We start from the raw sequence: 256,844 nt of genomic DNA, 5'->3' as shown, positions 1-256,844 counted from the left end.
CCTCTAATCTATGAGATAATTTAATACGATGTTCACGTTCTTTCTCTCTTTCTTCTCGTAATTTCCTTTAAAACACAAATATTAACTCAAAATCAGATTAACTCATTGGGTCCGATAGCGCTTATTATATACTCTTCAAAAAAAAGTAGGGGATATTCAGAAACAATACAAAACTGAGGAAATGCATTGGGTCCGATAGCGCTTATTATATACTCTTCAAAAAAAGTAGGGGATATTCAGAAACAATACAAAACTGCGGAAATGCACTGCTGTTTTTATTAGCGGTAACCAGTGTATGTTATTAAATATTAACTAAAAATCAGTTTAAACAATTTGTTCCTGGATGAAGGAAACTTTACCTGTAACATTTACGCTTAACTGACAGGAAGTTACATATATTTGAATGAAATCTGGTAGATAAGTGGTTAACTTAAGACTTCAAATTTCCTTTGAATATGGGCCCAGATCTTAGCTAATGGTAGCCGGGAATTTATTTCGACAGTGGTGTTTCTTTGAATTCCAACATTCAAGGGTTCTTTTAAGTGCATGTCAATGTGTAAATGGTGTGATTTCAATTTTTATCCTTACAAAACGACTGCACACACTCTGCTTGCCAGCTTTACCAGCGCAACCCCAGACAAGTGAAGACCAAACTTCAAAATCTTTATAAACTCTTAAATAAATTATCTACAAAAATAATTATTGAATTACCTTACAACCTCCATCTGTCGCTCTTTCTCCCTCTGTGCCATTAATTCTTTCTGTCGAGATTTGTTATCGGCTACTGAGATCTGTGACTGGTCAAGTAAACTTGTATCAGATTGTGATTGGTCACGATTATCTGACGTTCTGTCTAACATGTTGATAACTCGATGTGGTTGTTTATAATTTGGTTTCCTGTCAAAGATAATACACAAATACCATCTATATAAATAAAATCAAAGATGTGGGTGTATGTTATTAGCCAATCGGCAATCACGAATCGTCGCTGCGATCCATCCCCACGTGTTGTATCATAAGGCCTGTACTTGATTCAACTGGCATGGTTGTACGTGACAAGGAGTAGGGTGGCCTGTCCAACCTCATGGGTTTTCTTCGGGTCCTCTGGTTTTTTCCTACTGCTAAAAAAACCTGTTAGACCGAAAATGACCTAGTTTGTGTCGAGTGGACGTTAAACTCTCTCTCTCTCTCTCTCTCTCTTTTGACATAGCATTTGTTATCCAGCTAATGATAAAGACTAAAGAAGCCTAGACGAAATGCTACTCAATAATAAACAGTTATTCAATTCTATAGACCTATGCCCTTGTGCCACATACTAAACAGTAATTGTATTCAATGGAACTATCCCCTGGTACCACTTGTATTATATAGAACTTGTACGACATAATAAACAGTACTACAGAACTGTGCCCTTATACCACATGATAAACAATAATTGAATTCTATTTGTAAGTGCAGGAGGACCACACTACATGCAAAGAAAATCGATGACAAATCTGCAGACTACACAAACATTGCAATGCTTAATAAACAACAAATATCAAATTAAGCGAATGGATCCGGGGGCTATAATAAACAGTTATTCAATTCAATAGAACTATGCCCCTGTGCCACATAATAAACATTAGTATTGTATTTACCCAGGTGGGGATTTGTGTTTATTTGGTAGAGCTTCAGTCGTGACACCTCTAGATACAAGTTTCTGTTTTATCTTTTTACGTTCTTTTATCCATCGCTCGGTCTCATCTTCAGATTCACTTGAATCTTCAGCACTTCTGATAAAAAATTTAAATACAGGATTATAATCCACTCGAAACCAAAATGTCAAATTCAGGTATCGTAGTTTTATGTCTGTACAGCAGGATGGAATGAATGCTATTTTCCGTACTCTCCATATGTGTAATCATGACCTTCATGCCATTAAATGCATACTGTAAACGAATTCGGGGCCCTTATTCACGAAAACTTAAACTAAGATACAATCGAAATTTTAAGAAATACTGCAATTCGATTGGCTGACCAGTAAAATCAATTTGCATATATCCAATGAAGTTGCAGTATTTCTTAAAATTTCGGTTGTAATTTAGTTTAAGTTTTCGTGAATAAGGGCCCAGGTTTTACGTCCTACTTTTCTGCACCCACCGGGTTAATGAAGACGGAAATGTGTCATACAGTGTGCTATGAGTGAAATTATGCCTGAACACAGTCTATCATAATCAACCTACTTTTTATTCTTCAAGCGTAAAATAGCCTGAACTCTTTCCATATTCTGTTTTTCTTCCTCTCTATGTTTCTCAAAACCTCTCAAATCAATAAACACGGTCTCTGATTTACTCACATTTATGTTAGAACCTGATAAAATAAAACAATGTATAAATAACAACCAGGTTTATATACAAACTTCTTATAAATTATAGATTTATATCAGGTGCAGTGGAGATAGAATAGAAGACTGGGAAGGGAAGACTGGGGGGGTATGTTTGATTGGATGGAAAACTGGGTGGATAAGTTTGAGGGGATGGAAAACAGGGTGGGTATGTTTGAGGAAGGGAAGACAGGGCGGGTATGTTTGATTGGATGGAAGACAGAGTGGGTATGTTTAAGGGAATGGAAGACTGGGTGACTATGTTTGAGGAGATGGAAGACAGGGTGGATATGTTTGCCCTGGAAGCAAGGATATGGTCTGCTTTTATTTTAATTTAGTATGCAATGGTATAAATTAAGACTCAGCTTTTCCTTGCCCAGTCCTCCATCCTAGACCTCTGATAAATGGAAAGCAGGATCAAGACTGGGACCACCTGTTTGTGAGCCAGCACCTTATGCACTGAGCCATCGTGACTTCCATTTCAAGATGTAAATTGGAGAAACATTATATTTATTTACCTAGTTGTAGTGGAGGTGGACGTTGTGGTAAATCACTAGTGTTTGTTCCCATACTACACGTTTTCTTACTGATTACTTCTTTCTCTGTCAGAAATAAAACAAAGTATAAATGACTACAGTCGTAATAATACCAATACAGGATTCATCATTCAAAAACATGATTTTTCGTACAATCTGGGGTCATAGTTTATGAAGTTACGATCCGATATGCATGATTATCGACAGGAATCAAAATCTTTGGGTTATAAACATGTATTTCAAGTTTGATCAAAATCAGATCATAATTATAGCCTCTAGCGGGTCCACAACCATGATATACCATATGTTTACACTAATTTGCGTACGAGGGGCGGCTATTGTGTTCGGTAGTTTTGTTCTGATTTTCATGAAATTCGAATTCAACCATCATTACAGTGTAATATATTCTCGAATGGGTTTTTAAATCAGATAATAATTGCAACCTCAGGGGCCATAATTCAGGAAGTTACGATCCAATATGCGTGAATATCGAAAGGAACCAAGATATTGAAAAATATAGAATGGAATGGGGTTTACTGTGTCGTCAACATGATACTTTGGTCATTATAAGACTAACATATTGTAGTGTTTATTTCTATGTTTAGGCTACATGTGCAATGAGAGGTAGGAAAATTTGCCCGGAGAAAGAGTAAACTAGGTCATTTCAGGATTACCGCACGGATAATGTGCTTGCACATAGGGATCTTTAGCAGTGGGAGGAAACAAGAAGTTTTAGAGAAAACCCATGAGGTTAGAAATTTTGTCAAGTCAGAGCTTTTCTTTAATTTCTAACTATCAAGTCATCTCACCCAAACAATGCAGAATACTTCAGGGCCACTCTGACCAGTGGGAGACCAAGCTTGAAAAATCCTAAAGCAGTTAGTGCTGTGAGTACTAGACTGCCATGGCCCCCCCATTCAAAACTAAATATTAGAATAAATATGATAGACATGTACAATACAGTACCTTTAATTTTGTTTTTTGAGTTGTTTTTGTTAGCATTAGTGGACAACCATTTATTATCAACATGGTAGATGTCAGGATGATATTCACTGGTGGCGCCCGTCTGTGGATTAATCTCGTTTAAACCAGAAGCACCTTGTTTTACTGATAGTGCCGCTAGTTTCTCTATCATCGTCATGCCCTCACCTGAAATATTTTTGTTATATATTACGATATTTTTATACAACCAGCGGTTGCCAGGCAAGATACCACAACATTTTGCAAGGGATGGATGTTTCGTACAATCAGGGGCCATAATCCAGGGAGTTATGTATGGTCAGAAATGCGCAAATATCGAAAGGGACTGAGATCTTTGGGATATAAAGATATATTTTTAAGTTTCATCAAAATCGGAATAAAATTGTAATTTCTAGAGGGTCCACAACCTTGATATACCATATTTTTACGCTAATTGAGAACGAGGGGCGACAATTTATGAGTTACATACATATCATTTTACTTACTTGAATTTGTATCTTTTTCAGAATCTCCTGCTTCTCTTCTGGCAGCAGCAACAGATGTGAGCTCACTCCACACAGCTCTCGATCTAGGTGGACCATACTGATTATCTTCATTCAATGTTTCTAAAACCAAATCTGTTATAAAAAGAAACAAAACAAATTATAACATAGACGTTGCCTCACTGTCAAAATAAATAATACCAATCTAAGGATAATCCAACAAAAACATGCGTAAATATAAAATTTGATGATCAGCCGACAACTGACAAATAAAATGGGCTAATGATGAAAGGCTGTGCCATGCAGTGTCCTAATCTTGTTTCAATTACCAAATATCAAGGACCAACAACTGATAATGAGCTAAATATTTTCATAATGTAGAGCATGGGTTCAATGTCCGCTGTATATGCCAGTCAAGACCGAAGGCTATGGAAAACGACCAAAACTTCAACTGACCCGACAGGTCATTTTGCACGCCGGAAATAGAGAAAATTTTATGCTGAATCATAAAAATCCTGGACACAACGTAACTCCATGTGTGTCGTTATGTAAACAGTCGAGTATAATAAAATTAGCAGTGCTCACGTATGGAAGCCACTGCAAATTAATTACTGATCACAATCAATAGAGGATCAATAAAAATACTGATTTACAGGGAATGCCTGGTATAAAAAAACTGAGTGGAAACATTAAAATAATTTGGCAAATGTTTCTATTGATCTACTAGTACTATATCAGCATTATTAGACCAATTTGGTTGTATTAACTTACCAAGATCGACATTTTCAAAGACATTAAGAGATAAAGTTGGTGTTTCTGGTTTTAAGAACTCAGAGAACCTTCCATTATCTTTCTTTTCTTTCTTTATATCTGTTGTTACGTCTTTTTTATCATCATCGTGTTCTGTTTGTTCAGCGTCATCATGTAGATCACATTGCAAAGATACTTCTTTTGTCCAAGCATCTTTCGTATTAGCCTTGTGCTGTAATTTTCTATTATTAAAACTTAAATCAACCGAAATGTCTTTCAGCTGGGAAGCTCCAGTACCACTCAACCCAAGGGCAGATAACTCATTGCTTTTAAAGGGAGGTGACTCTGTTCGTTTGTCCGCTAACATCTGTTCACTTTGACTGGTGTCAAGATCTTTGTCTTCGTCTAATAAATAGTCTGAGGATTTCAAGTTTCGATGAAATATGAGAGGCTCTTCAGATACTTCTGAGTCTGAACTCGTCTGAAAAAATAATATATCTAATTAATAAGCTACAGTCTTCATCTACATGTATAGTAATAACTAACAAAATGAAATGAAATGGGGTTTAACGTTCTACTGTTCTGCTCCAACTGGGCTAATGAAGACCAGTATAAGCCCTCCAGTGTACTATGAGGGAAATTTTGCCCAGGCAGCGACATTATGGCCTACTCTTATATCGAATTCCAACTGCCAAGGGATCTTTTAAGTGCATGCCAATGTATGCACAGGGCCTTGGTTTTTTGTCCCATAAGAAATGACTAGACAGCTGTCCATCCTGCACCACTTACAAGGGGAAACTACGCCAGAAAATCTTGATGAACTTTCTCGGCCAATGCAGGGATCAAATAATAACCAACAACTATATTCATCTATATATGGACGACATAGACTGGACAATTATCCAAGCCAGGAGATTACATGTATCTACCACTGATATTTTTTTCTTTTATCGGTTTTGCCTTGTCAGTGGTGCTGGACAGAGGGCCTAGCAAGAAACAGTGTCTGGTACACAGAGTCCTTGCTTGAATAATTTGGGGAAATGCTAATGATTTCTTGGGAAAATCGATGATACGTTAGTTTTTTCCTAGTGTGAAAGAGGTGGGGAAATGCTAGTGATTGCTTAGCTTTTTAATCCCCTATTTCACAGTGGGGTTTTTCACAACAGAGTAAAAATTAGGTTAAAACACAAGCTGTGCACTGTACTTACATCACCAAAATCAAAGTCCAAAGAAGGTAGATTTTGTTCTACTTCAGCAAATATGGATGCCATCTGTGGTTTTAGAGCTGATTTCTGGCCGTCTTGTTTCTCGATGGTTTCATCGTCACTATCATCACTAGAATCCATAGTGACTAATCGACCTGAAATAAATGAATAAAAATATCAGCCTGCCATGGACCCTCACATGGATTAATCCAGGGGTTAGGGGAGAAGAATGGAATGAGACCATTGGGGATACTGAGGATGGTATGATACCAGTAATAATATTTAAAAGACAAGCATATCAGACATGTACATGTATCCTCAGAAGTTATTGACGAGGAAATCTAGTACAGAAAATTGAACATACTTTCTAAAAGTCCTTTATCAAACAAAGTAATGTAATGACCTTTATATATGTGTGTAAAAAACATATCAAAGTTTAGTACTGGGGAGGTCTAAATAATCATCGTGGCAAACTGCCATCAACTAATGACAAAGCAAAATAGTGTACAGTGTTCTGGAAAAAAAAAAAAGGGGCCAACTAAACATTTTTTAATCTTGCAATATCATTCAAATAAAGTCACTGATCGCCATTTATATATTTCAGACAATATCTACATGTAATTCTTTGCCTGTCCAACCTCGTGGGTTTTCTCCAGGGCCTCCGTTTTCCTCCCACTGCTAAAGACTACTTCGAGTTGGGTTTCCCCTTGTCAGTGGAGCAAGACAGTGGCTATTGCAAGAAACAATGTCTAGTTGTTCGGATAGTACAATATACACGTATATGTTGCACGGCATACAAATAAAAGATCATTTTACACCACAGTTTGAATTCGATGAAGATTACATTAGCCCAATTGATGCTGAAAGTAGGATGTTAAACCCCATTTTATTTCATTTAAAAACCAGGCCAAAAGACAACTTAATAATAGACTGCGATTATCCTGGGAATTTGATTAGAAATAAGTTTAGATCAAGCAGGTTTTATCCAACTGACAATCAATCAATGATTAATTCATTTAACTGTTAAATTCATTTGCATCAGAATAATATAGTAGATTATTTCTCAGTCAACATTATAAACTTAGAAGTGTTTTGAATTGAATATAAGCTTATTGATCGGTTTTTTTTTTTGTGGGGGGGGGAATGGACAATCACCAAATTAATGGCAAATTTTCCACAGATACAGACCCACGATGCCACTTTCTGTATTTAAACTACTGTACTCTAAAATTGATTGATGGCTGTAGAAATCGGTTTTAAGTAACCAGAGGCAATGCTAAGATTATTAGTGGTATATACACATATTATATGGGTTTTTGTTAGATGGGGAGCTAGTTGCTGAGTAATACTAAAAATTGTTGAGTTAGGCTTAATAAAATCTCCAGTATGGAGTTATTTTGCTCAGTAAATACTAAAAATTGTTGAGTTAAACAAAATCTACAGTTAAAAAAAGTACAAACAAATCAAAATAACCATTCAACACTTCAATTTGACTAAATCGTGGTTTCTTAAATTTGAAACAAGTACCATCTTGCTTCCATAGCAATTATGACAACATCCGACTTCGGTTTGTTTACAAAATGAAAAGAACGCCGAACTTATTTTAGGGTCAAAAACAATCTGAAAAGTGATAACAAACCCTTAATTTTGGTCATGATATAGATCCAAATAGATATGTCCTTCTTCTCCTCGAGTTTTTCGTCTATGAGGCCAAAATGTTTGGCTTAATTCCAAGATAAAGTTCGGGAGAAAAAATGTCAAGTTCAACCTTCCGCCATGTTGGTCACCCGGATGTGACTATAAATTACGGATCGGGTAGAGATTAGGCGCTAGAAGCGAAACGAAAAATCAAGTTACAACGTACGCGAGGAAATATTTTTGACATCTCTCCCGTAATACCGATCATCCGTACAATCTGTCGACATCAAAAGACGATCTTACTATTTTCTCGTTAATTATTAAAAATCTACAGAATCTTAAAACTTTGATGAAAACCTTAGGCTATATCCTATGAGCTGACATAAGAGTGCGAAGATTCCTTGAATGTTGATGTGGAATGGGAAGGTGTTGAACACACTAGGCCTACTTCGGTTATTTTGAAGCTCATAATATTGGTATATTTCTTAAAGGTCGTGTGTGCAATTAGGGTGTGTGTGTGGTGGTGTGTGTGTGGGGCGGGGGGTGTATATGTGCTCATTAATGATCTTCGGATTTTCTTTCCATTCGAAGGACCAGTTACACTTTTCTTATCCACTCCGCCCCACGGATGCCACCTAACAAGTCGGATTTTTTGTTTTGAAAGTATTATAAGATATGACCTTTCAAAATTAATCACCAATCCCTGTCAAGGTTTTTCTTTTAATGTCATGGACTATCCAGTTATTCCATGTGATAATCATCTCCTTATATGTTGCTAGTATTCAGATGCTTACCATAGTAGCTGGCTACAATCGACACTTCTTCCGACACAGCAAAACATTAAAGTGCTACTGTATGGATCGGAAACGCTAACACATGAAGATGAAGAAAATGTGTCCGTATTTAACCATGTACATAATTTTATTAAAAAAACTCCCCCGAAAGATTTGAATTTTAAAAAATTAGGGGATTTTAATTATTTCAAATTTATGTTTACATGTATGTTTTATTATTAAGGGTTATGTGTAGATATATACATAATTTCCTTTTTATCTATTTTTTTTTTTCTTTTTTTGCAATCTAGGGTGTAATATTGTGTAATTTATTTGTAACCGGGCGAGGGCTTTATATAAGTTTTGCCTGTTCCCCAATCCTCTCAGTTTCCGAAACAACATCGATACTCTTCACATTTTGACCTTGGGATCGATTGTGGCTGTCTGATGAACGAAGTTTTTAATATTGCATTTTGTAGCCTACAACTTGATGTTGGAACCATATCTTATACTAGTATACACTTTCTTGCCATTTATAGTTTCCAGAAAAAATGATAAATAAAAAAAATCGAAGTGGCTGTTAAAGTGATATTCCAGAAACATTATGACAGTATTCACTTCCGTATCTTAAATAAAATAATACAAAGACAAAACTATGCTCGGCTGGTGTAAAATTGGGAGACGTTCCACCATTTCTATCTTTATTAATCTGAACATCCCTTACTTATTAAATAATGTATTCAAAAAGATATCTTAAAAAGATTTCGGTCATCAAAATAGTAGTGTATGGGATATGCTGTTTCAAATTCTTGTCGCGACGTCCACGTGAAACGTTTTGGAATATTCAAATTATCTCGCCGTTAACGTAGGCTGTACTGTCGATATATGGCGAGGAATGATCCTGCCAGGTCAAATTGTCCTCTCTACAGTGCTGGATTAACCACCGAGCAAAATAGGTGCTTAGGACCTCTGTGGGTCTCAATCCGGTCCTGCCTCTTTACAATATTTACACAGGGCATAATATGGATTTCAATTACTGTTAAGTACTTACCGACGTTTCGACTACATGCTTCTCCGGTCTTTATCATCGCATGGTAAAGACCAGAGAAGCTCAGGAATAAGTAGTAATTGTATTCCATGGAATTGCGACCCGTGTTTTTACCGTTAAATTACTGAATGCAATTGAAAATTGAAACAATTCACAACATTTTAAAGGCTCAATACCACTCTTGTTGTAACTGAATAATATGTCCCAATCTTTATTCTGGACAACAAATTGTACCATTTTACAATATTCCAATTAATTGATGATACAAACTTCATCTTAACACACCTAATTTACAAAATTGGAAAAAATCAACTAAATGATTTGAAAAGCCTAACGTAAACCTTTTCAAATGTGACCTGGATATAAAAATATTTTCGAACCCTCTGAACAAGTAAAATAGGATGTAATGGATAATTTACACAACAGGTAGGACATTTAAACATCTAGTACTTAGAATAAGGCTATTATTTATTTTCTGGAGCTGTCAAGCCAGCAAGAGTGTTATTGTCCCTTTAATAACCACGGCCATATAAGGCAGTGGGTAAAAATATTAAAATATTCACTGACTAGTGTAACCTCGCCTCTACGGTTGAAAAGTTTCTTAATTGTGTGTTTGGAATAATATATTTATTAAACGTCCAATTCTACGTTGAAGTGATGTCGCAGATTTGGTTATTGTCAGTACAGTGGCCATGATATACACGTACATGTATAGGGATACGTCACCCGTCCTTCCGACGTACATTTCTGTGCTATCACCAGGGGAAATAACTCTTCAATACTCCCGTCCATATTAAGTCGTTATAGTTTCATGATACAATAACACTTGTATGGGGAGTACATTTTCGTGAAATGCTTATAACATTATAAAACTGATTTTTTTTTTATCTTTATGATTGTTTGTATGACATACACCGGAACTCTGGTATGTAAAGAAATATAGTTCAATACGCCAGCACCACCCGGGCTATATTCCAATGGACATGATACTATTTACGAGACGTAAACTCGAATATAAAAAGGCTGTTTTGGAGAATAACATATAATTGAATTTGTTAAGTGCGATAACTTAAACATTATATCAGTTTTCTTGTGAAAATCCGATAAGAGTTGTTGTATTTCGTTGAAAGAAAACAAATAAAACAGTTACAATACATCATTTTTCTTTATTGCTATGCTCCTTATTTTACGAATTTGACTAGGCACCATGTAGGCCTACATCATTATTAAAGATTACGCAATCTTTGGGAGCCACGGTGGCTAACTTGGTAAGACGGTGGCTCGCTAGCCTGCTGGAGGTTGCGTGTTCGCTCCCTGCATTGGCCGAGAAAGTTCATCGGAATTTTGAATGAAGTCTGCATCATTACTGTCCGTGGACTGTGCTGGCCTGGGATCCATTCACATGATTTGATATACATTTTTGCTTCATTGCTTGCTGGAGCCACGGTGGCTAAGTGAGTAAGGCGCTGGCTCGCTAGCCTGGTGCTCGCAGGTTCGCTCCCGGCGGTGGCCCGGAAAGATCACCGTGATATTCCAGCATAGTTTCCGCATGTCAGTGGTGCAGGGCGGAGGGTCTGACAAGGACAGCTGTCTAGTCGTTCGGATGGGACGCAAAACCGAGGTCCCGTGTATACAATGGCGTGCACGTAAAAGATCCCTTGGCAGTTGGAATTCGATATAAGAGTAGGTCACAGTGCCACTGCCCGAGTAAACTTTCCCTCATAGCACACTATGGCGTAGCGCCCGTCTTCATTAGCCCAGTATAGGAGCAGAACAGTAGGACGTTAAACCCCATTTAATTTCATTTACGCCATCTTTGACAAGGGAATGTGAGAGTTAAACAATCTCACAGCCTCATTTCGGACGCCATCCCGCGTGATTCGAAGCCAGGGTAGGCCTATATTATAGTCAAGAATATAGTTCCCTTGACCGCTAGACTACCCCGACCCCCCTATAGCATTCACATGTGTGTGTTTCAACATGATGTCTAATTTATTTAGTCTGGTTCAACCACCAAATATGTAGCACAGCGCTGTTATAATTAACACCTTCCCTCTTCAAATATCCACTTAATAAATAAAAACAACCAACAGACTGTTTAAATATCGTTTTAAGTTTATCGACAATATATTTACCATGGTAACAGAGACAGAGAAAAGAGGCTGTTTTGGCGTATTGACCGTTTGGAAAGTAGCGCCACAGCGGCATCTCGAAACAATCAAAGCTAGAATGGCTCACTTCACAATGGATAACTGAATCTCCGCCTAACCAAATACATATACCGCAGGTGGAATGTTTTTCCGGAAGTAAAATAACTGAGATAATTTCTCACGAACAGCCGTCGAGTTGTTGTTGATAAACTTCCCGCGTCTGTTGCAGAATAACTTGCATGCGTGATTTTCATGCGGGAGTTTACGGCACTTTCCCCGACTGGCTACCCTTCTTTGTGGTCCCCTACTTTAATATCAGTTTCATATAATTATTGTAAATATTGAGGGAGAAATCGGATTTACCGCCACACGCCACATACTATGTCACATGAACATATCGTTCAATGTTATTTCAATGTGGGAGGAAATCGGAGAACCCGGAGAAAACCCACTGATCGATACTGATTGTAAATATATGGCATGTATTACACTGATTGTACATTTTGTAAATAACATATATTATACTTATTATACGTGTAATACATGTATATAACATGTGTTTTACTGATTGTACATTTTATATATAATATATATTATACTGATTGTACATGCTATATATAACACATTATTACACTGATTGTACATTTTACATGTAGCATATATTATACTGGCTGTACATGTTATATATAACATATAGTATACTGATTGCACATATTATATAAAATTATACTGTTATAAATAAACATGTGTTATACTGATTGTACATGTTATATAATATTATACTGATTGTACATGTTATATAAAACATATTATACGGACTGTACATATAACATATATTATACTGAGTATACATTTTATATATAACATATATTATACTGATTGTATATGATATATTGATAAGTGTAGCAGAACCACACTACACGCACACCAACCCGACAAGACAAACCCGTGGACATAAACTACACAGACATTACACGAAATGAAATTGCTCCGAACTTGGCTAATGAAGACGGGCATACGCCATCAGTGTGCTATGAGGGAAATTTTGCCCGGACAGCGGCACTACGGCCTACTCTTATATCGAATTCGAACTGTCAAGGGATCTTTAAGTGCACGCCAATGTGTACACGGGACCTCGGTTTTTCGTCTCATCAGAATGACTAGACAGCTGTCCTTGTCAGACCCTCCTTCCTGCATCACTGACAAGGGGGGGTGAACTTTCTTGGCCAATGCAGGGATCGAACACCCTACCTCCAGGCTAGCGAGCCAGCGTCTTACCCACTTAGCCACCGTGACCCCCACATTACACGAAATAATCGACAAATATCAGATGAAGTGAATGAATCGTGGATATATCATTATACTGATTGTACAGACTATGAGTATGACATATATTATTATATTTAATGGGTATAATTAACAGTGATGAGTAAATCCTATAGAGTTACACTGTATGTCTGTGGTCATGATTTATAGACAGTTTTAATGGCTTTTTGAGCTTCCATACAGATTATGATATGGCCCAGATTTTACACACATAGTTCACACAGGTTTAATAACATTTTATAAATAATATTAGGTGAAATTCTGGTAAATTGGTAGGGAATCTTGTGAAACTTTGTTTTAAAATTTTATATCAGTGGCCATTGTGTTCGGGAAAGAACAGGCATTTGGGTTCATATTCTCGTTCTCACGATATTTCGGTTATTTTGATACTGAAATATGCTAATCTGTATGGTTACTTATGCGAGAGATGGGAATTTTGCCCGGGTAGTGACTTTTCCGTCAACTCTCACGTGACAAAAGTATCTTTACTAATTTATTTGTAATTATAACTCAACAATCTGCAGACCTTGCGAAATGAAATTGGCCATTATAATGCCGTGAATCATTCGACAAAGATTCTAAAGGAAATAAGAAACGCCCCTTGTCTTTGATATTTGAACTTCAGGACGATAAGCAGTTAATTATACGTATATACCCTATGTAAGTACATATGTAATATATAAGTTAAATATATGTTGTTGTTCTTAGTGTTTAACGTCCGCTTCCCCCGAGGGTGATATCGTGGATGGCTGAATGGTTAGCACGTGTGCGCTGTATCATAAAGTCTGTCATTGATTCAACTGGCGTGGTTTCGATTGCCTGTCCAACCTCGTGGGTTTTATCCGGGTCCTTAGGTTTCCTCCCACTGCGAAAGTCCCCTACTCGCAAGCGAATTATGGAAATAAAATTGAACCATATGTTAGTACCGAAATGACCCACTTTGTGTCGAGTGGACGTTAAACCCCATTTCTCTCTCTCTCTCTGATATCGTAGACAAGCTGTCTTAATTCGTTTGTATTATCTTAGCGCACACGCTGGTGTCTTTCCTGTTGGAGGAAATCTAAGTACCCGGAATAAACCCGTCCGCTTCCACCGAGGGTTATGTCGCAGACAAGCGGCATTATTTTTATGTTTATTATCTTAGCGCACGCGCACGGGTCTTTCCTGTGGGAGGAAACCGAGGTACCCGGAGTAAACCCACGAGGTTGAGAAGGCGCCCCTATCTCCAGTTAAATATATTTGTGTACATCCATTTTGTACTTGAGTAACATGTGAAATTTCTACATGTGAAATGGTGTTGAGTATTGTAGAAAGGGTAATCACCTAGCTTGTTCTTTATTAGGTGTACTGAGTATCCGTTTGACCTATATAAAAACGTTTCCATGAGAGCAACAGGGGCGTGGTCTCTGATTGTCATATTAACCCAATAATAAAATAAACCAATTAACGTCACGGTAACGTCAAACTGGTAATATCAGGCTAAATACAATGAAGGATAAGGTTAAAGAGTAACAGTCCAATCGTGCATAATCAAACATGACCTTTGGAATTTGTAAAAGTAAACAGTAGCTGGAAATGAAATGAATTTGGGTTTAACTTCATACTTTTCTGCACCGACAAGTTGTAAATGAAATCATGGACCTTGTATTATAAGGTCCATGATGAAATAAAATGAAATGGGGTTTAACGTCCTACTGTTCTGCTCCGACTGAGCCAATGAAGACGGACATACGCCATACAGTGTGCTATGGGGGAAATTTGTCCCGGGCAGCGGCACTATGGCCTACTCTTATATTAAATTCCAACTGCCAAGGGGTCTTTTAAGTGCACGCCAATGTATACACGTGGCCTCGGTTTTTCGTCCCATCCGAACGGCTAGACAACTGTCCTTGTCAGGCCCTCCGTCCCCAACAAGTAGTATGTAGAGGTTTGGTGATAACCGGTGTCAACTCCATGATTGTCTGTCCCATAGACAGACCCAAGTATGGCTATAATTCCACATATTAAAAAATTGAGTGAGCCCCGGCCCACCCCACCTCCCGAATTGGAGGTCAGAGGTTCGATCCAGGTATTGGCAGCAAAAGGTCCTCGAGATTTCTTTCTTAGCGTAGATTCCTCTAGGCAATGGTGCAGGAACAACGTCTAGTCGTTTGCATGGGACGATTACCAAAGGCAATGGTGCAGGAATCGCGACCTGACAAAAGTGTCTAGTCCTTCGAATGGGACGATTACCCGAGGCAGTGGTGCAGGAATCGCGACCTGACAAGGAACAGTGTCTAGTCCTTCGAATGGGACGATTACCCGAGGCAGTGGTGCAGGATTGGCGACCTGACAAGGAACAGTGTCTAGTCCTTCGAATGGAACGATTACCCTAGGCAGTGGTGCAGGATTGGCGACCTGACAAGGAACAGTGTCTAGTCCTTCGAATGGGACGATTACCCTAGGCAGTGGTGCAGGATTGCCGACCTTACAGTGTCTAGTCCTTCGCATGGGACGATTACCCGAGGCCCCACGTACACGTTGCATTCATATCTTGCTATGCAGATATATCACAGGCCGCAGGGCGCCAACATAGATAGGATAGAAGCAACTTATTAAAAACATGCGATAACAAGGGGGCGCCAACATAGATAGGATAGAAGTGACTTATTAACAACGTGCGATAACAGTAAACAATTGATTTTATTAGACAGATATACACAAATCGATGGCCATTATACCATATAGATGTTATAAATATTTACGTCTTATGGTTTGGTGGCTTTAAAAAGATGATTTGAGAGAACACATCAATATCTTGACATCCGCGCAGTATCGACCTTCTTCAAGAAAAGCTTACAAAGCTAAATTCTTTAATATAGAAAATTACTTTAGAGTTTGAAGACCGGTTCTGGAGTTTTCTTTATTTTGTATACAATTACTGCGGGTTGTGTGAAGAGAAGTTCAAGAGTTTCATCAATGAATTTATTTCTTTTGTTCGCTCTTTTGTTGTCAGATAATCGGACTGAACCGTGACATTGGATGAAAAGAAGATTTCGGTGATCAGTCAGAATAAAAATAAAAATAAACGATTTCTAAAGAATATATTAAGAAATGAAATGAAATGGGGTTTAACGTCCCACTGTTCAACTCCGACTGGGCTAATGAAGTCGAGCATACGTCATACAGTGTGCTATGAGGGAAATTTTGTCCGAGCGACTATTATGTTATAGACTATAAATTATAGAGACCAAAATCTGTTGACAGTGCACGTAAAGATCTCCTGACAGTATAAATTCCAAAAGAGAGAGACGGAGAGGTGGGGTGGGGGCAACGTCCATGCCACACAAACTAGGTCATTTCGTAACTAATATATGGTTCAGTTTTATATCAAAAATTCCTTGTCACGTACAAACGGGGAATCTAAACCACGCCACTTGACTCAAAGACAGTGTATAATTGAGTAAGGGGCTGGCTCGCTAGCCTAGAGGTTGGGTGTTCGATTCCTGAATTGGCCGAGAAAGTTCATCTAAATTTTCCGGCGTGGTTCCCCCTTGTCAGTGGTGCAGGAAGGAGGGCCTGACACGGACAGCTGTCTAGTCGTTCGGATGAGACGAAAAACCGAGATACCGTGTACACATTGGCGTGCACGTAAAAGATCCACTGGCAGTTGGAATTCGACATAAGAGTAGGTCATAGTGCCGCTGCCCGGTCCATATTTCCCTCATAGCCCACTGTGAGGCGTATGTTCGTCTTCCTTATCCAAGTCGGAGCAGAACAGTAGGACGTTAAACCCACGTCGGAAAATCCCTATGAACTTTCTCGGCCAATGCAGAAATCGAAGGAAACTATAGAATATACGACTCGTGTACTGATTATAAAATGTTAATTGTGTATTTAATATTTTGGAAAATATTGAGGGGATGTGGGGAAAGGGCCTCTTTAAACCCAGCGATATCAAAATTCACGCACTTTGTCACTTTTAATAATCGATAGTCTGTTTGTATGTTAAAACTGGCTATCTGTATATGATTGTCTGTATGTTAAAATTGGGTATATGATTTTATATAAACTAGTGTAGGTAATATATATAAGGTATACCTTGTTAACCCCATAATCAGTAGATCTATTGAACCGCCATATTTAAATAACTATAATATTATATCCTTTATATACCGACCGTTTTAATATCAACTGATCCGCTCTTTAAATCCCGACCAGTTTCTTTAATAACAGACCAAGGCTTGTAATATTGCTCGGGATTATCCAGTCTGTTTCCCCGGTGCCAGTGCTGCTGGACAAAGAGATTGCCAAAAAAAGGCGTTTAGTCGTGCACGGGAGAGAGAGAGAGAGAGAGGGGGGGAGAGAGAGAGAGAGGATCGAGTGTGAAGATTCCTAGAATTTTGATGTGGAATGGGAAGGGGTTTAACAGACTACTTCGGTTATTTTGAAACTCATAATAGTGCAATTACGGAGAGAGAGAGAGAGATAGAGAGAGAGAGAGAGAGAGACGGGATTTAACGTCCACTCAACACAAACTAGGTCATTTCGGGGAAAGCAGAGGACCCGGAGAAAACCCACGAAGTTGGACAGGTGATCCGACTCCTTGTCACGTACAACCGGGGCATCGAAACCACGCCAGTTGACCCAATGACATACCTTATGATACAGCGCACACATGCTAACCATTCGGCCATCTAACCCCCAGGGCCCTTGAAGAGTAGGCAAAAACACTGCAGTGTGGACAAATTTACTTCATAGCGCACTGCCTTAATCCAGTTGGTTTCGAACCCCATTTCGGTTTATTTACATATCAGATATTGATATTCAAAGGTCATTTTGTCTAGGCAACAGTGCAATGGACAAACCTTTCAACCACATAAAGTAAAATTTATTTTTATTAATACATTTTGCCCGAGCACCCGTCCATTGCGGAGCTGTACCTATCGTCTAATCTAACCATCTCGAGCCGGTGTCGGGATTTGACTCGGTGCCAAGTTTGACTCGGTTCCGTGTTGCATTGGATTTAGCGAAAAGCCTATCTGTCACCGAACCATATATTCGCCTGTCTTCGGAACCTATGTTAAAACAATTGGTAACAGATCTAGCAACTCACTCTCTCTATCTCTCGTTCTCTCTCTCTCTATCTCCCCCTCTCTCTCTCTCTGTGGCCCAAAATGAATAAATTTGAAGCTTTTCTAGCAGTTCGGTTGGTAAGTAACCCTATATTCAGACACCTACTGTTGAAACTTACACCGTTCCCTGATCCATATCAAAGTTACATAATATAACTCTTGCGGGGTTTAATGTATTGAGTTTCAGTCCGCTACTTTTTAACTTTTCAACAATTTTAAAGATAAAAGACAAGATAAATCTCCGTATGGTTTTTAGAAGCAACGGATAACCATCTTCTTGATCTTAAAGTTAATGAGTTTATCTTCGGGACTTATTGGAGAGGTTTAATATTTCCTTGAATTGCGACTCGGGCTTTTACAATGCTTTCAGAAGAATTACTTGCAGCGTTATAATTTAACAAAATTAAACATCCTACGCTGTTATTATAAATACATTATATAAGGTTTAGATAAAAAGCTGATCTTCTTGATATAAGATTTCAGCCATCAGATGATCTAGAGAGTTGATTACAGGCATGTCATTTGAATAAATGTTTAAATAATGACTTATTTAACACTTGAAGCCAGAACAAAAAAAAAAGACCTGCAATAGACAGATTTAGTTCTTACGTAATTCATCTTTAACATGACACGAAACAATCAATGTTATACGTCTTAGTTTATTTTCTCAGCCAATCGGACTACAGAAGTCGGACATGCGCAATAAATGCAGTATGCTATGAGGGAAATTTTGCTCGGACATCGTTGCTATACGTCCTATCTGTATTTCCGGTGTGCATGGTTCGGTCTCCGTAATGGTATTCCCTTACACGTGCCGTACACGTTGACATGGGTGTAAACGAACCCTGGGTAGTTGGAATTCGTAGAAGACAAGACTAGGAGTAGGGTCGCCTGTCCAGCTTCGTGGGTTTTCTCCGGGTCCTCCGGTTTCCTCCCACTGCTAAAGACCCCTACAATTTAAGCGAATTATTGACATAAAATTAAAACAATACGTGAGTCCCGAAATGACCTAGTTTGTGTCGAGTGGACGTTAAACCCAATCTCTCTCTCTCTCTCTCTCTCTCTCTCTCTCTCCCCTTCATAGCACACTGCATGACATATGTCCGTCTTAACTATCCCGGCTAGTGCTGGCAAGTAGGACGTTAAACCCCATTTCATTTGAATTCTATAGTGTATAGTGAATATTGATCGCTGGTTCACGATGTTAATTGATAACAATAATAAAATATCTGTACAATTGTTTAAACCATATCTAAAGTCTAGTCTGTTTTTTTTTTGGTATACAAACACAACTTTTACCGATCTTAAACACCAACGTGAAGGTACCTAAAATATCTCTTCACATGAACAGTTGTTTTTTACAGCACGTACTCAACCCCCGCAAACACATCACTTGAACTCTACTATAAACACAACACTCAAAACCAAACATGTACAAAACTAGAATTCATTTTAAACAATATACGTATATAAATATTATAATCAAATAAAAATTAATAAAAAATAGAAATTCACTATAAAGATGCATTCCCATAATTTATTTTAAACAATATAGGTATTTAATCGAATAAAAAAAATTAACATTAAAATCCACTTTTAAGATGCATTCCCACGAAAGTAAAAATAGTTATTTTCCATAAAAGTATGGTATATTTGTATATGGAAAGTATTAATAGGGTAGTTATTTTCCATAAAAATATGGTATATTTGTATATGGAAAGTATTAATAGGGTAGTTATTTTCCATAAAAGTATGGTATATTTGGTATAGGGAAAGTATTATTAATAGGGTAGTTATTTTCCATAAAAGTATGGTATATTTGGTATAGGGAAAGTATTATTAATAGGGTAGTTATTTTCCATAAAAGTATGGTATATTTGGTATAGGGAAAGTATTATTAATAGGGTAGGGTAGGTAGTAGGATGGGCTTAAGAAATGGATCTAACCGGGTCCCGTGTACATGTTGGCGTGCACGTAAAAGAATTCCACGAGGAGTGGGATTAGAGGACTTGTCGTTGTCAGGGCAAACTTCCCCAGGTGTCCCGTATTCATTTGCCCGGTTGTTTTAGAAAAGTGGGACGCAAAACCCCGTTTCATTTCCAGTGTAGTGGAAACAGAATGGGTCTAGTTGTATTCAAATGTGTTTTTTATGGTCATTGACCGTTTTGTTCGTAAACCGGTTGAGGTGGAGGCCATCTCAACAGAACAATGTTTAGTGTAAATAAACTCCCGTGTGGTCAGGTATAACATTCCATCACATCAAGAACACCCACTTTGGGCCAGGTCGGTGCTCGTGTTAGAGTTTGTGTCGGTAAAAGAGTTCATCTGAGCCCCTTAATCTGATATCCGAGGATCTCGCGTCCTTCCCTTCTCTTCTCTTCTCCTCTATTCTCCTGTCAAAGAGTTCATATTAAAACTTTATTTCTCTGCCGTCTACGAACGGCACTGGGTGAAAATGGAATTTGACCCGTTTGAACATACCAAAAGCATTAACGGAGTGGAAATTAAAAGTTAGGACATTGTTCAAGAAAATGGCCCACTTGGGTCATTCAGTTGTCAAACGTCATTCTTTTAGTCATTCATGGTAGTTGGAATTCGATATAAGAGTGGGCCGTATCGCCGCTGCCCGGGCAAAATGTCCCTAATAGCACACTGTATGGCGTATGCCCGTATTCATTAGCCCAGTCGGAGCAGAACAGTAGGACGTTAAATCCTATTTCATTTCATGTTCTACCTAATGCTAGGTTCCCACTATGACGATTCGCGCTACGATTGAAATCGTGGTTTTAATCGTGTGGAGTAATCGTGGTGATCCTATCAGGTCATCATATATTGAGGTCCGTCGTAGCAATCGTGTTGATCGTATCGAAACGTATCCGAACGTATCTGCACGTTCCAGATCGCCGACTAAATAGGGACATTCCTATCGTAACGCATCGCACGACAGGGGGAGCCTCGCATTAGAAAACAAACCTAAAATAGCGATAATTAAACATATATATAATCTTATATTGTTTTCAAAACGACAACACTGAAGACGACAATTTTTCAACTATCGTTCCCGACTGCCATTCTATGGCGGATTATAGGCGGTTATAATTTATCTATTTATCTTCTTTTAACACAAACCGGTTCATTTTTAATCTTGTTCTTGGTGTTCTGCTTCTTAGGGCACCGCTCTGTACTTTTGGCATCGATTGACTAGCTTCGAGTTTTGATATGACGTCTTGATTCTCAGATGGCTGTGATGACGTCATAATCGGTTCCTGATCTATATAGTACGCTCGTCCTTATTCATCTTGTGATCTTGGTGATATTATGACGTATTTATAGAAGCAGATGTTGAGATGGACGATGTAAGTTTATTCTTTTGTGTCTTGGGTTTTTAATGACTTACACAATGGGGGGGGGGGGGGGGATTTAGATGTTTTGTTGTACATTTATTGAAACTTGTAACTCCAAAACATCAAAGAGTTTTAAAAATTCTTCAGGCCTGTGGCGGCCATTCCATAGAAACTTGACCTTTAGAGTTTATTTACAAATTGCGTGATGTGGGGACTTTAATAGGGGCCGATATCTTTTGATGGTACAAATAAAATGTATCAATGGTTACATGTTAAAGTCTTTGAGGGAGATTGAATCCCTTGCAAACTGCAATATAGTGTTTGGGTGGCGGCCGAATGGTTAACGCATACACGTTGCATTATAAGGTGTGCCACTGAGTCAACTGGCCTGGTTTCTATTCCACGCTTGTTTGTGAAAAGGAGTAGAATCACCTGTTTCTCCATGTCCTCCGGTTTCCTCCCATTTCTAAAGGCCCCGACGCGCAAGCGAATCGTTGAAATAAAATTGAACCATATGTTAGTCCCGAAATTACCTATTTTGTGTCGAGTGGACACTCAAATCCGCCCCCCCCCCTCTCTCTCTCTCTCTCAGTCCAATGATGTCCAAAGATATGATGATTTCTGGGATTGTGAATGTGGCATAAGTTGCAAACTACAATACTGTGAAAGTTGAATCTCTAATAGGAATATCAGTCCATCAAATTTATTTTCTGTGAATAACTGGTACGACAAAACTGTATGGGAGGTTCACTAATAATTAAAAGCAATATCAGACATTTAGCATTATAAGGCAATTTAACATTTTCAACCTCAAACAGAACCAGAATAGCGTTAGGTGCAAATGAAAATATGCATTAACAAAAGAGCTGCAGTCGGTTGTCGTTTATTTAAAATCATGAAAATACAATTACGCAGTACTTACAGATGGTGCCTGTCAAAGAATGATGAATGTTGTGCAATGTTAAATTCGTCATATCTTTATAAATACTTATCGGAGTTGAAATAATTTTGGACTGATTTATTCCTATTAGAGATTCAACTTTTACAATATAATAGTTCTCAAGGGATTAACAATTCCTCAAATCACGACCATCGGCTTTACGGTATACAGTATATGAATATCTACAGTGTCCTGCATTTTGGTTAGTGCTGAATGATAAGGCCAGCTAACGCTAATCCCAACCCTAACGCTAACCCTGGACCTAGCCCCAATGCTTACCCTAACCCTAACCTACAATCTCGCCAACAATCTCGCGCCCTAAACTTATTTACATCTCAGCGACCTTGAAAAAAAATTGAGCTGGCCTTAACAAATAGATTTAGTCGTGTTATCATTTCTACGAATAATTCATGTATGCCCGTAAACCTATAAGTTTTTCATACAATAAATCCCCGTCTTCTGATATGTATGTGTTTCATTGAATGGGGGGGGGGGAGGATACAAGTAATAGACGCCATTACATTTTTGTATCTTTGTTTTGTTAATTGACCAATTGATAATAAAACAACCATTCTAATGGCCACATTATGAAATAAAATGGAATTTAACGTCCTACTTGCCTTTTCTAGTCGGGCTAATGAAGACGGGCATATGTCAAACTGTGTGTTATGAAGGGCATTCATCGAATTCCAGCTATCAAGGGCCTTGTACACGCACGCACGTGACCTCGGTTTTTTACCCACCCAACCGACCAGACACCGTTCCTTGCAAGGCCCTGCGTCCTTCACCACTAACAAGGGTAAACCACGTTCAACAAATCCCGAGGAACCTTCCCGGCCACCACCGTGCCCCGATTAACTTTCCCGGCCAACGCCATGCCCCGAGGTATCTTCCCGGTCAACACCGTGTCCCAGGGAACCTTCTGGGCCACCACCGTGTCCCGAGGAACCTTCCAGGCCACCACCGTGTCCCAAAGAACCTTTACGACCACCACCGTGTCCCAAAGAACCTTCACGACCACCACCAGATTAGAACACGGGATCTCCTGGTTAACTATCTCACTGAATCACAAATCGTTCGTTCATTCGTCGAGCTTAACGGCCACTTCCACCTAGGGTGATATCCCAGACAACCATACAAGATCCACAAGTAGTTCCCTAATGACCACTAAACTGGGTCCCGTGAATCGTCTGTGATACACAAATTAATTAATTAATTTAATTAGTCTGATTTACGAGCTGATTGATTGGTATTAATTCGTTCCTAGTGCGTTAATTAAGAGATTGGTGTAATAAGTCGTATACAAGAGCATTACTTAACGATAATTAATGTGTAGGTCTAATTAGGGAACACGTCGAGCACATTCGTCAAGTTCAGAAGGAATACCATAAAAACAAATAAATATTTTGTGTATATTTTGTGTTTTTACCAAATTTAAGATGACTTTTGATATACACTGACGTTTTTATTTAGTGTTTTTACCAATTTTCAACCCATTAAGTGTAAATAACTTAATTAAATCAACCTGTCCATAATATCATATTAATGTATTGGACGTTAAATCTTTAATAAACAACAACATATATACAAAAACTATATCAAACACATATATATAACACATATTAAACTGAATTACATATTTAAATATAAGGTAAACATATAGGAGAACAAACGTTTTTCAATGTACGTTGCTTGTTTGCAAAATATAAAAATTTCTCTAGGTTAATTAATTCATTAATTTAATATTTCGTCACCCATCGCTCAACCTGTCTTACTGCGGAGAATAAACATAGATTAGAATCTCACTATATCACCGCTGTTGTTTCCCAAAATTCTTCCTTTGAAAAAGTGAATTCAACCAGGACACTGATTTTAGCGGTTCGGTGACTATCAACGTATACTTTAGACTGAATACATGGTAGTACCCCAACAATTCTAATGTCTCTGATATTCCTGTTAAATTACATGAGTACCCCCACCCGCCTTCTTCCTCTCGTTCCCCCGCCACCATTAGAAACTGGTCGGCAGGGCCCCTGACAGGATAAAAATGTGCCGGAGCTAGACCATTTTTGCGCCCCCCCCCAACACCCCCCCTCCTTTCCAACTCTAGTCATATCTAGATGATTCACTAGCAGATTGTGAAAAAGCGAAATCTTTTGTTTACATACTTATATAATCTTCAAAGGAACAATAAAAATTCATGTATAATTGACCATTTCAATTTTGAACTTTGATTTCATGGACCCCATACTCTTATTGGCCATGGGACGGCGCACCGGCTGCACCCCCTCTCATGGGTCCTGCTGGTTGTATCTTCTTAATATATCCACATTTTTACAGATCAAAGATTAAATACGTGAAAAAAGAAATGTTTTTAGCCTCGTACTTTTACAAAATCACGCCCACAGGAAGAGTATTGGTGGTATGATAAGTAATTCTATAAGTAAGAGATTATCTATAGTAGATATATATGTATATAACGGGCACCTGCTAGATGATATAGGTGTATTATCTATACCAATAGATATATCTAATCTACTACATGTATATCACATTACCTATCTTATACAACATTTACAAGATATATTCTACTCGTAAATATCCTGGTTAATAGTCAATAAGAGATGTGACTTTATACTGAGGGGGAACAAGTTCTAACCCATTGCGGTATCTTGTAGCGAAAAGAATAAAGTTAATGTCAAAATAAGTGAAATGCCGAGGAGACGTTAAAATCATTCAACCATTCTTAAATATAATTTGACCATTCTTAAAAATATTTCACTGTCTTACAGTATTTCTCAAAATTTAAAAAGAGCTTGGCGAATTTCCCAAATGACCAAATTTCTTTCCATCAACAAAAATTGAATGATGTAGATAAGCATTTCATATTAGTCAATCATGTGCTGATTAACGATGTGCTTGGTGAATCTCTCAAATGACAAATATGATTTTCATCAACAAAAAGTGGACGGTTAAGATACCCATTTTAAATTAGCCCGTCATTTGTAAATAGATAGAGAGAGAAATGGGGTTTAACGTCCACGCGACACAAACTAGGTCATTTCGGGACTAACATATGGTTTAATTGTTTTATTTCAATAATTCGCTTGTGTGTAGGGGTTTTTAGCAAAGGGAGGAAACCAGAGGACCCGGTGAGAACCCACGAGGTTGGACAGGCGACCCTACTCCTTGTCACGTACAACCGGGGACTCGAAACCACGCCAGTTGACTCAATGACAGGCCTTGTGATACAGTGCGTACGTGCTACTGCTAACCATTCGCCCCCCCCCCCTCCACACACACATGTGTAAATAACCGATTGTAGGGATATTCGTTTCCACCTTTCAGCTTATTGTGTATTATTACTTTATAGTGTATTTTTGATGTGGTGATATGAATATAGATTACATATATAATCTTATGTTATACAGTTAGCTAGGATTAGTAAGGATATGACTAATTCTTTATCAAAACTTGACCTAATAATCACACACCCACATTAAAGCGTTGTGTTTTTTTTTCTTCTGTTTATGTTCAATTTTTGCTGGCCACTTCAAGCAACCTCATATATACAATATCAAACATGATCTGTCCTGCTGCTTCCAAAATTGTAAGAGTTGTTCTATAAAAAATGAAATGGGACTTAACTCGTACTGTTCTGCTCTGACTAGAGGCCAATGCCAGGCGCGGATCCGGTGGGCACGCCCCCCCCCCCCCTAGTTTTTGCGATGGCGAACGATTTTTTGCCCCATATATTCTCGCGGGAAAGAAGAACAAAAATACTTAAAAATGGTAGTGATCCCCGTGTGTGGTGACTTGGTTGATTGCCCGTCAGTTCGCTCACCGAGGGATGGGTTACGCACTCCCAAGTGGGGGCACAACGCCCCCCCCTTTCTGAAAATCCTGGATCCGCCCCTGAATGCGTACAGGAGACCTCAGTTTTTCGTCCCATCCGAACGATTATACGTTGTCCCTTGACCCTTGCCAGTCACCCCGTCCTACACCACCGACAAAAGGGGGGGGGGACACGCCCGATAATTCCTTTGACCTTTCTCGACCAACGTAGGGATCGTACACGGACCACCAGGTTAGCAAGCCAACGTCTTACTCGCTGGGCCACAATGGCTTCCTGTTCTATAGAAGGGCAATATAGTCCAGTCGGTGCTGACGTACAATAAAACTCTATTTTGTTTCTTATTACTTTATTGATCTACTTATTAATGACCTTGCATCCATGATAACTCGACCTTCAAGCTTTTTTAAAACAACGATGATGTGCCTAGTGAACGAGACAAATAAAGCGTTTATAAAATGTAAGCTTACCTCAGGTCCTCCGGTTTCCTCCCTCTACCCACAAGCGAATTACTGAAGTACAATTGAACCGTATGTTAGTCCAGAAATGACCCCCTCCCCCCTCTCTCTCTCTGTGTTATTTTTGTTCGGTTTATTTGATAATTCTACAAACAAATAAAGAAATGTTGAAGAAGAGTGCGCACTGGACCCTCGAGCGACGACAAAATTAAATTATTTATCAATAAAATCTGTCCAGTTTTCCGTATCATCGATTTTAATTGAAAGATTGATTCAAAGTCGACCAATCACAAGCCGTGTCCTATACAGAAATGTACCAATAACAAAATAAAGCGGGGTAAACAACCGAAACATAAAACGGAGTTAGAATGGTCCGTGACGAAATATGACAAAGCTAAAACATCTGAGATTTTTTAAGTACCAGCTCCCTATATACTAGTTCTCTAAAGACCTGTGTCTGATCGAACGCCTGACAAGGACAGCTGTCTAGTCGTTCGGATGGGCAAAAAACCTAGGTCCCGTGTATACATTGGCATGCACGTAAAAGATACCTTGGCAGTTGGAATTCGACATAAGAATAGGCCATCTTTGCCCAGGCAAAATTTCTCTCATAGCACACTGTATGGCGTATGCCCGTCTTCATTAGCCCAGCCGGAGCAGAACAGTAGGACGTTAAGCGCCATTTCATTTCATTTCATTTACTTGTTGTTCTGTAGTATAAGCTACTATGTACATTCTTCAATGAATTTCAACACAATTACTGTTCCGGTTGTCAAACGAATATATTTTTTCCTCCCCGGAATAGCCAGAACGTGATGGATTTACGTATAAATGACGTATTTACAGGGGTGTAGTGTCTATATTATTTACATAAATGACGTAGTTCAACAATACAGTTTTAACTTCTATTTATAGTAAAAATACAAACACCAGTAAGTAATGTGAAACGTATACATTCACCTACAGAAAAGGCCTATTTATGGTCAAAATACAAACATTAGTGTAAGTATTGCCGCAGTGCTGTTTTCTGGGTGTTGTAGCTTATTCCAACACTAACGACGATGATAACTCAGAATAAATAGTTAAATTTCTACTTTTAATAACGAGTGTCCAAAAACTGGTCACAATAACGAGATATGTATCGCTAGAAGAAGATATGGACATAGCAAGAACGCGTGTTAAAGGACAATATTGGTGTCAGTCATTATTACATATGTGATAGAACTGGTTAAATACATTCCAAATATCATTTCAACACAGAGATCATTGCTATGGTAGATGTGTAACAAGCACGTGAAGAAACGGGAAGTGACGTCAAACATGATAAACACGAGTTATCCTTCTATATAACTGAATGAAGTAACGAGCGATAACAGACAAACGATCGAATTTCATTTCACTGATAATTTAATTCCGTTGAAGATGAAAAGTTATTATATATGGGACGGTGATAGGGTATCTCACAATTCAAAAATAGAATTGGCTATCACTAGATAAGGGGAAACGAGAAAAATAGAAAAATCCAGTGCATTCCCCCGTTTTTATTCTTTCTGTTCTTAATAAAAACATGGCAATGCACGGATTTTTTCTAATTTGTTCGTTATCTTTTATCTACTGACAACCAATTCTTTTTTTGAATTGTCAGATATCCTCTCACCATCTCATATAATAACTTTTCATCTTCAACTGAATTATCAGTCAACTGAAATTCGATCGCGTGTCTGTTATCGCTCGTTACTTCAATTAGATATATAGAAGGATAACTCGTGTTTGTCATGTTTGTCGTCACTTCCCGTTTCTTCACGTGCTTGTTACACATCTCCCGTAGCAATGATCTCTGTGTTAAAATTGTATTTGGGATGTATTTAACCAGTTCTATCACATATTTTATAATGACTGACACCAATATTGTCCTTTAACTATAATAACGTAATATTTATCGTTACATTAAGTTTAAACCCAAACAGTTTAAAGACTTAAAAGACTAGTTAGACATCAATTCGGACATTGGTTAATTACTATTTTAAATAGTAATAAAATATATACAAAGATACACTATAACAGTACTGTAAAACGTATACATTCACTGACAGAAAAAGACTATTTATTAATTACATATTACCGTCTCCGTTTTTTTTCTTCAAATGCTGTGAAATTAGGCGTAATTCTGTATATATACCCATGGAGTCACGGTGGCTCAGTGATTTAGGCATCACGTTGTGAGTAATACATGAACGACATTATATAGATCCGTTCTAACGACGAGATTCCGGTTTCGATACTCGTGTTGGTCGAGAAAGTTCCCCAGGATTTTGCGGAGTGGTTTCCCCTTGTTACTGGGGGCGGGTCTGACAAGGACAGTTGTCTAGTTGTTCGGATGGGACGAAAATCCGAGATCCCCGTGTACACGTTGGCGTGCACGTAAAAGGATAAAAGGACCTTTGACAATTGAAATTCAATCTAAGAGCAGAGCGCAGCATCGCTTTCCGAGCAAAGTCTCCCTAATTATCCAGACTGGCACAGAGAGAGAGAGAGAAGAAAGAGAGAGGTTTAACTCAGTTGACACAATTACAGACCTCCTGATACAACGCATCCGCGCTAACCATTCGGCCATCCCCCCTCCACCCCCACACCCACGGCACAGAAAGGTATGACGTTATTATTATGTTGTAATCAGACAAGACAACCATACATCTTAAACTTTATTGCCTCGTAATTCTACAAGGAATGTAAAAAATAAATTCCCTGAATGCCATAGTATTCAACTCCAGAAAAAAAGAGGAGTGGATGGGCTTTATTTTGTTGGTTTTATGAAAGAGCGGGTGGAGCGGGAGGGGGCTACTAAGTAAGAGGTTAGGGCAATATTATATCATTTAATTTTCGGACACAGTTGACATGGTTCATTGTCAGTTTGTAGAATTTTTTAAAAATTTGATCTCAGATTCCCTCCAGTTGGATGGAAAAACCATTGACAATTGAACTTCGAAATAAGAGTATAGGCCGATATACGGGAAATATTTACCATTAAGCACAATGACGTATATGCATATCTTTATTAGCCCGGTTGGTGGAGAAAGTTAGGACGTTAAACCCCATTCCATTTCATTGTCAATTTGTTGGATTTTTTTCAAAATGATCTGCGACATCCCGTTGGTTGGAAGCATACGATAAGACAATCAAAAATACAAGATAACCTGAACACCAAATCAGTGATTGTTTCACCCTTATCAAACACAAAACTATTTAGATAACATTTAAAATATCGTTTATCACCGTACATTTATAGATATACATTACAAGTGAATACTCGGGTCAAACCTTTATTTATACGACCTAAATATTTAAAAAAAATATGCAATTAAACCCTAACGGGGTTTATATATATCTCTTAATGGTATGTGAACTATTTACGCATCGCTGTATATCCATTCAAATTAAATTTTTATCAAGTGAAACATTTTCAAAGAAAGAATCTATATAATGTCGTCCATGTATTACTCACACAACAGAGTTTAAAAATAGTGTCAAAGTAAAATAAAAAAAAATAAATAAAATCTTGTTGTTATCGAATCAAATAGCTATTTATGCAATACGGTATTGAGGTAAGTCTCATTGTATAAAAAGGTTTATTGAACATGAGTAAACGCCCAAAAGTTGTTTTCAATACATTTTTGCGTACGATATCGTTTTGATAAATATAACCGCACCACCAGTCATTGATGAAACTGTATACATCTGAACTAGGCGTCGACCCAAGCACTGGCACGTGCCCATGCGGTGCGACTAAAAAAAACTAAACAAACCCACAAGTTGCGTGTCTATTCATAGGGCATCTGTTTATTTATTATAAATTTATCTTTGGATTTCTTTTTAACTTATTTCCCGCCCGGTTGGTGCAGAAAAGTAGGACGTTTAACCTCAGATCATTCATAAATATTACTTCCCTAGTTAAAATATTTCCCGTACAGAGTCAGCCCGCGTCACGGGTTAGATTCGAGCTATGCTTGTAGGTTTACCAAAAAACAAAAAGTTCTCTGGGAATTATTAAAGACAGAAACTAAGCATTCATATTTAGATAACTTTGCAAGTGACAGAACTGTTTAAAACTAAACGATGTCCAGGGTATTTATTCAACTTATAGAGAGATGGATACACAAAACACCTTTTTCGGGCAGCATCATTAAATACATTATGGCATTATATATATTACATTTGAAAAATACAAAGAAAGTATGCACAAAAAAAATAAACCAAAGTTATGAATACATAATAGTTTGCTTGAACTATGCACGAAAAAGGACATCTTTATCAAAATTGATTTTTGTTTGTTTTGGGTTTATGCAGAAGTTTATACGGTCTCGCGAAAATTTTCCCATACATCTATTATAAGGTTCATGGTTTTCCGGAGAAAATAAATCCACTGGGAGACTGTAATATGTCGTAATTGTTACAGGCTTAATAAAGTTGGGAATACGTCAGAACATCCATCGAGTATCTGTCACGGATTTTTGTCGGCTTGATGACTTTCTCAGCGGGATTTTACATCATTTGACGGACTTTACGTCAAATTGACGGATTAGTTTTTAAATGCTCTGTGGTTGAAACCCTCCGATCACAGGTTCGCCGGACAAAACACCAAATAAAGTACTTCGACTACACTAATCGTCAACAAAAACATTTAATCTTGGGCAATTTATAAACATCATTAGCGCCCGCATTAATCCGCTTAATGTATTTCTATGAATGAAACCCTGAGAAAATATTAGAGTACGTGAAAAAACATACACATTGTTTCGCTCACGTGCCGTTACGAATGAATGAAACTGGACACAGGTTATATCACTGACCAATCAAATTGTCGAGGGTGACGGAGAATGGTCACATGACCGTGTTATGACCCCCTTCAGGCATTGCAGCACAGAGAAGAGCGGGTTGTTTATAGTTTAGATAACGCGAAATATTTCGAGAAAACTTTTTGGACGGTGATTCTCCGCAATGGCTTTATTGAAGGATCATGGATTCGTTTTCTGATGTCGTAGTGTGTGTGGGATTCGTTTATTGGATTTATAAGTAGGCCTACCGATCCGATAGAAGTTTGCTCTGTAATCAGATGCAAAGAATAGTACTATACTTTACGCTATCTTCTATCAGTACACGGCCACTATACACAAAACATCGGCTGATTAGTATTCAACGGGTTGGTTATTCACAGTGCAGTGAAGGGCTTAGTCTTCACTGGGACGCTTCTTCGCGTTGTCCCGTGTCTGTGTGTGTATCGCCTGTGTAATAAAAACCAAGAGGATATTGTCAATAAAATATGGCACAGACCGAACTAGGAACGGAATCTGAAGATTGGGAAAATAAATATTTAGAAGATGAGGAGTTAGAATTTTTCACGGAGTTAGCGCTTCACGAGACAGAACGATGGATACAGGTAAGTCGTGTATATATATATATAGGTCTTTAAAAGTCATTGAAGCGGTTTTAAGTGGTCGCTTGTAGAGGCTCTATGACAACATTTGAATAGTTTCACCTGTCAAAATCCCGATGATTTCATACGTGTGACTTCATTTACGTTTTGTCAACACACGATTCACCGGCTTACTAACTCCAACACGTAGCTACAGTTTTGAAGATGTTCTTGAAGAACGTTAAAAAAAAAATAGTTGACATTTTTAAACGTTTCGACTAATTTAGACTGCGCCCTGTAGCTGTTCACTTCCAGTTTAGGTCCGTTTACTATTTCACTCGTATTTCATGAATGTTGTTTTTTTTTTTCGTTAGTGATTTAACGTCTGCTGGGTTTTTAGGTTTTTGATTTGGGTATTTATTGTAGTCCCACGTGAAGCATACAAGTAGGCCAAATATAAATTTGATATCCACGGTTTTATGACCGTTCTATAAAAGCGTCAGTCTGACATTGAGTGACCTACCACGTGTTATCTGGGAATGGCATTCTGTAGAAGAAGTTCCGCCCTTTTCCAGCGCGCGAAATGTGGTATATATTTCTAGATTACGTATTCCCTACATAATACTAATTGAAATAATTTGAGTGATGGCTGAAGTTGAGGTTTATTTTTATACTGACAATACTCGTGAAAACAGTCCATTTAAAAGACCGCGGGAATCATTCAGAATAACTTATACACAATGTACGTCTACGTGAAGTGTCGTTGACAGAATTCTCGAGCAGGGAGAAACGGTCAGCGGACACCTTCGGGGGAGAGACCGTTCCTATATGAAATAGGAATACACCAAGATTTGGCCTGCACACCTTTATTCAATATTTGTAAAATTTCCTCTAATTAAACATGCATTATGCAAAAGCTAAATCTGATTATTGCAAGTCTTAATTTAGGCTTCAGATGTTATAGAAATTATAAATTAGATCTTTATTTAAACAACAAGACCAAAATCAACTCTGTAGACCCACGGATGGCTCGGCTACAGCTCGGATTTAAATAGGATTTCACTAATTGATTAAATCAAATAAGGGGTAACCTGAGGAAAATACGTAAGTTAGATCGAGGCTAAATGATAGAGTATACTTAGCGAGGCCGCTGTAAAGCGTTTCCGTATGCCATTGAAAACTTTACTTGATAATCGAGACATGTAGGTGGAGTTAACGCCTGTCAATCAAACGATCGGCAAAGGTGAAGACACATTTCGCTACCATTTCTAGGCAAATATTACAACGATGATAACTATGTTCAGAATAAAGTAATTTGACTGAATTTTTCAATATATTCTTCTTTCATCATCTACTTTTGAACTGTTATAGCAAGAATGGCCAACTCTCTATAAAAATCTCCCATAATGTATCTTTAATTCATGAAATGGGGTTTAACGTCCGACTTTCCTGCACACAAGCGGGCATATTCTTTATCGAAATCCAACTGTTAAGGGTTCTTTTAATGCACATCAACGTGTGTACCAGGGACCTCAGTTTATCACCCCATCCCAATGACTAGACACTGTTCCTTCTTTTACCAACTGCCTGTCCTGCATACTGAAAAGAGGAAACCACGCTGAAAAAATTAAGAGGAACTTTCTTATCCAAAATCAGAATCAAACCAGTGACTTTCTGGTTAGTGATCCCCGAACCATTCTCACTGAGTCAGAGCCATACTCACTGAATCAGAGTCCTACTCACTGAATCAGAGCCATATTCACTGAATCAGAGTCATACTCACTGAGTCAGGGTCCTACTTACTGAGCCAGTCATACTCACTGAGCCAGAACCATACTCACTGAGCTAGAGTCATACTCACTGAGCTAGAGCCATACTCACTGAGCCAGAGTCATACTCACTGAGCCAGTCATGCCAGAGTCTGAACCATACTCAATGAGCCAGAGCCATACTCACTGAGGTAAACCATACTCACTCAGCCAGAGTCTGAACCATACTCAATGAGCCAGAACCATACTCACTGAGGTAAACCATACTCACTCAGCCAGAGTCTGAACCATACTCACTGAGCCAGAGTCTGAACCATACTCACTGAGCCAGAACCATACTCACTGAGCCAGAACCATACTCACTGAGCCAGAACCATACTCACTGAGCGCCACTGTGGCCTGAAGGTCTTGGTTTCGCTCCCAATGTTGACCAAGAAAGTTCCCCCTTGTCATTTGTGCAGGATGGGAGAGGCTGGCAAGGGATAACACATAGTTGTTCAGATGGGATAAACAACCAAAGACCCGATTACACATAGGCGTGCACGTAAAAGAACCCTTATCAGTTGGAATTCGATATAAGAGCAAAATTTCCTTCATACATGTAGGAAGCTGTAGGGTACATGCCTGTTCTCTTAGGCCAACTGGAGCAGAAGAGTAGGACATTAAACCCCATTTCGTTTCTCAACCTCGCCCATTCTAATTGTACCTAGTGGGGTTGGATGGCCAAATGGTTAGCACGTGTGCGCTGTATCATAAGGTCAGTCATTGAGTCAGCTGGCGTGGTTTTGATTACCCGGTTGTGCGTGACAACCTCATGGGTTTTCTCCGGGTCCTCCACTGCTAAAGACCCCTACGCGCAAGCGAATTATTGAAATAAAATTGAACCATGTGTTGGTCCCAAAGTGACCTAGTTCATGCTGAGTGAACTTTAAACCCTCCCCCCTCTATCTATCTCTCTCTCTCTCTCTCTCTCTCTCTGAAAACAATTTCATCTTTGGCATCTTGGTCATTTGCCTTGTGGTCAGCTGTGAGAAATGACCTAGTTTGTGTCTGGTGGACGTTAAACCCCTCTCTCTCTCACTCTAATTGTACCTGTAGGGTATATTAACAGATCACTACTGTTTATATATGTACATGTGTATATTAACTGATCCCTACTGTTGTATATGAAATCTACATGTAGTAGATATGGAATATGATATTAGTTTATCTGGTAGTGTACATACATTAATAACATCTTGTTTCTTATTTAGATACTGTATGGATGAACATGTTTTACTGTAAAAATATTATATTACATGTATGTTTGTTAACAAGTTGTAAGTGTAGGTTGAGAATTCTTTTAACCGTCATGTACAGTTTGAGAAGGGAATTCCCCATGACCAAGATTCTACATGTAATAACCATCATGTACAGCATGAGAAGGGAATTCCCCATGATCGAGATTCTACATGTAAAAAACCATCATGTACAGTTTGAGAAAGTAAATACCCATGACCAAGATTCTACATGTAATACCCTTCATGTACACGTACAGCATGAAAAGGGAATTCCCCATGACCAAGATGTAATACCCATCATGTACACCATGAGAAGGGCATTCCCCATGACCAAGATATAATACCCATCATGTACAGCATGAGAAGGGAATTCCCCATAACCAAGATTCTGGATTTGGAAACATGTACATGTAATAACCATCAAGTACAGCTCATGTATAGTATGTGAGGGATCCTAATAATGTTAACAAGTTTCATTTTAGAAAGTTGGTTGGCAAAGTAGAAGATGATCAAATAAAAGTTCTCTTGAATCAAGTCAAATATTTGGTTAAAATTAACAAATTAAATTGACTTAACGTTATTGACAGACTGTTTCGTTATATTGATACTTTATATAGTAGGGGGGTTGGATGGCTGAATGGTTAGCGTGCGCGCGCTGTATCATAAAGTCTGTCATTGAGTCGACTGGCGTGGTTTCGAATCCCCTGTTGTACGTGACAAGGAGTAGGGTCGCCTGTCCAACCTCGTGGGTTTTCTCCGGGTCCTCCGTTTTCCTCCCACTGCTAAAGACCCCTACGCGCAAGCGAATTATTGAAATAAAATTAAACCATATGTTAGTCCCGAAATGACCTAGTTTGTGTCGAGTGGACGTTAAACCCCATTTCTCTCTCTCTCTCTTTGATGTAGTGTCTTAATTATACAATAAAAAAACGGACCACAATATATTCCTAACCCTAACTCTTGTTTACTGTTGTGTAACAATTCTTAGACCGGGTTACCCACATATTCTGGTATTTCAATTTGTTTTCCACATGTTTTAATATTTACTGATCAAAGATAATGTACACATGTTTTATTTCAATTTGTTTGACCTGTATTTCAATTACTCGTTGATTATGTCATTTACAATGTAATAATATTTACTTGGTCAGAAGAACATGTGTTAATGAACAATATTGTTCCTAATTTAATATTTACCGATTAAAGATAATGTACACATTGTGTACATGTATATACTGTATGTATTCAGGAAAACTGGTAAACAAAACATAGACATAGAAAACAATATGTACAATTTAATATTTGCTGAAGATGATGAAGTACATGTACATGTATGATGATCATGTATACTTTATGTGTTAAGGAAAACTGGTAACCAAAAACATAGACACAGAAAACAATATGTACAATTTAATATTACCAATATTAGCTGAAGATGATATACATGTACAATGTACATGTACGATGATCATGTATTCTTTATGTGTTAAGGAAAACTGTTGACCTAAAACATAGACATGGAAAACAATATGTACAATTTAATATTTAAGAGAAAACCAATTGATATGCCAATTAAAGTTTGTTTTCAATATTCTATACAATTGACATTTAAAAGATTAATTAACTGTTTGCTACAACTTATTGATTTTTTACTTACATCTTAAAAAACTTGATTGACTTGTTTATATTTTTATTGATCAAACTATGGCCTATATAATCTTATTCTTACTAAGATGTACATGCAGTTGGTTAAAGGTACATTATGGGAGATTCGATAACGAGTTGCCAGTTCTCACTATAATAATTAAAAACTAGATAACGTAAAGGCAATTTGCTGAAAATTTCATTCAATTTGATCCACTATAAACCGAGAACTAAGCGAATGAAATTTCTGCTTAGCCTCGGTCATCATTACTAAAGTCAGTATGTTAAACAGCTTAGTCTCGATTATCCATTTAATCGTTTAATCGAGAAGGAAAGTTATGCAGTAAATCGGATCACAATCCACTTAAGATCGCATTCGCAGGCTAGCGATGCCATCTAGAGTTGATTATGGTCTGGATAATTTAGATAACATTTCAGGCCTAAAGAAAGACCTGCAATAAACAGATTTAGCTCTTGCATAATGTATGTCTAAAAATTCCAGCTGTATGCATACAATGGATAAAGGCAATAAATTTATCTCTATGTACATGTAATATCTGATTGTACCTGTACTGTAATATCTACATACATGTACTGTACCTACATTGTACCTTGATAACTACATGTAGCCTACAATAGGAGCCACGGTGGCTAATTGAGTAAGACGCTGGAGGTCACATGTCGATCCCTGCATTGGCCGAGAAAGTTCAGAGGTGCAGGACGGAAGGCCTGACAAAGACAGCTGTCTAGTGGTTCGGGTGGGACGAAGAATCACGGTCCCATGTACACATTGGCGTGCACGTAAAAGATCCCTTGGCAGTTGGAATTCGATATAAGAGTAGGCCAAAGGGCCGCTTTCCTTGCAAAATTTCCTTCATAGCACACTGGCATATGCCCATCTTCATTAGCTCAGTATAGGAGCAGAACAGTAGGACATTAAACCCCATTTCATTTCATTTGTATGCACGATAATGTACATGTACAGTATATATGCATGTATATAAATGTACCGTCCTATATCTACCTACTGTATACATGTACCTACATACCTGTAATATCTACCTGTATGCCTACCTATACACATGTAAGATTGATTTATCATTAATCAATGTCAATAAGGTGTCAACATTAATGACAAATTTTTCATTTTTATGTGTATTTTTTTCGTATTTTCACCTGATATATCTAAATTTGCTAATCTCCCAATCAACATGTGTAAGTTGGAGGAAATACGTTCAGTGACGTTAATATTTTGTACTTCGTCAATCACGTTCTGATTTTTCTGTTTTCATGCATTGTTTAACATTGCTAGGCACAGGTACACGAAGTTGTCAGATCGTTTTGACAGGAAGCACCTGGTCTAAATTCTAGTTGGGATGGTCTAGAGTGTCACGCTTTGACGTCTTAACTGGCCGGTCATCTTTGGCTTGTGGCCATGGTTTGCTCCAATGCGGGGTGGGGGTGGGGTGGGGTGGGTGGGAATCAGTCGATTGGTTGAATCAGGTCTGTCATTGAGCCCTGTGACATGGTTTCGATTCCCTGCTTGTACTAACAAGGAGTAGGATCATATGTCCAACATTGTGGGTTTTCTCTGGAGTCCTCCGGTTTCCTCCAACTGCTAAACCCCTACGTACAAGCGAATTATTAAAATAGAATTGGACCATATGTAAGTCCCAAAATGACCTAGACATTAAACCTCTCCCTCCCCCCCCCCCAAAAAAAGTTATGACAAATCCACTTCCTTGCATGGTTGTTAAGATAAGAAGAAATTTACAAGTGAAAAACAGAATGCAAAATTGACCTCACAGAGACCTACATTGGTATGTAGTTAAAAAAAAACAACCTTTACATGTTGACTTAACAAAAATATCTAGTAATTATCAATCATGCTGGGTTTTTTTCTCAGTAAGTCACAATAAAGTTATTTTCAGTGATTCATTCCCTCTCACGATAGTGTATTCAGCCTATACATTCATTAGATTTTTTATAAAAGGCTATCAAGTTAACAGACTGGCTGGTCTCGTTACAGATTTTAAACATCAAGGTATTTTTTAAATTGGACAAATTATTTCTGGTAGCATGAACGTTTTAATAGAAAGGGCATTTAACATAAAAATTAAACACATTTAGGTCATTACTAAAACGCCCCATCGGTTAACAAGTCATTACTAGACAAAATGGGAGTTCAATTGTCTATAAAAGGAATTATTAAGTCATTAGGTTGCGTAAGACTGTCAGTGTTTCTGCTATAAACACCAATATAAACAGACATAGGAAATAATAAACCCCAAGCTACCCTCATTACCAGAAGACTTTGTTTGAGGAGGAACATAACACGCCCACTTTAACGACCCCTTAATCAGCTAGGGGTCACTTCAAAAGCTTTAAGAGGTCAAGCGTAAAGGTCATTGGTTAATGGTTTTGGGTTGCAGGGATGTTTTTTTTGTTAAGATAGGAAGACGTTCTGTGAGCTATTGTCATTTGTTAAAAGTAAACAGAATCTGTTATCTTGTGTGTGGTGTTCTGTGAGATAGAAACCTTTAAGTTAAAGCTTGTTTCTAGATCAGCTTGTATATATATATTGGCTGCTGAACCACCATTAATTAACCCAATTGACTTCAGTGTTTATTCCAGTGATTCTCAACCTTTTTATGCCAACGGCACACCTTGAAACACATGAAAAAATAGAGGCACACCTGCCTAATATATATGAAAAATATTTGAATTTTGCAAAATAAAAACATGGCAATTCATAGACGGCATTAACCGTAGACACAGACTAGTCATAGACGCATAGAACGACTCAAACTAAATAAAGAATAACGCAGCTATGAAGTTACCAGTAGACACCAGTGTGAATACTCAATTAGGATCATGTTGGTTTTTTTGCATTTTCTTAGTGTGCCGTTCAAAATTTCGCGACACACTTAGGAGAATCACTGGTTTATTCTGATGGAACTTTTTACCAAAGTTTCATCAAATGTGTACCAAAACCTGAAAGAAAATATTAATTCAAACTTTGTTTTTTGATTGTAGATAAAAAAAAGCCTAAAAAATTTGCTCATGTATACACACTATAAATTGTACATTTAGATGCCTAGATTTGGAAAAATTAATGGTGGTCTGCCTCTGTAATAATGACCAGATATCGCCCTTCATCTTATATACATGTACATGTAATACAGGTTTATAGTCAACACAAATATTCTAAAGTTTTACATATTTTGATTTTGTTTGATTAATTGTTAGATAATTACCTGTAATTTGAATATAACTTAGAGGCATTTAGTAACTGGATAGAGCAATAAACTACAGGTACATAACACATACTAATTGAAGAACAATTACTGATTTATTTTGGTGACATATTATGGTTTAGCATCCAGGTTACAGTCTAGCTTGGATTAAGTCATGAAATGTTAGATATTGTTCAAATTCAGAAGTCATGTAATATTTCTACAAAGTTTAGTAATTAACCCTTTGGTACTTGAAACGCCTGAAACTACATACTGATGTCACTACATGTATAGCCTTTCAAACCTCACAAGTAGCAGTTTTTTATCCTATTAAAATAGTTTACCACTTAACACTCCATATAAAGGCTTAATCTATTTGTTAAAGTCAGCTTATTTTTTGTCAAGGTTGTTCAGATGTAAATAAGGTTAGGGCACATGATTGTTGGCGAGATTGTAGGTTAGGGTTTGGTAAGGATTGGGGCTAAGTCCAGGGTTAGGGTTAGGGTTGGGATTAGCACTAGCCCTGTTTACATCTTGTGACCTACATGTATGATGAAAAATTGAACTGGCCTTATCATTTAGCACTAATCCATTATTACCTGAAGTTTTGAATAGATTAACATTTGACCTTTCAGGAAAGCAGATTGACCTTTTAAAAAAAGGATAATGTGAAATATTTTGAATATTTTAAAAAGTAAATATTATCTATTTAAGACATGTATATCATGAACTTGTCACTAATTATTATAATGTAGAGGAAGACATGTTTGCCGGGAGTATAAACTCTATCTTTCCTCATTTCTTACTTCAACAAATATCTTGGTTTAAAAAATATGTGACATATCAACAAATATCTTGGTTTAAAAAATATGTGACATATTAAATATAGTAATTATTGTTAGGTGTTTAATGAAATGAAATGGGGTTTAATGTTCTACTTTTCTGTACAGAAGGGCTAATGAAGACCGACACACGCCATGCATTGTTCTTGCCCAACCTGTCAGAAATCCTGAGGAACTTTGGCAACTACATCAGGATCAAAAACCCAGAGTCTGACTCACCGAGCCACTATGGCTCCCTGCACTGACAGGAAGATTTCCTGAAATCGAGTGTAAGAAAGGGTCCCCCCCATACTCCTCGCAGTGTGGCTCCCCCAGGAGATTTTCTCCCTATATGTGTACATGTGTATGGAATAGACTATTCAACCCACCAATCACTGTGTCCAAGAGAGTACATGGTTGTCTTGGATATACTGTACATATATTGTTGAACAATTTGTCTGATTTGCTAATCTGCTGTTCTGAAACTGTGGGGGATATAATCGAGGCGTGTTGGCTGAGAGGGATTGTCCATTTTCTACAGGGTCATGGAACTAGCTAAATGAAAACATGAATAAGCTAACTGATTTTTGAAACTCTAAATAACAAAGGCAGGGTGCAGGATTTTGTCCTAGGGGAGAGAGAGTTAAGCAGGGGAAATTTTTTGTGGGAGTAGAGGATATTTCCATACACGAATTGTTCATAGAGGTGAGCCATGGTGGATAGGTGGTTAAGACGCTGGCTCGCTAGCCTGGAGGTCGGGTGTTCAATCCCTGCATTGGCTGAGAAAGTTTATCCTGATTTTCCGACGTGGTTTCCCCTTGTCAGTGGTGCAGAACGGAGGGCCTGACGAGGACAGCTGTCTAGTCCTTCGGATGAGACAAAAAATGGAGGTCCCGTGTATACATTAGAATGCATGTAAAAGATCCCTTGACAGTTGGAATTCGAGTAGGCGATAGTGCCGCTGCGTATGCCCGTCTTCATTAGCCTAGTTTAGGAGCAGAAGAGTAGTACGTTAAACCCCATTTCATAGATTTTGACCTAGGGGATGGAGTTGCATTTTATTGTGGGAGGAGAGGGACATTTTTGCATACCTACCCACCTTCCTCCAGTAAAAGCGTACAGGTCCATGTACAGTATTGTGGTTAAAGGGACCATCTTGATTTTAACAGAGTATCAGAAATAAAACTCTGTGTATGTATGAAATTTAAGAGCATTAATATAGAGGAATGGTGTATTTATCTGGTCTCAAGATTTCACCTCAAAATATTGAGTCACATGGACGTGGACGTCAAAACCGCTTATCCGGGCACGTAACCCTTTTAAGATTTTGGGTCAATTTTTTCGTTGGGTGCCCTGATAATCTATTGCCGTTCCTTTAGAGGTCTATACAATGTACATGTATGGTCCACGTGCTGTACTTGATAACGAAAGGTAAATTTCACCTACACGTTTTTATGAAATGAAAGTCAGGTTTTATCCAGACACCCTATAATACCGCTTGGGACATCCAGTCTCCATTTCCAGATGAAGACTGACGTGTTTAGGTTTGAAAACGTATCAAACAAATCGAGTTTGTTGCTCAGCACTAAGGTAGAGGATTTTAAGGACTTTTCATATAAAATTAAGCAGTTTTGCTCTCCAAATATAAGTTCTGGTTTAAATACATGTAAAAAGCTGAGTGTGTTAAACTTTTAAAATGGTTGTTATATGAAAGTTGATACATGTGTCTACTGTCTGTCTACATGTATCTATATATATATAATTGTTTAATATTACCATATGATGACATTTATAACACTTTGATTTCAGTTTAGTCTACTTACAAACTGTCAAATTACATGTATATACTCAGGGACAATTAAATTACAAGGTTGATGAACTCGTAAACCTGTCAACCACCTTTACTCACATTTATGATTTACTTACACCCAAAAAATGTAGTTGGCGGAAAGTTAGATGAAATATGGTTTAACGTCCTGTTTTTCTGCACTTGATGGGCTAACGAAGATAGGGTTACATGGGCTAACGAAGATAGGGTTACATGGGCTAACGAAGATAGGGTTACATGGGCTAACGAAGATAGGGTTACATGGGCTAACGAAGATAGGGTTACATGTACATGTACGTCATACAGTGGAGAGAATTTTTCTGCTCCGGATGGGCTAATAAAGACAGGGTTACATCTACTTCATACAGTAACGGGAATTTTGTCAGGAGAGTCATTTATGACCTACCCTTATTATGAATTTTAACTGTATGAGGACCTCAATTATCCGCACCATCTGAACGACAAGACAAGACAAGACACTGTCCTTACAAGGTCATCTGTACAACTGAAAAGGGGAAACAGCACCAAAAAGTCCCAAGGAACTATATATCTCAACACCCTAGAGCAAACCTGGTTAGCGAGCTAGCATCTTACTCCTTAGGACCCCCACACTGCTAGGATTAGATATTTCTTTTAGATGTTAATGAAGATGTTTTTTGTTGGTTGAAAATTTTCTCTGGGTAGTGACCTACATGTAGATGTACATGTACTTGCAGTCTACTCTGAATTTCTACTGTCATTGGTTTTTTTTTTCACCATTGTTTGTGAAAATCCCTTTTTGTCTGTCAGACATTTACCCAGATATTTTATTCCTCTATTTCCACCATTGATATGATATTGGCAGCCACAGTGGTTCAGTGAGTAAACCACTCGGCTCACTAATCTGCAGGCGTTGACCGAGAAAGTTCATCAGGATCTGTACAATAGAGTTTTTTTTTTGTCCTATCCAAATGACTAGACACTGTTCGTTATCAGTCCTCCTTCCTGCACCACTGACAAGGGGAAAACCACGCTGAAAAATCGTGGACTTTTGTTATGTAGAAGTTTATTGCGATATAATAAAGGGTCCTTTGAAGCTGGGTGTCCAGTCTTATGATAGCGTATAGATCTACATCTCCCCCCTCTCTCTCTCTCTTCCCCCTCTCTCTCCCCCTCTCTCTCTCTCTCTCTCCCTCTCTCTCTCCCCCCTCTCTCTCTCCCCTCTCTCTCTCCCCCCCTCTCTCTCTCTCCCCCCTCTCTCTCTCCCCCTCTCTCTCCCCCCTCTCTCTCTCTCCCCCCTCTCTCTCTCTCTCCCCCCTCTCTCTCTCCCCTCTCTCTCTCCCCCCTCTCTCTCTCTCCCCCCTCTCTCTCCCCCCCCTCTCTCTCTCCCCCCCCTCTCTCTCTCCCCCCTCTCCACCTTTAAATGTGGGGTAAAATCTTTTGATGGGCCGGTTTTGAAACTGGATCAAAGCTCAGATATTTTGGTTTCATTAATTAAATGTTAAACAATCCATAAGAGACAATAGGAGAGTATTTTAGCATGAATTGACCTGGGAAAATTTCAAAAAAAGTAGGATCAGAATTAGCGACTTTTAAAAATATGTCTTTAGTGATTGTACACTGGGTGCAGAAGACTTGTCACCTTAAAATAAGAATTTACACAATCAGATATTCAGAACTGGCGAATTTTAAAGGTAATGTTTTGGGGATTGTCCATTGGATGTGATTGACTTGTCAGCTTAACTATGGTGGTCACAGTTACATGTCGTATAAATAGTCTTATTATTTATAGAGTATTGTTTAAACATGACATAGTAATCTCGCTGTCAATAAACTGACGACATGTCGACAATTAAACATTGAATAACATGTACCAGTTAACACCATGGCCTGGCCTCCAATTATATTTCTAACTCGTTCTCATGTATTATAGTACAGGAGACTGGGAGGGAAATGAAATGGGGTTTAACGTCCTACTGTTCTGCTCCGAACTGGGCTAATGAAGACGGGCATATGCCATACAGTGTGATATGATGGAAATTTTGCCCGGACAGCGTCACTACGGCCTACTCTTATATTGAATTCCAACTGCCAAGGGATCTTTTACGTGAACGCCAATATATACACAGGACCTCGGTTTTTCGTCCCATCCGAACGACTAGACAGCTGTCCTTGTTTGTCACCCCTCTGTCCTGCATCACTGACAAGGGGAAACCACGCCGAAAAATCTGGATGAACTTTCTCGGTCAGTGCAGGGATCGAACACCCGACCTCCAGGCTAGCGAGCCAGTGTCTTACCCACTTAGCCACCGTGATCCCCAGACTGGGAGGGGGTGGGGGGTATAGAGTAATGGAGCTGGTACTTGGGAGGGAGGGGCATGCTCCCTAAGAAATTATACTTCTAACTCGTTCACATGGTATACATAGAACAGTACATAGGATTATAAAGTAATGGAGTTGGTACTGGGGATGACGGGGCATGCTCTGTGGGAAATTGTTTTTCTAACGGGTTCTCAATTCATGTACATATATTATGATGGAGTGGATTACAAAGTCAGGGAGTTGGTATTAGGGATAAAGGGGCATGTTCCTTAGGAAATTATTTTTTAGGAATCTGATTTGATCATTGTTTTACCTGAGAAAATTCATCAGGATTTTTTGGCTTTGTTCCCCTTGTTGACAAGGACAGTACCTAGCTATTTGGATGGGATTGAAAATCAAGCTGCCATGTACACTTTGACTTTGATAGAATTCAATTGCTGTCCAGATAAAATTTCACCCATACATGTATATGTAGCTGTAGCGTATCACTGTCTTCATTATCCTGGTATGTGCAAAATTCATATTTGAATTCATTTCATTCTTTCACTCACACATCTTCATGGTACCACCTCTAATACCAGTAGTGCTGGGCATTGTGACTGCAGTCATGATACAATACATATTGCGATTCAGGTACTACGACGCAATTCATATCACGATTCACAACCAGGTCAATATTTACCAAGAAAACAACAGGATAAACTGTTTTAGATCATGATATTGATGTCGATCAAAATAAGAAACAAAACAATTTAAGAGTGTTTGAGTATCTATGAATAATATGTGACATGGATAATTAAGAGTGACAGGTTAAGTACTGAAGGGACAAAAAGAACCTACAAAAAAGAATCGTGATTCAGCGCCTTGCGGTCATGAATCTGGAGAAGGTAAATCGTGATATATCGATTCAATGATATGGTGCCAGCACTAAATACCAGCAGGACAGTTATTGATATGTGTGTGCATTTCAACATGATATGGTACCTGTAACTCTAAGACAACACCATGTCTGTGAGTTGTAGACTACTGAGAATCCATGACCCGTCCAATAAAGGTTAACCATAATTGTCTTTTGAAAATACCCTGATTGTGGAGGAATCTGACAAAGTTAGTCCAGAAATACCATAGTTGTGTTGTGTGCATCTTAATCCCCATTCCCTGTCCACTAGCACTTTGTTTACAAATAACTGACATGCCTTCTCATGTCTTTGTTAGTTGTGATGACCGTTGATAGTAGCCGATTGACCAACTGTGTAAACAATAAACTTTTAACTTCCTGTGCAAATTTAAATATCTAGCAGGCCATTATACATTGTATATTAAGACTAGTTTAAAATCGACAGGGTTTTTATACATGTCAGATTGAACAGGAAATTAAGGCATTTTTTTTTAGTTAATTTAGTAAGAGTGGGTGTTACTATTTTGCATCTTATTAAAAAAAAAATACCCTATAAATCATTTCATTGGAATGTGTCTTTTTTAAAGATTTTAAACATGCATTATGTAAGATTAAGATAAAGAGGTGACCGTTCATGCCACATGTACATGTATAATAGTTCAAAAATAGATAAGGATAAAGAAATTAATATATTAAAAATTTCATTCGAATTACCAGTACTTTATTCTGGGCAAAGTTATAACTGACTGGTTATTATCGTAGCAATGGTACTTGACAATCAAGACTTACATATAAGTCTCAATTATCCATTTTATTGTTAAATTTTTAAATCTAGCATGTGTTCAAATCCATTCAATTGGTCCAGAAAGTTGAGTATACATGTACATGTAGTAAATAAATGTCCAATTAATAATCTATATGAGGCCAAAATAAAAACCTACAATAGACAATACAGATTTAGCTTTTACATGGTGGCTCGATAGCCGGGAGGTCGCGTGTTCGATCCCAGCATTGACCGAGAAAGTTCATCAATCAGGATTTTCCGACGTGGTTTCCCCTCATTAGTGGTGCAGGAAGGAGAGCCTGACAAGAACAACTGTCTGGTCGTTCAGATGGGACAAAAAACAAAGGTTCCATGTATACATTGGCGTGCACATAAAAGATCCCTTGGCAGTTCGAATTCGATATAAGAGTAGGCCATAGTGTCGCTGCCCGGGCAAAATTTCTCTCATAGCACACTGTATGGCATATGCCCGTCTTCATTAGCCCAGTCGGAGCAGAAAAGTAGGATGTTAAACCCCATTTCATTTCATTTCTATTGTCAACTACTGTAAGCTGAACTTTTAAAACTTGACATTCTGACGTTTATTATTGAAATATAATCCTACAAGGTGACAACCTGCGATTTTTTTTTTTCTTACAAACTTTAGGGGTCATTCGGTCAAATATTATCACACATGTAGTTTTTTTTCTAAACAAAATTTTATATATTTTATTAGCAATATTGGGGAACCATACCTTCTTGCCCTGAATATTACTGGTTCAACTGGTTGGGTGGTTTCCTAAAAAATAAGACAAAACCACAGACAAAACACACTATATAGAGAGACATTGCCAGTAATAAAAGACAACAAACATGTATATCAAATCAAGTGGATGGATCCGGGGGTGGGGGGGGGAACGGGGCAGTCGTAAGCATCCATAATGCTGTATGGTCACAGACAAGTACATGTATTAGAATGACCAAAATTTTGAAACGTAAATAACATTTAAAGTAGAAATGAAAAAAATAAATAATGTTGATGATGTTAAGCTAACTTGTTTGCCAGAATAATGTAATTGTACCACTTTTGCTTCCTCATGAAAATACCACATCCAATTTACTCAATTCAGATTTTGCTTTATGCAAATAAAAAAGGTCGTGTAATAAATTCTATTAATACATGTAGTCAAACAGACTGCCAGTAGTTTTCCCTATTTATTGTAAATAACTAACAGTATTCTACACGGAAATATGCCAAAAGGTAGGAATTAGTATTAAAGATACAATTTTTTTCAATAGCTTTATGATTTTTTTTTCCTGAATCAAGTAATATCTTTTAAAGGAATTGAAGTAGTTTATGATATTTATGACTAGTAGGTTGAATAGATTAATACTGTGTGTACAGGAAATAAACTAACTTTTAAACATGTCCTCATTACTATAAGACATAGTTAAAGGGCGTTGTTTATGATATCACTACGGTGGAAGTGGTGGATGTCCTCATTACTATAAAGGGCGTTGTTTACGATATCACTACGGTGGAAGTGGTGGTTAAATAAATGATTTCACACACACACACATACAGGTATATGGCTCTATTCTTTGGAACATTAAAATCGCACATGTTAATGTAATATCAATGTATCAAAGTGATTTACCGGGTACATTCAATTCTGACAACAGATTATTGTAATTTCTAATCAATTATGTTCAGTAAAATCCAAATTAAACGCCTGCTTAAAATGTAATTGGGAATACTGGATGTTATAACCGTAAAAAATAGGATTTAAAGCTTTGTCTCTTTAACAATTTTAATCCTAGATTACTTAACCATTGATTGTAGATTGTAAAATATATGTATTTATTATACATTGTAATTCTAGATTACTTCACTACCATTGATTGAAGTGGGATTGGATGGCCGAATGGTTAGCGTGTCATTGAGTCAACTGGCATGGTTTCGATTCCCCGGTTGTACATGTCATGGAGTAGGGTCGCCTGTCCAACCTCGTGGGTTTTTTCCGGGTCCTCCGGTTTCCTCCCACTGCTAAAGACTCCTACGCGCAAGCGAATTATTGAAATAAAATTGAACCATATGTTAGTCCATGAAATGACCTAGTTTGTGTGGAGTGGACGTTAATCCCATCTCTCTCTCTCTCTCTCTCTCTCTCTTCATTGATTGTAAGACTAGAATATATTCAAACAGTATGCACTTTAACCCAGATATCATTCAATCTTGTGTATTTAGCCGTAATTCCTTTCACATTCACATTCATTCTATACAAAAATCTTTGTTTGAATATTTGTAAAAATCGTTTAAAATCACACCAAATCATCTAATTTTGTGCTTGTGTCCGGTTTAAACATGACTGTTTAGTTTCAATAATGTGTGTCCTGTTTACATATTTAATTTCCTGACCAAAAATACGATATCTGGTTAGATATACTTCAACAGAATCCCTGTGAGCTCTGTCGTTGCCAGGTAATTTGTGGGTTATATGCTTGTTACCCCATGCCAAATGAAGTTATGGGGAAGGATGTTAAAATGAGCTCTGTCTGTCATTGATTCCAACAGACTCTAGTGGTTCCGATAGTACAAAACAATGAGATCACGTGTACATGTTGACATGCACGTAAAAGAACCCTCAACAGATGTAAGTTTAGGCTGTAGCAAAATTACGCCCATAGCACACTACAATGTCTGTCTTCATTGACCAATGTTGGTTAAAAAAAGTAGGACGTTAAACCTCATTTTATTTGTTTCCGGAGTATAGATATATCTCAGGAACCACTCCAGATATCTTTATGATACTTCATAGACACATCATGTATTATATTATAACACTGTAATCCGGGTATCGTTTAATTTTGTGTATCAAACACAAGTTGATGTGTCTTTTGCTAATTTGAAATTTCACAGTTAGAAAAATCATTGTTTGCACAGAAACAAATTTGACTGTCCATAAAGGTTCGGGATGTTGATAACTGGTCATCTTTTTAAATTTATTGCATTCTTATTATTCAATTTGAATCTATACATGTAGTATTATTGTTCCTGGTCATTACAAATATCATTGAAATAAAAATATTTTGACCAACTGTAATGTATTGATGAGGATTATATCCCATATCAAGTCAGTCTCAAGAGTGGCTAGAGGCTTTCGACTTTGATTTGAAGATAGTAACTGGCTACTACATTATGTTCCAGTCGTATTCTGTTCCATTTTATAATTGAAATAAAAAAATTTGTTTTCATGTCCATGGATGTTTGAGAGACATCCCATATCTATTCCCTCCCAAGAGATGCAGAAGTCTCTCGGCCTTGATTCAAAGAAATATAACTGTCTAGGTTACAATCGTAATTCTGTCCATTTGTATAATTGAAATATTATAAAAGTTTTTGTTTTCGTGTACATGGATGTTTTTATAATCTTTGAGAGGCATTTACATGTAGAGATTGAGGAACAGATTAAACAGAACAAAGCAGAACAATAAGTCTGATAACGATAAGAGAATACTTGTCGAACCATCGTGCTTTTAGAATAAAACCAGTGATTGATATCCCATAAAAATTATAGTCTGATTCATGGGTGTTTTATCGTGTATTTTATAGCCTGCGTTATACAATAAACAGAAGGATGTACATGTGTGTAGCTTAAGGCTTGACCGTCTGCATGGATGAACAGTAGTTATCAATAACCCCTATAGGGTATAATTAACCCCCAGTAAATACTATATTAATATACAATATACCTGTCAATAATAACGAACCATTATATACATGTACCTTGGGCTAGTTCACAGTTGTGGTTATCTCTCAGTTGATTTTATTTATCACAATAGATAGGTTTAGACAATTGCATATTATCTAATTTATAGTTCTTTTCAATTTAGGTAGCATGGTGTTGGGCGACTGACTGGTAAACATGTACATGTACATGTGCATGTAGGATCGTAAGGTCCGTCATTGAGTCAAGTGATGTGGTTTCGATTCCCCGCTTGTACATGACAAGGAGAAGGGTCGCCTGTCCAACCTCGTAGGTTTTCGCCGGGTCCTCCAGTTTCCTCCTGCTGAAAACCCCAATGCGCAAGCGAATTATTGAAATAAAATTGAACCATTTGTTAGTCCCAAAATGACATAGTTTTATGTTGAGTGGAGGTTAAACCCCATTTCTCTCTCTCTTTAAGTTTACGTAGCCATGGTTGTTTGTTGTGTAAGGCACTGCATAGCTCACTAACCATGAAAAGATCCCAAGTTCAATCCCTTTATTGCCTGAGTAATTTCCTTGGGGTTTTTCAGCAGGTTTCCCCTTGCAGGATGAAGGGCCAGTCAGTAATTAGGATACATGTAGGATCAAAACCCAAGGTCCCATCTAGGCAAAATGTACCCCATAGCACTTTGCAAATTGTATGCCTGTCTTCATTTCATATCCCCCCCAAGCCCCACCCTCCTCTTGAATACATGAACACCACTGAGTCCATTAAGGTATAGTTGTGCTATTTTTGAAAGGAGGTATTTAATTCTCCTCTTCAAAGTACAGGATTTTATAGTTTGGAGTATGTTTTGTATTAGCAACTATCAACTCTGAACTTCGACACAGGCGCTTAATTTTCTTATTGAATAAAAATATTTAAGAAATTCCTTTCATAATTCATATCAAAGTCATTTTCTTTTTAATAAATAAAGATCCGTAGTTTATATGCTCTGATTATGTTTGTGAATGAGTTGTTCATTCTAGCTTGACAGTTCATTTGACAGTGTTTTATCTAAAACTAATGTATTGGTACAGTTAGTTTACTCTCCTCGTGTTGTTCAAATTTCAAGGTTTTATGGGCTGTTGGGTGGCCGAATGGTTTAACATGTGTGTGTTAGATCATAAGGTCTGTCATCGAGTCATGTGGTGGGGTTTCCAATCCCTGCTTATACATGTACGTGATAAGGAGTAGGGTCACCTGTCCAACCTCATGGGAAGGGGGATTCTACCACAATTCTGTCCAAGTCTTATCCTCCTGTAATATTGTTCAAGTGGGATCCTATTGAAATGCTTTTCAAGTGGGATTCAACTGCCATACATTGGACTGTTCAAGTGGGATTCTACTGTAATGCTTTTCAAGTGGGATTCTACTACATGTACATTGTACAGTGGGATCCTAGTGCCATACTGTCCTAGTTGGATCCTACGTACTGTAATGCCGTTCAAGTGGGATCCTACTGCAGTGGTGTCCCAAGTGGTGTCCTATTGAATGCTGTGGCATGAGAGTAAGGACTGTTTAATAAAGTATACAGATTTTAGTAAGGTCTGAAATGAAATGAAATGGGGTTTTAACTACCCACTTTACTGGTCCATCTGGGCTGATGGGCATACACTATTAGTGTGTTATAAAGGTAGTTCTGCCTAGGTTCTTTTACATGCATGTATTTTTTTCCTACTATCCAAGCGAACAGATACTCTGCGTTGCAAGGCTCTCCATCCTACAACTCTGACAATGAGAAACCATGCTGGAAAAAACCATGGGATGGGGGTAAAGAGCCAGCGCCTTATTCAATGACCCACCCCAACTCCCATGCATGATATAGATATTGGGAGCCACAGTGCCTAAGTGAGTAAGATGCTTGCTGGCTACTCTGAAGGTTGCGGTTTCGCTCCCGGGGTTGGCTGAGGAAGTTCATCTGGATTTTCTGACGTGGTTTCCTCTTTTTTAAGTGATGCAGGATGCAGGGCCTGACAAGGACAGCTTTCTAGTTGTTTGGATGATACAAAAAACCGAGTTCCTGTGTACACATAGGCATGCACGTAAAAGATCCCTTGGCAGTTGGAATTCGATATACATGTAAGAGTAGGTCATAGTGCCGCTGTCCTGGCAAAATTTCCATCATAGCACACTGCACAACATATGCCCAGTATAGGAGCAGAACAGTAAGACATTAAACCCCATTTAATTTGATTTAATACAGATATCAGTTTGTAAAGTGATTTGACCTCTTTTCTGTTATCACCTTTAGGTGTAACATATTAATGTTACCTGTATATTATACCTGACAACATTATCTATATACAGGTACACACTACTCAACTTTTATTCTAGTAGATATACACACAGTTAATTATCAACCAGATGCGCCACTAAACTATTACTCTAGTCTAAGCACAGTTATAGGTTACAGTGTACCTATCAAATAAATTATATCAAAGAATCCGATAAAGGAACTTAGAAACATTTAACAATTATTTCTCAATTGGGAGGTTTGGATGGCCGAATGGTTAGCATGTGCGCGCTGTATCGTAAGGTCTGTCATTGAGTCAACTGGCGGGTTTTCCATTCCCTGGTTGTACGTGACAAGGTGTAGGGTAGTCTGTCCAACCTCGTGGGTTTTCTCCAGGTCCTCCAGTTTCCTCCCACTGTTAAAGACCCCTACGTGTAAGTTAATTATTGAAATAAAATTGAACCATATGATAGTCCTAAAATGACCTAGTTTGTGTCAAGTTGACGTTAAACCCCTCTCTCTCTCTCTTTCTTCAGAGGGGTTGGATGGCCTGTCATTAAGTCAAATGGCGTGGTTTCGAATCCCCGGTTGTACGTGACAAGGAGTAGGGTCGCCTGCCAACCTCGTGGGTTTTCTCCGGGTCTTCTGGTTTCCTCCCACTGCTAAAGACCCCTACGCGCAAGCGAATTATTGAAATAAAATTAAACCATATGTTAGTTCCGAAATGACCTAGTTTGTGTCGAGTGGACGTTAAATCCCATTTTTCCCTTTCTCTCTTATGAGATGGCTTGTAGCCATTGTTTATTATCCCGCGCCGAACGAAGTTAGGGAGGGATATTGAAATGGGGTTCGTCCATCCGTCCGTCCGATTTCGTTTCTGGAGCATATCTCATAAACCGTTCAAGATATCTTTCTGAAACATTGCACACATATCAACCTATTACAGTAGTTGTGCCTTTTACTATTTAGGAATTTCTGGGATTTATATTTTTTTGTGTTTCCATGGAAACAAAAATGACTTAGTTTTTGGTGTACAATTTTGTTTCCGAAGCATATGTCATAAACTATTCAAGATATCTTTCTGAAACTTTGCACACACATCAACCTATTACAGTAGTTGTGCCTTTTGCTATTTAGGAATTTCTGGGATTTATATTTTTTGTGTTTCCATGGAAACAAATTTGACTTAGTTTTTGGTGTACAATTTTCTTTCCGGAGCATATCTCATAAACCGTTCAAGATATCTTTCTGAAACTTTGCACACACATCAACCCATTACAGTAGTTGTGCCTTTTGCTGTTTAGGAATTTCTGGGATTGATATTTTGTGTGTTTCCATGGAAACAAATTTTACTTAGTTTTTGGTGTACAATTTTGTTTCTGGAGCATATCTCATAAATCGTTCAAGATATCTTCATGGCACTTATTTTGAATTTCTCAGATTTCATAATTTTATGTGTTTCCATGGAAACACATTTGACTGTTCAAGATACCTTTAAAATAATTTTACCCATTATTTTATTTTCTGAAATCCAGCCTTCCGTCCTGATTTTGTTTCTGGAGCATATTTTATTATCTGTTCAAGAAATCTTTTTGAAACTTTGTACAAATATTAACCTATTATAGTATTTTATTTTCTGATGTATAAGTTTATTGTTTAACATACAGCAGCTAATTGAGGTAGGCAAAGGTTGTTGTGCAAACCTTACAGGGAGTAGCGACCCTGCCTTGCTGAGCTACTGTGATCAGAGTATGAAATTCTGTGAATTGATATACCATGTGTCGGAATATGAGATTTGTCTAAAGCTCCAGTTCCCTCCACTTGCAAAATATCTCTATTTTCTATGTAGTCATGTCTAATTTTTAAAACCAGAGCTTAATGTCATAAATTATCTCAAATCTTCTAGTAAATAGCAATCAGTCATTTGTTTTCAGAAATAGAGAGCAATATCTACTAAACAGGGCCACAATATTAGGACCAGTGACACTGTTTGCGAAATCTGATACATTTTTATATTGATTACCAATAGCATAAACAAGTTATTTTTCCTTATTTCTTCCAAACAAGTGCAAGGGCGCAGGATGTTGATGACTAGTCATCTTGTTTGTAATTAATTCAACTAGCGATATTATATTTTAAAAAAAATAGTACTGATAAAAAAAATGGTGAACATGTATATTAAGTTTTATTTGATCGGCTGATGAGCTGAATAAAATACCTTAACACAACACAGTTCTATAGATAACAATCACTATATTATATACACACAACGTTTTGACAAGATTTCACCTGTCGTTATCAAGTATACAAATGAAAACGACCAGTAAAATCTTGTCGAAACATTGTGTGTATGTAATATACAGTTGTAGTCATTGCTATCTATACAACTATGTTGTGTTATATTATGTTCAATTGCTTAAGATCATCACAATTCCTTTTTTTTTGTTAAATAAGGAAAGTTCGAGGTTAAGAATAATCAAACTGCTACTTTGATATTGTATTGAAACTTTACTTGATAAAGACTAGAGAAATCTGGTCAAAATGCACTTAACAATAATTGTATTCCATAGAAATGTGTCCTTGTTTGTTGATAAATGTTCAGTGTCACGTAAGCCTTTGAGAAGTACAGGGCAGTCAGAATTAAAAAAACTACATTCAAACTCTTTCCTGACATACTTTTCCACTAAATTATGCTTCTGGATTATAACAATAGAAACTAAAGAAAAACTCTATTTAACTGTGTTTGTATCAACAATTTAAAAGTTTATCCCCCAACATGTTTGTATTCTGAAGACTAAAGGGAGATAATCAGGACTTTATTTCTCAAGATTGGTCAAATATGTCTCAGTTTAATAATAACATCATTCATTCTTTGTCTGTCTAAAGAGTATGATACTATAACAGAGATAGCCTAGTGGAAAACTATATGGGGGAGGAGGTGGGGGTCGGCGTTAATTACATGTAAATAAACAAAAAAAGTCATACCTGTACTTGTACATGTAGTTATGTAGTTTGATTTGGAGACTAAAGGGAAGTAATTCTGTAAAGAATCAGGGTTCAGACTATTAATTCTGTCCCTTTTGATTCTGTCCCTGTTGATGTTAAATCCATGACATTTCTTCTAACAAAGACCCCCAATATGTCCTACTTATCGGAATAAAAATATTAAAGGGGGGTTGACATAAAAATATTTTGATAGGGTTGGTCAAAGGAATCTTACCCCCGCCTCCCCCCTCCCCTCGCACCACCTTTGAATGCTCGGCCTAAAACACTTTCTTTTTTTTTTTACCAAATTTCATCAGTCTTATCACATTAGAATTCCAATTTGATACAGAATCCTGCAAATGGAAATGTGTGAATATGAATTAGACCAAGCTCTTAGGAAAAATAGAAATACCCATATACACATTCTATATAAATGTAGTGTTCCCTAAATACACATTTGTCAAGGGTACATGTAGCAGTTTGTGGTCCTAGCAAGTAAAGTGGTTGCCTAGTCAGTCGGATTGGACAACAAATAATTTCACCTGTGTACACATTAGTGTACATGTAAAAGAATTCTTGACATTTGGAAGAGAAGGCATAAATGCCACTGTCTGGGCCAAATTCACCTCTCTAGTGTTGCACACATGACAATAGGACAAAAGTAACCACATGTTAGTCTCAGAATGATCAAAGTATTGTGTTGATGAGATGTTCCGCCCATTGTATTATAAAAACAAGTATTAAGATTGTTAATGACAACATAGAATGTAGTTGTCTCCCTTGATTAGATCACACTACATGACATGAAATTGTTTGTCACAGTAGAAACACACAATAAATGATATATATATTTTACTTTTGTTTTCAGGCTGTTACAAGAAAGAAGTTTATCTTCCCAGATGATCCCAGAAAATCATTGGAAGATGGCATCCTGTTTTGCGAGTAAGTTTTCTCTCTTGTTTTGGAAATCCTAAGATTTGTTATATTGTAGAGGGGAGAGAAAGAGTGGAATGGAGTTTAACATCCACTCGATACAAACTAGATCATTTTGGGACTAACATATGGTTCAATTTTATTTCAAAATTTGCTTGCATGCATGGGTATTTAGCAGTGGGAGGAAACCCATGAGACTGTACAGGTGATCCTACATGTACTTCTTGTCACATTCAAGCAAGGAATCGAAACCACGCCACTTGACTCATTGACAGACCTTGTGATTTCACACCCATGCGTTAAACCACTAGACCACCCAACTCCCAAAACAAACTTTTTTATTTTACAACTAACATACATGTATGAAACAAATTATATTTCAATAATTCTCTTGGGCTGAAGAAGTAGTTGGCAGTGGGAGGACAGTGGAGAAAAACCTACAAGGTCGAGAAGGAAACCCCCTCCCCCTACTCCTTGTTGCATACAAGCATGGGATCACGCCACTTGATTCGGTGACAGACCTTATGATCTAAATAGCACACATTAGACTACTGATAAGCAAGTAAATTATTAAGATAGAATTAAACAACCTCTCCTCTCCCATCTCTCACTGTCTCTCTCTATTCAGTTATTGGATCTGTGACACCATGTTATTTTAACTAGATATTTACAGGCTTGTTCTTTAATAATACAACAAAATGTACCTAGTGAAGTTTAAAATTATTATCAACAGAAAAGTTACATGTATAACATCTTTAAATAAGTTAATACAATGATTTAGCCTCGGATATTTAAAGGTAGTGTAGTACACCTTTAAATAGTTAATATGGTGTTTTATAACCTCCATTATTTAATCTAAAAAAAGATTAATACAATATTTTATAACCTCCACTATTTAATCTTACAAAAGGCAGTACATTTTAAATAAGTTTAAACCATGTTTTAACCTCCGATATTTAATCTTAAAAAAAAGGTAGTTCACCTTTGAATATGTTAAAAAGGAGTTCCCCTTTAAATATGTTAATACAATCTTTTATAACCCCTAATAATAAATAAATAATAATAATGTGCATTTGTAGAGCACCAAATCCATCCAAAAGCATGCTCAATATTAAATCTATTTGACATTTGAAAGGTAGTGCCCCTTTATGTTAAAAAGGTAATGCATCTTTGGATAAGTTAATACATGTACAATGTTTTAACCTCTGCTACATGTATTTAAAGGAGCTAAATCCCTAATATTTGGGACCTAGAAATTGACACAAATGGGTCACAACATATATACATGTACATATGGATGTATAAACTGATTTACATTCAGTCGTTTCCATTTTTACTCTAATTTTTAATCAGTTACATGTATGTTTGGCGATATACGCCAGAAGTCTCAATCGAATTGCAATCTCTAGTGTCTTGTTATTCCAGTCTACACCGATAGTAAGATAATGGCGTCACCGTTTGACATGATTTGTGAAATATGTTTAACTGCGTTCTTCGAGTCCCTTGTTACAAATAGTGCTGAAATGCATTATGGTACTCGATTTTGTCTTGTCTTTTGTCTTAAATATTGGATATCAGAAGCCCATCTTTTTCCGGTAAAATCACAACATCAATGTTGATTTAAACTGACAAATAATTTGAGATTTCAATTTCTAAGACTTTGGATGATTTTGAGTTAGACACTTAGCTACTGTAAGTAATCTTTAATAAGGTAGTGCCTCTTTGAATAAGCTAATACAATGTTTTAACCTTAGAGCTAGTACACCTTTAAATATGTTACTTCGATGATTATAACCCTGGCTATTTAATCTTAAAAAAAGGTAATGCACCTTTAAATATGTTAAAATATAACCTCCACTATTTTTAAATCCGTCTGTCTGTCCGTCACACTTTTTGGGACACGATAACTCTCCTTCTTAATGCCTTGATGGAGTTCGAAGATGAGCATTTTCTGCTTAGGGTAAGCAGAGATAAGCAATTTGATTGGTTGATGCTTTGGGACACGATAACTTTAGTTCTAATTAAGTGAGAGTGATGAAACTTGGTGTATAGTTTCAATACATCAATACCTTGACTAAGTTCGATAATGAGCATTTTCTGCTCAGGGTAAGCAGAGCGATAAGCAATTTGATTGGCTGAGACTTTGGAACACAACAACTCTCCTTCTAATTGAGCTAGAATCTTCAAACTTGGTGTAAGTGTTTATTAGGTCAATGTCTTGATGGAGTGTGAAGATGAGCATTTTCTGCTTAGGGTAAGTAGAGATAAGCAATTTGATTGGTTGATGCTTTGGGACAAGATAACTTTAGTTCCAATTAACTGAGAGTGATAAAACTTGGTGTATAGTTTCATTACATCAATACCTTGACTAAGTTCGATGATGAGCAATTTCTGCTCCGTGTCAGCAGAGCGATAAGCAATTTGATTGGCCGAGACTTTGGCACACAATAACTCTACTTCTAATTGAGCTAGAATGTACAAACTTGGTGTAGGTGTTTATGAGGTCACTGCCTTGATGGATTACGAAGATGGGCATTTTCTGCTTAGGGTAAGCAGAGATAAGCAATTTGATTGGTTGATGCTTTGGGACACGATAACTTTAGTTCTAATTAAGTGAGAGTGATGAAACTTGGTGTATAGTTTCATTACATCAATACCATGACTAAGTTTGATGATGAAAATTTTCTGCTTAGGCTAAGGAGCAATAAGCATTTTGATTGGTCAAGACTTTGGTTAAACAACTCTGCTTCTAATTGAGTTAGTATGTTTAAACTTGATGTAGATGTTCGTCTTGATTGAGTTCAATGATTAACATATCGAGCTAAAGCTAAGCAGAGATGTGCAATTTCCTTAGTCGATGCTTTGGGACAAGATAACTTTGATTCTATCTGATAGAGAGTGATGAAACTTAGTGTATAGTTTGATTGCTTGATACATTTGAAAAAAGTAAATGTGCGATTAATTAATATGTGTCATCTATTTATTTGAGGATTTCGGCGGGGGACATCAGCCTCACTGTTGGCTTGTTAAATCTTTAAAAAGGTAGTCCCCTTTAAATATGTTAATTCGATGATTATAACCCTGGCTATTTAATGTTAAAAAAAAGGTAATGCACCTTTAAATATGTTAATATTATGTTTAAAACCTCCGCTATTTAATCTTGGTGAGAAATGGATCAGTTTATGATGTTTGTCAAATATTTAGAAGTGTTTTAATTCTTCTTTATAGATGTCATAATATATGAGAATAAACTAAGCCACCTGTGTAACACTATCACACAGATTCCCTCAATACAAATTTTACAGCCAACCTCTAATTATACATGCTTTTATGATTTTGCAAAATGCTTTGAATTTTAATTAAATTGCGTGACTGGTTTATTGGTTAAAGTGGCATTCTCACATTCTAGAAAATTTGATGTGAACAATTTTATATATCTGATTTTAGAAAATATTCTTGCAATTAGGTGAAGTGTGGAAAGATTAAACTGCCTCTATGTTCATCCTCATTATCCTGGATAGTTCCTTTCATTTCATTTCAAATCAAATAAGAAGACAATATTTTAAAACTTGGTGGATGGTCAGCAAGATGAAAAACTTACTCTTGTTGTGATTACCGTCTGCTTCCACCCATCAAGATGATAAACTGCCTCTTCTTGTTGGGTTTAATGCCTGCTTCCATCCAGGGTGAGAGACTGCCCCTCGTCGAACTTACTGTGAGACTGTCTCTTCTTGTTGGGTTTAACAGTCTGCTTCCACCGGGGGGTGATCTCACAGACTGCCTCTTGTTGGGTTGAACAGTCTGCTTCCATCCAGGGTGATATCACAGACTGCCTCTTGTTGGGTTGAACAGTCTGCTTCCACCCAGGGCGATATCACAGACTGCCTCTTTAAGTTATAATATGTACATGTATTTGTTGAATAGTTGAGTTATTGTTGGCCTGTGATAATATTTCGTCGTGGAATGTCCTTAAGTGGCTATTATTAACGTATTTATCAATTATCATCTCCTTCTGTTGATTCACATGACTTCATTCTTTTCAGATTATTGAATAGTATTAAGAATGGATCAGTTAAACGAATCAATCGACAAGCAGCCCAAATAGCAGGTTTGGTGAGTCATCTTCTCTTTAGTTATAGTTTGATGTTATGATTTTATTGTCCGCCCGGTCCGCCTGGTCAAACACATACATGTAAAAGTTTAAATAAATTAAATTGGAAATCCATATAGAAGTGGGTAGCTGTCCAAGATGCCATTCACAGATTAAGAACTTTTGCTCCGGATTAAATAATGATAAGATTTAGTCTTGGAAGGGTCCCCACCAACCCTTGTACATGTAGTATACAGTAAAACTCGCATAAGTCAGATTCGTATAAGTCAGAACTTTGCTCAACTCGGATAAAATCGTTTGGACCCTTTGATACGGCACGTTTTTATTATTAAATTTCGATGTGTAAGATTTCCTAAGTCGGATCTTTGCTTAACTCAAAATGTTCGATCCATTTGATCTAATTCTGTTTTTTTTCCTTCGCCTAAGTCAGATCGGCAGTATGTTCAGAATTTGACTGTTTCGTCCCGATGGTCTAAATCGCGGTTAGATACAGTATTCCACGCACAGAGTTCCAAAATACTTTCCTCTATCATTTTGTATAGAATATTTCTGGGAAAATTTAGGACATTTTTCAAAGATGGCGACAAACCGGAAGTTATCTACTCGCACATACGAATAGAAGCTTGAAATGTGACTTTGAATCAATTATTATCTGGCTCTTGCAGTTTAGTTCTAATCGAGCTAAGATGGAATTTCGGTCTTCGAATAACTCGGATCTTCACTTAACTCGGATAAAATTGGTCAGTCCATTTAGATCAGACTTATGTGAAGTTTACTGTACTTTTTAATAAATTAAACAAAATTTCAAGTGATGGTTAACCTTTGTTCAATTATTTCTTCTTTTTGTAAGACTAATACAGATTAAAAATATATTTTTGCTTTTTTAAATAATGTAGAACTGAAATTTGACGGACAATTACAGAAAAATTACATGAGGTTTAACAACCCATTTTTCTACACTGCAAATGCAATGCAGTGTGCGGAGAGAGAAAGTTTGCCCAAGTATTTCCTTGAACAAATTATTATAATTAAAATATACAAAATATCCCTCGTTTCAAAGTAAAGAGGGAAATTATTGTATTAATGTCACGAGTGTAAATCACTTGACATGTGATAAAGGCGGGAGTTAGAAAGTAATTCATTCTTCTAGCCCAACGATTGATCATATTTATTGTTTATATCAATTATGATTGTTAATGCTAGGTTTCCACTGTAGTGCGATGCGTTACGATTAGATAGTGCCTATTGAGTCTATGATCTGGTACGTGTGGATACATTCGGATAAGCTTCGATACGACCAACACGACTAACCTCAATATATGTTAAGACATGATAGGATCACTACCATTACCCTACCACGTTCAGTCGTATCACGAATCGTGATAGTGGGAACCGAGGATAAATCATTCCCAAAGATTCCCTATACCGTTTGAGTATATCTCCTGAGACGATTATTGCATTGGATTCGAAGCCAGGTTCCAGAACATTTTTGACCAAAGATTTTTTGTATCTCTTGTTTTCCCAGCTGGTGAGGTCATCGTTGATGGAGAAAAGTATAACATGTTTGTACGTGACAAGGAATAGGGTCGCCTGTCCAACCTCATGGGTTTTCTCTGGGTCCACCGGTTTCCTCCCACTGCTAAAGACCCCTATGTGCAAGCAAATTAATGAAATAAAATGAACCACATGTTAGTCCCGAAATGACCTAGTTGGTGTCAAGTTGACTGAAACCTCCCTCTCTCTCTCTCTCTCTCTCTCTCACTCTTGGTAAAATACCCTTGTATTTTATCGTATGGGCTATCAGCAAAATAGGATTGTATGTTTTATATTAGACTAAATTAGATAGTAAAGTGTATATTGATAAATAGTTACCTGCCTCTAGTGATAGGTATATATATTGATACAGTGTAATCAATATATACAGGTAACAATAAGGTGAGGTATGTGTGGAATGTCTTAATCTCATCTTCTTACTGTCGTGGACGTTATCTCTTGTCACTTGTATCTTTATGATAATCAATATTTACACCTGATAATAATGTCACTGTGTTTCATAAAACTCATGACGTAAATTAAAGAGAGAGAAAGAGAGAAATGAGGTTTAACGTCCACTCGACACAAACTAGGTTATTTTGGGACTAACATATGGTTTAATTTTATTTCAATAATTCGCTTGCATGTAGGCGTCTTCAGCAGTGTGAGGAAACCAAATGACCCGGAGAAAACCCACAAGGTTGGACAGGCAACCCTACTTCTTTCCACGTACAATTTGGGAATCGAAACCATGCCAGTTGACTCAATGACAGACCTTATGATACAGCGTGAACATGCTAACCATTCGGCCATCCAACCCCCCTAGGTAAATTAAAGGAAAGATGTTTATAGTAATAGAAATCTACTAGAGATATTGATATTAATGTGACTCTCTAACCTGGAGGCCCCATGTTCGATTCCGATGTTGGCATAGAAAGTTCATCATAAAGATATCCTGGAAAGGGACAACGTCTAGTCGTTTGGATGAGAGGAAACACTGAGGTCCCATGTACACATTGGCGTGCACGTTACAGAACCCTTGGCAGTTGGAATTCCATATAAGAGTAGTCCGTAAAAGAACCCTTGGCAGTTGGAATTTGATATAAGAGTATGCCGTAGCCCCACTGTCCAGGCAAAATTTCCCTCATTATCTCAGTCAGAACAGAATCCCATTGAATTTCCTTTCATTGATATTAATGGTTAGACTATATTTATTTCTTATATTGGTTTAATTAACCGGTCAATAATATTGATAAAGTTAACGTCCATGTTGGTCAGTGATAAATGGTTTGATAGACACCCTGCATGGCTACATGAATCTTGGTGTTAGTGCCAATCTACACTGATTGGACTAATGAAGACGGTTTATTGGTTTAATGAACTTGTTAATAATTGGCTACCTACATACTTTACAATACATCAATAACAATTACAACCAGTTAGTGATAAATAGTTTGAGAGACACCTGAAACTACCAGCTTTCCCATTTTCTTGTGAGATGGTCAATAGAAATGAGTCGGATATCCAATTTCCGATTTTCTTGTGAGATGCTGAATAGACATGTTCGTTAAGTCGGATATACAATGAAACAAAAAGAAACTTGGGTTTCTTTCAAGTATAAATTTATAGTTCCACTCCTTGGCCTCGATCGATGACCTAAGGTCATTAAATATTAACTTTTTGGTCTGATTATATAGTGGGCTAATGATTTACCGCAACAGTGCTCTCGTTGTCCAAAAGATGAAACAAACTTCTAATTGTGTAAAAATGTCTTTGACCTTCTTGGAATTGACAAATGATTTATCGCAACAATGGTTTCGTAGTCCAAACAAACAAATAAACTTGTAACTATATAAAATAATCTCTTTGACTTTCTTGGAATCAAGTCACCTCACCTCTTCTGTTACATTCTCATAGAAGTTAAAACCAAGACAATTAAAACAAAGTATCTATGGCTTCTTTCATTTATTATTTACCCATCTGTTGACGAATGATTTTTGGTCATGAAATATTCATATGATTAGTTCTGGCATTGGCTATATTTTATAAAAGCGTAGGTAGAATGATTCCTGGGAATGGTTGGATGTTTATTTTTTAAGGTAGATTGATTCCTGGGAATGATAGATAGATAGATATAAATGGGGTTTAATGTCCACTCGACACAAACTAGGTCATTTCGGGACTAACATATGGTTTTTAATTTTATTTCAATAATTCGCTTGCATGTAGGGGTCTTTAGCAGTGGGAGGAAACCGCAGGACCCAGAGAAAACCCACGAGGTTGGACAGGCGACCCTACTCCTTGTCACATACAACCAGGGATTCGAAACCACGCCAGTTGACTCAATGACAGGCCTTATGTTACAGCACGCACGTGCTAACCACTCAGCCATCCAACCCAGCTCCTGGGAATGGTTGGATGTTTTATTTTAAAACAAGAAATACAAAATTTGTTCCCCAATTCAAGATTTAGAAATTACAAAAACTTTTAGATATTACTTTATGATAGATTTTGAAAACACATGAGCAATTATGTCTTTACCTTGCCCAAAAAATCATATAGAAGTTAATGCATCCTTAATGGTGGCAAAAAAATGAAACCGTTACTTTACAGATTTAGCTTTGTGAAAAAACCCAACTAATTTAGAAACCAAAAGTTGACAAGCATCAAGGGGCTATTTACTTATAAAGACATTGCAGCACTATGAATTCAATTAACTTGGCCTGTGGAACAAATAAATCAACCTTCTGTTGTTTAAAAGTTGACCTGTGGACCCTAAGATCGTGAAATATTAATATTATTATAACTACTGTTATTGATTGTAAGGATCTGTCAGATATTGAAGTATTTGATGTGGTATTTGTCTAGGGTGTAAAACATGTCGTGGCCTCCTGGACAGCGGTTTAATGTGGTATAAATGTCAAACAATGACAATAATTGGTAGAAATTTGTTCTGTTAATAAACCCACATACACATCTCTCTTGTTTATTATTTTTATATATACCAACTATAACAAACTGACTGGGTGAGAGGGAGGGGAGAGAGAGATGAGAAGGAATAGAGAGGAGAAGAGAGAGAGGGGGAGAGAGAGAGAGAAAGTGCGAGAAGGGATAGAGAGGAGACAAGAGAGTGGGAGAAGGGATAGAGACAAAGGGGGAGAGAGGATGAGAAGGGATAGATAGGAAAAGAGAGAAAGGGGTAAAGGGGATAGAGAAGAGAGAGAGAGAAAGGGGGAGAGAGAATAGAAGAGAGGAGAGGAGAGAAAGGGGGAGAGAGGGGATGAGAAGTGATAGAGAGAAGAGAGGGAAAGGGGAAGAGAGGGGATAGAGAAGAGAGAGGGAGAGGGGGAGAAGTGATAGAGAGAAGAGAGGGAAAGGGGGAAAGAAGGGGATAGAAAGAGGGTGAGACCGGAAGAGAGAGAGAGAGAGAGAGAATAGAGAGAGGAAGAGATTGATATAGTTTAATTTTATTACAAGCTGGGAATGAAAACCACTTTACTTGACTAAATGACAAACCTTTTCATCTAAAGCATATGTATTAAACCACCTGGACACCCAACCCCCGTGAATAATAAACTATTATTATAATAGATATATACAATACAAATTATAATAATAGATATATATGTTGTGTAGATGTCTAAGGTATAAAAGTCAGGTTGATTTATGATAATATACTGGTATTTAATTCATTGTCCTGCCGACAAAACATTTACATATATTATTTGATATATGAAATGAAATGCGAGTTTACCATCCTCCTTTTCTGCAAAATCTTGTCTAATGAAGACGGGCATACACCTATTCGTGCAGGATGGATGGCCTGACAAGGACAGCTGTCTAGCCATTCAGATGGGACAAAAAAACAAGGTCTCGTCTACATGTATATATTGGTGTGCACGTAAAAGATCCCTTGGCAGTTGGAATTTGATATAAGAGTAGGCAAAATTTCCCTCATAGCACACTGTATGGCATATGCCCGTCTTTATTAACCCAGTTTAGGAGCAGAATGTGGATGATTTTACTTGCACACCAACAGCCCATCTTCTTCAGCCCTTACAGTATGTAGGAAACTAAGACTTTAAACCCCATTTCATTTCTCGAACAACCAATATTTTTTGATTAGATCACATTGAAAACTTGAGACAAACATGTGTTGTGGACTGATATGTCATGTCTGCACAATCAGATCCTCTTTATAAGGTACCCGACAAAGTGTCAGGCACCAAGGGCAGATCCAGAGACCTGGGATGGTATCATGCTTATTTGTGCAGCAGCCGGAACCCAGGTCCAGACACAGCAGGAACTACTGGTTTAAATCGAAACTGTCAAGTGTACATTACGATCTGTGACTCGTACATAATTAAGTCGGACCATGTGTGCGACAAGTGGCCCCCACTTGATCTGCCCTTGGGCGCTGTTAAACCTGGTACCTGACATTTTGAACTTGGTGCCGGACATGTATTATCAACATCATTAAAATTTGTGTCAAGGACACAATAACAGAGGGGGGTTGGGTGGCCAAATGGTTAACGTGTGCATGTTTGACCATAAGGTGTGTCATTGAATCAAGTGGTGTGGTTTCGATTCTCCACTTGTACGTGACAAGGAGTAGGATCGCCTGTCCAATCTCGTGGGTGTTCTCTGCTTTCCACTTACTGATAATGACCACTTAAAGCAAGTGAAATAATTCAGTAAAATTGAACCATATGTTAGTCCCAAAATGACCTAGTTTGTGTAGAGTTGATATTAATCCACTCTCTTTACCCCTCTCCTTCCTCTCTCTCTCTCTCTCTCTCTCACAATAACAGACCTGCAAAAGTGTCTTTATTTCCAGATTTTATGACATCGCAGTAAAAACTTGTTTGTACATGTAACACTAAACATTTTAATGAAAAAAAAAAAAAGAATAGCTATGAAATTTTTAAATCTCTGATAATTTTAATGGTGGTGCAAGTGTCACGCCAAACTGTCAAACTGTCGAATCATGTGACTTTAATACATTTTAATTATGACATGTTTTGTCAATAATAAATCTCAATATTCATCCCTTCCCATATGTCTGAATTCATGTCATGTCCAGCTGCGGGGGGAGAGACCCATTAGCAGAAACATGTCTGATGAATTCTTGTTGTGTCCAGCTGCATGGTAGAGACCCATTAGCAGAAACACAAATATGTCCACCAAATGTTTTCTGTCTTCTTTCAGTTCTGATAACTGATGTCTGGATCCAGGGCTTAACGTGTGGTCAAAAGGCAGCCATTTGTTAACTTTCACAAGTAGCTAAGCTTTTCTTTCATGCCTTTGTCCACTTGTGTGCTATTTGTCTTTGCTTGAGGTATTAATATGTTTAGATTGCTTTGAAGTATGTTAGTCGGTAATAGGCTAGCCTCCTTCACTCCCCTACACTTCTCTTCACTTCAAACAGATAATACCCAACGGTTTGATATCAGATATATCTAACACATTGTCTCTGGATTAACCTCTTCAGTTGGGATATTAACCCCTGAAGGTATTTCTGGATTGTTTGGACAGAGACAGACACAATTATTGTTTGTTTTATTTGGTCAAGTTTTAAAACAGAGCCTCACTACATGTACATCTCCATTGAGTGGTCAACAGTAGTCTACCTTCAATGTGTTGTGTCTGTCATAGTGAATTAGATCCCAGCGCTCTTGTTTGCAGCCGTATTTGCCAGTCGGACTAACGGCCAGTGAACTTCATCGACTGGAGAACTTACATGTCCATTTACATGTTATAATTGTTCAGAGTTTTAAAAAATTTAACCTTCAAACACAAAAATTATAGTTAAGTTTGGATGGTACAAAAAAAAACCTCAGAGGTTCCATTTATACCATTTGGAATTCAAGATTAGAGTAGGCCATAGCGTTGCTGCGTGGGTAAAATTCCCCTCAAAGCACACTTTTTGTCTGTCTTCATTGGCCCAGTTGATGCAGAAAAGTGAGATATTAAATATATTTTGTTTTATGAGAAAACTTCAATGTGATCACTTTGTTGATGGGGTTTAATGTGCACTCACTACCATTGAAGGTGATATCATAGACAAGATGTCTTGGGGTCTTTCCTGTGGGAGGAAACTGGAGTACCCGAAGTATCTCCAAGCCACATACGCTCACCCGAGGGATCAAAGCTACCAGCACAAGTCAGAACAAACCAACTAGCTAGAGCTTGAAGAGCGACACTTTAGACCACTAGTCCACCCGACGCCCCTCTGTTAACTGGTTAGGATAGACTGTCAACTGTCAACCTTGTGACCGGTTATCAGAAACTGACTACAGCATTCCTTGCACTCACGACTGGAGACTATTTGATCTGTGTTTGTCGGTACATGTTTTGTTTTAAGTAGGCATACACCATTTCTTTTACAGTCTCTAAAAAAAACCTTTTAGAAGCATTGTAAAATAATATTGTGGCGAAATCTTGGCTCTGATAAAACTGAATTTTAATTGAAACAAACCTATTTTACCCCATATTTTATTCCCTATTAAACTGGAAGATTTTTAGAGAAAACAAAAGTAGATAAAAACAAAATCTAGGCTATTTCGAAACGAAATGAAATAGGGGTTTATCAGCCTACTTTTCTGCACCATCTGGTCTTATGAAGATGGTCATGCGGTGTACTATGGCCTACTCTCATTTTAAACTGTTAGTGGTTCTTTTACATACACACCACCTTGATTTTTCATCTCAATTGAATGACTAGATACGGTCCTTGCTATATCCTCTGTCCTGCAATGTGTCTTTACCAACAGAGATACTTTTAAAATTTAGGTTACAGTTAAAATGAAATCATTCCTTGATTGCATACATGCATGTAATTAAAGATGCATGTTATTAAAGATGCATGTAATTAAGTATGCATGTAATAAAAGATGCATGCATTTGTTATTAAAGATGCATGCATTTGTTTTTAAAGATTCATGCATTTGTTATTAAAGATGCATGCATTTGTTATTAAAGATGCATGCATTTGTTATTAAAGATGCATGTTATTAAAGATGCATGTAACTAAAGATGCATGTCATATAATAATTTTTTTTTTTAAAATATCAAATTTGTTCATGTTTTAATCCATGTTAGTACATGTATGTACTCGAGATTGATTATTTAACATTTAATTAAGAAAAGAAAATGGAAATATCAAAGATAGATAATCTTATGATTCAATCTGATTGAGAGACAAATGGGGTTTAATGTCCACTTGACAAATACTAGGTCATTTCGGACTATTGCATGGTTCAATATTATTTCAATAATTCGCTTGCGTGTAGGTCTTTAGCAATGGGAGGAAACCAGAGGACCCAAATAAAACCCATGAGGTTGGACAGGCGACCCTACAGCTTGTCGCGTACAAGTGGTAAATCGAAACTACATTACTTGACTCAAGTGATACTTCTGATACAATGCCCACGCACTAACCATGTTAACAAATATTCAATTTCAATTCATCCGTCAAATCTTTGTAAATACTGAACAGAATTGAACCATTTTTGGACAATTATTTCTTTTAGAGATTAAAACTTTTATCAAATGGCCATAAGAGAATTAATCTAAAATCTACATTTCAAGCTTGTGTTTATTTTATGTGTCAGAAAAATATCTACATTATTTATATATACATGTACATGTCTAAAACATATTCAAGTTGTGTTTATCAATTATCAAATTATCGAAAAACAACAGAAATACTGAAACAGTGAACTGACAACAACAAGAGTATGAGATATATGAAACAGACTATAGGCTGTTTATTGTCAATACCGTGTTGTCACATTGCGTGTACAGGTAAACTGTGTGTTCACATTCCTGCTCGAACTCTTCTCTGACATACGACAGGCTAGTTTTAACCCTCGGACTGACCTGACTGAATATAACACTGATCATTCATTGTCGTGGTCAGCTGGCCCTGTTATAGCCTACCTAAGGAGTTTTTATTGTATTGTGTTACGAGTGGACGGACATAAGGTCCTTTATTTAATTTTACCTGATATTTTTTTACCTGAAGTTAACAAGGTAAGTCCTGCTTCATCTTTTTGACATGTTGGGTTTTTTTTATATCCTGTGCTAGCAAGCACCAGGTTTGGTTTTGTTTTTAAATCTGTGTCTTGTTTATTTTAACTCAGTCTAATATTGAGTCTGAATGTACTGGGTACATATTAGTTGAAAACAGAGTAGACCAAGGCCACTATTGACAGCTTGTGGACAAGAAACTGTAAATCAAAGATTTAAGTTAGGTTTTAGATATGAATAAACTCTATAAAGAGAAAACAAAAATTGAAAAACAAAAGTATTTAGATGCCAGTGTTATTTTAAAAAAAAATATCAGAATAGTTCGTTTCTGCTTTGAAAAGTGTTTATGTCTTTCTAGAAATGTATAAATTAGTTGAAGACATATCTAAAAAAAAAATGTTGACAATAAGTCTGTTTAGTTAACTCATTAACAATACTTGTTGGGGTTGTACATGAGGCATGCTATGCTTTCTCTGTCTGAAGCCTGGTGCTGCCGTGTTCGATGCTGTCAGGACACTGGATTTATGACTAGATTATCCAGTGTATGAATCCTGTTGTGTGTCTGAGAAACCCTTAAGGATTTCTGAATCCTGGTTTCCTTTTGTCAGGAGTAGCAAATGACTAGTTGTTCGTAAGGTATAAAAACCCTCAGGTCCACCCATATACACATATTAGTGTGTGAGTCAAAGAACCCTTGATGGTTGTAAATTAAAGATGTCTAAATGGAATCTGAGCTGTCGATGCAAAATTCCCATAACATTGCGTACATGTAACCATAGAAACAACAATTACCATATGTTAGTCTCAAAATGACAGAATTCCAAAAAACAAAATTAAAACAATTTTAAAGCGACAGACACACTAGGCGAATTTCTGGCAGAATCCATCTGCGCCGAATTGCATCCGAAAACCTGGATCCATCGCTGGGACACGTTTTTTTTCTTCTATTTTTTACAATCTCGTCCGAGAATTGGCCGAGGAAGACATTGGCGTTATGAAGCCATGATAGCCACCATTTTGTCTTCAAAAAAATCATGTGACTTTCTCGACATCAGTGATTGGCTAATGAATTTTACAATCAGGAGATGTCTTTGGCGAACCAAACACACTATATATTAAACATGGTTGATTGAAGTAAATGATTCGCGCGAATACAAATTTGGATTCAGACTCTGGACGCACTATGCGAATTTCAACTGCAATTGAAATCCAAAAATATTGAACAGAAACATTATAATATACATGATATATTGGTAATATGATACATGTATATTGTTTATTAGAATGGTATATATATTATTTTGTTACTATGGTATATTTGATAATGTGTGATATACGAGTGTGGTATATTGAACACAAGTGTGGTATATAAACCATGGTATATTGATATAGTATATACTGTATATTGACCAATTTGACTTGTTTCTGCAGGACTCTATTAAACTAATACATGTGTGTCAATCAATAATTAACAGTGACATAAACTGTTTTTTTACCTGCCTGCCAGGTAGAATAGAAAAATACCTTTATAAAGCAGTTGTATTCTTTATCACAGGTAAATTCTCTTGTAGTGTAGGATTTTTATGCATTTATCTGGACATTTTGGACAAACTTTTTTGTTACTTGCCTGCCAGGTAAAATATAAAAAGCAGTTGTATTCATTCTCCATCACAGGTAAATTGTCTTGTCACTATATTCGTCTACCTTTAATTCTGTGTTATGTTGAATCATATTGGATTAGATTCAGTAAAAAATATTTTGTGAAATAACTAGTAGTTTCTACCTGAAATACCTTAAAACAGGTTATAGACGAGATTAAATGCATAATTTCTGACTAGAATGACCTTATAAGGATACCTGTAATATACAGGCTATACAACACCTAGTAAGGTATAGGTATGTCATATTCTGTTTATAGATATATATAACTCTTGTCTTATATAATCATGTATATATGTATTGATTATTTAAACTCTCCTATATTATTCACTATTGACATGTGAGTCAGGCCTCAGAGTTTTTTAGTTTAGCAGTTATTTTAATCTGTGTTGAAACTCTTGAATATTATTCTCTTGGTCAGTATTTTTTGGTACGTAATTTTTATTATTGTGTATCTGTTGTCATCTTATTTGTTTTTAAATTTGATGCACTGATTATTTTGAACTTTAGAATACTATTCTGTAAGTCTGAAATGTGAGTCATTAAGGTTTTTTCACCATTTGATTTTAATGAATTTAGAATAACTTTCTAATAACTGATGTTTCGAATATTAGAATTTGTCGAACAATATTTAATTTTTTTACGTCTCATTCACCACATTATACATATACTCAAATGTTTTTGTGTGTAAATAATATTTCATTTCAAATGGATGAAAAAGGGTTAGGGCATAGGCATAGCCTATATCACCCCTCTTCTTGACCATTTAAATTGACGAAGAATACAAAATATCATGAATAGATAATTTCTCAAATCTCTAGGTTTGGGTTCAATCTGATTGAAAAGAGTCTTGTTTAGTTTATAGTATAACTTAATGATTTTATGTACCATATTAAGACAATGGAGAATTGGGAGTACGGGAGGGGTCTATTAATTAGTTCTAATTGATATCTTCCAAGTTGTATATAGATTCAAACTTATTAGACCCACTTTGTTAAACATTAAATATTATATGTTCTAGATTGGGGTCTAGTGGTAAAACGTGTGCACGTTTGATCAAAAAGCCTGTCATTGATTCCCCGCTAGTACAAGAAGTAGGGTTTTCCCGGATCCTCCAGTTTCCTCCCACTGCTAAAGACCCATAAGAGCAAGCGAATTATTGAAATAAAATTGAACCATATAATTATGTTAGTCCCAAAATGACCTAGTTTGTTTTGGATGGATGTTAAACCCATCTGTATATCTCTCTCTCTCTCTCTGCTCTCAAGTGTATGTTAATATATACATGTACTAGTATAACCGTAGTCCTGAAGGGCGTATTACATCAACAATTGTTTGTTTGTCAGAGACAATGATCAATTAGTATATAGAATTAACATACAACATTTCTTCATTATTTAATATCAAAGGAATAATATAATCAAAGAATAATTCTACTTGTCAAGCCTCAGTACTCCTTGTCATAAAGTTATTTATTGATAAATTTGAAAAAGATAAAAACAAGAATGGGCTTAACTTGAAACATTGTATAGCCTGTACCCTTTATTACACTGTGGCGTGGACGTAAAATATCCCTTGGCTGTTGGAATTCAGTATAAGAGTAGGTCAAAGCGCTGCTATCTGGACAAATTTTCTCACATACCACATTGTATGGTTTATGCCCGTGTCTAGTCGTTCGGATAATACAAAAAAACGAGGTCCCATGTACACATTGGTGTGCCCGAAAAAGATCCCTTGACAGTTGGAATTCGATATAAGAGTAGACTGTAGTGCCGCTGTCCGGGGAAAATTTCCCTCGTAGCACACTGTATGGCGTATGCCTGTCTTCATTAGCCCAGTTCGGAGCAGAACAGTAGGACGTTAAACACCATTTCATTTTATTTGTCTTCATTAGCCCTGTCAGAGCTGAACAGTAAGTTGTTAAACCCCATTTCAATTCATTTCTATACCTAATAGGCTTGATCACACTTGTTATGTTGAGATGAGGTAAAGGAATTTTTTTTTTTTCGGTAGGTAGGGGTCTGTATATATGAACCATAAGAGTCCTGTAAATTATGTCATAATAAACTTAACGAATTCTTGTTTATGTTATCTTGAATAGTTTGTGTAAATTTGCATTCATTTTGGCCTTGAATTAGATGGTTGAATGATTTATGAAGCTGTAGGGGGCTTGCTGTGACTCGAGTGGTGAGAATGTTTAATATTATGCATACAAAACTGGATGTTAATATTATGCATACAAAACTGGATGTAAATATTACGTATACATCTACAAAATTGGATGTACGCTTTATGTTCTTGGAAAATCAGTGACACAAGTTGAATGAATTTTAAACATACACAGAAAACATGTTGACATGTAATTTGTTTTTTTAGAGCTGAAATAAACTAAGTGAACTTGTATGAGTAAGGTACGTGTATGGTATCATATATAATATTATCACTATAGAGACAGAGATTGACTATAGAGACAGAGGGTGACTAAATCGCTTTAGATACAGAGTATACAGAGGGTGACTATATCACTATATAGAGACAGAGGGTGACTATATCACTATAGAGACAGAGATTGACAATATCACTATAGAGACTGAGGGTGACTATATCACTTTAGATACAGAGGGTGACTGTATCACTATATAGAGACAGAGGGTGACTATATCACTATAGAGACAGAGATTGACAATATCACTATAGAGACAGAGGGTGACTATATCACTATAGAGACAGAGATTGACAATATCACTATAGAGACAGAGGGTGACTAAATCACTTTAGATACAGAGGGTGACGTGACTATATCACTATAGAGACAGAGGGTGACTATATCACTATAGAGACAGAGATTGACAATATCACTATAGAGACAGGGTGACTATAAGACTATAGAGACAGAGATTGACAATATCACTATAGAGACAGGGTGACTATAAGACTATAGAGACAGAGATTGACAATATCACTATAGAGACAGGGTGACTATAAGACTATAGAGACATAGAGTGACTATATCACTATAGAGACAGAGGTTACCACACGTATATAACTATAGAAACTGATGTAGACTATATCTCGTCCTTGTTCAATATTGAATCATGATGTAATATCAATACCAAGCTTGAATAACTCTTTTCAAATTTCTTTTATATGAGTCATGAATTTGCAAACTTTGAGCCGATTGAGTAAACAAACATGTACTTGGCAACAGGTAGAAATGGGTTCACCTTAAAGAATGAAACGCATCTCTTTGAAAGAGAAATATTATTTGCTTTTTAATATGCAATACCATTTACTACATTAATTAGAGAACTTGACAATTAGTGTAATGTAAACCGTGGGATAGACTTTTCTGTTAAGATCACAGGCATGTTCGTATATCAAACCTATATTTCTTTCCTGTGTTTCTTTCATTCTTGCCCTGATGTGGTTGGGGTGTAGGGAGGTGGTTGCCAAGTGGTCAGGACATTTTCCGGGTTTAAATCCCGATGTGTGCTGAGAAGGCTGATAAACAGAGTGTGACTTTGTCCACCCGTGTACACGTCGGAGCAGAACAGTAGGACGTTACACCTTATTTCATTTAGGGGGATTGGATGGCCGAATGGTTAGCACGTGCGCGCTACGCTGTATCATACGGTCTGTCATTGAGTCAACTAGCGGGGTTTCGATTCCCCAGTTGTACGTGACAAGGAGTAGGGTAGCCTGTCCAACCTCGTTGGTTTTCTCCGGGTCCTCCGGTTTCCTCCCACTGCTAAAGACCCCTACGCGCAAGCGAATTATTGAAATAAAATTGAACCATGTGTTAGTCCCGAAATGACCTAGTTTGTGTAGAGTGGACGTTAAACCTCATTTCTCCCTCTCTCCCTCTCATTTCATTTAGTCTGAGCCGAAAATAAAAATAATATCAGTAAACAAAATGAAAATTTAATAGCATATATATGAATGATTTTAATGTTATTTCCTTTTATACCTGAATTCTCATTCTTCACAAATTATGAAATTGGATTGTGGAAATACTGACCTGTGGGGATTAAGGTGACAAGTATGATTAATCTATGTGGGGTTTATGAGATTAAAGCTTGAATGAACACGTTTGTAATATTAGGGAACCATAAATACTAGAGATATCCGAGTCTAATGAAGCAAGGGGCTGACCCCAAACAACCTTAAAAACATTCGGCTTTGGTATTCAGTGATCTGTCTCCAAGTGTATTATCATGAGTTAATCCTTTAATCCCTGACAAACACCTAACAATATATAAACATCTACTACCCATAGAGATCATGTGACCCATATAATCCACCCTTGTGTCATCAGCAGATCTGTCCAATCAGGCTTGTAATTTGAAGTGGTTTTTATTTCTGATCCTGTCATCCAGCCAGATGTGACCAATAGAATTATAAGCCATATGTGTTGATAAATATTTACTACAAGTAGCGATGTTTTATAATGAAATGTCCAACTGCACTAGACCAAGGTTAAAGTTGCCATCCAGACCGTCGTCATCATGCTGTATCATGAGGTCTGTCATTGAGTCAACTGGCGTGGTTTCGAATCCCCGGTTGTACGTGACAAGGAGTAGGGTCGGCTGTCCAACCTCAGGGGTTTTCTCCGGGTCCTCCGGTTTCCTTCCACTGCTAAAGACCCCTACGCGCAAGCGAATTATTGAAATAAAATTAATCCATATGTTGGTCCTGAAATGACCTAGTTTTTGTCGAGTGGACGTTAAACCCTCTCTCTCTCTCTCTCTCTCTCTCTCTATCTCTCTCTCTCTCTCTCTCTCTCTATTTAGTTCTTGTTATCCCCACGCCCAATGAAGACGAGGGAGTGATTGAAATGGGCTGTGTACCTCCATCCTTCGTCATGGTTTTGTTTCTGGAGGATATTTCATAAACTGTTCAATTGAAATAGGCTGTGTACCTCCATCCTTCGTCCTAGTTTTGTTTTCGGAGGATATTTCATAAACTGTTCAATTGACGGAGTTAGCTGTAAATCGCAACAATTCAGTACCTGTGCATTACAAAGACTTAGGTCGCACGTTTCATCTTCGAGTTTCCTCCAATCACTGAAAACCTTTAATGTTAGACCCAAAATGACCTAGTTTAGGTTGAATGGACCTTGAATTAAACCCCATCCTGTTGGTCTCTTTCTCTTGTTAAGGAAGAACAACAGGACCCAATGCTCAGATATTGGTAACAGAGCTGTGACTGCTGTTTTTGCCTTCCGTAAAGTTTATTTTGCAGCTCGTGGAAATGAGTGAGGTGGGACACAGGGGGTCAATATCAACTAACCAGGTCCTAAATGCCGACCTTCGACTTATCCCACAGCATTTGTGAGGTAACAGAGCCTGCCTCCCTTGAAGTTTATATTGAGTTAAAAAATCTCCTGCAGCGGTGCATTGGAGAGGGGGTCAATAGAACTGACCTTGTTTATCTACAGCCCCCTTCACATAATCCCTTAGCTTTTTGAGGTAGAGGGTACTTGACCTTAAGGTTGACCTGTTAATGAATATTTTGACAGGATAAATGTAAGATGATCTCAGGTGTAACAAGATGATCACCTGGACTCACCTGAAATTTGCTGACGGCTAAATACTTGAGTTACCTTATAACACGTTTGTTGATATCTTATAGGGTCTGATGAAACATATACAGGTAGAATGACTGGACATTGTCTATACTGAATACAGAGAGAGAGAGATGGAAGTTGAATGTCCACCCAACACAAACTTGGTCATTTTGGGACTAACATACATGTATATCAGGGTTTGTCGAAATGGTAGAATGACTAGACAATTTCTATACTCAAAACATAGAATAAACAATGTGAGTCTTTATGCTTACAGTTTACTGGGTGGGGATTTGGTGGAGGCATAGTCCCAAAAATACTTATTTTGTGTCGATTGTAAGGGTTGACTTAGATTCATTATATGTTTAAAGTCTAAAATATAAAATAATTTGATTGTTTGATACTTTATGGGGGGTTGGATGGCCGAATGGTCTGTCATTGAGTCAACTGGCATGGTATCGATTCCCCGCCTGTACATGACAGGGAGTAGTGTTGCCTGTCCAACCTCGTGGGTTTTCTCTGTGTTCTTTGGTTTCCTCCCACTGCTAAAGACCCCTGAAATGACCTAGTTTGTATGAGTGGACATTAAACTCTCTCTCTTTCTCTCTCTCTCTCTCTCTCTCTCTTTCTCTCTCTCTCTCTGCTTTATTTTGAGGATAAATGTACAAGTAATTAATGAGTGTTATCATATCTGGTTGTTACTGACACAAATTGCCAACGTGACCTGTTGTAAAACCTTTAATGTTGTACCGATTTTAACGAGATTTACCTTTTCAGTAAATAGGTAGGCCAGTGTATCAGTTGTACTTTATGTATGTAAATGTATATCGGTAGGTAATTGAAAATACCTACGTCCATGTTCAGGTGTGAAATATATTCACGATCAGGCTTGTCACCTTGTAATTTTATCAGGTATATAATTAAATCGTAAACATCGACAAGACGATTGACAGGTGACCAGAGATATTCTTTTATCATCTTGTCGTGGTTAAAGGTGTGATCAGACTTTATCGAGAACCATCATCCTATATCTTCTCTTACCTTTAAAGATAGGATCAGTCATTTGATTATTGATGGACAAAAAAAAAAGATTTTGAGAATTGACTGTGCTGATAACCCCTTCAGAGATGACATATACATAGTGGTAGTAATGGAACTTGTACAACATATACACCGTGATGGTAATGGAACTTGTATAAAATATACACCGTGATGGTAATGGAACTTGTATAAAATATACACCGTGATGGTAATGGTACTTGTACAGATAAAGGAGAGTTTGGCTTTGGTCCCAATGCAAGGCAAGAAAGTTCTTCTGGATTTTCCACTCTGATTTCGACTTGTCAAGGGGGGTTGGGTGGCTGAATGGTTAACATGTGCACGCTGTATCATAAAGTCTGTCATTGAGTCGACTGGCGTGGTTTCGAATCCCCGGTTGTACGTGACAAGGAGTAGGGTCGCCTGTCCAACCTCGTGGGTTTTCTCCGGGTCCTCCGGTTTCCTCCCACAGCTAAAGACCCCTACGTGCAAGCGAATTATTGAAATAAAATTAAAACCATATGTTAGTCCCGAAATGACCTAGTTTGTGTCGAGTGGACGTTAAACCCCATTTCTCTCTCTCTCTCTCGACTTGTCAATGGAAAGGAAAAGAATCTATTCATTTGTATGGGACAGAAAACAAAGGTCCGGCCATGTGTACACCAGTTGCAGAACATTTTACAGATTCCTTGATTTTTGAAGTGACCAGGAGTAGGGTTGTCTGCCCAGTCTTGTGGTTTTCTCTGGGTCCTCCAGTTTCCTCCCACTGCTAAAGGTCCCTGCGTGTAAGCAAATTATTGAAATAAAATTGATCAATATGTTAGTCCCTAAATGACCTAGGTTGTGTGGACATTAAACTCTCTCTCTCTCTCTCTCTCTCTCTCTCTCTCTCTCTACTGTTGCTGTCCAGAGGTAAAATTTCCCTCATAACACACATACTGCAAATACCTGACCTTATTTTCCTTGTTGATGCAGAAAAGTAGGACTTTAAACCCCACTTCATTTCATTTGAAAAGTGCTGTGTGTTTACCTATGTGTTTACAAAGTGGTATCAGATGTTACATAAAGAACCAGCCTACTCTGCCTTGTGTAATACACAAATACCTTAAGTATCTGATATCCTGTTTAACTTATACCCTCTTTAGCACCTTGTCATTGACAGAAGTGACAGCCCCCTATTCTTAACCTGTCAATCAGCGGTTGTTATACCGGGAAGATAAATAGGGTATTTAGTGACCATTGGAATGTTAAAACTGTTGAGTTGGTCAGATCGGAATGAAAAGAGGATCAAATGTTGTCAAGATTGCATTGAGTAGCTTATTGAATTATGGTGATTAATTCTGACTTTAAAATACATCATATGCTGTGTGCGTGTGAATCCAGGTTAGTTTTTTTTTCTATGAAATATGATTTATCACCTGTTTTCTCTTTCACTTTCCAGAAACTTGTGTAAGAGATATTTGTTACCATTCATTGTTTAAATTATGCCAATATTGCTCATATACTTTTTGGTGATATATTTTTTTCTAATGATAATAATAATAATAATAATAATATGCATATTTATATAGCGCTAGTACTCCATGCACAGAGGCATGCTCACAGCGCATACAATTGATTTAATTTGATTAATCCTGATATCATCATTCGTAATATATTTTACTCCAATGACGTTGGTGATATATCCGTGATATATTTTATTCCAATGTCATTGTTCTTCCATGAGGATTGAAAGTTGTCTCTTGCTTTCCTTTCCTTGAATATTTTGAGGTTTTTTTTGTTAGGGACAAAACTGTATCCACTCGTCAAGAGAATAAATAAATGAAGACTGTATTATTAATTTAGTGTTACCGAGTAATATATCGAATAATTCATGGTGATAAGTCAGATGAAGATAAAACCAAAACATCCTTGAAGGTTCCTAATGTGGTTTGTGTCTGGGTTTTGCTTCTAAAGATTATCTTAACTGTTAATTGATATCTTTATGAAACTTTGTACACACCTTAACCTTTTAGAGAGTTGTGCCTTTTGAAATGGGTTAATGAAGACGGGCATACACAATGCAGTGTGCTATGATGGAAATTTTGCACGGAGAGCGGTGCTATCGTCTACTCTTATGTCAAATTCCAACTGCCAAGGGATCTTTTAAATGCACGTTCCATCCGAACGACTAGGCAGCTGTCCTTGTCATTCCCTCCGTCCTGCACCACTAACAAGGGGAAACCATGCCAGAAAATCCCAATGAACTTTCTCGGCCAACACCGGGATTGAACCCATAACCTCCAGACTAGCGATCCAGCATCTTATTGTGAAGACCGAGTAGGCTGTAGTGCTGCTGTCTGGGCAAACTTTCCCTCATAGCACACTGTATGTCATATGCCCATCTTCATTTGCCCAGTCGGAGCAGGAACAGTAGGTTGTTAAACCCCATTTCATTTCACCTACTTTATAATCTGAACTATCATAATTCGGCTTATATGACCTACTGGATAATCTCAACTATTTTGTACCTACTGGATAATCAAAACTATCTGACCTACTGGATAATCGAAACGTATATACTGGCTAATCTAAGCTATCTGGCGAACTAGATTACATGAACTATCTGACCTACTGGATAATCTAAACCAATTACCCAGCATCTAATTATTACTATTGTAACTCCATACTGAGATAATTACAGCAATAATAGTCCTCTAACAAGGTGCTAAATACATATTACTCTAGACAGTATCTATCATCAATTCTATTGGTCTATTGTCATGTGATGGTATATACTGTCAACAGATCTGATTGGTCTATTGTTAAATGACAATATCTGTCAACTATTCTCATTGGCCTATGTAATTAGTAATTAAAGGAATACTAATGTGATTTCTGGGGGTTATCAAGTTTTCCTCAATGATGCTCCATTTTTTGGTTCGTTATTAAAGCCCCTAACTGCCCCTTAAACCTCTCACCCGCCATTAAAGGAATTTTGAATCCCATGCAAATTCCGATATTGTGAATGTTTAATTTTTAAGAAGATTATCAGTCCAAAAATGGTTCGAAACAATTAGTTTCAATGTGTCTGCCATACTTTTCTGTACCAGGGCTAATGAAAATGGGCCAATGAGAGAGAGAGAGAGTCATCAGGTTTCCTCCCACTGCTAAAGATCCCTATGCGCAAGCAAATTATTGAAATAGTCTTGTAATGACCTAGTTTGTGTTGAGTGGATGTTAAACCCCGTTTCTCTCCTCGATCTTGTTTCGTTTTGTTTTAAGTTTACACAAAACCGTATATACAACTGTAACATCTAATCAGCAATGGGTTTTTACCCCTCAAAATCTGTTTTTGAAAATCTCTCTCTCTCTCTCTCTCTGTAGAGTACATTCTAATACATGTTGTATTGTGTTGATAACCAAAATAGTACACCAACAACAGGTCAATATAACTCTGCAATTTCCGTATAAATACAAGTTCGTTAAAACTATATACACTATAGTACTGCAGTGAATCATTACCAACAGACCAATCAACTTTCAGTTTTAATGTCACCAAGGACAGTTGTTTTAAGGTCCGTACTTGGTCAATATTACATTGACTGAAATTAGTTGGAAGACATGATGTTTTATTGATCTGTGTGTAGAAGAAGCAACAATAGTTGTGTCTGTTTGTTTATTTTGACTTGTTCGTGTAAACCAAAATATTGTTATTTTTTTAAACAATGAAAACAAAGGGGGATAATTTTCTGTGTACCTTAGATATATGTAGTAGACATTTTGTAACACAAGGTCAAGACAATTTCCTGTCCCACCTCGTGAGTTTTCTCCGGGTCCTCCGGTTTCCTCCCACTGCTATAAAAGACCTCTACGTGCAAGCGAATTATTGAAATAAATTTGAACCATGTGTTAGTCCCGTAGTGACCTAGTTTGTGTTGAGTGGTTGAGTGGACGTTAAACCTCATCTCTCTCTCTCTCTCTCTCTCTCTCTCTTTCTCTCTCTCTCTCTCTCTCTCTCTCAAAACAATTTCATTTTTGATTCCTTGGGAATCTTTGGGATCTTGGTCTTTAACCTTGTGGTAGGCTGTGAGAAATGTTTTTTCAGGTTTTTGTTCTTAAAATTTCAAATTTTGAACCCAGGATTTAAGAATTTCGATTGTCTATTGTTGTATTTCTGTACCATTTTGACATATTATCTTCGATGGCAGTCTTGAAAACATAAAAATTTGAAGCCAAGATTTTTGAGAATTTTGATTGTCTATTTCCTTTTTTTTTTATTTCTGTACAGGTTTGACATATTTGCTTTGATTTCTTTCTTCTGTAGTTGATTGATCTCCGTTTGTTGATTTTCGGGGCTGAATTTTTGCAGGGACGGAGAATGAAATCCTGAGTAGACTGAAAGCCTTGATCTATGTGAAAGGGGGCAATGCTTCTCACCAGATATGGCTCACAGGACGTTGCTCTCGTGTGAGATCATGTGACATGTAGCAGCAAGCACCAGACGCAGACGTGCTGAATTTTTCGTCTGCTAACTTAAATTCTAAGTCTGTCAGCTTATTTGGAGAATTTTGTTTTTCAAGCTAAGAATTTATTGGAATTTTCAAACCTTTTTCGATTTGTCATTTTTTTCTTCTCAAATACATGTATAGGTATTTAGGTTATCCTGCGTAGAAGTACGTTGAAAGATGATTGTCGGTTGTCAAGGTCTTGGAAGAACATAGCTATTTTTAAAGTGGTGTTTAAAATTGCCTGAGTGCTTTTATTATTGGGGGGTTGGATGTCCGAATGGTTAGCACGTGCGTGCTGTATCATAAGGCCTGTCATTGAGTCAACTGGCGTGATTTCGAATCCCCAGTGACAAGGAGTAGGGTTGCCTGTCCAACCTCATGGGTTTTCTCCTGGACCTCCGGTTTCCTCCCACTGCTAAAGACCCCTACGCACAAGCGAATTCTTGAAATAAAATTAAACCATATGTTAGTCCCGAAATGACCTAGTTTGTGTCGAGTGGACTTAAACCCTCTCTATCTCTCTCTTTTTCTCTCTCTCTCTCTCTTTTTCTCTCTCTCGCTTTTATTATTAAAGATAAATCTGCCTCACGCAGGTCGTTTTTCTGGCTTCAAAATATTATATAAACTATTATTTAGACATTATTCACATGACAATAAAACCTATAATCAAAAACTTTAATAGTTTTCATATCTCGATTTCAAGTACATCCTGGATAAAATCTAAACCGAATAACCCTGGCTTACGAAGGAGCCGTCCCTTTAAATCATCAAATGCCACTGGAAGACAGAAGACAATAAGACGCTTCTATAATCTCTCTATTATCCAGTCTGTTAAATAACTATTGATAATTTGATTGAGAGAGTATTATAAGGAGGGTGGTACGGTGTTGTAATAGAATTAACGGATATCAAGCTGTTTATTTTACGGTTTATCTTGTAATCTCGTCTTTCAGAGGTACACTAAGGACAATGGGATAAAAAAAACCCACACAAACGATAACAGTCTTTATGTGAAAAAATAGCAGTTTTTATGTGAAAAAATAGCAGTTTTTATGTGAAGAAATAGCAGTTTTTATGTGAAGAAATAACAGTTATTATATGAATCCCCAAATATCAGTTTCAAACAATCTTAATATAAAGAATTTTCCCAATTTTTATGTAGGTTGATGCATTAAAAGATTTAAGAAATTAGGTTTGTTGGGATACATTAAATGAAGATTAGGTTACATCTTCACAATGGAACGTACTCAAGTGTATTCAACCTACATATATAAACTCATTGGAGTTGCCTTCCTAACCTCATGGCTTTTCTCTGGGTCTTCCAATCTCCCTACTACTGTTAAAGAGAGAGAGAGAGCGAAATGGGGTTTAACATCCACTCGTCACTAACGAGGTCATTTTGGGACTAACATATGATACAATTTTATATCAATAGTTTGCTTGAGCAGTGGAAGGAAACTGGAGGACCCGGAGAAAACCCCCAAGATTGGACAGGCGATTCTACGACAGACCTTATGATACAGCGTAGGCGCAATAACCATTCGGCCATCCACCCCCACCCCCCTACTGTTAAAAACCCATATGTGCAATTGAATTGAAATTGACAGATATACTAATTAAGTATAATAAAGTCCAGAATGATGTGTGTCCGAGCTGTGTACACATGCACTTTAAATAATAAGGTCTGTCATAGAGTCAAATGTTGTGACAAGGAGTAGGATTAGTTGCCTAACCTTGTGGAATTTCTCCTGGTTCTTCAGTTTCCTCCCTGTCTCTTCTGTTTAGTTTTCATTCTCAATGTTTGTACGTCTGTTTTAATGAGACGAATCCAGTCGTTGTATCAAGAAAACATGTTTATTTCATTCAATAATAATAATAATACATTATATATAATGCGCTCAATAATCCATCCATTTAAACATGGTCAAAGCACTACATTAAGGGAGACTATCTGTTTCTAATCTGGATAGTCAACTGGCGGGGTTTCGATTGCCCGGTTGTACGTGACAAGGAGTACGGTCACCCGTTCAACCTCTTGGGTTTTCTCCGGGTCCTCCGGTTTCCCCCCACCGCTAAAGACCCCTACATGTACGCGCAAGCGAATTATAGAAATAAAATTAAACCATATGTTAGTTCCGAAATGACCTAGTTTGTGTCGAGTGGACGTTAAACCCCATTTCTCTTTCTCTCTTTAATCTGGATAAGAGAGTTTAAACAAATGAATTTTTAGCCATGACTTTTTGTGAAAGTTTGAGATTCTCTAATGGTTATAAAACTGGCAACTGATTCCAAAGGTGCGGTACAGCAACACTGAAACCTTTAGTATCAAATTAAAGCAGACCTGCCCTTTCAATAAGGTGTTCCTGAATCCTATAAGACGTCCCTAAAAACAGTTATAATTTTTAAAATGATGCCCTGAATGAAATAACTATTTTATGAAATAACAAGTCAATCTGATTAAAACACAGATCCTATTTCGTTTCGTTTTTTTTGTTGTCATTACTTGTCTTTACTACACTAGGATCTGGAAGAGTTGTTATATTATCGGCGTTTTGGTTGAAGTGAGGGATAAGCCAATGAAACAGTCCATTACAGCGACTTCTTGGCATGCCATGCACGGAACTGTTGGTAAACCACTAGAAACGCTAACGCTGATTGATTAATCATTGTCTGACATCATAGGGTCAAAAACCGCTCTAATGACCCCTGACACAACCTTCCAGTACAACTTGTCAGATCTATATGTAGTGTAGGCCATCGAAAGTATAAAAAAACAAAATACTACCGTAAATATATCTTACAATACATTTGTTATATAAACCACAACCAAGAATTAAAATGAATAAATCAGATACTTTTCCCATTTCATCTAAAATAAAAAGTAAAGTCTAGACAAATTTTCCCTTTGATATTAAACTTTAACCTTAGTGGAAACTGTTTATTAAGCACAATGACAATTTGTTCCCATTTTTTGTGTTAAAAACTTGGTTGATTTCCTCAGTAAGTACTTAAGGTGTCGATTATATTTTTTACATGAACATGTGGTATGAATACAGAGAGAACATTACAGATTTACTTATATATAAACTGAAGATTTTGTAGACAAAACTCACCGCAGTCCTGTGAAGGCTGTAATAGATGTCAATTTAAATACATGTATCCTCAATTTTTTGTAGGAGTATAAATTATTACCATCCCTATTTGTCAATCTGTTAAACTCCTTATTTGGGATTAAATTTTCAAATTTTCTTGGATTCTTGGGCTAGTTCTTGGCAAGAACCCTATTGAAATTCAGAGATGCACGCGGATTTTTACAGTGTTACTATCCCTTTGTCCGAAACCTCAATGATGAAGAATTTTAGAGATTTGGTTTTATTACCAATTCTGGTTTTTATTACATCATACATGTAAGTGGAATTCTGAAAGCTAGGAATCAAGTTTGTGTATTGAACCATTAAACCCTTATTCATAATATATATAAAAATAGTATCAATTTATTCTTCCCCGTATTTATAATTCATAAAAAAAAAATAGTTTCAATATTTTCTTCCCCTTATTTATAATTCATAAAAAAAAGTATAATTCGTAAAAAAAAAATTATAAGTCGTAAAAAAAATTAGTATCAATTTCTGCTTCCATCAGTCAAACCAAGTTTATTCAGGTTCTACAACTTTATATTTCCTCGTTAAAATTGGCGACAAATTTATCTTAATAATCCAGGTAAAGAAATACCTGGTGGTTTATATTAGATAACCCAGCAGACAGACGCCACATGTCATTCGAGATAAAATCATTTGAAATAAGAGACAGTGATAGTAATTAGCCCCTTATATCACATGTGTATTGGGACTGTGGTTTTATATAGTCACATTTATTATGTACCGTATGTATCAGATGGTAAATGTATTCAGATTTTATCTCAGAACTCTTCAGCTCCATTATTTCATCTCAAGGTCTTTCAGTTATTGTTACTTTATATTCAGGTTAATTGGAGACCCGACCCCCCCCCCCCAAAGACTTTGATCAAAATCTTCTATTTGGTGTTTCCTGATATGCTCACATTTAATTTTAGACAGAAGGAGAGGACAGGAGGATAGTTAGCCAACTTCCCCAACACAGCAACACAATGGTATCAACCAACACAGCAACACAATATTATCAACCAACAACACGATAATATCAACCAACCATACAACATTATCAATCTACAACACGATAATATCCACCAACAATACAATGTCATCAACCTACGACACCATAATATCAACCAACAATACAATATTATCAACATTGCATACATCACAATAATATCAACCAACAACACAACAATATCAACCTACATCATGATAATATCAACCATCAAAATAACAATATCAACCTACAACACGCTAATATCGACCAACAACACAATGTCATCAACCAACAACACAATGTCATCAACCAACAACACAATGTCATTAACCAACAACTCAATAGCATCGACCCACAACACAATAGTATCACTCTGCAACCCGATAACATCATCCAACAATACAATAGCATCAACCCACAATACAATAGCATCAACCTACACAACATGATGGCATCAACCTTCAACACAATAACCTAGCATGGTTGTACATTGTTACCAATCCAATTGCGATATCCTGAATTAAATACTATAGTTATAAAACTAAAACTTTAATAATAAAGAAGCTATAACACATAATTTGTCAATCCATCATAATTAATTGCCATGACAGTGCAAAGAGCTTGATCGTTATTATATTTCCTTTCATGAAAATAAGGAATAACTTGGGTTTCTCATTACGTTTAAACTAAATTACCTATTGAGTCCGAACCTTAAATTTATTTGATATTGTTGTACCAGGATCAGATGTCTCCTAATAACACCTTTCTCAGACAGAAATGTCTGAATAAAAGACGACTTGATCCATATTTCTATAGCTTGGATTATCTAGTGAACTGAAAGTTAATCTTGTGTTTATAATCCAGTAGAATGTATTTGCTATGAGTTTTAACCATCATGTGTTGTTGAGAAACAGGAACTTTAGTAATTTTCTGTACATATGTATAAATACATCACATATGAATGATCCCTTGACAGTTGCAATTTGTGGAAGAGAAGGTAAAATCTTTGATGAAAGGCATCTACATACAGATACACTGCATAACTGGTTATCAAGCGATATTATTGTTGAAACCTGTTAATATTTTTAGAGAGAGATATGGGGTTTAATGTCCACTTGACACAAAACTATGTCATTTTGAGATTTACATATGGTTCAATTTTATTTCAATATTTTGCTTGCCATAGTGGTGTTTAGCAGTGGGAGGAAACTGGAGTACCCGGAGAAAAACCCACGAGGTTGGACAGGCGACCCTACTCCTTGTCACGTACAAGTGGAGAATTGAAACCAATGACAGATCTTCTGATACAATGCGCACAAGTTTATATTTTAAAGGAAATTGAAGCTTATTGACACTATTTAGTTGATACTAACCTCTAGTATACCAATTCTAACCAATTCATTTCAAAACGGGTCAAGAATTCTCCTCCCTCTTCATGACAGAATAAATGGGTTTAACCGTAAAAACCAGGTGTCTCTGAAAAAATCAAATAACTTCAATAAAGCTGATTCTAGAATAGTCATGCAATAACAAAAAATAATTTATTTCTGTCGACATGTTGAGTTTGATTAAATATTTATATCTTGGCGGTTGTTTGCTTAGGTTATAAATATTTACCCTGGGAAAGTTCTTACATATTTTATGATGACATATTTTATGTAAACATATCCTGATACCCATCTATGGATATAATCTTACTTTTAGTGCACAAGATCACCCAAATATACTGTAGGTAAAGCTAGACTAAATACAGTCCTTAGATGTAGTTAAAGCTAGATTAAATACAGTCCTTAGATCAGTTAAAGCTAGATTGTATATATATACAGTCCTTGGATCTAGTTAAAGCTAGATTGTATATATATACAGTCCTTGGATCTAGTTAAAGCTAGATTGTATATATATACAGTCCGTGGATCTAGTTAAAGCTAGATTGTATATATATATATACAGTCCTTGGGTCTAGTTAAAGCTAGATTGCATATAAACAGTCCTTGGATATGAAAGTAGTACTTGGTTTTATTCTGGGGCGAGGTGGGCAAATGGTCTAACACATGCACTATAGAACATAAGGTCTGTCATTGAGGCAAGTTGTGTGGTCTTGATTCCCAGCTTGTGAGCAACAAGTCTGTCCAGCCTCATGAGTTTTCTCTGGGTCCTCTGCTTTCCTCCCACTGCTAATATGTTAGTACTGAAATGACCCAGTTCATGTTGAGTGGACTTGTTTCGTTTCGTTTTAAGTTTACACAAAACTGTATACCACTCTAAGGACTGTAACATCTGATCTGCAATGAATTTTTACCGTCAAAATCTGCTTTCAAAACCATTCTCTCTCTCCTGCCCCTCTCCGAGTTGAAGCCTGAATTTGTATTGCTTGTGGTCTCAGATCAGATTTTCTGGTGAAAATAAAATGAATGCCAGAATTCCACTTCAAATCATTTGGCTTTAACTCTGTATTTCATGTTTTATGACAGAAGGGGGAGGAGCCAATCACTTTCAGAAGGGGGTGGAGCCAATCACTTTCCTGGCATCCTCCCACCGTTAATATAGTGGACAATGACCATTTATAATATTAAAGTCAGTGCTTATTGAGTTGTTTCTCTTTAATTTCAGGATAATTTGAATGTGTTTTTAAAGGCGTGTAAAAGCGAGTTTGGTTTATCGGAAACTCAGTTATTTGATCCAGCAGATTTAGAAGATTTAACACAACGTGCTATAGCCGAGTAAGTACTATTATAATAATATTAGTAAGTGTAGTAGCACCACACCCCCGAGAAATTTCATTGGGATTTTCCAATGTGGTTTCCCCTTGTCAAAGGTGTAGGACGGGGGGCCTGACAAGGACACTTGTCTAGTCTTTTGGATAGGAAAAAAAAACGAGACCCTGTGTACAGATGGATGTGCATGTAAAAGATCCCTTGCTACCTGGGCAAAATTTCCCTCACTGCACACTGTATGGTGTATGCCTGTCTTCATTAGCCCAGTCAGAGCAAAACAGTAAGATGTTAAACCCCCATTTCATTTCATTTTTCATTTTTAGGCCCCCCCCCCCCAAAAAAAAAACAAAACAACAAAACAAACAAAAACAAAACAATTACACAAGACAAACCTAAGGACAGGAAACTAAATATACACAAACACTGCAATCAACAAATGTATATATCAGATCAAGGTGAAGGTCTGGAAGATCATGACTAATACTTGATAGTCAAGTCTTATCAATATACATGTAGGTACATGATCAACACAGATATTCTATTTTAGGGTAATTTGTGGGGATATTGAGGAACTTTGAAGTTTTATCTGTACAATGATCATGTTTACAATACGATTAACGGCTGAATTGATTCATGTGAAGAATTTCCAAACAATGTCTGAACATTCTCCTCTCTCTTAGAGACGGTGATATATTTAATTAAATGATATGATTGACTTTGGAAATGCGATAAAAACAAGTATGAAAGTATTACATGGACCAGATAACGAGCGTACCTGTTCCTGGTCTAAATGGTTAGTGTGCGCGCGTTGTATCATAAGGTCTGTCATTGAGTCAACTGGCATGGTTTTGATTCCCTGGTTTTCTCCGGGTCCTCCGGTTTCCTACCACTGCTAAAGACCCTTATGCACAAGCGAATTATTGAAATAAAATTGAACCATATGTTAGTCCCGAAAAACTTAGTTTGTGTCAAGTGGACAAACTCTCTCTCTCTCTCTCTCTCTCTCTCTCTCTCTCTCTCTCATTAGTTGGTTGGTGCAGGAAAGTAGGGAATTGAAATCCCATTACATTTCATTTTCAAAGCTTATGTATTTTTGTAAATGTATAGTTGGGAGGCTTGAACATGTACATTATGTATTGTTTAATGGTCGAGTGCGAGACATTATGTAATATACTGATATTGTACAACTGCAATATCTGTATATTACGCAATATCTTGCACAAGACCATTAATTAAACAACTTAAATTACAGACAATATCCAGCACGTGCATTTAAATTAAATACGTCACATGCGTCCAATATTGCAACTAGTATAAATAATGTACGCTTGGCACATTGCTCCTACCAATATTTGAAATAATGATACACCAACATCAAAGGATGACATCACATCTGTATTTTAAATTCTTTGAAGAGATGTCATTGAAGTAACTGAATTATTTTGATAATACCATGAACCTGGAGAACGTCAAAGAAATATATTTAGTTTAAATCTAGTCAAGTGTTATATGAGAAGGGTGGGACACGTACATAGACTCATTCTCTTCTTTACTTAAAATTAAATGTTTTTTTTTATAAAATGTCAAATCATGTAATGGGCAAGTACATTAAACAAATACTAGATGTTGTTTTCACTTGTCAAGGGGGCCACCTGTCAGGTTGACAAACATACGCCTATATAGTTGTTTGGAACTTAAAAAAAAACAGAAGTTTTATCAGATGTTATTTTCACTTGTCAAGAGGTAGCGCCAATGAGGTTGACAAGTCACATCTGCTTAGTTGTTGGGTTTGTAAGAAAAACCCTGGAGGTTTCTCAGGTGTTGTTTTCACTTGTGTACACCAGAAGGTTCATTAGATGTTGTTTTCACTTGTAGAACTGGAGGTTTCGTTAGATGTTGTTTTCACTTGTACACCCGAAGGTTCATTAGATGTTGTTTTCACTTGTATATCCGAAGGTTCATTAGATGTTGTTTTCACTAGTGAAAGGTGGCACCTGTGTGGCTGACAAGTTATATGTGTCGAGGTGTTACCCTGGAGGTTCCTCAGCTGTTGTTTTCATTTATCGGAGGTGGCATCTGACTTGTAAAATGTGCCTAGTTGTTTGGAACGCACAAAAAAACTCGTTAGAAATCGGTGCAGAGTATGTAAGCATACATGCCACTGCCTGGCCAAAATTTTCCTTCCTTGTAATCATAGAAACACAAATTACCATATACACCCCATTCCAATTCTTTTGATGTTGAAGATGTTTATAGTTTTATAGTCTCTAAGAAACCTTTTTTGGGGGGTAAGGTCACTCTAACCAGGAAATGCGTGGTTTGATCCTGGTGTTGGGACAGGTCGAAATATTAAGGCCACTTGCAGATTTCGTCAAGGTGACTAGATGTAAAAGGGTTAGGGCATGTGATTGTTGCTGAAGATTGTGGGTTAGTGTTAGCACTATAACCCTGTTTACATCTCGTGAGTTTGACGTCATCTGCAGATGGCCGTAATATTTAGACCTAACCCTGGTTTTGAAAGAGAAAGTACCTTGGGATTTGTCAGGGAGGTTTCTCAATGAAAACGAAGGTCACATGTACAAAATTGTTTAATTTCTAGAATATCAGTAACAATATATCATTTAAATGTCAAGAAGGCATATTCCCTTTAAAAACATATTTTAAATATATTTTCTATAGAAGTAAAACTTTGTTGTTTTCAAGTAGGGAGAATAGAATTGAATATCTTGGTGGTAGGTCTGGTTGTAAGAATCGTGCACACTGGAAAATAATACAAAACACTTATTGTTAACAGTAGATTTAAACAGACCCAGGTGGTCCACGACCAGATTATCAAGGTCAAAGGTTATCAGGATTGGATTTGCTTCAATCATAATTCTTATTGGCATTCAGATCGTAAAAACATTCACAGATTTCAATGATTGTTTGAAGTTTTTAATGCATGCATTAAGAGAGATTTAAAGTACAAGTATGTTAATGCACTCTTATTAATCTAGAAGCATGAAATTACTCTGAGTAATTTTTTGTGGGGTGTTATCATTGATTTAAAGTTGAAAGGCCTGGTTCTGTTACCTCTGTGAAGGTCATCGTGCGATATGAAAATGGAATGAAATAGGGTTTAAAGTCCTACTGTTTTGCTCTGACTTGGCTTATAAAGATGGAACGTGGGATATCAAAATAGGGTATATTATCTGCGTCGCAGCTGTCCAAAGACATAATATTTTAAAACATAGGGCAATGTTCCTTTTGGAATTACAACTGATTAGTTTCTGTAATCCTCTCAGAGAATATTTATGTAGGTGATTATAAGACATGCTTTTGTTCCTTTTCTGGGGCGGGGTGGGGGTGGATGGCCGAATGGTTAGCATGTGCACGCTGCATCATAAAGTCTGCCATTGAGTCAACTGGCATGGTTTTGAATCCTTGGTTGTACGTTACAAGGAGTAGGGTCCCATGACCAACCTCGTGGGTCTTCTCCACGTCCTCCGTGTTCCTCCCACTGCTAAAGACCCCTACACGCAAACGAATTATTGAAATAAAATTGAACCATATGTTAGTCCCAAAATGACCTACTCTCTCTCTCTCTATTGACTTGTCCTTGTCCAGACAGAATCAGGTCATAATTATACTCTGTGACCTTCTGTGGTACTCCCTGATAACATCCATCACAAACCTACCAATTAAATTATTCATATTTAACAAGATGGTGAGATCATTGTCAACACAGCCCACCTGATATAAAAGGAGAACATCATGTTGTATGTAAATTGTGGATTAGAACAAACAAGAAGTCATCTGTGTATTATTTTAAGATGTAATTATAAGAATAAGATGATGTCATACAGGTTGTTGACCAATGGGGTGCAGGGGTGTTGACCAAAATTTGTTACAAAGCATCAATCTGTTTCACAGAGTATTACGAAAGTCTTCTAATATCTCTGTAAAAGATGATTGCCTACAACACATGACATCATATCACGCGGCGTCAATCATTGGCTCAATGGCGCATGCATTGTTTTTATAAGACGTTACTGATTCGAGCAGAATGGTGCCTTTTACTCATTTTAATACCCATTTACACCAAAATAGGAAATAATTGTTACCAACAAATACTTCAAACATCTTTATTTTTCTAATACATAAAAAAAATGTTTTAGAATTTAATTTGTCGGAGGAAAAAAGTTAATATTTGTGGCTCATTAAGTCACATCGATGTCCACCTTATCAGTGATTGTCACGGCCTAGCGACTATTCACTGCAGATCAGTGTGACTAAGCATGTCTTCTTCTGTTCAACTGTTTTGCTTCGCCTTTACCTTTCATAAAGGGGGGTTGGATGGCTGAATGGTTAGCGTGCACGCGCTGTATCATAAAGTCTGTCATTGAGTCGACTGGCGTGGTTTTGAATCCCTGGTTGTACGTGACAAGGAGTAGGGTCGTCTGTCCAACCTCGTGGGTTTTCTCCGGGTCCTCCGGTTTCCTCCCATTGCTAAAGACCCCTACGCGCAAGCGAATTATGTAAATAAAATCAAACTATATGTTAGTCCCGAAATGACCTAGTTTGTGTCAAGTGGATGTTAAACCCCATTTCTCTCTCTCTCTCTCACCTGTCATAAACATCTTGAATTAAAAATATTATCTAGAAATAATTAAGATAAATTTTGATAATTAAATATTTTGAACAGCAGATAATTAACATAATTTTTCATTCTTATGGTACATGTAATTTGATTGGCTTATTACAAGTTGACAGTAATCACTAGGTGTTGACGTTTTCCCATTAAACCCGGTTTTTATTGAGATACAAATTTATAGACCGACACATAATAAACTACATGTTTAGTTGTGCAACGAAAGAATGTCATCGCATTCCAATCTTATGATTCATTTACTTGTGTGTATTGAAGGCGCTGTGTCAATCTCATATTACATACATGTAAACAAGGTAAATGCACCACCTTTTAAATTCTTGACAGTTTTCTTTCGTAATTTAATTACAAATAAAAAAGAATAAATTCATGTAGGATGTCGCCTTTTTATTTTGGTGGGTAAAAATAAACATACATGTAATATTCACTTTAGTTAATTGAATTCTCATCCATCAAATGCACTCATCGTAAGTTTACACAACACCATATGTTTCTCTCTGTAGGTAAGTTTTAAAGATTTTAAAGTAGCTAAGTCCGTAACTCAATATCATCCAAAATCTTTGACATAGAAAACACAAATTTTTTTGCAATTAAAATCAGCATTGGTGTTGTGATCTTACCTGGAAAAGATGGGCTTCTGATATCCAATATTTAAGACAAAATAAACATTTTACCATCGTGTACCATAATGTGTTTCAGCGCTATTTGTAACAAGGTGCTCAAAGAATGAGGCTAGACATATTCCACAAGTCATGTCAAACGGTTATATCATGTTCTTATTTGGAGAGTATGCGCAATAAATAATATCGGTGTTGACTGGAATAACCAGACGCTAGAAACTGACTTGCAGTTGAGACTTCTGGCGTATTTCGCCGAACATAACTGATGACAATTCACAGTAAATCGGACACGATTGAATGTAAAACAGTTTATATAAAATCATATTACATTATTACGTGTTGCGACCCATTTTCGCCAATTTTTAGGTCCAAAATATTAGCGATTTAGCTCCTTTAAATTAAATTTGATTTTGACTGAACTCTTTTTGTACAGGTTAGGAGAATTTGGCCAAGGCATATAACTCTCATATACATGTAGATCCATCAGATAACAAATAAATTTATAATTGTCCCCCGCCTTTCGAAGAAAGCAGGGGACTATTAAAATGGGTTCGTCCGTCTGTCTGTCCGTCTGTCTGTCCGTCTGTCCGTCCGTCTGTCTGTCCGTCACACTTTTTGGGACACAATAACTCTCTTCCTAATTGAGCTAGAATGTTCAAACTTGGTGTATGTGTTTATTAGGTCAATGCCTTGATGGAGTTCGAAGATGAGCATTTTCCGCTTAGGGTAAGCAGAGATAAGCAATTTGATTGGTCGATGCTTTGGGACACGATAACTCTCTTCCTAATTGGGCTAGAATGTTCAAACTTGGTGTATGTGTTGATTAGGTCAATGCCTTGATGGAGTTCGAAGATGAGCATTTTCCGCTTAGGGTAAGCAGAGATAAGCAATTTGATTGGTTGATGCTTTGGGACACGATAACTTTTAATTGAGCTAGAATGTTCAAACTTGGTGTATGTGTTTATTAGGTCAATGCCTTGATGGAGTTCGAAGATGAGCATTTTCCGCTTAGGGTAAGCAGAGATAAGCAATTTGATTGGTTGATACTTTGGGGCACGATAACTCTCTTCCTAATTGAGCTAGAATGTTCAAACTTGGTGTATGTGTTGATTAGGTCAATGCCTTGATGGAGTTCGAAGATGAGCATTTTCCGCTTAGGGTAAGCAGAGATAAGCAATTTGATTGGTTGATGCTTTGGGACACGATAACTTTAGTTCTAATTAAGTGAGATTGATGAAACTTGGTGTATAGTTTCATTACAGTAATACCTTGACTAAGTTTGATAATGAGCATTTTCTGCTCAGGGTAAGCAGCAATTTGATTGGTTGATACTTTGGGGCACGATAACTCTCTTCCTAATTGAGCTAGAATGTTCAAACTTGGTGTATGTGTTGATTAGGTCAATGCCTTGATGGAGTTCGAAGATGAGCATTTTCCGCTTAGGGTAAACAGAGATAAGCAATTTGATTGGTTGATGCTTTGGGACACGATAACTTTAGTTCTAATTAAGTGAGATTGATGAAACTTGGTGTATAGTTTCATTACAGTAATACCTTGACTAAGTTTGATAATGAGCATTTTCTGCTCAGGGTAAGCAGAGCGATACGCAATTTGATTGGTCGAGACTTTGGAAAACAATAACTCTCCTACTTTGATTGTTAGACTATAAGTAAAGATATACTGTTTGATTGTTCAATCCTTTGTAAAAGATAATTTGTGATAAATTTATATGTGTCCTCTAATTATTTTCCTATTTCGGCGGGGGACATCAGCCTCACTGTTGGCTTATTCTTTGTAGAGTTACACTTAAGTCTGCTACATTAATTCTATTGAAAATTTTATTAGCATCATGTAGAATTTATAATAATATTTGGCTTCCAATATTTGATAATTGCAAGGGATTCCTATTTCGCTCAAATCACGCACGCTCAGGGACTTTATATTAAAATACAATATTGATGATATGCTTATTTAAAGTTTCGGTTCTTGTTTAAATTCTTCTGTATTATTTCTCAATTCTATTTGAAATAGAATTTTGTTTGGAATATGTGACTATAAATTGAAAGTAGTTATTCAAAGTTTCCAATTTTGTGTAAATTCTTCTGTAATATCTCCGAATTCTATTTTAAAATAGAATTTTGTTTGGAATGTGAGTAACTTGATATTAGTTTTTCAAAATTTCGTTTTTTGTGTAAATTTTTCTGTAGTATTTCTCAATTCTATAATTTTTAAAAGAATTTTATTGGAATGTGACTATAAATTGAAAGTAGTTTACAAGTGTAATAGAATTCTATGTAAAGATGTCTTCAAGTGACGTCAGTTTTCAACACAATGCTGTTTCATGGCTGGTTTTAAGATTTTTCGTGTTGACTCAAACCCACTTTAAGGGGGCGCAAACTCTGTTTATAACCTGACAATGTTTACGATTGGCTACTCTTTACCACCCAATGACAACATTTCTTACAACTATAACAAGGACCATGAATTATTCAATGTAAGAAATTTTTAGTATTTCGTAGAAATGATGATGACATTGTTGGTCTCGGTATTATAATCATATGCAGTGCAACTTCCCACACAACCCTTTACTTCCTTTGGGTCATCCATTTGCTAACTTAAGTAGCATTAATGGGCAGTTCAGAATCATTTGACCCCACCCCAAACAAACCATTAGATTCCTGATAATAGACCCTTTAACATTGTTATTCAATTTACCGATTTAAAGGCATGGCTATTTTAAGATATTATTTTGTAAAGAGGGATCTCTTTGAGAGAGAGAGAGGGAGAGAAATGGGGTTTAAAGTCCACTTGACACAAACTAGGTCATTTCGGGACTAACATATGGTTTAACTTTATTTCAATAATTGGCTTGCGCGTAGGGGTCTTTAGCAGTGGGAGGAAACCGGAGGACCCGGAGAAAACCCATGAGGTTGGACAGGCGACCCTACTCCTTGCCACGTACAACCGGGGATTCGAAACCACGCCAGTTGACTCAGTGACAGACTTTATGGTACAGCGCGCACGTGCTAACCATTCAGCCATCCAACCCCCCTGGATCTCTTTGAAATCTTAATGACAACATTCATCCAAATACTAACTTGGGGATTGTATGGCGTTTTCTGGGTGCCTCATTTGTTTGAACTGTATTTTAATCTAGAAATGACCTGGTTTTGTCAAGTGGAAGTTAAACCCCATTAGGATGATTATACTGATAAATTGTGTTGAATAAGAGAAATATCTCCTAACAATATTGATATTGATATAAAGCCATCATTTGGCAAGATGTGTCGAGTCTGGTATTAAATACCCTCTTGTATTGTAATAGATACTCAACGATATTTACACGGTCACAAGTCAATCATGAAGGGTTTTACGAATGATACCATAATCCTCCAACATAATATGGTGGAATTGTGATCTTGTTGAATTGTCCATACGAATGTACAACAAATATATGTATACTCTGTGGTTTGTTTAATGGGAAGTGGTATCGGGTGTTCTATGCACGGGTGTCGCAGTGGCTCTGTATCGAGTCTGCTGTGTTGTAGTTCTTCATAATTTATTATGGTGGCAATGCATCAATACAACCAGAATAATTTGTAGTTATTAATCAGTTTTAATCATACAGAATGTTAAATATTTATATCAATTTAAAGCATGGGCGGGTGGCCGAATGGTTAGCGCATGTGCATTGCATCATAAAGTCTGTCGTTGAGTCAAGTGACATAGTTTCAGTTCAGTGACAAGGAGTAGGGTCGCCTGTCCAGCCTCTGGGGATTTCTCCGGGCTGCACGGGCTGTGCCCATTACTCCGGAAGTGGTAAGCCATTGTCACCAGGCCTACATGTAAGTTACTCCACAGTCTAAGCTACCCCTATACACCAAATAACAGCCCTAGTATAGCCACCAACCCTCAACAGACAGACAGACAGACAGATAAACAAACGACAGTCACAAATATTAGTAGAGATAATAATACTTTAAACAATTGTTACATTGTTTATGATTGGATAACGATCTGAAGCTTTCTCTCACAACCTCCGAGTATTGTTTAGTAACGTACGAAACCCAAGCAGAAAACCGTTACTAGTGGCCCTGTTCAGGTAGATTTTCATTTCATGATCATATTTCAGTTTTGCACATACTATTATTATTCTATCTCGGTGACCTAAATATCAAACAATACAAATGTTTGCTTTCTGCAGATTTTGACAGTAAGAAGTAAGTTTATGAATATAAATTAGAAAGTAAGAAGATATGAGATATATTATGTTTTTGTTACATTGGTAGGTGTGTATAGATAGTAGGTCATGTCACACAAACCTTCAAATTTCAATATATGTAAAGTAACAATACATGATTTGCATTTATCAGAAAATGGGGGGTATCGATTCCCCGGTTGTACATGACAAGGAGTAGGGTCACCTGTTCTACCTGGTAGGTTAATCCCCATTTCTCTCTCTCTTTCTTATCAGAAAATATAAAATTTATCATGGCTTAAACATACATGTACATTATGCAAGAGCTGAATCTGCCTATTGCAGGTCTTTCTTTAGGCCTTAAATGTTATAAAAACTATTAGAAATTTATTAACATGACAAGACCATGATCATCTCTCGATGTCATAGATAGCCTGTGGTATATTTAGTGGATTTGAAAACGTTTTGTGATAGATAATGTAATGTAGAAATGGATAACTGAGGCTTTGTTTATTATTGTACCAAATAATTGTCTAAAATTGAATTGCTAATATCTTGGTTGAGAGTGAGCAATTTGACTATTTCAGAATATTCCCTTTTCATTATCTATTTGTTAACTATCAGCTCTTTATCAAATCTTACTGCCTCTTTAATCAAAGCTAATATATACTTGTTACAAGTGTAGGACAGAGGACCTGGCAACAAGCTGTGTCTAGTCATACATATTGCCGTGCACATAAAAGAACCCTTGATGGAATTCGAAATAATATATGTGTAGTGGTTTTGTCTAGGCAAAATTTCCCTCTCAGCGCACTGTAAAGCCTATTCCCACTGTACAGCGTATTCCCACCTCCATTAGCCCAGTTGGTGCAGAACAACGGCTCTTTTATGTGCACGCCAATATGTACGCAGGACCTCAGTTTTTCGTTCCATCCGAACGACTATATGTTGTCCCTTTCTCTGCACAAATGCCAAGGGGTACCCTGCCTAAAAATCAGAGAGAGAGAGATATGGGGTTTAACCTCCGCTCGACACAAAGCAGGTCATTTCGGGACTAATCCAGAAAATCCTGATTCACTTTCTCGGCTAATACCAGCATCAGGATAGAACATGTGACCTACAGGTTAGCAAGCCAGTGTTTTACTCACTTAGCCACCGTGGCTCCTCTGCCGTAACAGGCTTTAGTGTGCTGTGAGGTAATTTTTGCCTGTGGACAGTGATGTCACCCCTCCCCTCCCCCTTCATCAAATTCTATGGATCCTCCAGGTTCGTGAGCCGATGTCTTACTTATTCTCAGCCACCTCGGCTCCTAAATTTAATGTAAGGCCATGCAGTGTTTAGGTTGATGATCAGGTGTGGTAATATTGACATCAAAAGGTGTACTACAGTATACAATCTCAGGTGTGACTTGTCTATTGTATTACAAATATAAAAAACGGCATTTGATTAAAGATTTCGTGAAGGTGTTGACAAGATATTCTCAGGTGTTCACTGTAATTTAATCAACATCTAATAAAAAAAAAAACGTTTTGAATATTTAACAGGCTGATCATATTAAATCATTGACAGGTTTGTCCTGAAAAGGAATTTGCTTATATAGGTAAAACAAAATGCATTTTCTTTTTGTGAAGTATAGGTGGGTTGTCAATTTTTTCAATGTCATCAAGATTTGAAATTTATGAATTTAATTATCTTTGATTTTTTTTAAAGATTAAGATAAGATATTTCTAGTTTGTTTGTTGGTGGTGCCTAATGACTGCTTCCGATGAGGGTGGTATTTCTTTCATTAGAGTTATTAAAAAAGCCATCAATAATAAAGAATCATTGACCTTATTCACGTAAACTTGCACAAAAATATTTGTAGAATGCAGTCTTTTGATTGACTAAGTGCTAAATTTTTTTACAAAGACTTTGACTTCAGTCAGTAAGATTATAAATCGTCAAAATCTTTTAGTTTATCTTTTCATGAATTAGACCGCTGAGTTTTGAATTGAGTTTTAGAAGTCGACTGGGGATTAGAAAATGGGCTGAATTTGATTGAAAGACTACTGTCTAATTCTACACTTGGTGATCTCTTTCTGATTTTTCAGATCAGCTACTTTTAAATTCATTTTATCATCTTTAAAATTAATCTTATCAACTTTCAATTCATTTTATCAACTTTAAAATTAATTTTATCAATTTTAATATTCATTTTATCAACTTTAATATTCATTTTATCAACTTCATCAACTTTAAAATTCATTTAATCATTGCTGGATATAGATTAGAGAAGTCGTTTAGTGGAAATGTCCCGTGATAATTTTATGTTCCATAGAATTGTATCCTGTGTACAGAGAGAACTGGGCCCTTATTCACGAAAACTTAAACTAAGTTATAACCGAAATTTTAAGAAATACTGCAACTTCATTGGATATATGCAAATTGATTTTGACTTGTCAGCCAATCGAATTGCAGTATTTCTTAAAATTTCGATTGTATCTTAGTTTAAGTTTTCGTGAATAAAGGCCCTGGATGATAATGCATGTGTCAAACAATAAAATTAAAAGAATCTACTCGAACTACATGTAGGTGTTAAAATGGTCGTATTGTACCAATTAATCAGAGTTTTTATAAAGGTGTTAAAAATAACATTGATTAAAACATTACTCAATATTTCTTCTATTGGTTTACATGTCCATATGAATTGATTTCAATTAGCAATTTGTTATAATGTTTATTTACCTGAGAGATTTAGATAATGTAATTAGTATTTTGTTATCATGACTATTTACCTGAGAGATTTAGATAATGCAATGTTGTATTCAGATGCTACACCTTAAATCACAACCAGAGATATACAGTAGGTCCTAGAGTGGACATGTGTTTGATTTATTCAGAAAATGTATCATTTTACCTTGTAAATAATTCCTATGTAATTGCTGCTACACTTTGAGAGATATAGGTCTAGAGAGGACGTGTGTTTGATTTATTCAGAAACCTTGTAAAACTATAGGTAAATAAGATCATTCAGTCACACCTTTAAAGGTAAAGTTTTTGTTTTGATTTATTCAATGGGATTGTTAAAATCTTAAAGCATTTGATGGATTTTGAATCCCTACGTACTGGGTGACACAAAAAAAGCGTTCATCACCTAAACTTGGTCGACGAAGAGGGGTCGTCAGGGACCTCCAGTGGTTCCAGCAGGATTGTGCCACCCCCCACACCTCAAACGAATCATTGGCATGGCTACAGCAGCGTTTCCCTGACCGACTGATCAGCTGCAGGTGTGACCCGGTGTGGTCGCCGCATTCACCGGACTTGAACGCCCCAGATTTTTACCTGTGGGGATACCTTAAGGACAGGGTGTATGGCAACAACCCCCAGACTATCCCTGATCTGAAGGCAGCAATCACAGCAGCAATAAAAGTGATCCCAAGGGAAGAATGTGGGAAGGTCATCGAGAACTTTGCCCGCCAGATCCAAATGTGCTTGCAGCACCGGGGAGCTCATTTAGAGCACATTTTTTGAGCGCCAGTTAAACAAAGAGTTTTTGTGGTACAGACTGGAAACTTTGGAGATGTCTGTGACATAGACTTAACCTAATGTAGCTGAATTTTTGTGTTAATCTAAATATCATTTTGGAAGTTATTCGATTTTTATTGATGAACGTTTTTTTTGTGTCACCCTGTACATTAATGTGAAGTAGGATTTTTAAAGGAATATCAGTTAAAAAATGATTTTGTTCTATTCAGTATTTACGAAGGTAAGATGAATTGAAAATTTGTCTACATGTACATTCAGTGTATAACCTGGAAATGATATACATATATGACATAGAGGGGGTTGGATGGCCGAATGGTTAGCATGTGTGCTCTGTATCATAAGGTCTGTCATTGAGTCAACTGGCATGGTTTCGACTCCCCAGTTGTACGTGACAAGGAGTAGGGTCGTCTGTCAAACCTCATGGGTTTTCTCCCGGCGTCCTCCAGTTTCCTCCCACTGCTAAAGACCCCTATGTGCAAGCAAATTATTGAAACATAATTGAACCATATGTTAGTCTCGAAATGACCTAGGTTGTGTCAAGTGGATGTTAAAACCCCATTTCTCTCTCTGTCTCTCTCATATATGATATAGTCAAGCAAGCACCCACCTGTAAGTTTGGGTTAAAATCTTTTCATTAGTCTTTTTATAATCTGATAAAATCCATCTTGGGATATTACCTAGGGTTGATTTTAAGAGAATGAAATCTGTCAATGTGCAATATTGTAATCTCAGCCATTCCATCAAGCTAGGATTGTTTCATCTGACATTACATCTGACATTTAATTAATTATTTACTTATAACAAAGATAGTTTTCCCATACCTTCTTTGATTAAAAACTTTTATAGTCTGTTTCCGTAAAAGCCAGTTATTATTTATTTGTTTAGTTCTGCCAAATGAATTTCCTACATATTAAATCATGTAAACTGATGCTGCCACGCCACATTTCTGTTTTAATTTTTCATGGCTGAACTCAAATTCATTATTTAACATCTGATTAAAGCTCCATTAGGTAAGATTAGATAAAGAGCTGACAGTTCTCACTATCATAGTTAAAAAAAAAATAGATAATGAAAAGAGAATATGCTGAAAATTTCCGTCAAATTATTTCGCTCTGCAAGATATTAGCGATTCAATTATAGGGTAGCGTCGATTATCATTAAACTACCATTATTATGATAATAAACAAAGTCTTGATTATCCATTTTTACGGTTATTTCATCCACCACACAACGTATTCGCAATCAAGAGTTGATTATGGTCTTAGCAAGTTAATTAATGTCTAATTTAGATAATATTTCCGGCCTAAATAAAGACCAGTAATAGACAGATTTAGCTCCTGCATAATGTAGGTTTAATAAAACAAAACAAAATATGGATGCTAGAGAATCTCTTGGCTTGGATTCAATTGGATTACAAAAAAGACCCAGCGATGTATCAACGCTTTATTTCTCTGAAATTTCTCTAAGATTTGAATAGACCCTTCTCCTTTAAGTATTTGACATTTTGTAAGTTGAATTGTTTGAAAAAAAAGGTAGATTCTCTAAACATCATTAATTAATGAAATTCTTTAGTGACATTGACACACTGATTGCATGAACCAAGTGGAATGTTAATAATAATAAAAAAAAAACTTTTGTAAGGGAACATTTTTCATTGCAGTATTAAATGTAATTAGAGGGTAATTAAAATTTATTCTCCGAGGCCTGTCTAAAAATGTGTAGTTAATTATCAAATTAACAGTTTAAAAAAATTGATATAAATGATTCAGAATTAAATTATGTTTTGATTGCGTTCTTGGTGATGAGTTGGAACAAGAAAGGTTTTCTTCGAACTCGTGAGTATATTGGTGTTATTTAAAAACAGGGGATTGGCATGGTTTGATTCCCCGGTTGTGCGTGACAAGCAGTAGGGTTGCCTATCCAACTTTGTGGGTTTCTCCGGGTCCTCCGGTTTCCTCTCACTGCTAAAGGACCCTTATGTGCAAGCAAATTATTGAAATAAAATTGAACCATATGTCACTCCCGAAATGGCCTAGTTTGTGTCGAGTGGACATTAAACCACCTCTCCTCTCCTGTCTCTGGCTCTCTAAAAACGGTGTGTACAAGTATCAAATATTTGATGTTACTATTTTATGTTACTTTCATCAAAGAATTTTGTATGTAGGTGGGTGACCGAAGAATTTTCCATGTAAAAGTGGGTGATGATGTCCTAACCCCAGCAACAAACCTGGCCACAAAATATTTTCTGAAATGAAATGAAATGGGGTTTAACGTCCTACTGTTCTGCTCCTATACTGGGCTAATGAAGACGGGCGAGGAGTAAAATTTTGCCCATTCCAATGTTTACACGGGACCTAGACAGCTGTCCTTGTCAGGCCCTCCGTTCTGCACCAGTGACAAGGGGAAACCATGTCGGAAAATCGGGATGATCTTTCTCGGCCACCTGACATCCAGGCTAGCGAGCTAGCGTCTTAACCACCTAGCCACTGTGGCTCCCCAAAATATTTACTGTGATATTTGTTTTTATTTACATGTATAAAGACATTTCTGTGATATTGTTTTAATTTGTCTCGATAGATTCACCATATGTTTGGAGCAATATAGCCCGGTTGGAGCTAACGTGCCATAAATCTATTTCATTCATTAATTTCTGGACATAAGGCACATTTCACAGACTTTGTCAATTACAAATTATAACACACTGAAGCCCAGAGTTAAGGCACCTGTCACTTTGTTTAAATTATTAAACAACCTATGTGATAATTTGTACCTGACAATGTCTCTGACAGGTGCCTTATGTCTAGTCTTGTCCTGCTATAAAGTTTGTATCAGGTTGTTGCAACTGACATTAATTGCATGTGATGACATTTTCTTCTGGAAAACAAATTTACGTCTTTTAAAAATATACATGCGCAATATGGGAGTATGTAACTCTCGTTGAAAGTTACAATAGACATTAATCGCATATGATGACATCTGCCTCTGTAAAAAATATGAATATGGAAATAATATGACTCTCGATGAAATAACAATTGACATTAATGACATGTAATTAAATTTCTTTCCGTTAGAATTTTACAGTGATGGATTTCAATTTCCGAATGTAATAATTAATGATTCTATTTATTGTTTGAGTCATCATTTCTTACGTTACTCTTCAAAGAAACATGTTTTATATATATAAAAATATGTTAATTATCTAAATAAGCTATTGTTGTTTATTTCTCCAGGCGGTAGAATTATTCTCTTTATATCACGATTGCGTAAGTTTTATAATTAGAAGAGAATGTGGTTTTGTCAAGTTTTAATGGTCAGGAATTTTTACCTTACCGCCCATCGCTGTATAAGTACCTGAAATAAATGTCTTTACAGAATAAAACTATCAGAATGTATTTATATATATTGTGGCATGTTTTAATGATCAGGAATTTTTAACTTACCGCCCATAGCTTTATAGTACCTGAAATGTCTTTACAGAATAAAACTATATCAGAATGTATTTATATATTGTGACAAGTTTTAATGATAAAGAATTTTTAACTTACCTGCCCAAAGCTTTATCAAAGTACCTGAAATGTCTATACATAATGTATTTATATTGTGACATTGCTTGATTACTTCAGAAAAATCTATTTTTAAAGTAGCTAAGTCTCTTACTCAATATCACCCAAAATCTTCGACATTGAAAACACGATTTATTTGTCGGTTTAAATCAACATTAATGTTGTGATCTTAACGGGAAAAGATGGCCTTCTGATATCCAATATTTAAGACAAAATAAACATTTTACGATTGGTACACGAATCGTGTACCATAATGTGTTTCAGCGCTATTTGTAATAAGGGACTCAAAAAAGGAGGCTAGGCATATTCCACAAGTCATGTCAAACGGTGACGCTATATTCTTATCTGGAGAGCATGCCCTATAAATACTATCGGCGTAGACTGGAATAACCAGAAGCTAGAGATTGAAATTCGATTGAGAATACTGGGGTATTTCGCCGAACCTAACTGATTAAAAATTACAGTAAAAACGGAAATGATTGAATGTAAATCAATTTATATACATTCATATTACATTATTGTATGCGTTGCGACCCATTTGTGTCAATTTCTAGGTCCCAAATATTAGCGACTTAGCTCCTTTAAGTTCTTCAGGTTCTGGGTGGCTTGGGTGGCAGTATGGTTAGCGCAAGTGCATTGGTTCATAAGGTATACCATTGAGCCAAGTAACATGTTTTCGATTCCGTTTGTATGTGACATGAAGCAGGGTTGCCTGTCCAATCTGGTGCATTTTCTCCAGGTCCTCCGATTTCCTCCCACTGCTAAAGACCCCTACACACAAGTGAATTATTGAACCATATGTTAGTCCCGAAATGACCTAGTTTGTGTTGGGTTATACACACAGTATATATAGATAATAGCTCATATTTCTGTATCTCGGAATGTTTATGTCAACTCGTAAATAAAGATCTAGTTTAGGATGTTATAAATAATGAGAATATGAATATTAAATGGGGTATGTTAAAAAGTCTTGAAGCAAATTGACAGGATTATATCTGTCATCAAATTGCCATTATCTACATGGTTTATGTTATACTTATAAACACCAACTACTTTATTTATGGCGGAAAACGTGATAACAACAAAACAATTTATATCACAGAGTTATTTTTATTGCCGTTAATTTATCGGGCATCATTACTTCATTTGATGAGAATTGTGGGTATTGAACTCGAAAGTTGAAAATGATATATGAAACGGTAAAATACTGTACGTGGTTGTGATAATGGTTTGAGACAGAATTTTTCGTGTGAGTGAAATGTTTTCATCATTTTAAGACTAACAGATTGTATTTTTTAATCTATAATTTTAGAGAGAGAGAGAGAAATAGGGTTTAACGTAAACTTGACACATGATTCAGTTTTATTTCAATAATTCGCTTGCGTGTTGGGGTCTTTAACAGTGTAAGGAAACCAGAGAACCCTTCTTGTCACTTACATGTACACCTGGGGAATCAAAACCATGCCAGTTGATTCGATGATGGACCTTATGGTACAACGCACATGCGTTAACCGTTCAGCCATCCAACCCCTATAATGTTAGATTTTCATAATGATAAATAATGAAAATGATATTCAATCTATTAGGGAATACTCTAGGCGCTAGAAAAAGTTCTTACTTTTGATTGTTAATGATAGTGACTGAATAGCCAAGTTTTATTCACATGCAAAAGAGGAAAAATTTACTCTGGCAGCATTATTTCTGACTAGTGAAGTGTGTACACCAATGGACTTCAAATTTTTGTCCCATCAGATAAACTAGGCAAAGCTTTTTTTTCAGTCCCAACATTCTAGTCAGAGTCAAAATCTGCAATGGACCCTTTAATTTGGATCTACAGGAATTGACATAAATGTGATTAAGGATTGTAGATCATCGATTATGGAATCCTTAACTCTGTCCATATTTATCGTACTTTATGAAATATGTTCAACAGGATATTTTTGAATTGTATATTTTACCAGAAATAAAATCATTAGGCAAATCCAGTTTCATGATCTTGGAGGTTAGTTTGAGCAAGGAAACTTGCTGCTGCCTTGTCAAGATTCTTTGTTTTAATTGAAATATTAAGTTAAGTTGGGCTTTCTTCAGTTCACTGTTCTTTGTGTTCATTTTAACATCAAAGTTTTTACGAGAGGAAATATGTCGACCCCAGTAAGTCATCATAGATAGTGTGAGCAAGGGAACTTGCTGCTGCTGCTGCTTTGTCAAGATTCTCCATTTCAATTAATATTTGAAATTAAGCCTTCTGCAGTTCACTTTATGTGCATTTTAATGTCAAAGTTTTTACAAGAGGAAATACCTGAACCCTAATAAATCATCACATATCGACTGTCTGACTATATATTGCCATTAAATTACGTAAAACTATGTACAAACAATGTCTTATCAAATTGCATAAAAAATACTCTCTATGGAAAATATGTCATCTTATGTTTATTGAAAGTAATTTGTCACTTGCTTGGCTTTGGGTCCTAGTTGCCTAAATACCTTGAGCGACTATATATATATCTCTGTTTAGCTGTGTTTATTGAAAGTAATTTGTCACTTGCCCAGGGTTCCGTCGGGTCCTAGTTGTCTATATCTACCTTGAGTGACTCTATATACACCTCTCTGTATAGGTACGCTAAGGAGTTTTATTCAATAGACAACCTTAATAACTTTATAATGTTTAAAATAAGGTCATAGATACACTATTAGGTGAGGCCTGTTACGGATTAAGACACATACTGTGTGCTGACTCGAACACTTTAGTTATTGAGTTTAGACGAAGCAAGATGTTTATTTGAGTTTGTTTTGGCCGAGATCTGGGGACTTATTTTTAATTCTCTGTGTTTTTACTGGAGTTTGTACAATTATAGTAGTGAGTTTTTTTTCACGTTGAAAAGGTAACATATATATTTATTTATTGTTTGTTTGGATAAAAATATTAAAAGTTATTTTTTGTGTTCATTGAAAAATTGATTTTTTTTACCTGAAGCTAAAAGTGTATTATATCTGTATCTATACCAAATACATAAATCTCATGATTTAGGTTGAAATATGTTCTAATTTAAAATTAAATGAACAGTTATCATTTCTATGAAAGATATATTTTATTTTTTTTATTAATTTTCTTTTCTTAGAGTTGTAAAGAGTAGCCGGGGGGTTGGATCGCCGAATGCTTAGTGCGTTCGCACTATATCCTAAGGTCTGTCATTGAGGAAACCGGAGGACCCGAAGACAACCCACAAGGTTGAACAGGCGACCCTACTCCTTGTCATGTACAACCGGGGAATCTAAACCTCGTCAGTTGACTCAATGACAGACCTTATGATACAACGTGCACACGCTAACCATTCAGCCATCTAGCCCCCTCTGAATGCATTCAAGCAAGTCACCCAAAAAATTTAATAATTGTTCTTCCTTAAAAATTCATAGTTTTACTCTTTAAGGAGACATAACTTTTTTATTTTTCCTGGTAATCAAACAATAACGTTTAGACTTGTAACTTGTGTAAAAAGATATCTTAGTCGTCTGGTTAAAAATCATGTAGAGGTGCAACCAAACAAGCAAAACAACTGTTTAATGTTTATGTAGATTTTTTTTTGTTTGTAAACATCTTTTACCTTATTTAGAAGTAATCATTGACAATAACTTGTTATACCCCATCCCATCCCACATGTTAAAGTGGATTTAAATGAGAGGGAGAGATAAATGGGGTTTAATGTCCACTTGACACATACCAGGTCATTTTGGGACTAACATACGGTTCAATTTTATCTCAATAATTTGCTTGCGTGTAGGGGTTTTTAGCAGTGGGAGGAAACAGGAGGACCCGGAGAAAACCCATGAGAATGGACAAGCAACCCTACTCCTTGTCACGTACAACCGAGGAATCGAGAAAGTGAATTTAAAGAATATGCCTTAGTTCACACAAAATAAAAATTGTAAACAAATATTATAAAGGAGTGGAGTTTGACATTCTGTCAACACATTTATTGTTTATTCTGAGACTAACATATGGTTATTGTTTTGCTATACTCATGTATGCAGTGATAGGGAATAGAATTTTGCCCGGACTGTGGCGTTTCTGCCTATTCTTCATCAAATTCTAACTTCTGAGGGTTCTTTGACATGCACACCAATATGTACACAGGTGAACCTTGATTTTTTTTGGGGGGGGGGGGATGGCTGAATGGTTAGCATGTGCGCGCTGTATCATAAAGTCTGTCATTGAGTCAGCTGGCATGGTTTCGATTCCCCGATTGTACGTGACAAGGAGTAGGGTCGCCTGTCCATCCCTGTGGGTTTTCTCCTGGTCCTCCGGATTCCTCCCACTACTTAAGACCCATACGTGCAAGCGAATTATTGCGATAAAAGTAAACCGTATGTTTGTCCCAAAATGACCTGGTTTGTGTTGAGTGGACGTTAAACCCCATTTCTCTCTCTCTTGATTTTTTGTCCCATCCTAACCACTATGCTACACGTTTGAAACTAAAATGGCACACTATATGGCTTATGCTAATTGTCATCTACATGGAGAAAATCTGTTATAAATGTTTATTGATTGGTTTGTTTTATTTTTCAGGTCTGAACATTTGAAACACGAAAGTGACAGACGATTAAGAAATGTAAGTACCTTTAAACTAATGTTGTTTATGAAATATTTACCGATTTGACAAAATGGTGTGTGATTTTATGTGAATGGTCAGTAGAGTTAGAGGATGGCTACATGATCTCTAGGGATAAAATAGCTATGAAGCATCTGTCATATTTTGATTACAATAGGGAGTCAAGGTGACTCAGTGTGGTTCAATCCAGGTCTTGACTGTGACAGTTCCTCTGGTTTATCCAGAGTGGTTTGCCCTTGTCAGTGGTGCAGGTCTTATGTATTTGTACACATTGGCACCAATGCAAAAGAACCCTTGGCTGTAGGAATTTAATAAAAAATAGATGGAAATGCTGGAAACTACAAGGTTGTTCTAGGCAAAAGTTGATGATCAGAGTGTGATGATCAGACTGTATTTTATATTCTGGTTATATAGCAAGAAAAATGAAATGAAATGGGATTTAATGTCCTACTGTTCTGCTCTGACTGGGCTAATGAAGACAAGCATGCACCATACAGTTGTGCCTCTCCCTGTGCCTCTCACTAATATAAAGTTGATATTCTATGATATAAAGTAGATATTTTATGATATAAAGTAGATATTTTATGATATAAAGTTGATATTCTATGATAAGTTGGTATTCTATGATATAAAGTTGATATTTTGAAGCATGTGATGATTCAACAGGATGATGTGTAGTCTAGCATATCACCGCATTTATTGTACTCCTAATAATCCTATACAATAGACAGGGAAAAAACATCATTCAGGTTTATTTTTTACCTTTAAATTATAATAGTTTATAGTATGATAAGAATAAAGAACGTTTATGAAAATGTCTCATTTTCTGATTAGTTATAAAAAAAATCAACTTTGAATTTTTTTGTATCTTTCTGAATGAAGTTGCAATGTGACATTCTGCTTTCATAATGGTATGGGGGGTTGGATGGCTGAATGGATAGCACATGCGCACTGTATCATAAGGTCTGTCATTGAGTTAACTGGCGTGTTTTCGATTCCCTGGTTGCATGTGACAAGGAGTAGGGTCGTCTATCAAATCTCATGTGTTTTCTCTGGGTCCTCCAGTTTCCCTCAACTGCTAAAGACCCCTACGGGCAAGCGAATTATTGAAATAAAATTGAACCATATCTTAGTCCCGAAATGACATAATTTGTGTCAAATGGATGTATTTCTGATACATGTTATAATTACTGAATGGATTTCTACATTTAATCAGTTTTTAGTATCTTGTGAAAGCTGCAAAAGAAAATGTAGTATGACAATCTTTGTGGAATGCTCAGACGTCTTTTGTGTGTTTTTATCTATCTTTGGTAATGACATGTTAGAATGGAAATTATTTGACATGCGAATTCATTGAACAGACCAATTTATATGTACTAAAGCACACAATAAACTGTATATAAAATAAGCTTGTATTCTTTGTACATGTATAGCTAACAAGAAATTAATGCACACATTATATTGCTCTAACAAAAGGTGCAAGGGAAAATTGGTGCTGAATTTGAATAACATTATATTTTATTTTTATCAATGACTCACGCGTACCTTTACAATGTATACAAGCGCGTTGACATTTTGATTATATAGTCTTCTTTTATATTCAATTTTGATTAGGCATGTCTCCGCAGAATTTGACTGGGTATGTGTCTGAAATTTGACAAGGCAAGTCGAAGGAATTTAACTAGTCTAAGGAATTTGACTCCTGTTAGGTATTAGGCAAGTCTACAGAATTTAACTAGGCAAGTCTGAGGAATTTGACTTGTCAAGTGTAAGGAATTTGACTACCAGTAGGCATGCCTACAGAATTTTACCAGGGATGTCTACAAAATTTGGTTTTTGGAACTGTATCGACATCTGAATAAGATATGCAGATTAACTGCAGGTGGCAGAGATAATCTACTGATGACATTTTGATTCCTTAATTTAATTTTAAATAATAATCAAGCCTGGAAATAACGGTTTTAGATGTACCTGATAAAATGTCAGGCATTAATGAAATAGTACCTGACATTTTCAACTTAGTGCTGGACATGTATTAATAATATCAATAAAAAAACACAAAAATCAGTGCCAGACAAAATGACAGGCACCAGAGGTCTTGTGTCATGACAATGCCTGCATCTGTGCCTGATAATAATTTGAGTACATTTTAGCATGGATTAAGCCATGAAATATAAATTATTGTCTCCAAATTGCATGGTAGAGATCAGTGACTTTAATAGAGCTACTCGTCGTTTGGTATGTGAGGCGTTAAGATTAGAGGTGTGTAGTTAAAGAAGATGATTCACTATCAACGACAACCAGTGTACTTACTTTATGTAAACAAAACACATGGTTGGTAGCGCTTCAACAATTTCACTTTCTATCCGGGGTTGAAAAAGGTGTGTAGAAGACATGTCGAACTGATAACAGTATATAGTAGCGACATGCTGCTTCAACAATTTCAGTTTCTAACTGTGGTTAAAAAATGTTTGTAGGAGACACACTGATAACTGTATAGTAGCGACATGTTGCTTTAACAATTTCAGTTTCTATCTGTGGTTAAAAATCTTACCGATAACAGTCTATTTATGTAGCTACCTGTTGCTTTAGTAGTTTGAAAGTTGGGGACGAATGAGATACTTATTGTAGTCATGTTGTGACTAGCTAGGCATGGCTCTATCAGTCATTAACGGTTTTAGACACCAGGGCCCTGTTTCTCGAAATCTTATCTAAAGATAAAATCCAAATTTTAATAGATACTTCAATTTTGATTGACTAAGCATTAAGATCAATCTAATATTATTCAATCAAATTACTAAAATTTGGATTTTATCTTTGTAAAATTTCGTGAAACAGGCCCCAGGTTGTATAGATGGTCTATATATGTAGCTATACATATGTTGCTTTTAGTAGTTTCAGAGTTGGGGACTGATGGGAGACTTGTTGTGACTATCTAGGCATGGGTCTATCAGACCTTAGCGGTTTTAGACATCAGGTTGTATAGACTAGTCGTGTGATGGCCTCCAGGCAATCTGTATACAGTTTAGTTGAACCCAATACTGAATAAATTAAAAGTTATAAAGAAGCAATTGGTTTATTCAGATCTGGATAAATTATTATTCGAATATGCATAGTCAATAAAATTAGAAATTCTAAGAGGGAGAGTTTAACGTCCACTCGACACAAGCTAGGTCATTTTGGGACTAACATATGGTTCAATTTTATTTCATTGATTCGCTTGCGTGTAGAGGTCTTTAGCAGTGGGAGGGAATCAGAGAGCCTGGAGAAAACCCATGAGGTTGGACAGATGACCCTACTAAGATTTCTAAGCAAACAAACCATATAATTGGTTGCCAACTGATTTAAGAATTAGAGTTTTCAAACATTGTATTTGAGAAATTTTTGAGGGTTGTAAGATTCACTAAGTTTGTAAATGATCTGCAGAATAAATTATCTTTTATTTCATGCAAAGACTGTTTTTGTTATATACATGTACATGTATAATAAAGATTGTTTAATATTGATACTTTAACATTCTTCAATATATATATATATATACGCCCTTATTAAAAAATTATTGAAGGGTGTAACATTTGGAGATCGTGATTTATATTTATAAATATAAAAGACATTTTAAGACATAAGTCATCCCTTTTATTCAATATATTGTCATCCATGTTCACTTAGAGTAAATATTGAAAACATTAAGTGATTAAACATATATTATGTAAGAGCTAAATCTGCAGGTCTTTCTTTAGGTTTAACATCCACTCAACACAAACTAGGTCATTTCGGGATTAAGATATGGTTTATTTTTTTTATTTCAATAATTTGCTGGCACAGGAGTCTTTGACAGTGGGAGGAAACCGGAGGACCTGGAGAAAACCCACGAGGTTGGACAGGCGACCCTACTCCTTGTGTGCAAGCGAATTATTGAAATAAAAATTAAACCATATGTTAGTCCCGAAATGACCTAGTTTGTGTCGAGTGGACGTTTAACCCCCCTCTCTCTCTCTCTGTCTCTGTCTCTCTCTCTCTCTCTCTCTCTCCACACAACACTACTGTTATCTATCTTTAAAATTTATTCTTGAAAGTCAACACAGTATATGTACAGGTTATAATGTAATAGAGGAATTTACTTTCCGTTGAGTTGAAGGATTTAAGTCAATATTTGATCTGGTTACATCAATATTTTACCTCATTCTTTATCAGGGCTTTTGATCAAATGAATTATAATAAACTAGGTTATATTTGAACTGACAAGTTGATTCATGGAAAAGTTTGTTTTGATAAGTTCGTGAAACTTGCTTTATAATATATTTTATTTTTTATTATTAAAATGTTGAATATTTTATCTGGGATTTTTAATGCAAACTGAGTTGAAAAGAATTTTAAGGTCTTTTGTTTAACACTTTATAAATTAGATTCACGTAATGAAAGAACCGTTCAATCCAATCTGATTAAAATACAGATCTATATTTCGTTACGTTTTTTTTATTTTATATACTTTCGTTGGCCTACACATCATGAAGATCTGATCAGTTGTACAGGGAGCTTGCATCAGGGATCATACGAGCGGCTTTTGAACCTATGACGTCACACGCCAACAATTAATCAATTAATCAATCAGCGTTGACATTTCTAAGGGTTACCCACAGTTCTTCACCGTAACAGACTGTTTCATTGGGTAATTCCTCACATCAACTAGAACGCCTGTTATATAACAACTCTTCCAGATCCTAGTGTTGTGAAAACAAGTAAAACGAAATTTTGAACTATAAAAAACGAAATGGAATAGGATCTTTGTTTTAATCAGATTGTTTCATGAATAGCATTTTCTCGTTAAGGATGAAGGTGCGATTAGAATTCTTTTGTAAAGGCAATTTTACGGCCACAACATAAGTGCCGTGGAAGAGTTTGATAATGATACTGATATGGTTTTAATATTCCCAGAACACAAATAAAGCTGTGAATATAACCAAGCGATTCAACCATAAACAGATTGTTGTAACCAGATAGCGTTCAATATTTTTTTTAGTATCTATTGACATAGGTCATATGTCTATTTTCTTTAGATCAGTACATTATTGTGTCGTTGAGACGTTAATCTCCGTTCCTTTCCTTTGGTGTACTCGGATGCGGGTGCTATGTTTGTCAATTCAGATTTGGTTCCCAATGCACCATAAATACTAGGCAGGTTGGATGACCGAATGGTTAGCGCATGTACGCTGTATCATAAGGTTTGTCATTGAGTCAACTGGCATGGTTTTGATTCCTTGGTTGTTCATGACAAGGAGTAGGTTCGCCTGTTCAACCTCATGGGTTTTCTCTTTGTCCTCCGGTTTCCTCCCACGGCTAAAGACTGATCTAGTTTGTGTCGAGTGGATGTTATGTTAAACCCCATCTCTCTCTCTCTCTCTCTCTCTCTCTATCTCTCCATAAATACTACATCTGTGAGACAGGAACGAATAAAATTATCTTAATACAGAAGGTGAGACAAGGAGTGCTAGTCTGCCAGAACTGTTTTCTTTTATTATTCATTGTTTTGAATAAAATGTACTATGATGGCATCCCGGGGTGCTCGGAGTTCGAATGCGAGAAATTATTTGGTGAAATAATGTAGAATAAACAAAGTGTGTGATTGTACAGCATGTCGTACATGTGACTAACATCATCGTGTAATCATAACAATATGTTTGACATCAAAACAACTAAGCTGCCACAGTACGGAAATTGTCCAAATTTTCTTCTGGAACACCGCGCCTAGCACAGAGTTCACAAATGTAGAAATATTTCTGATCTCTGTCATGTGTTTATAAGTTGCATTGTTTTTTTCGTCCAATTTTTTGTAATATAAATAAGGAATCGGAAACGTAATAAGATTTCCTGTCATTGTAAAAAATTTCAAGATTTGATCATCAAGGCAGTTTTGTAGGTCAGAATTGAGGGAAATTGTGAGTTGAGTCAAAAATATTTTAAATATTGAGTCACCAGTGAGTGATTGTAATGGTTAGTTTTACAGAGAGAAATAAAATGAAATAAAATGAAATAGAGTTTTAACATCCTTCTGTTCTGCTCTGACTGGGCTAATAAAAACAGGCATACGCCATACAGTGTGCTATGAGGGAAATTGTGCCCAAACAGCGGCGCTATGGCCTACTCTTATATCGAATTCCAACTGCCAAGGGATCTTTTACATGCCTGCCAATGTGTACACTGGAACATCGGTTTTTTATCCCATCCAAATGACTAGACAGCTGTCCTTGTCAGGCCCGCCGTCCTGCACCACTGACAAGGGGAACCATGCCGGAAAATCTTGATGAACTTTCTCGGCCAATGCAAGGATCGAACATGCGACCTCCAGACTAGCTGGCCAGCGTCTTACCCACCGTGGCTCTCGGCAGAAAAAGAAGCTGGTGGAGGATAATCATCTATTGAATAATATTAATTTACAAGTTTTAACGATCTAAGTCTTAGTACTGGCAATATTCTTACTGTTCTTCATTAATTATTTTAATTATGCCATCACCGCAGTCTTATAATCCTAGGACTCTGAATTTAAATCTTTGTAATATTTTGAATATTTTTTCAGTACCTCTCTCATATATATGTGCAAAAAGAAATCTTGTTGATCAAACAGGGTTGAGTAAATTTAAATAAATTTATTTAATAAATCTGTTTATCTTTCAATAAACATTATAGACAAAGATAAGGGTGGGGCCATAAATAGCATTAAGACATGTATATAACATTAGATTGGTTTTACCATTAGACATGGACAAGGCTTGGGCTATTATCATCAATAATATTAGAGTGGTTTTATCATTAGACATGGACAAGGCTTGGACCATTATCATAAATAACATTAGAGTGGTTTTATCATTGAACATGGACAAGGCTTGGACCATTATCATAAAAACATTAGGACATCTATACAATATTAGAGGGGTTATACCATGGTAATCAGCCATCTTGAAATTATACCATATGTAAAGTTCGTTCGTTCGTTTGTTCCTGGAGTTTTACGTCCACTTCCCCCAAGGATGATTGATATCGTAGACAAGTGTAAAGTGAATACATTAAGACTATACATACAAAAATTGAAATGGGGTTTAATGTCCTACTGTTTTGCTCCGAACTGGGCTAATAAAGACAGGCTATACATATATGGGAGGACTGGGTAGTTCTGGACCCTCAAACCAACTGGTTTCCGATTTCCCAACCCCACTCTCGGATCATTCTTCTCCTTGGATTTGGTCCATTATATTTTTCAGTGGCTGGAGATGAATTATATCGATTTTGACAAAAATATGTCAATTTATTTTTTTCCAGTCCCTGAGTTGATGGGGCCTTGACTAGATTCATATTCAATTCAAGTCAAAAAGAAATGAAATGAAATGGGGCTTTAACGTCCAGTGACTGTGCTAATGAAGAAGGGCATATGCCATACAGTGTGCTATGAGGGCTTACTCTCATAATGAATTCCAACTGCCAGGGGGTCTTTTATGTGCACGCCAATGTGTACACAAGACCTCTGAACGACTAAATAGCTGTCCTTGTGAGACCCTCAGTTCTGCACATCTGACAAGGAGAAACCACGCCCAAAGTTAAACTAGTTAACCGTGTCTCTTTAAGTAGGTCCTATACATCATAACATTAACAAGTCTCCAACATAGCAATTAGGTAAAAAATCCCATGTATTTAACCTCGTGTGACACCAATTGACATACAACATACCTATATATCTATATATAGTGACATGCTTTTTAAGTTAGTATAACTCTCAGGTGTCATAACCAACATAATAACTGGTCAACTTGTATGAGAGAGAGGGGGAGAGGAGGAGGACAACACTAGGTCATTTCGGGACGAACATGGTTTAATTTTATTTCATTAATCCGTTTGCTCGTAGGGGTCTTTAGCAGTTGGAGGAAACCGGAGGACATGGAGAAAACCTACGAAGTTGGACAGACGACCCTACTACTTGTCACGTACAAGCGGGGAATCGAAACCAAACCAGAGAGAGAGAGTCCACTCGACATACAAACTAGGTCATTTCGGGACTAACACATGGTTCAATTTTATTTCAATAATTTGCTTGCGCGTAGGGGTCTTTAGCAGTAAGAGTAGTCTGAAGCACTGCCATTGAGGCAAAATTACCTTCATAGCACATTGCAAGGCATCTGAGCAAGGAAGACATTAAACCAGGGTTCTTAATCCATTTTGAAACCAATCAGCCAGAATTGGGTCAAATGAGGTTCCAATAGGAACTGTGTTTCAAAATTTTAAGCTTCCATTCCCTTTATTATAACCAGACTTGGTAATTTGTTATGAGAAATATTGTATTCTACTACATGTAATTACCACAACAAAATAACGACAAACAGGTACACACTATAAGAAGTTTGCTCTCACAACTGCTAGCCATTAGATTAACACATACAAAGTGCTCCTTACATCACCTGAGCAGACAGGCTGTAAGTTAGTGACACATTCACATTATTGTCCTGTTGTGGGCTCAATGGGTGCTTTTCGGGGACGCCAGAATTTTCTAGTAAGATTGAGTGTCCCTGTTATACATGTACCACATTTGCTATAATTTTATGGGAAATAGCTTATACACGATAAATACGTCAATGGGAATGCATCTTTAATTAGATGGAAATTATATTATAAATAAAACACCAGAAGCAGCTTAGTGCTTAAATCGGTTTCCACTTTATATTGGATTTTTAAAATACATTAAAAATACTCATGCAAAATAAAATAAAACACATTTGAAAATGTGTCAGAGTTGTGAGCCTGAGGGTTAGGTTTGTACAGCTGATGTAATCTTAGTTGAAGACAAGATCAAGACATGATCTTATACACATATTGGGGCAATAAGTTTAGAATTACAATTTAATAGGTATTTCTTGTACATGTGGTGACAATGTACTATTTGTTAAATCTGTCTACGTGCTAAATACAGCCCAATACCACACTTCATGATATTTGAGACCAACTCATTTCTGTCATGTCTTTCGGTGTGTTGAATTTGTAATGGATGCTTTGAGCTATAAAACCGTAATGCACCGCCATTAAAAAAGAATTTTCTTTGAAGCGATAAAATCTTAAAGTTACGTCTTTTGTCTGTGTCCACAGATCAGTATCTTTGATATTTGTATTAGGGATTAAAACTTAGAATTTGATATTCAAATTAGAAAAAGATACTGTTTGATTTCAAAAGTATCAGTACGTGTAAGTTTGTACTACTGTGTACTGCTGATAGATATTGGTACACAGATTTCTGGAGAATGGATGATAGGCTGCTGGCCTGGAGGTCGTGGGTTCGATTCCAGTGTTGGCCGAGAAAGTTCATCAAGATTTTCCAGCGTGGTTTCCCCGTGTCAGTAGTGCACATTGGTGTGCACGTAAAAGATCCCTTGGCAGTAGGCCGAAACGCTGCTGTCCAGGAAAAATTTCCCTCATAGCACACTGTATGGTGTAAGCCCATCTTCATTAGCTCAGTCAGAGCAAGAACAGTAGGACGTTAAACCCATTTCATTTCATTTCTGTTTAGTGCAGAAAAGTAGGCGTTTCAACTCCATTACATTTGATTGTAAACTCTAAAAATTGCTTGTCAACATTTTCAACAATAATTTGTTTATTTTCAAGAACCTCATCTTACGACATTTTTAATAACTGTTTACGTCTTTATGTTGAAAATATTTTACGAGTGGGCGAACATCTCGACAATACAAATTATAGAGTCATATTTGCCTTGTGACCAAGCCTGGGTGATAAATATGTACGAGAGATTGAAATAAAAACGGTGATAAATTATGGTGTAACAAATAAGCCTGTCTGATTTTCCGTGTATAAAAACCTATATAACGTGATAAGCTTCAATAGTTAGGTTTCTATATTTACATAACAATGCATGTTTACTACTGCGATTACTGGTGTATGAACACGGGGGCTAGTTCTACAGTCAGTCGTCACTTACGTTGATAGTTGACTACCTATGGACTAATATTACACAGGTCTGTGACACACAGGAAATAAACTGACATTGTTTTGTTGGACTCAGAAAAATTGTTTTGAGGGAGACAGGAGTAAAAACTTGACTTTGTTTGTGGAAGTAAAAATTGTTTTGTGAGATATAGGGAGTAAAAACAGAGATTGGTCTGGGACATACATGTAAAGGGAGTAAAAATTGATATTGTTTTGTAAGACTCATGAGTAAAACTGACGTTGTTTTGAGAGATACAGGTGTAAAAACTGACGTTGTTTTGTGTATTTGAATATTGATATATTGATGATATAGTCCTATATAAAGGTGAGTACTGTATGATATAATGGATGTATATATTACGGTCTCTGATTGTCATTAGTGGGATTGTCATTCTCTATAAACAAATTACAATATTGTTAAAGTTGAGTGATATAGGGGAGCTAATGGTGACTCAGTGAGCATTAAAACTGTTGGCTGGTTTATAACCTAGAGATCTGATGTTCGTTTCCTGTGTTTACCGATTTTGCGGCATGTTTCGCCCATCTAGTGGTGCAGAACGTATTTGTGAAAGTTGAATGTTGACAAATGTTCAATTCCTCATATTTTTGTAAACATTATAAATAATAATAATAATAAATTATGAATTAGTAGAGCGCAATTCTTTAAAGTAAACTGCTCATGAGCGTTAGTCATATATTTGCTTTAACTGTGACTTAAAAGTGTTCAATGTTTCGGATCTTTTGATGTCTATGGGAAGCACGATCTCCATGGTTCTTGATTTGGATATCACTGCCAACTGTAGTTGATCGACTGATCATAAAGTACAAAATGGTTGGTAAAGCGAGAAAAACATCTTGAAGGTAAACTGGGCCGAGGTTGTGGATTGCTTTGAAAGTAAAAGTTAATAATTTGAAATTGATTCGAGCATGGAATTCAACTGATATTCACAATATTATAGTTTTGTAAGGGATATTAAATCCAACAAATGATGATCGACGGCTTTAAATAAACAGACAAGTCAAATTATCTCAGGTGTGTAAAATCTTTTGATATGGCTGACAATAGGTATACTCTTTCTGTTACGATAAATCTACTTTATAAAGTGTTGCTTGCTTCATATATAATACACAGTAGCTAAATATTACACATGGATGGTCAAACCATATTCACATCTAAATCTAATATATATTGTTATGATAAACAGTGCTAGATTTAGATGGACAGGGGTCCCAGGTTATTCCATTTATGTGGTCCCTCTCAGTCCCCGAGGAGGGTTGGATGGCCGAATGGTTAGTGATGCGTGTTGTATCATTAACTCTGTCATTGAGTCATCTGGCATGGTTTCGATTCCCACGGTTGTACGTGACAAGGAGTAGGGTCACCTGTCCAACCTCATGGGTTTTGTCTGGGATCTCCGGTTTCCTCCCACTGCTAAAGAACCCTACATGCTGTTAAATTATTGAAATAAAATTGAATGATGTGTTAGTCTAGAAATGACCTGGCTTGTGTCGAGTGCTTGGCTTGTGTCGAGTGGACGTTAAACCCCATTTCTCTCTCCCCAGACACCCCACCCTTCCGACTAGTGAATGATAAAATTGTGTTTTAACACAACTGACGAAACCGAGGATGATATAGGACGGATGTTTAAGAAATGAAATGGGGTTTAACGTCCTACTGTTCTGCTCCTATACTGGGCTAATGAAGACGGGCATACGTCATACAGTGTGCTATGAGGGAAATTTTGCCCGGGCAGCGGCACTATTGCCTACTCTTATATCGAATTCCAACTGCCAAGGGATCTTTTACGTGCATTCCAATGTATACACGGGACCTCGGTTTTCCGTCTCATCCGAAGGACTAGACAGCTGTCCTTGTCAGGCCCTATGTTCTGCACCACTGACAAGGGGAAACCACGTCGGAAAATCCAGATGAACTTTCTCGGCCAATGCAGGGATCCAACACCCGACCTCCAGGCTAGCGAGCCAGCACCTTACCCACTTAGCCACCGTGGCTCGCGGATGTTTAAGACTACTGCATGTAAGAATTATTATACACCTTTGCCTTGGGGCCTCCTAGATATTATAGCCCTAGGCTGTAGCCTGCCAAACCTATAGGTGAATCGGGTACTGATGGTAAATATTGTATGAATTAGTTGACATTTCTTCCATGAACATAATATTATTTTAAGAGTAACTATTTCTTATTCAGATTCTTTGAAATGGTTTTCTTCCCCCAATTGAAGGTTCTAATGATAATATTATTGTAATTCACTGAATTGAATTTAAAGTTGTTAGTCGTCATTTACTAATGTTTCTTGGCTTATATTAATCCACCCTAGAATAAACTCAAATCCACTTTCAATTATAACATTTGATTAAAAATACAAACTAAAATATTAATGGTTGAAAATCTCCCAGCTCGGATTCAGTCAGATTGAAAAGAGGCTCATCAAAAGATTTTAGGGAAGATTATAGGTGGCACTGGCTTGGCTTTTATAATATCCCGGCATCGATGAATGATATATAGGTGACACTGGCTTGTTTTGACTCAATTCTGTTTATATCGGGAGGGTGGGGGGGCAGAATGGTTAGCACGTGCGCGCTGTGCTGTATCATACGGCCTGTCACTGAGTCAAGTGACGTTGTTTTGATTCCCCGTTTGTACATGACAAGGAGTATGGTCACCTGTCCAACCTCGTGGGTTTTTCCGGGTCCTCCGATTTCCTCCCACTGCTAAAGACCCCTAGACGCAAGCGAATTAATAAAATAAAATTGAACCATATGTTAGTCCCGATTTACCTAGTTTGTGTTGAGTGGACTTTAGACCCCATATCTATCTCTTCAAATATTAACAGGTTTCAACAATAATATCGCTTGATAACCTGTCCAGCTCCAGCTTCATCGGTTTTTCCGTGTGCTCTGATTTCTTCCACCTGCTAAAGCGAATTATTGAAATAAAATTGAACCATATGTTAGTCTCAAAATAACATAGTTTGTGTTGTGGCTTTTAAACCCCATTTCTCTATCCCTCCTAGGGGTTCAAAATCTCTCAGATACCTAACGACTAGAGACTTTAAAGATAATTGTGAGAAATGAGATGAATTATATGATCGGTTGAGTTATTAATCTGCCCAGTTGGATGTTAAATTGACCGTCTGATATTGAATAGAGATGGAATGTGGTATAAAAACAGACGTGTTATCACCTGTAGACGTTTATTACCCCTGTATTATTGGTAAATAAAGAAAATATCTGTTTATATGATATTCATGTTTATACCTGACATTCTCGAATCAAAACAAACTCAATATTATCCACAGTCTTCAACATTGTATCACTGTAACCCAGGTATCATTTAATCTTGTGTATCTAGCACTAATTTCTTTCACCTTGATCGAGAAATTAAATGCTTGTAAATTGGATACTCGTTATCAAAATTGAATGGTCAGCTTTAAACTGTATGATTTTTGGTGATTTTAAACAATTTTTAAACAAAGATTTGATATTAAATGAATGTAAAAGAAATTAGTGCTAGATACACAAGATTAATGATACCCGGGTTACAGTGTATATTATTATTAATCTGATTAAAATAGAGATCTATATTACGTTTCGTTTTTTTATACTTTTGATGGCCTACACTACATGAAGATCTGACCGGTTGTTGCGATAGACCCTATGACGTCAGACATTTGATTAACCAATCAGCATTGATGTTACTAGAGGATTACCCCCAGTTCCGTGCAAAACACGCCTAAAGCTCGCCATAACAGACCGTTTCATTGGCTAATACATGTACCTCACACTATTCAGAACACGTCAATGATAACAACTCTTCCAGATTCTAGTGTAGTAAAGACAAGTAAAATGAAATTTTGAACTATAAAAACGAAACGAAATAGGATCTGTGATTTAATCAGATTGTATTATTGATGAATAAAGAAAATATCTGTTTTATGATATTCATACCTGTTTATAATACCTGACGTTCACTGGATCAAAACATAACAAAATAAAACAGGAATATGGTTGATTGTAGTGCATTAAAGTCATGATTTGTTTAAAAGTTTTTTTATTGGTTTAACTCATCAGATCTGAGTCACCTGAATTCAAATGAAACCTTAAAGTCAACACTGTATTATAGTGCTATGGGTTGATCTGATATAGTGTGTGATTAATACATTAAAATTATATGTAGAGAAAGATGGTTTGTCAAATGTGTTGCGTTTTGGACCCCAGGTTTGTATGACTAGCCTTGTGGGTTTTCTCTGGGTTTTTTGCTTTCCTTCCATTGCTAAAGACCCCCAAAACTCCAACAAATTGTTGAAATAATGATGTACCGTATGACTTAATTGCCCCCGCCCCCCTCTATCTCTGTCTCTCTGTAAGAAAGATGGGTTGACTAAGATAAACTATTTGGGTTAGGGTGGCCTGCCTAATCGCATGGATTCTTTCTGGGTTTTTTGGTTACTTTTCTACTGGTAAACAAACCCCAAAGTGTGTATGCCTCTTTCTGCCCCTCTTCGGTTGAGTAGATTCTGCTATTCATAATAAGAAGTGTGTAAAATATAACTAATGAACAAAATATTTCTAAAACTTAAAGTTCTATTTTATGTTTCTTCTCCCTCTCCACCATCATTCCACCCCACTCACCCTTCCTGTCTCTCTTAAACTCAATAAAACAGAAAGTCTTTGATGATAATTCTTATTCCTGTAATATGTACAGATTAATAGGTGATCAGGTGATGTATATTTACACAGAGGTAAAAATACAGGTAACACATACATTATATATACACTACTAACTGACGTCAGATAACATAGTTGTTATAACGTAAACTATTCTGTCATCAACAAAAGGCGACATTCTTTGGCACCGTATAAAGTAAATTCCAGAGGCGTACACATTCATTAATGTCATTCATTTACATAACCTAAAGCACAGGCAGACAACAACATCAACATTCCATTACGAGTTGGTGACTCAACTTTATCGTACAATAGTTAAACAGAATTTTTGTTATTGTTATTTTCAGTTATAGAATTGAATCAATTGATCGAGATGCATTGGTAAATTGTCGTCAATGAACATATTGAATAGTGTTCGATTCACGAATAGGTTTGAATACAAATGAGAAAGGTTTAATGGAAAGTATTTTGATGTCAAGCCTGTCATCATGTTTATTGTAAAGTAGTAACGATATGTCAAGCCAGTCTTCAGTATAAACTATTTGTAATGTATTTATTCATATTTTATTAACACGTGTGGTAAAATTTTTGAAACTGTGTTGTGACCGTATCTGTGTACTTTAGAAAGTGACCTTAAATTATTTTTCCTGAGGGGTTTTGTCTATATTTTTAAAACTAGGTTCTGATTCCGTGCACTTTAGGGGTTGGGTGGCCGAATGGTGTAATGCGTGTGTATTAGATCATAAGGTCTGTCATTGAGTCAAGTGGCGTGGTTTCGATTCCCTGCTTGAACTTGACAGTAGGGTCGCCTGTCCAACCCTGTAGGTTTTCTCTATATAAAGACCCCTATGGGCAAGCGAATTATTGAAATAAAATTGAACCATATGTTAATCCTATAATGACCTAGTTTGTGTCGAGTGGACGTTAAACCCCATTTCTCTCTTTCTTTCTGCTTGGGGGCGACGTCTTTAAAAAATCCAAAGGCTCCACCATTTCAAGTACGATCAACATGCTTGTTATTTTGAAAACAGTATATATAATTTGAATATGTAATTGCCATGGTTGCTATGATGTCATGATCGGTTCTTGATTTATATAGTACTGTGATCGTCATTTCTATTTTTCAAACAATATATAATAAGACGTTAAAGTATATAATTTGAGTATGTTGTCATGGTTACGATGACGCCATGTCTATTCCTGGTTTATATTGTATTGTCATAGTGAACACACTGATCGTCATTTCAATTTTTCAGACAATACCTTAATCAGACGTTCGTTAAAGTCTATTTCTTTACATTATGAATTATGTGGCGCTTTCGTATGATACTACATTTCCTTGGCTAAGTTAGAATTATCCAGAAAATTTGTAATGGTACAGATACGGGTTATCAAGCCTGGAAATTAAGGCCCCTGTCACAGACTTTCTCAGATACAAATTATTACACACATTGTTAAATAACTTTCCACTCTTGTATATGTGTTGTGTCTATCAAAGTCTGTGATAGGAACCTTATGCCCACCCTTATATATACATGTATACTCATTGTGTAACAATATGTGACTATCAAAGTCTGTGACAGGAGCCTTATTTTTTATGTCCACCCTTTATATACATTCTGTAATAATATGTGTCTCTCAAAGTCTATATACATGTATGACAGGAGCCTTATATGTTCACCCTTGTATATACTCATTGTGTAATAATGTGTCTATCAAAGTCCATGACAGGAGCCTTATGCCCACCCTTGTATATATACTGTACATGTATATTGTATAATGATTTGTGTCTGTCAAAGTCTGTGACAGCAGCCTTATGTCCAGGCTTTTGTATATACATTGTATATGTTAAGTGTGATACTGAAAAAGTCTGTGACAGTTGCCTTATGTCCAATGTCCAGACTTGCTGGTAATTCAAGTTATTGACAATAACCTTTTTAAAAGGTGAAGTATTTGCCACCATGACTATAAAATTCTACAGTTTAGTAAATTGGTTTGTATAAGTGATAATTATATGGAAAGGATGAATAAAAGAACTGAGTCTATTGGTTGATCGGTCGGTCGTGACAGTTACTGGGTGTTGTATGTTCTTATTAGAATACACAAACTATTCTAACATCCTGGTTAAATTATCAACGAAAACCCACATGTTACAAAAACTTCAAAAGAAAAAGATTCCTTCGTTTTGTAAGTGGCAACATTCCTGGTGATTTCTGGTCAAACAGTTCGTTCAAATCATCTCTCATTCATTTGACTTATTATATTACCTTGTTAGGTCGGACATTTCAAAAGAATTTTTCCCACTCAGTTAGATTATTAAATACAAGTTGAAAGGGGAATTAAAGAGTGAGACAAAATGATGAAAATAAAAGACCAGGTGTTCAAGAAACCTGGTTGAAAGGGAATTAATGAGTGCGACAAAATGATATAAATGAAAGACCTGCCGGTGTTCATAGGAGAGAGAGAGAGAAATGGGGTTTAACGTCCACTCGACACAAACCGGGTCATTTCGGGACTAACATATGGTTTAATTTTATTTACATAATTCGCTTGCACGTAGGGGTCTTTAGCAGTGAGAGGAAACCGGAGGACCCGGAGAAAACCCATGAGGTTGGACAGGTGACCCTACTTCTTGCCACGTACAACCGGGGATTCGAAACCACACCAGTCGACTCAATGACAGACTTTATGATACAGCGCGCGCACGCTAACCATTCAGCCATGCAACCCCCCCTGTTCATAGGAACCCTGGTTATTATATATATGTTACATTATCAACTTTTATTATCTATGAATTCTATTTCAATTAATTCAGGTTCAATACACGGCCCATTAATATAAGCGAATTTTAAATATATTGAATTTGTGAAATAAATTGATTTGGTGTATATATGCATAGAAAAATGCATTAGTATAGAATGTACTGTAACCCAACCATATGTACTTTACTAAATGGAGGTGTTTACCAAGTTATAACTTTGTTCGTTAGTCGGGATTGATGCCTCTTCAAGCGTTTCCTAGGAAACATACAACAAGAGCCAGTGGTAAGTGGGAGATTCATCCGATGTAGATTGGAGATAGAGCTTTGATTTAAGGAATTTTAACGCCTTAATTTCTTTAATTAAAGGTGCAAACGTACCTTTTGAGTTAGTGTCCAGTGGTATGTGGAGGACCATTCATAGTTTCCAACCAAAGGCGTTGCACCTGGAAACAAGTACTATAGGGTATCGCCTGATCTGGACCGCGGAGGAGATGGCATTCGGGTGCATTCTTGTCCTCGTAGCAAGGTTTTGGCCGGTGGGCAATAGGTCCTGAGGTGACCAACCAGCTAGAGCTCAAAATGAGAGACTAGACCACTAGACCATCCCATCTCCCCCATTTAACTGTAATTACCAGCTGCCTGACGAGCTCCCCAGATGAACGAAAGAGTACTTTAAAATGTTATTAAACCAATAAGCATAATAATAATATGTCCATTTATATAGCGCCAAATCCACAAATCGTGCTCATACCTTTTATCTTTTTATTATTAACCGTGAAATAAAGTAGTGCAGGTTTACGGATGTACTAATATTGTCAAATATATATACACAGACCTACAATGTAAGCTAATTCAAGCCTACTGTACCAAATGAGTACCGTACCAAGTACTTAATAACTGTATACAACGGCTATATATACACATAGACCTAATTCACTCTAATAAATTGAATTTTCTGCATGGATGAATAATTAGTTTTAAATATATTTAAATTGATTTTTCTGGTTGATTGATAATTTTAAAGGTGGGGGGACCTTTTATAAATAATTCCCCAAATTTTTATCGATGGGCTTAAGAGTATAATAAGTTAATGGATATTATTCAAAAGATTTTTAATTTGGATAAATTTGTTAAATGCATCGCATGGGTGAATTGGAATAGAATAATGATTATATAGAGAAGCATATAGTAAATTTACAATATTGATGTTCGAATGGATGTTACACGCTTGTCAATATGGACTTTTGCATTGAATAGAATAAAATGAAAATTGAAATTCAATGAAATATTTAGTTTGTGGGTCTTGGAAGGTAAGTAACTGATCCTTAGAAATCCAATGAAATATTCAGCACCATGAACTGTGTGTGAAATAGTTTGATTTAACGTCCGCTTCCACCGAGGTGATATCACAGACAAACCCAGCACCAACTGCTATTCAATCTACTATGAGGGGAGTTTTGACAGGACAGCGTCGCTTCCGTCTAATCGGCATTGATTCTCCGTGACAAGGAGTAGTGTCGCCTGTCCAACCTTGTGGGTTTACTCCGGGTCCTCCGGTTTCCTCCCACTGCTAACGACCCCTACGCGCCAGCGAATTATTGAAATAAAATTGAACTATGTGTTAGTCCTGAAATGACCTAGTTTGTGTCGAGTGGAGGTTAAACCCCATCTCTCTCTCTCTCTCTCTCTTTCAACCCCATCTCTCTCTCTCTCTTTCAACCCCATCTCTCTTCTCTCTCTCTCTCTCTCTCTCTCTCTTTCAACCCCATCTCTCTCTCTCTCTCTCCCTCTCTCTCTCTTTCAACCCCATCTCTCTCTCTCTCTCTCTCTCTCTCTCTCTTTCAACCCCATCTCTCTCTCTCTCTCCCTCTCTCTCTCTTTCAACCCCATCTCTCTCTCTATCTCTCTCTCTTTCAACCCCATCTCTCTCTCTCTCTCTCTCTCTCTCTCTCTCTCTCTCTCTCTCTCTCTCTTTCAACCCCATCTCTCTCTCTCTCTCTCTCTCTCTCTCTCTCTCTCTAATCAGCATTATATTCAAACTGACAACGGATCTTGATCTTTTAGTGCACGTTAATGTGTACACAGGATGTCAGGGTTTTTTTTGTCCTCTGACTAAGAGAAACCATGCTGGAAAATCCTAAGGAACTTTCTCTCTGCCAACAGCTGGATCAACCAGGATCTCCTGGCTGGTGAACCTAGCGCCTTATTCACTGAGCCACAGTTACTCCCACTGATTCTTGGAATCTCCTGGCTGGTGAACCTAGCGCCTTATTCACTGAGCCACTGTTACTCCCACTGATTCTTGGAATCTCCTGACTGGTGAACCTAGCGCCTTATTCACTGAGCCACTGTTACTCCCACTGATTCTTGGAATCTCCTGGTTGGTGAACCTAGCGCCTTAGTCACTGAGCCACTGTTACTCCCACTGATTCTTGGAATCTCCTGGTTGGTGAACCCGAATGCTTTATTCACTGAGCCACTGTTACTCCCACTGATTCTTGGAATCTCCTGGTTGGTGAACCTAGCGCTTTATTCACTGAGCCACTGTTACTCCCACTGATTCTTGGAATCTCCTGGCTGGTGAACCTAGCGCCTTAGTCACTGAGCCACTGTTACTCCCACTGATTCTTGGAATCTCAAGTGTAAATATATGACTGTAGAGGATTTGGACTTACTACAGAAAGATAAACTTGTTGTTTATTTTGGACCTGGGAGTCTGATCTCAATTAACCTTTGATTCGTAATTGTTGTCATAGTTACTCACCAGGACAAGAAGATCAAAGGCATGTATCAAATGTTACAAAAGAATTGATTGGTTAACAGGCGTTAGATAATCTCAACTTAAGATGACATATCATTGGTTGACTAAATCAGCCTTATAGGTTGATGTTGATGTAGTTAAGAATGACTGTTTTGAGTAATACACACTAATGGTAATAATCCTGCACATCAAAGGAAAATAAGGGGCTAATTGAAGGGATTTAATAGGTAAATAAACAGGTGATAAAGGACTCACCTCTATAGGGTTAAAATGACGATGAGGTGTTAATGGGTTATTTAAGATTTTATTTGATAAGCAGGTAGACACCTGTTTAAATAATTCATGTACATGTATTTAGTCTATATATAACCTATAAAACTAATTAACGATTTAATTACCTGAACATCTGTTGTACAGGTAAGATATGGCCGAGCCTCGGATATATCAACCAATGGGAAAGTTTAATCACTCTCCACCCCATCTCTCAGTCAACCAATAAGAATTGAAATGAAATGGGGTTTAACATCCTACTTTCCTGCATCAAAGGGTAAATGAAGATGGGAATACACCATACGGTGTGCTATGAGGGACATTTTGCCTAGGCAGCATTGCTACACCCTACTCGTATTCATAATTTCAATTGTCGGCCAATAAGACACAGTGATTTTGCAGCTAGGACTCTTAAAACTGTCTGCGTGGTTTTCTTAGACATATGTTGCAGTATTAATTGGTATGTTGCATTATGTTGCAGTTGTTGTATTAATTGGTACCCTAGCCTGCTTCTGAAATCCAAGTTATAGTTATCTTCCTAAATGACTAGTGATATGTGTTGTATATAAGGCAGGGTAGTTGTCTTTCTAGAGCACCTGATATCACTTCTCTGATGTATTTTTATATAGAGATAGGTTGAAGTCGCCAATCTCAATCCACGATAAAAAATGTACCCATATAGGTTATTTAACTTTTGATTAATAAATGAAATGAGATGAGATGAGATGAGATGAGATGGGGTTTAATGTCCTACTGTTCTGCTATGACTGGGATAATGAAGACAAGCTAAATCAAAATGTTATCTAAATTATTAATTAGACATTAATTAATCTATCCAGACCATAATCAACTCTCTAAGGCATCGCTAGCCTGTGATCTTTAGTGGATTATGAGCCGATTTACTGCATAACTTTCCTTCACGATTTAACGATTAAATGGATAATCGAGACTATGCTGTTTATATCGTACTGACTTTAGTAATGATGATCAAGGCTAGCCGGAAATTTCAATCACTTAGTTCTCGGTTCATAGTGAATCAATTTGAATGAAATTTTCAGCAAATTGCCTTTACATTATGTAGTTCTTAACTATTATAGTGAGAACTGCCAGCTCTTTATCTAATCTCCCATAATGTATCTTTAAGAAATCAGTTGGCTACAATAATTCTCATTATGTGATAGAACTACAATTTTTCTATTGAAAGTATTGAAATAGTGAAACAGAGATTTATTCTATATTTAGTAATTGTACACACCTAGAAGACGTACAGAATGCATTGTTGTAATGTTGGCTGAAGGATTATTGTAAGAACTTGTGTCGTCATTCTGACGTCTTTCTGTTGATGAATAGACTCAAAATAATTTCCATGAGTAATTTCCTCTCTTTGCCAAAAGAGATTTTGGATGAGAACTTCTGTTTTATTCTGTCCATGAACAGGGGCTTGATTACATGTGGTTTGGTCATACACAGGGACTTGATGTTATATGGTTATACACAGGGGCTTCATACAGGTGATAAGAGTAGGAAGTTACTGACATTAGGAATACTGTTACTGACATTTTGTATACATACACTGTAAATTCTGTCCATTCTGAAGTTTTCGAAAAGGAGACCTGACAAAGCATAAAATTATGTATGTGTTAGTTCATGAATAAGAAGATTGTGTATGTGTTTTCAGAAATTTAATTTAATATTTTTATTTATTTTGTATCGTTTCTACAGTAATAAGATTTAACATATATTCAGTAGAGTGGCTACTGTTAATTCGGCTGATGTTGTCTGTGTTAAGCACAAGACTTTATAAATAGATCAGAGAACCAATTGTTGGCGTGGATAGTGGACGCTTCTGGCTAGTCCCCGATATCCAATCACTATTTGACATGTCTGTGTATACTGTGTATCTTGTCCATGGGTTTGTCCTGCACTTACTATTAGTACATTTCACAATGATACGAGTCCATTACAATTATTGAAATTATAAAACATTTAAAAAATGGGATTTTAGTTTACTATTTCTTTCCAGATTCAAAGGATTATGGTGGGGGGAGGGATGGCTGAATGGTTAGCAGGTGCACGCTGTATCATAGGGTCTGTCATCTGGCGTGGTTTTGATTCCCCTGTTGTACGTGACAAGGAGTACGGTCACCTGTCCAACCTCATGGGTTTTCTCTGGGTCCTCCGGTTTCCTCCCACTGCTAAAGACCCTTACGAGCAAGCGAATTATTGAAATGAAATTGAACCATATGTTAGTCCCGAAATGACCTAGTTTGTGTCGAGTGGACGTTTAAACTCTCTCTCTCTCTCAATGATTTAATTGTATCTTTTTTTGGTGTTTTTCAGGTTGCTATAACAATTTATTGGTTAGGACGAGCTGTTTGTCATACGTACCCAGTGCCTAATCTAGATTTCAGTGCCTTCACCCCATTAATCAACCACCATAACAAGGATATAATATCTAACGAACATATTTACAGACTTGATTCATCGTGTTCTTGGGACTCCTACGATCATTCGAGTGCTTACGGGTCAAACGGGGGAGTATCGGGAAATAGTATAAAAGATTCCATAAATCATCGTCACGTACGAGATAGTTCTTATGAATCATATGCTTCGTATGGTAAAGCATCAGAGGACAGTCTTGATGAACAAATATTCGATAACATGCCTGTAGGAGGAAGATTATCCAGTGCTTCTAGCAGGCAAGATAGTAGTCCCCGTTATTCAGCCACTAATGAGAGTTTGTATCGTGAAGGCAAGCGTAATGGAATGTATCGTAGTAGTCCGGATCTGGCCGTGCCGTCATTTAATCACAGAAGATCATCGTCGACGGACAGTTTAGATGGATCGTATCGCAGTCACTCACGACAGTCGTCGGACAGTTGTGATGGTTACCCAACGAGAAATATGCCTGGACGACGAATCAGTCAATCTACTGCGGATCCACTACAGTTTATAAAATCACGAGGAGCAGAAGATCTTGCGAAACAGGCAGAAGAGCAAATAAAGCAGGTGGAAGAAGTAAAAAAGACAAAAGTTGTGGCAACAGAAATCGCCAAAGATGAAGATGATTGGCAATCGGTAAGTTAGCCTTTAGTAATTGAACTGGAATATACAGGTCACAATTCTATCATCCAGGGTTTATGGACCTGCTTATAGTCTAACCTTCGATGATGGGTTGTATGTTCAATCTAGTTGGGGGTGTAAGATTGAACATACAATAATTCAACAACTCACTTCGTCTTGGTATAATCTTATATTCTGTAACAATACATAAGTATTGTTTAATGATCGAGAGCCAGACACTAAGTAATGTATTGTAAAAACAAGAGGGCCGTAAACGACTTAAAATACAGACACTCCGCGCATGCTTTTACAGTGAGTTCAATAATTCACTAGTATAAATAATGTATGATTGGCAAGTTGGTACGCAAACATCAAAAGGTGACGTCACATCTGTATTTTAAACAATAATAACACATATACAATAATGACCCACAGACTAGGTAACTTAATGAGGGACAGTGTCTAAGAAATAACGTATCAGTGACTAAGTTTACCCTTTAATATTGGATAAATGGCTGTATTAAAGCTCCGTTCTCAGAAAAGTATTTGTCGGGTGGTTATTTAAAATAAAAGTATGGCAATTTTGGTATATATGGAAAGTAGAAATATCCAATCTTACTAGAAAAATACTGGATTCCCCGAAAAACACTCATGGAGCGCATACAGGACAAAAATGTAAGGGTTTCCCTAATCGACAGCCCGGCGATTAGGAATGTCGAAGGTTGCACGCGGAGATTGAGCGCTTGATGAACAGTTTGATAAATTTTATGAAGAATTAGAAGTACAACACTTTCCGAGATAAAAATCATGGAAAAAGACGTGGGCAGTGGATAATCCGAAAATTTAATTAGGCTTCGATATTTGTAATAAATATGTCTTGGTGTGTATGCAATGAATTCTCCTCCGACTTCGCTTGTGTTGCTATGTACTGAGAGAGGTAAGTCACGTGACACAAACATGACCTCTTTTGATCGATTTTTTATAGCTAGGGTATTCCCTGACAATTGCAATGTTTTGAGAAGGATTTGAAGCAAAATTATGATAAATTAATTAGTTTGAATATGTTTTTAGTCCAGTTTGTACCCGGGAATGTATCTTTAAATACCTGGTCATAATTCTATAGAATACTGCTTATCATTACTTGATAAAAACTAGAGAACCCTAGTAGGAACATTACTCATTAAAACAAAGATCTAGGATCTGGACGAGTTGTTATCTTCAAAATTTTGTATTCTTATGAATTTTTGACATATTTGATTTCCTGTGGATTAGTAAGAATATGACAAATTCCTTCTTTGTGCGGTGTTTGACGTACGTAATAAACACAAAAACATAATATGGAGTACAATTACTATTTCAATTAAAGCGACATTTCATTCTGGATAATCAAATCATTTGCTTGATAGCATTGAGAGAAGTCTCAATGAAACGCTTCTTTAATTAAAAATTAGTTTTTGTGTTCCATATTAAAGCAACTTAAAATACAGACACTGCATTTCAATGAAATGAAATGAAATGGGGTTTAACCGTTAAACTCTAACGGCCTACTGATCTGCTCCGAACTGGGCTAATGAAGACGGCATACATCTTACAGTGTGCTATGAGGGAAATTTAGCCTGAACAGCAGCACTACGGCCTACTCTTATATCGAATTCCAACTGTCAAGGGATCCTTTACGTGCATGCCAATGTGTACACGGGACCTCGGTTTTTCGTACCATCTGAACGACTAGACAGCTGTACTTGTCAACCCACTGTCCTGCATCACTGACAAGGGGGAACCACGCCAGAAAATCTGAATGAACTTTCTCAGCCAATGCAGGGATCGAACACCTGACCTCCAGACTAGCGAGCCAGCATCTTACACATGCATTTCAATGAAATCGTCATGTGAGTCAAATATTTCATCTAGTATAAATATTGCACACTTGGCACATGTTGCCTGTACATTACCGGTATTTGAAACTATGGTACAACAACAACATCAATGCTTGACATCACATGTGTATTATTTATCATTATTGTAGACACTGGGTAATTGTATATTATTTATCGTTATTGTAGACACTGGGTAATTGGAAATCAAGAAGAAAAAGTAAATCGGAAGCGTTTGTCATTAAAGAAGAACAAGAAGAAATGGCCAAGAAAAAGGAAGAAGACGAACGACAAAATAAAACCAATTCCATAAAATCTTTTAAACAAATTCAGGAAGAAAGGTGGGTTTGACTTCCATACTTTTAGACAGGATTTTTTTTTTATATGCCAACTTTTTATATGCAATTGTTTTCAAATGCCAGATCAAAACAACAAAAATGCTTTATATCAGACTTAGTTGTAGTCAAAATGAATGAAATGGGGTTTAATGTCCTATTTTTCTGCTCCAACCAATTGAAGATGGTGTGAGTGTATGTGATTAAACTTAAGGTTGACATTGATAGTTACAATCGACAAGCTTATTCTTTGTGGTACATACGCCAGTTTCCTACATGTATACTCGGTTGTTTTCTCTGGTTTCGCTACACTGTTAAAGACCTCTATGTACAAGCGAATTTTTGAAATAATAATGTACCATATGTTATTCCTGAAATGAACTAGTTTGTGGTGAGTGGACATTTAAATCACTAACTTATGAAAGACTCTGATGTTTGATTTGACGTCACAATTCCGAGATGGCTGCTATGACATTATACTCATTTCCTAGTCCATGGCATGTTAGTACCGTAGAATCTGTACGAGCAGCCACACCTTTTAAGCGGCACCTCTTTGTTAGTGGTCACAATAAATTCTCCCATGTAGAAATTCTTTAGTTTCATCTCTTGTTTATTTAAATATTTGAATATTTCAGAGAACGAAGAAAGAGTGGAGGAGGTTTCAGAGGTTATCCTATTGATGATGAAGAAGAAGATGATGATCTGTTCATTAGTCCAATCAAATCATCCGTTACACAGAGTACAAGTTCAAGTTTTACAGCTGAACATACAACAGTAACGTCTACACCAAGTAGTAAATCAGTAAGTAGACTTTAACCCTTTGGTACATGTACATGTAAATATCAACTACCCCAGTTCCTTTAACCCTTTGGCACATGTAAATATCATCTACCCCAGTTCCTTTAACTCTTTGGTACATGTAAATATCAACTCCCCCAGTTCTTTGATATACATATTAGTTAAAGATGCATTAAGTAAGATTAGATAAAGAGATAATGAAAAGTGAATATGTTAAAAATTTCAGTCAAATTACTTCGATCTGAGCGATGTTGAGGCGTTTTGGAGAAAAGTGGAGTCTCGATTGTCATTGCCACCGTTATTACGATAGTAAACAAAGTCTTGATTATCCATTTTTTTAATTAAATCATTAACTGCCAATCGTGTTTAAATCTGTTGAAGTGAATTATTGAAATAAAATTGAACTGACCCAATTTGTGTGAATTGGAGGTTAAACTCTCTCTCTCTCTCTCTCACTCTCACACTCTCACTCACTCACTTCCATTGTTTAATTTTTTTAAATTTTTTTCAGAAAAAGAGCGGCAATGTAGCACCATGGGCACAAGATTCTGGTAGTGAAGCAGAAGGAGATCAATCTAGCCATTCAGAAACAGAGGATAAAAATAACAACCAGCCATTGGATAATAAAACCAAAGACTATAGTGATATAAACCAATCAGATTATTCCGAGCATAACCATTCGCATAATAAAAATAATATCAGTGAACGTTCAGGTGTTGGTCGAAGCAGCAAACTGTCGGATATTACGAGTAAGTTTGAAGCAGACGGCGGTGATTCTAAAGGATTAGCAGATAGTGTGTCGCGTCAGAATAGGAGGAATAATGGTGTGGCGTCGCCAGCAAATAAAATCAATAATATCCGAAGCAGATTCGAAAGTCCAGAGGATAAACCTGTGACGAGGACGGCCGTGTTCGATGCTAAAGTGGATTTAAATGCACGTAAAAAGTCTTTCGAGAATTTTGATCATTCAAATAGTTTTGATGCTGGGAAGCCACCTAAACCCTACCCACGAGACCGGACAAGTAATAATATGTCTACAACGACGACATCATCGTCAGCGACAACTTCCTCCTCTGTATATAGCAGTAATAAAATCACGGGCAAGGTAAGATCAATGATTTCTCCCAAATATCATATTCCTTATTGTATTCAGTTTGAAATAATTACTCCCTGCAGAGTAAGAGCAATTAGCTCCTTTTTGACTGAAGTGAGAGTTGGGGGTTTGGGATGGCCAAGGGACCTTATTCAAGAAAACTTAAACTAAAACATTTGAAGAATGTTGGCTTTTCATTGGCTAAAATTTCTACCAGGATTTTAATCCCCAACCAATCAAAAGGTAGGATCCATAATATATTTTTGTTTAAGTTTTCGTGAATTAGACCCCAGGCCTGGAAATAAAAGTTTTAAGCTGTACCTAACATTTTAACTTTATGCTGGACAATAATAATATCAATAAAAATGACAAATGACAAATCAGTGCTGGACAAAATCACAGAGAAAGGTTCATGTTTTTCCAAAGAGATCAAAATTTTAAAGTTGTTTGGCCTTTGAGATGAGTATTCACTCTATTCGTCACAGAAACAGACCAGCATTAATTAAAGGTTAACTGAACAGTAATTCAATTTGTACTTGAAATAATTTCAAGGTCTCTTGGTGAACAGTTCTGAAATAATTTCAAGGTCTCTTGGTGAACAGTTCTTCACATACACATTAATTTAACATAAATAACTGAATAGTAATTAAATTTTTACCACAACTCAAAAGATGAATGAATTGAAAGTCAGTCTGTGAGCAGTTGTTCAAGTAAATACTAACAGACAAGATAAATGAATTAAAAGTCAATCTGTGAGCAGGTTGTTCACTAATAGACATGAGTAAATCTGAAGAGTGTTGAATTTGAAAAACTTGTCAAGATAAGAATGAAATAATTTCATGAATTTCAAACAATGAATTGCCAATCGATTACATGTGCAGGTTATGGAGAATTTAATGAACAGTAATTCCCACAATGATATCACCACCATGTTGAGTCAATGAATTACATGTATAATGAATTTAATGAACAATACTAGTAGTTCACACAATACTGTCACCATGGTGAGTTCAAATCTACAACAGTTGGATGTTTAGATGTACATGTATTTATAAGAATAAATAAATTCTGATTTTGAAAAAAACAATGGGACTGTTTCAATATCATGCACGTCAAACAGCACAGACAGAACATCTGGTAGAAATTGGAATTAAAAAGGTTGGACATTATACTCTAAACTTAGTGGAGGCAATGGTATTCATACATTTACATGTACATGTATATGTCTGTCATGTATGCCACTAAAGTTGATTCTATGACAATAGGAAATGAAATAGAGTTTAACATCTTACTGTTCAGCTTCTACTGTGCTAATGAAGACGGGCATATGCCATACACTGTGCTATGAGGGGAATTTTGCCCGGGCAGTGGCACTACGGCCTAATCTTATTTCAAATTCTAACTGTCAAGGATTCTTTTATGTGCACGCCAATGTGTACATTGAACCTCAGTATTTTGTACCATCCAAAAGACTATACATTGTCCCTTGCCAGGCTATTTGTTCCACACTACAGACAAGGGGCAACAGCGTAGGTAAATCCTGATGAACTTTCTCGGCCATCGCAGGGATCGAACACCCGCCCTCCAGGTTAGCATCAAATGAAATGAGCCTGGGTTGAACGTCCTACTGTTCTGCACCAATCAGCAAGCTAATGAAGACAGCTAGGCATGTGCAACATTTCTTCTAAGATTTATTTTACATTCACCCACAGAAACAGAACATTGTTCTTTCATCCCATCCGAATGACTGGACGCTGTTTGTTGCTATGCACTCTGTCCTGTACAGCTGAGGATGTAGATACATGTAAATATGTTTCTAACATTTTGGTCACAGATTTTCATCAGGGAAATGATGATCACAATGTTTACCATCTTAGCTATGTTAATAAAGTTATGACATAAATATTACAACATAAATATATATTTCTTTTTCTTCAATATCATTAGATAGTCTAAACCTATTTCATGTAAGTCCTAACCTAGTAAAGAAAATAGATGATGTTGCAGTAAACTATATTATCCTGGACATCTTCAGTGATTTGCCAAATATTAGGCCTCATCACATGAGTATTATGTGGTCATGAATCTTAATTGGAAATCATCCCTTCTGCTTTCTGGTTTCATCTGTCTGTCCACCTGATGTCCTTGAATAAATATCAACATACCAGAATAATTTATCTAGGAATGCCCTTTATTTTATAACAAGTACATCTAATTCTGGGAGACTAAAGGGAGGCAACTCTTGAATTATCATCAGGGCTCAGACTAACAATTATTTGCCCATTGACTTCAATGTTAAATGGCTGTAACATCACAGGCTGTAGCTTTTTGCTCAACATTCCGTTGGTTCCAATCTTCATAGGCACAATGGTGACTACATTTGGCAATCTCCTCATCATAATTTTGTAGGGGGTTGACTGTTCAGATTTTTTGCTACGGGAATTTGATGTTGACTGGGGTGAAAATCTCACTTCCGACACAATGATTGCTCTGCAGAAAGACACTTTACACCCCCTATCCCTCTGCTGTAATATCATCAGTATTACCCAAAAACTGGTATGAAATTGCAAATTTGATCCCTTTTCTCCAATTCTAGACCAAAAAGTCAACCCAAAAATGCAGGAAGAGGGGAGAAAAAAATTAAGGGAAAAATTGTTTATTTATAACTCGCACAGCATTTGTCCATCATGAAATAAGGGGAAATAATTACTAGTCTGAGTCCAGACTTACTACAGTCCTACTAATAATAAGCTGGAAATGTTACATGTACTTGATTTGGGATTTTAGAACTATCTCTTTTGCTGTCCTCATTATCAGACTACTATATGCACACCCTTGCTACATGTACTATAACTACGCACACCCTTGCTACTATAACACAAGGTCATAATATACACCATTCTCAAAATCAGACTTTCTTTGATAAGGTCACAAAGTTGATATTCTTGTAACAAAAGTGGGGAAATGATATCAAATATCTTAGGACTTGCTCCATTTATATTCAGGAATGTCACAGATGGGCAGAAATGCAATCTAGTGGGTGTAATTTAGTCCTGTCATATTTCTGTCAGTCCCAACAACAGAGGTGGTGTGAGTAGAATTGTGAATATGTTTCAACTCATATGGTTGGTCAAGATATACGTGTATTCTTACACAGTTGGGTGGCCGAATGGTTAACGTGTGTGCCTTTAATCATAAGGTCTGTCATAGAGTCAAGTTTCGATTCCACGATTGTATGTGACAAGGAATAGGGTCGTGGGTTTTCTTGACTTTACACATGTATCTACATGTGTCTTGAATTATGTGTAGGACTGAAATTGGCTATTGTCGGCCATATTACATGTTACTTTTGTCGCAGTGGACGTTAAATAAAGCTAGCCTATGATGTTTCATACATATGTAGCTACAATGCTAACAGTGTTATTTCAAATAGATTATATAATTAATATGATTTGTTGTGTTTCAGGATTGTGTGGAGAAAAATATCAAAATAACAAGTAAACGTGGGTTTGGTTTTACAATATGTGGTGGAGCAGATGAAAAACAACAGGTGTTGGTGGAAAAAGTTAGTTTAGGTAAGTTGAGAACATCTGATGCCACCTCTTATATATGTTTATATTTATGTAAAGTTCAAGATTAGGTGCTGGGGTTGAATGGCTGGATGGTTAGTGTGTGCGCGCTGCATCATGAAGTCTGTCATTGAGTCAACTGGCGTGGTTTCGATTCCCTGGTTGTACGTGACAAGGAGTAGGGTCGCCGGTCCGGCTTCGTGGGTTTTCTCTAGGTCCTCCGGTTTACACCCACTGCTAAAGACTCCTACACGCAAGCGAATTATTGAAATATAATTGAACCATATGTTAGTCCTGAAATGACTTACATGTAGTTTGTGTCAAGTGGACTTTAAACCCCATTTCTCTCTCTCTGTCTTTGACAGAATCAGGAGTTGTACATAGTAAATTGATTACTTCTAAAGCACACCCTAAACTTAGATTTACTTTCCCCAGAAACATTTAATTATATAAATTTATTTCTCCATACTGGATGGAAGTCAACAATACACCCATCTCTTGAATGAGTGACTTGACAATACATGTACATGTTACCTGGGGCATGCTCTGTTTCGAAACTGCCGATTGAGAATCACATTGGCTGAGATGCCACATTGCTATCGTAACCCTCATCCTTCATTAGCCCAGTAGGTGCAGAATAGTCGTGTAATAAACACTGTTTCAAGATCATATCAAGTTGAACAGGTTTTACAAAGTATTTGATGTTATGTAAATATATACTTTAGGTGACAATGCTGATATGATTTGTGAAGATGAGAGTAAGTCGTATAGAAAAATCAAAAAAAAAAAAAAGATCATTTTTTATCTCATTATTTCATGAATAGACGTAATACATCACATTTATTTCTTAAATAACTACATCTTTTAAAATTTAAAAGCAGTATTTTGTGTAGACTTTATATTTAAAAGTACATTGTAGGATCAACGAGGATATAGCACAAGGGAGATAACTCCAATATTTATCATTAAACTGAAATTTTTGTGATCCATAACACTAATACATATATTAGATTATCTCTGTAGGTTTTGATTTTAGAAATTCAACCAAGCCTGGTCATAAGGTATCTGTCACAGACTTATTTCCAGGCGTAAATTCAACTTTTACATAATTAAAAAGTATTTCTGTTGACTTTAAATCGAAAAAAAATAAGGTCTGTATTTACGATATACATCAAGGGAGATAACTCCAATTAGGGTGAAATTTTTCTCATCTGTATTTAATACTAATTCTCTGTAGGTTTTGATTTTAGAAATTCAAATTTTACTTACTTAAAGTATACTTTTTCTTTATCAGTTCTGTCTTCTCATCCAGGTTTTGTTTCTGGAGCACATCCATCATAAAACGTTCAAGATATCTTTGTACGCACATCAACCTTTTAAAGTTACAATTTCATATTTTCTAAGAAAATCAAAACATAATTATTTCTATGTCTTTTGCTCAATAGGTTGTCAACTTACTATTATACGATCATAGGTTATCTTTCTCACACTTACAAATCTTCACACCGGAAATAAATAACACAATTACCTCCCAATTATCTCCCTTGTTTTCCTATTCCCCACCATGGAATAGCTATCTTTAAACGTTTTAATTTGAAGTTGAAAATGATATTTTTGCCAATTTCTCAACTGGCAACAGTGAATTATAGGATTAATAGGATTGTTTTTTAACAAGGTAGGACTGTTTATAGATACCATCTATTTTAGGGCTTTATTTTAATACATTTTAAAAATATATCTTAAAAATATGAAATTGTAACTTTAAAGTAGTTTTGCCTTTTGTGAACTAGAAATTGGTCCATAGAAACAAATTTAACCTAGTTTTTAGCTATACAGGGGGTATTCACAGATAGAACCATCACTATCCTTAAGTATTGTACAAATAATTATGCATGATCTCCAAGAATAAGTCCAAATATGCCAGAATTTATCTAGGAAAGCCTTTTCTTCCCCCCAAAAAAGTAATTTTGTGAGATTAGAGGGAGACAACTCATGAATTAATTATTCTAGTTTGTAGTAATCAAATAATGTAACTGTAACATAATTTTATATTTAAATTGATACAAATTGGTGGAAAACTAAAAGTACACAATAGAGAAGTTCTCTTCTTAATATTTATACAAGTATAGGATTTACCTTTGACCAACGCTTGAAGACTAAGGGGAGACAATTCAATATGCTAAAAATAAAGACCGGTTGATTGGTTGCTTAGTTTCATTGACATGCTAAAATGTCTCTTAAAAATGATTATTAGCAAAAATCAATAAATACTCAAGCCTTTCCCCACATTGTTTATTGCATTAAAACATGAGTCATATAATTTTTCAGGTAGTGCCGCTGATGTTTGTGAACTGAAATCTAAAGATGAGGTGCTGTCAATCAATAAAATTGATGTCTCAAAACTGACCAATCAGGAAGCTAATAATTTAATCCAGGAATCGGCAAGACAGGGATCTGTAGAGATACGTGTCAAGAGATTTTTAGATAGTAATTGTGAGTCAGTTTTGTCTGTTCATAAATATTATATAGGCTTAAAATTATTTAAAATTTAAATCTTCTGTTTTAAACGGCATTTAGAAACTGAACACATTCAAATGAAAAAAAACCTGTTTTATGGAAAGACCAGGTCATTTTGCTATTAACACATATTGTCAAACTAAAGCAAAAATTGTCAGTTAAAGAACCGATTATCCATTTCATGATTAAATCATGAATGAAAGTTGAGCAGCAAATCGAATCCTAATCCAGTAAATATCGCAGGCTGATGACATCGAGAGTTGATTATGGTCTGGATAGGTTAATTAATGTCTAATTAATAATTTAGATAACATTTCAGGCCAAAATAAAGACCTGCAATAGGCAGATTTAGCTCTTACATAATGTATGTTTAAGTTATTTTTGAAAATACATACTGTAGACATAATTAAACGTCCTCAAAGTTTTCAATTAGGCATTTAGAATTCAGTAGACATTTTTAACAGTCCAAATTGCTTTTTTTTATTAAGCCTTAGTTACTACCTCATGAAAAATATTACCAGAGGACATCTCATAATTATTTCAGTTGATCAAAAAATGACGCTTAAAAAAAGTCTGTTTACATTGTCAAATATGTTAAAAAGGACTCGGGCCAAATCTGCTTTAGCTACATGTAAACAAGGTGATCCTTGATATATGCACACAATACAATTAGTACAAGAGGAAGGGAGGGCAGATATAAGCTCATCTTTTCGGCCTCAACTAGTACAACCTGCATGTAGTTATGGAAATCCAAGTATGAATAATATCAACTTGAATAATATGAATAATTGCAACTTGTTATCGTATGAGAGCATCTTTTGGCCCCCAACTAGTTATGAATACAACACAACTTGTTATTGTATATTTGTAGTAGATGACAGCGATGAGTTTATTTCAAGTGATGAAGAAGATGATGTGAAGAAAACAGAACAATCAAGGGAGACAACACATTCATTTGATTCTAGTTATTCTCAGGTAGACTAAAATAATATATTGTCATGGATGAGTAGGATGTTATAAAACGTCCTGTTGTTAAATAGGAAAAGATTCACATCTTCTTTTTTCTATTATTGCTTTTCTTCTTTAACCTGGTTGGTGTGGCTCGGGAGCTCCAGATTTAGAATCGTACGATCCCTAGATAGTTCCCCAGGATGGGAAACAGAGATTTCATGTACCTGGCCCCTTGTTCACAAAGCAATCTCAGACTTAGTATTGAATTTGCTCAATTTTTCAATCACTGTTTATGAGAAATATCTTGTCAGTGTTGTAGAATGGAGGGACTGGCAAGGGACATTGTATAGTGGTACGGATGAGATGAATAACCATGGTCCTGTGTACACATTTGCATGCACGTAAAAACACCCTTGATAGTTGGAATTCGATATAAGAGTAGGCCATAGCACTGCTGTCTGGGCAAGTTTTCCCTCATAGCACACTGCATGGCATATGCTCGTTGTTATTAGACCAATAGGAGCAGAACAGTAGGACGTTAAATTTCATTTCACATATTTTTGTGCACGTAAAAGAACCCTTGACAGTTTGAATTCTATGAATAGTAAGACAGAAACTCCACTGTTAGTGCAGAATAATAATATGTTACCGTTTCTTTTCATTTCTTAAAATAATCTTAAACTTTATTTCATTTTATTTCTGAAAAAATCATCTAGATATTATAAATAACTGTAACTGTTGTATATATTTTTTACAGGATAAAGATGAAGATGTACAAGCCAACTATAATACCCAGACATCGTATAATTACTCAGAACAACCGTTAATACAACAACTCAAAAATGATACCAGTCTTCAAATGGTACGTTGTATACAGCTACACCACAGGGACTTGTATTTATAATCTTGGTTGTTAAGCTAACCATAACACAGGGCCTTGTATTTATAATGTTGATTGTTCAAACTCTATAACATAGTATTTTTTAATTTCATGTATGTATAGAGTCAAGTGGCAAGGTTTCGATTCCCCGCTTGTACGGGACAAGGACTAGGGTCGCCTGTCCAACCTCGTGGGTTTCCTCTCACTGCTAAAGAGCCCTACGTGCGAGCGAATTAATGAATTAAAATCGAACCATATGTTAGTCCTGAAATGACCTAGTTTGTGTCGAGTGGACCTTAAACCCCATTTCTCTTTCACTCTATTATTATTAATCAACATTTTTCATAGTAATTTGACTAAAATTTTCAGCATATTCCCTTTCAATTTTCTATTTTTTAATTATTATAGCGAGAACTGTCAGCTCTTTATCTAATCTTCCATGATGCCACTTTAATATAAGCGTCTTTTTCTTCTTTCAGCAATTCGATCCTAACAACGACAGTTCTTATCAATCGGCAGAAACTGTCAATCAAAGTTACTCCAGTTACACGTCATCAAGAAACACTAGCTCTGTTGATGACTATATTAATAGCAGTTCGACTAACGAGTTCGTTAACACAAGTCAACCAAACTATGTCAACACTAGCCAACCGAATTATGTCAACACCAGTGAACCAGATTACATTAATCAGAGGGATGCCAGTAAATTTGTTAATTCTGGATATAGTGACACAAGTGAACCTGGATATAACACGAACGATACACACGGATATAACACAAGTGACACTGGATACAATAACACAAGTGACTCGAATTATGTGCAGAGGAGTCGTCCTAATCACCATGACTATGTGAATACTGACAGCCTGGGTTCGTGGGGATATCATGGTAGTCCACCAGAAACACAAAAGGAAGATGAAGTTGTCTTGAGAAGAAAGAAACCAGCAGAAGAGGTTAATTCCTCGAGTAAGTATATTATTATTTTCGTACCACCCCCTGTCATGACATATGTCATGATACCAACATGACACCAGTCATGACACAGCTTATTGCACTTGGAGGGGGGTTGGATGGCCGAATGGTTAGCGTGTGCTTTCTATCACAAGGTCTGTCTTTGAGTCAACTGGCGTGGTTTCAATTCCCCGGTCGCCTGTTTCCTCCTACTGCTAAAGACCCCTATGCGCAAACGAATTAATTATTGAAATAAAATTGAACCATATGTTAGTCCCGAAATGACCTAGTTTGTGTCAAGTGGATGTTAAATTCTATTCTCTCTCTTTATTGCACTGGATCATAATACCAAACTGACACAATGCCATGTCATGACAGCCATTGTGGCACTTAACGTGACATGCATTATAATATCCATCATGACACCAATTGACCCTCCCAGCTTATGGCATTTGGATTTTAAATGCCATGATCACTGACAGCCATGATGATACAATGGATGTCATGACGATCATAATGGCAGCCATTGTGACACTTAACATGATAGCTGTCCCGACAGCCATGGATTTTGGATGACATGGTTACTGATGGATTTCATCCGGGATACTCAATGTTGATGATCCTGATTCTCCAGTCAACACAAAGTGCTCTAGACACTGGTTCTTCACACATCAATGGCGGTATATCACATGTTAGTCTCGAAATGAACTAACTTTAAGAGTAGGCCATAGCGTCACTGTGCAGGCACAATTTCCCTTATAGCACACTGTATGGCATATGCCCATCTGCATTAGCCCTGTCGGAGCAGAACAGTAGGATATTAAACCCCATTTCATTTAATTTTCAGTTCATTAGAAATGAAACTTTTATTCTTATATTTTTCTTTTTCTTAATTTCAGGTTCGTTTGATGAATCTGATAGAGTTAAGTCCCCTGCAAATGTAGATAGCGGGGATTCTGATGGTCCACCTGCTATACTTCGAAAATGGCAGAGACAAAGACCTAAATCAGAATACAAGTATCAGGACGAAAAAACCATTATTAACCAGAAGCGTCTGAGCGCTACGTTACCATGGCAACCAGAGCATAGTGGAATCGAAGACAGACCAGAGGAGCCTGTTTTGGATAGAAGCGCAAGTGATTATGTGAACAGTCAGCCTCCATCATCTTCTCGGGGCAGTAACTTTAACAAGCGCAGGGATCGTAAACGTATTGAAGAATGGAATAATCAACAAGAAGAGAGACGTCAGGTAGGAATGACGGTTATATATCGTTCAAATGCTAAAGAAATATCTGTTTTTCATTTGATAAATCAAAACCAATTTTCCTATGATTGTGGGAGAAGTCGTAGTAAGAGGTTGTATTATTGCTCAGAGACCCGTGTGCCATTTGACGTGCAACTTGTAACCATAGAAATAAAAATGGTTTATGTTTCACAATATGACTGATGTATTGTGTTGACAAGACATTAACGGAGAGAAATGGGTTTTAATTAACGTCCTCTTAACACAAACTTGGCGTCTTTAGCAATGGGAGGAAACCAGGGGTACCTGGAGAAAACCCATGAGGTTGGACAGGCGACCCTAATCCTTGTCATGTACAAGCGGGAAATCGAGACATTAACCCTATTCCACTCCTTTCCAAATATACTAAAGATCCCTCACTGTAATTATAAATTAAAGTTTCTGTCCGTCATTTGAATTTTGCTTAATCCATGCTAAAATCTATTCATATTGATTATCAACGGTAGAAAATCTCTTGGCTTAAATTTAATCAGATTAAAAAGAAGCCCATTAAAGTATTTAAGTACTAATTTTTGGCGCTGGTTTTTGTTTTATATGGCCCGTCTATATATCATCTAATCAACACGAAACCATAATATGGAACACAATTACTATTTTAATTAAAGCGACGTTTCGTTGAGGGTTCTCTCAACGCTTTCAAGCAAACGAAATGTCGCTTTAATTAAAATAATAAATGTGTTCCATATTATGGTATTGTGTTTATTACCTGTAGCAATTGCTAAATGCCGGGCAAAGAAGATATATATCACCTGCAGAGTGACAAATTTAACAATTCATCCTATCTTTTGAACCGTATTCCGCAATCCCTTAAATGACGATTAGAGCCTTTAAGTTAACCTTGTAAAAGTTTAATATCACTGTGTCTTGTTTGTGTTATTGCACTTTCCTTAACTCTGCATGATATTCTCCTGTTGTTTTTGTCGTGGAGATATTTAGTATTTCTGCATGAAGTTTATCAAAATGAAAAGATGATCTAACAAATGAATGTTTATTGAATGGGAATGTTACATTGTAGTTATTTATAGTTGATGCAGAATTTTACACCTCAAAATCATTAGGCAGGTTACTTTAGGATCAAATGAGAAAATCTAGGAATATGACAGTATCTTTCAAGATGTGAAACTGTTTTCAGATCATTATCAGTAAAAGTTAATTCATATTGGCACAAATAGTATTACAATCTATATGTATCACTCATAACAAGTGTTATGGCCATCTGAAGTTTGCATACTTTCTATTGATTTCATGCTGCAATCTTTAATTTCTTGTAACTGTCTGTCAACATCTAAATGATAACTCATTTTCTTCAATATCGAAGGTCGAGGACATGATGCATATTTTGTTTTAACCGTCTAAATTATTATCCAAAGATTATCCAAAGACATTTTCTGGTCAATATGATCGAGTTTAGAGTCCCGGAACTCTGATATTATCAGGAATTATATTTTCGCGTTAAATTCTGCATCACTAGAATAAGGTATTAGATAATAGAAGTAGATAAACTAACCAACTATTTGTGATGTTTTATTATTTTAACAGCCTGCTGATGCCAATGAAAATGGTGTAGATATAAACTTCACTTATAATCAGGTAAAAATTATAAAATTCTGCGTCCGTGTTATAACGGACTCATTCCCTTGTTTTATGGTGAACGCATGGGTTTGTTAAAATAGGTGTGTCAGTAAACATTATAAGATTCTGTGTCCGTGTACCGACTCATTCCCTTGTTTTATGGAGAAAACATTGGTTTGATAAAATAGGTTCGTCAGTAAACATCATAAGATTCTTTGTCTAAGTTTTAACCAACTCATTCCCTTATTTTACCAAGAAAGCACAGGAGTATTTAAATGAGTCCATTGGTCCATGACACACCTTTTAATCGGAGGTACATGTAGAATGCTGGTGTACAAGTCTAGGCTGAGTTTGATTTTGATGATGATTCTTCTCTGCTTAGCCTATTTGTCATATTCTGTGCCCAGTGTTTTAACCGACTCATTCCCTTGTTTTACCGAGAAACCATGGGAGCATTAAAATGGTTCCATTAGTCCATGACACACCTTTGAATCTCTGAGGTAGAAGGCTGGTGTAGATGTTCATTAGAAACATGCCTTGGCTGGGTTTGGTGATGATCCTTTCTCCTTCCGCTATTTGTTGATAACATTGATTATGATTGTGAGTGTATAGTTTCATTACGTCAATACTTTGACTAAATTCGATAATGAGCACTTTCTGCTGAGGTTAAGCAGAGTGATAAATAATTTGACTGCTCCATGTTTTATAAAAAAGGATTATTGTCCTCATCTGATATTAATGTATTTTGATATTGAGTTGGACAATATCAGCCCCACTGTTTTTTCTTTATATAAGTGTTGTAGATAACACTGACAACATTTTGAATAAAATTTCAAACATCTTCGACAAGTCCTCGTCATTGTAATGAAAATTGTTATGTATTTCAGATACAAACACATTTTCGTTCATAGAATAATCAACTAAGAATTTTCAATGGTTCGTTGAACAAAAAAATTTAAGTTCATGATTAAATTTGGGTAAAATGGAAGATTGATCGAAATAGAAAATATTTGACCCTTAGTAACGAATGTAAAAAATAAACGACTTAACGGGAAATGTTTCTAAAAAATTTGAATTATTGCCTGAACTGGCGCTATAATTGAATGATTGAATCAGTTACAAAACTCAGTTACAAAACAAAACTCAGATTGACAGGAATGTTTGATTGACAAGATGTTGATTTCATGCTTATATTTTTTGATACAGGCGGAATTTGAGAATAGACAGGAACAGATACAGAGACAATACGAAGAAGAACAGAAACGTGCGGCTGAGATTCAACTACAACAACAACAACAGGTAGCTATAGCAGCGCCCCTAGTTACTACTTAGTTACTATCAGCTGCAGTTATAGCAGTGTGGTATTGGCGGAAATAGTCGTCATTTTACGATCATGCACGCGTGTCTGGGCTAAAAATGTTTATTCTAGGAAGGAAATGGAGATGAAAAACTAATAAGGTCCTGTGCAAACAGTGTCTGTGTATTATACCCATGATATTTGGTTCAATGAATTCCAAACATGTATGTCACTAGGCTGACCTCATGGATTTTAAACATTATTGAAATGAGTTAGTGTCTTGGGGTGTTTTTTTTTTGTTTCAACTTAACGGTAAACCACAATTTCAATTTTTTTAGGAGAAAGAACTTTTGGAGCCTGAAATGGAAAGAATGAGACTACTTGAAGAACGCAAGCGGGAAAGGCGAAAGCGTCTTGAACAACTACATCAAGAGGATACCGGACCAATGAATGCTCCTGTCCCTTCATCTCAACCAATCGAAACAGTTGAGACAAGAAGTACATTAGCATACAGAGCACCTAGGGATAATTCTTATCAAAATGCCTACGAACCTGTACATCAAGAGGATACCGGACCAATCACAGCTGCTGTTTCTGCTTCTCAACCAATGGAAATAGTTGAAACAAGAAGCACATTAGCATACCGACCACCTAAATATAATAATATTAATGTCTATGAACCGGACTACGTCAATCAGCCAGCAGAAAATCGTTCCACTATGAATATTCAAGTAGCTGGTGGTCGTCCGCAAGCCCCTGTGCATCAAACAGAAGAACCCCAGAGATCTGCCATGTCTTTCAAACTGCCAGCCAGCCAATCAGGTGGTCTGGTCATAGATCCTCGAAATCAATTGGATGAAAGGTATTACAAATCAAATTTTCTGATACAAAATCTTTGATAATGTTTCTGTGTTCTCGAAGAATCACAGTTCTATGAAAAACAATTACTTTCAATTAGAGTGAAATTGCAACAATGATTTGTCATTTAAGATACATTATGTAAAATTTAGATAAAGAGTTGGCCATTCTCACTATAATGCTCAAAAATAAATAATGTAAAATGAAAATATTAAAAATTTCATTCAAACTTCTTCATTTTGAGTCAAGTTATCACTAACTGTGTGCATTGTGGTAACCAGGGCACTGGTATATTCGAGACTTGGCCTCGCTTTCCCATTTTTAAATGGCAAACCATTCTAAACTAGTTAAAATTTTGAGTATCTGATGCCATCAGGCGTTGATTATGATCTTGTTTTGTTAATAAATGTCTAATTAATAGTTTATATAACGTTTTAGGCCTAAAGAAGACCTTAATAGGCAGATTTAACTCTTGAATTATGTATGTTTAGGTTTAAAAACGACAAAAGAATCATTGTAGATATGTAGCTCTGATTAGATACAGTAAATGATTTCCATAGAACTATTGTGATTACTTTAATCAACAGGTGATTCATGTCAATTCTGGACATAAGGCACCTGTCAGACATTATCAGACAAATATTATTACACTTTTTATATGTTATATACGTTGTGGAATAATCTGAACTTGTCAAAATCTGTGACAGGTGCCTTATCTCCATGAGGCTTGTATATATACGTTGTGTGGTATTTTGTTTCTGACAAAATCTGTGACTAATACCGTATGAAAAAGTCTGTGACTGATACCTTATGACAAGGCTTGTTAATATGTTAAAATAGATGCTGTTGCCAGCAGAATAAATCTAAATTTTAATATAAAGAACAAAGTTAATATTAGATAGGCAATAATGATATTTATATCAAGTTTGAACAATTCATATTATTGTTATAACCAGTTAAGGACTATTGTTGGAAATACATTTATAAATAATTTCTTTAATCTCCAGTGAACCAGTACCTCAATACAGCATTCAACTTAGTCTTGATCAACCAGACACATCACGTGGCATGATTATCCAGCCAGAACAAAGAACCATTCCAGGTATATTTTTTATCAAAATGTCAGTTCCCATGAAACGTATAGATGATGTTGACGATATTAAAATTGTTTTATTTGAGCATAAAATAGAAGATATTAATTGGAACAATTATATCCTATTTTAACATTTAAAAAATTGAAATGAACTGTATTTAATGTTGCAAGCCATGGTGGCTCAGTGAGTAAGACATTGGCTCGCTAAACCGAAGGTCCCATCGTCGATGCCAGTGTTGGCCGAGCAAGTTCATCAGGATTATCTGGCGTGGTTCCCCTCTTGTCAGTGGTGCAGGACAAACGATCTGGCAACGGATAACATATAGTTGTTTAGATGCATCTTTACTTTATTTTATCCTAAATTAACTATAGCCAACACTTGTTCAGCCTGGTAAATTAACTATAGCCAACACTTGTTCAGCCTGGTAAATTAACTATAGCCAACACTTGTTCATCATGGTAAATTAAATATAGCCAACACTTGTTCATCATGGTAAATTAAATATAGCCCCAAAACATTAAATATATTCATCATGGTAAATTAACTTTTTTCTTTAGTTGTTGATATTTAAGTTTATGTGTGTGTAGTTATTTCATAGTTTTAGTAATTGTAGTATTGATAGTTATTATACATATTAGATAGAATATTTGATAATGTTACATGTGATAACCACCGATCTATAACCAATAACGGCCCACAAGTACTTTTTTTCAGAGAATAGAAAACACTCCATCACTCTCATAATAATGTAAACATTTTCTTTCAAGCCTGGTCTATTTTAATGAATAATTATTAAATATGGGGGAGGGGGGAGCATGCTGTAGGACATTATTTGCTAGACAAGATGGAATTTTTCAAGTCTGGTTCTCAGTTGTCAGGACTAGCATCTAAGACACTGATAAAAAAAGGTTTGTCCGTTCATTTGGATGGATTGAAAGACTAAGGCATGCACATAAAAGAACCCTTAATGACTGGAATTCAAGAACAGTAGGTCCAAAACACCACTGTCCGGGCAAAATTCCACCATTGCTTTGCACAAGTATCCATTGAAATGAAAATGAGTGCATGTTAGTCTTAAAATGTTAAATGTAGTTTTTATTTTATTATTAATTTTAGTTATTGTAGAGGTCACACATTATTTAATTTTTGTTGTTCGTGAAAATCTATCTTGATTCCTATTTCTTGTGGGAACAAATTTAATTTAAAAACAAAAAGAATTTAGTTCTAGGTTTAGTTTATGAAGTTTAGTTATGAAATTTTAAAGAAAACAATGTACACAAATAATTAAATATGTTTGGCCTTAGCCTAGAATATTAAAGGTAGTTGGGTGTTGGACTAACAATTTGTTGTTTTCGGTGATTTTTTTTAAACAGTCCATGATGCCAATTTTATAGAACAAGAGAAACAAAAGATTCGTCAGGAATATGAGAAATTTGAGAAATCAATGCGACAACAGCAAGAAGAAGAGGAGCGAAAATTCCGAGAACGGGAAGAAAAGTTACGTCAACAAGAGGTAATTATTTGATTGGTTCGTTGGAATTTTGTGGTGGTATGTTTTTTCGTTTTTTTTAGATTTCAGGTGTTTTTTATTTGTTTTTGGTGGAGATTATTTTTATGTTTTGGTTTATGGATTAAAACTTTAAATCTGGTCGTTTCGATTTAGTTAACATCATGAAAGATCATAAGATTTTATTTATTTGTGCATTTTGGGTTGGAATAGTGTGGTGGCATTTGGTGGAATTTTTATTTATTTTAGTCTGTTGTTATTGCAGGCCCATCGAAACTCCCCATCCCTTCCAATAATTTGCAAATATGTGTTCCTGACATAGTTTTAAAATTTTCCTGGATAACTACACTTACCCTCCCCCCCCCCCTCCCCCCAATTGAATTCCAGTCCGAAGGATCTGTATTGTTTTTGATTTTTGTTATGATTAGTTAATTTGGGGATTTTTTTTTGTAATCATTTCTTATAATTAATAATAATTTGGGCTTGGTTACAAACAAAAAAACTGCATGGCTTTATTTTATGGAGATAAATTTTTCAGGTATGTAATATAAAAAAAAAATTTTTTTCTTTTTTTATGATGATTTCCTTCATTGAACTATTTTTCCTTTCATGTTTCATCGAGATTAACTAGGTCATATAGTGCAACCCTCAGATTTTGTTTAAACGGTATTTGTTTCGAAAATATTGTACAATTTAAAAGCATAAAGAGTAGTATACAAGAATATACCAAGTAGACTTATATTAACTTGATTTCTTTGCTCCCACTGCTAAATACCCATACACGCAAACGAATTAATGAAATAAAATTGAATCATATGTTAGTCCCAAACTGACCTAGTTTGTGTCGAGTGGACGTTTAAGCCCATTTCCCTCTCTCTCTATATATATATATATCTGTCAAAAATAATCGAATGGCATGCCTAACTTCGTGGGTTTCAGTTATGAAGCTCAGTTTCTTGCCACTTAGGCACAAATGAATGAATGAAATAAATATATACAATATGTTAGTCACAACCTACATATTGTTAAGTGGATGTTAAACCTAATAAATTTTCTCTCTGTAAAATAATCTGTTAAAGATACTATGAAACGTACATTTCTACTTTCAACATGAAAATATTCAAAAGTAGCATAAAAATCTATGTACAGATCTGATTAAAATACAGGAGCCTGTTTCACAAAATTTTAACTAAAGATCAAATCAAATTTTAGTAGATACTTCAATTTTGATTGGCTAAGCACTAAAATCAATCTAATATTATCCAATCAAATTAACTAAAATCTAGATTTTATCTTATTTAAAATTTCGTGAAACAGGCCCCAGATCTATATTTCGTTTTGTTTTGATGGCCTACACTACATGAAGATCTGACTGGTTGTACTGGAAGGTCGCATCAGAGTTCATACAAGCGGCTCTTGACCTTTTGATGTCAGACTTTGATTAATCAATCAGTGTTGACGTTTCAAGTGATTTACCCACAGTTCCATGCATTGCACGCCAAGAACTCCCCGTAACAGACTGTTTCATTGGCTAATTCCTCGCTTCAACCAGAATGCCTGTAATATAACAACTCTTCTAGATCCTAGTGTAGTAAAGACAAGTAAACCGAAACGAAATAGGATCTGTGTTTTAATCCGATTGCAATCTGCGAAGTCATCAACATCACTATTTGAGCAGTGGATTGACTGGATATGTCTCAAATTTATCATAGTCTAATTTGAACACCCCAACCCACATCCCATAGTGTAACTGCATGTCTCTTTATATATTTGATTTTTGGTCTATTTCAGGAACGTCTGAGGAGAGACGAAGAAAGAATTCGCCAAGAAGAGGAAAAATTAGAAAGAGAGCGTCAGAATCTTTTGAATAGTTCCGCGGAATTTATGAAGCATAATGAGCCAAAACCTTATCAGCCATCTCCGACACGAGTCCGGGGTCAAGGTTCATTGTATACATCAACAGTAACACCTGCAAACAGACACGAGCCAATCAGACCCTCTACTTTCTCTACTTCAATGGTTGTTGACAACACAAGGGGAAGTAAGCACCATGTACAAAAAGTGGAACCAACATGGCCACCTAGCAACAAGCCTAAGCAACCGGGAAATATCAGTGTCATGCGAACCCACGGAACAGAAAGTAATGCATTTAGAGACAGTCATAATAAACCTAATACTAGTGCTAACAGGCAGAGTCAAGATTATTCTCCTAGGGAACAAACAGGCGTTCAATCAATGAAAATGAGATTTTCCGAACCAAATCAGAGAAATAGTTTGTCTCGAGAAGATATGCTGGCCATGAACCGAACCGCTAAACCTTTACAAAAGAAACCTGAAGGATCCGACAGTGCTACCAGTCCTACCACAACGGGACCAATAAAACGAGAGACCCCAACTCGACAAGAAATCCATTCCCTCAATGCTGTTCCTAAACCAAAACTCCGCCAGTCTGTTGATTGGATAGGAAGAAACGATTCGTCCAATGAAAGAAGAGCTGCACCTAGACGCTCAGAAATCATGAAGAATCAGTATTCTGATTCGCTTCAAGGTCATTGGGTGATTGAAGAAGCTGAACGACGCCGAATGAACAGTGACTTAAATGTGAAATCGTCCACGCTACCCATTCAACCAGGTCCTTACACTGGTCCGGTGAAACCTCCGCGGGATCACGGAAATATATGGAGTGATAATAGTGCTAATCATCCCAGACAATCTCAATATTCCAGTTTACCACCACGAACCGATCCCAACATGCCCTTACAAATACGCCAGACATTGTTACAAAAAACGGCCAGTGCTCGGGGATCGAATGGGAGCAGCTATTCCCAGGAACTGAACATAAATGTGCCTCAAATGTCCAGAAATTCCCCTAATCTTTCACAGACAATGCCTGCATCTTATGGTTATGATTCTCCAAGATCAGATTATGGTGCTCCGCGTTTATCGTCTCAAGCCCCACCAGCACCTGATGGTTCTAATGATCAGGTGCCTGTTAGTGGTAAACAGTTGTGTTCATCTTGTAATCAAGAATTAGGTGGGTATTGATATCAAGATGATGTTACCAAGGTATTGTTGCCAAGGGGATGTTACTATGGCAACATTTCTCTCAATGTTTTTTTTGTCATTATTTCCAATCTGCAACAGAAATTTGTAAATGCAACACCTTCTAAAGCATTTCTTTTACTATTTCCTTAAAGCGAAGGTATTGTCAACAAGGTGATGTTACCATAGTAACATTTCTTTCAATGGTTTTTTTTTTGTATTAATTCAAATTTGCAACAGGAATTCGAAGACAAGAAACCCTCTTGAGCTTTTTTTTTTATTATTTCCTTAAAGCTGGTGATCAACATGTAAGGGATTCTGAGTCCCTTGTAAACTATAGTATTCTTAACAATCCATCAATTGACATAATAGTAAGTGCAGGAGGACTGCATGACTATACGCAAAACAAAACTTTCAAGAGGAACCTGTGCACAAGACGGAATACATAGACATTACAAGAAATAAACAACAATATCAGAGTTTGATAGGAAAAGAATAAAGTACAATCGCATTAGATTTTTTTTTACTCACTTTATACGAATGTCACTAAATGAAACCTGTTTAGGAAAAGGGAGCCACGGTGGCTTAATGAGTAAAATGTTGGCTCGCTAGTCTAGAGGTTCGGTGTTTGATCCCTGTGTTGGCTGAGAAAGTTCAGTATTTTCAGTGGTGCAGGACAAGGGATGATATATAGTCGTTTGGATGGGATGAAAAACCAAGGTCCTGTGTACACAAGAAGAGTTCTTGGCAGTTGGAATTTGATATAAGTGGGGCTGTAGTGCCACTACCTGACCTAATTTCCGTCATAGCACACTGTATGGCACATCTTTCAATGTTGGCTTGTTTATTTATTTTCTAGCTTTATTTTTCCTATGTTTATTTCTTTTGTTTGTTCATTTGTAGGTTTTGGTGCTGCTATGATAATAGAGAAGTTAGGTTTATATTATCATATGCCCTGCTTTAAGTGCTGTGTTTGCCGAACCCCTTTGGGCAACGGCTCCGAAGGTGCTGATGTGAGAATCCGAGTCAATAAATTACACTGTCCCAACTGCTACAGCAACGATGAAGGTATCTCTACAATTGGGTGAATTAATTGTTGTCAGGAGTGACACAACGTCGTGACACAACGGCACAGGTGAAGACATGTCCGTCATTCTATACTGGATGGCAGTAGTTCCAGGGTTGGATTGTTGCTCTGCACTAATCTTCATTAATTCAGTTTCTACATTTTTTTTAATTTGCTAACCTTTTGAAATAATTTTGTAGATTTTTTCTTAACATTTTGTTAAACTTATGCTTTTAGCAAATCTTTAGTTTTATTTTAATTCTACAGTAAGTTTAGATCATTTTCATAATTTTTAAAAAAAAATATCAATTTGCACGGAGTTTGTTTTGATGTTTAATTTCTTGAAACACTAAAACCATTAATTCACATTCAAGTATTAATTTACTATTTTTGAATATTTTAGATGCTTAAAACATAAGAACAAATGGTATTATGAATTCTTTTCAGATAGGAAATCAAAGCAATTTTCAGGGAGAATTAGCAATTAATTTTTAATTAGCTATCTTTGGTGAATAAAATGGAGATTAATTTCTATCATCCATCATAGTTTTAATTTGTCATATTTTCATCATTCATTGCTTGAAATTTATTAACAATGTTTTAGGTCGATATTAACTTTTGAAATGGATTCATACAAAATATCTAGGGAGTCTGGGTTACGTAGATCTAAATTACGTATCACTGTAGTGGCTCCAGTAAGTAAGATTTTGGATTGCTAACCTGGAGATCCAGTGTTTGATCTTGGTGTTAGCCGAGAAAGTTTGACAAGATTCTCCGGAGTGCTTCCCCCTTGTCAGTGGTGTAGGGCAGAGGACCTGGTAAGCCCATTGTCAGTGGTGTAGGGCAGAGGGCCTGGTAAGCCTATTGTCAATGGTGTAGGGCAGAGGGCCTAGCAAGGGACAACATATAGTTGTTGAAATTCAAAATAAGAATCTCCCCCCCCCCCCATAGCATGGCGTATGCCCATCTTCATTAGCCCAGTTGGTGCAGAAAAGTAGGGGGAGGAGAGAATGGCCGAATGGATAATGCACGATGAAGCAGAAGTCTGTCATTGAGTCAAGTGGCGTAGTTTTGATTCCCCGCTTGTACGTGACAAGGAGTAGGGGGGCCGGTCCAATCTTGTGGGTTTTCTCTTGGTCTTCCGGTTTCCTCCCTCTGCTAAAAGACCCCTACGCGCAAGCAAATTATTGAAATAAAATTAAATCATATGTTTTGATTCCCTGTTGTACGTGACAAGGAGTAGGGTCGCCTGCCCAACCTCGGGGTTTTCTCTGGGTCCTCCAGTTTCCTCCCATTGCTAAAAGACCCCTACGCACAAGCAAATTATTGAAATAAAATGGAATCATATGTTTTGATTCCCGGTTGTACGTGACAAGGAGTAGGGTCGCCTGCCCAACCTCGGGGTTTTCTCCGGTTCCTCCAGGTTCCTCCCACTGCTAAAAGACCCCTACGCGTAAGCAAATGATTGAAATAAAATTGAACCATGTGTTAGTCCCGAAATGACCTAGTTTGTGTCGAGTGGACGTTAAACCCCATTTCTCTCTCTCCCTCTATATGTTTAGTAGGATATCATATAAGCATGGATGATGAAACTATGATGATTTATAATTAGACAAGGGTAGATAACTGGCAGTCTCTTCTCTGAATCCAACCCTGACATAGACATGTGTGCTGGACTCATTATTTCATTTCTCTCTTTAATTCTCTTATCTTTTCATCCCCTCTTTTCATCCCAGCTTCAGGCTTCACAATATTTCTAGTGATTTTAATGTGTATATATTGTGATGTTAATAATTATTTATGTTATCTTGAGATCAAAGCTTATTCCTGTTCGTGTAAATGTAATAATCTTGAAATTAGCATTCCATGATAATAAGTAAACTGGAAATTAGCATTCCGTGATGATGTGGAAATTGAAATTAGCATTCCATGGTAGTAAGAACATTTGAAATTTGCATTTCATAGAAATAGAAAAACTTGTAATTTGCATTCCATGGAAATAGTTAAACTTGATATTAGCATTCCATGATAATATGAAAACTCAAAATTAGAATTCCATGTAATTTGGAAATTTGAAATTAGCATTTCATGGTGAAATGATAACATGGAATTAGAATTCCATGGTAAAATAAAAACTTGAAATTAGCATACCATGGAAATATGAAACTTGAAATTAGCATTCCATGGAAATAGGAAAACTTGAAATTTGCATTCAATGGAAATAGGAAAACTTGAAATTTGCATTCCATGGTAATGGTAAAACTTTAAATTAGCATTCCGTGGTAAAATGATAACATGAAATTAGTATTCCATGATAATTGGTACTCTGGAAATTTGCATTCCATGGAAATGGTAAAACTTGAAATTACTTGTAGCATTCCATGGAAATAGGAAAACTTGAAATTAGCATTCTATGGTCGTAAGAAAACTTGGAATTGGCAATCCATTGACATAGGAAATCTTGAACATGCATAATCATTTTCAAAATGCATTCTTTTATTTGTATTTATGCACTTGACATAATGCATTTGTAGTAATATTATAGTATCTTATATATGTTATACACACGATATATTTATATTAAACACATTTTAATTTGTTTGATTTAATCCACTTTTAAATATATATTTCTAAATTAATAAATAATAAAAATTCTGAAAAATTACATGTTATGGTAATATATTGATATAAATAAATTTTGGGGCCTTATTTATGAAGAAAAATTCAACTAAGATCTTTTAAGGATGCAGTGTTTCCATTAGTCAAAGGTTAAAATTCTGGTACCAATTTTTGCATTTAGCTAATGTAAAGGCTGCATTCTTTAAATATTTAGTTTTCATGAATGAATGAAGCCCTGAAAATAATATTATTGACTACTTTCATTTTGAAATTTTAGCATATGTCTTACTTTTTTGATCTTTGTATTTTTCAGCTGGTTTAAAGTTCAGTAAGGTTTAACAGATCTACAGATTTATATAATATTATATATTATAACCAATAAATATAGCGCAATATTTAATACTACACATAAAAACATGGACATACGTTTACATATGCCTACCAGAACAGATAACTCCAGATCTTCATCTCACAGTTCAATATAATGTATATTTCAAGAATAAACCATAACACATATTATGAAAAAAAAGTAACGGTACTTATTTTGGGACTAATCAAAGAGTATTCTTTCAGTGTTAAGCTAATACGCTGCCCAAATATATTAGTAGCCGTTTCCCATAAGTATATGTTATGAAAAACAGCAACGATACTAATTTATTTTGGGACTAATCAAAGAGTATTATTTAAATGTTAAACAATGCACTGCCCAAATATATTAGTAGCTGTTTCCATAAGTATGTGTTATGAAAAACAGCAACAGTTCTAATTTATTTTGGGACTAATCAAAGAGTATTCTTTAAATGTTAAACTAATACGCTGTCCAAATATATTAGTAGCTGTTTTCCATAAGTATACTTTATAATAGTGTATAAACGATTAGTATGTTTTTGTTATTTAAAGCAAACAGAATTTAACGTGCAGCATTTACCCAACAAGTTATAAATTTGAATGTCTGATGTGATTGTTACTAAATTTTTTCCGGAATAATTTTGTTAATGATTACAATATTGTATATCTAAAATCAGGCCCGCTCCATCTACAATGCAAAACTTATAAAAAGATCTGCAATAGACACATTTATCTCTTACATGATGCATCTTCGATACATTATACACAATTGTGCGCTTTTATAACTTGGGTTTGGGATGATGAATAGCTTGCATTTTAAACCAGTCAAACCAGAAAACATTTCATAAATACAAGACAAAAATGCAAAACAATTTTAATATAGTTTTTATTGCAATTAAATTAAATTAACCATAAACACTTCACACATCATTATATATATATAAATATGCTTTATTCATTAATATTTGCAATATCCATTATTCTCATGTAGTTGTACATACCATTACACTAAGTAAAGCATAAATTTACCCCACAGAGCATTAGGTTAAAGTATTCAGATATGTAAATATGCTACATTGATTAACATTCTATTAAGAAATGATTTGTTCAATTCTGTCTTTTTATTAGTTCACCAAGTGGGTCTAAGTCTAATGTTGTCACAAAACCATTGCTGTACCGTTCTCCTGTTTAAGCATATATTAAATTTAGATGATTTTTAAAACTAAAGTCCCAGGACTATGCCAGTACTGTAAATGCATTATTACAGTTATTATCAATAGACATTGCTTGGTAAAATTAAGTAATTATTTATTCAATAATTTAAAGTCTATTTCAAGGTAAAATAATGTTTGTTAGTGCTAGAAACCTTGTTATGTTTTTTATGTAGATATGTTGGTAGTCAACACTTCTAAACAGTTCATGAAATTTCCAAAAGATATACTATGTTTAGCAAACTGAATGGATTTATTTTTCGATTATGTGAAATGAAATATTTGAATTGTATATTGGACACTGTTGTGTCATTGTCTTTATGGATGTTTATTGTTAGTGCCCGCCCGTTGATGTTCTTTTGGGGTTGTAGGGAATACCCCTTTCTTTTCAATTTTATTTTGGATTCAGATTTTTGAAATTAAAATTAAAGTCAACAAGACTGTTTTTGGAAGAGTTGTTGACATAATTCCGTCTAATTAAAATTCGATTACAATTTCGTTTAGTTTCATCGAAATAAAACGAAACGAAATTGACATTTGATTTTAAGTGAATGTTCCGACTTCTTTTTTCTTTTTATTTTGTTCATTTTCATCTACAGAGATGTAGAATTTAATGAAATAAGTTACATATTGAATGTTACAAAAGTAATTGTGGATATAATGTTGTTTGATTTCTATGTGCTTACTTTAATTTGTGATTGTTATATATTGTTACTGTGTTTTTTTAAATGTTTAAATTAAATAATGTTTGTTTAGTTAAAGTTCGGTTATTGTATAGTTTTATATCTGTCTGATTTACTCATTGGCTTCTTGCCTATATTATTGTTACACATCACTTAGTGGGTTCACTTCTGATTGGCAGACGGTGTCATAACCAATCGGAGGGGCGAATGGTTAACGCGTGCGCATTGCATCATTAGTTCTGTCATTAAGTCAGTTGGTGTGGTTTCGATTTGCCGCTTGTACATGACAAGGAGTAGGGTCCCCTGTCCAACCTCGTGGGTTTTCACCGGTTCCTCCGGTTTCCTTTCACTGCTAAAGACCCCCAGGCGGAAGTGAATTATTGAAATAAAGTTGAACAATATATTAGTACCAAAATGACCTAGTTTGTATCGAGTGAACGTTAAACCCCATTTTTCTCTGTCCTAACCAATCGTTTCCACTCTTAGAAACAGTTTGTCTGTGTCGTAAGATGATTTACCACAAAAAATGGCATAAGCTGTGGGGCCATATTATCCTCACCAATGTCACTCTCTTGAAAGTATCGCCAACGGTCGGAATATAGAGGAAACAAATTAAACGTAGGCAAATTTGTAGGATATCTATTGTCCGGATAGCGGCGCCACAACTTGCTTTCCCTCGAATTACATCTACCGAGTTGTACAAGTCACCTCGGGTTTTCGTCCCACCCGAATTACTGGACCGAGTCCCACGCAACACTAACAAGACGAACTTGCTCGACCAACATCAGGAACACTAGCTAGTTAGTTATCCAATGACATACTGGGCATTACCTACTCGAGGCATCGTGACTCCATAGTGATCAATCAAGAGGGTCTCAATGATAATTAATGGCGGCCAGAAACCTTTGAGTTAATCAGTATAAATTTATATTAAAACAACGTTAGAATATAGATCTGATTATTATTATTATAGATATATTTGTATATAATTGTATATTAGATGAAATATTCATTAATTGTATAAATAGATAGAATTATATATTTCTATAGAAAATCATTATTTTCATTGATTGGTGATCATCCTATTTGTCCACAAAAGATTACAATATTTAATGCATCAGTGGGCGTGCTCCTACGCCAGGAAAATAGTACTGACATACTCTGCAAAACAAGCTGTTTAAAACTATTATCGATCCTCGAAGCACATTTGACATTTCCTCGACCACCTAACTTTCTGTAACTGTCGGAGATAGAGGGGCGAATAATATGCCGAAGACCTGTTCCCACGAGGGTCTCTCATTCAAAATTTAAACTTACCTTTATCTGTAAAATAAATTAATGGACCGAAAATGTTTCTTTATCGGATATTACATATGATCCAAATGATCTATTGATTGTTGAGTGGGCGTTAAACCCATTTTATCTCACCTATGTGCTCGTGGCCCTCTTAAATAGGGGGGTTTGGGTAGCCGAATGGTTAACGTGTGGTCTCAGGTCTGTCATTGAGTTAAGTAACATGGTTTCGATTCCCCGCTGTTACGTAATATTGAGTAGAGTCACCTGTCAAACTTCGTGGGTTTTCTCCGGGACCTTCGGTTTCCTCCCACTGCTAAATACCCCTGCGCGCAAGCGAATTATTGAAATAAAATTGAACCATATATTAGTCCCGGAATGACCAAGTTTGTGTCTAGTGGATTACTTTAATCCCCATTTTTCTCTCTCCTCTTAAATAATTGTTGGCGTATTCATCAGTGCTATATGATATATTGCTTTCACATAAACTAGCAATAGTGTGTTCATCCATTTTGTTTTGTATTGTTTTATAGCCATATACATAAATTACATGTACATTCATAAAATATATCCAATAAGGTGATGCTATTTACAAATTAATGCTAATAATTACAAAAAGTGAGAATAATAAACATTTCTATATATAAATAATGTAATCACCAGTTGCCTGAATAAATGCTGAATACTGTTTTATAATACACAATTCCAAAGGAAATTAAAATATTATTACATAAGTTATCTTTCTATTTTGTTGATTTATAACTTTTCATAATAGACGTTTCATTGGGGTCAGCTATAACCAGGCAGTTATAGCCGAATAGCTACAATATTGTCGCGGTAATTCTATGCTTACCGTTACAATTGATACAGTCTAAGAGGCTTTGAGCAAGGAAAAATAGGTTCAAACACTCAATTCGCAACACATATTAAAGTTTGTATTGAAATAAGTAATTCTGTCACAAATAGTAAAGACTGGACCACTAAAATAGTTACCGAACAGTTTTTCTTTGTGGCATTTTCGAAGCGATATTTCTTATGGTGTATAAGGAAGTATTACTACGCTAGACTACTACAAGAGAAAATCGGAAATTACTGAGATGTCTATAACAGAAATTACGTGTCCTTGGTCTTTGAAATCGAAACTAAAATTAGACATTGTCTAAAATGTACGAATGCTGCAACTGTGGCAAATCATTCACAAGTAACAAGCAAGGTACTAAAAGGTCATATGGACATGAAATCCATACATGAAAAGTGACGTATGATCACGAGAGACGGGGTGCATATGCCATTTCTGGCTGGGCGGACATTTTACGTTGGATAGGAAAGAAATTATGCGTAGCAGTTGGGTTTGACCCAATCATATAAATTAGCGGTAGGGCTTCGCCTTTATTTCAATGGAAATTGGTTTACTATTATGTTAAGCTTTGCGCAGTACAGTTTGGGGACAGGAACTCGTTAGAACGATCCACTACTGTGGCTGGAGTAAGACGTAAGACTTCAGTAGTGGGACCATTTCTATAACCAAATGGCTGGTGAAGTGATTTCCCACCTCATAGACGGCGGGGGGGGGGGGGGAGAACCTTTGGAATTAAGTTGTAATGGGGGGTTTTAGCGTCAAACATTGTTCCACCAACCGGGCCGGTGAAGACGGACATACGCCAAGCAGTGTGTTTTCAGTGGAATTTTACCAGGCATCCACTTTTCGTTTTAAAATGTCTTCCTTTCGCACGTTTCCCAGTGCTAGATCCTATACTTGAGTCTTGGATGCGTTGGTCCCGAGTATCATTAACGGTCTGTAAGCCACGGAATAAAAGAGACTAGTAAAACTCGAATCATTGTATTGAACCAATTATGACGTTTAAGAATAGGGCTCATTTCCCAGTTTATTCGACCATCTATAAACCCACCCCATTCCAGTCCATTTTAACGGTTAAACTCACCGTTCTCAGTGACGAAGAGGTTCCGGGTTCGATTCCTTGGTTGGCCGAGAAAGTTCCGGGCGGCTTTTCCCTCTTGGTTGTTGTCAGTGCAGCAAGACGTAAAAATCATCTTCATCGACTGTGTTGGCCCTGGAAAAGGACGTTAAACCCCAATTCATTTTCCGTGTTACAGGTAATCCTAGCAGGGCCATGTTTCACAAAAACGTAACCTAAAATCACTAAAATAGATTTTAAATAAAATCAAACTGAAATTTTAAATTTTATGCGTTTCACGAAGTTCGGTTGTAACTTAAAATGCAATTTTAATAGATTTTAGTTAAAATTGCTTGCACTCGCGCAGTGCCCAATTCCGGCAAGGCACTTAGGGTGTATAAGCATACACGCTTCGGAACTGAAAACTGTTGCCAGGTTAAACTAACCGTTACAATACCAATGAGGGGGTTTCATACGTTGTAACAATGCCTGCACATGGTCAGACAGTCGTAGAAGGATAAAATAAATAAGTTTATTGCGTGTTATTTGTTTTGAAATGTATCAGTTGGTTGGCCTTGAACATGCATGTATCTTTCGTGACCTTGGCATTGGATTTATTTGCAATCTTCAATGGAAATAATGCGTATCGATAAACGAAATGGCTTGAATTTCGTAGTTTTGTGTTAGTTTGGATAACAGAAACTATTGAGAAATTGTCACAAACATGTGATAGTTCTGACTCAAACGATTAATCTAGACTAAAGTATTGTCGAATTTTAAAAGTATTTAATAACTTTTAAACTAATACACGAAATAACCAATGTTCCGATGCCTAGATTTGAAATGTCAGTCCTATGGACCCTTTCAATAATAATTTGAAAATGCCAAAGTGCCACACTCCTTATTGGATAATGCCTATTTCTCTTATTAAATCAAAATGATTTTTTCACAATATAAAATAGCATTGGCTCCTATATAAATCATCATAACCCCAAAACCATAATTAATACTTTGCATATGGCGTATCTAGTATTATAGGACTGACGGGGTTTCGATTCCCCGGTTGTACGTGACAGGGAGTAGGGTCGCCCATCCAACCAACCTTGTGGGTTTTCTCCGGTTCCTCCGGTTTCCTCCCACTACTAAAGACCCCTAGGCGCAAGCGAATTATTCAAATAAAATTGAACCATGTGTAGGCCTACAAATTTTTTTTTCTGGACATTAGATATGAAGTGGGTTTAGATTTTTTTTTTTAGGTTTTTTTGGGGGTCTATTAATTATTTGACAATAGTATAATTTATACTTGAATCTACGGTGGCCCATATACGACTTTTAAATATTTTGTAGTTTTGGATTTTGTTTTTTTAGTTATAGGTTTGTTTTTTTAGTTCTCACCTAGGTGAAAACGTTTCCACCTAGGTGAAAAGGTTATATAACCCGGGCCATTGGCAATATTATCATTATTCCAAATATATCTATATGTCGCAATAGATCTCACAACGTAGCTCTAATTAATGCTCGTTAATGTCGTAATTTTTTAGTTAGGAGAGTGTGACGGCTGTCCTAAGTTACAATAGATTTTAGTTAAAATTGTCCCTAAAATAGTTTTGTGAAACGCCACTATTGTAAGTTAAGATACAATTTTAACTTTCAATATTATTTTAGTGGATTTTACCTACTATGCTTAAAATCGTTTTGTCGAAACGCATCTATCTTAAGTTAGGATGGAATTTTAGTTTAAGACGATTTTAAGGAGATTTAAAGTAGCTAAGTCTCTAACTCAATATCACCCAAAGTCTTACACGTTGAAAATGCGAATTATTTGTCAATTCAAATCAACATTGATGTTGTGATCTTACCAGGAAAAGACAGGCTTTTGATATCCAATATTTAAGACAACATAAATATTTTACCATTGGTACACGAATCGTTTATCATAGTGCGTTTTAGCGTCATTTGCAACAAGTGACCAGAAAGAACGAGGCTAGACATATTCAACTGGAGAGCCTGCTGAATAGACTGGAATAACCAGACGCTAGAAATTGCTATATGGTTGAGACAAATGCCTTATTTCGCTGGACATAACTGATTTGAAATTAGAGTCAAAACGGAAACAATTGAATGTAAATCAGTTTATATACAATCAGATTACATTAGTATATGTGTTGCGACCCATTTGGGTCAATTTCTAGTTCCCAAGTATTAGCGATTTAGCTCCTTTAAGTTTTTGTGAAACAGGGAACAGAACATTAATATTCCCGCTGCCTGGGCTAAATACAGCCTTTCACACTGTTGTGTGGAGGGGGGGGGGGGTGATGTCCGAATGGTTAGCACGTGCGCGCTGTATCATAAGGCCTGTCATTGAGTCAACTGGCGTGGTTTCGAATCACCTGTCTGTCCAACCTCGTGGGTTTTCTCCCGGTCCTCCGGTTTCCTCCCACTGCTAAAGACATCTACGCGCAAGCGAATTATTAAAATGACCTAGTCTGTGTCAAGTGGACGTTACCCCCCCCCCCTCTCTCTCTCTCAAGCTGTTGAGAGGGTAAACAACCTTATATCTTTAATACAGTATGAATTATCTGTAATACAAAGAATACCACATCGCTTCCGTTTGTTATCTTTCAATCCTTCTCTGTACAACAGGAAACAACGCATTTATTACCCATTAATCAAGTACCAGTCGATTTATTGTCTAAGGGCTATCAATAACGTGTCAAATTTAATCCTGGAATTCTTCAAGACGTCGCCCTATTGCACCCCAAAATTAATCATGTAATTGTCCAACCTGTCATATATCATGGAATTCTGATCAAATTATCCAACCTTTTTATATAAAGTGGATTCTGTAATGCCAACATTTTGATCAAACACTCTTCAAAGGGTTTTATGGTTACAAGTTTCAATATGTAACGCATCCTCATTAAATACATCTATGGCGTTATATACACATACATGACGTTACATACACCAATAAAACTTGATACCAATATGGCGTTAAATACATCAATAAAACGTTACATACACAAATAAGACGTTATATACACCAACATGACGTTACATACACCCATAAAACGTTAAATAAACCAATATGACGTTATATACACCAATATGACGTTATATACACGATTAAAACTTAAATACACGAATAAAACGATAAATATACCAGCACGACCTTAAATATATCAGTACGGCCTTAACTACACCAGTATGGCCTTAAATACACCAATAAAACGTTAAATACATTAGTACGGCCTTAACCACGCCAATAAAACGATAAATACATCAGTACGGCCTTAAATATACCAATAAAACGTTAAATACACCAATAAAACGTTAAATCGTTAAATACACCAATAAAACGTCAAATACACCAGTACGGCCTTTTATACATCAATAAAACTTTTAATACAACAATAAAACGTTAAATACACCAGTACGGCCTTAAATCCAATAAAACGTTAAATACACCAATAACACGTTAAATATTTTAATACACCAATAAAACATTAAATACACCAGTAAGGCCTTAAATACACCAATAAAACGTTAAATACACCAATGAAACGTTAAATACACCGGTATGACGTCAAGCACGAAAAAAGAAGATCAAAAAAGGGGAAACGGATGCCTTACGGTAAGGATGTTTTGCTTTATAAAGTTAAATGACCATAGATAATTGATCTTTCAGCCAAACAACTATAACCGCAAATCACTCAACATAATAACTGGTAAAAAAAATGGGTTCTTAAGAGCTTCTTTTATTAATGGATTTTTATCTTCGTTTCGCTTGATTTATTGAACTTTTATACACTGATTCATCAACAATGGCCTTTAGTCAGATCAAATTTCCTGCTTTCGTTAAAAGTGATAGAAGTCGTTGAACCATATAGAGTTACTTATTTATTGTTGACATTTGATCAATAATGTATGACGTCGTCCACCAATAAATATCGCTTTATTAAATTTCTATTAAAAAACGGACGCTATCGTTTGGCAGTCTCTAACGTTATTTATACAAGTATATTGAATACCTATAGCACTAAAATAAGCACTGGTGATATCACAGAGAGATATTGTTCGTCTTGCTGGGCGTTACGTAGTTTATATTAAAGAAGTATTATAAGATTTAGATATTAAGACCTGTGTGTGTGTGTGTGTGTGGGGGGCGAATGGTTAGCGCGTTCGCAATGTATCATACGGTCTGTCATTGAGTCAACTGACGTGGTTTTGATTCCACGATTGTACGTGACAAGGAGTAGGGTCGCCTGCCCAACCTCGTGGATTTTCTCCGGGTCCCCCGGTTTCCTCCCACTGCTAAAGATCCCTACGAGAAAGTGAATTATTGAAAAAAAATTGAACCATATGTTAGTCCCGAAATGACCTAGTTTGTGTCGAGTGGATGTTAAACCCCATTTCTAAAGTTACAGACCTGGTCGTTCTTGCTATATAATAGTTTCATAAATAGATAATGCAAAATGAATATATGGAAAATGTCATTCAAATTACTTAATTCTGGGCGTAGTTATTACTGTTGGAAGTGGAAGCGTAGATCGAGATTGTTTATTGTCTCAGCAACGGTACTTGACAACCAGGACTGAATTTCGATTATCCATTTTATCATTAAATCTTTAAATCTCCCGCGTGTTTAAATCCATTATGAAATGAAATGGGGTTTAACGTCCTTCTGTTCTGCTCCGAACTGGTCTAATGAAGACGGGAATACGACATACAGTGTGCTATGAGGGAAATCTTGCCCGGACAGTGGCACTACAACCTACTCTTATATCGAATTCCAACTGTCAAGGGATCTGAACGACTAAACAGCTGTACTTGTCAGGAACTCCGTCCGGCATCCTGCATCACGGACAAGGGAGAACCACGCCGGAAAATCTGGATGAACTTTCTCGGCCAATGCAGGGATCGAACACGCAACCTCCATGCTAGCGGGCCAGCGTCTTACCCACTTAGCCACCGTGATCCCCCTCACATCAAGTAATCAATTATATGCCACCCGATAGTGTAGAGTGTTGATTATAGGCTAGACATGTAAATAGATGTCTAAATAATAATTTATTTAAGATATGAACCCGGCAAGAAGACTTAGCTCTTACAAAATGTATATTTAATATATCATTCCCTTGACTGGAAATGCAGGCTGGGCTAAGTTGTCGTTGCATCTGAGTAGAGTTTGGATGTTCGTATCCCAACACAAAATTGATTATAATAAAACTTTATATAAATCGCAAGAGGTAATCACAGACAAAAAGTTAATCTAAAGAAAACTTTACTACCTAACTGATAACACCAGTCCGTATTTTCGCTGTAAAAAACGTGTTGTTGTGTGATTATCCCAAAATTGTATATTTTCATGTGCAGGCATTACAAGGAAATTTGACCTATAGTCCAAAGGCGGGTAATCCCCGAAATTGACAACTCAGCAATATTCATACTACCCCAGGGGTTTTGCGAACATTTTGACACCTACGTACATCATGGACCTTATAAAACATTTCATCAGGTCCATGGTTGCATGTACTTGACCTTGTGCATGACACGTGCAACGTGGCAGAACCAACCCATGGTAACCAGCTTGGAACGCTGTTGGTCTCTAAAACTGAGAATTCATGGTACCCTTTGACCTCCCCAGAAGTGGGTAATCCCTGAAATGGTCTACTCGGGAGCATTTATATTTACCTTATAGGGGGTCGCAACGAGCATTTAAGATGTCTACTCAGACCTTTATTGTCATTTGGGATCCTAATAAACATTTGTACCGGACTTCGTGGATGTACTCGAACTCTATTACAAAACCAATGTTGGCGGTAACAATCCCGATGGTGTCCCCATAAATATTACTTAAGAGTTGCGTTTTTGGGGGTCCCAATCATATATCTACTAATTCCACGTCTCACGCCTTTTGTATTAGAGATGTTAATTGAATCTTTGCTATATTTAAAATCGCCTTCAATTGTCCGGGAAGTGGGACACTTTTCCGGTGTTGCTGTACCAAGTCGCAAAAACGATCCCTCAGCTGGAAATGTAAATAGGAGAATGGAGTCACTCAATTAATAGAACTCATATATAAATATTGACATTGCAATTATGTCTGAAGGATTTCCATATGTTTACGTTTCCGTAATAAATTGAGCATATCTGAAACGTTAATGAAGTGAAACAGGATAGTTTAGTACAGGAAGGGTATGGTAACATCGATGAAACAATGTACACGGTTTAAATCTATTGACAATGAGATTAAAAATCTATAATTGAATCTTTATCAACCGTTACTCAAAATTGATAAACTACGCGTACTAATTTGTAAACTTGTTTAAAACATGGTTCAACAGAGATGGTCCATATTCAGTGGGACAAAGCTGGGGCAAAGTCCAAGGTTAAGAGGGCAAAGGCGCGAGTGTCAACTAGGGGTATTGTGGGCTTGCCCCAGAAATTTTTGAAAAAACAGACTGCCGGAAATGCAGTGTGGCAGTATTTCAGGCACTTACCGACGAGATAAAGAGAGCTTACCAGATACCGCCTATCGCCAAATCACTAGTTTATCTGACCAGAGGGAAAGTGTCAAATTAAGGGGTGAGTGAATTAAAGTGAATGAATATTTTCTTGGGCGTAGAATCAAACAGAGGGCAGACCAGATTTATGCCGTCCCCCCCATCTCTTGGCACCGCCACTGCCCAAACATGTTAATGTGTTGTTATTATGTAACGAAACAGAATTTGGATGACGAATGTGTTTGTTGTATGGAAAATATATCCATTAATACTAAATTTATGGTAGTCGCGTTAAGAATGGTCGGCTTTAAACAATTGGACAAATCGCCATAGAGGTTGTAGTCCAGTCTTGTCAAGTAAAACTGCCCTGGTGCGTAAGTACATTTCTAATTAATGAAAGCAGAACAAAGTAGTTATCTCAGGCCATTTTAAATATCTTCATATCAGGTGATGGATGTGAACTAGCCAACAATGTTCACGTTTATTTTAAAAAAATATAATTTTAATACGCTGTGATATAAATGTTTTAATTGCACTAATGTTTCACAGAGTAAACAAGAAGAGGTATTGATGTTGAAATCTGCACGCTTGATTTAAAGGGCAGAAAGCTCTACCTAAATATTATTCGGAATCCTCGACATTACAAACAATAATTATTGGTCCATTTCAATCAATAGTCAATCCGATTAAAACACAGATCCAATTTCGTTTCGTTTTTATAGTTCAAAATTTCGATTTTACTTGTCTTTACTACACTTGGATCTGGAAATGAAATGAAATGAAATGGGGTTTAACGTCCTACTGTTCTGCGCCTATACTGGGCTAATGAAGACGGGCATACGCCATACAGTGGGCTATGAGGGAAATTTTGCCCGGGCAGCGGCACTATCGCCTACTCTTATATCGAATTCCAACTGCCAGGGGATCTTTTACGTGCATTCCAATATATATACACGTGACCTCGGTTTTTCGTCCCATCCGAACGACTAGACAGCTGTCCTTGTCAGGCCCTCCGTCCTGCTTGGATCTGGAAGCGTGTTCTGCTTGAAATGAGGGGTCAGCCAATCAAATGGTATGTCGAATCGAGCGTTTGACCTTTTTTGCGTGGAACTGTGGGTAGACATTAGCGGCAATAGAAATCAAAACAAAGGAAAAGTAGATAAAAAATACATGGCGGTCGCTAATTGGTTAATCGAATGACCTACGTAATCCGGTCAAATGTCGCTTGCTTGGTACCTGACGTCATAGAACGTGAACTCCCACTATAACTTGTTAGATCTACATGTAGTGTTACAGTGTAGGTCATCGAAAGTATAAAAAACGAAACGAAATATAGATCTATATTTTAATCAGATTGATCAATAGTGGTGTTGTTATCCTACCGTGAAATATGGGCTCCTGATATAAAATATGTCAGACACAGTTAACAATTAAAACCAGCGTACTCTATACATGATTGAGAGCCTGACAAGGACAGCTATCTAGTCGTTCGGGTGGGACGAAAAACCGAGGTGCCGTGTACACACTGGTGTGCACATGTAAAAGATCCCTTGACAGTTGGAATTCGAGCGCTATTGTAATGAGGCACCTTGATGAAGATTTGTCTCGGTCAACATTTGGCCAAATTTACTGGATAATCAACTACATAAATAACCGAATTCCCGGTTGTGCATGGGCAACGGAACTTTTTAGCTAAAGTCAAGAACGAGTTGCGCTTCTTCCCGAAATAAATTCCATAATTCATGCATTATTATAAACAAACATGAATTGTGAATCGTGACGACAAATTAGAATTCATAAAAAATCATAGATAATGTCCTTGAAGAGAGAGAAATTTTACAATTAAAATAAATCAGGAGAGATTACAGTTAAATTTGTTTGATTAGTGTTGATATTGAACAGGCCGTGGTTCTTGGAGAGAGAAATTTTACAATTGGATATTGAACAGGCAGTGCAAATAGTTCTTTCTGAAATAGCAATTGGCGTCGACATCTTGTTTTAGAATTAGTTACCCCGCTTAGATTTTGTACACGATGATGTAAACTACCGGATAATCTAGCTAATAAGCTAGTTATTCTCAATGATGACAACTTAAAAGTTTTAACAAGTGAATGTAAATCAGTTATATACACCCATATTACATTTATATATGCTCTTTAAGCCGTTTCTTCCATTTTCCGTTCCAATGACTAGAGCAGTGATTCTCAACAGGTGTGTCGCGAGATCTTCCTGAGTGTGCCGCGAAATTTTGAACGACACACTAAGATTATGCGCAAAACCAAGTGATCTGCTGATAAGTTCATAGCTGTGTTTTCTTGACTTAGTTTGAGTCATTCTATGTGTCTATGACTAGTCTCTATCTACGGTTGTATTCCGTCTGACTTACCATGTTTTTATTTTGCAAAATTCAATTATTTTTCATATATATTTAACCAGGTGTGCCGCTATTTTTTCCTGTGTTCCAAAGTGTGCCGTTAGCCAAAAAGGTTGACAACCACTGGATTAGAGATTTAGCTTCTTTAAGTATAAAATTGAATTGGCGTTTATTTACGCTTTTTTTTTCGACATTTACCCTTTTGTGTTCCATTCAGCACTTGACGAAACTGACAATACTCACACCTAGGTATTTGTCTTCATCGAGTAGGAACAAAAATCGAGAGTTTAAAGTTTGCTAGTCCATGAAGTACGAGCGCTATTATAAACAGAACGCTTAAAAAAAATAGATCAAATACTTGATTACAGCAATAAAACACAAGGAGGACGTGACAATAAAATAAACAGTTTTCACTCTTATTGAAAATCTATCACTTGAAGATATGATTTTATTGATCGTCGTTGTAAACTGAATTAATTTGATCTCATAGTTACAAGTGGAAGGCACGGGAAAGGCTAAGCTTACCCCTTTTATCTAATTGTGGAGAGAGAGAGAGAGAGAGAGAGAGAGTTAAACGTCCAATCGACACAAACTAGGCCATTTTGGGACTAACATATGGTTCAACTTTATTTCAATAATTTGCTTGCGCGTAGTGGTCTTTAGCAGTCGGAGGAAACCGGAGGCCTGAGAAAACTCACGAGGTTGGACAGGCCACCCTTCTTATTGTCCTCTCATAGATACAAAAAAAAATGTGAACAGAGCAGACCGTGTTTACCCTTTTCTTTTTTTTTTTAGTCTCGTAGTTACAGTTCGAATATCGTGCGCGAGACAGACCACGTTTACCCCATTCTCCTTATAAACCGTCTTCTTTTAGTCTCATAGTTACAAGTCGGGTGTCGTGCGCTAGGCAAATCACGTTTACCCCCTCTCTCCTGTTGATCTCATAGATACAATTAGAATGTGATGGGTGATGCCTCATGTCTTTCCGTCCTATGTGTTGTTCTATAGGTTCCGTTATTACTATTCGTATCAGCTATATTAATATTCATATCAGTTCTATTACTATTCTAGTTATGTGTAGTTCTGTAGGTTTAGTTTTATTACCTTTCTAGCTATGTGTAGTTCTGTAGGTTTAGTTGTATTACCTTTCTAGCTATGTGTAGTTCTATAGGTTCAGTTTTATTACCTTTCTAGCTATGTGTAGTTCTGTAGGTTTAGTTTTATTACCTTTCTAGCTATGTGTAGTTCTGTAGGTTTAGTTTTATTACCTTTCTAGTTATGTGTAGTTCTGTAGGTTTAGTTTTATTACCTTTCTAGCTATGTGTAGTTCTATAGGTTTAGTTTTATTACCTTTCTAGCTATGTGTAGTTCTGTAGATTTAGTTCTAAATATTACTATTCTAGCTATGTGTAGTTCTATAGGTTCCGTTCTATTACTATTCTAGCTATGTGTAGTTATGTGGGTTTAGTTCTAACTATTACTATTCTACTTATGTGTAGTTCCGTGGGTTTAGTTCTAAATATTACTATTCTAGCTATGTGTAGTTCTATAGGTTCCGTTCTATTACTATTCTAGCTATGTGTAGTTATGTGGGTTTAGTTCTAACTATTACTATTCTACTTATGTGTATTTCCGTGGGTTTAGTTCTAAATATTACTATTCTAGCTATGTGTAGTTCTATAGGTTCCGTTCTATTACTATTCTAGCTATGTGTAGTTATGTGGGTTTAGTTCTAACTATTACTATTCTACTTATGTGTAGTTCCGTGGGTTTAGTTCTAAATATTACTATTCTAGCTATGTGTAGTTCTGAGGGTTTAGTTCTATTACTATTCTAGCTATGTGTAGTTCTGTAGGTTTAGTTTTATTACCTTTCTAGCTATGTGTAGTTCTGTAGGTTTAGTTCTAAATATTACTATTCTAGCTATGTGTAGTTCTATAGGTTCCGTTCTATTACTATTCTAGCTATGTGTAGTTATGTGGGTTTAGTTCTAACTATTACTATTCTAGCTATGTGTAGTTCCGTGGGTTTAGTTCTAAATATTACTATTCTAGCTATGTGTAGTTCTGAGGGTTTAGTTCTATTACTATTCTAGCTATGTGTAGTTCTGAGGGTTTAGTTCTATTACTATTCTAGCTATGTGTAGTTCTGAGGGTTTAGTTCTATTACTATTCTAGCTATGTGTAGTTCTGTAGGTTCCGTTCTATTACTATCCTATAGGTTTAGATCTATTACTATTCTAGCTATGAATAGTTCTATAGGTTCAGTTCTATTATAGCTACATGTATGTGTATTTCGTTCAACACTTCACCTATATTACTATTATAACTATGCCTATTTCGTTCTATACTTCACTTATATTACTATTCTAGCTATGTGTAGTTCTGTAGGCTCCGTTCTATTACTATTCTAGTTATGTGTAGATTTATAGTTTCAATTATATTACTATTCTAGCTATACGTTATTCTATAGGTTCAGTTCTATTACTATTGTAGCTATGTACCTATAATACTATTCTAGCCATGTGACTAAAGCCGCGTTACAATCCCTATATCATATTATACACCAGCATGCGTATATCGGAAGGTATTAACCAACATTCCACACAATTTCTACCGCCTTTTAATACAACGACTAATGCATTTCTCATGCTCAAAGACTATCCTTAATAGCCAACCCTCGATTGATAGTCTTTAATATTACCAAATGATATGCGGGGTCTTTTCCTTATCCCATAAAAAATACATTACTTATCCCCCTGTTGTCATAGTTAAATGGCCCCCACCTGAGTTTGTTCTGTGTTTACCTGTATGGATAGGTATTGATTAGTCATTAGCTTCAAACATTATTAAACTTGCATGTGCAATAAATTTCCAATCAAACCCAATGCAAAGATTTTAAGTTGAAATATCCAGAATTTATTCTGATCGTTTGTACTGCATAAGTGGGGTTGGATGGCCGAATGGTTAGCGTGTGCGCGCTGCATCATAAGGTCTGTCATTGAGTCAGCTGGCATGGTTTCGATTCCAAAGTTGTACGTGACAAATAAAATTAAAACCATATGTTGGTCCCGAAATGACCTAGTTTGTGTTGAGCGGATGTTAAACCCCATTTCTCCACCCCACCCCCTCTCTCTCTCTGTGTACTGTATAATGGGTTTTATTGGGGGAAAAACCTGTCCAAAAGTACAACATTATATAAGTGGTATCGAGTACTTCGATGGAGTAAAGACGATCATACCTAGTGTACGGCTATCAATATCAACCGGCATTTTTCGACAAATTCCGGTTATTTCCGACGGATAGGTTGATCCAGAAAATATGATGGGTGATTTCCTATTAAGATTTAGTACCGAATAATCATTGCCCAAGGCAGCCCAGCTATTGGAAAATCACCAAACATTCCACGAGGGTGCCAATATCAACAGCAAATGGTCAAAACAAGCCCGTGTCACCTATAATCTTTGCTAAAATATTTTAATGGACTTGTTTTAATCCAACTGAATCTGAATCCCCGGCGAGAGTACCGTTGATATTTTGACATAAAGTTAAATTAAGATATTGTCAGAAATGTGTCCTTTTTCATAGAACAAACATCAAAACTACGGCAGAACTGATGTTCACCCTGACTGGCATCTCAGACGTTTCACTATACATGTAGATGTGATCTGTCACGCCAGTCAAAAACAACAACTATTCTCCAGAGCAACGGATTGCATGGGCAACGGTGGCTCGTATTCTGTCAACGGAATAATATCGACTAGTGGCGTTTTTGCGAGTCGATTAGATTAGGTTTTGATTTGCTAGTACGATTTGGTATGATTTCGATTTGATTAGCTATGGTCCACAAATGTGAAATTTGATAATTACGATTTGGTAAGATGGCTGCCATCACGGACACCGATCAAAAAAAAAACTGTTTCTGCTTATTATTGATGACTTGTTAAAGACAAATGAAGGTTATCTACGCAAAAAAGGAAAAATGGTTGCCGTTAGAAACAATCTCCTATGTCCAACAAGTTCAAGTATTTTTTTGAAAACTGAAGTGACAAAACATGTAAAAAGTGTCCTGAGAAAACCTAGGATCGAGGAATATATTGAAAAAACTGTAAATGAATAAAATTACTTAGAGGTGATCTAACATTCTTGTGGACTATAAAGTTAACATTAAACACGTCAAATGCGTTTTAAAAAAACATTTTTTATGGAGAAAAACAACAATAAGCATTAAAAATTACTTACGACGTCGAACATTCCGCCATTTTGAAAAAGTCAAATCTAATCGCCTAAACACCTCCTGGGACGATTAGGTCGATTTGCCTAATCAGTTGAGTTAAATCGTCTAACAAATGTAACGATTAGCATAATCAACTTGGTTCACAAATGCGTATAATAGCTAATCGGTCTAATCTAATCGGTGCACAAAAACGCCTTAGATCTTGACGGTAAAACTCACCATTGTGCAAAAGTTATAGCCCTTGATGTGGTATGATAAAGAGAGAACTTAAAAATGGAAAAGAAATGAAATGAACCGAAACGAAGTATAAATAATAATATATGTTAATGTAAAGAATGTATACAGTCCTTGGATTGGTATGATAAAGAGAAAACTTAAAAATGAAAAAAAAAATGAAACGAAACGAAGTATAAAAGATAATATATGTAAAAAATGTATACAGCGTGGCAAGGAACAGTGTCCTGTTAGAGTTCCGGTTTTCCGGCTGGCGTGCACGTAAAATAACCTTTGACACTTGTAATTCGATAAAGAGTGGGCGGAAATGGCGCTGTCTGGACACAGTGTCCCTCATAGCACACTGCATCCCATATACCCATCTTCATTATCCCGGTCCGTTGAGAACAATTATAGGACGTTAAACCCCATTTCCTATCACGTATACGACCCAACTGGACTTTATACCCACCATTTAGATTAGCATTGAGGCTAGGTCCAGGGTTAGGGTTAGAGTTGGGATTAGCGCTAGCCATGTTTACATCTCGTGACCTATGACGAAAAATTGAGCTGGCCTTATCATTTAGCACTAACCGTAAGGGATCAGGCTAGACATAGTGTAGTGTAGTTCTGTAATCACTCCATCCATCCAATTAGTGTAATGCCTCTTTTTTTTATTCTCTTCTTGTTAAACTTAAAAAATACCACCTATTAATAAATAGCACGCTCGATAGTCACAGCTCTGTCTCAACAACCAGACAATTATATTTTTTATATATATTGCATGTAATTTTTATGACGCCACGATTTTTGCTTACAATGACATTTTGAGTGCTATAGAGAGAATGGATGTTGCCCAACATCAAGCTGTGTATGCAATAACTTGGTGCCAATCAAACCAAACGTAGAACGGTGAAACACCATGCGTGAAGAAGTTGACGCCAATAGGAAATGTCAATACCTGGTCTCGAGTGAAATCTAATGTTCAAATATTGATATTTTCTATCTGTCATAGAGAAATGGCTGATGGACGTGTATTTATGTTGTGTTTATTTTTAGTGATGCTGGACTGAAACACGACAGGTAAGTTTTGTTTATAGAATAAATTGTAAAACGACAGATGTAAACGAATATACGTGGGAACAAAATGAAACGATTTTTAAGTGGAATTTAGCGATTGGGAAACACATTAACAAAACGCAATTTTTATGGTAGACAATCACTGGTTGTATTCTAAAAGCACGACGTTTCGACAAGTATCCTCTTATCGTTATCAAACACAATGAAACGAAATTAAATGAGATTTAATGTCATACTTTTCTGCTGAAACCAGGCTAATAATAGTAAGTGCAGGGGGACTGCACCACACATAATTTACACAAAAACAAAATCTACGGTAAGCTTTAATTTCTTTCATACTGCAAATCAACGTACTACTTTACTTTGCTAGAAATCACAAACAAATTAAGTGAATGGATCCGGGGGCTAGCCGTAAGCGTCCACTGCGCTGTAGAATCCCGGGCCTGTAGTGATACAGACGTCACTCAAAATTGAAAACAATAAGGACGTGCGCCAGAGACAAGTTTGCGGCGTACTCTAAACTCGATTGCCAATTGTCAATGGCTCTTTAACGTGCAATGCAACATGTATACGTGATCTCGGTTGTTCGTACCATCCGAACGACTAGATACTGTTCGGTACCACTGATAACGGGAAACCAAGATGGAAAACCCCGGAGAACTTTCTCGATGAACACCGTATCTCTTGGTTAGTGAGATATCGAAGTAATAATATATGTAAGGACTATACTCGGGCTGTGGCGATGTCCGATTTTCTCTAAGAAAATTATCTGTCAAAATGGTGCACTTTTCATCGGTTCCCATCCTCGTGGGATTTGTCCAGGTCCTCCGGTTTCCTTCCACTACTAAAGACCCCTACGCGCAAGCGAATTATTAAAATAAAATTGAACCATATGTTAGTCCCGAAATGACCCCCCCCCCCTCTCTCTCTCTCTCTCTCTCTACGTTCTAGACAATGCTGCCAAGTCGACTCTAACTGTGTACGAATGGTGTGAACGTAGTGGCAATTGTTTACGATCTGTTTAAGAACGTCATGAACGGGCCCGGACTGGCTTGGACCTGAATTACCGTACTTCGATTCTACTAGGGATGTGTTACATCCTGGCCGGGTCGAGCATCAATTAGCAGTACGACCGGGCCAGTTTATAGCAGTACGACCGGGTCAGTTTATAGCAGTACGACCGGGCCAGTTTATAGCAGTACGACCGGACCAGTTTATAGCAGTACGACCGGACCAGTTTATAGCAGTACGACCGGGCCAGTTTATAGCAGTACGACCGGGTCAGTTTATAGCAGTACGACCGGACCAGTTTATAGCAGTACGACCGGGCCAGTTTATAGCAGTACGACCGGGTCAGTTTATAGCAGTACGACCGGGCCAGTTTATAGCTCGACTGGTAGTTTATCTCTTTGGCTGTTTTCATTAATCCGGTAAATGGAAACAATAAGATTTTATTTCATTTCCGTGGTTGCAGCTTGGCTTCAACTCATTGCCAAGTCCCTTCCATTTTGTCACAATTAGGAATATTGCATTTTACAAATTATTTTTTATATTTCAAAATACTACATTAAACGTCAACCTTTTTACTGGCAAATCACCAAATGTTATAACGTAACTAAAATAGCTCCTTTTGGATTAAAAGACATGAAATGAAATGGGGCTAATGAAGACGGCATACGCCGTGCAGTGTGCTATGAGGGTAATTTTGCCCGGACAACGGCGCTACGGCCTACTCTCGTCAGGCCCTCCGTTCTGCACCACTGGCAAAGGGAAACCACGCCGGAAAATTCCGCTAAACTTTCTTGGACAACACCGGGAGAGAATCCCGCAACCCCCAGACTGGCGGAGCAGCGTCTTACCCATTTAGCCACCGTGGCGCCCCTTTTTGGACTTAAAGGATATGGTAGGATTATGGCCATGCCTCGTTTAGTGTGTTGAGAGTTACGTTCTGGGAAACGCGGTGTCAGTTGATTACAAGACTGGACAGAAATAGAGACACAGTTAAATAAGGCTTTACAATCGAGGGTCATATATGCCTTTAAGTCTTTGGCGTAGTCAGGACTGATTAGCTAGCTTGTTGGCTTTACAATCGAGGGCCAGATATGTCTTAACATGATTTCGAATTCTAAACCTAGAATTGACCTTGGAGTATAAAGGCATCTGTAAATACTTATTAAAGGACAAATGGCAATCCATTATAAACATTTTTTTAATGTACACATCTTTGTTATGGTTTATACGTAACATCAGTGTGCAAGTTCCGGATGTGACGGAAATGGCTTGGATACACCAAATTGAAAGCCGATTGCTGAAAGTAGGAAAGATGTGACTTGATGATAAGGATTCACCAGCTATTGTTTATTTCCGGTCAAATTATTTTATTATTCGGCTCTAGATTACAACTACCGGAACAGCCCGTACTAAAAATAGTAGGTGGTGATAATATAATGGTGTGATAATCTGCCAATCGCTAAGATAATTAATCAAATAATATGCGTCTATTTTACATACCATTTAGGAGGGAACGTTTACCCTATAAATAATAATGATAATAATAATAAGGATTCTTATAAAGCGATAGACTCCACACAGTATTGTTTGCTCAAAGCACTAACAAAGTTTACAGGAAGCAGTTATAAATATGAATACTGAAACAAGTAAGTTTTGAGTTATTGTTTGAAGATGCTTAGAGATGGAGCAGTCCGTAGATGTAGTGGCAGAGAGTTCCATGTATGTGCTGCATTATAGGCACGTGATCTGCAGCTAAAGGTTTTTAGGTTATACGACCCAAAAGGATTTGACAACCTTTTAAAATTTAACTTGGTTATTAATTATGCTTCACAAATCTCATTCGGTTGTAATCGATTATGCACTACGAGGGAAGGCGTCCATGCAGTCGCGCTTCAGATGAGAAATGAAATGAAATGGGGTTTTACGTCCTACTATTCGGCTCCTATACTGGGCTAATGAAGACGGGCATACGCCATGCAGTGTGCTATGAGGGATCATTTACGTGCACACCAATGTATACACGGGACCTCGGTTTTTCGTCCCATCTGAACGACTAGACTGCTGTTCTTGTCAGACGCTCCGTACTGCACCACTGACAAGGGGAAACCACGTCAGGAAATCCCAATGAACTTTCTAGGCCAAAGCAGGGATCGAACACGTGACCTCCAGGATAGCAAGCCAGTGTCTTACCCACTTAGCCACCGTGGCTCCGCTCCAGATGAGCTATTGATCGCAGATTGGTCACTCCCTGACCTCCAGTTAATCAACTTTCGCTTTCCTTTTCAAAAAAAGTTTTATGTAAAACCAAACGAACATACAAAAACGAAACCAAAAACCAATTCAAAACGATAATTTAAATTATTTGTTACGTTGTATATAAATGAGAAGTCTTAAGATAATAAGGCCTGTCATTGAGTCAAGTGGCGTGATATCGATCACATTCTTGTACGTGACAAGGATATAAGTCGTCTGCCTGACCTTGTGTGCTTTCTCCGGGCACTCCGGTTCCCCCCACCCCCACAACTAAACTGCTAATGACCCATACGCACAAGCGATTTACTGAAAGAAAATTTTACCATAAGCTAGTCACTCCACTATTGGTTGGGAGACGTTACTCTCCCCCCCCCCCTCTAAATTATTGTTTGCGGACGTTACTCTCTCTCTCCCCTGTATCATAAAGTCTGTCATTGAGTCGACTGGCGTGGTTTCGAATCCCCGGTTGTACGTGACAAGGAGTTGGGTCGCCTGTCCAACCTCGTGGGTTTTCCCCGGGTCCTCCGGTTTCCTCCCACTGCTAAAGACCCCTACGCGCAAGCGAATTATGTAAATAAAATTGAACCATATGTTAGTCCCGAAATGACCTAGTTTGTGTCGAGTGGACGTTAAACCCCATCTCTCTCTCTCTCTCTCTCTCTCTCTCTCTCTCTCTCTCTAATAATAACCAAAGTATTATGTTGTTGAGACGTTAATATTTCCATATAAAATGATTTAGTATTAATATGAAATGATTGTATTATGAATATGAAATACCAGAGCTTTTATAATTAATAGAGGTGATTTATCATAATATCTGTTTTTAGTTTTCTCCTCACAAAACAATTAATCAAATAAATCAAGAATAACCAGAAGAATACATCGATATTTTTAACATAATGTCACTAGTGCTGGGTGACCGAGTTATTTGACATTTAACATGGGTATTTAGTGATGGTGTTGTTTGACATATAACCCGGATGCTGGATGGCCGAGTTGTTTAATTATAACATGTGTGCTGGGTGACAGAGGTGTTTAACATATAACATGGGTGCTAGGTGATCAGGTTGTTGGACATTTAACATGGGTGCAGGATGATCGAGTTGTTGGGACATTTAACATGGGTACTTGGTGATCAGGTTGCTTAACATATAACACGGGTGCTTAGTGATCGAGTTGTTTATCAAGGTTGTTGAGTGATCGAGTTGTTTAACATTTATCAAGGTTGTTGAGTGATCGAGTTGTTTAACATTTATCAAGGTTGTTGAGTAATCGAGTTGTTTAACATTTATTAAGGTTGTTGAGTAATCGAGTTGTTTAACATTTATCAAGGTTGTTGAGTGATCGAGTTGTTTAACATTTATCAAGGTTGTTGAGTAATCGAGTTGTTTAACATTTATCAAGGTTGTTGAGTAATCGAGTTGTTTAACATTTATCAAGGTTGTTGAGTAATCGAGTTGTTTAACATTTATCAAGGTTGTCGAGTAATCGAGTTGTTTAACATTTATCAAGGTTGTTGAGTAATCGAGTTGTTTAACATTTATCTAGGGTGTTAAGTGCTCGAGTTATTTAACATTTATCAAGGGTGATGAGTGATCGAGTTGTTTAAATAAAATATGGGTGTTGGATGGTCCATAATATCATGTATGATGTATTGGACGTTCAAACAACGAATCGTAAATCGTAAATTCAACCCTGGCAGTCTGTTTAATGCTTTCCCGTTCGTTTAACACAGGGTTCCGAATTGACAGGAATTGCAATCGAGTGTCCAGGGTCCGTTTAAATTCTACCATTCCCGAAAGCAGATGTAAGTAGAATCGTGACGTAATTAAACGTTTCGGCTGTTGTGATTGGTCAAGATTGTATCATATTCAGCAGGCACTGGCCGAAAGAGAGAGAGAAAGAGAAATGGGGTTTAACGTCCACTCGACACAAACTAGGTCATTTCGGGACTAACATATGGTTTAATTTTATTTCAATAATTCGCTTGCGCTTAGGGATTCGAAACCACGCCAGTTGACTCAATGACAGGCCTTATGATACAGCACGCACGTGCTAACCATTCGGCCATCCAAACCCCAGGCACTGGCCGAGAGAATTCAATTCATTTTCGGTACGCGCAATAGAAATGAAATGAAATGAAATGGGGTTTAACGTAGAGTATTCCTAGGAAATATATAAACAAAGGGGTTGTGGCAACTTCCTGGGGATTCCCAGTCAACGAATACTAGTCTCGACGAATAGCACGGATTGTCAATCGTGTTTAAGGCAAGGGCGTGGATTTGTCATAACATTTTTGGGGGAGGGGGGGAGAGACGAACCCTGGAACCCGGAACATTTCATTACCAAACCAAAATAATAATTACGAACAATTTACTATACCAGTGTTATTTCGAGAAAAGCTGTATCTAGAGGTAATATGATGACAATATGGAAAAATTGACTACCTACATCAAAGCTGCACAAATATTAATTGTTCATGAAGTTAAGCGAATCGTCAAAAGACGTTCATTCTACGATCAGGGCTGTTCTCGATGAATTTCAGAACGGCACTTTCATGTGGATATAAACCTGAAAATATGTCCTGGCGATCAAAATCATGGGGCGGGGGGGGGGGGGGGCGGGGCAGAGACCTATTCGTCCCCCCTTTCGATTCTAAGGGGGACGCGTCCCCCGTCCCCCCTAAATCCACGCCCATGGTCAAAGGTCATTTTGATATTTCCGTACACCCTACTATTGGCTGATGGGAAAATTGCTTTCGAGACTTGATGATGCTATGATTGTACGTACTAAAGAGTAGGTTTAACAAGTTGTTTCCACAATTAAGGCACTTTATCATATACCCAATTTGATTTATATTTGTGGTTCATTGGTGTTAGGGAGCCACGGTGACTCATGGAGTAAGACGTTGGCTTACTAACCAGGATGTACCGTGTCGATCCAAGCGTTGACCGAGAAAGTTGATCTGGACTTTCCGGCGTGCCCCCCCCCCCCCCCTTGTCAGTGGTGAAAGACAGAGGACATGGCAAGAGACAACGTGTAGTCATTCGGATGGGACAAAAAAAACTGATCCCGTCACGTAAAAGATCCCTTGGATGTTGGAATTCGATATAATAGAAAGCTGTAGCACCGCTGTCCGGTCAAAATTCCCGTCATAGCACACTGTGTGGCGGAAGCCCATCTTCATTAGATAAGCCGGAGCAGAAACAGTAGGAAGTGAAAACCACATTTCATTTGATTGATGTTGATCAAAAATAAATGTATATCTATAATATGTAGTATATTTTGTAATCAACATTTCCGCTGATACTTTAAATTGTACAATACTAGTCGATGGACGTCCAGGGCCCTTACCGCAAAGACACAATTTATTCCGTTTTCTTGACTGGATGTGGAGGAATTGGTTGAAGACTTCGTGGTTGACCTCGGGTATGATTTGGGCGTATTCTGGATTGTTCAGTTATTTTATTATTTTGGGAATTGTTCCGAAGTTACGATAGGACCCGGAATATTGCCCCTTTTCAACGTAGATGCATGGGTCCAGTAACATTTTCCGCCAGGGGCCTCATCTAGACTTGTCCGCGGGCCTGTCGTATCGGTGTTCGGTATTTGTGGTATGATTCTTTCGCATGTAAACATTTGTTTCGGAGGCAAGATGAAAACTGTGCCCACCCCTTTAAATATAATAAAATACGGTGAATCGAAGCAAAACAACCTTTTATTCATTACACCCTGTAGACCTAATAATAAGTACGCATATTGTATCATAATTCACACAACACTTTGGTTTATCACATGGAAATGCTTTTAACAGCCGCAATACTCGATCAGTGTATTCTATAGTTATGCAGTGTTATAAACTGAAAGACTCGCTTGTGTACAATGCGATCATTATTAACAAGTCACCGAACTTAACATTAAAGGAGATTTTTTAGAAAATATTGATAAACATGCAAATATTGACTCGAATGTCAAGAGTCCCAGCTTAACAGTAAAGGTGATAATCCTCAAACCAAATATTTTCTATAATATTCGAAATTAAAAACAAGTATTAGAATTGAATATTGACCAATAAGTCGTGTTTGCAATGTCGAAAACTGTGGATGATATTGTGTTAAACACTTGGCTTCTTTAATGTTCTAAAGAATAGAGCCACCCGCCCTTTAAGCTGAGATTCTGGACACGTGTCAATATTTGCATGGTCATCGATAATTTCTGAAAATAAAACTTAATAAAAAAGCTTGACGTTAAGATATTTATGTACTTAAATAACCGTTTTATACCGAATGTTTACAAAGTTTATGTAAAGTATGATTGTAAAGATAACACAAGCCCCATTGAATACTACACAAATAATCGTCATCGGACAGAAAGAGTTTGTTTTTCCTGGAAACCATATTGTTTACGTGGACATAAGGATCAATTTTGGAACATAATTGGATTTTCATTTTCGAAAGTCGATTTTTATCGAGCGTTAATTATTTACCTTAAGAGAAAGTTCAAACAAGTGTTTTGTTTGTCATGATTGTATAATTAGTGTTAACTATGTTATCATATCTTTGACCATATTGTAAATTGATGTGGTTTTTTATATCATGAGCCGCATGTGGTATTCCACCCATAGAATGTATGTTGGCATTCCGCCAAAAGTTCTCTCTATAATAGTTTAAAAAAATAGAGAATAAAAAAGAGAATATGTTGAAAATGTCAGTCAAATTACTTTACTCTGAGCCTAGATATTGGCTCAAATCGAAACAACCTACCTGCAACAAAACAATCTACACTTTCCACGCTAACTAGACGTGCAATTAATATCTGTCATGCAGAAAACTTACCAGCTGGAATCCAACATCTTAAAACTGGTTTTACCACCCTGAATGGAAACCCGGAACAACTTGTTACTAACTTTATTAATAAAACCCAAAACCAGATCTACCACCAGTAAGAGTAATTATTCCATTTAATGGTAAACGTAAACTCACCTACCAAATCCAACGTTTATTGAATAACATATTTACTAAAAATGAAACGATTAAAGACCACCTGCGCGCGAATGGCAAACTGAATCCCACCGTCCCTGTTCCACCGAAAAGTTGAGTTTACAAAATAGATTGTTCATGTGGAGAGACATATGTCGGCGAAACGAAGAAACCTCTAAATGTAAGATTGGCTGAACACAAATCTAAAGCTGTCTCGAATAAATCAGCCGTAGCGGCACACCTTAAAGACAACAGACAGCACAGCATAAATTGGTCAGAGGTAACAATCAATTCTGGAGCGAAATCAAGCAAAAAAGAAAACAAGACGGATACTGGAAACTATCCACATAAAGAAAACAAGACGGATACTGGAAACTATCCACATAAAGAAAAACCGGCCTGAGCTCAAACTAGATGTTGGTATCTACCTACCCAAAGCTTATGACCCCTTAATTTTAAGTAACAATTAATGCCCGGAACTGTTTTACGTCATAAGATATACCATCTTTTAGCTTTATATAATTTCAAATATATTTCCACATAAGCATTTATGTTTATAGTATGTAACTAGATCCATCAATTATCTTTATGTACATTATGTAATACTATTCACAATACACAAATAAGTCCTATACAGATATCATAATAATTAAGGTGCCTTTTCACCATTGATTTTAAGCTCTTTGATGCCCAGAGACATATCTTATGGCTTCGCGTAGTAGGCTTCACTACTAGTAGTAGGCTTGATTAATTCCTCTTCTTTACTCCTTTATCCGCTGTAGTTACCATATACTATGTGCTATCATAATTAATCTTAGTATACTTACTTTGGTAACTAATTAAGCTAGGGTTTCATGATTGTTAGTTTCTGTTATTATTGTTCAATGTACCTATATATACCACTGTCACAATTTTCCTCATTTGTAATTTGCATGCTTGATAACGACCTGGCGAAATCTTGTTATCCATAGAACTGTGTTGTATTATAGTAGTGTATTGTGGGACTTCGAGCACAAGCCTATTAAACATACATTATACAAGAGCTAATTCTACCAATTGCAGGGCTTTCTTTAGGCCTGAAATATTATCTAAATTATTAATTAGACATTAATTAACGTATCCAGACCATAATCAACCCTCGATGGCATCGATAGCCTGTCATATTTACTGGATTAGAACCCGATCTGCTGCTTCTGATTAAATCAAAAAGTGGATAATGGAGACTATGTTTTTATCGTACCGACTTTAGTAATGATGATCGAGGCTAGACCCAAAATTCAATCGCTAAATACTCGGTTCAGGATGGATCAATTTGACTGAAATTTTTAGCAAATTCCCTTTACATTATCTTACATTTAACTATTATAGTGAGAACTGCCAGCTCTTTATCTAATCTCCCATAATGTATCTTTAATAACTTAAACTGTACCAGGCTTAAATGTATTCGTCGACTACTTAATCTGCCTTATCGTACTTATAATAAACTACTACTACCTGTTAAAAATCAGTTGCCCTCAAGATTTGTGAAATTCATTAAAACATCAGTTAACAACAAGAACCTTTACATCAGGACTTGTAGTAGACATGCTTTTTATGGGAGTGGTTCTAATATTTGTAATAATATAAATATATTTATTTTAAATACAATATTTCGAGATTTAACTTCTGAAAGTGCAAAAAACCCATTTTGTTTTGATATTGACAATGATATGGTGAATCTTCAAAAGTCAGCAACTGTGGAAGATATGATATATTATTAGAATGAAACAACAAAGATACAAACCGTGAACATATACGTGAAATAATTCACCATCTACATGTATACACTGATTGAATAATCTTTACCTTATAGCGATTGTATAATATTTTATTATATCGTTTGTAATTTATGTATTTATAATTTAACAATACTCGAGTACGAATAAAATATATTATTATTATTATTATTAATATAATTAAAAATGGAAATGTCCTGGAAAATGAAAGAGGGGAACTGTCTCGATTGTCCAGGTCTCTGTTTAAACACTTAATGATAATGTTGCCTGTTTGACCGAGGTAATAGTACATTCATTGTTTTGAGGCCCACCATGGCACCTTCAAAAGTCAGCATTTAACTTTCAACGAGAGAAAGATAGAAATGGGGTTTAACGCCCACTCGACACAAACTAGGTCATTTCGGGACTATACTTTCAAGGAGAAACAATATATTTGCCAATTAATCAACTGACACTAGTAAATTATAGGATTAATAGGATTATTCTTTAACAAGACAGGTCTGTGTATAGATATCATGTGTTTAAGGCTTTATTTTAAACATGTGACTTTAAAAATGCAATTGTCGCTTTAATGATATATTAGTTAAGAGCTAAATTTGTCTATTGCAAGTCTTTTTTTAGGGTTCGGAAGTTATAGAAGTTATTAATTAGACCTTAATTTGCATGACAAGCTCAAAATCATCCCTGTAGAGGCTCGGATGGCTTGGATACAGCTTGGATTTAAACAGTGGTCCGTTTAATAATTAAATCAATAAATGGCTGAGCAAGCTTACGTTTACCGTTAATCACTGAGGTCAATCCCGGAGACTGCCGATGAAGTGACTGCCATCGAGAATATCAACCAAACGATCGGCAGTTCTCGAAGACGGTGCGGAGACAGTTGATGCCTATTTGTAGTCCAAACTTTCAAAAGTGATAATTTCGTTCAGAATAAAGCAATTTAACTGAAATTTTCAATATACATTTTTTTCATAATCTATTTTTGAAATGTTATAGCAAGAATACCCAACTCTATTAAACCCTTAACTGATTTATTTTTAAGTGCTGGAATGATTGTGAAGTAGTGGTTTGACAACCAATTAGGCAACAGATATAGAAATAATTATGCCTTTCTAAGAAAATATGTAATTATTGCTTTAAATGTAATTGAGTAGGATTGGAAAGGCGAGATTCTCTGTTCATAACCTTTGAATATATTATCAATCAAAGAAGCGTAAGATTCGAACTGAATGGTTGTATGCGTTGGCAAGTGATGCTACTGTTTTCTATCAAAAGGAAGAACCCACAATAACACCAGCCTATCTGGTTACAGTATGCTTTTTATTGTTGCAAAAACCTGTATGAATTATTTATTATTTGTTATCCTCAATAAAGCTTTACATGACATCTTTTAAGAAAAGGTACAAAGGAGGAGTGTTTGTTTTTATAAAAAATAAGATAAAAGAAATTCATTGAACTAATGTCAAAAGTACTTGTAGTAATCCTAAATCCCCGGGGCCAATGTCACTGAATACTTATCATCTCTCTTAAGCCCGACACACACGTTCGATTTTGTTTTCGCTGGTTGAAGCAACGACAAATATATATATGTTATGTATGTGGGGGTACAGTTAATTTAGCGGCGCGCTTCCTGTGGATGAAAATCTGTTCGCCATTTTTTGTGATCTCTTAATAGTTTAGCTTGCGCTTATTAGATACAAGAAAACAATGGCATAAACAGCGATTGATATAAGATTTTATAGCGAAAACACTTCTTTGTCATCAATAACCTTTTCCAAAGTCACCCAGGACTAACCGATGCGTCCCTTAATCTACAGGGATAATCACCCGATCATGTTGAACCCCCGAGCTCTCCCGAGCACAGGTAGCTATCCTCGATGATTGTAGTACTATGGTCTTTGCGACCACGTTGTATCTTTAACTATTTGTTAGATTCACACATTGTATAGAAGTCATATCTCACGCACTTAAATTAAAATTAGTGATGGATTGATATATAAAAAGATTTATAAAACCAAAACATAGCTGATTCTGCTTGAAAGCCAGAATATCATGTTTATCACTTGTGTAGGAATATTGTTATTGCATGATTTGGCTTAGTGACCAATAATTATAATTAATTACGTCATAGTTGACCAATTAGATAATTGAAAGTCGAAACCCAAGGATAGAAAACCACGAGAGCTCTGGCCGTTCAGCCACATGAACAATATTGTAAAACAACAATTATATGAGAAAAGAGTAAAGGTCGTGTGCTTGATCCTTTATCATCAGATGGTGGGATGGGATGGGTATTCAAAGCGCAAGATAATCATATAGACATAGACGTCACAGTTAATGCTGCTTCGTATCAATGGAATTAAATCACAATGTGGTCCTATTAATTAATTGTAAAAATAAAATATAAAAGTCCCTAAAATAATAGATATCATAGCCATTATGATTCTATGAATTATCTATTCTCTATAGTTTATGTTCAGATACTGTGAATTATCTAATTTCTATAGTTTTTGTTTAGATACTATGAATTATTTGATTGTGGTGCATCACAGGTGCCTTTGTTTGTAAGAACACCCCTGAAGAACACTAGTAGTGAGTATAAAACAACGTAATTAAAATATTAAAGTCGAAGTTAGGTAGCAATAAAACTATCAGTGCAACTCGTATTATACTAAAATTAACGAGCGGCACAAATGGGCCTCGTACAAAGCCAAGAGTGAATTAAGCGAACGTAATTTGATCAACGTGCCCGACTGATTTTATAAAATAAGGAATATGTCGAGTGCAATTTGTTTCAGCTAATTTGTCGTGTGAATGGTACTCGGTTATCAGGTCAGAGCCTTCCAAATTGAAATCAAGTGACACGGACCAGTTCGACCAATATGTAGTATCATATTTAGTTTGCGTATACCTTGTCGTCCGTTTTGACGTAATTGACAACTTTTGGGAGATTCAGTCCAAGAGAATTCCTATTGAGCCCTACTTAACGATATTGGGTTTTTGTGCCCACGCGGGATCTTGGTACAAATTACTCCCAGGGCTGGTAAACAGACATAACAGTGTGTCTCGACTTGAATTATAGGTTTTAAACTTACATTATGCAAGAGGTAAATCTGCCTATTGCAGGTCTTTCTTTGGGCCTGAAATGTTATATAAACTATTAATTGGTCATTTATTAAGATGAAAAGATCTTAAACTACTTTCGATGTCATCTTATGTGTCGGATTTTTACTGGATTTGAATCGGATTTGCCGCTCAACGCTCACTGATGATTTAGTCCAAAAATGGATTATTATCGTACCGGTTTGAGTAATGATGATCGAGGCTAGGCCTAAATTTCAAACGCTAATGTCTCGGTTCACAGTTGAGCAATTAGACTGAAATATTCAGCATATTCCCTTTACATTATCTAGTTTTTAACTATTATAGTGAGAACCGCCAGTTCTTTATCTAATCTTCCATAATGTATCTTGAATAAAGCTTTCACTGAGGCAATACTTCAAGCAATAAATATCCTCAATTATGATCGATGTTGACGGATATTGAACAGACTAAACCTAATACAGCCATATAAGGTATTAATTAAATATGCATTATGATGGGCTGTAAGATGCATTTTGCAATAAGTGCTAAATCAATCGGCCTACTACAGGTCCTTTGGGTGGGTGGGGAGGGGGGCTTCAAATGATATATAAAATATTAATTAGGCATTTATTCACACAAGCCCTTAATCAACACTCTAGTCGCCCTGATATTGAATGAATTACTAATTTAATGTTAAAATGGATAATCGAGACTTGGTTTATTAACGCAGCTATGGTACATTATGCAAAAGTCAAATCTGTTTATTGCAGATCTTTCTTTAGGCCTGAAATGTTATCTAAGCTATTAATTAGACATTAATTAACTTATCCAGATCATATTCAGCTCTCGTTGCCATCGCTAGCCTGCGATATTTAGCGGATTGTAATACATTTTTTGGAAAATAAGATTAAATCAATAAATGGATAATCGAGACATTGTTTTTTTTTTATCGTACCAACTTTAGTATGATGATCGAGGCTAGCCTAAAATTCAAAAGCTAATATCTCCGTTCAGAGTGGAGCAATGTGACTGAAATTTTCAGCATATTCTATTTACGTTATATATATTTAACTATTATAGCAAGAACAGTCAACAATCGTGTATATGTCGGCATGAACGTAATAACCATTAACAGATGGAATTCGGAAAAAGAGTACGCCGTAGCGCCTCTGTCCGGGCAAAATGTCCATGTATGTATGTCCATCTTCATTAGCCCAGTCGATACAGAAAAATATTACCTCAATCCCGATTTAATTTCATTTCGTTTATATATATATATATCTTTTCGTTTAAAGTACCCAACATAGAAACACGTTACTGATTCATAAACAAACCTACTGGTTGCCATTACGTAAAATATTTCATCCCCATCCTCTTAAACTATTCCTTTGTTGATCACCCGAGCGGTAGTTATAATGAATGAATGAGAGAGAGAGAGAGAGAGAGAGAGAGAACTCGGGTGGAGGATTCCCAATCTTAGACAGGTACAATGGCTGAACAGTGAGAGAGAGAGGATTTAAGTCCACTCGACACAAACTAGGTGATTTCGGGACTAACATATGGTTCAACTTTATTTCTATAATTCGCTTTCGCGTAGGCGTTCTTAGCAGTGGGAGGAAACCGGAGGACCCGGAGAAAACCCACGAGGTTGGAAAAGCGATCCTACTCCTTGTCACGTACAACAAGGGGAATCGAGACCACGCCAGTTGACTCAATGACAGACCTTATGACACAACACGCACGCGCTAACCATTCGGCCATCCCACCCCTTTGGTAGTTCTAATGACTAAATGATGCTAAAATATGAAAAACTCAATTATTTCAGGTGAAAAGGTGCAATATTATAATTACACAATCCGTTACGGTTATACTCCAAACTAATCGCCAATGCCTTTTCAAAGATCTTGCCAATTTCTATGAAATATGCCATGAATATATTGCCCATTATGAGTTCATTAATGGTGATAAATTCCAGTATATATTGTGTATAATATTGAACCTAATGATAGAAATCAATATAATATTTACTGATTATAAATCAGACTATCATAGTAAGCTGGTATTAATCCTATAATGAATAATCTAACATCAACATGTCATCGTATAGTCGGATCATATTTATCTTCTTATTAACTAGACGTGTCAAAGTTGATTAACCTCGTCGTTTAACTCTTAATCGGGTTCAAATTATCGATAAACTCATAATCTGAGATTATGATCGACCCCCCGGGGGATATATTTGGTTGTTGTAAACTGGGTAGCATGCAATGAAATAATGATAATAATTTATTTGTTGACCGGACATTTATCTTTTACCCCACTTAAAAAGGTTAGGGCTCGGGATAGTATTTGCCAAAATACTCATTTATATAAAGCGGCCATTTTGAACTCCGGAAATATCCGAAACTCCCCCAACCGACCTAAAATTGGCATATCTCGACATTTTAGGGGATTATACATCCTCGGTCTCCTCAGTGGCATGGTTCCGTTCTACTCCATTGAGCCGGTTGGCGAGGTTCGGGTGTTTCCGGAGTCCAAAATGGCCGCTTCGTATAAATGAGAATTTTAGGAAATACTAACCCTAACCCTAACTTTTTTAGAAGACTGAACATGGGTCCAATTTACCTTTTACCCCTCTTAAAAGGGTTCGGGTTCGGGTTAATATTTCCCAAAATACTCATTTATGTAAAGCGTCCAATTTGGATTCCGGAAATACCCGAAACTCCATAACCGGCCTAAAATTAGCATCTGCCGACATTTTAAGGGGGTTATGCATCGTCGGTATCCCCAGTGGCATAGTTCCGTTCTACTCCACTAAGGCCTGTGTTCATTCATGGGGGAGACACAGTCAAATTATGCGCTCTTGATACTTGTGTCATTTTTATCAACCAATCGAGTGGGCGGAATGAATTGCATTTTATGGCAACTAATAGTATTGTCGTGAAGGTCAACAAAGACACTAAGACTGGTATGTAAACTGTTTTTTGATTGGTTCGTAGAATCAATCTACGATCAAGGGCAGAAAATTTAAATTCGTGAAAACCCCGTGAATGGAACCAGGGGTTAGTGGAGTAGAACGGAACGATACCGCTGGGCATACCGAGGATGCGGGTTGTATGACCCAATGGTCTAGTGTCGCGGCTTCCATCCCTGACAAGGACTAGGCCTCTCGATTGGTTCATCATTTTAAAGATCTCTGCAATAAAACTTTACCATGTTAGTCCCGAAATGACATAATATGTTTAAGTGAAGTTAACACACTGAAAAGTTTACGTGAAAAGACAATGGGCGTAATTAAATCAGTAAACAGTAAATATTTTATTTCCTTTCGTTTCGTTATTAATTTTTAATTTTTAACTCGTGTAGATAAAACGGGGAAGGTGGGCGTACAACTCACAAATCGAAACACGACAAACACTGTCCTCAATGGAAATGTTACGTCTATATAAAAAGCCGGAGCTCTGTATAAAGGCCGGAAGTGAAACTAAAACTTGTAAACAAACCGACTTCCGCCTACTCATTCAAACAACAAATGTATCGAGCTTTCCTCATCAATAATCGACAGAACACAGCAGAGACGAATCTAACATGTTTACATTTACGATATAAGTTAAACTCCTTTAAGGAAATGAAAATGAAATGAAATGAAATGGAGTTTAACGTCCTACTGTTCTGCTCCTAACCTGGGCTAATGAAGACGGGCATACGCCATACAGTGTGCTATGAGGGAAATTTTGCCCGGACAGCGGCACTACGGCCTACTTTTATATCGAATTCCAACTGCCAAGGGATCTTTTACGTGCACGCCAATGTGTACACGGGACCTCGGTTTTTCGTCCCATCCGAACGACTAGACATCTTTCCTTGTCAGCCCCTCCGTCCTGCATCACTCTTAAGGGAGAACCACGCCGGAAAACTGGATGAACTTTCTCGGCCTCCAGGCTAGAAGGCTAGCGTCTTACCCACTTAGCCACGTGATCCCCACTCCTTTAAGGATGAGAGCTGAATTTAACTTCAACAAATAAAGAACAATCAAATTACCAATGAATAACATCAAACAAAACTGCATAAAAGGAACTGTCGATTTACTATTTTTTTTTCTGTAAAGTTTGCTGTATGAAATCGACATTAGTGTTTTTTATAAAGTAGTCAAATATTGTATTGTTGGTTTACGGACGGCCTCTGGCTACAGTTTTATTTACAATCAATAAAATGGGTTTTTTTAACAAATAACTCATAAAAAACACGGTGGATTGACTCGGTACCTGGATTGACTCGGTACCTGGTTTGACGCGGTACCCGGTTTGAATGGTTTGACTTGGCACCTGGTTAGGCTTGGTATCTGATTTGGGCTCAGTGTCTGATTTGACTTTGTGTCTGGTTTGGCTCGGTGTCTGATCTAACTCGCTACCTGATTCAGTTCGGTACCTGGTTTGACCTGTTCGTTTGGTTCCGTAAACGGTTTGAACGTACGCGGTGCGTTCGATACCTGGATTTATCCGGTGCCTGGTTTGATCCGGTGCCTGGTTTCAATCGGAATCTGACTTGGCTGGTTTGGTTTGGTACCTGGTTTGGCTTGGTATGTGGCGTGACTGGTTAAGTAGGTATCTGGTTTGGCTTGGTATGCGGTGTGACTGGTTAAGTCGGTATTTGATTTGGCTGATTTGGTTCAGTACTTAGTTAGGCTTTGTACCCGGTTTGACTATGTACCTGGTTTGATTCGGCACCTGGTTTGACTCGATTCCTTGTTGTATGTGACTCGAGTTGAAAGTCACCAGTTATGTATCTATGTGGTTTGTTGGTGACATGAAAGCTGTATCATATCGACCGAGAATTGATTGGTCATGTTGCTTACGTTTCATTGTCTTTATAAAACACTCTGCTGGAGGTTAGGTACTATTCAATCTGATTAAAATACTGATCTATATTTCGTTTCGTTTTTTATACTTTATATGCCCTCTACTGCCTGAAGATCTGGTCAGTTGTAGAAGGAGGTCGCGTTAAGGGCCACACGAGTGACTTTTGTCCCTATGACGCCAGACATTTGATTAACCGCTTCATTGGTTAATCCCTCACATCAACGTGGACGTAGGTTATATAATAACTCTTCCAGATCCTAGTGTAGGAAAGACAAGTAAAACGAAATTTTGAACTATAAAAAACGAAACGAAATAGTTTTAATCAGATTGGTTACTATAAATCTCTGTCTTGGTATTTCTATTATTAGGTCTTGAATATTATATATGTCGATCATTTCAATGTTAAAGTCGCCTTTCAGTTACTAAACACAAATAAGTTACCAAAGCGGATACCAAGTTAAACTGGTTATATCACGTTACATGTATCTTGTAGTTTTTCTTCCCAGGGTAAAATTTTACATGTATATTGTAGTTTTTGTTGTCATGGTAGCATGTTTTTAATATTTATATATATATATATTTAGATACATAGATGCAGAATGGGAAGAGAAACTACAATATATATTTTTTTGTCCCCATGGTAATATTTTACATATATTGTAGTTTTTCTCCCCAGGGTAACATTTTACATCCATGTATGTAAATGAATTGACGATTGGTGTAGGCTTTATATTGACGTAAAGATTAGCCGAGCCCAAAGAAAATTAAATTTTAAGTCCGGTCAACGAGTTGATAACAAACAGAATCAGGTACCACCGTACCATGGACCAGGACCTGACTATGACGTCATCGCAGCCATCTTGGAATTGTGAGGCCCTTCCATAAATCAAAGTATGCGCATAGGAACCAGTTCCTGGACCAAACAAGTACGACCATACTATGGACCAGAAACTAACCAAGTTGTTGGATGAAATTGAAAAATCTAATTCACAAAATCAATGTAGAATTGTTCAAAGAAGAAGCATGCCAATTATCATGTCGATCGGATTTGAATTGACGGAGCCTTAGGCTTTTTCGAAGAGCATCACCCCAAGTAGAAGAAGAAAAAGAGCAAGTACTAGATGAGTAGGGGTTAGCTACCTGTTCCTCGTCCAAAAATGAGTTGTGAAAAAAAGCTCTTTGACCATGCCCCCAAGGACCGTTAAGACGGTTTCAAAGAAATAAGAAATAGCCATTATGATACGCTTGAAATAGTCGCAGTGTTTTTATTCAAGAAGCGGTGGATAACCATTGATGTAGGATGTATGGATATAGTTACGATGTTAATAGTACGCATTTATTATTAATGATTCTCATCGCTTAAAAGATTTTAATAATAAGCTTACGGGAGGTTCGATTGATAATCGTGCAGTGGGTCGTAAAATAAACAAGATGATTTAATAAAAGAATTATGAATAATATATATTGATCAACACCCCGCAAAAAAACTCGACCGTAAACAAAATTACTTTTAATTACTGAGAGAGCGAGAGAGAGGGGGAGAGAGAGAAAGAGCCCGGGGGAGGAATCCCAATCTTTGTCAGGTATAATCGCTGAACAGGGGTTTAACGCCCACTCACCTCAAACTGCCCATGGTACCTCTGTAATTCAATAATTCGTAATCCTTGATTCGTACAAGCCTAAAATTTATTGCTTGGAACTTAATTCAATCACGTACGTGGTCATCAAGAGCCCACACGTTAGACACTTCATGACGTAAGCCCGATCTTCTTTAGCCCGGTTGGTACAGAAAAGAAGGGAGTTAACCTGCTTGTAGGGACAACTCCCACTATACCCTATTTCCCCTGTATGTTCAAGTTGGACCACTAAAATATCAGAGAAATATTCTATGCTTTACTCATGCATATTTAAATACATTATTTTCGTTTACTAATTATTGTTAACGTCTTGGAATAGATATCGGAGTGTCAATTAGGGGGTAGTGGGGAGGACGCTAAACCCAATTTTATTTCATTTACTTTATATTAAATCCAATTTCAGTTTATTTACTTTACATTAAATCCAATTTAAAGGAGCTAAATCGCTAACATTTGGGACCTAGAAATTGACACAAGTGGGTCGGAACTCATATAATACTGTAATATGAATGTATATAAACTGATATACATTCAATGGTTTCCGTTTTTACTCTAATTTCAAGCCAGCAGTCTCAATCGAATGCAAATTTCTAGCGCCTGGTTATTCCAGTCTACATACGCCGTTTGGTTTGGTGCAATATGTCTAGCCTCGTTCCTGGAGTCTCTTGCTAGAACTGGGGCTGAAACGCATTATGGTACACGATTCGTGTACCAATGGTAAAATGTTTATTTTGTCTTAAATATTGGATATCAGAAGCCCATCTTTTCCCGGTAAGATCACAGCATCAATGTTGATTTAAATTGACAAATAATTTGTGTTTTCAATGTTGAAGATTTTGGATGATATTGAGTTAGAGACTTAGCTACTTTAAGTTCATTTACTTTACATTAAATCCACTTTCATTTCGATTGGTCATAAATACCTTTCTGGTCCTGATCTGCATTTTTACCAGTGAATAGTCCATAGATTCTATTATCCAGTATTTTATATAACTTGGATTCGATCTTCCAGTGCTATATGACTTGATTTCGAACGGTAGAGATGTGCAGTCTTCACCTACCGCGCCGTGATGATATTAAATGTATTGATCTCGGATTGATGAGGGATTGTACATGTGTTATACCTGTGATAAGACGACATCTTGTACCGTTCTGATGTAATTACACAATAACTACCTCCATTAAACCAAACGTCTTACTTTTCTGTATCGACAGGGTTAAAGATACATTGTGTACGATTTAGATAAAGAGCTAGCCATTCGTGCTATAATAGCTCAAAAAAAGATCATGTAAAATGAAAATATTGAAAATTTCATTCAAATTACTTCATTCTGAGCCAGGGGGGCTGGATGGCTTAGTGGTTAGCACGTTCGCGCTGTATCATTAAGTCTATCATTGAGTCAACTGGCGTGGTTTCGAATCCCCGGCTGTACGTGACAAGGAGTAGTGTCGCCTGTCCAACCTCGTGGGTTTTCTCCGGATCCTCCGGTTTCCTCCCACTGCTAAAGACCCCTACGCGCACGCGAATGATAGAAATAAGGTTTAACCATATGTTAGTCCCGAAATGACCTAGTTTGTGTCGAGTGGACGTTAAACCCCATTTCTCTCTCTCTCTCTCTCTCTCTCATTCTGAGCCAAGTTACCACTGTTCGTTGTTTTGACAAGATGTGTGCATAGTGGTGACAAGGGCACTGGTATATTCAGGATTCGCTTTAAATGGCGAACCGTTCTAATCTAGTTAAAATCTCGAGTATTCGATGCGATCGAGAGTTGATTATGGTCTTGTTTTGTCAATAAATCTCTAATTATTAGTTTATATAACATTTCAGACCTAAAGCAAGACTTGCAATAGGCAGATTTAGCTCTTGCGTAATGTATGTGTCGAGTGGACGTTTAACCCCATTTCTCTATGAGGGAAATTTTTCCCGGGCAGCGGCACTACGGCCTACTCTCATATCGAATTCCATCGATTACCCGACCTCCAGGCTAGCGAGCCAGCGTCTTACCCACTTAGCCACGTGATCCCCGCATGGTACTACAACTTATACCCTAACTTTGTATGTTGTTCCGAATGGATAAAAGGAAACAAGAAGGACTGTGATTGGAAATCTGGAGAATCGACAACATGGTTTCATAAAATGTATGGCTGGATCGACAATGCTGCCTACTAGTGCACGGTCCACAAGACCGTTTACAATGGGGGTCCGCATTCCACATGTAAGTCGTGTAAAATGCAGTGAATAAGAGGACAAAAAGAGAGAAAATCAACTTTAAGATTGCGATATGAAAATTCAAATGCCCAGAAATCTGTCTCCACTCCCTGGAGAATTATCCCAACAAAAGATGTAATTTATTTATAAGAACAAGCGATTCGAGCGATATTAATTCACCCATGAGAACATCTAACGCCATTGTTCATGTCGCTTAGCCCGGAATGCAACCCAATGGAGTATGTATTCCAATCGAAAGATCGTCAGTTCTTGTTCATTATTTTTTTAAATGGGTATCTAGAGGGTAGACTTTTAGCTTAAAACATCCTGACATTTGTGGTCACGGTTCTTGAAACATCAATCATGTCCATAATTTATTGACAGAAGTAGCAACTAGAGCGTGGACTTTTAACTTGGATCATTCTGGCACTTCAGGTCATTGTTCCCGGTACCATAAATGTTAAATATTACGTTGTAGATCACGTGTGGAGTTTAGTAGGAATGGTGACCCATATATATTATGTGAACTACTCATAAATGAAATAAAATGGGGTTTAACGCCCCACATTGGGGATATTAAAGACGGGCATACAGTGTGCTGTAAAGGAAATTTTCCCCGGACAGCGGCTCTACGGCTTACTCTTATATTCAATTTCAACTGTCAAGGGATCTTTTACTTGCACGCCAATGTATACACATGACCTCGGTTTTTCGTTCCATAATGTTGAATTCCCCATTAATGTTCAGATATAATATCTAAATTAGAAAAAGAAATGAATTCATTCAAAGACCGTCTGTCAAACTAATGAAACTTGCATAAACCGATTGACTGGTCGGTTCAATGCACATTTTTAGTACCGTCTGAACAACTAGATGCTTTTCCTTTGCAGACCATTCCGGGAACATTTCTCGGCTAACATCTGGATCGAAACCTGGATCGCCTGGTTAGTTAGCCAGTGCCTTACCCACTGAGACACATGATGGACAGGTCGATCACAAAAGTTAAATGGGTGGTAACTAGTGCTATCCCGGGAACATCTAGATCGAAACCTGGGCCGCCTGGGGAGTTAGCCAGCGCCTCACACACTGAGCCACATGGTGGACAAGTCGATCACAGAAGTTTAATGGGTGCTAACTGGTGCTAATAGCAGCTCAAACTGATTAGCCGTGAATATTCGTTAAGCGACTACAATCATTGAGTGGGATGACATCGGTGCGAGTTAATTAGCTCACAATAAAAACTATTATTAACTTCTATTAACTAAAAATTAAATTCTAAAACACTTTTTAGAAGTGCTCATCATTCGTGATCTGTGGCTAACTGACCCGGAGCAAACCCAAGAGGTCATACAGGCGAACTTACTCCACGCCTGTACAGATGTGGAATCGAATCCGAGCCAGGATTAGATAATTAAACCACGAACCACGTAACATATTATACAACCGAAAGGATATTCTAATTTTCAAATATATTTCAAATGGCTTTTAATGTCTTCCTTGCTGGGGTTTAACATCTACACACAATGGTGATATCGCAGATAATTATTTTTTTTATTTCCGTTTATATTCCGCATTTTGTAATTAATCGGATTTCATTTTATATCTGATACGAATGTTTGAATATTTGATGACCACTTGAGTTCCTCATGTTGATCCACGGCTTGTTTTACAGTAATATTATATCTAGTGACAGTACGATACAATGTTTATCCTGACGTAATGTTTGTATGAGAGAGAGAGAGAGAGAGAGAAAGAGATGACACAAACTACGTCATTTCGTGACTAAAGTATGGTTCAATTCGCCAGTTGACTCAATGACAGGCTTTATGATACAATGCGCACGCGATAACCATTCGGCAATCCACCCCCGCCCAAATTTACACCCAATTCAACCTACCCGCCCCTCCTTTCCTCTCCTCTGCTTTCCCATCCACGAATTGAAGATAGTATCCTGTTTATTTTTTTTTCGAAAAATTAGTTATATTTGACACCCATATCAGACATTTACATTTTTGACGTTGACATGACATTTAACACGAACATTGCACATTGAAGTTTTATGGCGTTGACATCCGACACCAATTTTTGACATTAATATTTTCCGACGTTAACATTTGACATTACATTGGGCATTACCGTTTTTTGGCTTTGACAGTTGTCACCAAAAATGGACGTTAACGCTTTGTGTCTCGGTTGACATCATCAATATGTTGAATTCTTGAAATGAAATGAAATGCGGTTTAACGTCCTACTGTTCTACTGAGAACTGGGCTAATGGAGACGGGCATATGCCATACAGTGCGCTATAAGGGAAATTTTGCCTGTACAGCGGCAGTACAGCCTACTCTTATATCGAATTCCAAATGTCAATGGATCTTTTACGAGCAAGCCAATGTGTACACAGGACCTCGGTTTTTCGTTCCATAATGTTGAATTCCCCATTAATGTTCAGATATAATATCTAAATTAGAAAAAGAAATGAATTCATTCAAAGACCGTCTGTCAAACTAATGAAACTTGCATAAACCGATTGACTGGCTGGTTCAATGCACATTTTAAATTGCGCTGCATTCTGTTTTCAAACAGTTTCTGCCGAATGAATTGCGCGTTTCAAGGATATCGAATGTGCTACTTGTAATCTTCAATGACTACAATTTAATTCGTTTAATTGATTGACGTCAGACTAACAGACCACTGAATATGTACAAAGAGAGATTAAAATCGGCGTAATAAAATTCTCATTAAGATATAGTTCGATTTAGAAATAGACGAATAATATATTGAGTCGATAAATTTCAGATCGATGGCGATCGGCAAATGGCACACGGTTATTGAAAGAGCTCCTCAGTTGCTTTCACAAACGTTGATTAGAAAGGACTTACCATAAATAATGTCAGATGATTAATGAATCGACGGATTATTATTATTAGGATATTTTTGTTTGCGAATGGATTAAGGATTATTATTAACAACTAACCAACAGGTACATGTATGTATTATACTGTTATTTTTGTTTATAATTTCAAGATATGGTATTAAACATTTTTTTTTTTATATCCACGTTTTCATTAATACTGAAATGAAATGAAAAGTATACATATAAAAACATGAAAACTTATTATTTGAAAATGTATATGATATAATTATTAAGTTTTCCATGGCTCTTTCCACGTTAAAATGTGTCAAAATTGAAATTTTAACAATAAATTAAAAAATATAATGTCGATGGTTGATGAAATGAAATGGGGTTTAACGTCCTACTGTTCTGCTCCTAAACTGGGCTAATGAAGAATGGCATACGCCATACAGTGTGCTATGAGGGAAATTTTGCCCGGGCAGCGGCACTAACGCCTACTCTTATATCTAATTCCAACTGCCAAGGGATCTTTTACGTGCATTCCAATGTATACACGGGACCTTGGTGTTTCGTCTAATCCGAAGGACTAGACAGCTGTCCTTGTCAGGCCCTCCGTTCTGCACCTCTGACAAGGGGAAACCACGTCGGAAAATCGGGATGAACTTTCTCGGCCAATGCAAGGATCGAACACCCGACCTCCAGGCTAGCGAGCCAGCGCCTTAACCACCTAGCCACCGTGGCTCCCTCGATGGTTGATAATCGTCGGATTGGATTAAAATAGATTAAAAAGAGGCCATACAGTGAAGGTTACTAGTAAGATGTCGTTTGAACATGTCCCGTATATATCGTCTAAAGAATGGGGTGGGGTGTCAAAATATTGACTATTTCTCAGTTCACTATATCTTTGTTCATACTGAACGAAATTAAAGGATTTTTGACCGGATATTTTGTTTAAAGACTCGTTGTTCACAATATTTTAATGAAATGCAATGAAATGGGGTTACCGTCCTACTATTCTGCTCCGAATGGGCTAATGAGACGGGCATGCACCATGAAGTGGGCTATGAGAGAAATTTTGCCCGGCGCCACAGTCAACGGATCCTTTACGTGCACGCCAGTATGTACACGGGACCTCGGTTTTTCTTACTATCCGAACGACTAGACAGCTTTCCTTGACAGGCCCTCCGTCCTGCATAATTGACATGGAGAAACCAGCCGGAAAATCCCGATGAACTTTCTCGGCCAACACCGGGATCGAACCGGAACCGGCAACCTCCAGACCAGCGTCTTAAATGTCACTTTTAAATGTCATGCATGCGTAACACACAATTAACCGGTCTGCAATTCAAGACGAAATTACGGTACATAGTATCTGGTCAAATATGAAATTTGTTCACTTTCGAATGGTATTTAGGCACGAAATTGGCATATGAACTATTATAACAAGTAAAATCATCTGGAATTTAAGAGGGTTTTTTTCTCTCTGTCTTTTTGCCATGAACCGCGAGACCCACCGTTTTGTATACTGAACTATTGTTTTGTATATTATATTGATATTTTCAAAAATATCGTTTTGTATATTGACAAATTCTAAAATGTCGTTTGCACACATACATATTACCATAATACCGTTGTGTAAACTGAAATGTTACCAAAATATTGTTTTGTATACCGAAATATTAATAAAATATCGTTTAGTGTACCGAAATAATATTTTTGTATACCAAAATGATAAGAATTAATTTTTGATGCCGAAATATTAAAATATAATATGTTTTTGTATATGCCGAAAAATTAAAAATATCGTTTCATAATGTTTTTCAGAAGATGGTTCGTGTCACTTTATCAGCTCTGCTGGTCATCCTAACCTACTTGCACAATGGTGAGTTGCTAGACATACTCGTTAGCTGGGAATTGCTTAAATACATAAAGAATTGGTGTAGCAGATGTTCGTCTAGCTTCCATTTCGTGACAAGGAGAAGGGTCACCTGTTCCTCCCCACTGTCATGGGTCTCTCGCTTTCCTCTCCTCTCCCCAGCACTCTTCTTGTACTTGCTGTTAGTAGCCATTAAATAGACACTGTAGGGTTGAGATCAGTTATGTACACATGGACACACTGGCGTTATAAGCATGTCATATTGGTTACTATGCTTTCCCACATGCACTCGAAAGACAACACATATTTTTTTTAATAACTGGACAAACTGCATCTTAGGTAAAGTCTTAAGTGACACCTGATAAAATATGTTAAAATTATTCATTTATGGAGTAAAAAACAGAATATTTCATACTAAACGAATCTAACTTTCTTACACGTCCCCGCCCTCAATTCACTTTAGGAATCCTACATTACTGGTTGATTTGCCGGACACGTATACTTACTGTGAACAGAACATCATGTACCACACTTATATCTTAAGCCGAGAGAGAGAGAAATGGGGTTTACCGTCCACTCGATACAAACTAGGTCATTTCGGGACTAACGTTCAATTTTATTTCATTAATTCGCTTGCGCGTATGGGGGTCTTTAGCAGTGGGAGGAAACCGGAGGACCCGGAGAAAACCCACGAGGTTGGACAGGAGACTCAACTCCTTGCCACGCACAACCGGGGAATCGAACCTTGTGATACAATGCACAAACGCTAACCATTCGGCCATGGTCTTTAACAGTGAGATGAAACTGGATGACCCAGAGAAAACTCACGAGGTTGGACAGGCAACCCTACTTCTTGTCACGCCACTTGACTCAATGGCAGACCTTATCATCCAACGCACACGCGTTAACCATTCGGCCACCCAATCCCCCCATGCAGAGAACAGAAGTAAACAGTGGTCCCGTGTAAACGATGTTGGACTTCGAGGGAGAGAAGGCGGAAAAGTCGCGGACCGGGCACCATTTCTCTCATAGGACACTGTTTGGTGTATACCCTTCGTCATTATTTCGATTAAAGCCGACGAGTAGGACGTTTAACCGTATTCAATTCCTTACTAAAATGCAAGTAGATAAGTTTAAATTATTTTTAATTATGTTTTGTTTTCAGCATCATCAAATCTTGGTACAAGTTTTCTAGTCACGTGTCCTGATAGTCTTCTAGCTTCCGCATACATTGAATATATGCTGTACGTCAATTCACCGGACAGTTCAACAAACATTGTAGTCGCCACGCCCCTATTGGGCTCGAATATTTTTACCGGAAGTGTGGGACAAGGCGAATCGAAAGAAATTCTCTTGTCAAGCACCTACATGATCAGAGGGACGGGTACATCGTCGTACGCCGTGGTGATAAACTCGACCAGTGACGTGTCTGTTTATGTCGTTTTGAAACCAGGTGGTGATGGGTATATGGCGCTACCCGTCGATGCATTGGGTACAGAGTATTACGTAATGACGTATTGTGATCATCCGGGACACAAGCCGTGCGAGTTTACAATTACAGCAGCCGAACCAAGTACACAAATCGAGGTCACACTCTCTATTATCAACACCAGTGCGACCGTGAACCTCACTGGAACCATTTACAGGCATGGCGACGTCATCACAGAAACGTTGATACAATATCAGACGTTACAGATACAATGTGACTATGATCTGACCGGAACTTTAATCGTAGCGAATCGCAGAGTGGCCGTCATTGGTGGGGGTGCAGGATCCACCGTGTCACTTGGAGCAACGCCGGGAGTTCTTCTGGAGCAGTATCCCCCGGTCTCTACGTACGGAACAGAAATACTCGCCATACCATCCCAATTTGTGAAGTCCGCCCCTGGAGATTATTATCGCATCCTGGTGGCCCATCCGTTTACAACCATCCAGATTGGAGTTCAGAATCGTAAATTGATCCGAGAGGCTGGGGACTGGTTTCAAACAAATATCTCCGATATCAGCGTCATCTCCTCTGATAAACCAATTGTTGTGGCACGGTTGACGCTAAGTTCGGAAACTGTGCCCAGTGACGAACGCCCTACCCTGATGATCTTAGTGCCCATCGAACAATTTTTACCTAAATCGACAAGCGTGCTGCTTCCGAAAAGTAACACACCGGATAATAAAGTAATATTAGTATCCAAGACACCAGGACATACTTCAATACAAATCAACTCCAATTTACAAGATCTGGGTTGGACTCCTGTAGCCGGCGCCAATCTTGTTATTAAATATTACACAACAAACGCCTTTAACGCCCAGCAGATATCGAGCCCCCTGGCGTCATTTACCGTTTATTATCAAACCAACTCTGATGAATATTCCACAAGTTATGTTGGTGGAATGATGTTTAATGTCTCTAATCCTGTAAGTAGATTTTTGTTAGTCTTCTAATAGTCCGGATGCAAATAGCCATCACTCGTCAGCATCACCCCGTCAATCTCGTCTCATTAACACAGAGAGAGAGAGAGTGAGAGAGAGAGAGAGGGAGAGAGAGTTTAACGTCCAATCGACACAAAATGTTGGGGATTAACTTATGGTTCAATTTTATTTCAATAGTTCGCTAGGGGTATTTAGCAGTCAGACGAACCCAGAGGTCCCGGAGAAAACCAACGAGGATGGACAGGTGACCCTACTCCTTGTCACGTACATACATGCGGGAAATCGAAACCACGTGACTTGACTCAATGACGGACTTTATGATGCACCCTCCCTCCCCCACGACCAATAACTAAACTTTAATTAGGAGACTATTTTCAAGCAGGTTGGCGAGTTGGATAACTTCCAAGCAGGTTGGCGAGGTGGATAACTTCCACACTCACCGTTAGCCACTCCAATGGATAGGGTTAAGGGTACACGTCTTGGTGTATGAGGTGTTACAACAAATATTGTCTTGAAAAACGAGACTTTACAGCAAATATCAACTGGATTCACAGGGTTTTGCACCTAATATTGACTTGATGTACGAGGTTTTTACAACAAATGTTGTCTTGATGTATGAGGTTTTACAACAAATATTGTTTTGATATACGAGTTTTACAACAAATATTGTTTTGATATACGAGTTTTACAACAAATATTGTTTTGAAATACGAGATTTACAACAAATATTGTTTTTATATACGAGTTTTACAACAATTAATATTGTTTTGCTCTACCAGGCTTTTACATTAATAATTTCCTCGCGCTCTTGGTAAAATAAAAGTATTATTTTTATGTACGAGGTTTTACACCTAATATATCTCCATGTGGGTGGTGGATGGTCGAATGGTTAGCACGTGCGTGCTGTATCATAAGGCCTGTCATTGAGTCAACTGGCGTGGTTTCGAATCCGCGGTTGTACGTGACAAGGAGTGGGGTCGCCTGTCCAACCTCGTGGGTTTTCTCCGGGTCCTCCGGTTTCCTCCCACTGCTAAAGACCCCTACGCACAAGCGAATTATTGAAATAAAATTAAACCATATGTTAATCCCGAAACCTAGTTTGTGTTGAGTAGACGTTAAACCCATCTCTCTCTCTCTCTTTCTCTCTCTCTCTCTATCTCCCTAGCGATGTTTCGCTATGCATATAAATTTTACTAATATAAAGTGATATTACGAGGAACTGAAACAGTCAATCTGATTAAAATATAGATCTATATTTCGTTTCGTTTTTTTATACTTTCGATGGCCAAAACTACATGAAGATCTGGCCAGTTCTAGAGATAGGTCGCGTCAGAGGTCATATCAGCGGCTTTTGACCATATGACGTCAGACATTGATTAATCAACCAGCATTGGTTTATCCACAGTTCCGTGCATCGCACGCCAGGAACTCACCATAACAGACCGTTTCATTGGCTAATCCCTCATATTAATCAAAACGCGGCTTATATAACAACTCTTCCAGACCCTGGTGTTCTGAAGACAAGTAAAACGAAATTTTGAACTATAAAAAAAACTTAAACGAAATAGGATCTGTGTTTTAACCAGATTACTGAACCAGTGTGCGCCCAGCCTTGGTCTTTTGAACAGCCGATGCAATCCAATTATAAAAAATGTTAAAAGGATTTAAAGTAAACCTTGTTGTAATCGCTTGACAACCTTTTATGTCTCATGTTGTGATGTGACATTATTTATTTGTAGCTGTGTATTGTGAGTGACACAGGCCATGGTGATACAGTAGACAACGACTGTGATGGTTTGATAGATGAAGACATCTGCCCTTTTAATATAGATCAAGCAGGTAATGTGATAGTTTTCCATGTCTTTGATCACCCACACTATAAAACCCTCCATATACATCTAGTGTATCCTAGTGTATCACCCACTATAAAAGAACATTGGGCAAAAACATTACTCCATTGTAAAATAGCACTCACTGTAGAATAACATTACTCCCACTGTATAATAATCTTACAACACCCACTGTATACTAACCTTACATCACCCACTGTAAAATCACACCCACTGCAAACTAACCTTACACCAACCCACACTGTAAAAACCTTACATCACCCACTGTAAAATAACCTTACATCACCCACTGTAAAAACCTTACATCACCGACTGTAAAATAACCTTACATCACCCACTGTAAAATAACCTTACATCACCCACTGTAAAATGACCTTACATCATCCACTGTAAAATAACCTTACATCACCCACTGTAAAATGACTTTACTTCACCGACTGTAAAATAACCTTGCATCGCCCACTGTAAAATAAACTGACGTCCACATTAAAACAACCCTTACACTACTTTAAAATAAACCATACACCTACGTTCATAGAACGACACAATCTTGTTATAGTGGTACAATTGCTAGTTTGTACTATTCGAATATTCAAAATTTTACATTTTCATATTTCTAGAACTTATGATCTTTTTTTCAAATCAATATATTAGCCCATATTTGATTTTAGCAATTTTTTAAGTTTACTAAAACAAATTATTCTTTTTATTTTACAAATATTGTATAGCAGACAAAACAATGAAATGTTTATCAAATAACCAAATTCGTCGAAGTTTTTATATACAGTTTTCATGTTTTCTCTTTTCAGTATCTGGTCAAGACTGCAAGGAATTCGTGTCAGGTTTGTTGTGTATTATTTCTATTATTCGGCCCTTTTCGAAGACACCCAAATATCCACATACACACACTCCTGGTTATACGTCCAAATGAGAGACTAAAATCGAACATAACAAAATGTGTATGATATTGACATTCAGCTTCTGCTGTGCTGTATATAAACATTTCTCTCTGGTCACTGAAGGGGGCGGAGTGGGATGGGAAGAGGGCGGGACTGAATGGTCTCACGCATTTGATCAGAGGGTCTGTCAATGACATCCCTTTCGGATGGAAAATACACCGGGTATTCGAAATGTGATTGACATTCCCTTTCGGATGGAAAATAAAATGTGTATTCCGATAATTAGACGTCTAACTGCAAGAACTGATGTAACCAACTTTACATGGCAATCACAAGACATTCCTGTATTGACCACGTGGACAGCTATCCACGAGCTTAGCATTATATATATAACTGGTCGGTTAAAATATTCTCGGGATATTTCTGGAAATTTCGACCACAATCCCGAGCTGTCAATAAACTATAGCAGACATTAAAATTGAGAAACTCGGTACTATGATAAAGGCCTATTGGCAGCTATTGCTGCTATGAAAATGAAATGGGGTTTAACAATCTACTTCTCTGTACCAGCCTGGCAAATGACGATGTGTATACGCCATGTATGGTTCTATGAACTCAGTTTTGCCCGAATAGCGTAGATTCCGCCAATTCCTCATCGAGTTGCAACTGTCAAGATTCTTTTACGTGCACACCAACGTCGGTCCTGCACCACTGATAAAGGGATTCCAAGCTGCAAAAGCCCGTGTATATTTCGTCCTAGTAGCTCCTGGTTAATGTGTCAGCGCCTTACTCACAGTCCGCAGTGGCTTCTGTGACGGCTGTGAACTGTGCATGCAGAGAGACCAATCTAATGAAAAAGGGCATACGCCATGTACTGTTCTATGAACTCAGTTTTGCCCTAATAACGGCGATTCTGTCACTTTCAAATTACAACTATCAAGTTTCTTTTACGTGCACTCCAACGTCGGCCTGTACCACTGCTATAGGGATTCCAAGCTGCAAAATTCCGCGGACCTTACTCGGGCTCTCCTGATTAATGAGTCGGCGCATTACTCAATAATCGGCAGTGGCTTCTATGACGACTGTGCACGCAGAGAGACCAATCTAATTCTGTGATTCCTAAGTACGCCAATAAAAATGAAAAAGACATTAAGTGGGGTTTAACAATAGATGTACATTTTAGATGACCAAATGAAATGAAATGGGGTTTAACGTCCACTGTTCTGCTACGACTGGCTAATGTAAACGGGGGCCCCAATAAACAACCGTTTCTCTATGACATTGATTCTTAACGTGTTTTGCCAGCGGCACATCTTGGAACACATGAAAAAATTGCGGCACACCTGGCTAAATATATATGAAAAATATTTCAATTTTGCAAAATAAAAACATGGCAAGCCAGACGGCATACAACCGTAAACAGAGACTAGTCATAGACACATAGAATGACTCAAACTAAATAAAGAAAACAGAGCTATGAACTTATCAGCAGACACCAGTGAATACTCATTTGGGATCACTGGTTTTTCGCATTTTCTTAGTGTGCCGATTCAAAATTTCGCGGCACATTTAGGTAAATCTCGCAGCATACTAGTGTATGGTAATGTATCATCGATTCTATCGGCAATATTGATTTCTTTAAATCTATAAACTCACGAAATAATTGCCAAGTCTTCACTAATTATTTGTCTTGTCGCCAATTTATGAACGAGGTGGGAGCCATTTAGGCCCAGTGAGTAAAACGTCGACTCGCTAACATGAAGGTGAATCCGCGTTCGATCCCTACGTTGGCCGAGAAAGTTCGTCGGGGTCTGGTACGGGACCAAAACCGAAGTCCCGTGTAGACGTTGGCGTGAACGTAAAAGAAACCTCGGAATTCGATATAATAGTAGGTCGTAGCGCCGCTAACGGGCACAATTCACTCCAGAACAGTAGAACGTTAAGCCCCATTTCATTTATGGGAGAGAGAAGTCGGGTTTAACATCCACTCGACACAAACTAGGTTATTTTGGGACTAGATATGTTTCAATTTTATTTCAATAATTCGTTTGCGCGTGTCAGGTACAACCGGGAATCGAAACCACGCCAGTTAACTCAATATGAAGACCTTATGATACAGCGTGCACGCGCTAACCATTCGGCCATCGAACCCCCCTCATTTCATTTATGAACAAAGAACATATTGTTGTGGTTATTATAGAAGAGGGGATCACGTGGCTAAGTGGGTAAGACGCTAGCTCGCTAGCTTGGAGGTCGGATGTTCGATCCCTGCATTGGCCGAGAAAGTTCATCCAGATTTTCCGGCGTGGTTCTCCCTTGTCAGTGATGCAGGACGGAGGGGCTGACAAGGAAAGCTGTCTAGTCGTTCGGATGGGACGGAAAACCGAGGTCCCGTGTACACATTGGCGTGCACGTAAAAGATCCCCTGGCAGTTGGAATTCGATATAAGAGTAGGCCGTAGTGCCGCTGTCCGGGCAAAATTTCCCTCATAGCACACTGTATGGCGTATGCCCGTCTTCATTAGCCCAGGTTAGGAGCAGAAAAGTAGGACGTTAAACTCCATTTCATTTCATTTCATTTATTATAGAAGAAAACTAAATCAGCAGTCAAAGATCACAAAGTCAGGAAATGTCTACATAGCCCATTTAAAATGTATAAACCTATATTTTGAGCTTTTTCTTTCAGGTGAACGAGATTCATATGGTAGAAGATTTGTTATGGCATTCCCTGGCAACATGCAAGTAATTAATATGGATGCTTTATATTTGGTGTTCTCTAGTCTGTCATCTTTATCTGTAACGGTGACAGTTAAAACACCACTTGATGATACCAGGCTGCTTATCTCTAGAACCTTCCAGACTAGTGACTATATTTCCTTCTCTGATGAATTGGAGATGCATGGCGAAGGTGTATCTGATTTAGGAATACTAATAGAGGCCAGTGAAGAAATAAGCGTGTATTCGATGTCTGTTAAAAGCGCAAGTGACACGTCAGCAGGGGCGACTCGTCTGATTCCAACTGAATCCATAGGGAAGGATTACTACGCAGTAACCACTTGTCTAGTAGGCAGCTGTCAGATCACGATTGTGGCAGATCACCCAGCAACAATAGTAAAGGTCCGCCTACATTTCAGCGATTCTTCCGCGCGATTGCAATATGGCGGCCAGAATTACTACAGCGGGGACTTCATCACAGAAACATTATCACAGTATCAGGTTTGGCAATTACAGAGTATCCATGACTTAACCGGGACTCGGATATTGGGGAACAAACCGATTAGTGTTTTTAGTGGTGCTAACTATACCCAATTTAAAATCAAACAACAAAAGGACCAAATGGTAGAGCAGTTATTTCCGGTCAATGCTTGGGGGAAAGAGTTCATAGTTATCCAGACCGCAGGGAGAATGGGAACGACGAATTGTTATTTCTCAGTGCCATCATGCGCTGATACCGTGAGGGTAATCGCTGCAGAGGCAAACACCGCATTAACTATTAAACACGGATCCAATGAGATAGGATCGACCTACAATTTAGACCTTCCCGGTGACTGGATACGTTTTGATCTCATAAATGACACGGCTTACATAACGAGTAACAAAGGTATATCGGTGAACCAACTCATGTCCGATGGTGTGAAAGGCGATGCCGCACTTCTAGTAATAGTTCCAGTTGAACAGTATGCGAGCATGGACATCCTTCGAAACGTACCTGATCCTGAACCAGCAATAAATAATTTGATGCTATCAACCGAAACCGATTTTGAATCTTCTATATTTGTAAATAGTAATCCTATAATTCCTCCATGGGAGACCTTGCCCGGTGGTAGAAGCTTTTACCGGACGGAAGTAACCGACACCGAAACACGTGTGTCGACGGCGAACTCGTCAATACGTGTTGGTGGTTATTTGTATGTGAACAAGGTGTCTGTTTTCAGTTCCCACATTTTAAACATAGCCTCCTTTTTCCTTTGGATAAATACGGTAGGTATTGGTTGAAACTAGCGCTATATAGAGAGATAATCTGGCCATGGTCGCCAATATTTATTACCCAATATATAAGTTTAGTAGGTGATCAGAGGAAATGAACGTATAGTACTGGCTCAGATGCGGGAACTGTGTAAGATAATAAGCCAAAGAGACATTGATTACCCAATGACCAGACTCTCTCAGTAAATCTGGCTCTGGTTTAAACGATCTTTATTTAACATACCCGCAAATCCTGCGTGGACCAGTGACGGATATACAAATAGACTTGGCAGATTGAAGCCTATCGCTCTAAGATCTAGGGCTAAGTGAGAGGGACGCAATGACAAAATTGGCGTCATGGTTTTGAGTTTTTGCGCCCCTTGAGTTTTCGCCCCCCCCACCCCCCCGTCGCAAATGGCAAAAATTCACGCGGTTTCAATGCGGTTTTCAGAAATATAATTATAATCATAATGCACAACTGGTGTCAATCATAACAAAACTATACAGTTATATGGGACAACAATCACTGGTTTATTATACACAGGCACGACGTTTCATATACCGTGCGTCAGATATACTACAAATCGACCCTGGCATGTTCCACACAGCCCAATATTACCCGGTGGCACTGGGAGGGATTGCCACCCCACCCCCTCCTCCACACACACATATACATGTTGTCTATTGGGGGCCCTGAAGGGATCTTGTTCCTCATGCAAAAACATGGGTCACCATGCCCCTGATCTAGGGGGGCTCAGGTCAAGGTGTGTCATATTTGTGACACGGTGGCAAGCCTGTCTTTCACGCACTGTCGTCTAAAACATTAGTCAACTTTCCCGGATATGCTAAATCTGTTAAAATCACAGTTGGATTTTTCTCTCGTTGTGATGTTTGGGGAGGGGGGGATTGGGATTGCTTTCGTCTAAATCCGGCACTGGCGTATGTACCGTCTTCATTAGTCCAGACGGTGCAGAATAGTAGGCCGTTAAACCCCATTTCATTTCACTTACCCACAATGATTGTGTATTTATGTATATTCTAGCCGTGTGAAATAACGGATGCTATTGCCGGTGATGGTATAGATAATGACTGTGATGGTGCCATTGATGAAGAACCATGTGATGAAACGTCACCAGAAGGTATCTTTGCTTTTAATAAATAATTTAATCTTAGTAGTGCGCGTTGTATCATACGGTCTGTCTTTGAATCACTTGACAAGGATTAGGGTCGCCTGTCCAACCTCGTGGGTTTTTCCCGGGTCCTCTGGATTTCTACCACTGCTACGCGCAAGCGTATTATTGAACCATATGTTAATCCCGAAATGACCTACTTTGTGTCGAGTGGACGTTACCCCCCCCCCCCTATCTCTCTAAAGGCCCAATATAGGCCATTGATATCTAGCACATAAGAATAGAGTGATAATAGTTGTAGATAGTGATTTGATATCGTCCTACGTTTCTGCACAACTAGGGTAATGAATACGAGTGGCCTTCGCCATTCAGTCCACTATGAGGGCGATTTTTTACCGGACAGCATCGATTTTCTTTTGAATGCTCGTCAGTCTGTACGCTATATCTCGTGTTGTCGTCCCATCCATAACAGAGGCTGTCATATAGAAGATAGTTCCCTAATATGATTGTTGGTATATACTGATCCACAGCCACGTCCTTGATTCACACTGTATATCTTTTCATAATGATGTATTATGTTTTTAGACTCTGATATGGATGGAATGTTTAATGAAGATTGTGTACAACCATTAGGTAATATCAACATTCATTACGCTTCTTACGATTGACCTTTCTGTCAGAGACCTGTAGCTCCTCACATTTTTTAAAATGACGTAACCTTAGACAACATTGACGCGCCTTAGACATAAACAACGATCCATCTACGTCATACGTCATTATGATCACTGCCCTAGTTAGCCGCCATTTAAAACGCCCACGGCTTTATGTACATAACAGAGTAAAAATAACCCGTTCAAGCACGTGTTTTATGTAAACACATGTCTTTAGCAAAATGTCAACTTCTGCCAATCCGGTAAAAGCGATATATAATATGTGCTAGTTGGTAATATTGCAATACATTCTTTGTCATTGTAAACTGTCTTTAGAGTTTCAATCTGTTTATCTTTCAAAACAAGGTTAGATACTCCTGAATTTGTCTTCGCAAACAAAACCGCCTCTTTGAAATTACCTTTTATGGGCGCCGCCATACTGAATAATTAGAGGACTATTTTGTGATTCGGCTTTGATTAGTTTGACATCTTTCATACACACAGCGGCTAAATAAACATATTTAATTTCATTCAATGATAATAGAAAAGAAATAAATACTCCTAAAAATTACTAAAAGCATACTCAGTGTTTTCGACTAAAATCGTCGATGTAGGATTTAAAATGTCGGGTAATTAGCTTATGGCCTGTTCTCAGGCGGAGCTAGCTGTAGAGGGGCAGCCTAAGTTTGGGATGGTGTGAACGATGCTTTACCATGACTGCTAACGTTTCAAAACAAGACAAAATGTCAACAATGTCTTAGATGAAGAAGCGTGGTACATTGATGTCATTTCACGGGAAATTGCAAACGAAGCGGATTGGTTAAAACCCTTTTGTGGGCGGAGTCGACGGAAAGGTCAATTACTGATGATTAAATCATTTTTAGACTGAATTAGAAAGCTAGATCTGGTTGAAGACGATTCTTAGCTGCATAGAAGATGTTGAGGGGGGGGGGGAGTCTAGATATTTACACACATGGCTGATCGATGGTTCTAAACTGCATAGATTGGGGATGGGGGTATTAAATGTGTTATGGCTTATTTAAGTTATAAACTGTATAGATTGGGGGTGTACTAAATGTATTACACAATTATGGTTTATTGAAGGTCTAAACTATATAGATGGGTGCGGGAGGGGTTTTCTAGCTGTGAAACACATGGTTGATGGACGGTCTCAACTATATAGATGGGGAGGGGTGTACTAGATGTATTACACCTAGCTGATTGATGGTCTCATTTATATAGTTGGGTGAGGGGTTTGCTACCTGTGTAATTCATGGTAGATGGACTGCTTAAATTGTTTAGATGGTGGGGGCGGGGTCTTCTGAGCACTAGCTGAGTAACACATGCATGGTTAAAGGCCGATCTTTTTTCCGCTATGAATTGAATTGGCCCTACTACCCGCCCCCCTCCTCCCACTCCCTCTCTCTTTCTCTCTCTCCGGTAAAGTGATGTTATCGTTTTTGTGTTTCTAGATTCGTCGACAACTTTAATATCTAGTTCAACCGATTTATCCACAAGCCAGGACATTTCTCCCAGTACATCTTTGATAGCAACCGATTTATCCACAAGTCACGACGTTTCACCCAGTGCATCTTTGATAGCTACCGATTTATCAACAAGTCAGGGCGTTTCACCCAGTACATTTGTGATATCAACAGATTTTTCTGGTACTTCGTTTACCAGTAATATTTTGCCAACAGCAACCCAGATTTCCTCATATTTATCAAGCTATGCATCAACAGAATTGCTACCGACACCATCGACAGCCACATATGTGGACCCAAATTCGTCATCATTTGGATATGTTTCGCAAACCTTGCCATATAACAATGCAACTATTAGCTCTCATCCGTCATCAGTTTTTGTGATGACGTCAGGGGAGTCTGTGTGCAGTTGTGGGTGTATCACGTGGTCAATAACAACGACACTTGCGTCACAGAGTTTGGTGGAGGTAACTGACAGTATCAAACAAGAGCTGACAGTGGATGCCAAGGAAGTATCGCAAACGAAACGAAAATATATCAGCGTACCCGACCCTCGAATCTCTGCCCAGACTGTGGGATATTTTGGAGTTGCTACCATCTCGTGTATATTTATTGGTATTGTCATCCTAGATGCTGGAGCCCTCTTTAAAGATATCGTAGCCTTGATACAGACATGTAAAGAGGTGGCCCGGAAGTGATGAGTTGTTAAGTGATGTGTATAAATAGCGGAGCAGGACTCCTCTGATATCAATCAATGGCACTCGAATTTGTAGTCTTGGATATCCAGCTAACCATTTCTTCGGAAATGAAATCGGATTCAGCGTCCTATTTTTATGAGCCAATCGGATTCTTTTACGTGTACACGTGACGCCAGTCGACTAGACTAGACTGCTGCCTATAATAGGCTACTTTCGATGTGCCTGAAGCATCATGCATTTGTAAGGAACTTCCCCGTTTTTGACAAAGACATATGCGTGCTTATATTGGACCACTTGGTGATATAGGACAAGTCTCTGTGGTGAAAATAGATAGAATAAAAAAAATCAGTTAAATACTGTTAAATTTTCCGTTCTTCAGAGGAAGCGGAAATCGGTTGTTTTTATTTTAATGTGATTTGTTGATAAGAAGTAACGTATAGACACGGTAGGCTATTCATTTGGTGACGGAACGCAGCTAGTCCATTTTATGACTGAACAGTGCTAATTCATTGTTTTGTTTGAACAGAGCTAATTCATTATTTTGACTGAACAGAGAAAATTTATTATTTTGACTGAGCATAACCGATTCATTATTTTGACTAACAGAGATAATTTATTATTGAATTATTTTGACTGAAGGGAGCTAATCCATTTTGTGATTGGACGGGTGCCAAGGGGTCTCAGCATGTCGGACATCGGCTCATTAACCAGGAAGTCCCAAGACTGAGAAAGCTCCTCGGAATTACCCAGCGTTGTTTCCCCATGTCAGTGATGCAGGGCGGATGTGACGAACAACCGAGGTTACGTGCCCGGTTGGGACAGAAAAGTAGGAAGTTAAACCGTTTTCAGGGACAACTCCCACTATACCCTATTTTCCCTTCATGTCCAAGTTGGACCTCTAAAACATCAATGAAATATTGTATGCCTTACTCATGTATAATTTTGGTTACCTAACTATTTACTAACTACATTCTGCTATCTATTAATACAGAGTGGAATAGCGGGGTCAGCTTTGTAATAGAGTGATACCGAATTCAAACAACAGATAAACCAATTTATTATCCCGGAGGGGATCACGTGACTAAGTGGGTAAGACGCTGGCTTGCTAGCCTGGAGGTCGGGTGTTCGATTCCTGCATTTGCCGAGAAAGTTCATCCAGATTTTCCGGCGTGGTTTCCCCTTGTCAGTGATGCAGGATCGAGGGCCTGACAGGGACAGCTGTCTAGTCGTTCGGATGGGACGAAAAACCGAGGTCGCGTGTACACATTGGCGTGCACGTAAAAGATCCCTTGGCAGTTGGAATTCGATATAAGAGTAGGCCGTGGTGCCGATGTATGGCGTATGCAAACTTTCTGTAATAGGGTAATAACAAACACAAGGACAACAACGTATAATCTCGCAATAAGTATACTTTTACGCCATATAATAATAATAAGATACGTAAAATTCACCATTGCATTTTTATATATTGTTTTGTGACCTGGTTGGAACAGTCTGTTCTTTAAACCTCTCATTGCCTTCTACTCCTCATTTTCAATAATAAATATTAATGTACCTATCCTTGATTGAATAGTGATTCATTAATTGTAATTACATTTTACCAGAATTAAGCTGTCATACTGGGATTAATATTTTACAAGTAATTAGATAGATACATGCAACAGGAAATGAGACAAAGTTCTACTAAATCATTGACCTTCTTGCGGAAACATCTCGGGTGTACGTACTGAAATGAAATGAAATGGGGTTTAACGTCCTACTGTTCTGCTCCAACTGGACTAATGAAGACGGGCATACGCCATACAGCGTACTATGAGGGAAATTTTGCCCTGACAGCGGCGCTACGGTCTTCTCTTATATGGAATTCCAAATGCCAAGGGATTTTTTACCTGTAGTAGTACGTATTAGTTCGTGGCCTTTCCCTATTGTTAGGTTAACCACCCTTGGCAATAGACAGGCTCTACATGTTAAAACACGATTGTAATGTTTACGATGACTTTAAATTTACGTACAAATTGTTGTTAAGTGTTAAAACACGATTGTAACGTTTTTGATCTAAATTTGTTAACTTTTGTAAGTGTTAAAAAGAAGAATATAATTTTTTTTAACTTTTAATTGTTAAAATAATATTGCAATAAATTAAACATAAACTAGTTTACTTTTAAGTGTTAAAATAAGATTGTAATATTTTTGACTTAAGATTGTTAACTTTTAATTGTAAAATCTTTTGACTTTAAATTGTCCAATGCTTCGATTTGCTAACTGTTAAAAATTGAAATCAGATTGCCACTTTAATTAGAATTGTATAATGCTAAAAAAAATAGTAAACATTCTATAACGCATGGGAAAAGATAAAAAAAACCAAAACAAACCCAACAGCACCCTGTAAAGTATAATAATAATGTAAATATATTTCTGAGATTATGCCGTCCATGATTAGTTTTAATTAATAAAGAAAATAAACGCCAGTAATATTTTCACCTATAATGGCGTTTCCTTTGTATATTTAAACTGTAACCGATAGCAATAAAACATTTACATACTTTGTAGATATTGAAATTACAGTCATTTGTTTATGTAATAAAAGATTTTTGAATTCAGGTAGACTGCCTATTATGTGACACGAGGAAAGCCACCCAAGACTGCATCATGAGCCCCCATTTTGTAGCAGTGGGTGAAGTTTTTTCTTTTACTTTATACGTCATCGTAACCTGGATACTATTATTTTTAGGACACGTGGTAGACTGCCTATCATGTGACACGAGGAAAGCCACTCAAGACTGCATCATGAGCCCCCATTTTGTAGCAATGGGTGAAGTTTTTCTTTTACTTTATACGTCATCGTAACCTGGATACTATTATTTATATGATGAAGTTTAGAGAGAGAGAGAGAGAGAGAGATGAGAGAGAGAGAGATGGTTTAACGTCCACTCGACACAGACTAGGTAATTCCGGGACTAACATATGGTTTAATTTTATTTCAATAATTCTCAGTGGGAGGAAACCAGAGGACCCGGAGAAAACCCACGAGGTTGGACAGGTAAATCTTCTCCTTGTCACGTACAACCGGGGAATCGAAACCACGCCAGTTGACTTAATGACAGGCCTTATGATACAGCGCGCACGTGCTAACCATTCGGCCATCCAACCCCCGTGAAGTTTGGACAGTCGTATGCTCGTCTGGACTACTCTTTAAAGATACATTATAGGAGATTAAAGAGCTGGCGATTCTCACTATAATAGTTAACAACTAGATAATGTAAAGCCAATTTGCTGAAAATTGCAGTCAAATTGATCCACTATGAACCGAGATTTTAGCGATTGAATAGTGGACTAGCCTCGATCATCATTACTAAAGTCGGTAGGATAAAAACATAGTCTCGATTATCCATTTTTTGATTTAATTACGAATGGAAGTCGAACAGCAAATCGGAACGTAATCCAATAAACATCGCAGGCTAGCGATGTCATCCAGAGTTGATTATGATCTGGATAAGTTAATTTTAAATGTCTAATTAATAATTTAGATAACATTTCAGGCCTTAATGAACGACCTGCAATAGGCAGATTTAGCTCTTGCATAATGTATCTTTAAAGTATTGATTGTTCACAGATCAACAAATGAAACACCCTGTTATATAAGAAAAACTAACAATTTAATTTGAACATCCTTCGCCCGGTCCCGGTCTGGGTCATTGTAATCGAACTGTAGGGACACCAGACAGTATCCTAGAGAGTCTCTGGTTCGAATCAAGCCTGTTTCCAACATTGCTCCTGAAGCAACGACCGCGAGTTTTACAAAATCTCGAACAGTCTGAAATTCAGAACTTTGAGGTGCGTTATCCCCCTTTACTGCAGACGCGTTAACAATAATGCTGTCCAATCAAAGGTCGTGATTTAAACACATACCCAAACCAAACATGGCGACCTCCACGCATAAGGGGGTAGAATTGTTTTTACCTGTTGAAAGCTTTTTTTTTTATTCAGTTGAAAACCCAAAGACAAGCAATCGAAGCTGTTTAAGAATTGGAATACGGGTTTATTTGCAGCGACAAGCAACTCGATTATCACAGGTGAACATTTCATAATTGGAAAGTGTAGAGATATGGACAATGTTGGCGCTATACCGTAGTAGACGTGTGGGGATATGGACAATTTTGGCGTTATACAGTAGTGGGTGTATAGAGATGTTAGCGCTATACAGTAGTAGGTGTGTGGAGATGTGGACAATGTTAAAACTGTGGGAAATCAACATCAACTAATCTAATCTCGGTATTTCTGGTTTCGCACACCAAAGACATACAGTTTCCGACAAGACTTTGGCCCTTTGGTCTAAGCACCGCTTTTATGGTTTTATATATAATGTTCCTCTGATATTGTCTGTCTGGCAGTAGAACAACACCAAGTCTCGTAATTCTATATACATTTTATTTTGTATAACTAATATAGAACATCTACATTTCCTAAATAAGAATTTTAGATCATTTCCTATTTTGCTCTCTTCTATGATGACTATTTGTTTGTATTAACATCCTTATATCAGTTACGATTAATTGATTGTCTGTTTTGTTCTAAATGTCCGAACAGCTGAAATGAATGTTCATGGCATTTGTAATGAAAATACAGTTGTCGTTTAAACATGCATTATGCAAGAGCTAAATCTCCTATTGCAGGTCTTTCATTAGGCCTGAAATGTTTTCTAAAGTATTAATTAGACATTAATTAACTGAACCAGGCCTTAATCAACTCTCGATGGCATCAGATTTCTCCGATATTAAATAGATTAGAATGGTTCAGCTATACTTTGATTTAATCAAATATGGTGGACCGAGACTTAGCTTCGATCAACCAGTACGGTGGTTGAAATTATTGCACACGTCTGTCAAACCTTCAAAGCCTAATATCTTCGCTTGCAATAGAGTAATTTGAATCAAATTTTCAAATTATTCATTTTACAACATCTACTTTCGAACTATTATAACAAGAATGGCTAGTTCTTTATCTAAATCTTACATAATGTATCTTTAATTTTCTAGCGATAGTTTCGTACGAACTACATGGGACCGACGTCGCTGTTTGACTCGGTACCCGATTTGATTCGGCTCATTTATTTAGTCGTTCGGATGGGACGAAAAACCGAGGTCCCGTGTACACATTGGCGTGCACGTAAAAGATCCCTTGGCAGTTGGAATTCGATATAAGAGTAGGCCGTAGTGCCGCTGTCCGGGCAAAATTTCCCTCATAGCACAATGTATGGCATATGCCCGTCTTCATTAGCCCAGCAGAAAAGTAGGACGTTAAACTCCATTTCATTTCATTTCATTTATTTAGTATATAAATCACAGAAGTGTACCCAATGATAAGAAGAAGGAATGGCTAATATTAAACCCATGAATTGTTCAAGTGTTTATATTAAAGACATCTGATCAGAGGGGATTAATCAATAACATCACCGAGCAATCATTTTATGTACAAAAACACGCACGTCACATGTAAATCATGTTGTATTTATTTATTTGCAAGACAACATCACATATACAAAGATCATCACAAATACAAACATAATACAGCACAATATTTGTAATTTTGTTCCAGAATTCAAATGACCTTCCATATGTCCTGTATGAAAATAGAATCAAACGAAACTATTACACTTGGTGCGTGAGCATCTTGTCGATTAAAAAATTCTGAGGTAAAGATACAAGGGCATATATTATTAAAAATTGTTGAGGTGAAGATACAGGTGCATATATTATCGTTTGAGGTAAAGATATAAGGGCATATTATTATTTTAATATAGTACATAATTTATTTTAATTTTTTAATCCTAAATCCACCAACAATATATCCATCCTATTTTGAAAATAATTTTTATATTCATCAAGATTGTATATATAACATGTAGAATGTAAGTAAATGGTTTTACAAAAAGAAAAAAAAATATTTAAATTTTCAAAGCATACACATATACAAATAATTTATACAAATATACAAATGAAATGAGGTTTAACGTTCTACCTGTCTGCGCCGACTAGGCTAAAGAAACAAGCATACGCCATGCAGTGTACTATGAGGACAATTTTGTCCAGCCAGCGGCGTTACGGCCTACACGTAGGGCTACATCGAATTCCAACTGTCAAGGGTTCATTCACGAGCACGCCAGTGTGAACACGATGCATCGGATTTTCATACCATCAGAACAACTAGACACTGTCGCCAGATCCTCCGTCCTACACAGCCACTGAGGAACTTTCTCGGCCAACACCGGGATCGACCCCGAGACCGACCTGGTGATACCCCCGTCAGACCTTTGTGGCGTCCTAACTGCGCTGCTACGGCGACGGAAAATGGTCTCAGAGCGCGTCAATATCGCCATATGCGTGGTAAAAGCGTGGTGTAAACGCCAGATATCGTCCTATGGTCTCCATGGTCGCCAATGATCGCCGAGTTACGACGTTTGTTTTCAGCATGTTCAAAGCAAACGCAAAGGTTATGCGATCTGGCCTGGAAAGCTGTGAGAACTCGACTTTTTTCAAGTTTGTAATTTATAGGAACATTTTCTCGCGTTGTGTTCACGTTTGTCGCGACCTTGTGTATTTTCTGGTCGCCATACGGTCGCAGCGTCTTACTCACTGCCTGCTATCCTTATACACTTAACACTAGATTTAATGTTATTGTAACATATATAAATAAAATTCATGAATATCATGAGCAATAAGTATTGTTACATATACAAATATACTACATACACGATACTTCGTCACTGGTTATCAGCTATCCACAAATATAGGATGCTCCACGATGACTAAAAACAAATCTTGAAACTTATTGATAGTTATAACACTATATTAACAACCCTACCCAATTCCATTTCATAAAGAATAGCGAGAGAGAGAGAGAGAGAGAGAGAGGGGGGGGGGTTAACGTCCACTCGACACAAACCAGGTAATTTCGAGACTTACATGGAAAAAACGATCTAAGTCACGTTTTTGTCTTTTCGCATAAAAGGCAGAACAGGCTTTTGGACGAGAATGCTTGGCGCGAACATAAGAACGAGTGGGTTTAATTACAACTTCAAAATGATGTTTTATGCGACTGTTAATTACCAGTGCTAGGGTGACCCGTGCACCGTACAGACAGTTGGTCTCGGCACGGCGAATGTACACGCTTCTGTGTCTTATCTTGAAGTGATTTCTGGCATACACTACGCACTCAGCGGTAGAGTCTATGATACTATAAATATAGCCATCGCACGTGAAATTCTCTACACTTCTATCAACTATTACAGCCGTAAAAAATCTATTGTTGACGATTCTGAATAGCAGTAATATTTAGCTTATTGGTTATTACAGCAGCTTTAGAAATTACGTTCGTTTATTTTTTAAATTAGTTTATCATTAACTGTACCATTAGGAGCTGCATCTTTTGGTTTAGTACAAATAATATCTCTGAAATACTTGCTGTCAAGAACATGATACTAGCAGTAGTTTCATTTTACTTTTAAAAGGTTCTTTTAAGAACTAGGGTTTTTAAAAAACAATTGTTGAGTTGCCTAACGTGCGTGTTTCTAAATTCAATTTATTGTTCCAGTTTTCTGTCATGTTTCGTAAAACAAAAAGTAGTCTTGATTATCCCGGCCTATTAATCAAACGTAGAATGATCGATAGACTGGTTAAGAGAGAATACTTTCAAAACAAGGGCACGTAACGTATTTTTTACTCACACGTGCTCGGATGTTATGGGCGACACTCGGACCATCTTTCAGTGTATTATTTATGGATGATTAAATGGTCATAGCTTATTAAGCACAACATGACCGTTTATTTAGTGACTATAAATGTTTCAAACTGATTTAAGGCTTGGTGTATATATAGATATTGTGGTGTAATTGTTGAGAAATTTGGAGATATTTATTTATGGTGGGTCACCCTACCAGTGCAACAACTGACTTCCACCACTTTTCAGCCAAATTAAGGTCAAATAAAGGTTACGATGGACGTATTTGTCCGGGAGGCTATTCAGAAGGGCCTAGGTTCGATCGTTTTTACCTGCAATTGATTGTTCCACAGAAAGCTTGTACAATTTGCTACCAGATGGCGTCATTAACTGGGTTCGTTGTAAAAGTGACTTAGAGCGTTCTTCCCTGGGGCTCTTCATATGGTTCAATTTTATTTCAATAATTTGCTTGCGCGTAGGGGTCTTTAGCAGTTGGGGGAGAACCGGAGGACCCGGAGAAAACCCGGGAGGTTGGACAGGCGACTCAAGTTGACTCAATGTCAGACCTTATAATACTAGTCATTCGGCCATCCAAACCCCTCCATAAAGAATAGCCTTTCGTGATGCATTTCATAAGACAGACGACAATAACTGACAATAACAATGATGGATCAATTCCTGATCAAATCAACCCCAATCCCTCGTCTGTGGTGATGGTGTTCCAAAATGGATATTTACATCTCATGGACACTAATCAAACACTAACTTATACGATTAAAGATAGCCATGCAAAGCGTGAAAATACGACCATAGATAGATAGCAGCGTATCCGAAAGGAAAACGTGGATGTTGACCAAATATAATATTTTGGCAAAGGGAGCATAACTACAGAATGCTGAATATCGATATGGTTCGTTTCGGAATAGGAACAACGCTTCACACTAAATATGGAACAAAATTCGTTTAAAACTATTGCGTTTACATCGTTTTCGGCAAAGGTGAGTAACTCTGGCACGGAATATCGAAAGAAACTTAATATAATATCATGGCCAATAAAATTCCCACAGAATTTGAAAAAAATACGCTGAAAACTATGGCCGGTTTTAGGCAAAATGGCCATAACTCCAGTAAGGAAGGTCGCGTAACGTTCAATGATATTACAGAGTTTGTTTGTCTATCTATTACCACAATGTTTCACACCAAATGTGAAATAAATCCGTGAGACACAATAGAAGCTATCACGGTCACAGGCCAATTGTTGACGGACGGACGGACGGATGGGGTGACGAGATAATACACCCACAGTACAATGCGAACATATAAAATATACCGACAATGACACTGACGATTCATTTACACGAGTAGTTAACATACAAAATAAACAACATTAGTCACCATCACGAACAATGATTAAAATACAGATCTATATCTCGTTTCGTTTTTTTTATACTTTCGATGGCCTAACACTACATGAATATCTGACCAGTTCTGCTGGAAGTTCGAGCGGCTTTTGACCTATGGCGTCAAAAATTGATTAATCAATCAGCGTTGATGTTTTTAGTGGTTTACCCACAGTTAGTTAAAGATGCATTATGTAACATTTAGATGAAGACCTTGCCGTTCCCGCTAAAATAAGGTGTGATTGTTTATTATCGTGGCCTCGCTTCTCCATTTTTAAATTAAAGGGGGATCGTATTCAATTTGTTTACATCGCCGCATTTCAATTGTTTAGAGAGTTGATTATAGGCTTGTCATGTGAATAACTGCATAAATAATAACTGACGCTAGAAACAAGACTTGCAATAGTCAGATTGAGCTCTTACATAATGCATCTTTACAAGCTTTCAAAATAAACTTTGAAAATATGAGTTCCAGACAAATAAAATCGATATCAATAATTCGGAAAAACTATGAGATTGATGGCCGCGAAAGATGTGTTTTTGCCAAAGTCATCCTGCCAGTGCCATGTGGATTCAAAATCCGCTCCGTGTCTTTTGCCATTGATATTACTGCGACTACAGACAGGGTCATCAAGGTACCACCACCCGCCCCCAAAACGAACTGGACAACTGTGATTTGTGAAGTCTCGATCAAAAGTTGAAAATGGTCTCCCATTTAGATTATAAATCCCGTTGATTAACGAATCGCCGCTGAATGAAAGTCCGTTTCTATAGCTACCAATAAATAGACGATAATTATCAGTCTTGCTGGAGATCGCAAAATTGTTATAGTCACTAAATCTAAATGTATTGCCCACAAATGTAAAATCTACCCTTAATATTAGACTGTCGTGGTTTTTCAGAATTCTGTGGATATTTTCCAGGCCAATAAAATAATTACCTGGTGGATTACCAAAACCATCTGAGAATGCCTCATAAGTTCTGTTAAAATCAACTTCCAGACAAGTTATTCTTCTCGATTGGATGCGCGTCCAGCCAAATTGCCTGAAACCACATATCACCTCTGCAATCGGATCATTGGCCGCTGGTTGTATGAAAGACAACATAACCTTCGGTGGGAACAAAGCTCTTGTAAAACCGTCATGACAATCTAAAACAAACGTAGATAAAAAATGAATTATTATGCATATCTCTAGTACAATGGTTCTCAACCCTTTTTCTTGCCAACGGGACACCTTGAAACACATGAAAAAATAGCGGCACACCTGGCTAAATATATATGAAAAATATTTGAATTTTGCAAAATAAAAACGTGGTAAACCAGACGGAATACAATCGTAGACAGAGACTAGTCATAGAATGACTCCAACTAAACATTTTTCGTGTGCCGTTCAAAGTTTCGCGGCACACTGTTTGAGAATTACTGCTCTAATATTTTTTCATACCTCTAGTTTTTACTAAATGAATTATAAAAATATTATAGCTTGCAATAATAAATAAACGGGAAATTAATGAAAACAAACAAAGTCAAGACTATTTTTTTAACGGATGAAATTAATAGTAATGTATGGAAAAAGAGATTTAAGCGGAATAGACTTTATTTCTATATTTCTGTTTTTGTATGATAAAATATTTATGTATGATTAGTGTTTTTAATTTTTAATGAAGCACACTTTGAATTTTATGTGAACTTGATACTATGTCGTATGTTGTTGTTTTTCTTAAAATAAAGTTTAAAAAAGAAATAAAAATAAACGTAGATATTGACAAAGGGTTATTAGACTTGTGTAAGTGTGAAGCTTCTTGTTAAAGCGAGAATTTCATATTTTCTAAGAAAGTCAAAACATAATAATTTCTATGTCTTTTGCTTAATAGGTTATCAACTCACTATTATACGATCATAGGTGTCATTCTCACACTTAAAACTCATTTACATAGGAAATAACAACACAATTACCTCCCTTGTTTTCCTATTGAAAACAATGGTCAGCCATTTCCTCAACGTTGGAATTTGAAGTTGAAAATTATATTTTTGCCAATTTCTCAGCTGGCAATAGTGAATTATAGGATTTATAGGCTTATTCCTTAACAAGGTAGGACTGTTTATGAATAACATCTATTTTGAGGCTTTATTTTAATAAATTTTAAAAATATAACTTAAAAATTTGAAGTTTCCGCTTTAACCTGTCAGTATAACAATGGCAATCCACCAAATTGTCAAACAGTGATATTACCTCACGAAGTCTATAAAGAACAGTTGGGGACGGGGGGAAAGCAGAATTAAGGCGAATGGTTTAAAGTGTGCACATTTGATCATACCATCTGTCATTGAGTCAATTGACGTGGTTTTGATTCCCTAGCTTGTACGTGACAAGGGGTGGGATTGCCTGTCGCTGGGTCCCCCGGTTTCCGCCCACTGCTAAAGACCCATACTCGTAAGCACATTATTGCAATAACAAATGAATCATAATATGTTAGTCCGGAAATGACGTAGTTTGTGTGGAGTGGACGTTAAACCCCTACTTCCGGTAATACTGCTTCCGGTTTCACCAGAATCCTATAAGGAATTGTCTGAGTGTTTTACGTCTATTTAACCGAACAATACTCATATAAAGTCAACACGGTTATTGCTAAGAGCATCAAACTGTAAGTAGGCTTGCATTATTTATCTCTGCTGACAGTTGAAGTTGTACATCCAAGCCGAGCGATTTTAAAACGCGTGTTAAATGGCGGGTTAATCCCCTCAAAATACAAAATTGATATTTATTTAATGTTACATTATCGATAACCATTTGTACGCTCCAGTGGAGGGAGGTGGACAATGTTCAATAGACATTATCATGTTCTAACTACACTTTTCTATTAAAAATTATAATATACCTTTTATTATATATTGACATTGATCACCATAGTAACCGATAGGACACCTGGTACAATTTGATTCACCACATACATATTTCTGTGGAATAAAAAAAAAGTTAATTTGAAGATGCATTATGTAAGAGCTAAATCTGCATATTGCAGGTCTTTATTTTGGCTTCAAATGTTATATAAACTATTAATTAGATATTTATTAACATGAAATGACCTTAATCAACACTCGATGCAATCTTATGTGACGGATTTTCATTGGTTTTGAATCAGATCTGCTGCTCAACACTCATTGATGTTTAGATCCAAAAATGGACAATGTTTGTTATCGTTCCGACTTTAGCAAAGATGATCGAGGCTAGACATAAAATTCAATCGCTAATACCTCGGTTCAGAGTGGAGCAACTTGACTGAAATTTTCAGCATATTCCCCTTACATTATCTACATTTGTAACTATTATAGTGAGAACTGCCAAGCGATTTGACAAGCGGTTGTCATGCAAAATACACCCACATTTTGCAAGAGATGGACAAAACAATTTTGATACATTTGGAGGGCATAATCCAGGATGTCAGTATCAAAAGGAACTGAGATCTTTGGGATATGAAAATATATTTTAGGATTCATCCAAATCGGATAGAAATTGTGAACTCTCGAGGGTGAACATGCTAAACATTTTTGGTACAGGAAGGGGCCATAATCCTGTAAGTTACAGACTGATATGCGCGAATATCGGAAGGATTGGGACATTCAAAGGATCCCCAACCTTGTTATTACATACTTTTACCCTACCTGCGTACCGTGAGCGGCAGTTTCGGTCCGATTTTCACGGAATTTGAAATTAAACATACATAATGCAAGAGCTAAATCTGTCTATTGCAGGTCTTTCTTTAGGCCTGAAATGTTATCTAAATTATTGATTAGATATTAATTAACCTATCCAGACCATAACCAACTCTAGGTGGCATCGCTAGCCCGCATTCTTTAGTGAATTTTGAGCCGATTTAATGCATAGCTTTCCTTCACGATTTAACGATTAAATGGATAATCGAGACTATGCTGTTTATCGTACCGACTTTAGTAATGATGATCGAGGCTCGGCGGAAATTTCAATCGCTTACTTCTCGGTTCATAGTGGATCAATTTGAATGAAATATTCAGCAAATTGCCTTTACATTATCTAGTTTTTAACTGTTATAGTGAGAACTGCCAACTCGTTATCGAATCTCCCATAATGTATCTTTAACCGTGATTAAACCTGTACTATCGATGGCTCTAATCCAGGAAGTTACTAATACTGTCCTATATGCGCCAATATAGCATGGCGCCGAGATCGTTGGGCTAAATTGGATAAACATTCTGACTTCTAGAGTGTCCACAAGTTAAAAACGTGATTGTCGAACAATCAGGGGCCATAATCCATGAAGTTACTTTTTGATACATGTTAATGTCAAAATAAACCGAGATCGTTGAGATATAAACCTATAAAATCGGATCAAAATTCTGACCGGTAGAGTGTCCACAAACAAAATGTGGACCGAGGGACAGGTGCGACAACACTATACGTCCGCATGAAAATGTGGGGGTATAAAAATTTAACGATAAAATGGATAATCGAGGCTAAGTGTTGGTTGTCAAGTACCGTTGCTACGATAATAAACAATCTACCAGAATAAAGTAATTTGAATGAAATTTTCAGTATAGTCATTTTCTGTTTTTGAACTATTATAGCAATAACGTCCAGGCACCGAGTTCACTAAACATTCCCAGACTTAAGTCTAAAATTTATTCTTTTTTTTAAATAGTTTATTTGCAAATACATACATAAAAGTATATACGTATAATACAAACAGGATCAGAACAGAGATTGTACACTTTACGAATCTTCTCGCAGTATATTCTAAAGTATTTACAAATACGATTGAAATTTAATTTAATACATAGTCAAATACATATATACATGTTACCTTAGAATAATAAGACCATATCGTTACATACTAAGTAAATATTAATAGTGATAAACCACTAGGGGATTACAATAATAGCTACAGATTACATGTGAATCTTTTCGTTTCTTTCATATAATTTTGTACCGTGAGAAATATATGGATATTAAAAGATTTAAGAAATAGAGAAGAACCATCAAAATAAATTTTGTGCAGTTGAGATCGTGGTAGATTGCTTATATATAAAGCCATGTTTATCAATTAAGTGATGGTGCTGTAAAACATATTTTGAGCAATCAAAAAAAATAGTGAAACGAATTTTCAATGCTTTTATTGTCCCATGTACAGTATGGATTTTGAACGATGTTTGATTTATTAAGATCATAATTTAGACCACTACAGGTGTGGCGTATACGATTATGGTAGGCTAAGGGATAATTTTCTGCTGCCAATGTTTCTTAATGTTGGTGGTTTGACTGTAGTCTTTATATTGGTTTTAAAATCAGATAAAGATAGTCCATTTAGTGATTTAGTCCATGTAGTTTCAAAATAAAACGATTTACGAGATGCATAAATAGTACAACCAGTTACCGTGTGGGCAGCTTTAAGCTGGAATTTTTCAAGTTTTTCTGAGTTATAATTTGAATAGTTATCCCGTACTTCGCAGGCATACTCAAGAAATGGTAAGATATAACATTTATATAATTTATTTAAATTGGATTGTGTAAGTTGTAATTTAGCTCTATGTAAGTGGTTAAGTTTTTTTATTATAGATTGATTCAATATCATAATTCCATTTAAGGTCATCTTGGATATATACACCTAGATGTTTATGAAATGAAGCCGTGTGTAGATACGTGTTTTGAAATTTAATATTTAAAGGAAACATAACATTTTTGTTAATGAAGATCATTAATTCAGTTTTTTCAGGATTAAAGGTTATTTATAGCCATTTATGATTTAAATCATAATTCAATGCACCTTCAACATCCCATAAATCTGTTGACGAAGAACACAGCATTGGGTTATTAATAATAAAAAGCAGAGGACCAAGAATCAAACCTTGCGGAACGCCAGAATTCGTAAACAAAGTATCAGATAAACAATTTTCTAACATAAGAATTTGATTTCTGTTATTAAACAGAACTGCCAACCCATGTCAGAAAAGACAAAAAAAACAGGAAACAAAACGTCAGAAAGTTATTATTGGAAACTCGATCGATAACACCAGATGCAACTTTAAGGTGCACCTGAACCGACACGATGCCTGTTTATATATCGTGTGGATAACAACACATCAGAATCACAGATCTTAAATCATCTCAGAAATAACGATTTTACGGTGATGGAGTGTATATTAATCGGGTTTATGTTCTCATAACGATTCTATCAAAATGATGAGGTTTTGAAAGCCGTAAAACATCTAAAATTTAATAAAAAGGATGGATGCCTGGGCCAATCAACTGATCATTTGAAGAATGGTAGTAATCTATATTTTGTTCACCTATCACCTATGCTAACTTCCTTGTTATATCATGGTTATACACCCGAAAACTTTGTAATGTCTACATTTATATCTATTACCAAAAACAGGAAACGATCACTAAATGATCTTGAAAACTATCGTGGAATTGCTTTAAGCAGCATTATCAGTAAATTATTTGACTGGATCTTACTGATCCGTCATCAAGATGTTTTCCTTAGTTCAGATCTGCAGTATGGTTTTAAACCAGGTCACTCCACAAGTCACTGTTCTTTTATAATAGATGAGACAATCCGGTATTATAATGAAAATAACTCAAGACATTTATGTGTCCCTAATGGACGCTAGTAAGGCTTTTGATCTTGTCAGTTATATCAAGCTGTTTAGATTGTTGAAATCGAGGGGGTTGTGCTCCCTCACTAATAGATTTCTCCTTCGCATGTATGTTAACCAAGAAATTCGAATAAGGTGGGGTAATTATACAATTAAAACTTGTAACTAATGGAGTAAAACAAGGAGGCGTTTTATCAACTATCCTATTTACTGTTTATTTAGACGAATTGTTCATTTGATGCAAAAATAGCAAATTCGGTTGTTCTATCGGCAATGTATATGTTGGAGCTATTGCGTATGCTGACGATGTCACTTAGGTAGCTCCAAGTAGACAGTCTCTGATTATGCTGATATCCATAGCAAATGACTACTCTAAAGAATACAGTTTAAAATTTAACCCTGATAAGAGTAAATTACTTATGTTTCCTTCAAATGGCAAATCTATCCTTTGTAAAGATATTTATATTGATGGTCAAAAGGTGCAGAATATTAACACTGAACCTCATCTAGGTAATATTCTATGTTGTAAATTAAAAGGTAATTTTATTGATAAATGTGTTAGAAATTTTTTAACTAAAGTAAATGTAACTCTCAAGAATTTTTATTTTGTTCATAGCCCTATCAAGTATATATGATTTGTTTAAGACATACTGCATGGCTTTATATGGATGTCCTGTATGGGACATAACGCACAAGTCCATAGGGAGATTTTATTGTGCTTGGCGTAAGAGTGTCAGGAGGCTGCTCAATTTACCAAATCGCACCCATAACGCCTTACTACATTTAATTTGCAATGATTTTACAATAGAAGCTCAGCTTCAAAAATGATGTATGAAATTTATTAGTAGTATATTAAAAAGTAAAAATGAATGCACGCACATCTGTGCTCTGCATGGAAGTAAATCCACTATTTGTAATAATATTAACTATATATGTTACAAATATAATGTTAATAATTATAATATTAGCGACATGAATGTAAATGATATACTAAATACGATTAATAAATATGACACTGAACATAATAGTGTAAATGATGTATTGGCAGCTAAAAGAATAAGAGACTTTATTTTATTTAGAGACTCAAAACAAGACCCTGACATTGACGAAATCATTGATCATTTGTGTATTTCATAAGAATGGTGTCTAGTTTCAACTGTAAATACCTAATGAACTATTGTACATATCATGCAATTTTTCATTGTTATTTTTTCCCCTTTGAAAGTGTACAATTAAGTACGAATAAAGATATTATTATTATTATTATTATCAATTAGTACGAGTCCGTCATCTTGGATTCCATAACTGTTCAATTTATGTAATAATCCTTCATGAGAAACTTTATCAAAAGCTTTGGAAATGTCGCAGACTAATAAGCCTGTGTATTTTTTTATCTAATGATTTGCAAATGTACTGATTTCTATAAGTTGATGTACCGTAGATATGCCTGGTAAAAGCCTCGATTGGTACTTGTTAAAAAGTTCATTTTTTGAAAGATAACTAAAAAGATACTGATAAATTAATCGTTAAAAAACTTTAGATATACTATATATTTAACAGGGAAATGGGTCTATATTTTTTTGGGATCCGACCTATAACCTTATTTATACAGAGGAATAACATTGGCTTGTTTGTGTACTCGGAAATATGTTCTGTTTTATAATAACTTTGAAAAGTAAATAAAGAGGATTACAGATACTAAATTTTACAGATTTTAATACTTTATTATTAACTGGCCCGGTTCCGCTGGCTTTGGATTCATTTATTGAATTAAATACATTTTTGTCGTCCGTTAAAGTAAAGAAATAAGGGGGAGGGGGCATATTGTTTAACGGCGTGTTGGGAATTCGGGTAACACTTTCATATTATGTATTGTCGAAAAAGATGTGAAATACTGGTTCCAAAGATTGGCTTTAGATTTAGATTCGTTTACATAAAAACCATAAGTGTTATTTAAGAAGGGGGGGGGGGGGAATTGATGTTTTTATTTGTGATGTGGGAATGAAATGTTTCATCGCTTTTCAGTAATCCCTTTGGGAAAGATTGGACAAAATTGTTCACCTTATTTTAACTAAAATATAGGCCTTTATAAAGCTTTTGTTTATAAAGCTTTATAAAACTATGTCCAAGTTGTTGTGTTTCTGGACCAAAGATATTTCTCATAAACAGTGATCGAAAGTTGAGTAAATTCTTAACTTAAATCTGAGAATGCTTTGTGAGGTCGGAGCCCGCTCTTTATCAAAATCTTGCATAATGTGGGTAAAAAAAATAAAATAAAATAAAAGCAAAACAAATAGAAGATAGCATTATTTTTGTTAATTCTGTCTTGTAATCCTTTTATAGTGAAGCCGGTACCATTATCATTGCAGAAAATAAAATAAAATATTGTTTTGCGTATCATTACAGGCCCGGGACCGTACAGCACAGTGGACGCTTACGGATGCCCCCCCCCCCCGCCCGGATCCATGAACTTAATTTGATATTTCTTGTTTTTTTTGTTCATGTCTTATCTGCAATTTTGTGTTGTGCATAGTGTCGAACATCTACACTTACTTATATAATTGTTATCCTGTAGCAAATCTTGGCGCTACACCAAATGGCTACGTTTGGTTTTTCTAGCTGTCTTGATAAACTAGCCCTTACCTGTTTGTAACAAACTTTATTATCCACAGTATCTGTAACAAAACAATTCTCTCCGCTCTCGTAAAAGCTGCATAACTTGTTTTTTTTATCATACATAAATCTCCTACAATTTTCATCATTTAAACATAACCGACTACATCTTATTCTACTGGAACTGGGTTGGTAGCTAATCGGAATGCTTAGATAGGTACACCTTTCACTTAACTCTAGTATTACTTTCGTTTGGGTGTATTGGGCACCAAGATACTCACACCACACAACATGTAAAACCACAGCGCCGAGAATATAGATATTTTTCATCGAGGTAACCATATTTCGTCTTCCAGTGATACCCAAAGATCAACTGTCCAAGTCTGTGTGTTTCGTCTTCCAATGATGCCCAAGGATCAACTGCACAAGCCTGTCTGTTTCTAGAGATCAATATACCCTGTAAGCACCCTGTTATATTTTTAATTATTTATCATCTTAATGCGTGGTAAAACACAGTGTAGTTTTTGGTGATGTTTTGGAACATTTATCTAAAAAATTTTGTTATTCACCACACAAATTAATTGAGTTATATTGGCAAGATTTAGTCGGGTCACAACCCTGTGATCCCTGGTCATTTCTCGGAGAACCAGGTTTGACGACGGTTCCTGATAAAAGGGGCCCTATAGTGAAGGTATTTGTAGTTTGCTCACTCTGAAAACCACGGCCTTACTCGGAAAACTACGGGCTAACTCCAGCAGAGCCGAAAATCCAAGATGACATTCAAGAATCGTCTTAAATTGACCTTGACAAACTTTGTTGGCGAAATGACCCGTGTAATATATCATTTTATACGGTTTTGTTGGTAGCCAGACCCTTTTTGGACAGTTCCCGATTCATATCACAAACGATTGCTGCAATAAGACGAGAAACACGAATATACCATTTCCAAGCTGATAAAACTAATTTGAAAGGAGATAGCATACAAAAATTAAGCTACAGACCTACAACTATCATAATACATTATAATGCACTATATAATAATGTATTCCGCAGTATGACTGGTTAATCTCAGAAAATAGGCACCAAGCGTCTGAGTATTTTGAGTCATCTATCGGACTTGCGCACTTAGGTTGAGAAGTAATGTTATTTTGGGAGTTATCGACTGCGAAGTTGTTTAAACGCTGAGACATGGGACATCCGGTGTGTGTCGTCTTAACACATTCAGGGTCAAACAGAAGTTGTATTACTATATTACCAGAATGACTAAATGGATATCTCTGAAACGCGGTAAGGATCACCCTAAGATGATAAAGTTATCCCCTAAATTTCAAGTATCGGGGGTTAGTGACCCGAGAATTATTTGGACTTTTTTTTACCCAAAAACATTTCAAATAAAAAATTTAAAGTAAAACTTTGCGTAAAATACAATTATACGCCATTACGCAATTGGCTTTCTGCCAGAAACAAATCTTGTGATCTAGCCGTAACACTATCTTTTCAATTTACACGCATTAAAGAATTATAGTTAAACTTATTGCCATGACAGAACATGCTATCAAGGCAGTGCACAAAAACAATAGAAATGTCAATAGACATAATCAACTAATGTATCAAACATCGCAAAATTCACACTCCGACAACGATGTACAGCCCCTGTTACTGCAAACCTTATAAAGGTTAGATTTCTAAAGATTTAAAAACAAAACTGGTCATTGTTTAAACAGGGTTGATGTAACAGCTAAATCTGCCTATTGCAGGTTTTTCTTTGGGCCTTAAATGCTATATATTATTAACATTGCAGGACCATAATCAACTCTCGATGCCGTCGGATGCTTCCGATTTTAACCTGATTATTTATAACGTTTTGGTCATTTAATGCTTTAATTTAAAAATGGGGGGGGACTACCATATGGTTCAATTTTATTTCAATAATTCACTTGCGCGTGGGGATCTTTAGTAGGGTGAGGAAACCACAGGACCCGACGAAAACCCACTAGGAATACTAGTCCTAAAATTGCACAATTCAGTTCTGTATTTCCAAAGACAGGATTTTGTCAACACACCCCAGCGCCACCTATTAGGTTATCTGCTTCTTTTTCATCCGGGGGGGGGGGGGGGGATGGCCGAATGGTTAGCACGTGCGTGCTGTATCATAAGGCCTGTCATTGGGTCAACGTGACAATGAGTAGGGTCGCCTGTCCAACCTCGTGGGTTTCCCCGGGTCCTCCGGTTTCCTCCCACTGCTAAAGACCCCTACGCGCAAGCGAATCATTGAAATAAAATTAAACCATATGTTAATCCCGAAATGACCTAGTTTGTGTCGATTGGACGTTAAACCCCATTTCTCTCTCTCTCTCATCCGATAGATTATCTACCGTTGATATTTTTATGCGAATCGGATTTAACGTCCACTCATCACAAACTAAGCGCAAGCGAATTATTTGAATAAATTAATGTAACAAAATGCTGGATGCTTATATAAAGTATCTGTGCATTTTGAAAGGGGGAGTGTGGAACGGATTGAATAAACTTTGCGTTTTTTGGTCATGATTGAATTTTCTAGTAAGCCAATGTCTACTCGGGACCATGGTTTTTTGTCCCATCTGAACGACTATACGTTGTCCAATGCCTGGCCGTCTGTCTTGCATCACTTCCAAGGGGGATCCAAATCGGAATATCGGATGAACTTTCTCGGCCAACACCGGAATCGAACACGGAACTTCGGGTTAGATAACCAACGGTTTACTCACTGAATCACCGCGACTCCCTTCCTTAAAAAATATTTTTTACTGATCATAACAATGTACTTGTTTTAAATCTAAATTACTCGTGTCTATGACATTGACAAAAACGAAACGAAATCTGATTCGCAAATTCTTTGATATTTAATAAATTCAATGAATATTTTATTCGCACTTCAGTCATTTTTGTTTAGCAAGCGATAATGTGATACGGGGTTATCCGATACCCTACTTTGTTAGTCCTTGTAACCCTTGTCGGTTCACGTGGGGTCTCCGTGGACCCCATGCACATGTTTTATAGTATTTTGTAATAACTACTTGGTACAACTTTCTGAAATTTAGTGACTTTGTCTCCTATACATTTTTACAAGTAGCAAAGAGATTGGTATTCATATGCTTCCCACGTGCAGAGTTATGTTACATGCTAATCAGGCCCAACGCTTGAAGGGAACAAGGGGTCCATGGTATTCATATGCTTCCCACGTGCAGAGTTTTGTTACATACTAATCAGGCCCAACGCTTGAAGGGAACAAGGGGTCCAACCGGACCCCTAACTTATAACTCACAGTAGTAATTTTGCTAATGTGTTTGCTGCCTGATAGCATATTGTGTATGCCAGAGTATTCTCTCTTTTAGCATCTGCATGTTATAAATACCAAAAATTAAATGATGAATTCCAGATATGGAATGGTGTTTGTATCAAGCGTGAATTGCCATTTAACCTCTTTATCACATAGTACACAAAGTAGCAATTTAGTGAGAATTGTTAAAGTAGCTAAGTCCGTAACTGAATATCATCCAAAATCTTCAACATTGAAAACACAAATTATTTGTCAATTTAAATCAACTTTGGTGCTGTGATCTAACCGGAAAAAAATGGGCTTCTGATATCCAATATTTAAGACAAAATAAACATTTTGCCATTGGTACACGAATCGTGTACCATAATGCGTTTCAGCCCCAGTTCTAGCAAGAGACTCGAGGAACGAGGCTAGACATATTGCACCAAACCAAACGGCGTATGTAGACTCGAATAACCAGGCGCTAGAAATTTGCATTCGATTGAGACTGCGGCCTTATTTCGCGGAACATAACTGATTTGAAATTAGAGTAAAAACGGAAACCATTGAATGTATATCAGTTTACATACATTCATATTACAGTATTATATGAGTTGCGACCCACTTGTGTCAATTTCTAGGTCCCAAATGTTAGCGATTTAGCTCCTTTAAACATGCATTATGCAAGAGCAAAATCTGCTTATTGCAAGTCTTTCTTTAGGCCTGAAATGTTATCTAAATTATCAATTAGACATTAATTAACTTATCCAGACCATAATAAACTCTTGATGTCAAGGCTAGCCTTCGATGTTGGATGGATTAGATTCCTATATTAGATAGGAATTAGATTCCTATAATTAAATAAAAAAAAAAGTGGCTAATCGAGACTATGCTGTTTATATTAATGATTTTAGTAATGATGACCGAGACTATGCAAAAATTTCACCCGCTTCTTTCTCGGCTCATAGTGGATCAATTTGACTGAAATTTTAAGCAAATTACCTTCACACTATCTAGTTTTTAACTATTATAGCGATAACTGCCACCTCTTTATCTTATCTCCAATAATGTATCTTTAAGTGAGCACTTCTTAATGTGACACGGGGTTATCCTCGTTACACTGTACACCATTAAACATACATTATGCAAGGGCTAAATCTGCCTATAGCAGGTCTTTCTTTAGGCCTGAAATGTTATCTAAAGTATTAATTAAACATTAATTAACCTATCCAGGCCATAATGAACTCTCGATAGCATCGGGTTTCTCTGATATTAAATAGATTAGAACAGTTCAGCCCTATTTTGATTTAGGCTAAAAATGGAGGAGCGAGACATAGCTTCGAACAACCAGTACGGTGGTTGAAATTATTGCACACGTCTTGTCAAACCTTCAAAGGCTAATATCTTCGCTCGCAATAGAGTAAATTTTCAAATTATTCATTTTGCATTATCTATTTTCGAACTATTATAGTAAGAATGGCCAGCTCTTTATCTAAATCTTACATAATGTATCTTTAAGTGCGTATTTCTTAATAATAAAATAAAACCAAGTACGAACAATCCAAACCATTAGACAAAATTCGAAGTCCCCAAAAAACGGTATAGGCAAAATAGTGTAATAAGGCAAAATAGTGTAATCAGCATATGGACTATTCACCGTGTACAAAACAGTGGTAACAGGTGTCCGGAAGAGTAAGCTTACCCTGCCTGGCGCCACACCCGCCATAGCTGCATCCAAACTATTAGGCGAAATCTCGGTAAAATAGCGTGATTGGCCAATTTGTCCTAGTAACACTGTACACCATTACGTGCGTACTTCTTAATGTTGTTTTCCATGTTTTATACATTATTGTAAAAATGGAATGAAATGGGGTTTAACGTCCTACTGATCTGTTCCAAACTGGGCTAATGAAGACGGGCATACGCAGTACAGTGTGCTATGGGGGAAATTTTACCTGGACAGCGGCACTAAGGCCTACTCTTATATCGAATTCCAACTGTCAAGAGATCATCTACGTGCACGCCAATGTGTACACGGGATCTCGTTTTTTCGTCCCATCCGGACATTTTTGTAAAAACGATCGACAAAGAAAATAGACAGAGTATAAAATCTATATTCAAGCCATCTGTTGTATATTTAAATTAACAAGCGGTGTAGTACTACTGGACTTCTTGTTGTGTTCTCTCCGTGATCAAAATTACAACTACAGGTTAAGTCGTTTATTCAATTTTATTATTAAAGCGGCTTGGCACCAATGGTCCTCGTTCTTAAAGAAAACTGTATAAAGCTTTTGATGGCTGCTCTAACAGATTGGGTGAGCTCTAATAAAATTTGCTCAACACACTGTTTCATATCTGCATACCCCCTAATTTCTTTACGTCATAGACTGACCTTGGTGTTAATTTCCCAAATATGGAATAAACATTCCACAAACCCCGAAGACCGGGAGGAGAACGTTACCTTACTTGGTCTACTAAACACATTTCATAAACATTCAATTTGCGTGCGTGAGATATAATTTAAACAATATTTTATTCATTTGAAAAGGATTGAACAACAGGCAAAGCCTATATACGTTCTTTTAGAGATATGACTTCTCTACAATATGTGAACCCAATAATTAAAGTTATACACCCTTGGGATGGTATTTCCTTTGATCTCCCAAGCCTATCAACCTGTTGTGACGATATCAGATATCACTCTCTGATGACGTCACAACAGGTGCAAAAAAAAGGGACACAAATTCTTTCTTTAACATTTTATTCACTTATTGTACAATGTTTTCAAACGATTCGGACGACGAACTTTGCCAGATCCATGTTACTAAAGCTGCGTTCACACTGCATGCGCATTCAATGCGAATTCCGGAGACCGGCCTCCGGAATTCGGATTATTTTTCCCGGATTAAAAGCGGTGCGTCATATTACATTTTATTCGCCACACCGAATGTGCAGTGAAGGTCATTCATATCCAAGATGGATGCGCCAGACATTCGTATTGGTGATCTTATGTTACTTATGTTTATTTTCCTGAGGTAAGCAAGGCTACATCAGCCACGCCGGGTCTTACATCTTCGACACCTTGCGATGCAGCGCCGGGCGCGATTTCGTTAGCACCAAAATTAAATGGGAATGAGAATGATTACTCTTTTGGTAGCGTTTGCTATACATCAACACGTATGTACATGTACTTTACTCTTGACTCTGTACTAGCGAAGATACATTTCATAATTGAAATGTAATGAAATGGTGTTGAATTTCCTACTGTACTGCTCCATTATAAACATTTAAAGATGCCTTCCTGTGTACAGACTGGTTGCGATGGGAGGCCTGAAGCTGTGCCTCCACATCGTCATCTCTCCGATGTTGGAGAAGGCGAAGCCTCTACTCCTTAGCCCAAACTGCACCTCGGTTATTTTCCATTGCATCAGTTTCATAAATACACATTTCCCACGATAAGACGGAATTTATCATTTGCGGTAAAACTGTTCATCTGAATCACACTGTCACACTCAAATCTCAATTGCGAATAACCCGATTCGGAATAATTGTTCCGGGTTTAATTCGAAGAAATATACGGATTTGTTAATTCAGATTCACTTTGGTTTTTTTAGCGAATTGAGTGTGAAGACAAATTCCTGAATAAGACTTTATTATTCTGAATTGGACATTGACAAAAACGAAACGAAATCTGATTCGCAAATTCTTTGATATTTAATAAATTCAATGAATATTTTATTCATACTTCAGTCATTTTTGTTTAGCAAGGGATAATATGATACGGGGTTATCATATACCCTACTTTGTTAGTCCTTGTAACCCTTGTCGGTTCACGTGGGGTCTCCGTGGACCCCATGCACATGTTTTATAGTATTTTGTAATAACTACTTGGTACAACTTTCTGAAATTTAGTGACTTTGTCTCCTATACATTTTTACAAGTAGCAAAGAGATTGGTATTCATATGCTTCCCACGTGCAGAGTTATGTTACATGCTAATCAGGCCCAACGCTTGAAAGGAACCGGACCCCTAACTTATAACTCACAGTAGTGATTTTGCTAATGTGTTTGCTGCCTGGTAGCATATTGTGTATGCCAGAGTATTCTCTTTTTTAGCATCTGTATTTTACAAATACCAAAAATTAAATGATGAATTCCAAATATGGAATGGTGTTTGTATCAAGCGTGAATTGCCATTTAACCTCTTTATCACATAGTACACAAAGTAGCAATTTAGTGAGAATTGTTAAATCTTTTCCATATGCCACTAAAATGTTTTTGGATAATAATTTAGTTTTTTTTCAGATGTCAAATATGAATGCAAATAAAAACCAAACCACTGCCTTTTAATTCAAATATATCTGTATGTAAAGACTTGAATTATAACTGGGGTCCATATGATACCTGCTATGTGATTCCCACAACGTGCACTTCTTAATGTGATACGGGGTTATCATATATCTTAAGTTTTTTGTCCTCGTAACACTGTACACCATTAAACATACATTATGCAAGAGCTAAATCTGCCTATAGCAGGTCTTTCTTTAGGCCTGAAATGTTATCTAAAGTATTATTAAACATTAATGAACCTATCCAGGCCATAATCAACTCTTGATGGCATCGGGTTTCTCTGATATTAAATAGATTAGAACAGTTCAGCCCTATTTTGATTTAAGCTAAAAAATGGAGGAGCGAGACTTAGCTTCGAACAACCAGTACGGTGGTTGAAATTATTGCACACGTCTTGTCAAACCTTCAAAGGCTAATATCTTCGCTCGCAATAGAGTAAATTTTCAAATCATTAATTTTGCATTATCTATTTTCGAACTATTATAGCAAGAATGGCTAGCTCTTTATGTAAATCTTACATAATGTATCTTTAAGTGTGTATTTCTTAATGTGATACGGGGTTATCATATACCCTACGTTTTTTGTCCAAGTAACACTGTACACCATTACGTGCGTACTTCCTAATGTTGTTCTCCATGTTTTATACATTATTGTAAAAATGGAATGAAATGGGGTTTAACGTCCTACTGATCTGTTCCAAACTGGGCTAATGAAGACGGGCATACGCAGTACAGTGTGCTATGAGGGAAATTTTACCTGGACAGCGGCACTAAGGCCTACTCTTATATCGAATTCCAACTGTCAATGATCATCTACGTGCACGCCAATGTGTACACGGGACCTCGTTTTTTCGTCTCATCCGAACATTTTTGTAAAAACACACAAAGACAATAGACAGAGTATAAAATCTATATTCATACCATCTGTTGTATATTTAAATTAACAAGCGGTGTAGTACTACTGGACTTCTTGTTGTGTTCTCTCCGTGATCGAAATTACAACTACAGGTTAAGTCGTTTATTCAATTTTATTATTAAATCGGCTTGACACACACCAATGGTTTTACATTTAACTCTTGCCTTAGAGGTATTTTGACTTTATCAATATCGGTATTAAGACTTTGTACATTGTACTTTTTGCATATAATCAATGGAAACGACATTGTCGCAGAGCATTTAATATTGGCAGCGATACCCTTCCATACGACCATATAGTGATTTCTGTTCACAGGTATGACAATATTTGACAATATGTAACAATAAAGAACTATTTCTTTCCCGAATAACATCTCTTTATTCTAAATGCACTGCCAAAGGCGGTACACAATTACGCATTTTAAAAGAAATTTCGAAACTTCCATTTCTTCAACATACAAAGTTTGGCATTACTTATAAGTATATAACCGACTACATATTGGATACTGATCAAATTTAAATTTTAATTTAAATTTTCTGTAACATTTGAAACATTTTATTTCACTAAAGGCCTCACGTGAGGCATGATAGTACAATAATTTAACAAAATTCAATAATTAATATAATGCATGAAAAAACATATATACATATGTGTGATTAAGTGGGAAGGTAATTTACCTTATTCTTTGAAGACAGACATAACAATTTTACAAAATTTAGCTAAACTAATAAGAACATACTTGTCTTTACTATTCATTAATTTTAGAAAAAACTCATTGTATTTTTAATTTTACATATATCTGCAGGTAAAAACCTCTGTCGTTCAAAATTAAAGAAGGTACAGTTAAATATATAATAAAATTCGCCCCCTTTCTCTTCATTGTTACATAAATCACAAACTCTTTCTGATCTATCAATGCTATAGAATCTACCACATTCAATAGGTAATCTATGACTACCACATCTAAATTTACATAGATTAATTCTTAAATCAAAAGGCAATGCTGTTAAATAATTTTCCAAGCCAAACTCAGATTTATACACCCTATAGTTTAAACATTTAGCTGAATTGAACGTTTTAGCCTTCCAATCATTTACAAACAAATTATGGTGAAACTTTCACATTTTTAGACAAGTTACAATTCGGATCTACGTTTTGATTATTCCAGGCATTAACAAAGCCACATTCAGTTAATATATCTTTAACACAATTTAACCATTTAGAGTGATAAACATCAAGTCGATACAATATTTCATATAATGTACGAGATATTTTCTCCTCTTTACCAGTAACGAGACGTTTCCAAACACCAACCATTCTCGTCTTAATACTAACGCACATAGGCACTCTTGCAAGTTCTCCATAGACAATGCAATTAGGTGTACTTTTTTTTTTTACTTTCATTATATATTTACAGAATTCTAAATGCAATGATTCAATTATATCATTATTTTCATAACCCTAACCCTCTGCAAATAATTGTAATAATATATCTATTGGTAAATACACTTTTCTAGCTTTACGTAATACATAAAACATAGCTTTTCTGGCTTGTTGGACAAGTCTAGATTTATTAACATGAAAAGTGCCCTTTTTCTAGAAAATACTATTCCCAAATACTGAAATTCACCAATAACAGCTAAACGCTCATCATTGTACATAAAATGAATATAGTTACCTAATCCTGTCTGAATTATCCCCCTTGTTTTATGTTTTTATATATACACATACTAGGTGTCACAGCTCCATTGCTCGCGTTAGAAGATAGTCTCGGTCACCCAGAACCTCCTAGTCTTCAACATACGGAGGGTCTGGGAAGGTTGTCAATATTTGACGTAAAGTCCATTGCCCATGCGTAACCGGGAGTTTGGTTTTTAATGTGGTTGATTATCCAGTCGCTTTAGCCAAGTCAAGTAAGAGTTGCGCCCCTTCCCACAATAAATCCCATATTTCTTGCATTAATATAAACAAACATGAATCGTGACGAAGAATTAGGATTAATTTTAAAAGCATAGATATGGCCCATGAAGAGAGAAATTTTACAATAAAAAATTAAGAGTGTTAGATATTGAACTCCGATGCAATCAAATGGATTTTTTTAAATGACATTCTTAAATTAATTTCATGGGCGTAAACATCTTGTTTTAAGGAGTTACCTCCCTTAGACATTGTTTATGATAATGTGAAAGACCGGATTATCTAGCCAATTTTTCTCAAATGTTGACAACCTGTCCAGACTAATATTCGTAGAATATTTTTCTGGATGATAGAGACTAGTTGGAAGAAAGTCGTTTTTCCCGGTTTTTAACCTTTTTTCAACTTAACGTCACACAGTCCCTATTTAATCTGTTTTAATATTTAAAACAGATTTTGAAAGCTGATATCTTATTCTTTTGTTGGATACAATTTTTGTGTATCTGTTTTTATTATTAAATTCATAAACGTAAGTTGAAAAACGTCAATTTTGCGTGTTTTGACGTTACGGTAAAATATTTTGTCACGTTTTGAAACGGGGGTACCCCACTTCAAGTGCTAGGCGGCAGTTCTTATTAATTTTTTTTTACATTTTGATACCATTAGAAAGATAATTGAACGATCTTTCGATCGATCGGGGGTGGAATGCTGGCATTTCAAAATACCATGTACTTTTTGTAAATTGAAAAAACAATTCACGCTCACTTTTCTTGAAGCAATTTGTCAAAACTCCACCCCGACCGATCGAAAGTTCGTTTTATTGCCGTTCCGATGCTATTAAAATCGATTAAATCAGAGCATGTTAAGTGCTGCCGCCGAGCACTTGAAAATGGTATACAACGTGTTTTTTTTTTAGAATAAAAATATCGCAATCGAGCAAGTTCTGTGACGTCATGACGTCGTCTGACAGCGAACAAAGTCACAGAAAAAGCTTGGTTAAGTTTTACAAAAGAAAATCTCCCCTAGTTGTTACGTCGTAACCATAGGAATTTGATGTATATTTAATTTGTAAGTAAAGGACTTGCCTTCAAATAAGAGTTTTTCCATGTTCATCATTATCCATTTATTACTACATTAGAGTAATTGACACATTATTCTGTCTCGACTAGCGGAACTACTGTGGTGCCACGTGATGGCTATATATATTCATACAAAGTCAGATCAAAGAGCAATTGTTAAAAGCCCGCGAAAATAAAATAAACCAATGATAATTATCTTTATAATGACCGTCCAATCAAAAGAAACGTACAAAAAAATTACGTTATCGAAGTTGAAAGTTAAAAAAATTGCGCCAGTCTGATATTAATATTAAGTTTACTCAAAAAAGATGGCACAGTGTTATCAAGACAATGAAAATATCACTGGTAAGTATGATTATTATATCATTCAAAGAAAGACGTAAATAATATTAAGTGCAGGAGGACCGCACCATAACAAATGAAATGTAAAATAGCGCCGAGTCTTATCCTGTCATTCCTGGATGCCATGTTTTGTATAAATTAATGAATAAAAATTAAAAACTGATTTTAAGAATAAAGTTGAAAATCCCCTCCTGGGTTTGTTTGTTCTAGTGGGCCTAGATCTTGTAATTATTAATATTGTATTGTGATGCAGAGGTGTATTTAGTTTAGCTCTGAACGTAGGTCTCATTACACTCAACCTCTACGTTCAGGGACCCTTCTATTGAATCCTTGTCTACCAGATTTGGTTTCCCAGTCAATTTTACTGGGCAACTTTTTACTGCTAAAAGGTCGCGCGCCGGTCCCCATGAAGGTCTGAACAAAATAAATGAAGATTTTAGTGAGAAAATAAGACCTTGCTTACCTGGCTAGAGTCAGTATGGGCGACACAACACGCTGTTAAATAATACGTCTCCGTCTACTAACCGACTTGGCGGACATCATTGAAAGGGTAACGCACAAATTTAAGAACTCGGCCATATAAGATGAAACGAAATTTAGGTAGGCCTGGGAGAAAAAAAAAATGAAATCTTTGAAAAGTTGAAAATCTTCAGTGATTTACTGCTTTGCCTAGCTAAATTACAATAATTTACAATCAAATTCTTTCAAAAATCCCAATTTGTTCGCACCAGGCTTACCTAAATTTCGTTTCATCTTATATGGCCGAGTTCTTAAATGCTACTACAATTAGCAATTTTGTATCCGAAGCACATTTTATAGCAAACCGCCACGTCACAGAAAGTCTGTTGAAAAGTAGTAAGTTTGATCTGCATTTTGATGAAACTAGTCGAGACAAAAACAAAATTTGGGATTTTGAGGTCACCACGGATAATTTTCAAACATTGACTTTGGGATTTATGGATATAGCTCGGGAAGACAGTAGGATGGTCGTTGACACAAGGATTTGGCCCAAACTATGGTAGGAAACGAAGAAGTGTTTGAGAATTTGATTTCCCGGCTATCTGCGCTCGTTGGAGATCGTTCCGCGGTAGTTAAACTGCCACATGAAAAATTAAATGAATGGCGAAACGAATATCTGGATTCTGTAGGTCAAAAGAAAGACAACGGCTCACTTTTTATTAGGTTTAAATTCTCAGGCAGAAAAGGATATCAAAACATTTGAAAACGAATTAGTAAAAGAGCGCGGTTCATTGGGAAGAGATGCCCTAGCGGAGTTCAAATATTGGAGATGTTCAGAGAGTTGTGTTTCAAGATTATTACGAACCTTGTGTTCTGCATTGGGGTCACGTGGTGATGAAAAATCGGGATGTCGGGCGCGATGGCTCAGCTACTTGGATCTTTCGGACAAAAAGTCTAAGATTTTAGATCTAATAGATTTAATGGCTATGTTGGGAACAGCAATCAACTGTTGTGGTCAGTTTTGGCCGATATTCGATCAATTCCTCTGTCTGCCGGGCTTCGTGCCTTGGGAATTTTTAGCGTTCATGTGTCAACGCCTTTCTGGAGAATTATTCAGTCAAATTCAGTTCATGTTACTGATTTGCATGAATACATAAATCCACTTTGGGATTTTTTGAAGAAAATGGCACAAGCCGGATCAGCAGTATTAGACCGTGAATTGCCTCCGGTGTTTGCTGATTTTGAGCCTATAAAAGACGAAATATATGATTCGCTATAAAATGTAAGAGAGGATGAGCATAATAAATTAACAAAGGAATTTTTAGAAATTATTTGCTCAAGCAATTTGATAGTTACCGCTAGGCAGTTAGGCGATTACCTTATTGGTGGTAAATATGGCCAAGAAAGACCGGACATATCCGAACGCACGAAACACACATACAAAACTAATTTACTTGGAGAAAATGATTTTGGTGACTTTGATTTCTCAAAAAAGCAGAAACCCACCGCTACGACCCAGCATCACAGCTCGGTTATAATGCTGAAACGGAATAAACCGTTTCATTGGCTCAATTCCCTTGACAGAATCGAAATCTTTGGTCATGAAAGACGCACGAAAATATGGCCCGATTTTGAAAGAAGAGGCTCATGGGTATGTTGCTGAGGTTAAGACACCGAAGAAGACCGCTATGCTTGAGAGCTACCGACTTGCACAAGCAAAAGAATTAAAAAATCTCAATGAAAAGCAGTCAATCATTGATGATGTCCATGAACATGGTGGGCCATGTCGTTGTCGTGAGGATTTAAGTAGTTTACTAGAAGCAGTTTCTGAGACTGAAAAAATGGCTTTACTTGTCACCGAAATTAAGTATTACAATAAGGTTTTGAATGTTAAGGCATCTCGCGATCTTTTCAAAATGTCAAAACATTAGCAGTTGGTGAATTTAGAAATAATCTTGAGCAAATTCTAAATTACGCAACACCATCGGCTTCCGTTAGTTACGCGGAATACACCAGAGATACACAAAAAGTTAAGGACGTGATTAATCAAAATCTTGAGCAACTTGTTGATAATCATCGTAAACGAAAATCAGATATCGAAATTTGCCCTACACCTGCGAAAAATGTAAAGATTCCCGGGATTCTGAAATCGATCTTTCTGGTGAAGATACTGACGACGAAACTAATTCACAGCATGTTTCATATGAACAATCAAAAACACACTTTTATGGATTATGTTCCAATTACTAAATGCCATTCAAAGAATATGTTTCATATGAAATTGGAAATTTGAAAGAAAATATCTACATCGCAGTAGCATATGAAGATAGGTGGTACCCAGGGCTGGTAACAAAATTAGTTGGTGATGAAACTGCGTTAGTGAATTTTTTACATCCGGCGGTTGGGGGCGCATTCATTGGACTTCTGAAATTGCGCCTGTTGAAAAAAAATCGTCATTGCGAATGAATTATCTATCCTTCCAATAGGCGCAGGTCGAACTTGGCAAATAGAGGACATTGAGAATATTGAACAACGGTTTTCGGAGTATGCTCGTTTCTTTTTTCAAATTAAATTTCTTTGTAAGAGAGAGGGGGTGGGGTCTCATAGCAGGAGTATTCATGGTGTGCCCTGAGCCACATGGATGGATATAGGTTTCGCTTAATTAACTTAAGATGCATTCAAAAGTTAGGGCATAGTACGCCCGTGGTGCGTCTTGAGCCACACGGATATCAAGAATGCGCTCTCTCTTTCAGACAAGACTTATTTAATTTTTGTATTTACTTCCTTTTTTTTCTGATTGGTGTTTATATTATCATTCTATTCTGATTATTTCGTTACCTTTGAAGTGGTTATTTATTTATTTTTTTTTTTCCAATTTAAAATTCGTTTCGTAAAGTTCCACGGTTCTTTTTTTGTTAAAATAAAATGGCTTTGACGGGCGAACTGATTACGGCAGCCAATGAAATAACTCCATTTAAAATTGGCGGGCTACTCTCGTCAGTATGCAGACTGTCGCCATTGGGTGAGTACTTGATTGAAATGATGGGAATGAAAATTAAAACGCAACCTTTATCCACAATGCATTTAATATATGAGTTGCTTCTATGGCACATCGGTTGTTTATGTAAGTGAAAGGGCAATGCTATTATTGATTTACAAGCCATGCTAGTTTCAGAACAAGGGCTCTTACGGTTCTTCGTCATGCTAGATCTACTATAATAATACTAATAAATAGTTGTGATTTATTTATTTTTGTGGGCGGGTGATGACTAACGATTATTTTACTTAATTTACAGTTGCTGTAATCATAAAGGTAGAAATTGTTTTTTTTTTAAATTTCATGTATCGTACTTAAATAGTCTCGGTCACCCAGAACCTCCTAGTCTTCAACATACGGAGGGTCTGGGAAGGTTGTCAATATTTGACGTAAAGTCCATTGCCCATGCGTAACCGGGAGTTTGGTTTTTAATGTGGTTGATTATCCAGTCTCTTTAGCCAAGTCAAGTAAGAGTTGCGCCCCTTCCCACAATAAATCCCATAATTCTTGCATTAATATAAACAAACATGAACCGTGACGACGAATTAGGATTAATTTTAAAAGCATTGATATGGCCCATGAAGAGAGAAATTTTACAATAAAAAATTAATAGTGTTAGATATTGAACTCGCATGCAATCAAATGGATTTTTTGAAATGACATTCTTAAATTAATTTCATGGGCGTAAACATCTTGTTTTAAGGAGTTACCTCCCTTAGACATTGTTTATGATACTGTGTGGAAGACCGGATTATCTAGCCAATTTTTCTCAAATAATGTTGACAACCTGTCCAGACTAATATTCGTAGAATATTTTTCTGGATGATAGAGACTATGTAGTAAATATTTATAATTTTAAATTTGCTTCACCCCTACGAGTACGACAAACAAATTGAACTGTTGCCGTTGCGTGAAAAATGATCGACCCACCAATATTAATTGTCAGGATACGGTTCTCGGCTCACGTGAGAATGTGTGTGTACACACAGGGCACTTTTAATATTTGGCTATATGAGTATTTCTTACACTTACGAAGAAAGTATCGAAGTCAGACATGCTTTCACCGACGTCCGCGCTTGTAACCGACCGTTTAACCACCGTTATATTTATGCAAAAGGCCTACTTTGTTATTTTATGTTAATTAATAATATCATTTTTGATTTATTTTAGGTTATAAATATAAAGTTCTTATTTGCTACAGGCCTATAATTTAGTAATTACCGGTAAGACAAAGTATTTACATTTTATAAATTATAGATTTTAGTATGGATGTTTGTGTATTTGGACATTCTTTTGTCAGAAATTTAGAGAAACATTTAGGAAATTCAGTAAAGACGGAGAATGGGGAGGGTAAAATACATTTTGTATATAGATCAGGAGGGACAGCCCCAAACTTGATGGGAATGGTAGATGAGTTCCCTGCAGACGTACTTGTTGTCTTTTTGTAGACCGGGGGCAACGATATTAACCCCCATCACC

The 256,844-nt window shown here is 36.8% G+C and overlaps 2 protein-coding genes across 7 annotated transcripts; both read left to right on the top strand.

Moving 5' to 3' along the window:
* The first annotated feature begins 31,901 nt into the window (after positions 1–31,901).
* Positions 31,902–166,375, top strand: LOC126830949 (histone-lysine N-methyltransferase, H3 lysine-79 specific). 3 transcript variants are annotated; one of them, XM_050561484.2, is made up of 24 exons: positions 31,902–32,397; positions 56,753–56,826; positions 60,861–60,930; positions 89,987–90,096; positions 111,212–111,254; positions 134,054–134,791; positions 136,840–136,991; positions 137,621–137,786; positions 138,295–138,888; positions 142,343–142,451; positions 143,171–143,203; positions 144,774–144,938; positions 145,834–145,937; positions 146,671–146,775; positions 147,273–147,759; positions 148,644–148,993; positions 150,587–150,637; positions 151,826–151,918; positions 152,255–152,778; positions 153,782–153,876; positions 155,242–155,381; positions 157,167–158,409; positions 159,321–159,552; positions 162,416–166,375. In XM_050561484.2, the coding sequence occupies exons 1-23, from the start codon at positions 32,281–32,283 to the stop codon at positions 159,503–159,505; spliced, it is 5,748 nt and encodes a 1,915-aa protein (XP_050417441.1). In that variant the 5' UTR covers positions 31,902–32,280; the 3' UTR covers positions 159,506–159,552; positions 162,416–166,375. The 3 variants fall into 3 exon arrangements, with proteins under 3 accessions (XP_050417441.1, XP_050417442.1, XP_050417443.1); XM_050561485.2 differs by lacking the exon at positions 143,171–143,203 and having other exon boundaries at positions 159,321–159,485; XM_050561486.1 differs by lacking the exons at positions 31,902–32,397; positions 56,753–56,826; positions 60,861–60,930 and adding an exon at positions 70,275–70,495 and having other exon boundaries at positions 159,321–159,485.
* A 15,528-nt stretch (positions 166,376–181,903) lies between these two features.
* On the top strand, positions 181,904–225,878 carry LOC126830950 (uncharacterized). Of its 4 annotated transcripts, none has more exons than XM_050561489.2 (8): positions 181,904–181,965; positions 208,452–208,509; positions 209,669–210,915; positions 212,670–212,769; positions 213,590–213,622; positions 216,365–217,659; positions 218,687–218,783; positions 225,656–225,878. In XM_050561489.2, the coding sequence occupies exons 2-8, from the start codon at positions 208,455–208,457 to the stop codon at positions 225,736–225,738; spliced, it is 2,910 nt and encodes a 969-aa protein (XP_050417446.1). In that variant the 5' UTR covers positions 181,904–181,965; positions 208,452–208,454; the 3' UTR covers positions 225,739–225,878. The 4 variants fall into 4 exon arrangements, with proteins under 4 accessions (XP_050417446.1, XP_055959047.1, XP_055959048.1 ...); XM_056103072.1 differs by lacking the exon at positions 225,656–225,878 and adding an exon at positions 219,360–219,450; XM_056103073.1 differs by lacking the exons at positions 181,904–181,965; positions 225,656–225,878 and adding exons at positions 206,646–206,753; positions 219,360–219,450.
* The last annotated feature ends 30,966 nt before the right edge of the window (positions 225,879–256,844 follow it).

This window comes from Patella vulgata, chromosome 8 (genome assembly GCF_932274485.2).
Source record: "Patella vulgata chromosome 8, xgPatVulg1.2, whole genome shotgun sequence".
NCBI lineage: Eukaryota > Metazoa > Mollusca > Gastropoda > Patellidae > Patella > Patella vulgata.
The sequence above is the reverse complement of the archived record's forward strand: the minus strand, read 5'-3'. Positions and strand labels throughout refer to the sequence as shown.

Coding starts and splice junctions, on each gene's coding strand:
- LOC126830949 (XM_050561484.2), top strand. CDS start 32,281: ATGGCACAGACCGAACTAGGAACGGAATCTGAAGATTGGGAAAATAAA. Junction 142,452..143,170: donor GGTGGAAAAAGTTAGTTTAG/GTAAGTTGAGAA, acceptor TATATACTTTAG/GTGACAATGCTGATATGATT. Junction 155,382..157,166: donor AAAAGTTACGTCAACAAGAG/GTAATTATTTGA, acceptor GGTCTATTTCAG/GAACGTCTGAGGAGAGACGA.
- LOC126830950 (XM_050561489.2), top strand. CDS start 208,455: ATGGTTCGTGTCACTTTATCAGCTCTGCTGGTCATCCTAACCTACTTG. Junction 208,510..209,668: donor CCTAACCTACTTGCACAATG/GTGAGTTGCTAG, acceptor TTTTGTTTTCAG/CATCATCAAATCTTGGTACA. Junction 212,770..213,589: donor TTTTAATATAGATCAAGCAG/GTAATGTGATAG, acceptor TTCTCTTTTCAG/TATCTGGTCAAGACTGCAAG.